This window comes from Lepeophtheirus salmonis, chromosome 10, assembly GCF_016086655.4.
Source record: "Lepeophtheirus salmonis chromosome 10, UVic_Lsal_1.4, whole genome shotgun sequence".
Classification (NCBI taxonomy): Eukaryota; Metazoa; Arthropoda; class Copepoda; order Siphonostomatoida; family Caligidae; genus Lepeophtheirus; species Lepeophtheirus salmonis.
In genome coordinates, this window is record NC_052140.2 from 9585458 (window position 1) to 9873815 (window position 288358).

General features: G+C 29.4%; 1 protein-coding gene across 1 annotated transcript; it reads right to left on the reverse strand.

Annotated features, from left to right (window-relative positions):
- Positions 1-94951: 94951 nt before the first annotated feature.
- LOC139906483 (uncharacterized) lies at positions 94952-236936 on the reverse strand. The gene is made up of 7 exons (XM_071891392.1): positions 236758-236936; positions 136951-137095; positions 96705-96910; positions 95898-96051; positions 95704-95837; positions 95245-95638; positions 94952-95181 (listed from the first exon to the last, which is right to left on the reverse strand). Exons 2-7 carry the CDS (start codon positions 136994-136996, stop codon positions 95111-95113), a joined length of 1005 nt encoding a protein of 334 aa, XP_071747493.1. The 5' UTR covers positions 136997-137095; positions 236758-236936; the 3' UTR covers positions 94952-95110.
- Positions 236937-288358: the final 51422 nt, after the last annotated feature.

The following is a 288358-nucleotide window of genomic DNA, read 5'->3' on the forward strand; positions in this document are numbered from 1 at the left end:
CATAAGGGAATGAATATTATACCAAATATAATATATTTATTGTTAGAATAAAAATATATATCTTTTCAAAGGACCAACTTACATTTTGTAGACTATTTTAAAATTAGAATTGATTTTGTCTTAATGTCTTATATATTTAATTTAATATTAGTTTAACTTAATTGATATTTACAGGCTCGAAATGGATGGAATATTAAGAAAAAAATTTAAATGACGTAGTTATAGTAACCGTTAAACTGTTTAAATACGTTTTATTTTTTACCCAGCTCACTAAAGGTGTTACAAAAAGGATTTATGACTAACAGAGGGATAAATTTGACATCTTATTTTTTGCTCTAAAAATTATATCAGTTTTCATGCATTAATTTGTCAATTTTCTTCATATATTTATAAAAAAAACTTATTTTTCCGTGCTTTTAGTTTGATACTGTTAATTTTTCGTCATATACATTATTAACAAAATGGAAAAATCATAAGAAAAGTTTACTTTTATAAAAACTCATATGATGGATTATTGTTGGTTCAAAATCTAAAGTGATTTATTATGTCAATTGTAAACATTTCAAAATATGGAAATAATGGAATAAGTTTATTCAGTATTACAAATTGTCAAACAACGTAGTATCGGATAATGTTTGTTCACTCCAACAAGGAAATTTACTTTGTGTAATTATTTTTCACTTGGCGTATTATGATAGGTACAGGGTGTGCAAGCTATTTGTGTAACAAAAATGATTTTTTTAAACGAAATTTTCTTTCTAACCAGGTATCTGATATAAAAAAGATCATGAAAACTTGATGGATTTTGAGTTATTGTATTCCATAAAATTACTTCCAGCCTCGATATGAAACCAAAAGCTAGAACAGTCTTTCGCCTGTTGGCCCCTTGGAAAATCCTGGAATTATTTCTTGATTCGACCTGTTAAGTTCGTCTTTGGTGCTGTAGGGGATTGATTGGTTTGCCGTTCCATCTTGCCCTCCTAAAAACTTTGTCGTTCTCCATTCTATTTCTTACTCAAATAATAAAATACTTTATAGTCGCCTACTTATCAATATGATTACAAATAACCCATAAAAACTATTTTTTGATTGAATATTTTTTAAGATAATAACAGTCACCATTTATAGAAAAACTAAAACATGGAAATTTTATTAGATTTTAGGCAGCTAATTTTTTTTTGTTTTGTCAGAGCTGAAATTTTGCATCCTGTTTTTTAACAGTACGTGTCAACATTTTATCACTAACCATTTATCAATTTCCAAAAAGTGGTTTTGCCCCCTTAAAACGGCCCGTCCTATTGACTAATGAGTCATTTCACGCCAAAACCACCACAAAAGTTAACCACGTATTTTATTATTCACTGATTTGTTACAGGATGTCGATACTACATCATTTTGAAAATTTAAAAAGTTTGAGATCAATTCGTTCATTACTGGTAGAGATATGCCTCTCTAAAGTTAAATACATGTTCATTATAAAAAACCACCAAACATTGACTAGACTTTTACTTCAATATCAATAAGTTTTTTTTACATATAATCTCTCAAAAATCGCTTGCTGTAATTTATAATACAAATTTTAAATGGTAATTCTTAGTATATGGCAGAAAAAGCAAAAGTAAACTATACTTTCGTAAACTCTACATACTAAGCTACACTAAGACAACAAATTTCTTTGGGAATCTAAAAGGAAATCAAAATAAATCTTGCAAGGCCTCCTACATTGAGAGGACCCTTTACACCCAGTAAAGGAAATAATTTGTATATAATTAAATCTAAAATATATTCACTTAAATAATATTGTATAAAAATGGATTTTCTGTTAAAAAACAGTATTTCTTATACATTACTCATTTTTTAACAAAGTGCAAAGAGTTCAAAGACACTTTATCCAGTCGGTGTTTGGGAGTATTTTGTAATTTAAAAGCAATAATAAATAGTCCAAAACAATATTATTTTATTCTCCAAACATTTCATATCCTTTACTAACTTATAAAACTTAAAACGACCTTTATGAGAAAGTAATCTAATGAATAAGGTTTTTTTTAGATAGTAATCTCTTTATATGTATTTTACTTCGTTGCTATTGATAAATTTATAATGATATTATAGAAACTATATCACGTATATTAAAAAAATTGAATGGATTATATTCTTTACATCAATTATATAAATTATTCATATGTTTTGCAAAGGGTATCTGCATAATTTTGATCTTTTTATATTATTAGAAAGGGCTTATTTGCAATATATAATCAGGGTAGTTGTCCCTTCCCCCCTCTCTCCCCATAAAAATTAATAATCTTTAAAATTGTTCTCTATTGAAGATTTATGCATTGTTATGAGACAACTTTCTTTCAACATTCAGTAAGAGGTATTTAGATTATGTTAAATGAAATATTTCTTAATTGTATCATCTTAACCTACTGTTAGTGAACTGGGAATTTATATAACCTGAGATACATATATCAGTACTTCTTATTTCTTTGAATTTACAATTTATTGCCAATACTTTCAGTAAATCTACTTGTATAGATTCTTTTATTTTTCTTGGTATTGCCTTATTAAAGATTTATTCGTATATTTATACATTTTTAAACAAGGTCTAGCAAGTTAAATAACTATTTGTCTTAAAAGTTTCTTTTTTTTTTTTTTGATCTTCTGGATTCTTTTTTTTTTTTTCAAGTTTCTTTAATGGAATGTTATACCTCTCTGAATAAAAAAAATATATCTTGTTCAAACGACAAACTCATGTTGCTAATATAATTGCAATTTAAGATTTTTTTCTATGTCTTTGAAGTGTTTTTAGCATTTTAATTCGTATTTACTCGTGCAAAGTGGATGGAATATCTATAAAAATAATACAAGTCTAAATAACGTAATTTTTGTCTTCGTAGAATTGTTTATTATGTAAATAAATACGATTTAAAAAAAATTCTTTAACTGCGTTAAAATTTTTAAATTCTATGTGCTTTGGGTTAAAATAAATGACAAATGAGATGATAACTCTGACAATTTAAAAAATGTTTAAGATAAGAGCAGTTTAGAGAACAGTCTGAGGTGGAAAATCGTACTTTTACCATAGATGTTTAACCAAGCCATCAATTTCTGCCTCTCTTGACCCAGTTGTTCTTGGTTGCTTCGGAAAGTACATTAGATATCTTCAACAAATCCTTCACAATCTTTCTCACTGTCCATTCACTCATATTAAGAGCCTTGGCATGCTGCTTCATCGACATGGCCAGCCTTCTTGTGATTGCAGTGTCCACGCCCTCCAAGATCTCTATTTTACGGTGTCTATTACTGCCAGAGTATATACCATGACTCTAACCTGAAGCCTACATACTTTCAATCTTCTAAACAAAACTATAAGAGCACACTATCACCTTTATGATCGCATTCACGTCATTATTAAGGATTTTTTTTTTTGAAAGATAAATATTGCACCATGTTGACCCTGTGTAAAAACGAACTAACCGGTTGAAAAAATAGTACATAAATAATTTCAATAGAGTTTAAATATAGAAACATGAACATACAAAGTATATTTTATGTTTTTATCTTTTGTTTAAATCTTTCAAGACAAAGATTACACTTAATCACGTAGTTGTTCAGAAAATATTTAGTAAAAAAAAACCCACTTTTTTAGGCCAAAAACTTTGTACTATAAAGATCATCCGGGATGAAAAGGATTTATTAACAAACCATCTGAGTCAAAAGGTAAAGAAAGTAGAGCTTTTGTTGACAAGTTTTAGAATTTTATTTTCCTGGCACTCTACGAAAGCCTCATCCCTAGTCATTTTTTCAACTAAGGTTTGTGAATGAGAAGTGTTGCTTATAATATGCCCTGTTCATATGAAAAATTAGAATATAATAAGGCAATCCTGACAATTTGAAGAATGTTTGGAAGGAGAGGAACTTTGATGGCATGATGTTTTATTAGATCAGCTGAAAGCAATTGTGAGTGGAATGAACTAAAAATTCCTCCCACTCTTTATGTAGCAACGGCATATAGGCTGTATTTATTTTGATGTCGTTTCCCAATTCTACTCCCAGTCTAACAAGGACTTAGACTTATTATTCCTCATTGTTACTCTTTCTGATTCATGGGTACAATCAGTAATTAACACTTTAAACGTAGATGTTCTCTTCTAAAGAATTAAAAAATAATTATAAGTGATTTAATAAATACAAAATGTTGTAGAAGTTGCATGTTGCAAAAGCATGCTCCATTTTCTACGACATATTTTCCACACTTATACGAGTAAGTGAATATAATTGGCATACATTTTTTTTTTTTGTATTATTGTTTCAAGATTCTTCTCATCTCTTTCATTAAAGTTTCTTTAATAGTGTAGAAACAAGTTTCAAATTTATTGTCATTCAAATATAATTTTTTTGGGAACAACTCTGGTTTTTTAGAAATAGTCATGTATTTATTAAATATTTTTCGAAAAATTTAGTTTTTGGAGAGAGTTATAGAATTTTTAAAGTTTTTTCCCAGAAAATTGTAATTACTGTATTTATTTTTTTCAAAAAAAGAAAACATATATAATTATATATAGTCCTGTGGACGCCCCTGAATAGTTACCTTTGCCTACCTTCTTTCTCTTATTTTTGTAGTATTCTTTGATACTGCAGACTTAATTATTTTATAACGCAATTATATTCATTGTTGTAAATGTAATTAAATTTAATGAAACCCTTGTTTCATATTCTTGAAAAAGAATTGCTGAAAAAAGGTAAAAATATTAATTTTGTTATTAATCAATTCTTATTGTTTTGAAACAAAAACGTTTTGTAGAACAATTAATGATAATTATATGGGAAAAAACCTGCTTACAAAGTACAATTAAGATTGATAATCCATATAATTTATGAAGAGGAAAGAAACCTAACGTTGTTACTTTAGTAAATTGAGAGGTGCCAATTTATAATATTTTATCAGATCAATCAATTGTAATGATTAGAGTAAAATTTAACTTTTAATTGCCAAATATTATAATATTTTCATTAGAATGCATTTCTATGATTCCAAATATTGTTTTACATTGAAATCAATAGTTGTACTGAAGTTTTTACTTATAAAGTCAAAAGCTAGCCTCAATTGTATCAGAATTAATATGTCCGAGCAGTCATAACTCACATTGGCTTCATTTAGCATATATTTTGCTTGATAAAATAGTGCAGTTGTTGTTTGAGTGGCAGCCAGAAACTTGTCCTGTTTCTGAAATTTCGGTATTGTCTCCAAACTCTTCTTATTCACGAATCCAAATGAAAACTTCCTTTAAAAATATATCGGAACACAATCAAAAGTAACTAGTATTTTTGCAGTCGTTTCTTTTATAAGTGCCAATTTGTGGAGAGAAAATGCTGATTTTTTTTTACCATATCCAAAAAAATCTGCTTCAAAAGACGTTTATGAGATCGTCATAGGTGACAAACATGAATTTATGTAAATAAGTTCGAAAAAAAAGTAATAATCGACCGTGTTGGTCTTCGAAGACGAGCCAAATCCAAAGAAAGTTGTTCGTGGAAGTAGCACTTTAAAGCAGATGGTCGCCTTTTTCTTCGGCAAAACTGGTCATGTGGCGACTGTTCCATTTGAACATCGTAGGACGGTCAATTCTGAGTGGTACATAAAAATTTGTTCGCCTAAAGTCTTCGAAGAAATTCGAAAAATGAACAAGAGAAGACGAATCATTGTTCATCATGACAATGCTAGCTCTCACACATTGGCTCAAACCAGCACCATGTCGAATGGATAGGTCATCTGCCGTACATCCCTAACTTGGCAACCAATGACTTCTTTTTATTCCTGCAAATCAAAAAATAAATAAATATGCTTGGTCAACGGTTTTCGTCGCCAGAAGATGCTGCGGAAGCATTTAAAAACCAGATTTTGGAGGAGTCTCAATCGGAGTGGAAAAAGAGCTTCGACAATTGCTTTGAACGCATGCAAAAGTTAATCAATCATTCTGGAGAATACTTTGAGAAACAAAAAAAAAAACATTTTTGATGATAAATATTCGCATTTTCATTATTAGGCCAGAAATATATAAAGCAGCCCACGTATATGTTTAATTAAAATAATGAAGGAGGCAAATAAAAAAAGAAAAACTGGTAGATAAGTAATCAGATCAATAAGGGAGGTTCTCAAACAAGTTCTTTATAGACCCCTCGCTCGCTCTTTTCCTTTTCTTCAAAATATCCTTCAGTATATTAAATTACGTAGTATCGATCATTCTATGTTAACGTCATTACACGGGAATCTTGTTCATTTATTTGATTCTATAATAAGTAATAACACAGAAGAGGCATCCCGAATCCCTCTGGTCTAGATAATTCCCTGGTCCGTCAGTTAGCTTTATATACGGTAATAATTCAACATTTTCCTGTAATCTCTGATTGGGAAGATCTCCATTGAGTGGACAAAAAACTCTTCCAGGCTTGGTGGAATAGGCGAGATTTCATCTTTAACCCCATATATTATCCCTTGGACTTTAAAGATAATATATTCAATTTTCAGATTCTGTTGATATTTCGAAGACGTTACTACATGCCAATCTGAAGGGCAGAGTTCTTGGCGGTACTTTTCATGGATAATACAATCCAACAATTTAACAAGGGGAGCCTCTTTTGAGCAGAAATAAATCAAATAGAATGATGTCTCGATGTTTTCTTTAGAAATCGAGCACATTCTAGACTCAATCACTTCTTTCGACTTATTTGTAAATAAAGAAGAGGTGGCCAATCGTTATCTTTACCATTTTTTATGGGGATCTGTTATGTAGTTTTTCAATATTGTTTTCGTGTTTAATACCTTTACCATTCTTTTCAGGTAAGGTCTCTCCAATCCTAATAAAATAATAATACTTTAATAAGAAAATCGAACCACATAAGGGACTTATGTAAGCTAGTATATTTAGTAATAGATCTAATTTTTAACACCATTGTTTGTTATAATATGCTTTGCGATGAACTTATAATAGGTTGAACTTGCTTCGGGATGAACTTGTCTTGCGATGAACTTTCCTCGTGGGGAAAACAGAGAGGTGAAATTTCCAGTGGTGAAAAGAGGACGCTGAAATTTCTTTTAACCAAAATAACGTTTATTTATTCTTCTTAAATTATAAAAAGACATAAACTAGTGATTAAAATTTTAAAAGAGGCCAGTTCTCGCTAACCAATCGGGCCATTTTAAAATTATTTTTTAGGTGATCATATTTTATGACACTCTATGCAACAGAGCAGTTAAATTGAATTTTCATCGTAGTGGGTATAACATTATTTGACAATTTCTTGAAATGGAACAACCAATAAATGTGATTGATTTACACTAGACGTCGTTAAAAAAAATAAAAATTTCTACTCATAAAATATATTAGTAACAGTTCAGTGATTGTTTGACTCAATTTTGTTAAAGTGCGCGTCAAAGACGGCACAAGGAAATAAAAAATACGCTATATTTTACAGTTATTCATCGAAAAAGGCGAGTAAGCAAGCTTGGCGGCTGAAAATGCTAAAATTGTTTATTGCCCTAATACTTTGACAGCCAATTATGTACAATTTTGGTTTCGTAGATTCTGTGTTTGAAATTTAGTAGTCAAAGATGCACAACGCTCTCGAAGGCCCATAGTAAAAATGTGGATAAAATAAGGGAAGTTGTCGAGTCCGGCCCTCATGTAAGCATTGCTTTGTTAGCAGAGGAGATAAATGTCCAAAAAAGAAAAAAAAATCAGATTTAACATTTCATATTAAAATAAATATTTAATCTAAATTTTGCGTAGGTGTTTAACGCTGAGTAGTCTCAGTAAAACAGATTCCCCAGCAAGAAATAAATATTTCACAAAATTTTACAATAGTGTCTAAAGCTCAGCTATTTCAGTAAAACGGAATCCTTAAAGAGAAACTTTTTATATACTCTACCTGCCTATTATTGAAAACTTCTTGTCATTTTTGAGCAATACCAATTTTTATACTCGTTATATAGATATAAGAATAAAAAATCATTAAAGAATGATGCTCTAATTTTTGAGTCGATGTTATTGTTATGCAGTGATTCACAGAGGAGGATACAGTAATGATTCAAAATAATGATTTTATTTATGAAGATTAAGGGACTTTCACATAATACATAACAAAAATTATTTCATCATTTTCTTACATTCAGACAAACAATTGAAAAAAAAAAAAATAACGTGGTATTCCCGTTTTCCTTTTTAGCAATTTGTGCAAAAATGAATGTATTTTTTTCCCTCGCAGATTCTATTAATTTATCTTTTGAAGAAAATTTATGTTAAACATATGCATAGCTCAATATGAATGTATGATATCTTCAATTGATATCCTTCTATTGTAAGATATAGATAAGTAGATGCAGTATACAGATAGGGAGATGGCCTTTTTCATCTAAGTTGCAATAAAAATATTATTGATTTAACGTAAATCTTTTCTATACAACTTATCCATATATTTGAATACACAATCGGGGATTTAAAGCATATCTTCATTCATAAGTATTATGTGGGTGCGTTTATGAATTTATGTAAGTCTTTATATGTTATACTCCAAAGTGAGGACCCAAAACTTTTCTTATCATTTAATTGCGATTTGATCCTGTTATTTTAATTACAAGGTTTCATTTCTCTATTAAATGACAGTTGAAACAAATATAGACAAGTTTGGCTTTGATCAGATGTCTCTCAGTGTGAATATATCGGAGCAACAATATATAGGCAATGCAGGCACAATCTTTTCTGTATATAATGTATATAAACACAATGATGAGTTTCATTGATTTTTTAATCAAATCTTTTTAAAGGTGCAATTCGGTATAAAAACCTTTTTACAGCTCTGTGAAATCTGTTCCTGACTCAATTTTTATATGAAAACATGATCCAAGTAAAATTAGTTTACTGACTGAGCAGGAGTGAGGGAACAGATAACAACAAAACACTTTCTTGATAGATATGTGTGGGTATTGTACTTACTACTTCAAAATCTACACAAAACATATTTATAATTTTTTAGTAATGTTACATATTTATTTCAGTCATTTCCTGAAATTCCAAAAAAAGTTTGGCATTTTGTGAAGTACATAAGTATAAAAGTTATTTCATCAAGTGTCTTTTACAGAGTTTGCATGAAGCAAATACACATCCCATTTTATTATTCTTTTGCAAAAAAAAATTTGTGTTAACTGAACCCACATGTTTTTAAATATTATAATAATATTAATATCTCTACTTGAATGGTATATATTAATTATAAAAGATTCTCCGTACCCATATTGATTTCATTTTGTACCAACCAAATCATTAAACAGGTAGTTGTTCTTAACTAAGATCTTAACTTAGTGTTACCTTAAGTTTTACTCCCTTGTTGCACCTTTCACTCTACAAAAATCACATTCCTTGAAATAAGTCTATATAAAAAGTTAATTTAACGCAATATCTTCTTTTTTGTTCATATACTACTTTGAATGTTTATACATGAAATTATGTATTCAAAGTTATAACTTAATTGAACAAATATAAGAACATATAAATTAATGCAAAAATCCATATTTATTTTGTATGACAAACATGAAATTAAGGGGATTGTTTTAAAAATAACTTATAGAGTATTAACATACATATAAAGGAGAAAAAAAACTATTTTTTTCATTCTTTTAATATATACTTGTATATGCTTTGCAAAAGTTTAGCTTATTCAAAAAGACAGACAAACAGCTTCAGTCATAAACAGAGTGGGAATCAAAAATAAACAAGTTTTGTTTATATGCCATGTCTCAAAGTGTAAAAAAGTTGGAGAAACAACCAAAAAGACAAGGCATGTGCAAGGGTGTCAGTGCCGAGAAGACCGCAGGGACAGTTAGTACCTCAATCCGTACTCCCTTCAACATCAATATGTCTATTACAATCCCATACAGTCAAGAAAACCCCACATTTTTACAGCAACAATATAGCTGACTTTTAGTATGAATCCAAGTGTCCTTCCACCAGCCCAAAACATCGATCCTCTGAACTTTGCAGTTTAGGGTGTCTTAAAGAAGAATGTATGCCGTACCTCAAATATAAGTTTGAATTTACTCCGAGTTGCCATCATGACAGTTTGGTTCGCTATGGACACTGCTTTTATCCCCAAAAACTGTATTTCTTGTGGCCGGGGTGACAAAGTGAAGATATACATATTTGATTAAAAATATAGCTAAATATACTATTTAAGGATATTGGTTTTGAGTTGCTCTTTCTCAATTGATGTTTTGGATCCCCAATCCTTAGAAATAAATTGAATTCCCTCCCTTTTTCTGGTCTTTTTTTTTTTTATATGACGTGCTGAGCTTTAACTGAGCACACTCATTGCTACAAATATTATTATTTAGTTCTTGGCATTCTCCAAAAGTCTAAAAGTATGCCTTCTGGCTGTACAGGGTGTCCACGATAAATTGGAACTACTTTAAACTTCATCCAGATCCATAATGTGGATATTCGGGGTTAAATCATACTAATATAAAAGGTTGCATGAACAATACACTATAACTTCCGCCCCAATTGTTTTGACAACAAACAATAGTCATCATGGAACAAGCAAGGAGAGACGCCATCCTCGAATTGGATCGCTCGGGACACAAGCCCTCTGCTATCTACAAGCTTCTTAACTACCCCAAGAGCACAGTTTACCGGGTCTTCAATGCCTGGGAGGTTGAGAGGTAGGTCTGCCACAAGGCCCACAACATGAGAAGTGACCAAATACGCACTCCCAGCGTCCTTGAAGGCCTCCGGAAGTCCATGAAGGCTTCGCGGGGGACTTCCTTATCCAGGTCGGCCAAGAACCGTGGAGTGAGCATGCATCTGGTCTCCAAGGCTGTGAATGAGGACCTCGGGTACAGGTCATACCGAATGGCCAAACAACACATCCTCACGGCATCCATGAAGGCCACCATGCTCACCAACGGTAAGCGTCTCCTCAATGACCTGAAGAGCCATGGAGGAAGAATCATCTTCTTCTCCGACGAGAAGAACTGGACTGTCGACAGAAGCTACAACGTCCAGAATGATAGGTGGCTTGCCAAGGAGAGAGAAGAGGTTCCTGCGGTCTTCACCACAAAGTTCCCGGCCTCCGTGATGACCCTGGGTGTCATCTGCAGCACCGGTGAGGTGATGCTTCCTTTCTTCTTCAATCCCAAGGAAAGGGTTAACTCGATAAGGTACTGCAAAGTCATGGATGTAGGATACGGCCGCTGGGAGGGAGTTCATATTCCAACAAGACTCTGCACCCACACACATCGCCATGAGGACCACTAACATCTTCAACTCCCACGACATCACTTTCTGGGATCACAACACCTGGCCCTCCAACTCAACCGACCTCAATCCGTGTGATTACTACTGGTAGGGGAAGTTGGAGAGGGAGGTTTGCAAGGTCAGCAACAAGAGCATCGCGGCCCTGAAGGGCTCCATTACGAGGGAGTGGAATGCTGTTGATTCCACAGAAGTCATCAGGGCATGCAAATCCTTTAGGGGCTGGATGGAGAAGATGGTGGCTGCTGAGGGAGGACATGTTGAATAAATTTATTATTTAATATCATGTCTAACTTTTTCATATTAACAAATACACTCCAAATTCCATTTTTATCAAGCAGGTTGAATTTTAAGATAGTTCCAATTTATCGTGGACAACCTTTAAAGCTTTGCAGAAAACACAGTTCGGGCAAACTGTGAGGAAAGTGATTGTTGCTGTAACCTTCTTGAAAAAAAGCTTCATCATGGTCAAATTTTCCATATAATATGTAATGTAATGCACATTTTTCAACTCCTATATTTTTTTCTAGCTTGCACACTATGAGTTTACGATCCACCATAGTCATTTTGTAGATTTTCTTCACATTCTCTGGAGTTGTGTAATTTGATACACAATTTTTAAGTATAAAGTATAGATTATGTCCATGTGTTTCTGAGTCCCATTTTGACATCCAAATACTACATCATTTTTCTTTATTATATTTATGAATAAACTTTAAATACATAAAATTTGGATTTTAGGTCCTCAAATATGACAGACATTAGAAATGCTTGTGTAATAGTAATCACTATATACTTGAATTTATCTTCTGAAATATTGATAAGAACTGCACTCAGAAGCCATTTGAAGTATTACCAACTAACTGGCAGTTGTTAAAACAAGCCTTGTAAATGGTAGAAATACTTATATCATACTTAAAATCTCACAAAAAATACGGCTGTAGCCTATAAACATTTTTATCTAGTTACCTTCTATCTATCAGAAGTGGAGGATTCATGTCTCTGGACAATTTGTTGCCTTATCCTTAATTTACACTATTCTCTCGGTGTATAAATAAATGTTTGTTATGAATGATATCCTCTGTTCTCTCCTAAATTATACAAATTAATGCTTAATTTTTTTAAATCTCATGTAGTAGTTAGTGAATATATCTTGTAACACCTTGAATGCTTTGCTTCATTTTAGCATGAATGAAGTCAAATTAACTAGAACGTAGCACACATCAAAGATAAATTTATTCTATATATATATACAAAAAAAACTGTTTCATCGGAACTACATTTCAGCTTTAAATAGACCAAGAAATCAATAGGGTTGCAGGATCATATCTTTTGTGGACATAATAACAAAAATTACTCGAAAGTTTTTGTTGATATAACGAAGAGTCCCAACATAGAGTGGAGATATGTGATAACATCAAGTCCATATTATGAATATATTATACTTGGAACTGATCTTATAAGTGGATATATCGATGACTTTTCCCCTTTGCTTTCTGCAACACAAAGGGTTCTATTGAAAGTGACTCCCACTTACGGTTGTATATATTATTCATCAAAAAAGAAAGAAAGTACTTCTAAACCTATGTCGATGCTTTATTATATGTAAAGAGTTATCTAGCTAAGAATATAATTGTAGGAGAACCCGTGGTTGCAGAGAAAACTCGTGTTATTTTAATTTCGGTGGTGGCAAGATATAGAGCGTACGAGTTGAAAATCCCTGAGACGATCGAATGTGCTTAGGACTGAGCCTCTGATATCATTAGACAACATACATCAAACGCATCAAGACATTTTTGGACTTTGCAGAAGAGACTGAAACTTTTTAGAAAGAGCAAACATGTTATATAAAGCTGCAACTGATCTTCTTTGATTCATTTAAGACTAAATTTCATCAATGTTGTTTTGGTGTAATCGGCAGGATTTGAACCCGCTTTTCAAAATATCTTTAAGTCTAGCGTTTAAAAAACTCCTAAACTTTCCTATTAGAATTGTTGATGTTTTTAAGTAAAAAACGACTTTTTTTCTAAACTTTTTGACTTCCTTTTAACAGCCTTGATTACTTTTTACACACAAACCTGGTCTAATGAATACTTATTTTTTTGTGAAATTAGGCCGTTGCCTTAAAAAAGTGTTTGACAAAATCAAACGTTGGCGTACATTAAAGATATTAAATAATCATGAAAACAGCATGTTCCGAAAATCAATTATACAAAAATTATTTATAATTTGTTTTTCCATAATTTTTTATAGTTATTGAGCTATCAAGATACATTAATAAAATATTGCTCACCGTAGGGACAAAAAAAAAAAAAGAAAGTGTTTTAAAGATCATATTTATGTGTTCTAGTTGTAAAAGCAATGAGAAAAAATTCATTTTCACCAAAGGCGAAGATTTTATTGACTTTATCACTTACTTAAAAGCTTAAAAATTACTTTGCTGATATGTATACATTATTAATGTATTTCTCGGAATAAGCTTGATTAAAACGTCATAGCATTTACTTTAAATAAGTATAATTTAATTAAGTTGAAAGGTTCCACTCTATAGCAAATATTCGATACGTTTAACAATATACTTTCTCAATTATTTGACATAATATAAATGTAGTGTTGGATCGATGTAAAAAAAACTGCAAACCTACCAGTCCGCTCCTAATAAAATTAGTCAAAACTACGACAAGTCTTTTATGGTAACTGGTAAAAGTCTAAATAGCGTAGTTACTATCTAATTAATTTCAGTTTATAAAGTTTTATCAGAACCTTTTTCAAAGAGACAAAATGCCAAAAGTTTGAAAAAAAAGTGGATGGTTAAAACTTATTTTTTATAAGTTTGAGCTGTAATTACTTTATTTTACTTAAAATGGTATAAAAATGGATAATAATTACTACTAGTGACTACATAGAACTGAATAGAGTGAAATTTAAGTACAACGTAGAAGTTATCGTTGGGAAAAAATGGTCACAACTTCTTGTCTTGGGGGTGTAAAATATCATTTACACCCAAGTACTAAAGTACTCCCTGCCTTAATGATAAGATTTTTTAACAAATTAGGACACATGACTCAATTTAATTTTTAGGCAGAGGTTTTCTTTTCTAAAATGTCTCCTATCTTGTTAATTATTTTCTTCAATTCTTATTAGAATTGAAGTAACTACTAATTGGTCTGTAGAACCCTATATTTATTTAAAAAAGATGGGACCAATGAAAAACAAAGACTCAAGGAGGTCGGGGGCTCATTAGTAAGTTAGTCTTAGAGCCGATCCAACATAATAAAACTGTTTTTTTTTTTTAGAAAAAAAAATATATTTATATGTATTAATTAGAAAGTTACACATATGTAGGGTAGTTCATTAATCCTTCAAAAACACAAATATTTTCCCCTCAATACTTAAAATTCTTTTGTGGCGAATAGGACTGTTTGTACGCATAGGTATGTTAAACATGAACGAAACATATAATTTATGCATTGAAAAAAGGGAGACTTATGAAATGTAATATGTTTGAGATATTATTTAAATAAGTTGGAAGATGTATTATATCACTACTCTTCGCAACATAAAAATAGTACACTAAAAAAAATTGTGAAATATATCTAGTTTTTAAGAAGAATGAAAAGAGTTTTTTAGTGTTCAATGCATTGAAAACTAAACTCAATTTAACCCTCTGTTCGTAAACTTCCTTTCTGTAACGTGGTTAGTGAACAGGGTACAAAATAATTGTACTTAGGAATAATGGTAATACTGATAAAAATCTTATATTTTTTTCATATATAGGTTTGATCTTATCTATTGGTAAATATTTTATTATTTGCAATTTTTTAAGAGTAATATTTAAGCAGAAGGTTTGTGAGGACATTCTTTTAACAAAATCATCTAAAAATAGTTATTTGCATAACTTTTTTTAAAAATGTGAGTCCTCATCTCTAACAATTCCTTCAGTAAAAGGCCTAAATCCTTTGCAGACATGGATTATGTAGACAGACTCGAGCTTGGTTCACTCTTTCTTGATAGAAGCCTATAGATACAGCTGTAAAAAGTAGCAAACACCCTCTTCTCTAGACATGTGTAGAATGAGTTATTCAAAGGGGCTGCGTCTAGAGAAGAGACAACCACATGTTGAGGTACAGAAAGTTGTCTCTCAGGAATGCCTGGGTCTTAGAGGTGCAATGACACGGAGCTGCATCTTCAGCGGAAAAAAAATTGTCTGCGAATTTTTCTCTGACCCAAAGTAGCAGTTTCTTATCCAGAAGTTCAAGGTAAGCATCCTTTCTCTCCACAAAAACAGGAAAGCAATGTCAATGTAAAATGTCTACTACTAGATAAGATCAACCCTGTAGTAACAAAGAAAAAAAAGTTTTTTGAAAATACTCTTTTAATTGAAAATATAATAAATGCACAAGAAATACAGTATTAATAAAAATATGAATTTTAAAAATTATTTCTTACTCCATAAATTGTTCACACCAGAGTTTCTTTTAAATTTTTAAAGGTTCTCCTTTTATAGGATTAAAATAATTAAAAAAATCAAAACCAAATACTTTACAAAATAATGTCAATAACTAAAATCATGGTTTACTTTTATAAACGAAAATCAGAGCATTTATAAGATAATTTTTGTTAAACTAACTAAAAGCTTTTTAATGATTTATTATACTTGCGTATATTTGCATTAATTTACGATATATCACTAAACAAATATTCATCAAAATGCTATTTTTTCATCTCGAAGGGTTAGAGCTGTAACCTATTGAAGTAAATATTGTATTTTTTATAGAGTGTGTTTTAATTGAATTTTACATGAAATATGGTTGAATCAACATAAAGACAATTCCAAATTCTTTTTGTTATTCTTATAAATTTTGCAGTTTCGATGTAACTTTGTATTTCTCTGTTATTTTAACCATAATGATTTAAAGTCTGAATTGCTAATTCATAGAGTATTTTTAATGATAATTTAACTTTGTTTTTTTCTGTGGCTTTGGATGATTTACATGATTAGTAAATTTATACGCATATTTGCTCCACCTGCCTATTTAATTTTTATAGATAGATTTAATGTGGTTAGTAGACACCAGGACAGACATGATCACTTCATTTTCTGTCCCATTGGTTAAAGGGCGCTATGATAAGGTGACAAAAGTCCATCATATATCTTTACGACGTAGGGTTGACTTGCCTGTTACTTTCACCCCGCAACACAAAAACATCGCCTGTCAAAAACTAAATTACCAAATAGTTTTTGTTTGGTGTATTATCTCCTTTTAATTCCGAGAATCGAGCAGGCGAGTCGGCTTACTCAACTAATTTAATGCAAATATTCCAATAGATGAATTATGATATAAAGAGAAAGATCATTATCACCTGCAGGGGGGTTTGGCTATGTCCAATTTTTGTACAATATAATGGGGTTTTATATATGAAGTAAATTTTTTCCGTATAAAACTTGCAAATCTACACCCTCTTTGTGAATAGCTCCTTGATCAAGGTATTAAGAGCATTTGCGAATACAAAAAATGCCTTCTTTTTATAAAATGTTCTTTTAATTAGTTAGATGGAGTAGCACTAATTAAGTTAAAGTAAACATTATGGTATTAAATTTACTCCATCGAACCTAGGAATCTTTTGGTGAAATCCAAATACATAAAGGATATTTCTTTCTCTGAGAATCACCTTGGCACGAACCTACAGCCATTAAGTTCATGAAAATAACTTCCCCGAGTGCTTTGTCCATGTGCTACGGCAATTCAATTTTATTAACCAAATAATTGACGAGGTTAATCTATTCATACTTAAGGATGTTTGCACCGGATGAGGTCGCTTAAAATTTTTTTGCCTAATTCTGATAGCACTTTTATGCAACGTCAGTTACATAATTTTGGAAACTCTGTCGGTTTTTAAGCCAATAAGCGAATCCAATCTCTTGATAATTTATCTTAGTATAATATTATCTACTTTTATTAATCCGATATAATTAAAATACATTGAATGAACCGGAATAATATTTTTTGTATTACAAGTTGTAAATATCAAATAGAGTACATATTTCTTATTTAGATCACTCCCTGCTAGGCTTCTCAAAATTTACAATATGGAGATGATTCAATAATAATAGGTTGCCCTATACAAAGTGTTTTTGACATTTTTTATAGCACTATCAATCTTAACCATCTTAATTCGTAGATATTACCACCTGGAAAATGAAATAATCATGAAAACTGCAAGAGAAAATACAAATCAACATTAGTTAGGTAACTAGCAAAAAAACAAAGGAAAAAAATGCACTCTAGAAAATGCCTAGGATTTAAAGCCAAATATATTTTTACTTCTCATGTTCTTTTTATATATAATCCTTAGATAGACACACTCGTTGTTGAAAATGAGTCCTTATCTCATAAATACTTTAAACAGCTATAAGCTTATAGAGTAAAGAAATATAATTTTCCTTGAATAATTTTGTCTTTATATGAACAAAATTTCAAGAAAATATAAAATATTTACTTGAATAATTGCTATTATTTGAAGTCATAATAGAAGCAATTTCTTTGTAGACCAACACTGAAACTGGAAAACTTAAATTTCAACTTTCCCATACACATTGGACCAGTGCAACGTCTTAACTAAGATGTAGACTTGATAAACTGGGGAGCGTTCTCGGGGTTCAAGCTTTTGATAGCTGCTCTTCTCAAAAATAGATAAAGACTGAACTGGGTCTCTGTGCACCCTGCTTGACTATGGTCTATTCTACAAAATAACTGAGGAATTATAAATAAGAAAGTGATATATTTGTTCTATTCTATACTCGTCACAAACCTTGAACATCAGAAGCACTACAAATATATACTAGTTATCTATTGGCAAACACCCTTTCTTTTATATCATTAATCCTCTATAAACAGCTGTTATTACATACAAGAGATCAACTCCTTTCATACCCTTGTTATATTTAGAAACGTATTCAGGAACTCTCAGGTTCAATTACGTCTTATCAACTTTATTACATCTTAAAATATGTAAAATATGCCTTTTGTATTTTTTTACACAACACTTGCAACAACATTCTTATAAACCCATGGGGCGAAATGTCCTGGGCTTAACAAAGAAAGCAAGTTTGATAAAATGATTATATTTTTCATTGTGTTGCTCTAAAATTTTGTCAACAATAAGATAATTTTAAAGGGGAAAATGTATTTTCTAAATATATATGGTTTATCCTACTGGCGAGAGGTTAATCAGCAATTTTCAAAAGGAAGCTTCATTGTATACAAAATTGATAAAAAAAAGTAAAATAATAGTGTTATTGACCGTATATAAATTGCATACTTAACAATTTTTTTGTTAAGTATTTCTATCAAGAACTCATTATCTTATTGATTATACATTTGTTATTTCAAACAATTCTTTCATTATCTTTTATTATTCTAAATAAGACATTTTTGGCAATTGCTTATCGGCATGGTTGTTGTACATATAATATATAAAAAAATAAAAACTTACTTTGAAAAGGTAGACAATATTATTATTCATATACCGATATTCAATTTTTACAAAATGAATGCAATGACTTTCAAACAATGTATTTTGTGTACAACATAGCAAAACTTTTTTTAAAATGGTATAATCATACATTAAAATAGGTAATTTACTCAATGTAATCTCCCTCAGCCTCGATGCCGGCTTTTAGCCTTATCTTGAAGGAATGGTAGCATTTGTTTATGAAGTTTACATTGATGGTGCTATAGTATTCATGAAAAAAATTACTCAAGGTTCGGATATTAAGTTGAATGACTTAAAAAGCTCTAAAGTAAATGTGCCTCCGGAAGGCAAAGTTCAAGGATCGTCCTTCTATAACACAACATTTCCTTCTAAAAATGTTGTCTTCTCCCATAGGAGGAACTGTATGTTGAGGATATGCATGTCGTCAGCCAAAGGTACATAGTACCCCGATGGAAGCCAGATAAGGGAAGCCACAACCCCATTAAATGCCACTAAGCCCAATGAGATTACGCTGGCTTGTTTTTTAGTGGTTGGAAGGCTGTCCTTATGATTGCTTAAAGCAATGAACCTGTCACTCCGCCTGTTCTCGTCTCAGTTACACTTAACCACGTAGAAAGGAGTGCCAAGATCTTAAATATGAAATATGCTCATCTTTGACTGGATTGACAAAATTTAGTTATCAATATTGCAGTTGTTTGACAGAAAAATTCTTTGTATTTCAGATTTTGTGAACTAGATGTCACAAAACATCTCAAAAAAGAAGGTTACTCTTTGTAAACATTAAAAATCTGCAAAACAGTATTATCTACATATTGGAAATTCTCATTTTCCAGTCATCAAATGTTCAAATTACAGCATCCCGAGAAACAAAGATATGTAAAGCTGATTCAATGGTAAAACTAGTTTTCCTGGAAAGTTTTGCAAATAGTACTAACACCATAGCGGATTTCCGTCCCAAGAAATTGACATATAATTGAAAAATAATCAATCCTTAAAGGGATTCACGAATTGAAAGTGGAATCAAAAAGGGAACTCCAGTTTTGGATTTTAATTCTTCAGTTTCAAATATTAAATAATTTTTTTTTACAAATACTTAAATGTAGCAAAATCTATGGTCTACCTTAATGTATTACCTTTATTAAACTTATTTGTATGTTTTTAAGGAAGTATATGCTTCCGTAAATATTAATGGAATAACCAACCAAATTAACGTTAATTAAACTAAAAGAAAATAATTAGGTAGAATATTTAAAATAAGCTGATTCAATATCATGACTATGTCAACAATAAATGTACAGTACCTCATAAATCATTTCAAGTAAATCGCTGTATTTTGAATGTTTTCTTAGATATTGATCTATTTTAAATATTGTTAATTAGAAAATTATTTTATTTGTTTATTGGAATTTATTGTATAAGCAAAAAAAATATGTTTTTATCCAAAGGTCTGTCAATATTTTGATTTTTCATTTCTATTTTCAATTTCACAAAAAAAAAATTATAAAAAGTTGCATATTGTTAAATAAAGGCAGTAAAACTTGTCCAAGTTACTTTTGTCATATATTTTGATGAAGTGATACATTGTCAGGATTTATATGTTAGACCATGTACTTATCAAGTTCAGGTGCAATTTTGAAGTTCTATAAATAATAAAATTCCAACTAAATACTGGATTACATACCATATATATTTTAAATGTACAACAGTGTACATATTCGGACCTATATTTCACACATCAATAATGCAAAAATACTTTTATTTTGAAAAAAATTTAAAGTAATGCCAATATATTTTTTTTTTGGACATTGCTAAATGAAAGAAAAATATTCTTTCCTGGCATGTATTTTATACATCCTAAACCACAAGTTCCATTAAATGATTACGAAGTAAGTAAAAATAGGCAACTAATTAATTTGGACAACTAAAAATCTGTATTATTTTAAATCAAGTGAAAAAGTACTTTAGATAGAAATGATTTCTTAGAGACAAAGTACATCAGTCATCATTTGAATAAATCTGAACAGTATTTTATTTGCCAAAGCTCATAGTAGTTTCTGTATGTCCTTACAATATTAGAAGTGGGAATTGACTTTCTTTACTTATATTTTCTTCTCATAGCTTCTTGGAGCTAATTTAACAAAAAGTCATGATAGCATAGCTGCTCTTTTCGCAAACATTCTTTAACTTCTCAAAGATTTTAACATACCTCCTAGTCGTATTTTTACAACTATAGAGACAGTTATAGAAAAATTATAACAGATTTGTTCCTCCATTTATTCGCAAACCTTTGGTCTGTCAAAAAATTCTTTAAATGTCAGTGATGTTAAATACATTCGAAATGGAACCACAACCTGCTCAAGATTTTTGTCCATTATAATAACTTTATAATTTTATCAATTTTGAAATAATATGTTCACCATGATCTACACAATCTAATATTCCATTTTTTTAACTGCTTTTGTAGATTATGAACTTAAAGGTACATAATATAACTAGAACGTCTACATTAATTTTTCCAAAATGAAATATCATTTCTTCTCTATGTTAAAGAAAAAATGTGCAATGCTGAACATGTGGAATTTAATGAAGTTTAATATATTTTGCATTCACAATTTAATATGTGTTATATATGTTGATGCTTTTTTTGCCACAATGTGCAAAGAAATCCATCATTATTTGTCAAGAATATAAATTTTATTCTAAGCATATTTATAATACTAACAATTTGCTCTAGAGATGATTTTAATATTTCATTGTTGTAGTGATGATGTCAGTTAGCTGAGTCAGCACTATTTCTTTGTTGAATAGATGATTTGAGCTCTATATCTCGATTTGTTCAAAAGTGATGCTTGATTTTGAGTTTTTGACCTTATGTATGAATTTGACCTTTAACCCATTACTTCCACCAAACCCTTACATTTAAATTTCAGCTTTGATATATTCTTCTTTTTTATCTAAATATTAGTGATAAAAATAAATATCCAACTCTAGCTACTCGTGTCAAGGGATTGTCCACGTAATTAAAAGTAAATATTTAATAAGTCATATAAATAAATATGTCTACGTAACATATTTTACAGCAAAGAAAGGATGTTTTATTGGTTTTATTCGACTTTTTTTGCCAAAATAACATACATACTTAATTTTAGTTAAGTATACAAAATAAATTTTATCATCCATCATTGTGCAAATCTGCTTTAGGGATAAAATCTAGATATGTACATAGGAATAGACTTGAGCCCTCATAATTATGAAACAATGTCATTAATGAAAAAAAAATACTGATGAATTCAACTTGTGACATTGTGGCTTGGCGTTTATAGTTGTTTAAGATTCAAACTTTACCATTTTAACGTTCAAGAACCAGTCATAAAATGCAAATACCCTTTTTTGGGCCATTATCGGATTCTATAATTAGCTGCAGTATTATCTAGGACGTCAATACCACACCATATTATAATTAGGGTAAGGTGTTGAGAGCTTTTTGTATTTTTCTCCTTTGTAATGAAACCAAGTATCCAAAGAGCTCTGATATAATTTAGTTATATTGCATGTAAATTGATTTTCAAACAGTTATACACAAATCATTGTCAATCAATACTGTTTGAATACTTCCTTTGGCCATTCTTTTTATATTAGATTAATAAAAAGAGATCCAGTTTATTGAGCCTCATTCTATTAATTGTTCTGAATACCTGTAGATCCAAAATAGTCCATTAGATCGAAGGAAGAAGATGATTATCTTATACTATCTTCAGATCAGCTTTTAGCTAAAGTGTTCTAATTCCAGTTGTCGTAATCTTATAAATAGAGTTTTATGAATGTTATTAATTAAAACAATTGAATAAAACCATAAATTGATCAGGAATCCGTCTGAAATAAAATACATTGTTGGTTAGGAGTAAAAAACAGTTCATAAAAATTCTCATTTTTAACTATAAAAAAATTCCCCTATCTTCATTTTATATATTTTCCAATAGATAGCTATGGTATCGTTTATCTTGCGTAGTTTATGTGCAATCAGTTTACTGTTAGAGAGTGTTAGAGAGATAAGATTTTGTTTTTAAAACTATTTGACTCATTTGGAGGGGGTAGGGGGTCAAGATGGATATCAGAAAAGCGAAAATACACTATATTTTACAGTTTTTCTATTAGAAAGACAAAAATGCAAGCAAGGCAGAAGAAAAAGGTCATAATTTTTATGGTCCTGATATTGTACCAGCCAATCACGTGCCATTTTGGTTTTGTCGATTCTGTTATGCTAATTTTGATGTCAAAGATGCACCGCGCTCTGGAAGGGCAAAATACCAAATTATGGATAAAATAATGCATATGGAAGAGTCCAACCGTCATATAAGCAGTATTTTGATTACCAAATTTTTTTGCATTGTTGTAAAATAAATCAAAGAAAACATTAAAAGAAATTGGACTATAATGGATAACATGTACATTTTTTGCAAAGTATGTGCTCTTAATGCATATCTCATTTTTATTATTTGACAAAATTAACCATCGATATTTTTAGAAAGACTTCCAAGGAATGAAAGTTAAAGAACAGAAGTAAGAATGGACCGTATAAATAAAGTATTTATCCTACGACACGAGCAATAGGGAAAAAACCAATAATTTAAACATCTATTATAAACATGTATGAATAAAAAAATCATGGTAAAAATAAAATTATATCTAAATACAAAATTTATAAAGTAAAAAAAAATATTTATACAAAATTTTCAAAAGAAATGTTCTTGTAAAATTATGCACAACATATTCTTATATCGTCAATATGTTTTTTGCATAATCCGTATAATTTTGTTAGCAAAATAAGTTAAATAACATTGACAGCTAAAAAAAATCGATAAATAATCACAAAAGATGTTTATATTTTCAAATTGAAGATGAAAGAACAAAGGCATATCATATATAATTTGTAAAATAAATATTACTCTGCATGTTACTAACTTCAAACATCAAACATTTCATTTTCTAAAAAAAAAAAGTTATGTTTTTTCTGATCTTTATTCATTTCCTACATGTACATAGAAAAGATATAATAATGTACTATGAATTGCTACAAAGAATTCCTTTGCATTAACCTGAATAAACATTTTAGCTTAAAATTGTGCCTTCAAGCTATGACCCACACCTAAAAACAATTAAACATTCCAATGACCACAAAATTATATAAAACAATCACACTAAAAAAATTGAATGGATAGTAATAATTTTTTTACTAATTCGATGAAAGGATTCACACCTCAGAACAATAAACAACAGAGAAAAATATAAATATTATATATAAATATTTCACAAAGAAATTAATTAATTGTTTATTACTTTTTATATTTAAAAGATAGTTGTAATTTTTTTCCAGGTATAGCTGAATATGACAGTTTGTATTTGACAAGGGCAGCACGATCCCAGGAATCACCATCTATCCATCCTTGCTATTAAAAAAAACACCACTTTTTCTAGCTACAGAGTACAAAACTAGTGTTTTCTCTATGAAGGGGGGTTTCACATTCCAATAAAATCTTTGGCGCTCAAAAGGTGGAAAATTATTGCTCTTTTTTCAGAGATTTTTGTTTTGTCAGCAAGCCAAACAATATGGTTGCCTTTAATGTATCTACATGTTCCCCTTCCACATGAAGAGGAAAAAAAAATAATTAAAAAGGAAACCAACAGAAGCATGCAAAATATTGCTAGAAAAATTTCCAAGATTGGAAAAATGAACGTTTTCTATTTTTATAGAGAAAATTATCATCTTTATCTTTTAAAAATAAAATTTAACACATCTTGACAAATACCAATTCATCTTTGTCACTCTACATTGACTACCTTTGTTGTTTCACATATTCTTTCCCCCATCCTCAAAAAAGGCCTAAATTAGTTGATTGTTAGCCAATTCTTTTTAACTATAGAGTTGTTACAACATGCAATTGTATTTTCTCCCACTGGCTATAATATAAATGTATTATTGTCATTGAAGCCGTCGAACACAAAATGACCATTAAATAAAAACAATCACAGTAAGTATGGCATTTCAAGCCTTTTTATTAAAATAATTTATTTTACATAATTTCGATTTAGAGTCATATATTAAAAATAACAGAAATAAGTCCAATTGGTAAAAACATTGAAAAATAACTATGAGAGGACCCAGAAGGTTATAATCACAAATTCCACTTCTTAACTTGCAATTTTTATTATCAAATTTTATTCCAATTCCAACTCGGACGTACAGCAATACAAAATTCTCTGAGAAATACACTATCTTTCAAGCGCACTCACCTATTATATTGTGATGTTTCCCCCTCAATTGTTAAAGAATAATCATAAAAGCTTTAGAAAGCAAAATAAAAACCTGGTTTATGACAAAGTTAAGTGTGTATGTCCTTGTTAGACTCAGAGTATACTCTATTCCTTTATATTTATGTAAGTGAATTACCTATGTGATTATTACAAAGGTAATTCATCAATATATCTTTTCTGTTATTTCCTCCATTTCATAGCTGCTAGCAGTTAATTTAATGAAACATCTTAACACTTCTATTCCGAAACATGGTTTAAATTGTCACAATTAATAAAAAATAAACAATCCCAAATGTTAAAAAAATATATAGTTATATTTGTTATACCAAATAAAATAATTAAAAATCACTTGAGGTTAGCCTTCCTTCCCTAGTAAAAGCATAGAGGTATATAATTCCAGAGACTAGTCAAAACAAAACTATGCTTAAAAAGTTTATAGTGGATTTTGGGAGGATGATGGTGTTGTAATCAGAAGGTCTTGTTTCGTGGAAAAAGTAGACATTGTTTAGTATCCATGATGGGGGATCTCTTTGTTTAAAATTCTATGAAGCGTTAGATCATACTTAATGCCACGTTTATGATAAAGACTTGTAATTTTATATGGATATTCGTATTTATCCTCCAAGAATTAAAAAAAAACGATACAAATATAGTTTGTACCTGCACTAGGGACTGAATAACATAGTTTCCGGAAGGATTCCAGGTATCAAAGCCGTACCTTAAGATCGGAAAGACATGCAGTTTGTAAAGTTTCACCATGAAAGAATGGATACGGGGTTTGACATTTCTTCAAATGATTCCCATGTTTCGATAGGCATTTCTTACAATGTAGTTGATGTGCTTTTACAACCTCAGATATATGAAAACTCCTCCGTCTAAGTAATTATTTACAACTTTAATACTTGGGTGGATGAATTCCTTTCTTGGAGAAAGGAAGTAGGACACATTTATTTACATATCTTGGCAGATTTTTTTTTGTAAAAACATCACAAACGGATTTTAAATCAAAGGAGATGATTTTTGTATTATCTGCGTATAAAAATATATCCTCTGCGATACAATATCAAATACCAAAGTTAATAGTTGAAATAAATGGAAATTTTTCTGTGCATGCTATTTCACTTCTTTATTTTCTTTTCTCTATTTCAACAAATTCTTTAGTTTCTCGTCTTCAATCTTGTAGTCAAAAGTCACTTTATCCCTCTTTGGATGATTTTTGTAAATACATACTTATAGTTTTTATAAACATGGAGTTACACACAAAAAAAACCTATTTATATTTTCTTTCTATGTGTGTGTTCCAACTAAGCAAAATCCGTCTCTCGTGGGCAAACACGTACACATATTTTTGCAAATAAGTAAGGAGGGGGGATCGCAAATCATTTTTTTTATTACTTGAACAAATAAAGTATAAATACATAAATCTGTACAAAACCTAGAAATAAACACTGCAAAATTGTAAGCATATACAACTCATCATCACATTTAAATCCCATGTGCCGGATTAAAATACATCTTTTTGAAAAAACAAACACAAAAAAACAATAAAAAAACCTGCGGAAAAAATTGCATGATTTATTAAAAATATCGTTGCTTGTACAATGTAACTATGTTCATTCCATAGATCAACATATTTTATTCCGTATAATTAACATATAAATAAGAACAATAAATCTGACAAAAATGAAAAGTTTTAACAACTTAACTTTATTTTTATTTTACTTAAAAATGAAACAGATATACCTACATACAAAGTCATAAATTCAAGACGTTTCTTTTTTTAACATTATTTTATTGAAGATACCTATGTAAGAATATTTATACATTTAACTTAAATCTACTTGAAAAATATCTCTTAAAAGTTTAGTTAAATTGGGAACATACTCTTAAATAATGTTAAGTACATATGATATAAAGGGTGTGCAAGGGCTCCTAACAAAATCTTTATGTACTGAAATACAGCTGTATTTTCAGGTTTTATAGTTAGTCTGTGAGCACTTGTTACAAAATTAACCCTCCGTTAGGAATATCCTTTTTATAACGCGGTTAGTAAACTGGGTGTAAAAGAAACCCAAAAAGTTTAAAGTATTTAAGTATATTATAAATAGTTGATCAATTATAATAATTACGTCATTTAAACTTTGTATAATCGTTCATCCTTTTTTTTTGCACTCATATGTCTAAATTAAAATGGTAAAAATATTTTTAGTATTGCATCGGAAAAAAAAATAATTTTGTTTTAAAATAATCTTAACTGCATGAGTGTGGGGTTTTAGTATAATTGAACTTGTTTTATTTGAGAATAAAGTTAGTATTCATTAAAATTAAAAGGCAAAAAAAAGAGGAACGATAAAATCTGTTGCTACTATTGTAAGTCTGCTTGAGATCATAGACAAGAGTTTGGAACAAAATATTCTGGACCATTATTATTTGGTTTGTATCTTCCTTAGCTGGAATGGTCTTTTATTATGTCAGCTTCATACAGCTGTGAGATTAAACAAATAAGCGCAAATCCTACTCTGTAAATAACAAGGACATTTAGGGTGGAGTATCAATCTTCAATTCTACTCCTAGTCCAACGAGGACATACAGTATTAACTCTTAAAGAAACCCTTATTTTTAAACTCCATCTTTCATGGGCACAGGCTCTTTTTATTACATAATACTTAATTAGATGTTTTGTCTTCAATAATTAAATAATAATCATAGCAGTTATTGAAAATAAAAAACCTCGTTAGTGTTAACTATACAACCCCGATCCTGATTTCTAGGATATAGTTTATACACATAGACAGGGTTACCACAATAATTTTTGATTATTTTTTTTTACATACCAACAAATATCATTTCTTACAACAATATGTATTGAAGATGTATTGTAGGATAATAATTGATGGCCCTAGAAATAATTATCCATACTCCAGAGTCTTTCAAATATAATGTTATTTTTTCGTTTATTGTTTTCGATTATGAAGTCACAATTATATAATATAATTTGAAAAAGTATTCCACTTGTTCACTGGTGCTTAAATGTACAGTTGTATCAACAGGAGAAAAAAAAGTTTTTTTTTATTAAAATATCTATTTTAACTAAGATGTAACCAAACATCTCAGAATTTTTTTTGTGTTAAGATTGTTTAGGAAGTAAGATAGGTTGCAAAATTCCGGTGTGAAGAGTTAATACACTGTAAAAGAGCCTTTTGTGATCAATTTGTAAACTTATTTTGCTGTTCTTCTTAGCGTGTGTATACACATATAAAGATTAAATATTTAAAAAAATGCTATAACACTATTACACTATACATATAAATAAATTATCACATTCATTATTTTTATATGAATTTCAAAAGAATCATTGAAATTTATGAATATTAAATAGTGTATGCAGGCAATCAAAAAAATATAGATTTAAATTACAAAATAAAATAAAAACTAATTAAGATATACATAATTAATGATCATAACAAGGACAATATGAAAGGAATTATGTCTGCTGTATTCTATTTTGCATTAAGTTATATGCATATGCTTCATGTATTCATACAATTATATGGAAATGAAGCTGTCTACAAAATTATTTCGAAATTTAAAAAAAATATATAAAAAATGAACTTCTTAAATTTATGTACAAAAAAAGATATTAAATACAATCAAAAGACCTCCCTTTGTAGCTTGTTGGTGTCATAAATGAACTTACTAAAGTAAGTTTCAAAATTAAGCTGATGAACAAAAGAATGATGTTTGGTTATGTTAAGACTAATATACAAGGTGAACAATCAAATTTAAAAAGGTCTTATTTGTTGAAAAAAAAACCTGTTTTAATATAAATTGACGAAAATGTATAAGAAAAAGTATATATCTATGTTATATAGCTGTGTTCGTTAATAAATAAAGAATATATTGAATAAGAAATAACTAAACCACAGGGACAACAAAAAAATGTATTAAGTCTCCTAGATGTTTAAGCAAGAGTTGATCAATTCCCTTATTGGTGCCAGTAGAATATCTTTGGAACATTGAGCAAGGTCGAAAAAGAACGGAATAAGCATTGAAAAGAAGATGGAATTTGAAACATCTCACTTTGTCCCAAAGGACAGCTTTATGGAGTAGTTTTCAAAGATGATCACATTAGGTCAACAAAGTGAATCCAAGTCCGTGAATACTAACTCAAAGTTAACTCAGGAGGCTAGTACTGTATTGTATAATTATATATTCAAGCAGAACGGTGCATCAGATCACACGAAGGGCAAAGTGCAAAGTGATTAACCAACTGTTTCTCTAATTTTTGTCTGAAGTACTATGGGTTTCCATTAACCTCAGATTTATACTTGTTGAACAATTTTTGATATGGCATCATGAAGAGCAAGACCAAAACCACTCCTCACGCAAATATGGAGTAGCACAAGACAACCATCAATGACAATTGGGGTGTGTATCTGGATGAGAGATTGGTTGATGTTTCTATCAGTTTTTGTTGCCGTCTTAGCTGTCGTTGCTGCAAATTGATCATATTTGCAATATTATACAAGTGCAACTTACCACAAACTAAAAAAAACCAATTTTCTGTTTCGTTATAATATGAATGTCCACCACGTATATAGGATAATAATATTATTGTGCTAATAAACATGGAAATAATGAATTCTGATATTTTTGAGTAGATGTTGGAACAAATAAAAATCGATGGTCAAAAAATAGTAGCATTCACTGTTTAAAGGATAATTGAAAATGCTCAATGGCTTTGAAACTTTGTTTAAACAAACTGTTGACATGCATAAAAAGTAATTTATTTTCGAAAGCTATAGTTTGATTAATAAATAATGCAACAGATGTTTAACACAATGTAATATTCTGCAAAAAAGTACAAATGGTATCAAAAATGAAAATGATAGTTTTAAAAAAAATAATGTTAAACTAAAATCTTAAACTAATAAAAATGTTATATAAGAAAATAAATGAAGTTTACTACACAAATTTCAACAATTTATTATTGTATTATGGAAGATGGCATCAAAGCTCTACATCCTTGATATTGATCCCATGATTATCTTTTCCATCTCTCAAGTGATTCCCTTTTTATTTTTTGAAGTTATATACATACATGTTTGTCTGTATTTTTGCTATCAAAGCATGAATTTTGAATTTTTATGGGTACCTTGACGAATTGGGCACTAACCATTGATTTGCAGTTCAATTTTGTTTCTCTACTATATACTCCACTTTTTTAATTCATTGCCCACACGGACAAATGTAGGGAGAAGACGTGTTCTGATTTTTCAATTGCCGAGGCACGGAAAGTGCAAAACTTATTCCCCACTGATGATTTGTTTTGGTAGACTGAGTATGTAGCACTGCGATATCGTCGAAACCACTTTTGTTCCTATCAAGTAAAAGGATTCCCCAATACTATTTTAGGATCCCCTTTAAAATGGGAGATAATCTGTATACTACAATGACTTGTGACAATAGATACAACATTGTCCAACCTTTGAACTTTTGCATTCTTCAATGAGTCTCTAATTGTTTATGTGATCATAGTCCCCGTATAAAAAAGCATGGAGTCGGGGAATAGAAAAATACTTTGCTATCCCTTTATTTGTTGTCAACGAATATTGTATTTGAGTGTTCTGTAACACTTAAATAGAGTTTCCGTTTGAGGTAATAATCCCATTATCTTTTTTACCATTCAGTGGTCAAAAGAAGCGATTAATCGGATCTTCAATTCTATGGTCTATTTATCTTTTTGATTCATTTATTTTTATATTGCAGAATAAGAGAACGTAGAAAATAATTAATAAAATCTAGAACTAGAATGTATACTCGAGTTTTAAACATTCTAGACAGAAAACTCCTACTTTAAGTTTTAGGTATCTGGTCTATTTCAACAAGTTATAATATACCTTTAACAGCTGAAAAGATGTAGTTACCATAACAGACCGATAAGAATCGGTTCCAGAACTGAAAAATGTAATAGGAACCGGACTCATGAAGCTACAGTCGTTTTAGTTATTTGACGAATCCACCCCTACTGAGGAATAATCTATCCATAAAACTTTTGTAGACTTGATCATTGAATTTTAGATACATTGACTAACCACGCATGTATCTAATGCTCCTTCTCTTTCCTTCTTGTATTTGAGGAAATAAAGTAAAAAAATAAGTTAAACTCTTCTTTGGATATCGTTTAACCCATCACTGCATTTATATTCAATTTATCATTATTAAATTTATGTTTAGCAAAACAAATAACGTAAGTGAATTTTATTTAAGTAGAAGCAGTGATAAAGTGAATTTCCTTCAAAATATTCATTATTTATAATATTAAAAAAGTTAAACCTTTTTTAAATGTAAAACGGCATGTTTTTTTCGAAGGATATGTTGTGCGAATAGTTAAATCAATTTAATTAAATACTTTAAAGCAATATATATTAAATTTGCAATAAATTCAATATTTCAAATACATTTTTGATCCTCTTTATGCTAAAAAAAGAGTTGTATTATTACGTATTTGCACACTTGAGTGATTAAATTTTAGTTAACTTTGTTTTTTTTCTGTCATCTGTTGCAAAGAATATTTCCATTGTTTCCTGCGTTTGACAAGTACAGGGAAACACTTTTAAAATTGTTTCCTCAGGGTTTCGATATTTTGAAAGCATTTTTAAGGACCAAACATATTTGAAAGTAATGGGCTGCGTCCCATTCTACACCCAGAAGAAAAGTCGACAATTATTTTTTGACAACTTGGAAAAATTATGAAAAAAGGACGCCCATATTCCCAGATGTCTATAGCCTTGATTATTATTTCTTGGGTGGAATCAATAGAAAGGTTTTTTTAGTCTGACATTCTAATATTCATTGAAAATTAGCAAAAGTTCTGTAGTAAGAAAATTCGTCAGGTATGTTCGAGCTTCCCCTTTAGGCTAAATAAAAGCGTCATCGCCGGAGATCAAAATTTAAATGACTACTCTTCACTAATATACGTATATAAGTAATAAAGGTAGATGGATTGGCCTTTAGCATTGGGAGGTACGAGTAACATATAACCCTTAGGAGCTTGAAATTTATTCCAAAGAATGGCAAATAACCTAAGCATGTCGACAATCTAAGAGGATCTTTGACGATAGAATTGAATTTGCAGATTGAATTTTTGAACAACCTCCATTATTGATTCCATCCTGTTTTTAGTCTTGAAGTTATTCGGAGTCTTCTCTATTAATATATCTTTCAAATATTTTATTTGTGCATCAAACAATCTTAATTTTGCTACTTTAGACCTGTGGACATCAGTTAATATGGTCTCCATATTAGACGTCATGATTTAATGCTCTTTCAAAAAGGAGTTATTCTAAGTTTCATGATCCTAACATATGCTTTTAATGCACTAACGATTTTTATAGAATTTAATAATCATTAGTTACATAAAGTTAAATATGCAAAAGTTATATATAAATAATATTAGACCTATTCACAAATATTCTTTTTTTGAATTTTAATATGTTTCCGCATTTTTTCCATACTTTCAGATGTGAGAAGCTCGAAAATCATTGTAAGAGGATCTAAATATGTCCTATACCCTGCCGTATGGGCCTTATAAGTTCCAAAATGTTTTTTTTTGACAATTTTTTTTAGTTTTTATACAAAAAACACCATTGAATGCCAAAAAAGACATTAAACTAAAATATATACATATTTCAATAATATTTTTATTTATTTGATTATATAAATATCATAATTACCCAGTATAATGAAGGTATAAAGAAACATCTATGTGCCTGGACCGCAGTACTAAAATGGTATACTCCCATTTATCAGTGTTATTTTCTTTTATGTCTACCCATTTTGCCAAAAATATGTTAATATTTTCGAAAGACTATACACTTACGATATTAACGATAACATAATGAACATCATAAGTTATATACTATACAAATATAAAATAATCTATTTGGTGATAATTAATATTATATTGTAAATTTGGTTAAATTATTATTAAACTTGAAATTTGCCAATTTGCTTTTTTCCTCTTATTTTTTCATTCCCTCCAGTATTAAATTTTAATTGTGCATTGAGGTATCTTATTCGTATCATTTTCCTTGTCTTGGCGAAGAGATTTAGAACAGCCTTGTCATACTTTCCTCCAAATGATTCTTCCAAAACTTGACAAAAACGTTCGATTACTTTTGGATGACGATCTAATAGAGGTAAATGGAATTCCTTGAACTTCTGGTCGAAAACTTTACAATTTTTCAAAAAAATAGTCAAATGGCACCATCAGTCCTCCTCTAGACAAATGATATATCCATGGTGCCAGTCCATGATCATTCAAATATATGCCACTTGTCTTTTTCCCCAAATCCGGATATAAAAGTTTCATCTTGTGGGCAATAAACCCCAATACATAACTGAGCCCCAGAAAGTTGAGATCCCATTTTTTGAACTGATCTAGTTGATAGTTTATTGAAAAATCCACATGAATTTCATAATGGACATCCAACGTAAATTCAAATTCTGAACAGCTTTCTTCACCAATTGTGATATCTAAGATGTCTCCAGTGATTTGCTTTGTTAAGGATTCTTTTTCTTTTTCATCCTCAATTATATAAATGGCATATTCTTTTTCAATCCATACAGCAAAATTGCTCAACACAGTTTCACAATTTTTTCCAATTTCCAGAATTATCATCCTTTTCATTGCTCCAACAGCTCCAGGGTGATCATCATCACCACCAGCACTTCTCAAACGGGTAAAAAAAAATCAAGGCAATCTTGATTATTTCTAGATATCAAAATGAAAGAAAAAGTACCATTAGAAATCAAATCATGATACCAGGCTCGAGTTGATTTGATTGAAACTCGCATACCTCTCTGCCATGGCAATATAATCTTATTTTCCCTTCCAATGACCTAAAATGTATCCAAAAACAATTCCATTTTATCCAATTGATCTTCAAAATTGATGCCCAGTGCACATCTGAGCTTGACCTTATCATAAATTTGCCTGCTATTTACTACATCAAACCAATTGTGGATTATTTCTACTGCGTTTTCCTTGGCTCTTGCTTCTTTACTTTGGATATGAATGGTAAAAGCTTTGGCTACTGTTTTACTCAAAACTTGTGCAGCCAATCTTACTCGTTGTCTCGCTCCTCCTTTGCAGTAAATGCCAAGAAGTTTAAGCTTAAAAGCAATTTTAAATTCTCCGGAATATTTCATCAACAATCCCTCAAAATCAGTGTTAACAAGAGGGACTAATGTTCCATCCTCTGCAGGAACCATAAGCCCCTTTTGTCTAGTAAATGATTCCTACAGAGCTTAGGAAGATGAGGAGAATCAGGGAAAATGTAGACAACTCTGCTGGAATCAAATGGATTGGTGAAGAAAGAGTTTCCTTTGTCCATCCCAAGTTCAGAACGAAGCGTATGGTTCCCAAGATCACAAACAACTGCTGTTATTTCCAAACTATTGCTCTCCATTTTGATTATGATGTAACGAAGCAGCTTCTTGGTCATAGTGGTACAAAAATAGAACCAGATCGGCAGTTTCCATTTCTCACCAAATCCTCTCATCATAACAACTGGAACTTTATAGTGAGGCCCATAAATCTTTTGCGTCACCATGTCAATATCATATTTTTTCTTAATTTGACATTCATCAAAGCATAGTACAGAAAACTTGTATTGAAATGTGTTGGTCTTGATAATTTCAGAAGGACTTTGATGCTATCATCTTGAAATCCGGGATTCATTTTAAAATGTTGAAGCCATCTCTCTTGAGTTCGAATACTTGGCATTTGCATGATTTTCTTCTGTCTTAAATATTCATAATCACGTCTACTCATTGATCTTATTATCAAGTCAGGAACATATCTTCTTTTGAGTAATGACCCAATTTTTGATTAAGGGTCAAAATTCTCTTAGCCTGAGCTGGAGTACATTTATCATGAAGAGTTCTTACAATTTTGGAGTGTTTCTTTTCCTTCGCTTCAAGTCGCTCGAGTTTCTTTGTGAGAATGCTTACTTTGACTTTTTGTTTACATAAATCTGCTTTCGTTTTCTTTAATTCTGCTTTGAGATTATCAGTATTTCCCAGAAAAAGGGAATGTTCTGTCTGTATCCCAATATCCTTATTCTTTTGCTCCAGTTTCTTTATCAATAAATTGGCTATCATTTGTTTGTTTTGCCTCCTCATTTCCCTCCTGGAACGAGGTGAAACAAAATCTACTTGGTCTTCACCTTGATTGTCGACACTGCTGGGAGTTGGAGAAGATGTTGATTCATACAACTTTTTCGGGAACTTTTTATCACACTGATCCTCAGGCTAAGGAACAGTGGAAGTAGCAGACTTGGTACTGCATCTGTTTTTAGCCTCTTTCTGGGAGTCAAATTAAGAAGCTCATGTTCCAGGTCCTTCCGGTAGCTTCCATCATTAAAGTGCATACACAACACTTGTGCATTTTCTGCTTTAAATGTATCCTTCCTCTTGCAAAGTTTCTTCCAAATCCTCTGTCGAACCATATTATTTGGTAAATTGTTGTATATGACACCCTCCGGACTTTTACAACCGAAGATTGCACATATTTTATGACGATTTTTTTAATGGTTTTTTTTATTAGTTTTATCCTGTTCGTGACGTCATCTGCCTGGATAGCAGTATTGACTGAAATGCCACGACCTTATATATAGGATACTTGAATTGGATGATCTCACGACATAAAACTAATTAAAAGTATATGTCATTATTCATTGAACATACCCTTCATATGCTATACTACACAGACATATCCAAATTTTGTGAAATTTTCATGGATCAAATCCGAATATCCTGAAGGAAAACTGTTTGGAGACCGAATGATTTGCAGCTCAACAGCAAAATGCCAAGCCAATACACCAATAGATATATTAGAGACATAAAAATTCACAAATATGATTAATGCTCTTTTATTTTTTGACACCACCTCCAGGAATAGTGGGATTCACATGGGAGACGCTAAGCTTTAATAAAACCAACTATTAATCAAGTTATTTTATATAGCATATAGACAGCATATGCTGAAAGAAGTTGAAATCTTAGTTTGGAAAAGTTGCATAGGAAAGGTCAGGCTCTAGAAAGTACACTACGAGGATAAATGGGATAACTTGAGTAAAGAACATACAAGAACCTCACTATTAAAAGATTATACCGGAAGGAAAATGGGTAAATCGTATAAAGATGGATATAATTTTGAAATCAGACACCACTCGAAGAGCTCATTATAAAAAAAAAAAAAAAAAAAAAACAGAATTCACTATAATTTCACTTCTCCTCTAGCTTCTCGCTGTAAGAAACTAGAGAAATTCATCAAGCATGAATATATCCTCCCAAATAATTTTTTTATTCTTTGGCGAAAAGAAATATGATAACGGTACAAAGAAAAAGCTGGCTAGAATGAACGAATTCCTAACTTTTTTTTAATACATCAATGTGGATTACTTCAGTATTTGAAGCGGATGCACCTGTATATGATTTGAAATTTTCCAAGACATGTTATTGTTCAGAAGAATTGACAATCATTTAGCAAGATCGTCTGGAAAAAGATTAATAAAAACATGTGGTATTTCACTCAGGAGTTGGTTCCGTTCACTCTATTTAGCAATGTTTTAGAAGATGATAAAAATAATTGACAACCATTTAGCAAGATTGTCTAGAAGAAGATTAATAAAAACATGTGGTATTTCACTCAGGAGTTGGTTCCGTTCACTCTATTTAGTAATGTTTTAGAAGATGATCAAAAGAGGAATATAGCCTAAAAATATATTCGACAAAAAACCTAACTGCTTTAGCAGAGGCAACCCGATATTTTAGATCATCACTAAAAAACTAAATTAGATCATCATATTGGTCTAGAATTGTATCTTTCTTCTTAGTCATGCTAAATATAGGGTCAGATTGACTTCAAAAGATTGTTGATCATGTTCACGAAATGAAGACTACATGAAAGCAAAAATTATATATATATATATAATATAATATTCAGGTATTGCCGAGAGAGGAATAAAAATGATGACAAACTATGAAAAGATAATATCTAAAAATCTCAAGCAGAGAGAGTATCTCCTTCAAACCGTAGAATATAATAGGCAATGATTTGATTGTTTGAAAAAAAAAAATGTTTTTAATCAATAAATGGATAATAAAAATAATCACAACTTTTTAGTGATTTTTACGTTTTTATTTGCAAAAGTCTAAGGAAATATACAAAATAATATAAAGTGTATAACATTCTGATTTTTAAATCGGTATTAGAAAAATAATTTGATATTAAGAATAAGGGTAACTGTATAATCTTTTGATAATATTAATATGTTTTTGACGAAAAATGGGTAAATATATGTGAAAATAACATTGAAAGATGGAAGTATACAATTTTAGTACTGAGGACCGCTCACCTTCGATGTTTCTTTTTACCTTAATTGTACTTGGTAATCTTGATAACTATATTACAAAATCAATAAAACTATTTCTTAAAAATGGATATATTTTAGTCTATTGTATTTTTGGCATTCATTGGTGTGTTTTTTATATAATTTTTGTATAAAAGCTACAAAAAAATCCTCAGAAAAAACCATTTTGGAAAACTTTAAGGCCAATGAGGTAGGATATAGGATATACTTAGATCCTTAAAAAATAATTTTCGAATAATAAGTCTATAACAATATACAACAGTAAAATTTTAATTCCAAGATCCAGCAAAATATATTAATCTTGTTAGGAAATAAAAAGTACTTTTTAAAATAAATTACTGTTTTATATCTTTAAGAAAGATTTTTTTAAGCTTGTCTAAATTTATATTTTCTCCATTGTAATATAAAATATATTTTTAAACCTAAATTTATTCAAGTAAAAGACACAGTACGAATAAAAAGCAATACTTAAATCATTTAAAGATACTTTTATAATTAATATATTCATAGGATTACTATTTCAAATACTAGAATGAAATATAAAAAAGTTGAATACAAAAATTTCGACACTTTACTTATTTATATATAATTAATCAGTTCCCATTCTCATCAAAACTGTCTCTTGACCATCTTCTTCATTCCTTGATGTATTGCCTTTTTATGAGTCCTTGCTGGGTAAATGACTGACTGTAAATACTTCTATTTTGAATTTTGTATGGTGACTTGACGCTGTTGACACAAGCCAAGAACTCTTTGTGATTCTGAAGTTCCATTTTTTCTGTACTATCTCCTCCACTCTGTTAACTAATTACAATATGGACGGACATGGGAAGAAGAGTTGTTCTGAATCATCAATTTCTATGGCACATAAAGTAGAATATTTAATCCTACTGGTGATTTATTAGTCTTGAGTAAGAAGGTAGCCAATTGATATAAGAACCCCTTTGTTCATAAGAAGTAAAATGATTCTCAAATTCTGATTTTGGGTGCTTGGTAAAGTCGTTGATCTACAGTTTACTGCTGCACCCTCTAATAATTGATGTAGCACTGACCCACCTCTGAGATTTTGCCATTTTCAATGCGTCCTTTCATGTTTTGAGTTTATTGTGCCCACTAAAAAAATAATTTGGTTGGTAGATGAATACCTTTGCTTCCCTTCCATTTGTTTTGTCTCACCTTAAAATCGAAAATAAATTTTTTAATGGGCAAGACCACTACACCACATAGTCGATCCTGCCTCAACAAAAAATTAAAACAGAGATTAAAATTAATATGTAATATTGAACATTTGATATAATGATATAATATAATGAAATATTTTATCCATGCTTAGAGATCTGCGATATTACACAATCTGAGATATAAACATTTTATTGGATTTAATAAAATTCTTCATTAATTTAGATAATGCCATATTTTCTTATTGATACAAATATTTCATATTTTTCATCGAGGTTTAGTAAATTTAATTAACAGTGTGAAATTGAAGCTATTTTTTTTATATTATACACAGACAACATCAAAAAAAAGATGGGCACTAATTTGATTCTCAAAATTTGCATTAAGTGATGACTACTCTATAAAAAGTTAAATGCTTTTTCTAAAAGAATAACGAACTATATCTTGTTAAAACTTATTTTGTTGAGCTTATTTTTAAGTAAGGAATTATTTTTTCTTAATATCTTATATAAATCATAGGTATGTTATTAAGAAATCTTTTATTTTATTTTCATATAGATGATTTAAATAATGTTCACCTGATGTTGTAAAAGTACAATAGGTTTGCGCTAAATAGCGTTAAAAAGGAAATATTATAATAAAATACTATACTGTTATGGTCCCGATACTGTTATTGCCAATATTGACGATTCTGTTCCGTAAATTTTGATGTAAAAAATGCACCAGATTGTGGAAGGTCAATAGTCGAAAATATGGATAAAATAATGATGTACAGACGTCATATAATCACTTTTTGTTCGACAAGAAAATAAACATTGGTGGACAAAAATTTAAAAAAAATCTTTATGAATTACGACTTTATATTTATTTAACAAGTATTTTTAGTAATTTAATTGATATTTACGTTTGCAAAATCATTGGAAAAGTTTAACAAACGATTCAAAGTTAAACTGACTTAATCATTAAAATTATTATATACTTTTTTTCAGATTTTGTAGATACTCAAATCACTAACCATGGTATACAAATAATATTAAAACACCAAAGGCTTGAAAGTATGATTTCCCATTAGTGTAAAACCTTTAAAAGTTTTTGAAAAAGTAGATCCCCGTATCATGAGAAAGAAAAGTCATTTAACGCCCAACGAAAAAAGAATACTTTTTTACTGTGATTTTAAAATAATCTTCATATACAAGTCAAATATATTCTTTGAGTAATTTGCATACTTATTAGTATTTTTTTTGGTATACACATAAAAATATACTGTATATACTGTGTATATAAAGAGAAGAGTAAAAAAAGTCATAAAATTGAGTAAAAGATGAAAAAAGAAATAGAAAAAATAATCCCTTATAGTTTGAAGCAGTTTTTTTTTACTTATAAATGTATATTCACTGTAGTCTTTTTGTTCATACTTAGAATTTATAATTTTATAAAGAGAGTGAATGAGAGTGGAATATATAGCTTTTATTTTTTATTTATTTAAGAAAAACTTATCCATTTTGATTTAATTTTGGTAAAATTCTTTTTTAATTTATTCCATATATTTTATGTAAATGAAGGGACAATGTTCTCAAAATCGCCAGTCTGACATTTCAGGGCTAATTATTTCTTGACTGGATCTATTAAAACTCCACAAGCTCTACCTGACCAAGCTTCTAAAAATAAACCCCGTATCTTGGCTGGCAGAAAATGAGAAAAAGTAGCACAGTCTATGTTAGTAAATTCTAAACGTGCAAGTTGTGTTGTTGTTGTTGGTAACCTAAGGAACGTTTTTATTACCAGTTGTAGAAAAAGTAATGATACCTTCTAAAAATACATTTTGAATGGGTGTTGTTGATTAAATCTTAAAGTTCCGATTATTTTTGAGTAGCTTCGATTTTCAGCCTTTGATTGATGAAGATGTTGAGAACAAAGAGTCATCAAAAGCAATTACATCTACGCCAGGAGGACCACTTCTGACATCATGAAGACTTTAAACGTCAGAAATGCTACCTTCTGTTGTGTCAGAGATAGCTTCGCTGATAGTGACAACCTTAAGGATAAACCCAAGAGTGAAAGACCAACCAATGTCAAATCTTAAGACATCATAATGCCCATTAAGGTAAACAAAACAATGAAGATATCACAGTATCCCAAGAAGAAGAAGTTTGATTGGCTTAAAACGGGCAAGGTCATTTGAAAGGCTGGAGGAATGTCACTAAGAAGAATTGTCAAAATCAAAAATAATTTTGTCTACAGCGGTGTCAATAACTTTTTATTTTTTCTCTGATGAAAATAACTTTACCATTGACACAGACTAAAACAAACAAAAAGATTAGGTCGTAAGCATCATGAAAGTCACCAAGACCAAACGTCCGGTCTCTGTGATGATTTTTAGGGTTGTGGCATCGACTGGAGAAAAAATGCCTCCAATTTGGTTTCTTTTTGGATGCCGGTTACCCTTGTCCGACTACTTGATGGTGTTGAAGGAAAATTGGTCCCATAGATCGCTCTTACCCATACTTCCATTATAATAAAAGAGTGAATGGGTAGCAACATGAACTTCTGTTCCAAAAAACTTTGGGCCCCTCAGAACTCAGATCTTAATCTACCAGATTACTCAATTTTGTGGCAAATTGAGAAGAAGTACTTCAAAGCCCGCTGCCCAAATATTTTTGCCCTGAAGACCAGTTAACCAGCAGTGGATGATCATGAAATTTGACTACATTGTCAATATCTTCAAAAGGTTCTGTAGGCGGTTGCAGGGTGTCATTGATGCTGATGGTAGCCAGATTTATAACTAATGTGTATTGTTATAGTAAAAATATTATACAATAAAATTTTCTATGAGGTACATTTTCTACACCTTGTATATAAAGCTTGTATCATATTTTTTTCGTTCTTGAGGACAGAACAAATAAATAGGTATCAGGTGTAATTGCGAGTATATTTACAAGTAAATGATGGAGAATAACAGTGAATATTTTTTTGGAAGCTATAAGTATAATATCCTGTTGGACTAAATAAATAATTGATGGTAATATATACTTCCAGATTGAAGATCAAAAGGATATGCCATCCAATGATTATCCATGTTGGTTGATGGCACCCCCTTTTGGTTTATAATATTGCAGATTGTTCAATCAAAGAATTCAAAAAATATTTATTGATCTCTGCAGGAAGATGGAGACCAAATGGCGATTGGTGATTTTCTCTACCCTGCTAAATAGTTGTTTTATGCTAGGCAATTACTTCAGTAAAAATTCACCGTCCATAGCAACTAGCCAGAGAGTTATTTAGATATGTACTCCAAAATTTAACATCATCATCAACACTTGACATTGTGCATTGGAATTGTAACTAAAAGTTTTTCTATAATATAAGAAAAACCCATAAAGGCTCGAGTTTCACAATGCCCTACCTCCACTTAGCTCTTCGCCAGCCCATAACCTCAACTTCCTGGACTTTACAGCTTGGAATATGTTGGAGAAGAATGTCTCCCAGACTTTTAATGCAAATGTGGTTTCTCTTCAAACTGGCATCTTTACGGCATGATCCGCCATGGGAACGGCTTTCTTCGTTAACAGCTCCCAATTCGTACGCTTGCATGTTGAGCCTGTTTTAACTTATGAGGGAGTGTATATTTTTTTAAACATATAATATATATGTAGCTTAATACAGTATTCAAACATAACACACATTGGTTTTGAGTTGTCTGTTCTGAATTCATAAAAATCACTTTTCGTAATTTGGTATTGCCACTGCAAGTTTTGGGTTCTCCCTTTGACGTACGAAGAATTTGTCATTAGTTACAATACACTTAAACCCCCTTAATTATGCTTCCTTTGGAACGAACGCAAAATAACGTTTGTACATCGTATTATTACATTTTGTTTTACAAATTTTAGTCTACTCTTCACATCCAAGGGGTTAATTACAAAAACAATATACAATATCATATTATTACAGTTATAAATATATTGAAATAAGGAAAAAAATATCATTAAATATTCTGGAGGGAAAAATTACAACAAAATTTACTTAAATATTTTTTAAGTAAATATATATTAAGCAACAAAGAACTTTCTTTCACTAATTTCTAAATTAATTACTTAATTTAATTAACACGAAATAGATAAATTATTCACATTTAGCAAACAAACAAAATTACATTTGATGTGATATGCTTTTGCATTATCAAAAAAATGTATTTGTTTCTTTCCTCCATTTTCGTTCAAATAAAATACATTTTTTAAATATTTGTATTTATATAACTATTAATTTCAAAAATATATTTAAGTATTAAATAAATGTTGTGCAAATTTTAATTTTATTTGCAATACCAAATATATACTTAAACAAATTTACATTGTAATTTAAAGGTATTTACTAACATAAAGAACGCATTAAAAAAAATATTTTCATAGAGCGTCATTATTTTTATCCTTAAATACAAAGACCAATTTTAATTTTTGTTCTAAAATAACAATATGTTTTACAACCCATTCTGAATAAAAAATAGTTTAACTTATATCTAGGTACACTCTCCATATTAGTGATACATTTAATATCTAAAAATGCAGTTTTGATGTAGATATCATCTTTTAATAATTTATAATCCTCATATTGGGGAGAAGGAGTTGCACCAATAAGAATAGCTATTAAAAAACAATCCGCAAGATTATATATATATACATATTTCAATTTTTTGAAAAAAAAAAATACAAAATTAAATTTTCTAGAGAAAAACTTCAAAATATATAGTTACTCTCAAAAAATTAAATTTTTGGAAAATACTTAAAAATAACATTTCAAACAGAATTCTTTTTTTTAAATTCACAATTATTAAAAAAAAAAAATGAAAATCCATTGTTGTTCTCAAGATATTAAATTATATGGAAAATCAAATTTCAAATATTTTCTAGTAAAATGCAAAAATTCCTTAATTTGTTGGAGAGTTACAGCCCCTCCAGTCCACTCCTGCGGACGCCTATGTATATTTACACAGTATGCTGCTGTTATTTGCCAACGAACTTTGTACATGCTTCAGCTGGGCAGGTAGGACAATGTTTATTGTTTTGCGGATAGCCATAAGGAATTAATGTCAATTTAAAAAACGAAGTATTTATTTCACAATCCCGGGAAAGGTAGAGTTTCCTTTGTGCAATTCGCACAAAACAATACAGTCTTGAGGTTGGATATATTCCACAGCTTAAGTAACATATAGGCTCCATCCAAAATATGAAGTTTTTGGTTAATTTGCTGAGGAAGATAAATTATGAATTGTGTTTAATTACTCTAAGGTCGGGTTTGTCAATCCCACTATATTGAAAAAAACCTTTTGAATATGATCGTAAAATAGACAAATGAGATAAGAAAAAAATCCCGTGTGAATTTAAAAAAATTTGTCTTCTTGAATCAATTAATCTCTTTTTTAAATAGGTTAAAACAATTATGCCCAATTGTTGTATTTATCCTGAATTTTTAATATAATGTTGTTGTTTATGTTGTAAAATATTTGCAGCGGAGACAAAATTGCAATTTGGCAAGATTTTATGTTATCCGAGTTGGTATATTTATAACATGCAGCTAATGTTACCAAGGTTCATAATTAAAAAGTACCTTAACCCTCACTCCTGCCTTCTCCTCGTGCTCTAAAATAGTTTCGTTACTCACATTACATTGAACTTTAAGTGCTGAATAAATCAAAATCAAGTTACAATTTCCTTATCAGTAATCCAATTATTCCTTGGAGCGTTTAATTATCCCAGAGACAAAAATATCCCAGAAATTAGAAAAAAGGAATATTAATTTAAATGTATAAAGTAGATTTTAGTCAATAGAAAGATTTGTTTAGGATATTTTTTTTAGCCGGTTATACACGGGAAATTTAATTTGGGCACATACAAAACAATGTATTTTCATACTTACAAGTAATTTATAGCTATGTTCACTTAATTACAAAAAATTTATTGAAGAAAAGAATAATGTAACCATGTATTGACCCTAAGTAAGAGTGAGTATATGTTCCAGAATATAGGAAAATGTATTAGCCTACATTTGTAAAAAGTTGAATAATGATGTTGGTATCCATAAATGACGTAATTTTTTTGAAAAATTGCGCCTTACGATTTTTGAATAAGTTCCAGCAAGAAAAAACGAAGTTTAGTGATTATAAAAGGTAAAACGGCTGTTGCGTGTGCTCTTTCTCTTATTTTGTTCATTATTTAATAGGTTGCTCTGGTGTTCAATTCTCCTTCTGAAGTATGCATTCTCTCTTATTTTTGGGTGTAAATTATTTACACGTTTTGTATGACAATATTTTTTTAATTTTTAATAATGTATCTTTACAAGTTTTTTATTTTGGACACATAATTTTTTTATTTCGTTCAGGAAAAAACGAGGCCATATTTGTTTTCTTCTTTTAACTTTTAAAATTTTTAATAGTATATGTTTCATCATTGAGCGTTATACACTTAACCAACGATTGCAAATTATCGAAATTGATTATCAAAATAACCTCTCATTGCTGATTTTCCTTACAAATTCATCTTTAGTGATGAATCTCATTTTTGACAAAATGGCTTTCTTATTAAGAAAAATATGTGTGATTGGTCAAGTAGCAATTCACAAGTGGCTCACGAATTGTCATGTATCCCAAAAAAATGACTGTTTAGTCTAGACTTCATACTGGTGGGATCATTGGGCCATATCTTTTTGTTGATAATGATAATCGCAACGTTACTGTAAATGAAAATCTGTTTCAAAACAAGATAATTGATTTTTTTGGCCCCAATTGCAAGGTTTGGACTTAGCCAACATGCAGTTTAAACAAATTGGCGTCACTTATTACACAGCAATCCTTACTTTAGATTTATTGCCAAGCATATTTACTGAGTGCGTTATTTAGAGAAATAGATCAAAGATTGGCCACCTCGATCGTGCAATTTAATGAGTTAACATTATTTTCTTTGGTGTCATGTAAAGTCATTGGTCTACACGATTAAGCTGGTGACGTTAAAAGAGTTCAAAGAAATATCGAATGGAAAATTGTTGCAGTATATTGAAAAAAATAATGAAAAATTGTGCTCAGCGTTTTGATTTCTGTATGCGTTAACGTAATTGTCACGCTAGAGAAATCAATTTTTAAACATAATTGTATACGTTTATAAATTGTACTATATAAACAAAAAATTGGGAAAAACTTTGAACGTTTGTGTTTTATATAAGTTGAAGTACTTTTCATGGGAAACCCTTTACTGTGTTCGACTATGGATTCACAAGTATACAAAAGTAAAACAGTTTTGAATGTGTTCAATTATGTAACAACTGATAAAGAAGTATAACTTTTAATTTTTTAAATATCCAAATGTCTAAAAACACCCCCAGGAAGCATTTGTGTAATTTTTGGTAGAGGGCTAAATTAAATCTTAGTTTTTTAGTGTAACAGTTGTTCTCGAATAAAATGGTATCTAGAATGGAAAAATACCACATATATATACTATAAAGAGGTTTGATTTTCATTATTTTCGAATTTCGATTACGGGTAGTCCGGAAAAGTTGTCATATGGAAAGAAAAAAAATGCAAAATTGTATTGCTCTACAATGTTATTTTTAAGTCGTACATCTTTATCAAATTATGGAAAAAGGCAACAACTCTTTACTTATGGAATAGCATTGCGAAGATTACACTTTTAAATATTTTTTCAAACATTTAATAAATATAAAAAGTTTTGAAAAAGTTTTTTTTTGCAAAAATGGTCTTTTCGAGCCAAAAAGATAAAAAATTGAATCATTTTTTTACATTTTCACACAAAAAAGATAAAATTACTTTTTTATTCCATAGGATAACTATAGAAAATAACTTTATATATATATTTTTATTTGTTAGAATAATGCCTATTATCATTAATTGATATAAAATAAGGATTAATACTGTATTGAATCTATAATGACGAAGTAAATATATTTTGTCTCCTTTGAAACTTTGAAGTAGTTGTGCTTCGTAGGAAAATGACATTTTGCATACATTACTTCCTTACTAAATCCCAAATTTCCCAGACTAGTTGTAATCAAGATTAAAAAAAGTTCAAAAACAAGCCTGCCTTTTGGACAACTTATACCTTTGAAGGACTATAAATGATCCAAGTACATATATACATTTCATTTGAAAGGTATACGGGAAGATTAGAACCTATGTATGACCCCTTACTTTTATTGCAATAATATACAAATGAAAAAAATGTATGTTGTATATGAATAAACTAAATTAAAACATATTTAATTTAATAAAGATAGAACGAAATTATATATTATGAAAATTAAATTATAATAATAAAATAAATTTAAATTAAATTATGTAATCTCTAGTGTAAATTACACATTTGTAGGTAGGATAGAAATATAATATGTATATAAGAATATTTTATGTCAACTTTAGTTATTTTGAGTAGATGTTGCGTATAGAAATAGGACCGGGTATTACACGTACCCAAAACATCATTGTGATTTTTTTTACAAAATCTGTCAACGTTTGCAATGAAAAAAAGTATTCTTTATTTATTTGTGGGGTTGTTTTTACCCGTGACACTTGAGAAGAAAACATGATAGCAATATGTAATATATGAAACAGATAAGAAGTTGAGTTTGCGTAATGTAAATATTATTTTCATGCAATTTTTGAAAATACATAATATATATCCATTATTGAAGAAATCATTCTATATTTTATTCAAGAAGGATCCATAAACACAATAACATCAACATCGATGAATATAACAAATCCTCCACATTAAAAAAGTCAGAAAAGAATTAAGAAACAGGCTGTATTATAGTAAATCTAAACTAGCTTAGAGATACTTCAGTTTTTCTGGGGTAAAAGGTTAACATTGATGAAGCACACTGTATAGATAAGTGTTTGGAGTTTTCTTATAAACTTGAATTTTCGCAGCTTCCTTCAAAGAACCTTATGTGGATTAGGTTTTCATGAATTTTCTCTCACACACCACTTAAGAATGTTCTTTATAAGGCTTTCGAGTCCTAGACTATGTCAAAAATTGTCATCAATTGATAAAAATCCCCATGAAACCTGATATTTTCAATACATTTCCGTTGAACAGATATTTTATTTTCTGTTCTCCAACTTCAATATTCATTCTAGAAAACAATTCAAAGTTGAGGAGCTGGAGCTTTTTGTAAAATGAGGTCATTTATTGCGTTAGTCGTATCTTTTGAATCATTGTCGTACTGGATTATCCTTAACATGACCCACTTTCATTGGGACCTCCCTGAGTGAGGAAGGTTGTCGCCCAAAATATCCTAGAGGTGGAAAGCATTCTCCATCTTCGATGTAGTGAAGATGTATTTTCTCTTAGTTGAGAAACACCCGAAATCAAAAAAATTATAGTCCTGTGATTAACAGTGGGCACAGTCTTTTTGAAGTTATACTACTCCCTATTACTCACGTATCAGATTAAATATGCTAATTTATGTGACCAAATCTGCACATATTTAATTCTACTGCCCAAAGATTTCTTATAAAGATTTTCTTATTTTATGAATAAATTGGAAGCCATATACTTTGCAATAATTCTTTTAGTACTTTTGTAAATAGTTATCAATCTTTATATCCACTCCAAAGAAATTTCAGGCATAATTTATTGAAATAATTTAGTTTTGCCATAACTTATAATCAGTTTCATTAATTTTTTTGTCACTTTAATTATAAGTAGGGAAAAATAATTTATAGCATGTTTGAAAATAATTTTGCCATCTTAGTAACTACGTAATATAATACAATATTTCAAAAAAAACATATATTTGAATTGCTCTTTCCATATGAATTCTAAAGAAAGCTATTAAGTAAGATTAAAAGGACTATTCGACCAATGCCAATTTGATGAAGGGCAACTTGGGACATTTAATCAAAAAAAGATATTAAGTTTATTGATATATGCAATTGTATACTTTAATTTAATTTATTAAGAGATAATGATTCATAGAAATTGTTATTATTCTGTTTTTATCATGTCGGTAAATTTATTAATTTTTTTGTATATAAATTTTTAAAATGCTAATTATATATGTACGTTAAGGAGCTTTATAAAAACAAAAGGCATTAGATTTTGGTTCGATTGAAGACTTTACCGTCATAGTACTTTAAATAATTTGTTAATTTATCTCTACGATGACTCCAGTTATTTTCTAATTACTAACCTCGATATTTCTATTAAAAGTACACGGTTCCTTATATTTTATATTAGTAGGAACGGAGACATATAACCAAAAGGGAAAAAGGCCCTACTTTTTTAGACCAAGTGTAATATTCAAATTTTATAAATGTACGGTTGCCGGACTATGACATCACCATCAAGATAAATTTAAAACAAGCCTGGTAATTTTCTCTTTCCTGTCTCCAATCAGTTACTGAACAAGGACAAAACTGGAATCTTCCTCTCATATCGTCACTTTTCTCTTTAAAATAATTTATTCCTTTAATATAGAATGTAGTACGCCACATTGGAATGGTAGAAATTAATAATATAATAATGACTTATCAACAAGATAAGTTTGTTTAGTAAACATCCCTTTTGATAAAAAGAATCCAGACTACAATTGGAGTCCTCATGAGTCATGACTCTGACAGTAAAGAGATTAATGATTCAATTATTCACAAATTTAGCATCTGAAATGAATTTCTTAGGTTCAATTCCAAGAAAGAGTATGAATTCAATACCATTGAGTTAGAAACGACGGATTACAAATACAGGGTGTCCACAATAAATTGGAACTACTTTAAACTTCATCCAGATCCATAATGTGGATATTCGGCGTTAAATCATACTAATATAAAAGGTTCCGTGAACAATGCACTATAACTTCCACTGCTATTTACAAGCCTCTTAACTACCCCAAGACCGCGGTTTACAAGGTATTCAATGCCTGGGAGGCTGAGGGGAAGGTCTGCCGTAAGTCCCACAACATGAGAAGTGACCGAATCCGCACTCCCCGCTTCCTTGAAGGCCTCCGAAAGTCCATCAAGGCTTGCCGGGGACTTCCTTGTCAAGGTTGGCCAAGAACCATGGAGTGAGTAAGCAGCTGGTCTCCAAGTCTGCGAATGAGGACCTCGGGTACAGGTCATACCGAATGGCCAAACAACACATCCTCACGGCATCATGAATGACAGGTGGCTTGCCAAGGAGAGAGAAGAGATCCCTGCGGTCTTCACCACAAAGTTCTTGGCCTCTGTGATGACCCTAGGTGTCATTTGCAGCACCGGTGAGGTGATGCCTCCTTTCTTCTTCAATCCCAAGGAAAGTGTTTCACGATAAGGTACTGCGAAGTCATGGAGGAGTTCGTCATCCCCTGGATGAAGGATACGGCCGCTGGGAGGGAGTTCATATTCCAACAAGACTCAGCCCCCCCCACACACACATCGCCATGAGGACCACTAAGCTCTTCAACTCCCACGACATCACTTTCTGGGATCACAACACCTGGCCCTCCAACTTACCCGACCTCAATCCGTGTGGTTACTTCTGGTAGGGGAAGTTGGAGAGGGAGGTGTGCAAGGTCAGCCACAAGAGCATCGCAGCCCTGAAGGGCTCCATTACGAGGGAGTGGAATGCTGTTGATTCCGCAGAAGTCATCAGGGCATGCAAATCCTTTAGGGGCAGGATGGAGAAGATGGTGGCTGCTGAGGGAGGACATGTTGAATAAATTTATTGTTTAATATCATGTCTAACTTTTTAATATTAACAAATACACTCCAAATTCCATTTTTATCAAGCAGGTTGAATTTTGAGATAGTTCCAATTTATAGTGGACACCCTTTAAAAGTATATAAAATGCCTACCTGTTCAAACTCTCAATGCATAATAGATTTAAATTTTAAGAACCCGTCAATTTTACTTTGGTGGATTCATTTAGTGTTCAGTCATGTTTTAAAGTTTGGGAACAGAAACAATAACAATATGATATAGGAGCTGAATGTGACGTCAAAAAAGGGAAAGAAGCAGACGAGGAGAGGACAAAGAAAGATTATCTGTCTCAAAGGCCCAAAAAGAATTAAAAAAGCCAGCTGTGGCCGAAAATGGAAAGAAACGTAAGAGCCGTAACAATTATGACAATAAGGATAAGGGCTATAATAGTTCCAAAACTGGGATTTTCTTTACCCTATATAATGTTCAACTTCGTTTTCTTCCGTTTATAACAAATTTTGTAAGTCAAACTTTTTAGCATGCTTCTGAAACGTTAAATAAATGTAACTTGATATTGTCGTCATAATAATTTTTGGAGATAATGTTTATATATTTTAAATTTCTAATTAAATTGTTACATTTTTCACTGTTGTAGTTGCTCTTTTGTTTCTCTTTTGTCCATAAAATGCATATGTTCTGCTATTAATGTAATATAAGCAGAAGTAGAAGCTGGAGGTGGTTGTTTTGAGTGCCTGACTTCATTTTGACCCCAAGATGTAAAAGTATAATATTTGTGTATTCTTAAATTAATTTTGAGAAATAAATTTTATTTTTCAGTATCTTTAAACTTTTTGGATTTCAAATATATATTTTTAATATCTATAGGACATCGAGAAAAGATAATAATAAGGATTTGAACCCAAAATTGTCTTTGTCTATGAGATTAGATACGGTATTACATAGCCAAAGAGGCTCCAAATACAAGCCCCCCTACATAAATCTATTTGTTTTTAACTGGCTTTTGAGCCAGTTAATATAAGCTACTTATATATATATACATATATATTAAAATAACCCTCATCAAAATATATGAGTACTCATTTGGTAGACATACTTATTTTAAGTATTAGATAATTAGTATATATTTTTCAAATTATAAAAATGTATTTAGCATTTCAATTGATATTTATGCGTTTCAAATAATTGAAATAGTTAAGATAATGGCGACAGTGCATTATCATATTCAATACGTTTACCTAAAGCTTACACTACATTAAAATATAAAGTTCTTTAAAGGAAAGTTCATATAATTATATGAGGCACAATTAGGCAAGACTCTCTCGTCCCGTCGCTACGGATTTTTAGTTATAAGTATATATACATATTTTTTAAATTACATAATTTATTTATTCTCAATACGTTAACTTCATATTTCTATACATTCCAAAAAATATATACCAACTTCATTACAAAATTATATTCGTTAATAAATATAACAATAGTGGCACTCATTTGTTATTCATTCTTCAAACAAACAAACAAAAAATAAGCATGGGTAAATGCAAAAAGATCATAAGATCTTAACGACAATCTGTTAAACAATTTGATTAAAAAAAATAACCTATCATACCATTCCATTTTCATTCATATCAAACCTCTCCATCACTTTATGGGATCTTAAGTTGAGTCTGTACAGACTGGTAAGTAATTGAAGAGGTCCGATTAAATGACGAGTTTTTTTTAGTGATTTTGTTTGTCTTTTTTAAATTCTTCTCTCATGATTTATACCAAAATCACAGGTTATAGTTGTTTTAATACTAGCAATATTGAAAAGAATATGGGACTTGGAAAGATCCTGTCGCTAAATACGAGAGAGAGAAAGAATTGCTTATGATGCTTTGCTTTAATGATAAGATTATTATCATTTTATCCAGATATTATATGTCTTCAGGACATCAAAGCAAAAGTATCCTTGTCATGTAAGGATGTTTGCTCCTTCTGTCTTACAAGACAGTCTCACTTTTTTTTACCAGTTCAGGTTAAAAAAGAGGAGTTCTGTCCTTGGTTTCTAAATCTCTTGGTGATCCCATATGTACCAAATCCTACTCAAGTGCGAGCTACTGCCATAAAATCTTAATATCCACCGAACAGGCTAAATTTGAATTAAAAAATGCTTAGTGTTCTGATAAAAAAGAGTCATTCTTCCAGGCCATTATTAACAATACTAAAGGTAATACTTTACCAATTTTACTTGTAGGAGACCTTAACGTTGATTTACATTGTGTCAGCAACTCAAATCAAAATAAAAAAATATCTGGAGAAACTTATATGTCAATTAAATTTGATTCACTTAAACAGCCTATTTTAGCCCCAGTAATAATGTATCATGGTGAAGAGGGCAATCAACGTCAATGAGTTAGTACTTGCGTCAAATTTCATCAATAAAAATACTAAGAATGCCTTCGATTGTTCCGAACCATTGTCCGATCACAAGATGACAGTGGTTAGTTTTGTACTCGAAACTTCTTCAAAGCCCTAGAAACTCCCTTTGTGGTTGATTGATGATGAAAAATGCATAAAGAAAATGTAAACTATCATTGCTAATAGTTATAATTCTTTATTTTCTGCAAAACAAGTTATGTTTTCCTTTAAACGCACAATACATAGTACTGCTAGAAGCTGCCTGAGTGAAAAGAGAAAAATGATGTATGATTTTAACAATAATTTGAAACGTATTTTGAACATGGATTCACTTTTTCAACGAAATATAACTGCTGAGTTTTATAATTCGTTCAGGATTGCCGAAATTGACAAATTAGAAGCCATGGCTAAAATAGAACGTGAAAATTATCCCCTTCGAATGATCAAAAACCTTACCAACAAAAATAAATACTCGTTCAGTAATAAACAGAATAGAGTAAAGGGGTAAAACTTTAATAAAGCAAGAGGACATTGCAGAGGCATTTCGTAAAACCATCCAGAATTTAGTTGGTGGGCTCAGAAGCAATTTCCCTAAAATGAAAAGGAAAATAACCTCTATATTCTCTAACAAGATATTATCTTAATATATTAGGAAAAGCTTTAAAGATAACAAGGCCACTGGTCCAAATGGGATTGGGGGAAAGATATTTACGAGATGCAGAGAAGAAATTGTCCCGTATTTATATAAAATGGGAAAGCTTCTGGAGAAAAGGGGATATCTGCCAGAAGCTATAACTAAAAGACGAATGGTTCTAATCCCCAAAAAGGGAGAGGGATTAAACCTTGACAATTAGAGGTCAATCACTGTACTAAGCGAAACATACAAAATACTCCCAGGAGTTATAGCAAGTCAGATTGAACCTATTTAAAAAAAAAAGATAGGTCAAGAGCAAAAAGGGTTTTTAAAAGAAAAAAAAAGATCTGACATTTCCCGGAATATTCAGACAGCAATAAAACAGAAAATAAAACAAACTAATATTTGATGTTTGCATTTTATTGATTTTAGATGCTAATGTTTTTAGTTTAGATATATGAACAGTTTAGGTTTTTAGGCCTTAATCTAGTGAAGAAATATTTAATTATAATATTGAATCATATTTCTGTTAATACATTTTCACCCAAAAATTCTAGATGATTCTAATTTTTTATAAATTATTTTCTGTCAAAATCAAGGTTAGAAAAAAAAATGTTTTTTTCAGTATTTTTAAATTTTCTGGATTTCAAATATGTGTTTGAATATTTATAGGACATTAAGACAAGATAATACTAAGGATTTGAACCAAAAATTGTCTGTGTCTATGAGATTAGATACGGTATTACGTAGCCAAAGAGGCTCCAGATACAAGTCCCACTACATGAATCCATTTTATTTTTACTGGCTTTTGAGCACTGAATATCAGCTACTTTTGTATATACATATATATTAAAATAACCCTCATCAAAATATAGGAGTACTCATTTGGTAGACATATTGATTTTAAGTATTAGATAATTGTATGACCACTATATATTTTGCAAATTATAAAAATATTTTTAGCATTTCAATTGATATTTATGCGTTTCAAATAATTGAAATACTTAAGAAAATGGTACAATTGTAAATATTGTAATTTAGAGATAATGGCGACAGTGCATTATCATATTCAATAAGTTTACCTAAAGCTTACACTAGATTAAAATATGAAGTTCTTTAAAGGAAAGTTAAATAAATATATGAGCCACTTGGTGAGACTCACTCGTATATAAAAAATATATAGCTACTTCATTACAAAATTATATTCGTTAATAAATATAACAATAGTGGCACTCATTTGTTATTCATTCTTCACACACACAAACAAAAAATAAGCATGGGTAAATGCAAAAAAGATCATTAGATCTTAAGGATAATCTGCTAAACAATTTAATTAAAAAAAAAGAAGAAGACTATCAGACAATTAGATTTCCATTCCTATCAAACCTCTCCAGCACTTGAGATTAGTATGTCCAGACTGGTAGGTTTGTAATAGTTCTTACTTCTAGCGGCGTAGAGAATAATTACCTTATTTATTAAGTATTATATTTCGAGCTGAAATCTTTTTTAAGGGGGTGATATTACCAGCCAATCTCCAATCTTTATTTCTAGATTGTAGTAGTTCCTCAAAAACTCAGTGGTCATGTGGATAATGTAAACCAATCCCAAAAATAAAAGTTTTGAAGTCTCAATTTATTCGTGAAAAGGGTTGAAGTAGCCATCCTGTAGCGGAACCACTTTTCTTTTGAGTCCATGTAAGGGTTGTAAAATATTTTTTTTTGACTTTATCAGTACATCTTCCGACGGTTTACAACTTAATCGAAGGTAGCATTTACGCACCAAATCAGACGAAGAATCCACCATTTGGCTTTCGATGGCTTTCTTGCAGACACTTGAAATGGAAATGGTTTCTTACACCATGTAGCACAAGATTGCGGGCCTATAAAACTTTGTATAATAAGGTTTAATCAACTTTTTTATTCTTTTAATATGCAAAAAGGTCGTTGGTGTGACATCTGTGGTCTCGTCCCATTGTAAAATAAGTTTTTAAACAATAAATGATGCATATATCTATGTATTATTTGAATGTACATTTTCCCCCGTATTTAAATTATAGTTTATAGGTAATATTTCATAAAAACCATAATGATCATGGCCTTATACATATAATGTACATTATTTGAATTAAATATTGATACTTTTATGTATTAAAATTACATATATATAGATATAAAAAAATAAAATTGCAGTTGCAAGAAGATTTCCCAAAGTGCATGCTCCATATTGAATTAAATTCATGCATGTATTTGTTTTTTAAATGGATTTTATACAACTGCATATTACAATCTGTGTATATATAGTACGGGGGATCAAATAAATTATTTGTAGATTTTGGCTATGGTAACCTTATTTATTTGTTTTTATTATTTTTAATACACTCACAATATTTAATTCTATCATTGAAAGTTTGAAGCAGTTTGCTAGAATAAGAAAAACAACACCAAAATAGGTAGTAGTATAATATACAACCTCAATAAAATAAAGAAAACGAAAAAATGTTGGAAACCATACTTTTAATCCTTACGCTCAGCTGAGGTAAATATTGCATATAATCTTTGTTAAGATGAAGTTTGTTTATAAATGGGATCGACTCATTAAAGACAATGTATATATAAAGTTCGATTCCGTGTTCCTTTTTAATTTTGTTCGACAATTCGTTTCTTGCAGATTTCATATTCGTCAAATAGATAGAAGGAGGACCTTACTTGCTTTCATACAAAATGTATTTCTTTCATATGGGTTAGTCTTATTTGTATATGATTTATATGTGGCTTGATGATGATACCTCATTTACTTCTCCATTATGCTTGTAAAAGATTCATCATCATCAATTTTCTCCAAGTTTTGGCTCTTGAATTATGATGTCGATAATCCTCATTCACCCAATATGAATTACTCAATTATTAGTTGGGGTGCTGATGCAACATCATACCAATAGATACTCCTAATTATTTACAAGGTTGTAAAAGATGTAAAATTAATTGTAGTTTGACACTTTTTTGATGAATAATGTACTAATTAGGTCTTCTTGTTAGTATCCTTCATAGTTGCAAATAAAAAAATATTGAAAAGTTTGTCACTTTAATGATGGGAAAAAGTAAACAAATCGACAGTTGACAATAAATTACCTAATATATGTATATCTTAGTGTGGCTCCTTCGTACTATATTGACTGTTGGATGTCTGATGCATACTTCTTACAAACCCTTTCTCTTTCATTTGGGCTTGTCTTATTTAAAAATACTGAAGATGTGGCAAGACGATGATACCTCTTTCACTTCTCCCATGAGTTTGTAAATGAATTCATCGTTTCCGATTTCCTTCCTACTTTCTCCATTTATGAATTTTCCCCACCCAGCCTATTAAGCTGTTTGAAAACCGATGCAAGGAAGGAGTTCTTTTCTCAAGCCCCCGTTTACTGTTTTTAATGAAATTTTGTAGAGTAGCTTTTATTAGTACGCACATTAATATTCTTTCCATCAAAATTATCACTTGTGCTGTTGTTGAGCATGTAAAAATATGTATGCTTTGGAAGATCTTCCACGAAAATTTATATATATAAATTAAAATGATGCTATAATAAAAAATAGGACTATGACTAATTTTAGTATTCTTTTATTCCAAGCTAACTTTCTTTTGATAAATATAATGAAAAAATATATTTTCATATATATTGATACAAATTATATAGAAGTTTTTAATATAAAATTTTTCAAAACAATTAGGGTTACAAACCCATGTCACAAAATTTCGTCTATTTGCTTTAACAATTAGATGCCCAACACTGTCGTAACGTACAGAATAAATATTTGCTTTATGCTTTAAGTTAGGCAAATAATGGTATTTTTTCTCTCTTTTTGGATGAGTCAACAGATGTAAGCCTCATATCCCACTTTATCCAGTTTTGTTTTTGACACAAATTCAAAAACCCAAAAAGAGTTATTAAAAAACTGTGTTATCTAGTTTTCAAAGTTTTATTGACTGTAGTAATAAAGTATACAAGATAAGGAGTTCAAACTCGGAAAAGCTTAGAAATAAATGCCTTGGCAACCCTGAGATCTATGATTATGAACAGCTGCTCAACAGATTCAGCTGACAAATTGTTTCAAAAATTATAAAATCTTCGAGACAAATATCCAAATACAAACTCTGTGTAGTCATTATTGTATGCCCCTGTTCCGGAAGTAAGTCAAAGTATACAAGTAAGTCCATTGTAAGTTTTGGTAGAGAGCTTAATTTGATACTACCAAATCTGGTGTCATATTTTTTTACATTGGTATGTTTGTCCAAATGGAGTGATTCCACCCAGATTTATCCCAGAAAAGCCAATGTTTTTAAAATCTGTATGTTTTGAGCAAAATAAATGTGGCTTTCTATATCGCCATGTCTGAACTCCTTGTACAACTATAAGACATCTTGGAGAGAATGCACAATAAACGACTGCAATTATTGCGAGCCTTTGCGTCAGGCACATGCCAAATGAGATTATTGAGTATAAGAAGATTCTAAATCATTAGTTTGCAATGTTTCAAGTTGTCAGGGAGACTAATCATTGTTTTGGGATAATAACTGATAATTAATCAATGAATGGAATACACAATTTAAATGAAAGGACATGTGGCCTCCTAACTCACTGGCTCTGAATCCTCTTTGACTACTATTTGTTGGCCGTATTGTAGAGAGAGAGAGTCTAAATAACGTGCACATAATACTATGACTCCTTGCGTTCTTCCATTCTCGAGGCAGTGCCCAACATTGGCAAGGAGTTTCTCATCAATGCCTTTGCCAGGTTCTGGGCCAGACTGTGGACTGTGGTTGAAGCTGGAGGGGGTTGGCTTGAGTGATTATTTTCATTATGGATCCTTACATGTAAAAACAAACGATTTATAAATTACTGAATTAATTTAGTAAATATATTTGGATATACATTGTGCGTAATAGGAATCTGAAAAAGCGTGACAGGGAGAAACTTTTTTTAATATATTATTTGATTTACGTCATGGAACTAACAAAACGAAACAACATCCTGATTTTTCTTTGTGCAGGAATAAAGCCTCGGGTACATTATTCTCAAGGACTCTTTCAGATAAGGCTCTTCTCACTCTGTTCATGATCAAAGCAATAATACTCAGAGATTAGTGTTCTAATTTTACCTTTCAGACCCACAAGGAATTGAAAGGAATATCAAAGCTAATTATAGTTAATTCTTGATTTTTACATCATATTAGGAATAACTATAATTTTTTTTTATTAATTTCAATAGGTTTGCCAGAATTTGATGGGACGCCCGTATCTCTTTGGGTGTGAACGGCAATTTTTTATTATGTATAAACATAAAACTAAAGTTAGGCTATGGTGTTGAATACATAACATTTTTTAATTATTTTGATATACTTTTTATTTATAATTGAATTAAGTTATAGTTCTACTATGAAAAATTGATTAAAATTAATTTAATAATTGCTCTACTAGTGAAAGATAATGAAGCAATTTCTATATAAATACAAGGCAAGATTATAAGCCATAAAAATTACCACAGCTCGATTTACTATATTTTTCCTTGCACAGTAGGCACACCCTTTTCTTTTTTGTTCAAATTCCGGTAAAGTTCCACTATGATTGTTCAATATAACTGATACATTTTCTCTTTTCGTTGGTCTGGATAATTGCGTTACCCTCTGATGCCCTTCGTAATATTTAATCAGACTCTTATCAACTACAACTTCGAAGTCAAGAAGCGATAATTTATTTGGATATTTAATGTTATAAACGATATTGCATACATTATCTAGAAAATTCTACGATAAAATTTTGTTGATGACTGAATCTTAGTTGTATGAAGTAGTTCTTTGATCCATGAAATCGATTCTCATGTTTACATAAAAAGTCTAACATTATATTTATTGGAAAAAAAATTTAAAAAATCCACAGCTATGTTGTAGCGCTTAATCATTCTAGGACAAATATTTTGTAAACCCTCTGTTCAGATAGACTATCAGTGGTCCTCATTTATATATTTTATCACACTAATCATCTTTGTAATTATCATCAAAGTAAAAATTTCGAAGTATCGAAATAACGCCGTGAATGTTGGCTTCAGGAGCAAATGAAGCATCTAATGCATTTGTTTCTGTGGTAACCTCTTCATCAGTATAACTTAAGTATTAGAATAATATAATAAATTGTCAATGTTTTATTCATCAACACTGTCTACTTGGTCTAAAATACTATTAATTTGGTTATTAATAGTGATGCTAAAAAGGTAAAATAAAAAATATTTTTTTTTCCATTTATGAACAACTATAAATTCAATAATAAAGTATTTATAAAAATATGTGTATGTACATGTATTACAAGCTAATTTGTCACAAATAAACAGTACTTTAATACTCTAAAAGGACACAAATCAAAAATATATGTCTCATACGGAACAGATTTTAAATATAATATAAGGAGAAAAAAAAAACCGTTTAACCCCAGAGGGACACCAGTATCCCAACAATTTTAAACTGTCATAACATTTGCATTTTTAATCAAAATATAGCAAAATTTTCTACATTAATTCCTTATACAATACAAGTATTAAACAATCAACAAAAAAGTTAAATTACCCATACATGAAAAGCATATGATAGGTAAAATATTATTTTTAGATTTTTCGAAAAATGACATAGTTTGAAGACCTATATCGGACAAATAAAAAGTCTTATGATAAAAAGTGTTTTATAATTTTTAAAGATTTACAATTGTTCTTTCTAACAACATAAGAATATCTCAGAAATAATGAAAATTAATGCAAGAACTAATTAATGAAAATACGCGACACCAGTGCCCTCTCGATACAAAAGGGTTAAGGTAGTCCTGATATATTCCATATTGATGCCTAATTGCACGACTTTTCATACATAAGTTGTGGGAGGTCAAGGAGGACTTTCTACCATTTAGTTTGAAGAAATATGATCCTTTGAGGTATCCCTGTTGTCACCTTATGAGAAGAGAAGAGGGAGAACACGTGTTATTTAAAAAAAGAACTGAAGAGTCATGCCTGCTCATTAGGTGCCATATTAATGGGATTTTAGTAAGTTAATAGTTATGTATTCATTACACTTATGTTTAATTGTAAGTATGATATATTTATTTAATTAATTGAAGAGCAATAACTTAAGTTTATATTATCTAATTATTTTAGCAATAAACATCTTTTAATTTCGAACGTGTACAAGAGGATTTTTATTCATAGTATTCCAGTTCAGTTGTGTTGATCAGATTTGTAATGTTACTGTTAAGTGATTGTGAAGTTGCAAATAGTCCCCTACAATTATTGAAAAATTATTCCATAGTATAGAATTGTTGGCAAACTAAAAAAGTTTTTTTTTCTGTTTCTTTTCGAAAGAAAAATTGAGAAATACAATAAAGGTAAGTCTATATGGGGTCTAGAGATAATTTTCAACTAGATTGATTTTTTTGGGTAAATTTTTCTTTCGGACCAGCCCGATCCAAACTTCTTTGAATTACGGTCCACTACAAATGATTAGGGTCTCAGACCGGTCTTGGATTTTCAGGAAGAAACCCAGCACTAGTTGCTACATACTGACCAAAATGAGCTGTTCTTCTGTATTTCACTTTCAATCTCATCCAAATTGATTAATTTTAATTAGATACCAAAAACTTATTTAAACTTAAAAGTAATAAATATTTCATAGAAATGTTATCATTAAATAAGTTATATTTTTTAAATATTACAATTAGTAAATGATATCCCATTTTTTACTCCAATTTATGTTGTTTAAATCAATTTTTAAGCATATAGATGCATTATTTCCCGATGCTTTCAACTTTTACATTATTTTAAATACTCCCAATCATACATGGATTTGCAAAATTTAGAAAATGTAAACAAACTTAAGTGAGGAATTTGTGTTTAGGTCCACAGCGTAATACGTATTTTTTTTTTTTTTTTGATATAACGTTCTTCATTAGTTAACTAAGTACTCTTTAAAAATGTAGTAAAGTTTGATATATTACTTTGAGTATAAAGATGAAAAAAAATACCTTTTATAATTGAATAATTAACTTAAATAATACTATATTGTTATTTTAAAAAAAAATCAATTGTTAATTCATTAATTTTTTTATGATTATTACCAAAAAATTCATAAATATATAGTTGCAGTAAAAATAAATTTATTATATTTTATGGATTACTTTTATGCCTTAATGATTATCTTTTTAGTAATCAAAACAGTGGTCATATGACGGTCATACTCGATGATTTATAATATTTTATTCGCATTTTCGACAATTGCCCTTGCATACAAATGTGCATCTTTGACATAAAAATTACCGAAACAGACTCGAAAACCCAAAATTTTACGTAATTTGCTGTAACAGTATTCAGACCATAAAAACTACTCACATTTTTAGCCGCCTGGCTAGACTTTTGGTAATTATTAAAGAAAATTGGTAAAATATGGCATATTTTCTCTTAGCTATTTTCTATCTTTGACGTACACTCTAACATTATTGAGTTAAATAATTAAAAAATTGACCCAAAAGTTTTTTGATACGAAATCTTATCTTTCTAACAACATCTAGTTGATATTGATATATATAACATGAGATAGACATAACTAAAGACATCTATTCGTACAAATTACAGACTTTTTTTATTACATCTTTTTTATACTAGACATTATATAAATGAATATCCAGTAAACAATTATATGAGAAAATATATTAATGAAGACGTATCTCTTAAGGTATGGGTCTCGTATTAGAATATTGTTATTTCTTAGCCTCCTTAGTGAACATAGTAAATAACTTGGGTAACATATTACCCACATATTAAAAAGATATATATATTACATGATACATACAGGGAGCGGGGATCAAATTGTCGCCAAAATATTTTTCTACAAAACAATACAAAATATACATTTTTTAACTTTTTTATTGAAAATAAAAACTATGACGAGGATATCGGTATAGAGTAGCCATTCATTTGATATAATCACTGCTGGCATCAATAACGACCTCAATACGGCCTCTGAACCGGCCGCAGGCTCTTCTGACCATCTCATTGTCCATGTTGCCAAATACCTCCTTGATGGAGTCCATCAGGCTGGCCTGGGTGCTATGGGGATGTCTGTTGGTATGTCTTTCGACATAGGCTCAGACAAAATAGTCCAAAGTATTAAGGTCGGGAGAGTTAGGAGGCCATAAATCCTTGGTTACGACGTCATAACAGTACTCGGTGAACCACTGCATGGAGAATTTGGACACATGGCAGGGTACTGAGTCCTGTTGCCACACCTAGGGCAGCCCATATCCCTCGCCATAGCCTTCATAGACCTGGTAGGGTCATCCTTAACCATCTTCTTCACCTTGTCGACAAAGTCGGTGTCCCTGACCTTCCTGTCGGCGCCCTCCTCCTTGGATCCCAGTTGTCCTCTAGCTTCTTACAGATAAGCTGAACAGTCCGTAAATTCACTCCTAAGGTTGAAGCAATCGTTGAATTGGAGATTTCCCCTCCATTATTAAACAAATGCCATGACTACGGCGTACCTCGAAAGCTCCTCGTTCCACTTATAGCTCGTTATCTCCTCATATGATGACGGTATGATGCTAACTGAACTACGTATCGTCAGCTGACGAGAATAGCTTTCCTATTTGGTTACCGGTGGTTTATTTGATAATGTCGTCTTCAAGTTATCAAGGTTTAAAGTAGGCGACAATTTGATCCCTGCTCCCTGTAGTCGACATATACAAAAATTACGCTATTTAAATTTGTAATATTTTTTAACTATATCATACATTTTGCACTAACAAATATCAATAAAATCTGATTTCTTTTTAACAAATGTTAATTACCAAAAATGTACTCATTATTCCTTATAAATTTAATTGTGATATATACAATATTAGTGTATATTACATTTGTAGCACAGTGTGTACTTTAAATTGAAAAAGAATAAAAAAAATTAACAAATAAATCTAATAAAATTCATTTTTTTAAGAACAAAAATTAGCATATCTTCTTAAGGATGTTTTGGGAACATAGTAAAAAGTTTCAGGATTTAAATTTATATGCAACAGATTTGAGACAGTATTATAAAATTTGGCTTACAGAAAATAAAATTAAACTAACGAAGATTTAAACATTTAAAAAAAATAGTAATAACATCTGGTATACTTTTTTTTTCTGGATAATTAAGTAATTATAATTATAATTGCCTTGAAACTTGCCTTAATATATAAACTTAAAAGACATAATTTTCCTTAATTATTAATAATAAAAATATATTATGAATTATAAAAAATTCAAATCAATATTTTATTAAAAAAAAGTATTTTGGACCCTGTGGTACAGAATTAGTGTCCTCATAAACTTAACATCATTAAAATAAGAATTAAATTAACCAATATTTTGTTACATAAGTCAGAAATATTGCAACAAGGTAAGACCTCAGGTAACACTTCAAATAAAGTACAAGAATGATGAAAAGAGCTTTTGGCCTTTGCCTTCATCTTATTTTTTATCTTTGATTTTACAATTTAAATTATGGTCAAGAGGGAGACCAATGCAGTTTCTTGCCTCAGAAAGGGCCCCCTTGAATTTCTGCCCATACTAAATATTTTCGAAAATATATTTTGTAGTCTATCTACAAGTCAATGACAATGTGTCTCCCCATGTTGTTCAAAACCAGCCCAAATAATTTGAATGAGATATTGATCAATTGTACGAAAATATCAAACATTTAAAAAGACAAAATTATATTTCAATACAAATTACTATTATATTGCTCAAATATGTAATATACGAAAAAAAAAAAAAAAATCTTCATTTCATTTTCATAATTTGAAATTTGCAAAATTATTTGAACACAAATAATTATGCTAGAGAGACAAAAATGGCAACATAAATTTATTAATAAATTCATTTTTTTCATATCAAGTAATTGGAAAAGGATTTTATTTTGTAAAAATAAACATTTTTAAGACCTTTTTACAGAATCGCCAAAAACTAAATTATTTAATTAGCTCATCATTATTTTCCTTTAAAATATAAAATATGTTTTAAGTATATAATTGCATCTATTTGTATAACATAATCATTCCTCTTACTGTCAATGAAAAATGGTTCAAAGAGAAACAAATTCACTGGGTATTAAAATAGCAAAGTTTTGTTTATCCTGTGTAGAGACAATGAGGGACGTCAACATAAATAAAACTTTTAAAACATATCATTATGCAACATAAATAAAACTTTTCTACTTTATAAAAACTTGTAATTTTGTCTAATGGAAATAATCTTGCTGTTCTCTGAACAAATTTGAATTATAATGTTCCTTTATGCTTCTGTTTTTCAAAAAATTACTCTAATTGTTTTGTTTTTTAATTATATGGTGAACGTGTAATATATAAGTGTTTTTTAATGTACACTGTTGGGTTGGTCGAGTATAAATAAAATTTACTAAAGCCATAAAATAAATTACTATTAAATATTTCAAATTATTTTCATATTATACAAGAAGTATAGGTACTCTCTAACGTCCGTCAAGTTTTGTCGGCTATTATATAGTGTGGAAACTCAGAAATTGAAGTAAAATTTAATTACAATGATATCCCCCATATGTTTAATTACGCGGCTTCTTTACACAACCAAGAAAATGGAGAGTGGAGGGGAATATTTAATTGCAGGATTTATAAAAAGATGGTCTTATTTTGATAAATGCATATGTATTTTATAAAATTGTGTAGTTTTTTTGTCCCAAAATACCGGGAAATGCATTTTCTATTCACTTAAAAGTATTTGGAAGGAGAAGATCGAGAACCACAGAACTCCACGTACCTCATTGGGTTGGAGTCTTTTTGAAAAATTATGGAAGAGATTGGGAATCAACAAATGTGCTAAAGTGATTGTAAATCGCATTCAGTGGTGGCCATCTGATTGGCTATTCACCATTTTGGGTAAATTGTAGGCTCATTAGAAATTTGCTGCCTACAAATAAATGTGTTCATAATAATAGAACAATTATTTATGGGGTGTGTCAAAAAAAAAGAGAATTATGTTCATTTATAGTCATGTGTCCTTATTTAAAAAATTGAAGAAGGAGACTTACACAATATTGGGGAATTGTTGATGAGTGGGATATCTACTTTTCATAGGACTTAGTGTGAGCTAACTTTATTAAACAGAAAGTCGTATTTCTTATTTATAGAATATGAGAATGCAATCTCCTCCGACCCTGTATAAGTGACGAAAAACAAGGTAGACACTGTTTGTATCCCTTTCCAGACTGCTTAAATTTTACATAAGACAACCAAAAAGTGCCAAAAATATCCAGCAACGATATGGCAGACTTCTAGCATGCCTCTATGTGGAATTCCTTCAGTATGAAATCAACCCCCTGTACATTGCTGGTTGAAGTATCTGCCGCATTTGCCTTCCAAATTTGGATTCACTTCGAGCTTCTATCATAACAAAGTAGTACTTTATAGGCTGGACCTTCATCTTCACCAGTGTGTGCAGGCTGGTATTGCTTTTGAAGTAGGACATATTGAGTAAAAAGTAAAAGTAAATAAAATCTTAAGTTGTGATTTCTTGACTTACAAAAATTAGGTTTTTCGTAATTAAGTTCTGCTACTCCAAGTTTTGGTGTATAAAAATTACACAACAATACAGAAGGTAGAATACAAAATATTATAGCTAAGAAATGTATCATATAAAAACAAATATTTTCCTCAATCATCAACTCAGTTACAGAAAGGCATGAAAAGTTAAAAGGACGGTTTTAGATTTTGTGTATAGTGGACACTTTTTTTAAATTATTTTTTGAATTACAGCATATCATAAAATTGATTGTGGTTGTTTTGTTTTTTTAAATCATGAAATAATCTAAACAAGTCATTTTTTTTGCAAAATTTTTATTTACTTCCCAATATGACGACCTTTAAGCTTAATACATTTTTGATTGGTTTTGGCATCCCTTTTTACGGATTATTATTATGTTTGGATAAATTTTTCCCAAAGCTTTTGTCAGTTTTTTTATTGATTTATCCTCTGAAGTTGCTGGCGCATTTTCATTGAGTTCCCTCTGGACTGAGGCTCACAAATTTTCATCGGGAGACAAATCAGAACTGTTGGCAGGTTATTTGCCTTTGCCCCAGAAATAATCCATGTTGTTTGAACACCACTTTATGCCTTTTTGGAGTGGTGAGTAAGGGCATCATTCTGCTGGAAAAGTAGTCTTGTTGTGTCAGACAACATTTTCCTCTTCAAAGAAGGACCAGTTTCTTCAGTACAAGACAAAGTTGAGATCAAAGACTTGCGTAGGATCTCCGTTACGTAGTACTCGGGTGTCACAGTTTGGTTTGGTGGAATCAGGTGAAGATCTCACACTGCCTCGTGGCTGATAACGGCCAAAACATGAATTTTCAAAAGGAAATTTCACAGTTGGAGTGGGTTCCGCACCTCCATTATCTCTTGCCAAACCCGGATCGGCTTGGGGTTTTGGTAATAGCTCATGAAATAGCTCAAATGGACTTTTATAACTGAAGAGGATACATTTCCAGTCATCTGCAGTCCAGTGTTTCCACTCACTACAGAATTGAAGCCGGACATTCCTTTGGTTTTCTGAAAGTTTGGGGTGCAGACGTGGTTTGTATGGGAAAGCATTCAAAGCGTGCCTCAGGTAGTTGGGGACAGATGACTACGATATCCCTTTGAAGTCAATCTTGTTGCAAGTTTCCTTTTGGATTGCCTCTTTTTGGTCAAAGATTTTGAAATCACCTCTTTGGGAACTTTGCAATTTCTTTTCTTCCTTCCTCGCCCCGTCGGATTTGCAAGGGCTTGTCCATCCTTCCCTTTCTTACACCAATTATCAATGGTCTTGAGAGGAATCTTTAACCTTTGAGCTACGTTTCTCTGGCTTGGTCCACCCTTTATCAAGCCAACAACCTTGGTCATTGTCTCCAAAGAGTGTTCTCTCACCATTTCAGATATTGAATTTCAGCTAACATTCTGTGGTGTTTTCTGAGACCTTTTATAATGCTGTATGGTGTAATCATTGATAATTATTTCATCAGAAAAATTCAATATTAACTTGTGATTATATCAGCCAAATTTCATTTTACTCCGACCGAAAATATTTCTATTCCTTACTATAAAACGGATATGTTTAATACCACCATCAATTTTTGAACATACTGTATATATTTATAACTAAACTATAAATTATTTTTCAGATTAATGATTAAAGTACTTAATTTTGGAAAGGCTTTGAGTTAAATAATGTATACTTATAGAAATATTGGGGAAAAAATTAAGTTATCTGATATAATTTATAGAATGACTAAATATTCAGCATCGTGTCTGGTGAGAATATTTTAATATGTTTCAATTAGAGCTACACCACTTTAAGGATTTCTATTGATTACCTCCAACCTTTTGATCATCGTCATTGCTTTCATACCACTCCACAAATATGGAGATTCGCATAAAAAGGATCTTGGAATAATTATTTTATTAAAAAAAGAAGATGAGTTTTTTTTTTGTCGCAAAATCCTTTAGATTACACAAATTGACCATATCTTACTTAATATATTCATGAGGAAGTATTTTAATTCATAAATTTAACTTTTATGGTTTCTGTCCATCCTTGTACTTGAGAGTTGAACATTACAGATACACAAATTCCCCAATAAATATCTTTGTATATAACTAGATATGTTAATAATAGAATTTGACATTTATTTCTCAGTAATGTTGCATTCATGTAAATCTCTGAGTTGATATTAATCATTTCTAGAAGCATATAAAGAATTTAAAGACCTAATAATAAAGAAATTATGAATACAATTGATACGGATATAACGTCTCTCTTTTTCTAAGTTCAAAATGACTCCAGAACATCCCTATTTTCATCAAATATATTATTTTTGTCACTCCTACGGGATGATGCATTGCTCCTGGACGTTTGAATAATATACCACATGGAAGAATACTTCCTAAGAAGATATTAAAAAAATATCAACAAGTTCCCCTCTCAAATATTTTATTTGCTTTAGTGTCCTTTGAGCCAACATATGATCGTTTCCATATTTTTAAAACAATTGAAGACCTATTAATAATCAGCTCCTGATTATAATCTGCCCTTCATTATAAAGATCCATTGCACGTAAAAACCTTTAAACAATGTCGTATCAACACTTTTTAATGGAAATTTTAGATTTAATTTAAATGATACATTGGCAACCCATTCACATAAATTATACATTACATATATAGATTAGTAGAAACAGTCTTTGATAAATTTGTATCAACTACAATTGAAAAAACCTCGATTTTTAAATTTCTATATTTTAACTTTTTTTTTTTTTTTTTTTTTTTACTCAAAATTTGGAACAAAGGAATAAAAATGATTAAAATACATAAAAAATAAGATTGCATTAGTATAACTAATTCCAGAATTGTTATTTGCGTGTCAAGTTATAATCGAATTAGATATGAAACCTATAATACTTAGGAGAGCTTTGTCTTTGTATGTGTATGTTAAATTAAAAAAATGATGATGAGACAGTACTGAATATTTACAAATAGTACTAGGCCAATGTAAAATCCTTCATAGAAAATATTGTGTTAAGTACGATTTGTATAAATTAATGTATATTGACTACAAAGACAAATCCTCGGTCAGATTGAGTAATTTTAATATGTCAATGTTTACGACTAACTTGTGAGTGCCACTCCGTCTGACCTATTTCAGAATCAATAAAAAACCCTTAAGAACAACCATTTTTGTATCAAAAATTGATTACCCATTGATGCATGAGAAGGAATTGGTTCTTTTTTTTTTTTTAGATATTTCTAAATAGAAAATTTGATACAGAACTCGACTGCGTTGTTTCTTGGTTGAACGAGTGCGCTTCTGATTGATTTCACCAATAGAATAGCATGAAAATATATTGTATAGTTCAAAATTATGTTTGTGGACTAAAGAGAGCAAAATTTTATTTTTTATCAATGGAAATATTATACATATATACTCGAACAACAAATAACATAAGGAATATTCATTTTTTTATTATAAAGTATATTTTCATTCAATGAGAAACTAAAATATTTGTTATAGAAATTGATAAAACTTTCTATAAGAAGATATATTTGGGGAACTTTTTTGTACATTCAAAGTATTTTCTCTAAATTAAAACAGCATAAAGAAAACAAAAATTATGAATTTGGAAACATGTACAAGGAAATCATAATTTAAGTTTTTTTCTATTATTATATTTTCAAGGGAAAAAATAACATAAAATTATCTAGACGCTGGAAAAAAATATTTTTTTCAATAAACACTGTGTTGTCTGCAAAACCTAGAGTTTCGGGCAGTTAAGGTCATTTACATATTTATTTAGGTAAAAGTCAAGAGAAACACATCATCTCAATCCAATGACAAAAAAATTGTATATGTGGAAAAAAAACCTCATAATCTTTAAAACAGATTATTTCGAACGATAAAGTTTTATTATATTCCCTAAAGCTTAAAATATATTAAGGTACATTCAATATAGGAAGTAAATTTATGTATAAAAATGTATAAGATATATACAAAGTTCCTAAACCCTTCCATAAGTCCATTAATGTTGGAATACTTTCAGCATCCATGATATAATTTAAGTATTTACTAATAGCCTAAAAGATTTACTTCCATGTATTTATTTACAAAAATAATACTTTGTCGGAAAGTTTAAGGTGTTTTTTATTGGATCTTTTTTTTGAGACATTGTATAGTAGAATTCTAACTAGATACTCCAACTAATACTTACTGGCTTTGAAAGTATTACACCCTACCCAAAGATTAGTTGGCTATCGATTTTAATATATGCCATTATGTAAAACAAATAAAGGGGTTCTATATAAGATACTGGGTGTTGCATAAATTATTATAATACGATTATGTATTGATAAATTGTAAGGTGTTTTTCGACAACTTTTAAAAGAATCAGAAAGACTATCTTGTCATAACTATTTACGTACACAAAAACTGTTAAAATTATATTATGAAATGTTAGAGTAATACGATAACTGTATTAAGATTTCTGCACTCCTGTATCAAAGATTACGAGAGTTCCTTGTTTAGAATAATTTAAATTACCTAAAGCACATAGAGGTCAAGGAAAAACTTTAACATTTTCCGGGGATTGCACTTTTGGAAATAGACTAAGTACCTATCATGCATTGGATTAGGGAGAAATGTTCTTATACGTGGAATATAGGGTTCGGAAGCAAAACCTGGACTGAATGACTGATTTTAGAAAAATTTCAATAATTTCATTTTTTGATAAATAATTTTGAAATTTTTTTTATTAAAACTTTGAGACACAAACTTTGTAAGCATGTTCACTCAATATGGCTCCCTAAGCATCATTCACAGCCTCCACACGGTGGCGGAAAGCCTTGCAGGAGTTGATGATGAACTTCACGGACAAGTTGTTCCACTCTTTCACAATGGCGGCCTTCAGGGAGTCCATGTTCGGATGAGATGTCCCAGTAGTCTCTCTCTCCAATGTGCACCATACAGAAAAGTCCAACGGGCTCAAATCAAGGCAAATATCAGCTGTTGTTGGTGCGAAACTTCTGGCCTTTGGCCTTTGTGCGTGAGGATGCACCATTTTGTTTCCACATATAGTTGTCCTCTGAGTAGGTGACCTTGAGCCATGGCATTATGGTGCCCTCAGTGCCTTGTAGTAGCCCTCCTGACCGATTTTCTCCTCAGCCTTAAAAAAGAAGGAAGCATCTTCTTGCTGTCGGACGTCACGATCCCAGGACCCTTGTTTGGGCCAGATGTTTTGTACTGAACAACCCATTGACCTCCTGTGGTGATCCCCTAAGCCAACGGTCGTTCTGACGGGTGTAGACCTGGTCCACGGTGAAAAACTTCTCGCCACAGAAAACTTTTACTGTGGATCCATTTTTCTTGATCCACACACGAACTTTCTTTCACCTCTACAGTCTCCTGTCCTTCAGAGTGTCCGTCATCAGGTGTTTTGGGGTCTTTGTGTAAGAGGAAAATCCCAAGTCCTCGTTCCCAGCCCTCCTGATTGTCCCCTCGTCCACGTCAAACTCGTTAGTGAGGCCATTCATGGATTTTGTTGGGTCCTCCTTCATCTTTTTCTTCAGGTTCCCCAGAAACTCATAATCTCTGCAACATCAATTTTGGCATCTAGAAGGTCTGAGATCCTCTCCATTTTTGATTCTTTCTCACTCATGGTGAAAGATTTGAGAAATATTTATGAATGTTTACATATGCAAAAAGGACAGAAGATTCGATATATGTAAGGGAAAGTCACGAAACTTCTCTATTTTAATAACATAATTAGCATTGGTTAACAGTCCATGTTTTGATTCCTAACCCTGTTTATATGTATATTGGCAAAATATAGTTTGACAAAATATTTTATAACATTATATTAATTACATTTTATATTTTGAATTTGGATTATTGTTATTTATGAAAATCCTTTAATTCCTTCTATTTTTAATTTACATTTTAAAATTCTTTAAACGCAAATAACTCTGCGGACAATGATCCTAGAATGCTAAATATAAACTGTTAGATTTTGTGCCATCCAAATTTTTTAAATTAAAGTGGTTTTCTCAAATTAGTCGAGGAAAATAGGATTTATTTCGGGAAAATGAAATCTTAATGCCTAAGACTAATTATGTAATGAACTAGTAATTCATAATTTGTAAATGGTAAATTTTGCGTAATTTTTTTGCATTTTTGTTTTTGTTATCAGTAATAGCTAATCCACTAAAACATCTCAATGAAAAGTAATTTAAAGAAATACAAAATTGAAAAGAACACCGGGTATTAAAATACAAGAGGTCAGTGTATGGACAATGGGGATGCCATCTATCTGATATCATGATTAGGTATTTAAATGCCCTTTCCTCATAAAAGGATTCTTTACAAAACTGTATAGTGTAAGTAATACATCGTCAGACATATCGAAGAGGTTTTTATTTTCATATATTTTATATAGACTTTGTGCTTTATATTTGAGATATTATTTAAATAAACACATTGAGAACAATACTAGTAAGAAGTTTTATATCAAAATATTTTGATAAAAAAATTGAATAAAGAGGTTAATAAAGATTTTAAAACACTATCAAAATATGCCCAAAATTCATAAATTCAGACAAGTTTCAAATCAAAAAATTAATTTTAGACGTTGTTCGAATGATGTTGTTTAATTTCAGATAACATACAATAGCCAAATATAGAAGAAACATATACATAAGAGAGCAAATGCAGTTAGGATATTTATCTCTTGGGTGGATAAAATTCAAAATGCAACTTACCTACTTTTTATGCATGGTAATTCTTAATTATTTGGTAATCCTTGAGGTAAAGGATCTCATTATTATTCTTGTTTGTTCCTATTGTCAACTCCAGAAAGTTAAATCCTCATATCCAAAACGATTCTCTTTTTCATTGAGACTCTTCCATGACAAAATGTATATTCTCCCGAAAATATGTTGGATCAGTTATGAAGATGAATAGTCTAAAATCCTTCATTTTCTTCAAGAATCAAGAGTTATCATTTGTAATTACTCTCTGAGATCATGTTGATGTTATAGCCTTTTACATTGCTTGGTTTCATTTATCAATATTAATTACTACACCACTGCCTCCTCTAGACATCTTTGCATTACCGTTCTACAAAATCCAAGTTATCCTCTTTTTTTGAGATAAGTTTTTTTCACTTAATTTGGAAGATTCATGTTTGATTTGGTTCGACTTATTGATAAGCTTGGAAGTTTATGAACTACCTCGTGCCTCAATAACTCTTCAAGTTTTTAATAATACAAAACAGCGCTGAGTTCACAAAGGATTAAGGAACTAACACAATACAATTTGCCACTAAATTCCGTTTCCTCATTGATTCAATAATTAAAGATTACTTCCTTATTGTCCAATTTATAGTTTCATTAATCAATTATTTTTATATTATAATATTCAATTCATAAATGAATTAATTTGAGTTCTTCATTGACTAATTAGTTCGAATATATCGGCTGGATTGGGTAATAAGCCATTAGGAGAGGTGGCTTAATATTATTAACGATTTTTCTGTCGTCTTTTTATATTTTTCCCTAAATAAAAGGTATTCATCCAAATGAATTCAAGATTACACTCCCCCCCATTGGCAATGCTTCAAGTGGAATAATCGCATTAATCCAGTTAAACTTAATGTTTGTATGAGCACCTGTTAGGCGATCCATAAAAATTAACTTTGCTTAAACGGAATGTTGATAATTTCCCAAGGTTATGAGTAGGAGGGAAGCGACTCAAACTCTGGGAGACTCCGTACGATACTTGGACAGTTCTAGTTCGGAAGAGATTTAACTGTCTATCAAATATACATTGGAGGTATCCATGGGACAAATTACATTATTTTCCTGAAGGGGATCCGTTATATTCTTTATCGAGACGGATTTGGATGCATGGATATAAACGTTATCCCTTATATTAGTTATTAATATGATTGATGTGAGGCGTGAGGTAGTTAAATGTACAGTACATCTATTCCTTCTTTTCTTCTTCTTGATGTTCTTTTCTCTTCAGTATCTAGCTATTTATTATTTCATTCAATTTAAAACAAAGTCCGACTAATGAATTTGCTAATTATTTGGTTCATATGATCGGACAGGGATTACATTGCCAATAATATTTTTAAAAATGCAGCAAATAAATAAATTACTTATGTCATAACTCTTATTCAACTCGAACATTCCAATTTCGTTCTAATATAACCAAATTAAGACAAAATATCTTCACATTATCATACCCCATAAAATATGTAAGCGTTGAATTTTAACTGCAACTTATTTGAACATGGAAATTTAAACTGTTGTTTCTCAAAAACGATATCATCAATCGATTCAAAATTTTATAGGATTATTTAGAAATGTGTGAAAGTTACATAACAATTTCTTTTGATGTTCTTGGCTGAAGTACTAAAGAATTGTTGTAACTTAACTGGTAAGTGTCGGACAATTTGAAACGTCCGACAATGCGTACCTAACTCAATTGAACAACTGAATAACGATAATTTATGTCCTCTTTTTCTAAAAAAAAATCATTCAGTTTTTGCACATTTTGGATATAAAATATATCAAATCCCTAGTAATTACTCTTCTGCAGGTAAAATTTTCAAAAGTTTTAGGATTATTTTTATTTGGCGGTTTCATTTTTACTAAGGGTGTACTGTACCGTGCCAGTTAAATCATTTTTTGTGAAAATGTAACAAAATGAGGGTTCAAATGCGTTCCTTTTGAAATAAAAAAATTTGATGCACAAAGTTTGAAAAATTTCTGTGAATAATTAGAAGTAGGTCAACGGACCTAAAGTTTTGAAACTTTATATATTTTTGGGAAAAAATGAGATTTTATTGGAATACTATCCGTATACTACACATTTAAGATTGTTAGTAAAATTATTAAATTTACTTAAGTTAAAGGTCTATCAATTTTTTTTAAATGTTTATTATAAATCATTTTTTACGTGTCTAAAAAAGTGATAAATATATATTAAGAAAATGTAGCCTTTTTGCCTATCTGTTTGTTCATCGGCATATCATAGCCAAATAGGGCTAATAATAAAAAACAATTTCAAATACGTTTTTTTCTTAGATTAACAAAAAAAAGTATGTATTTTCATGACATTTTTGTGGAAACCAAGTTATATAAAATGAAGCAAAAAATCATATCAAACAGAAAAATATTGCAAGGAAAATTTATTAGGAGCTTATTTCATACAAAAATGACCTCCAAGGCCATTTAAGGTCGTGGGTTAGAATGTTCAATATTTCCAAAGTTTAGGATTTATTTTCATTTTTCAAAACGGTTCCAACTTTATAAATTGTATATTTAGACACAAACAACATTTTTGAATTTGAAATCCTAACCATTCGAAAATTTAAAATAGCAGCGTCCCTAGAATGCATAATTAATTTAAAAACAATGCGTTGTATTGATATACTATGCAGTAGGTTCCTAATCTAAACAAAGGACAAAAATACTGCAATGCACTATTTGATTAAAATCTTGTCAAACCTTAATTTGCATGATAAATTATTACAAGTTTTGTTTTGTAAGCAGTGTATCTATATTATTTAATCTGTTACTATGGCAACATGAATAAGATCTCAAAATAAATTGTATCTGACAGGTGAATCTGTGACAAAGATAATAGGAACCAAATTGCCGTTAATACTTATGGTTTTGGGATATTTCCACATCACCATCTTGATCCAAAGAAGACAATCCGAAAATCATCTCATTATACAATAACTGAAGTAACTAATTTTGGAGATAAAGGTTACATTCCTATTAAGGTCAATCTAGACTGTTTATATAAGCTGTACCAGCTTTTTGAAGTATGGAAACTCATTAAAAAGATTTAATCCCAATCATTAAAAAACTCAAATTCAAAAGAGTTTAGCCTTTGTTTCCTCCCTTGATTATCAGATACACTGACTAGGATGTCCATTTTACAAAAAGATAAATACTTTTTCTTAGCCCGGTTGAGGAAAAGAACAAAGAGGGTTCATATTTGGATTTGATAGACTCTTTGCAGCTAAGGAAAAAAGTGTATTTGAAAGAAAGAAGCTGGAGCAAGCAAGAAGTAATCAAATCCAACAGTCATCAACATCTACTATTGAGCAAATTTCGTCTGATTCCGATATTAGTAAAATTATAGATGATAAAAGAGAGGATGAAATCCAAATGTATTTATCAGAAAGTAAGATAGGGAGAAAAACTGTTATTACACTTGAATTTTCAGCTACCCTCAATTGTACAAAAATATCGTACCGAAAATGGGTTTTTACTTTATCACAAACTGCCAAAAGTCTAGCTCATAATTTTGATGAACTTTTTCTTCATAAAGAAACAGTTCAAAAAACAAGAGCTAAATATAGATGTAAAAAGCAAACTAATTTAAGGCAACATTCCATCCAAGGTTTCCCTTCGTTATTTATTGGGATGGAAAAATGATTCCCAATCTTATTGAGAAAAACAAAAGATCGTTTACCTGTATTGGTTTCAGAAAAAGGAATTTTAAAGTTGTTGTCTGTTCCCATGCTTTGATCAGGATCCGGGGAGTCATAAACAATAGTTGTTTTCAATACGACGAAAGAATGAGTCATTATTAACTATGTCAAAGCAATGTGTTTTGACACAACAAGCTTAAACATAGGTAGGAATACTGGGGCTTATGTCATGCTTGAAAAATTACTTGAATAAAAACACTTTCCATTTGCATGTAGCCACTATATCTTAATTAATTATTGGGACTGTTTTGCTAGATTGTTAGGATATCACATTTTCTCCAAAGGTCCATTATTTAAAAGATATACACAAAATTGGGAATCGATCAATAAAACGAAATAGGAATACAGAGTCACAGATAAAGAGGTGGCTAGGCATGTTGAAGACATACGACAAGGCTCAATTGACTTTCCTAACGAACATCTTGAAAATAAATTTCCAAGGGACAATAATAAGGAATTTTTAGAACTACTCATGATATTTCTTGGTGATGCTCCTGAGCGAGGAGTTAAATTTAGGATACCTGGTTCAATGCTGTTGGCTATCAACAGTCTTATAGAGTCTTAAAATCTGGATGTTTAATCGGAATTTAAATTATCTCCCGGAGAAGAAAGAGGATTGCAAGGTATAAATGTTTTTATAGTAAAAATATATATATATAAGTTTGGAACAATGGATCTAAGGCTTCAGACGCTCCTTACAACGAACTTAATTTAATGAAGTCATTTATAAAAACTCAATTATAAACAGTCAAATTTCCAAATCAACTTGATCCAAACTTTCTAAACATTTATGGTACTTGTCGGACTAACTTTTAGGCCTTGCATTTTTGGATGGTCGAGTAAGTTTGTCATACAAAAGGCGGATGCTGAGCTCTTTAAAAGTAAATATTTGAGAGCAACTACAGTTCTGCGAAACAGATGTACACAAAAATTTACAAGACTTTGTCACAGATAAAACAATATGTTGCATGAAAATTATGGAGTTTTAGAAAATGATTCTTTATCATGGAATGATAGGGATGATTTCAATAAGGCATCAGAAATGATTGGGTCTCTCAATGAAATTAATGATTTTGCCACAAGGGGAGTTGTGCTCATACAAGAATATAGTGACTTGTTAACAAGTGACGAATCATTTGACCATGGAAAATTGTATCCTGACTCAAATAGGAAAACTTTCATAAATATTTATTAATTTTTTTAAAATTATTATGTTGATAATTAATTTTCAAATTGAAATCATTTTGTAAATATTGATTGTTTTTTTGGATACGCAAAAAATTATTTATCATAAACATTTAAAAAAACTTCCGATAGAAGTTTAGCTTAACTAAATTTGTTAATGTTATTATCAAGCTGTAATGTGTAATTTAAGTTTTTTCCCAAAATATGTAAAATTACAAAACTTAAGGGCCATAGAGCTACTTTTAAATATTCACAAAATCTGTTCAAACTTTGAATCATATTTTTTCATCAAAAGGAACGCAATTGAAACCTCATTCTTTACTTTTTCACAAAAAGAGATTTAATTGGCAATTTAGTGTACCCGTGTATTGGAATTGCCCTTTTTTAAGTATCCGTTTCCGTTATCAAAATCAGTTACATAATGCAAATTCCACCAATACTTATGCATAACTATCTATACGGATAAAATAACTTTTATGAGCTCATTTTTGGAAACAAAATTACGGTTACAAATCAAGTAAGTAGCTTCATGAAATTCTTTTAAACATAATAATGAATCGGAATTGGTATTGGAGTAGTCCATGAGATGGTACCGGAATTAGCTGCAATTTTGGTATCACTACATCCCTAGTTTTTACATGTGCATTTGTCATATATCCATCCATATTGACGGAAATTTCGAATCTTTTCATTTTTTTAGAACTATTTAAGTGCAATAGTTAATTTTTTTTTTGAACACATCAAACAAAAAATGCTTCTGTATTCCATCCAAGAATGGTCAGGGGGGTGGACATTTTCATAAATGACGTCAGATTATTCATAGTAACATAATCAAACAACATTGATATTGTCTTTTAATAAGGAAAAGGGATAATGCCTCCGTCTCCTATTGTGTTACTTATGTCCATCATTCATCAGTAGCTAAGTTGCATGTGTGTATTATTCTGTATTTCTCAAAATTATTTGTAATGTCGCATAAATTTCTATTTTATTCAGGTGTATTAAAATAAACAGATCATCCTGAATATGTAATTCAATTATCATTGTCTACCTGGTTTTAAAAAAAAACCCACCACAAACATCCTTCCTGTATCGACTGTAACGTACTTTTCATTAAATAAAAAATGATTTTCTTACTTTTATAAAATGAGGAATAACCATATTTTTTGTTAATTTTAATTACAATACATTGACTATCATTTAGCTGGACTAAAAAAATGGGTGATAATTATGTAAAAATTCAGTATATATATATTTATATAATTTTTTTATTTGCTTTATGAAGTGGAGTCCCCATAGCACTTTTCAAGCCAAAGATAAGGTTGAACAATATTTTCCCATGAAGAACCAATGTAAAATTAAAACAAAATTGTTTTTGATCAATTTTTTTGAAAATAACGAATGTAGTATCACACATAGCGCAATAACTCACAAACTAAAGAACAGATTGACATGTAATTTTGACAGTTGTTTTTTGTAGCTTGAAATTAATTTAAAAAAATAGCACCATTTATACGGGAAGCTCTGAAATTTTCAGTATAATTGTTGGTATAGTAAAGTAACTATTACAAGGCTATATTATTGGAATGATTGATTTATATTAAGAAAGTTAATGATTTCATACATTTTAATCTTACTGCATTATTAAATAGCCAATGTTTAAAGACTATTTATTGGAGAATGGGTACGTTGAATCTTTGCCAGAAAGATGTGTCAATTAATCATTATCAAATAATGTCCTTCAGTATTGTTTGGAAAGTAAGGGAGATGTCTAATACAGAAATAAATATATGTATTATAATAAATCTACCTATAGCAAACCCAGAAGTAACATAATAAATATCCAAGGGACTTTGTTATTACAAAAGTTGATCTAGAATCTGATAAAATAAAAGAAATAAATTTAAGGTCTATAAAGCTTGGATTAATATAAATATCTGAATTTTGATACATTTCTATACTTTTGAATGCTTTAAATTTTGATTTTCTATAAAGAGTGCGCAGGAAAAAACAGAAAGGTATTATGAATTTAATAATTGATTAAGCATTTAGACGGAAACTATTAAATTTCAGAATACTTTAGAAAGCTTTTAGTCGAGGGGTAATTGAATCAGTATAATATAGAACGTTCTCATAGGACCATAAAAATATGACATGTAATCGATATGCTTCACGCCCAAATACTCATACAAAAATGTTTAATTGTTAGAGTACGCACTCGAGTTATGTATAAAATTGTTAATCCTACTCGAAATGGGATGGATCTAGCAGTACAATATAAAACTTGCCCAGGTTCGAATGGGAAGAAGATGGTCAATTTAGAGGAGGCAATTTAGTACATATTTGAAAATTGTCTTCATGTCAATTCATGTGCCAAATTGCAAGGTTTTTGAAGGTGTACCCTTCAATAATTCGGGCGAAAACAAAGTTTCCATAAGTTTGGAGCTACGTAAGGTCTCATAGACAACTATAAACTATATAAACAATCTAGAAAAGATTTGAGAAGTCAAAATAAATTGTAACATTTTTATTTAAATCCTACAAACATATTCAAATATTTTTTGATCTGTGACAAATTGCTTTCAAAGTATTGAAAGGAAGTCCCAGGTGTTCTTCACTCAAAAGTAACAGTCAAAATAATGGTCCTTAGAAAAAAGTGTCTAATGGAAAAGATATAACCCTATCCTTCTTTTATCCAGAGCTACTTGGACATGTTGTTGTACCCTGGACACAGACAAACTACTTTGATGATAACTTTGAATATTTGATAACACGTCCGGGTAGAAGAGGGTGAAGTATTTTTAGAAATAGAGGTGGATTGGATGTATGAAAGTAAGACCTTGTTTTTTGACAAAGTGTCATTAAATATAAGAATTTTGGCATTTGCTGATTTAAAAATTTCTAGGACGAGTCATCGTGGCTTCCCTAATGTCAAAAACTTACAGCTTTGACTAATATTAATGGAAAGAAGTCCAAAGTAAGTCCGATATTAGCAGTTATCATAATTTGAAGGCCAAAAAATCAGAAATTCGTGATGTTAGGTGCTGCTTCTCAAAAACAGAAATCATCATGGCATGTCAAAGTTTAAGACCTCGTATTAAGATTGTTGTAGAGATCAATTGTAACTATACATGTATAATGAATAAATCATTTACATATTTTTGAAAAACTATTGTAAAAGAAAATTCAATTCGGTTACTTTTATTGTAAATATTGTGATGGGGGAAAATTTATATTCAGTCGTGAATTATCGTGCGTCAAGTATGGAGGTCTCAATGAAAGAAATTCGCCATATTTTACATGTTTACTTCCTGTAAAGGGGAAAACATGCCAAAAGCGACCAAAACATTTGCGATGTATACCGGGCCGTGCAGAATTGTTTACCGATTTTTGTTCAGAACACATTGCGGACAATAATGACATTTTGAATGACTTGAGAAACAATTTATTCATACATTTTTAGAATAATAAAATAGTTTGTGATCAAATTTTATCAATGTAGCCACCATTTGACTCAATGACACTGGTCAGGCGACGTCTGAAGCTGCCACAGATTCCTGGATGTAATCGGCGTCCAGTGAGGCCCAGGCTTTGTTGACAGTAGCCTTTAAGGCATTCATCTTCTTGTGTCGTTTTTTGCAGGCCTTGGTCTCCACTTGCGCCTAGATAGAGAAGTCTAGTAGGTTCAGATCTGGGCTGTGAGGGGGCCAGTAGTCCTTAACCAAAAGTTCATGTTGTCCTTGAGCCACTCCTGAGTTTTCTTGGAAGCGTGGGCGGGTGCCCCATCTTGTTGAAAACCCCAAGGAGAGTTGCCGACTATGGATTTAATCCACGAAAGGACCTTGGATGCCAAAGTCTTCACATAATCCTCCGCTGTTAATCTGAGCCAGCGGGGAACCATACCGGCTTCATGACCTTCCCGTTGGATCTCCAAACATCTCCAAAGCTCACAACACGCTCATTTTGCCTGTTGAAAACAGGATCGACCGTAAAAGTTTTCTCATCTGAAAAAATGATGATGTGTCCAGATGAGCTCTTGATATCATTCGTGATTTTCTTGCCACGCTCATGTCTGACTTCTTGCTGACGTTCAGTTAGCAGAGGGCGTTCAGTACGCCTCAGGGACTTTCCTCCAGCCCTTTTCAATGCCCTTGAAACAGTTGATGTCGACGTTCCCATCTTTCTGGCCATGTTGGCAATGGACCTGTTGGGAGTCCTCTTCAACACTGCCTTTACTTGCCTTGTTGAGACAATGGGCTTCCTGCCAGCCCCAGGGGAATGCTTGAGATCACCCCCAGCCTCCAAGCGCTTGGAAAAGTTGTAAATTGTCTTCAACGAGGCCCCAACCTGTTCCTTAACGTTCTTTTGAGGCACTCCCGCTCGGAGGAGGCCTGCAATTTCGACCCTCTTTGTTTCCTGATTGGACATGGTCTCACGTGTGGAAGTTGTTAGGCTCTCACAGAAAGGATTTTTGTTTATTTTAAAAGTAAAAATACAAAACAATGAAATTGGTTGCCACATAACCTCTTAAAAAGTATGTTTACATCATCGGTAAATAATTTTGCACGGCCCGGTACAGGGCCAATATTCTTTTGGTCACAGGTTACACAACAGTGGTTACAGCATGTTTTCCCTGCTCAATTCTGCCCTCTACTGTGAACAAATAAACTGTTTGAAGCTGTTGATCGAACCGAAGCGGCCAACATTGGTGAATAGGAGACAAAAATATATCATCAAGACAACACTAGGAGTCACACGCCATTGATAACGCTCTTGAAGATCGGATTTTTTTTATACATTCACTTTACAGTTTGGATCTGGAAACCAAGTGACTACCACCATTTCCTGTATAATGCCAACCCACTTTGTGGTGCAAATTTAGCCACAATAGAATCCCTGTGAGAATTTGTTGCCCAATTTTTAACCAATAAGGACAAGGACATCTACAAAAAGGGCGTTATGACGTTGGATTCTCGTTTGCAACAACTTATCAAACAAAACGGAGCATACTTTGCTTAAATTGGATTATCGTCAACAATTCTTAATGAGCATTGGAATAAATTTCTCCAAACTATTAAATACCATACTTTAAAAAAGGTTGAATTATATTTTATTTTTTTTCGCCCACTATTTACACCATGTTGTTTTTATCCCAAGACACTGTGAGATATGCCAGTATCGTATTGATTTTTTCATACAATTACGTTGCTGTGTGGACGTGGACCAACTCTTACTCTTATATCAAATTATTAAATCAAAATTGCCAATATTTGAAGAAAGTCTATATACATATGTAATATAATAAAAAATATATTAATTGAAACATAAATGTATATACTTGTAGTATATCCTATTAAAATTATATTCAAAACTTTCTAACAAAAACTTTTTCTTTCTTTGGTCGAATTCTCCTTTTTTTTTTCTTAGAACATATAAAAATTCAAACAAAGTATTTTTAAACAAAGTAGATAATATATTGTGGATATGGGATGAAAAAAAGTGTTTTTTTTTCTTTATTCAGAATTTGTAAAAATGTTTTACTACAAACTATGGTTGTCTTGATTTAAACTAATGAAACATAATATTGTTGGATTTGAGTACAACTCAGACTTTGGTAAAAATTTGATTTTAATAGACTCGAAAAATTTATCATAATTACACAAAATCGTCTGAATATAATTTAAAATAATCCACAACTTCAATTATCAAAGCTTCAAAAATTTATTCAGTTAAAAAAAGTTGCATGAATCAAAAAAGTATTCTCAAAAATATAATTTGTTCAAATTCAGGCCCGCTCTACAAAAAAATTTTACTTTAAAATTTTCTTGTCTCTTTTAAATAATTTAAATCTTCACTTTACCTCTTAAAAAATACGCCTTTGATAAATTTTACCACTTTTTGAAGTATTTTTATATTTAAAAAATATTTTTTTTTATAATTGACAAAAATATTTAATTAATATTACAGGAATATCAAATTTCAACATATATACCTTTATATAGCTGAAAGGGGCACACAGAAGTACTCTTAATTAGCAAATGAGTATTTAAACAATGAGTTTTAATTTAAAGTTATTCATACTAACTACAAATACACAATAATACACCGAATTAGTGAAGCTATTCTCGGGTATGCTCACAAAAATGAATAAATTAAACAATGTTCATACCCTGTTGGCATCTATAATGAGTTAGTCAAACATAATTCATTTTGTAACTTAAATTTCATTAATTGAGTGGAAAAATATGTTGCATTCTCTGATTTCTGGACTATAACTCGAATTCTACGCAATGTTCAATTACTCTAACTCGATCAAATTTTGACAGTAGCAACTAGAATCCAAAACTAATATTATTATTTGTCTGTTACCTTGGCTCAAACTCAATTCAATGAAATGTTTAAAAACTTAACTTCGATTCAATATTCGATAATTAGTATCGGAGGAAATAGGAAAATTATGAATTGAATCCAGTATTAGTCAATAAAAAATGCTGTTAAATATACGTTGATGATGAGATTTATATATTTATAAAAAAATATACTTTTACAACTAAATTAAATTATTACTATAATTAAAAATATGTATATTCTATGCTATTGAAAAATAAATATAAAAAGTACTAATTGAATTTAAAAATTAAATATTTCTAATTTGAAATTGCGTTTAATTTATTTATTTTTAATTTGGGAGACAAATGAGTGAATAATTCAATTAGTTTTTTTTTTTTTTTTTTTTTTCAAGCATTTTATAATAACTTCATGTATTCTACATTTCTTTTTTCATGTCATATTCAAACTGAAGGACACAAGAGAACAAGTGGAATAAGAATAAGCTTAAAACTTGTAATAGCTTTATGTATGTTAAAAAAATCATAAATGAACAGGGCATAATTGACGATGCAACAAATGGTTGGAGCTTTCATTTCTTAAGTATTGGTTACATCAAACTGTTTGGGTCTTTTAAGATAAATTGCGAATTTTTAAATTGCTACATCTTGGGTCTCATATTGAATTTCGTGCTAAAACTTACGTTGCTGTGATTGGCTATTATTTCTTTCATATTAGGCTTTGCATACAAATAGCCCAATGCCATAAGAGCTGATCTCTGTCCAAAGCTTTTGAAATACTTAAAAAACAAGGGGGCTTCAAAAATCATTGTACACGTTGATGAGAAAAAGTTTGTGGTAGACGTTGTAATAATCTGCAATATATATGACGCATTACCTGACTCAAGGCCCACCAGTTTTGTAGTCCAAAATTTCGGCCATTGTCCTGGTTTTTGTATTTGTGGCTGATTATGTAATCAAGGACGCAGCACGATTCAGGGTCAAGGATTAAAAAAGTTTTTGAAGAAGAAGAAGGTCAGATCGAATTATTCAAAACCTTAGATCAATGCAACATATTTACAAATTTTCTATTGATTCCTTAAAATTTTCGGAAAATAAAGGATCTACATATTTGCAAAGTCCGATATATACGACGGACTATCGAACATACACACATTGAGTTCTAGAGAATAATTTCTCTCGAGCGTGTCGTCCATTGAGCTACGCTGTTCTATATTTCCTAATTTTTTTTTCTGAAAAATAATCAAAATAATTAGCTTTACTGTACATATGCTCCACTTCCAAATTGACAGGAATACAATTTATTCATGATCCCATCGTTCTACATCAGGTTTGTAAATTGCTCTTTTCAGCTAAACATGCCATCTACCCCCCATTTTCGCATATCTTTGCAAGATGTGAAGCGCTCCTCAGTAAGTGCATATCCACTCGTTCAAATGGGTTCCAAAGCGACGGAGCTGGAGAGAAAGTCGGAGGCAACAGTATTTCCTTACAATTGTTTTTGACAAGTTTGGCTGTGTTTGAAAGTGCATTATTATGACGCCAAATAACCTTTTTTTCCTCTCTTAATATTTTGGTCGTTCTTCACAAAAAACTCTGTTCAAATTGAGTCTTTGCTGAGGGTATGTTTAGTGTTTACAGTTTTGACAGGTGTTAGCAGCTCATAGCAGTTTTAAAACTTTATTCTGTGGTTGTTCAGGTACTTCATTTTGTTTTTGAATTTTATACAACACAGAAAGTACTGTTACAAAGTGATGCTTAGAAAAACATTCTATGGGATTTTGCAGCAGTTTTATTCAAATGGTCAAAGATGGTTAATGCTGTCAGTTAATTTTAGTTTCCTGGAACAAAATATGACATTTTCAACAGTATTACATCTGTTTTATTGTATGCAACTTGTGTGGTGGAAAATAATATATTTTATTTGTCAGAAGAAATAAAATATTATAATGGCATTGTCTGACGGCAAATGTAATGACTGCAATTGCTGTATTTGGGTAAATTCTGGTTTCATATTTACACACCTTGTAAATATATATGTATTGCCCATTTTATTATTAATTATAAGAATAAATTTTGAATATATCTACAAACGTATTGCTACACTTTTCCTTACATATTACTTTTCAATATTAAAATAAAGTATAGAACAGAATTTTATGTCGGGCTTATATATGTATTATGAATTGAAATACAGAATGGGTATAACAAATCAGAGAAAATGTTAAAATAATGTACTCGTATATTACAATTTATTAACCAAAATTAATTCAGCTATCAAAAATCTTTTTCCTCTTATGTATAGGGGTCCATGATGAAATCAATTACTAAAACCAACCATCTGTAACTTCAACCACAGCCTCCAACCTGGCCTTGAACCTCACACAAGCCTGGATGAGGAACTCTTACACATGTGGTCACTGCCTTCGGGAAATGAAGACAATAAGGATTCATCAGTGTTATTTGCATATTTATTGGATTTTCTCTCCCAGACTCATCACACATTATAGTCCAAAGGGTTAAGATCTGGATAGCAAGGAGACACCATTATTTCCACTCCTATTAACATACAGGTGTACAAAATGTGGGTCTTTCCGGAATACATCCGGTTCTAATCATCTGGTTTGAAAAAACTGCACCAATTTAAAATTATAGAATAAAACTGAATCTGAAAACATCGATTTAATCTATTTAGCATGATTATCTATGGAGTTATTAGAGTTTATGGGCGTGCACCTATCACGGAAGCACATAATAATTGGTAACGGCTTTCATATTTGGAGGAAAGTTCAATAAATTTCCATTTCTTCTTACACAGTTTTTTCAGATAAATCTGATGAACCTACTTATAAACATAGATTTAGGGTTAATAGATATTGAGGTGTTAACTTGTTTGGGATTTATAAAATATGATAAAAAAAAATGTAACAACGTTTGTTTTGAAGTACATTCCCCACTTTTTTTAATATCTTTATTTTAAACTATCTAGTTCTAAAAATGTACCAACTTACTCGTGTTTCAACTAGCCCCATTCCCCTTAAAAATATTAAACATAAAGAACTGTCAAGGGCTTACAAATCCATTTATTTTTAATTTGCCTATATACATAAATACTAATCCATTTATTTAATTAATTTTGAATAATAGTTTTTTCGTTTATCAATTTTCCCATTTTTTTATACATATTTTTAATCATTATATTGAGACATTCTTATCAAAATGACATTTATATTATGTCTTTTAAATGCACATTGCATCTCATTGAATTAAATGCATTATAATTTGTAAATTAATATATGTATTTTTATAATAATTATCAAAACATTCCAGCCAATGTTTTTATTCTACACATGTGCAAGTAAAAATTTCTTAATGAAAGTGGTTATGATTCTGGTAGTCTAAATTTTCAGTTTGATAGGGTGCATTGATGTTCCGTTCATCTCAAATAACCAATATGATATTATGTATAGAGTGGTGATCCTAAACTTACATTAGCATTACTTATCTACAAAAAATGCAATTTTTATTTATTCAAGAAAGGGCAACTCCAAATCAATTTACCATATAAACTCTTAATCACTCAGTCAATCTCAGACACTCTTTGTTATTTATGAAACTATCGAATCGTAATTTAAAACACAACTTTAAAAAGAGAAGTGTATAACAACTTGTATAGGCAGATTAAGTTAATTACATAGGAACTTGAGTTTTTTACTTATATGCAACCTCATTACCAATAATAATCTTATGTGACTCTTCTCTAAATGAAGATGATTTGCCACTAAATTTCTTTAAATTTAACTGTGTGATGGCTTAACCTTACGAATACAGGTTTAAAACCCTCTACAGTTAATGGACTCGGTGTTAAAATTATAACTCTTTCACTTCCTTACAATAAATCTAAAATGATAGTATTGCCGAATTATGCAAAATTATTGAATTTTCGAATTATTAATTTATTAGTTAAATGATTAGATTATCGGATTAAATCAATTAGTTATTTAGCAAGGAACGGCTTTCCTGAAATATTATTAAATGATTATATACTCTCTATCAATCTTTATTTGGTTATATTTATTCAAATGACAATTTTATAATTTTGTTACGATAAATTACTCTAATTAAACATACAACTTTATACCAATGGGTTTGGAATATTTTTTTAAATTATCATATTTTTGATTAAATTAGCTAGTTTTATATGTAAAAAACAATAAACCAAAAGTAATCACATCTTATGACATGTGCCAAAGAAGGAGTTGATGTCCTTCATATAATTATAAGTTCGTTAAACATATCCAGAAATGTTCGTTAGTGCCGTTCAACTGTCCCCTTTGCACTATTAAATACATTATTTGTTGAATTGCCTACATCTTTAATCAGTAAAAAAAAACTAAATGTCATAAAAAATATCTCTCTTATTGTTTTGAAATTAAAACTTGAAAATAGATAATCAAATTTTAAGATTTATTGTAATAATTGAAATTACATTATTTTTGAAAGTGGCTAACTCAGAAATTGGATGAGTTCATAATCAGTGAATTATTTTTTGTATGACAAAATTTAGCTGGAGGTATCGATTCCAATACTAACTTAGTATATTACTATTTTAAATAACTTAGTATCCCAGTACCACTGTTGTCCCAAAAGTTGCCAGTTTGCAAAAATAAATTATACAAATGGACTTTTTCAAACAAAAGTAACTCCCATTTCCAAAAAAATCAAGTTATTGATGAAATATGATCAAAAAATTTATAATCAATCCCATTCCCAACACATCGATCATTATATGTTTACACTCAATATATTAAAGTATAAAACCGGAAAATTATATCTATATGTTTGAATATTTCTTTTCTATCTCTTTTTTTATGATGGATTTCCCAAAATGTTAGTCTCTTTATTATAATTTTTTTATATGTGCTATCTTTATTTAATTTATGTGTTATAAGTACACTTTTCTTTGCAATTTCTTATCTGAAAAATATATTTTCTATTCTTCATTTCTTCCAAATAAATATATGTACATGCATTTACTTAAGTAATAATTTATAATAAAAATTGAAAATACATTTTACTATTTTTACTTAAAGTAATAATAAAGAATTTGTGTATCGGGGTTTCCTACAAATCCCTTAAAATTTTAAAGATTTCTATATAAAAAAACAGATAGAGTACAGTAATTTTATAAGTTACGAACTTATTCATAAAGTTCTCATCTGCTTCCACAACATTTCCATACGGCAGATTTGCATGCCTTGCTAGCCTCCACATAACCCAATTTGTCAAACTCCTTGACAATTGCAGGCTTAAAAGGCATGACACTTGTGACATGACTCATGTGAGTTTGGGGTCCAGAAATTGGGTTTATGTATCTGGTCCTTCTTTTGACTCGGTTCCATTCTAAAAAACTTCACTTTCTCCTTTTAACTTATAAAAAAAATTCAAGAATATTTTGAAAGCCTTGTTTTATGGCTCAAGCTTTAGCTTGGCCGACGATTTCGATTGTTGCACTGGTTTTTTATATTTGTAAATTATGGACCTTATCTTGTTTTTTTTAAAGATATGTTTTGTTCTAGGGATCTTTCCTGTATCATCAATAGCATTGACAAATGATCATAAGACGAGGTTTTTGGATATTTTAGAAGTCTGGATTTGTCTTCAAAGCTGTAACCCGTACGAAAAAATTCGGATTTTGCACTGGTTTATATTTGATAAATTTGTGCCATAAATAAGCTCAACTCCAAACCTGTGAGGACGTCCTTCCTTAACATATGCTCTATTCTAGTGATTTTTCTCTTTTAATCATAGTCTATAGAAAATAATATAAACGTATCTTCTGAGATACTTTAAGAGCTTTGTAATGTCTGCCGAACCTTGGCCCACGAAAAAAAAGTTGAATTATTGTACTTTTCTAGACTATCTCCTGCGTTGTTATTTTATATTTATTTTTGACGAGAAAATTATAATTGCACTATGCAATATCTTTGGAGTTATAAATCGTGACTACTATTTACATCCACTATTAAAGGATTTGGATGACTTTGAATATATTGCAAATTAATCTGCAACACCCTGTACATAAAATATTGTAAATAAAAAGTGCCAAAAAGTACTTAAATTTTTAAGTATTCATAAGTGTTTCTTTTGAAACCAGGTATCATTACTCGTGTTTAATAAATACTTAAGAATAAGTACTCAATTTTTTTTACATTAGGACAATTAAATACAATATTAATGTAAGTACCCCAATCCCTGTTATGAGTTATAAAGGAGCACATGATTTATATTGGGACCTTCTGAAAATATTTTCCACTTTTTGGAATTGAAACTGTATTTTTTATAGGAGAAATTATAACTTTATTTTTTTTTATCTTTTGGATTTTATCTAAAATATATTTATAAAAAAAAAACTCAATAAAATGATTTTTTTTATAACTTTTTCCACATCTTCATCTACTTTTTACTTTTAGGTAAATATTAGTTTTATATTTTGACCAAAATCTATTGCTCGGTCTAAAACTAGTTATGATTTTGGTCCTTTATATAAGTCAGCCTGGTTTAGACGTCGTCAAATCTTGAATTTTTAGAAAGATTAAACTATCAGCAGTAAAAGTTAACCCTCAACTCATTATGGTAGGGATTGGAACTTTATTTTTTAAAGAGTACTTATAGAGCTTGACTCTATTAAAAATAATGGATCCAGTGTTGACAAACAAATTTTCATTCCTGTTCAATTATTCATATTTTTTTTTTCAAAACAGATTCTCCAGCATTTTTTAGTGGTCCTGTCTTTTTGGAAATGGTTTTCTAAAGAAGGAATGCTCTTTTTCTGAGCAGTTGTCATTATAATTTAATTCCTGAGTAGTGAACATCCTTTCCTAAATAGATTCAATTATATTCAAAACCTGATTGAACATTTGTGTGAGCTCATAATAGAAGGAGCATAACCCTTAGGATTTGTTGCAAGTTATAATTGTAAGTCCTTGTTGGACTCAGAGTAGAATTGGGAATCCCCCAAAGGTGTATCCTCAAGTGAGAGTAATATTATTGCAAAATAGAAGGATGGGTATTAATAGCTTAACGCCTCTTAAAATATGGTTGAATACTCTCCGCCATCGGATTGGCCAATGTCTCGGGGGATTTCTAACAGAAATCACTTATATACTCAAGCCCTGCGTCTCCCAAAGTGGGCGTTAACGTCCCCCAGGGGACGGTGCTTGGATATAGGGGATTAGTAATACGAAAAGGGTCAATGAGGTGGGGGTAGAGTTAAAAAAAACCAGTGATTACATATTATTACATAAAACAAATAAATTGATCTACAAAATTTAAAAAAATGTAACTATTGGATTGTAGCATAGAATATGTTGAATATTATCCTAATAATACGATGCAAAAAATTTATATTTTATTCTATACACAGTATTATCTTACTCTCAAACACAATCATCCTACATACTTAGCATAAAAACTTATAATTTTGTAAAAATCGTTGAACTAGGAATAAGTAAGATCCAAAAACGACAACCCAGATTCCAAATTCTAAAACTTCAAGCAAGGCACTATAAAAAGTAAATATAAAACTGTATTAAGAATTTATTTTTGCATAAATTAGCATTTATTTTGAAGTCTTATAGGCGACTAGTTGAGTAAATATCTTGATTTGAATTTCTGGTGTTAAACACATGGTTGTAATAGAGAATAGATAGAAAATAACCAACATTTACAGTATTAACCAGTTAACCAACCCAACCCCAGTAAATTTTCTGAATATTCTTTTGCTCAATGCCAAACTCCCATCAAAAACAACTTTTCAATATATATTAATTTGAGTGTTATCCATCTACTTACTGTAGGAACATTTAAAACTAACATAACTTACTTTATTTGTTATGTTCCCAAGGTGAAGTTCCCGTAACTACTTTTTAAATTTTTTCAACTATTTGTAACCCTTAATGAAAATTGTTATAGTCGTATGTTATATACATTTCTACAATAAAGTATTGTATCCCATCTACAGGCAAAAAAGAAGTGTAGGCAGTATAGTGCGGAATATTTGAAATATGGATTTCTACTACTGAATGAACATCAATCTATGTGTCTGCAGTGTGATAAAGTTTTTTCAAACGAAGCCATACACCCTTTAGACTTACTGAACATTTGAGAACAATACATTCTGATAAGATATACAAAAATATTGTATATTTTGAATTACTTCGAGAAAAGTTCAAGGCACAAATAACTATTAAAAATATGCTTTTGAGCACTTGAGAACAATCCACTGACGGTTTGTCTCCTTCATACAGCAAGGCTTTGATGATTGCTAGATCTGTTAAGCCTCACACAATTAGGGAGGCGCTTATTCTGCCAGCAGTAAGAGAGGTTCTGCACACTCTTGGACATAAGTCACCGGACCAAATTATTAAATCTATACCTGTCAGTAATAATTCAATTAAAAGAAGACTAAATAAAATGGCTAAAAACATAGAAAATAAACTGTGCAACATTCATTCATCATCACATACTTTAGTTTGCAATTAGACGAGACCACTTTACCAGGAAATGAATCCTTGCTTCTTACTTATCTTCGTTCTGTCAATAATGAAAAGTTGGGTTAAGAGCTGTTATATGTTAAACAACTTATAACAAATATTAAAGGAGAGTTGTTATTTGATATCTTTGATAATTTTTTCAAAGAAAAAAATATCCCACTTGCTTATATTTTTGCATGTGCAACAGATGGTGCTCCATTCATGATAGTTAGTTATCGTGGCTTCATCCGTTTTTTGAAGATTGTCGTACTTACTGTACTTACAGTACATTGCGTAATTCACAGACAGTATCTGGCAGCAAGACACCTTAGTGGTCGACTTCACAAATCATTTAATACTGTTATCAAGTCAGTATATAAGATCAAGGTACATTGCCTCAATTTCAGACTGTTTCAAAGCTTTACATTAATAAGGATGAATAGTTTGATCGCTTATTGCTACACACAGACGTTAAATGGCTATCAAAGGGAAACTCCCTCAAACATTTATTTTCTTTGCTTGATACAACTGTTGAATTTTTCCAAGATTTTAATTTTGGGCATTGTCATGATTTAAAAAACATCAAAGATGATGGGACCTATTCGACAGATATATTACTAAAATTCTATCCTATAAAAGTCAAATCAGCTATATCCACTTTCCTGTCCAAGTGTAAGTTATTCAAACGAAATTTAGCACATCATGAACTTTACCAATTTCCAAGCCTTTGTGAATTGGATAAAGAAAAGAAAATGACCTTCAAGTGTATTATGCTCACCTGGAAGAGTTATAAAGTTACATGACTTGAAAGATATCAGGGTGTATTATGGCTAAAAGCACCAGACTGGGTAGTCATTACATTCTTAGAAGATTAGTCAGCAGTGAGGAAACAAGAGAAGTAGAAGAAGAATTAGTTTCAATCAAAAACGACATTAAGCTTAGTCCAAAGTTCAATTTATCGTACTAAAATTTTGGCTACATTAGAGGGATTCTTTGGGTGTTATGTATGAATTTGCGGTGATTTTTAACAATACTATATTCAACAATAGAGATTATTCAACTATTTTTTAAGGGGTCCTAGACTATTTATTCCTTTCCCTTCCTTACCAATCCTCTCGATCAATTTTTTAGAAGAATGGATTGAATAAAAAAAAAGCCAGGAAATTGTATTTCAATATTTTTATTAACACTTTAAGGTACTCCCTTGGGGGATGGAAAATACAAAAATATTTAGATATTTGTCATAAATAATATTAAGAAAATTTATTAAGTATTATTATTTATTTGGAAGATCCTGGTCAATTTCCCTCCAAAACAATTTTCTCTAGGCAATCTTCCACAGCCAATTTTCCACAGGACATTTTTCTTAGTCCCGATAAAAAATTATACTTTTCGACAAATATTTAATGTATAAATTTTTTGCACATTATACCAAATATGGAATGATTTTTTTTTACTTTGGATCCAGACCAATTATATACACGAAGTGTTGACATGATACGTATTTCAAAGAGGTGATTGTGGACAAGTAACTTCATATAAAGTTGAAAATGTTGAATGTGTCTTATTTTTACAGATCATAAATCAAAGTAGAAGAGGAAAAATATTTACACGATTCGAAAACAATTTACTTTCGATCTAGAGTTTAAGATCACACTTTTGAGGGAAACACTGGGCAAGAAAAACTTATTTAATTCCAAACTGAAAAAACAACTCGGTCTTGCACCAAGTATCGACACAATTAAATATTTATATCTTCAAAAAATGTTTCAGTGTTATATGTCAAAACTTTAGTAATTCCATTTCAATGCATACATGTTTTTTTTCTTTTATTTTATGAGATTAAAATAAGCACAATTACTCATTTTGAAGTACTTTGCAGTGAAGTTATCCCTTCATTCTGTAAAGTGTCCCTACTTCTATAAGTTATAAGAAATAATTTCAATCCTCATTTATATTAATTCAGAAAGTTAATGTCAATAGAATAATATACTTTAAAAATTATGAGTACTATAACAATTGCTGAAAAAGTAAGGAAATCTTTTAAAACTACAGTTTTAAAAAGGTGTTGTTGATTAAGTCTTCAGGCTCCATATTTTTTTTAATAGCTTAGATTCTAAGCCTGATTGATGTACATGAAGTAACCAAAAATTCTGTATATATCGCGATGGAGGCAAGAAGAGCCATCATAAGTAATTAAAGGGTAATAATATCTAAATAAAGTATTCAACAAATATTTTCCCTTCACATCTAAATCTGTTTATCAAAAAAAGACGTCAGTTTTGGATATATTTTTTTATTCTCAAATTAATTTTTGGAGTGGAAAATAGAAAAGAAAACTAGGATTTATCTTAATATAAAAATATTATAAATAAATGAAAAGATATGATTATATAATAATTATAAAGTTAAAACGTTAGTTCATGAATTGCTGTATTTAATGTAGTTTGTCAAGATGCGTTTGTAATTAACATTTGTACCAGAAAACTTAGAATCAAGATCCATAATGAGCAACAATGATCTGGAAATGGAGATTTAGAGTTTTCAAATTAATTTAATATAAAAAAACATATAAATTTCTTACGTCCAATTCTCAAGGAGTTATTTTTGTGATGATCAATAACTTTTACTAAGATATGATTATCTTCTGTTTCGTCTAATTCATCAGTTTCATCCCTTTTAATCGTCGAATTAGATATTTTTCCACTTTCATCCTCCTCTACAACTCCTTTGTTCTCATCGTCATCTCCTGATAATACAGAAGCTGCTTTTGGATGCTCCTCTTTGATGTCTATGTCTAGGCTTTGCCAATGCATCGTGAGAATAGAGGCAACACACTTTCCTGTGAGTCTTCCATTGGGAAAATGCATGGGTTGTAAATGTAAACTAAGAACACTGGTTGAGGTAATAAGTCCTGAATTTTGTGCTGTACTTGTACTATAAAATTTAATAAATCCTAATCCCTTTTTTTTGTCAATCTGTAAGGAATTAAAAATATCATAGTTTCAACACTCTCTTTTAAAATCCTTTTTCATAATCTTACTCGATTCCCATTGATGAACCATGTTATATTTGCCGAAGGAAAAGTATTTTTTAACGAGCATGTCATGTTGAGCTTTTCCCCAACTTGATAGGTGTTTTTAAAGCCTATAACTTCAGGTCTATCTGCAGGTTGTACTATTGAATATAATAATAAATAAAGATATAATAGTCTCATAAGAGAAAAAATAAACTTACCTAATACTGTAAGATATTTTCTGACCAATTGTGTATGAAAAGAAGAATCAGCGGATGCTTCACAGCCGTATAGACCAGTAGTAAATAAATTTACATCTGAAAGGGTAATATTTACCCCCACAATGTGTTTTCCATTCCCATCTAGTGATACATCCTATCGACAAAATTATTAATTTAATATGTACATTAAATATATCAACTTTTTATAAAATGATTTTTATTTCATGATTAATAGATTTTTTATCTTGTTGACAAAGATTCAACTTGATTGTGCCCTTGGATTGAAATTATGTGTATATAATTGATTTTACATTCACAAATTAAAAAAATGATACTTATAGCTCAAATATTCTGATTATTTAGCGTACAAACGGTTTATTTTATAATTATTTTTAAATATACAACTGTAATAATTTTGTACTTGAGGGGGAAAAAAAAATTAATGATTGCATGTTAAATTTGTGTTTTATTTAACAATTCCTGATACATTTTTGACAGAATTTAAAATGAGTGCTTCATTTTTTATCACAAATATAAAAATCTTTTTGTTTTTTCTAAAATAAAAACACTTGTAATTTCATTTATGTTTAATGGACACCTTAAACAATACTACTGTCAAAATTACTTAACATTTGTTGCTGAAAAAATTTGTATATAAATATTAAAATATCGTACTTTGTTGACAGTATAAACAATAGTGCACTCTGTTGGCCATGATTCAGGTAATTTTCATATTGATCGATGTCAAAACCGTCAAAGATACGCGTCCCATGATAAACTTTTATTAATTAGTTTAATTTATTGTACCTTAATATTGATGCCCTTTCGTGGAAATGTTTTTACTGGTGGAGTCTTATCAGGGACTATTTGTAAGAATTCATGTCGTCCCTTGTAGAGCTTTACTGTATATAATTCTTCTCCTTGCAAATGGTAATTACAGTTTATTAAAACTGTTTCTCCAAGTCTTGCTGCAGGTGGAAGACTGAGTATGAGATCACGTAGACTTGATGTACCTATGTCAAAGTTAAATGAAAAATTGTGGTGAATGATCAAGTAAATACTTTGCTAAATCACATGTTAAGCATTATGAAAAAAAGTTTTTGTTTTTTGTGAATCTCTTATTCCCTGTTATATTTAAGGATTAATAAAAAATGTAATATTTGAAAATTTAAAAATAAATAAAATCAAAAAATGTCAAGTATAAAATTATATTAATTTTATAATTTTAGCTTACCTATATTTTTTTATATACTAAATAGATATATTAAAGTTATTATTATGCTAACATAAGAATATCAAAATTAAAAAAATATGACACCCAATCATAAGACACTTTCATAATCCAAATTAGTTTCAACACAGTCATCAAATACAAAGAGTCTTTTCATTTTCTTTTATAACAGGATCTGTGAAAAACTTGTACTAATTAAGACTATTAAAATTTTAAAACATTTTCATGTTTGATCGACACTCGACAACCTACTTATAAAGTATCCTCAATAATCTTTTGAGAAACAGCCTGTATTTTGACAAACATTTCTATAACACACTCCTGGTAATTTTTATATATTTCTACAGTTGTAAAAATATCGATATATTTATTCCATAAATATATCAACCAGGAAAGAATACAGCATATAACTTCCTACAATATCCATGGTGAGTACTATTTTATGATGGGAATAACAAATTGTTAGAAAAATCACATCGTCAGGAAAAGCTCTACACACGCTAAAAATTATTGCTTGCAAAGTTATTTGACTTGTAAATTTCCACTAAGCTTATTTAGCAGTCACATGTATTGTTTGACGTATATTTAATAGAATCTTCCTACAATGAGAATAAAAAGAATGTATAAACAATTAATTAATACTTAAAATCATGGAACATCATCTTTTATAAAAACAATAAATCTGATAGAGATCCTTGATATTCCTCAGCCAGCCTTTATATTAATTCAAACAGAATTGTGTAAGTCATTTCTCTTCCCATGTTAACCGAATATTTCAACGACAGATGATTAATGTATTTGGATATGGAGATTATTATAGCAATAAAATTTTGATTATATATAACAGTAAGAAGCTCAGAAGTCTATTAGATGACTTTTGGACAAATTAATTGGAGGGTCTTCAAACATAATTACAAATGTCATTGATGGCGTTGATATACGAAGTGGAACATATCACTAAATGGCAACTGAGATTACTAAAACCCATTGATCAATTTGAATAATATATCTTACAGCTAAACATACGGTTCGGTACGAACCGCGGTACACTCTTCACTGTACGCGGTTCGGTATGGGGTAATACTAAAATGTTTAATATTAAAATTAATTAATTAATTTTTTTTTTCGACTTTCTATTCTTTAATAATTTCTTTTTTGTACAAATAAAATATTCCTTTAAATATTTGACTTCTCTAAAAAATAAAGATTGCTATAAATTGTACACGGTTTACTTATATATATAAATTTATAATTATTCATATGATCTTTCGTACATTTTTCAGTACTTAACAATACCGATTGCTAGTCAAAGTAAGGCCAAATGTCAAAAAAAAAAAAGAAGACATTGAAGATGAACTTGTGGCTGTGAGGTATCATGAAGCTAACTTGAAAACTTTGGAAATTTATTTAAATTATCCCTCGACTATACGACTTTTTTCAGTGGATGGGATGTGTTTTATCATTTTGTATATTATTATCTCTTTTTTTTATCAACAAATACAAAATATATTTATTTGTTAAAAAGATGCTTACAGGTACAAATCTGACATCACTTTTAAAATCTAATAGTACAAAAAAATAACCCAAATTATTAAATACATACATACAGTACAATCCCTAATAGACTTTTTAATATTGAGCAATTTACTTCCAATGATAAATAAGGCTTCCCTTTAAAAATATTTAGGCTAAATATATAAGAGGTTATTATTATTCACAATGGAAGGGACTTATGACCTCATATCTACGGAAATTTTGTCCAAAAAGTACTGGCAAAATACTTCATAAACCAAATCAAATTTTAAAAAATGTTTATTGTCTTTTTGTAGATACCTAATAACTTCGAAAAAATTTCCGAAACTCCTGCTAGTTTAGTAATAAACTGAATATAATTTTTGTAGTAAGACAATGCTTCAAATTGGACCAACGAGAAAAAAAAACCCAATTATTTTAGTGTATAAAGCATACTGATGACCTTATTTTCAATTGTAACAGATTGAAATACTTGACGAATACATACAAACTGGTAATTAAATGGAGTACAAAGAACCCAAAAATGGGGTTCTAAATCAAAAATTTCCGGTGGGAAATTGACATTGGGGAAAACTGCACTGGAGAAAATTGCCATTGCGGAAAATTAAACTAGGATAAATAAGTCGAAATTTATTTTGTTATACTATGGAAGAGACTTCCAATACCTTATCTAAGTACACCTTCATAATTAATCTCGATGCAATTTGGAATTGAATTTGTAAATATATATATTATATAATTTCAAAAAATATTAAAAACTAAATTGATCAAAAATAAACCAAAATTGACGATTTTTAATAGATTTTTTACAAATTGAAATATAAAGTATATACTATAACTTCAGAAAGTATATAGAGCACTTGAAGATAAAATAATTCCAAGGACCAGTTATAAAGAATGAAAGTCCTAAGGAAATATCCGATACGGGAAAATTTACTAAGACAATCACTATACCCGATTATAACAGGATATAAAAAGGAAGATATGTTTGCTGTAACTTGTATAATAATATTTAAAATAAATATATATTTAAAAAAAACCTAACAAATTTGATTTGTTTTATTTTCTGTATAAGTTCGCAACATTTGTACCACAGGAAATTAAAATAAAAGAAAAAGTCATTATCCTAATGTAATATATGTCATAGATAGAATACTATCTTGCATAGTCTTTTCTTGTAAAATTAATTATCCTTATGCTATTTCATTAGGACCGTGTATGAATATTTGCAATGCATAGCATTTTCTTTTCAATCTATTATTATATTAGTCCCATCTTCTATGAAGTAGAAATGTGTGATGAAAACTGCCCTGGATAATTTGCCCGAGCTAGATTTTCCTATTGACAACTGCCAGTTAGGAAAATTGCCCGTTTAAAACTTAATTCTTACAAAATCTATCATTCAATTTAAATTTATTTTAAATCCTTAAAAATTATTGTAAGAAATGTATTGCATTATTTGTTCTATTTAAAAAATTGCAAATAAATTGTATTGCAATAATATTATTCACACTTGAAGGTACTCCCTTGGGGGTGGAACAAACAAATATGCTTAGATATTTTTCATAAAGTACATTAAGCTAATTTATAATGTGTTGTTATTTATCATGAAGTTTGAACAAAATACAGGCAATTTTCTCCCCGGGCAATTTTCATCCATGACAATTTTACCGGATTGCAATTTTCTCCAGGATAATTTTCCACTGGCCATTTTTCCCGGGGTAGTTATCTTAGTACTATTAAACTCTATGAATAATAGTTACAGTTAAAGTAAAACATTCTTTTTCTAAAAGATGGATTTAGTAATGTATGTCTCCCGTTGTATAAGTACAATCGGTTTTCGCTGGAATATGTCAAGTACAAAAGATTTCGTACTATACTTTTTTGGAACGTTTCCTGATAGTTTGACTCAGTATTGTTTGAGAGCACGTCAAAGATAAACACCAGTAAAGAGAAGATAGTTGGTTTTTTTTATAAAGGCAGAAATAGAGACCAGGCGACTAAAAATGTGGGTAGTGTTTATGACCTTGATACTAAAACAGCAAATTGCGTGTAAGATTAACCACACATTGGATGGCTCATTGCCGAATATGAGTATAAAATGATGGAAATTGTCGAGTCCAACAGTTATGTAAGCACTTTTTAATTGCCCTTGAGATAAATATTAATGGTGAAAAATATTAGGAATAATAAAAATAATCTAAAAAAAAAAAAAAGATTATCAGACAAATAGAAAAAGGTATGTAGATAGATATTTAGTTTATCACCATTACGTAAATGCATTTATGGGTTCTCTTTTTATGCAGAGAGTGTGTTCAAGGAAAAAGTTGGTATGTTAACATACATTTTAAATGTTGGTCATTTTTTAAATGTTTCTTTAATTCAGGGATTATCAATAAGCAGCTGCGGGTAAAGTCAAGCCTGAAAGAGCATTTTATACAGCCTGCTAAAACTATTAAGAAAATGTTATAAACAAGCTAAATTGTTTTCTTATGCCAAACTGATATGCACTTTACATATGTGTCAGGAGGGAGTCAATCAATGATTACCTTCTATTTTTAGTTTTGCGTCTTATTATTATCCTTCTTTCATTACACACCTTTACAACACCTAACATTACCTCCATGAACAATTAGTCTCCAGTAAATTTTATCTAACGACCGGTTATGTTGCTCCCTAGTTGGATCCTATATCTATTAAGGATGTAAGTTGATTGTCTCTGGGATGAGCGATATAAATAAATAAAAAATCGTTTAAAGCTGACTCGTGTGCACCTTAATGTGATAATAAAGACCGTCACATCCAGACTCGATGCAAAACTTTAATTAGATAACTCAGAATTCAAAAGCAAATTACAATCATGGAATATTCATTATATTATTAAGTGTCCAATAGAAATAACAACCAAAGTTTCAATTGTATGACCTGCAATATGAGCTCGTCATCTCATTTTGGCTAACATTCAAAACGGAATTATTGACTTAAAATTAAATCTTTTGAAGGTATGAACGATTCTTATTTATTATTAAACAGTAATGTTATAGTTGGAAATAATTGTTTTTAATAATTTTTTTTAATGTTTAATTTAGTGAGCAAGATTGTTTGATGCATTAATGATAATGTCATAGATCAAGTAGTGTCAATTAACCCTACATAAGTGAACTAGGATATTATACACGCCGATATTTAAAAATATGATACTTATTTCTAGAAATCTACATTTTATCCCAATTACTTTTCAGAATGTCACAGAAATATTTAATCTGAATATATGCAATTATTTTTTAGCTTCACCATATTAATTAATAATTATTTTACAGATTTAATATGGTAAAATAATAGATTAATATCCCATTTATGTCTAATGGCTTATATGCACAACGTCTTCCGGAATTTATTAGTATATTTAACAATTTTTAGTCAAGGTTAAGTTAGTAATGATTTATTGTTTTTCTTGGATACTTTATAATATTCTATATATGGAATGATAAGATACTAATTTGACTCCCAAAATTTGCCTACGGTAATTCATATTTCATAGACATTGTTAGCAATCTTCAGAAATAATGTTTGTTCTTCAAAAATAATCAATTATATCATACAAAAGACTCTCAACTGATATTTTTAAATTATTTAAAATAAAAGATCAATTGTTTCTCGTAGTCTTATATTTATACAAAGATTGAGAGCCATTTAATTGATTTATACGTTTGCAAAATTAATCGTTCATTTATCATATAATAAAACACAGTTTTTAAGGGGATTACTTTTTTAACCAGTAAACTAGCTGAGTTATAAAAAGGTTGTTCACTAATGTATGGTTAAGCATAAGTAAAAAACATAGTGTTAGAATGACTTCATTTGACTTAGAAATTGTCTTTGAAGTCCATACACAATAATGTATAACATATTTACTGGATCAACTATAAATCAAACCTACGTACTTTGAATTCAAGATAAAAACTCTTCTTGAGAGCGTTGTCTGTTGAGTTACATCGTTCCAGTCGAATAATTTTTGTATTTTTAAGTACAATTTGTGGCGTCTCATAAGGATTAATCAGAAAAATGTATTGCTACTAATAACACAGAACTTCACATTTAACTTTTTATCTAATATATAGGAAAGGGTACTTAGTTAAGTGCGAGAAGAAGACAAATTAGTAATGCATATTGTACGACTGAATAAAGGGGCTGGTTCACATTAACTTAATTTAAATGATTTGGGAGAGAAAATGTAATAATTTTATAAATAAAAGAAGTTTTATATTTAAAATAGTATTAGTGCACGAACAATTTAAATCTATAGATTTTATTGTTTCTTTCTTACGGTATATAGTAGAACACTTTGAAAGAACAAACATAAAATAATGAAGAACAAAATCAACAGCTGTTATTCCTTTTCAAATCTATCAACTATGTTATTTTGTTTGCGTTTTGCCCTTAATAAACATACCACAATACAAGTTGATATATATTTGTAACAAAATTTATCATAAATGGTGGTCCCAAATTTAAGTGACTCTTTATAATTTGTGTTTGAATATTAATTAATAATTTTTTACGGATTTAATATGGTCCTATAATCGAATGTTATCCCATTTATGAGTAATGGCTTATACATACAACGTGTTCCGAAATTACCATCAGTGTGGCCTTGCGTATACTGAAAACTAAAGTTGTCTCTCGCTCGACATTGCCAAAAGATGAAAAGTCAAAGGGGTTCAGATAAATTGAAGAGGGGAGTAAAAAAGTTTTTTTCTCAAGGAGATTTTAAATTTTATTTTTGCAATTCATATTCAATGTGTTATTGTAACCCTATGAAGAACCCTAGGAACGTTTCCAAGATTCAAGATTAACACAAGACCACAAAATGTGCATGGTAACCTTTTTGCTATCCGAGACCTTTAAAAAAATATGAGAGTACGTGGAATTTTGTTGTTCATTTTGGCGTTATTATTATTCGTAATTTTGTTTAAAAAGTGTTGTTTTTTTTTTTTTTGACAAAAATACAATATAATTGACTTGGGTAAGAAAATCTCTACATACAATACTCTAATTTATATATCTTCTCCAATAGTTTTAATCAAAGATTCGATTTAGGACTTATATCAGCTATGGGTCTTAACTACAGCACTTTCAGATTATTTGCTCCACTTCTTGGTTATGCCAACCTTAAGAAATTTAACATTTGGATATGGTTTGATATATCTATTTCCTTCAATAGTCCACCACTAAAATAAGATTTCAAAGGGTTAATGTCTGCCAATAAGTTTTAGGTATTTTATGCTGTATGTGAAAGAGGAACCACCCTCCTGCCTAATTATTTTCTTCATAGTAGTTGCACTTGATCCATAGAAGAAAAGTATTCTAACTCTCTTGTACAGTAGTAAGCATTAGTTCCAAATTTCTCTTATGCCTTTAAAAGCTTATTTCTTGTAATCTGAGGCTAGAACTCCGTGAAACATATCATGTACTGAGGGTTTAATTGGGAAGATATTTTGAAATTATCTTGTTCATTTTGAAACCCATTGTTCGTGGGACATATATCAGTCATATGCCACTAATAAGACTATTAAAGGAAGCTTACATAATTATTTCAGGAGTGGTTTTGAATCAATTGGAATCAATTATCATTCTATTTTTTATCGTAAATTTTTGCGACGCACTCTATATATATTTTTACCCATAACTTTTGAATAAGTGTTATTTTCTTATATGAAGAACCTACTTTTTTTTGTAGACTCTAAAAGGTAACGAATATCCTCTTTTAATTAAAAGCACTGGAAAATGAGCTTACAAGAAGTAATTTTAGATGTATATATTATTAATATATTAGTTTGAGACTCAATCTGATAATGTTTCTTTTTTTTTTCAATGTGGCATGGATTTTGAAAGTATAATGGAACTATTTTGATCCAGAAAGTTTCGGAGACTGTAGTCTTAGTAGATGATCATTTTTTTATATCGTAAACAATTTTTCGGTCTCATTTTAATAGAATTTGGACTGTATGCAGTCCAAAATATGCGCTTCGGTATGAGTTGCAATAAATTAAATATTTCTTTTTGTCATTGGTCGTCTTAAAAAATAAATTATTCTATATCATATTCTTCAACAAAATCTTTTGAGAATATCATTTTCTTATACAAAAAAAAAAAAAAAGATCTATTATAGTCGAAAAATTTAAGATCTTGACTAATCAAACTTTACTGCCATAAATATCTAAATCGATATTTTTTTATTTACATGATATCGTACTGTACTGTGAATCACAAAACAAAATGGTACTGTCTCAGCCATTTTATTCCTTCTTCATCGATTGACACCTATTTTATTAATTGTTATATTTATATTAGTAAAATAAAGTAGAAGTCTCCTTTATGAGTGTTTAAACAATCTTAGAGCCTACGTGACTAGATGCTATAAGAAATATCAATATATTAATGAGCGTGTGTTACTAAAGCTCAATATATCAAATTAATAAAGAAAATATGACGTTTTTTCAAAAAGTTAAATCACTTTTCAAAATTTGCAGCCAAATGTACATTTGGTTTTGTCGATTTTGATATGTTAATACACTCGCCACAAGCATGTATTATTGTTCCAGATTTATAATATGTTTTGTTTGTTTGTGAGAGGCATAACAGTTAGAATTATTTTGCATGTTTGGTAATTTTTGGCTATTGAAAACATGGATCTAAATTATTTTGCATCTAATTTTGTGTAGAAAATGAAATTAATGTGATATAGTTTGGAGTAAAAAAAAGTTTACTAATGTTAAAAACTCTTCCAAGATGGCCAGGAATATGCTAATCACGAGCCTGGCTCTGTGCGCCCAGTACGTCAAAAACAGATGAAAAAGTTTAAGCAGTGAAAAAAATTGTTTTTGAAGATCGTCAAATTACTAACAGAGAAGTTGCTGAGAATATTGATATATCAGTTGGCTCGTGCTATAATTTTTTTTTCGAATATTTTGGGCATGAGACGAGTGTAAGCGAAATTTATTTCAAATTGCTAAATTTTGACCAAAAGACATGTCTTTTTTTTACCAAAAACAACAGCACTTATGACACAGCCACCCTATTTTACGGATTTGACACCATGTGAGTTTTTCCAGTTCCCAAAACTGGAAATAGCTATGAAAGAACCCAGAGTTACAACGATTGAGTAGATAAGGACTATTGTAAATATTGATCAATAAATCAATATTTATTTCTAAAGAAATACAAAGTCCCCTTACTGTATGTATACCTATATTATCAAAGCAAACTTCTTATCTTGTCTAATAACTAGAGCAATATCGGATCATCCCGCTAGGATTTTACAATTAAAAAATTTATGCGAGAAAAAATTTAATTTTTATCATAAAATTAATGTTGTCTTTAATTTCCGAAAAACAAGTTAATTAAAAAATTATAAATTACTTTATGCTATTATTTTTAAAATGGAAGTGATTCCTCAAAAATTTTTATTAATTAAACTGTTACACAACCTTCCCTTGTCTTTATATATGTATTTTGTAGAAATAACAAACACGTTAAACTACGTATGACGTCATTGTACTAAATCTAAAAATACAGATGACGTCATTAATAATTAATCAATACAATCGAATTTGATTGAATTTTAAATAGAAAGATCAATATCAAAGGGATACATTTACAACAAATTTTCTATGCCACCGATCAAGACCGTACTTCACTTTATATTGCAATTAATTTAGTCAGAAAATAATTATTATGCCCAAGACTCTTCCCTCATGTAGCTTAAAACTTGAATAAATAAATATATATGGTAATGTAGTAAGTTATTTGGCGTCGATGAACATATAAAAATACAGACAATCATTGCTTTAATAATAGGGCTGTAAATTATAGAATTTTTGGTGAGTAAAAAAATATAATTCAAGAATTTTCATGATAACTCGTTATGATAAAGTTTTTTTAGAATATTTTGAAGGAGATCAGCTTGACTATTATAAAGTTTCATTAGATAAGCTGCAAGTAGCTTTGTAAAGAAGAAATCAAGACAAGTCCTCCTTTGTGCCAAGGAAGTACACAGGCAGAAGAATTTTTGTTCCTATCTGTAATTATTGTCTGAGTCTTAATTGACTTACACGTACTAATAACTCCCCAACAAATCCTTAACGTTATTTCCTAGCACACACTTTCTGTTTATAATTTTTTCTTATGCTTAAAATAAGAACATCTAACAGATTTATTTATTTAAAAAAAATCATTAGTTAGCCAACAAAATCAAAGAACGCACGGAAAAAAATGCTTAGGAATGACAACTATTATTATGTACTTGCATTTTCTTTCTGTATTTATTTCATTTCACTCAGCAGTGATAATCAAAGCCTTTCAATTTTTTGTGTATATAGTTATTTCTTGAATCAAATAGTCATGTACTTATTCCTTACACGACGCCTTAACAAACATTCCGATAGATAAACAGATGAGGCTTCATTATAATTGAATATACAAACTAAGATGCCTTTGAATATGAAAATACAAAACAAAATTTGTATTAAAGTAATGCACACAACTTTCAATCATGCGCATTTGTAATATGTCACTTCAATTTTGTTTTGTTTTTTAAATGTATTTAAAAATACAAATAAAAAAAAGACTTGAATTTTAATCACGAATTGTGGTTTAAGTAATTTTATCTACTTTTTTTGCATACAAAAATAAAGTTATACTTATTTAAATACCCATTAAGGAAAGGGGGGAGGGATATTTGTTTTGTTTTAACGTATAAGAGAGAAGAAAATATGTTAATGTTTTCTTGTATCTTTTTTTAATGTTCCTTTAATTGGTTAGATAGAGTTGCACTGATTAAGAATAAGTAAACATTTTAGCATTTTTTTATATAACATAAAAAAAATGTAAAAAAAGAGAGCACTGAAATTGTATGAAAGATATTTTTTCCCCTGAAAATATGAAATCTATTACTTCTCTTTCGAATGTCAATGAACAGATCTGATACTTTTTACCATGGGATTTTCTACTTTTGAAATTTCAATCGAAAATAGCTGTTGGAGACAAAAATATTGTATTTTGTCAACCGTTGAGTATAACTTCCTAACTAAATGGAATGCCTTGAGTCAGGAGTTAAAACCGAGTTAAAGTCTTCTATTAAACGCCACTGATGTACCAAAAAAACAATTGTTTTCTTTAAAATTGTAAGACCAACGTATTTAAAAAAAAAAAAAGTCGAATATATTAATAAAAAACAAGAAATGTTTCTTAAAAAGTTGATCTGGAAGGACTGTGTATGTAATGGACAATGAAAGCAAAAATATAAATCAATCTTGCTGTGGAGGATAAATTAATAGTTTCTAAACTAATTATAATTAGACATAGGATTTGTGAACAATCCCTCAAAAAAATTTCACAGTGACCTATTCGGAAAAAACTACTCATTCTTCTATGGCGAGAATGCTGTTGTTTTTTTCTATACTGGGATGAAATAAATAGAGAAAACTTGCTTTTTTTGTGATATTATACAACAGCTTAGAATGATTCCTTAACCCATTAAGGCCTGGAATACTATATATAATATTTTTGAAGGAGCAGGCTCCTGCAGCTATAATTTTATATTTATTTGGATAAAAGAACACATGATACAATATCAACATATTCTTAACTGGTTTCAAACCAGATGAGACTGCAACATTGTTTTAACAGATTGGTAGGTGCCATAATACACGATTATTAACAACGCACAAAATGATATCTAATTTCAAATGAGTAATAACTGATTTTAAAATTAACATAGGGCTACATGGTTCTCCAGACTTTAAAAAATATTAGTTGAATTTGCATTACGTCAATTTTTATTGCTTTGGATTTAAAAGTACATAAATTATGAGGTTTAAAGTATCACTTACAATATACAGTAGCTTAGAAGGCTATGAACTACATTAGTTATTTTCAATAACTATATACACGACTTAGACTTAGCTTATTCTTGCACGAAGTTATTTTATTTTACTGATTTAAGGGATATTATTATTATTGTTCAAATAACAAATACATTTTTTTATAGACGCGGCTGGACTTTAGAAAAAATCTTGATAATGATGAAGATAACTTAAAAGGATATATATTGCACCACCAAAACTTCATGACGAGTCTAACTGTGATTCTGCAGATGAAGATAATGGTTTGATAGATAATTTATCCGATCCGCAACATAGAGCTCTGGCAGAAGTAAAAATGTTAAATGGGCCACTGGATATTCTAACTCTCAATAATGATCAGTCAAGTGAAGTAATCAGTTCCAACCCATCCAAAAACCAAAAAAATTAGAAAAATCTCAATTATGTTATATTTGGAAGAATTGATCAAGTTTCAAATACGAAGTTTTAAAGCAAAGTGAAGCATCAGTGACTCCCAAGGTTGACCTCCGTGGGGAAAAAACTAATTTAAAAATTTCTTTATTTTTTGACGACGACCTTTTACATTTGATTCTGGATGAGTCTGAAAGATACACTAAACAGAGGAATGCATCTTTTCATTCCAGTCTAGAAGAATTACAGGGAGTACTGGGCATCCTTCTAGTTTCCAGATACAATTCTCTACCACGTAGAATAATATATTGGAAAGGCAAAAGTGATGTAAGGAACGAATTAATTTGCAAAGCTCTTCTCAGCGACAGATTTGATAAAATACTTCCTTATCTTCACATTGCAGTGAAATATACAAAATAAGACCCTTATTTGATCCTTTGAACAAAAGTTCACCAAAGTCCATCCTCTAGACAAAACCCTTGACCTTGATGAAAGTATGATATCATATTTTGGCAAACATGGATGTAAGCAGTTTATTAGGAATAAGCCCATCATATTTGGTTACAAAGTCTAGTGCCTCAATTTTCCATTGGGTTATTGACTTTTCTTTGATATATGTCAGTACAAGTCTACAAATCAATCTGAAGAACGGCAAAAAAAATTTGGAAAAGGTGGCTCAGTTCTTTTGGAACTTAATGAACGATAAGTTATCGATAAGCATAAAGAGCTTGGATCTAGATTTTTTTTCGATAATTATTTTACTACTCGATCATCTTATTGCACCTCTTGCTAAACAAAACTGGAACTGGTGTGTTATAAATTGCAAGGCAAGACCATCTCAGCATTGCATAAAATGTCAGGCTCCGCTTTAAGTGAAACTTTTTGTTCCCTACCACACTACTTGAAAAATTTATTTAATATGAAACAAAAATATGTACGTATTGGAATTGTTATTATTTTTTTCTTTGTTATAGTACAAATTTAATAAAAATACTATAACTACGTATACATATTCGTTATTATTTATCCATGGAATCATCGACTCATAACTTGTCTAAAATGTACCGTGTAAGTTCGTAACCTACTATATATAGTAGACTTATAAACATTTAGGGGTTAATAATATTTTTCTAGTGAGATTCCATTTTCAAAAATCTTCATTTATTAGGCTTTCTTTTTTTGGAAGTAAAAATATGTATATGATAGATTTACATACCAAACTTTTTCAAAAGTATATTAGAAGACAGGGAAATTGACACTTGAATAATTCGTTTTGATTCTTTCAACACACGATAAATGTAATTGTGCCAAATTGCAAAATCCTGTTCTTTTATTCGTTCAAAACATTGGAAGTATAATCCGTGGTGGTAATCATCAGATTCTTCCATTTAACATGACTCCAGATGGTCAGTCCTACCACAATTTTGCTCAAACAACCAATGTTTAAAGCTGATCAAACGTACAGAATAGACTAAGAAAATCCTTCTAAAATCTTGATTTGTCGAGATAATATGGCTAAATTTATCACTAAATTATGATAAATATAAAATAACACTGATAACTTTTAATTTTCATTTAAAACTGTACTTTTCTTTCAATACTTATAGCTCAATTTGGATATTTTAGTGCTGCTTATTGCTAATTTCCGGGAAAAAAAATCGTTGAAAAATCCAAATTATAATTATTATCAAGTAGAACGTCATATTTTAAACGGAACCAGGTATCTCCGACTATCTTTTCATCCAATATATTCATATTCATTGTTAGGGTTGTAGTTATTTAAAAAAAGTCCACATATAAAGTTCATTACAACCTCGGTAATTCATCTAGAGTTTGTTTTTTCAAAAATGAGGAAACATTTGATTTGCATCCCTCAAAAAATGTATACAAGAAGTAAAAAATATATTACAAACTTATGTTAAAAGTGCAGAAAAAATGTATTTCATAAAGAAGATACTACAAGAATAATTCCTCATCTGGTATAACTTAATACCTCGAGGGAAGTAATTGTGGTTAAAAAGTATAGTATTTTTATTAGAGTTAAGTTAATCCAAGTTTGTCAAAATGTAAGTGCATATAGGAGTGAATAAAAAGCAGTCATTTTTGACCCAAGAAATGACAATGTAGTCATATTACGTATAATGAAATCTTGCAGACTTTTAACAAATAGCATCAGGTGTGTATTTAGGGTGCACCGTATATAGTGACGTTCTGTTCTTTGATTTGTTAATTTTGCGTATTGAAAAAGTCTTCCACCAAATGTATATTGATGTAAATATCAAGGCATGTTTGCAACTGCTAAACTAAATTTAGGAATCATGTCGTCTTTGTCTGTAAAAATCATCACCAGATATTTCATTCCTACTTTAAATATGGATATTTAGTAACGCTGGAATGTTTCAATCCCGAGCTGAACTCAAAGCAGGTGAGAGTAAGTGATCATAGAGAAGGGAGAGAAGGGCTTGGAATTTTTTCTTCTTATAATTTACGTAAGTTTGAACTGTGAAAAAAGGAAAAGAAGCGAAAAATGAATCATATTATTGCTGAGAAGGAGTGGTGATAGACGAAAGCAGGGGATGAGTAATGTTGGGATTTAATTATAATTCCCTAGTTATGAACAATACCCCCGGCTCGGGATTCAATTCCAACTCACTATTAAAGATTGATGTTGACGTCATTTTTAATCTATAAATAATTAATATCCGTCTCCTATCAAATACTAGTCATTTCCTGTTTCAACTGCCAAGACACTCTACACAAAATGTATTAACAAGTTTTGCCCCTATGAAATTAATAAATATCCCTCTTCAAACTGTAAATCAAATGTGTGAGGATTAATCTAACAGGGAATGAAAAAAGTGGTTTTGTTAAATTTTATGAAAACAATTTCAAATCAATATTCAGTTTTAATAACTTTCAACATGACTTACTGAAGGCTTTCGCAGGCTTCACATAAAAAGTAGTTTGTCCACCTCTGGTCCAAGGGATAGGGGTTTAATTAATGGGGGTTAAATTTTTCCCTGCTCACTTCTTGGTGATCTTACACAAATGAGTAGGGGCCCTGTCCTGTTTTAAAATATAATTTATGTCCGGTACCATTTTATTAACTTGAGAAAAAAACTGTTCACTATTTTTTCCTAAATAGTCGGGAGTATTAAGGCGATTGCCATTAGGAAAACAGATTAGTGCTATGGGATAGCCATTTGAGGGTACCAATGTCAGTAACATGAAGCTTGCAGAATGTTAAGTGATTGTTACACTTCAAGCTTTTTCGACAATTTCCCTATCTATAATCATTATCTATCGTTTCTTTTATTGCACAATGGATCTACTGTCCAATTTTTTTTATCAGGAAATATAACTAGTCATCCTGTTTGTTAAGTAGTCTTTGGGAACGTCAGAGAAGGCATTTTTGGCCTTATAAAGGAGTTACCCCCCTCTTTTCGAACGAACTATTGACTGTCTTGAGTGCCAAGTCCAATTTTGATGCATATATCCTGATACTAACCCATGGGTTCTCCTTAAATGCACATATTAGCCTCTCCTTAATTTTTGGCTTTCCACCAGATACAGCCGTTCAATTAACACGTTCCATACGAGGTATCCACTGGTGGGTCAATGTCGCATCAAATAAATTGCAGCTGACCCAATGGTAGTTCATTTAAAAAAAATCAAAAAAAACATTTTATAAACAGATGAATTTAAATATTTTTAAAAAATCTTCTTATGTGGTATTGTAGTCCAAAATACCCAACGGTGGACACGTAACATTATTGGTTCAATAGCTATTACCTACAAAGGATATGCACAATATAACCTCTCAGATATACATTATTTTCAAGATGGAACCTATAAACTAACGGTTAGGCAGGAGATACGCACCTAGAGACACTTGAACGCAGCATGTTAATATTATCCTCATCCTTAATTAGTTTTTGATGCTACAAAAAGTCTAACGGGTGAACTTCAGCTGCTTTACTATTTAAGAGACACTAAAAGCCAGGCCAAAAAATGCTGGGATCTGGGGGTGTTTTGTCCCTCATTCTTGAAATTACCAACAATTATTTTTTCCTAACAAATACATAAATGCTTACAGCTGGATATTTATTTAGATGACAATTTCGATAAAGCTCTACATAACATTGCAGCAACGATTCTATTGTTGTACACTTCTCAACACAATACCCGGTAGTAATGTATGATTTAGTGCAAGATTGGGATTTCTTCAATCTATTATTTATATTTTGCAGTGAATATGTTATGTTCACTCTCATTTAATAGCTACATTGGATACAATAAGCAACATTGAACAAATTATATAAACCAGTTATTACAAAAATACTTCTATACGTAGGGTTAAAAACAAAAGAAGTTTGATTTGATATCCATTTTGTATTTCATTTTGAAAAAAGAAACCTCCAATTGTTTAGATATACACACATTAAAAATGTAGTTTACGCTTTCTTATAAAATGTTAAATAAGCCTTCATAAGAATATATTTCCTACAACATTCATTTGGTTCTCAAACCAACAAGTCTCTTAAAGAGCAAGGTAGAAAGAGTAAGGAAAGAATGCCTGTAGGGATTCAACATTATGTTGCTTTTCTACATGAACTTCGTCTTATGTATGTTCCATTAATTCTAATTTGTAAAGTCTGAAAAAAATGCTTGGGAAAATTCCTTAGTTTGCTTAATTATCTTCATATTTTTTAATTATATGAAGTTGGTTTTTTTGGGTTTTTTTTTTTGCAAATACATTATATTGTATTATAGAAACAAAGAAAAAAATTACTTAATTTTTTTAGAATTAAAATACAAAGTATCCAACATATGTACGTTATAAAAAGAGTTTTTATGTATATATTTTCTCCTTCCAAAAAGTTTCTCCATTATTATTGTTATACTTTTTTTAACAATAATTTCAATTTCAAGGAGTAAAAAAATGAAAACACGTGTAGAATTATTTACCAGCTTGTTTCTCCCCTTATAAAGATATAATATACTACTGTTCGTTATGTTAGGAATACAAATAATTCTACTTTCAGACATTTTACAAGGCATTATCTAACTATTTGATCTTTGTACATAAATAGAGAATATTTATATTATTGTGAGTATGAACAAGGTTCTTTACCATTTTTTTCTTATTCCAAAAATATTTCATAGATCAAAAATACTTTAGTTTTGTTTAAAAACAATTATTTAACAAATCTTATTAGATAACAGTCGTCCCCGATTGTCTATACACCAAACTTTGGTATTCTAATACTACAATATTTTTCATACTTTTGTTTCTCTTTAAAATATTTATCATTGAGTGTTTTATTGGCATAGTTATTTCTTATAAAAGGATGGAAAATTAGATGAACAAATTTATAACTGCATCACACCCGATCTGATGACACCAATTTCACCTCTATTGCAAAATTATACATAATGTTATTTCTGCTAAAATAATTTTAAAATTTATGAAGAGTTTTTGTTATATTAAATTGAAGTAATTAACTCATACTTAGAAACCGCAGCATTAAAAATCCGGAGCATAATTAAAGTTAATGTTATATTAATAAAATAGTTTATCAATCCATTTTTTAACAGTATTCATTTTCGAAGGAAAAGCACGTTCTTCACTACCTCGATAAATAAAAATAACTGTATATATTTCCACAAAAAACTTTATAATCTCGGCTCTAGTATGAAACAACACCTACGCCACTACTTTTTGAAAGTCTGACTGTCACACATTATCATAAGAAAGTTATATTTGACACACCCTGAATATATGGATTGATAACGTTAATTATTTACTATTAAAATCAAGTCTTTAAAAAAAATAAAAAAATGATGGATTGTGACATTTTCTTGTTTTTAAAAAAAAATACTTTTGACAACCTAATTTTTTTCTTTTAGTCTGACTCATCTCACAAAATTCAAATACCATTCTTACAATTGAATCAAATATGTCGAAAAAATATTAGTTACTATGTATTTACGAGGTAAGAAAAATGAACTTGGATTTTCTACTTTTTTTAAATTTTGATTCTAGATTTTTTGGTATTCTGATACCAAGCAACCATCGAAGAAAATACATCATTTGATACATCCGAATCCATTATACTTTTATGCTCTTTCAATTTAAATATACCAATGAAAATAGTTGTGTGTATTTTGTATAAGCAAAGAGGCTTAGAAAGAAATATATTTTGTAATGGGTTTAAGAATCTTATATGCACAAAAGTCAGTTTAAGATTATTATTTTTTTCATTACTTTACAATATATATATTTTAAATTGAAAAAATAAGTAGGACATACACAATTCAAAAAAATAAATAAATCAAATCAAATTTAAAAACATTTTAAATTTGTTTTTCTTCATATTTTTATAATATAAAAAAAATTGAAAGATATTTATAGACAAAAATATATAATAACAAAATTTTAATTCTATCAGACTTGTTATAAATATAGATATTTATTTGTGTTAGATTCGAGTTGCTTCGACTTTGATCTGTTGAGTAAAGTCGAGTATGAAAAAAACATTCGACCAAAAACAATATTTTTTATTGAATTGATGGAACTTAAGTACAACTACAGAGGGCACTCAGAAAAGCACAATCATCCGCTTGAAATTATTTTACATAGAAAGTCTCAAAATAAAAATTACTAATGTGAATTATGTATTCCAGTTTGTTTTATCAAAATTTAATTTAAGTTTTGTATCTCACTTTGTTTAAAATTATGGTCAATTTTGGGATTCTAATAGGTTTGTGAACTACTTTTTATGTACAAATAACGTAAATATTTTATTTTGCAGTAAGCAATATATATATAAAAAAATTTATTTTGTGTTACCATTATCTTTGACTGTGATCTCTCAAAATTTAATGGGGTTGTACAGGGTTTGGAAGCAAGACGTGGACTGAATGACTGATTTTAGAAAAATGTCAATAGTTTTGAAATTTTTGTTAGAAAACTTTGAGACACACCCTTGATAAATACGTTCACTCAATATGGCCGCCCTTAGCAGAATCACAGCCTCCATATGGCAGCAGAAAGCCTTACAGGAGTTGATGAACTTCTCAGACAAGTTGTTCCACTCCTTCACAATGTTCAGGGAGTCCAATTTTGGGTGGGATGTCCAGTTAGACTCCCTCTCCAAATTGCCCCACACAGCAAAGTCCAACGGGTTCACATCCGGCAAAGATGATGGCCACATGTCCTTGAGCCAAAAATTAGGAATGTTGTCGAAGCAGAACTTCTGGCATTCGTCCAATGTGTGTGAGGGTGCGCCATCTTGGGTCCACACATAGTTGCCCTCTGGGTATGTGGCATTGAGCCATGGCAGTATGGTGAACCTCAGCAACATATAGTTGGCCTCCTGGCCAATTTTCTCCTAGGCTTAAAACATAAGGGAGGGGTCTTCTTGCCACGACCCCAGGACTATTTTTTGGGCCGGATTTTTTGTATGGAACGTCCCCTTGACCTCTTCTGGTGATCTCCGAAAGCTAAAGGTCGTTCTGACGGATGTAGACCTGGTCCACGGTGAATATCTTCTCGTCAGATAAATTTTTTATTGTGGATCCGTTTGCCTTGATCCATGCACGAACTTAATAATGTATGATAGGTGGCGTGGGGCCCTTGTGTAAGAGGGCAACCCCAAGTTCTCATTTACAGCCTCTTGATTGCCCCCTGGTCCATGTAGAACTTGTTAAAGAGGAGATTCATGTATTTTGTTGGGTCCTCCTTGATTTTCTTTTTCAGGTCCCCCAGAAACTCAGAATCCCTTTTCAAGTTGTGTTCCCCCACTTCCTTCATTCCTTGAGAGATATTTTTCATCCTTTTTCATCTTGGCCACCTTGAAAATGAGGCTCCTGGAGCACTTCACAATGTCCATAATCTCTGCCACTTTGATTTGGCATCCAGAAGGAGTTATATCTCTGCATTTTTGCTTCTTGTTCACTCATGATGAAAGATTTAAGAAATGTTTATTTTTGTTTACTTATGCAGAAAGGACAGGAGATTCGAAATATGCAGGAAAAATCACAAAACATATCTATTTTAATTACATGATTAGCATTTATTAACAGTCCACGTTTTGCTTCCGAACCCGGTATAATTTACATAATTATCTTTGAGCTACCGTTAAAATATAAAACTTAACCAAAAAAATTCACGAATAACGATTATAAATTTTAGCCGTAATCCTGCTTTGAAAAAATTAAAATACCATTTTGTGCTATAGTAACCTTTGACCTCTACTTATCAAAATTCAATGGCGTCGCATTGTAAAAAAACGTAAAAAAACTTTTTATACAGTTTAACAAAAACTAAATTGTAAATTACACCCGTAGTCCTTCTTTTGAAAATAAAAAATACCATTTTGTGTTCTCGTAACCTTTGACCTCAATTTATCAAAATTCAATGGATTCTTTTTCTAAAGAGTATTTAAAAATTGTATACCAACTTTCCATAGAGTTTCACAAAAACTGATTTGTAAATTTAGTTCTAATCCTCCGTAAATAAAAATAAAATAATTTTTGGGCCTTTATCTATAAATATTTATGTGGTCGTACTTATAACATATATGTATATATTTTTCTACCAATTTAGACGAAAATTAATTTGTAACTTTTTCGGAAATACGGATTTCCAAAAAGACTGAGATAAACCATGTTAAGTCCATTAGATTAATATTTGTTTCTTACAGTTTATGGTTACAAACATCTCAAATGCATTTTTAAGAATATTGTTGTAAAAAAAACCAGTAAAACTATACGTGAATTAAACCTAGTCAACACAACAACCTTAATAAAAGATGCTCTATTTTTTTATTCAAATTTAAAAAGTTTTGTGCCGACACGGAATTTTTTTATATAATCCGAGCAGGCTAACCTTTTTTTAGTGAATATCCTTTTTATTTTTCGTTAATGAACCTGGTTTATACGTTACCTCCAATATTAAGGGAATATTATTAAATGATGTAAAGTTGACATAAGCACAAAATAAGACTACCTAATCTTAACAACCTTAAATTTTGCCCACAACTATATATATCTTGTGACTATTTTAGTAGGACAATATTAGTTTAATTTATAAAAACTTCTGGAAATATAAATTATTGACATTAATGTTCTCATTCGTTTTGATGAAGTTGAGTGTGATGTACAGAATATAAGCTGCTATAACATTTATTGCAACGTGTTTATCTTATATTGAAAAAAAGGGGAAAAGATTATGCAGAAGAAGGACTTGAATATGTTACAAAATAAATAGTCAAAGTTACCAAACTTTGATCAAATTTTTCAAAGTTTGCAAATAACTATAAGAAACCACACTTTTCAATCAACAAAAAGTTGCAATTACCCTTAAAGATGTGTCAAAACCAAACTAGAAATTTCCAGCCAAATAAATTTAGTAAATTTATTTGAAGGAAACTGGGACACTGGAAATCCCAGTTCACCAACAAAGGGTTAATAACGTTGATGTTCTATTAAATATATGGAATATTATTATTAAAGAAGGGAAAATGAGTGCAAAGAGCGTGTAAAAATTTCCTTTTTATCTATAAATTGTACTGTAAAATTGTAGAAGTTGTTTTTCAGGTAATTGACATTGTCTGATTCTTTCAATATGTAAGCTGTTTACAAAAAAAAAACACAAACATTGTTTAAGGTGAAATGAAAAGCTGCCTTTGTATGAATGCAAGATGACCCATATGAATATATTCTCTTCTTCTCTAAAAATATCTGTGCAGTGGGCGTTAGACAATAAAAAAATCTTGCGCCAAATATTATGAGAACAAAATTTATAAAGAACTAGAATGACCACACGGTGCAGCACAATATCTGTCTTCAAATAAAATTAAGTTAGATATATCAATTTGATCCCAAGTACATGACAATTTTGCATTTTTTAGTTTTTTGGTCTTGACCTTTGAGCTTGAGTACTCAAAATTAAATATCTCCTAAGTGTAGCCTTATTCAATCTTTGTACTAAGTTTAATTAAAGTTGATCCGTTACTTTTTCTGTACTCCTGGTGACTAAAAAACAAACTAACCAAAATAAAAAGCTGGTACAAACCAAAACATCAGCTTAAAAATGAATCAAATTATGTATCTCAATTTGTTCCAAAGTTACGGTCCATATACATTTTTTACGTTTTGTGTTACCTTGATCTTTGACTTTGACCTACCAAAATTTAATATCCTCTTTTCTGTGACCTTATTTGATCTTTGTACTATGTTCGATCAAAATGGATTTGTAACTTTTGCTATAATCCTGGTGACTAACATTGAAAAAGAGACAAAAAATTGCTTTCTTGCTAAGATAATTACTCAATTAATATATACAATAACAGATAGGGATGAGATTAATCAATGTTTGACTATATCAGTTTCTGAACATACAATTCTAGTCAAGTTTCTTCATAATAAATATATTGGAGGGATTTTGTTGTTTTGAGAAAATTTTGAACTTCATTAGAGTCAAGTTCTTTTAAAGATCGATCTCTATTCGAAACTAACACTTTTAATAATGCATAATATCAAACACATATATGTTTTTTTATCCAATTTTTAAAATTTAATTGGTTATATTTAATATTTACTCGTAGCTTGAGTAATTTTAAGAAAATTAGGAACTTGGTTTAAGTCAAGTAATTTTAGAGTACTAAACTTTTTTTTTTATGCATAATATCTTTTTTTTTTTTGCCTCTTTATTAAAATATGTTATGTAATTTAATTATAAATATTTTTATAACAAAAAAAACACAATATTGTGTTTTATTCATTATATATAGATAATTTTTTTTTACTTCAATATAATATATTAATACTCATAAAGGTATATATGAACATTTTTTGATTAAATATACTTCATATTAAGTATACATTGTATATACTTACTACATAAACAAAATACTTTCTCAAATTACATTTTTTTGCATGAATTTGCATATACATAGCTTGCAAAAATGTTGTCATAAAATGCTTTAACAATTTAGCTTTATTACTAAAAAAATTAACAAAAAAAATAAAAAAGTTAAAAAGTTAGTTTGATTGTAACTTATTTAAGGGCTCCCAGAAATAACCAGCCTGACTAAGAAATAGCATTAGTTATTTAAAAAAAAACATGTAATAGAAACTAAATAATGTATAAATTATCTATTTCAATTTTGTAGGGGCCAAGTTGTTTAGTGTTCGTTTGGCAGTGACCAATAATTACCTTTGTGAAAATTTGTCACTGTTATGTGATTCAATAATTTTATCTGAAAAGACTCAGCCCTATGTATATTTATAAAAGCTAAAGTGTATTCTACTTGGGGTTAGTCAGATCCTTCTTTTACGGAAAAATAAATCTTGGTTAGCTTAGTGTTAACTGGGCCTTACAAGCAGCCAAGAGGAGTATTGCCGTGGCCGCCCAAATGAGGTAAACACTCTTAAGATGTAGAGAAGATCTGCAAAGCAGAAATGGTGGATCGTCGAGTGAAATGGCGTGAGTTAACAGACAAATCAACTGTCTTAATGAAGTTTAAATTAATTTTTGAACAAAGTTTCAAAGTAATAAAACAGTTTTTTCATAACTTTTAGATAAAAATATCATTTCTTTTTTTAAATGTATGGAACTGAGAGAAGACTATGTTTAAAAAAAGGATATATTTTATTTATTGGCTTGGTTACTTCTAGGATCACCCTTTTATAATATACAAATTCAATTATTTACGATAAATTTATTCATAATTTTACTATCAACTAAATGATGTTTTTATGAATTTCCATCGTGAGGAGTCATTTCTTAATCTTATTGAAAATTTAAATATTTATTTATTCATTTGTGATAGGTTGTAAGTAAAAATATATATTTTTAAACGGATAGTTTAGGTTAATTGATCTTTTCTTTCGGATAGAGCTGGGTATTTTAATACTTGGTAGATTTTTTGGAAGTACATAATAATGTCTTAAGGCAAAATATCAGTCAAATCTTTTGACCAATATTTGGCTAACGAATTAAAAGTTATGATTAATTAAATTAGATTATACTTGTTTTGAAAAAAATTAATACAAAATTATCATAAAAAGTGATATAACATAATTAATGACAATTATTTTTACAAAATTTTATATATATTATAAAATAACTGTATTATACATTATAAAAATATGTATATGTTTTGAAAAATTTAGTGTCGAGGAGCTATCTCTCATTATTTTTTAAATCGGCTAAGAATTTTTAAATGTTATCTTTGGACCAAAAAAAAAAAAAATCACGATATCATAAGGACCAATAGAAAAAATATGTAGTAAAATAAGCTTCACCCTATTGTACAGATAAACGTCATTAGGATTCAATGAATATTGGACGAAAACATTTTTAACCGAATGAAATTTTGCCGAAAGACAATGTGCAGAATGTACTTTTTGCCAAAATCCAATTACCCATACAGATATTTGACTGAAGTACCATAAACTATATTGGTCAATGTAATTTAAAATGATACTAGAGTATTGTCCACATGCAATAATATATGTTATGAAAGTCAATTCGTAAGTGTTATTTAGCATACATTTTTTCACGCTTTGAGTCTTTACTGTTTTACTAATTTTAGTAAATTTAATAATAAGCAGTCACTAAAGCAACTCGAATTTAGTGTATATATAATAATTATTTAAAAATATTATTATTCATTCGAAATGGAATGAAAGTAAAAATCGTAGTTATGAATACTTAATATCATTTTTGGCCAAATGGCCAAAGGGTCCTTCGGCAAAATGCCCGTGGGGCAATTATTTTTATCCAAAGGTCATTTGGCAAAAAAAAAAAAACGCCCAAAAGTTTGGTTACGCGTGATTGGATAATACATTTTTAAAAGCTTCAAAAATTATGATTTCCAAACCTCAACAACTCATTCAATCGAAATGAAAATATATTGTGATTTAAAATTACTCTTCTTTTGTAAAAATGATAATGCCGTAATACACTTAAATTTGGATCTACGGAAGTTGCTAAAGTGGCTTTTTCTCTCCCTGTAAAAAAAATATATAACAGATCCATTTGTTTAAAGACAAAGAATGTTCTTTAAGTTTAAAATTATACTATCAATGTTTTCAGAAACAACCCATATATATAAATCTTAATTAATGATATGCCCGTCATGTATTTGCATTAAGTAGAACAAATTATAGTTATTTGTTTGCAAAATGATAAAATAAGGATATTTAGTGCTTTTTATTTAAGTAAATAACATATTCTCATCGTTTGATGATCAAAATGTCCACTGTGTACATAGCAAAACAAGAAATCCTTCAGAGTTAATGTTTATCACGTCTAAAAACAAATATATATATATATATTTCGAAAGAAACTTTCATGTGTGGAATATAAATAAGAGAGCTGTAAAACATTTTTTGTTTTTTCAACAACAATCAAGGATTTCCACATTTTTGTGTTGCCTATATATTTGTATTTATAACAAAAAGCTCAAATAGTCTTTCCACGTATTAGCCATAGATTTTTGGTTTTTTTTTTAAATGGGTGGACACGGGTAAAGGAACTTCAGATTCCAGTAGAATCGGGTATTGAATATCTGTGAGTATTTTATAACTGCAGTGGACATGGGATGAAAATTTTACGGGCTTCACAAATACAAATATATAATTCTATTTTTTTTTAAATCATATTAAGTTTTGTGTTAAATGTGACACTAATTTGATTATTTCCACAAAAAATGCACCAAAAACACAATGTTTTAATTTTATACTGCTTCTTGAAGGGATAAAATACCGTTCAAGCTAAGTCAAGACTTGAAAGGTGTTATAGAAAATCTTTTCTTTGAGAAACAAAATTAAACATTGGTTTGCTTACTTCGAACATGATCGAAGAGATAACATTAACCAAAACCTAGTGGACGTCAAAATGAGAAGATAACAACAGTGAAACAGGAGTTTTTGCGTTGGTATGTGACAATGGTTGAAACAAGGATACATCACTTGTCTTCAGAATCAAAACAGTCAATATCTGAATGGACAGAAATAGGGAATATTATATAACGGTATTATGCGTTTGAAGGACGGAATAACGTAAAATTAAAAAGGAAGAAACTAACGTTTTACCAAGATAATAGACCGTATCATAAATCAATTAAAACAGTACCAAAACTATATCAAGTGAAATTTGAATGGCTTTTGTTTTTATCTTACTCTCTAGATTTGGCCCTCAGCGACTATTGGCTGTTTGTAAACTTACACAAATACTTGCGATTAATAATTTTAGTTATAATGAAATTGAGGACTTTTTTTTGCGGAAGATAAAATGTTGTTGAAAAGTGGCATTGGTATTTTAAACCGGTGGTGGAATGATATTGTTGCTCAAGATTGATATTATTTTGATACGGCCAGAACATTACAAGCCGAATATTATATGATAATTAAACTATCTTGTACAAAAATAAAAAGGGAACTTGTCTATTATAGTTATTTAAATCATCTATCATAATAAAGCAAAGTGGATCTGTCTGTTTGTTCATCTGAGAAAGACTTTTTTTCAACAATGAGCGCGTGTAACTAAATCTTAGTGCCTCATATTATAAAAGAAAAGGGATTTATTTATATAAAAAAATTCCAAATGTGACTTTAGATGAGGTATAGCAACGATCGTATTTAACTAAAGCTCAACATCTCATATTTTTTTTCAAAAGAACACAAGTTGGGTGTATTTACGTTTAGAGTTATAAACCTAAGCACTTTTTAGGGTGTGACTTATGTTGTTCTTGGCAAGCTACACGTGTATCTTAGATTTTATCGTGCTGTTACAGGGTGTCCACGATAAACTGGAACTATCTTAAAATTCAACCTGCTTGATAAAAGTGGAATTTGGAGTGTATATGTTAATATGAAAAAGTTAGACAAGATATTAAACAATAAATTTATTCAACATGTCCTCCCTCAGCAGCCACCATCTTCTCCATCCTGCCCCAAAAGGATTTGCATGCCCTGATGACTTCCGTGGAATCGACAGCAACGCACTCCCTCGTCATGGAGCCCTTCAGGACCACAATGCTCTTGTGGCTGACCTTGCATACCTCCCACTCCAACTTCCCCTACCAGTAGTAATCACACGGATTGAGGTCGGGTGAGTTGGAGGGCCAGGTGTTGCGATCCCACAAAGTGATGACGTGGGTGTTGAAGAGGTTAGTGGTCCTCATGGCGATGTGTGGGGGCGCTGAGTCTTGTTGGAATATGGACTCCCTCCTAGCGGCCGTATCCTTCATCCAGGGGATGACGAACTCTTCCATGACTTCGCAGTACCTTATTGGGTTAACCCTTTCCTTGGGATTGAAGAAGAATCACATCACCGGTGCTGCAGATGACACCCAGGGTCATCACGGATGCTGGGAACTTTGTGGTGAAGACCGCAGGGACCTTTTCTCTCTCCTTGGCAAGCAACCTGTCATTCCAGACGTTGTAGCTTCTGTCGACAGTCTAGTTCTTCTCTTTGGAGAAGTAGATGATTCTTCCTCCATGGCTCTTCAGGTCATTGAGGAGACGCTTACCGTTGGTGAGCCTGGTAGCCTTCATGGATGCTGCGAGGATGTGTTGTTTGGCCATTCGGTATGACCTGTACCCGAGATCCTCATTCACAGCCTTGGAGACCAGCTGCTCGTTCACTCACACGGTTCTTGACCAACCTGGACAAGGAGGTCCCCGGAGAAGCCTTGATGGACTTCCGGAGGCCTTCAAGGAGCGGGGAGTGTTGATTTGGTAACTTCTCATGTTGTGGGCCTTGCGTCAGACCTTCTCCTCAACCTCCCAGGCATTGAAGAACCTGTACACCGTGGTCTTGGGGTAGTTAAGAAGCTTGTAGATAGCAGAGGGCTTGTGTCCCGCGCGAGCCAATTCGACGATGGCGTCTCTCCTTGCTTATTTCATGATGACTATTGTTTGTTGTCAAATCAATTGTGGTGGAAGTTATAGTTTATTGTTCACACAACCTTTTATATTTGTATGATTTAACCCCAAATATCCACATTATGGATCTGGATGAAGTTTAAAGTAGTTCTAATTTATTGCGGGCACCTAGGAGACGTTATCTCCTCTAGCGTGAGAGATTAATGATAAGGATTCAGTAACTAAGAGTGAGTTTGCAAATAGTAACTTTGAGGATTTGTTGGGAAGGTATTTTCTATATTTTGAAAATAAAGTTTGTCTGTACAACGATTCTTAATCATTCATATGATTACTCAGTAATACAACTCGTATATAAAAAACCCAATTTTACATAAACACTTTTTGGTAAATTATAAGCATTGTACTTATTGTTCTAAAATGTGTAATGATACCACAAAAGTTAACTATAATTAAAAGCCATCGTTTAATTTACGAGAATCAATTTCAAAGAAAATATTATAACTTCTAAAACTTTTATTAAGCTCATAATTTTTTAATGATTAAAATGTACAATGCAGCGCTTTTATTGGATTAATAATTATTATTTTTTGATAGAAATTGACGAAAATTAGCTGAAAAGTACAAACTTAGTGGATGCACAATTTTTGGAAATCATAATAGCTTCTTTTATGTTGGTACGTCATATATAGCTATAGTTTTAATTACTTCAAGAGGGCATGAGGCTTTTTTTAATATAATAACAATGAAAAGTTGTATGATAATTTGATGTTACTATATGGTGTCATTTTTTAAACTATCTCCAGTTTCTTATTTTAGAATTAGTTTCCAGCACGCTGGTGATGAGTGAGAGATTGCGTGCTCTATTTATGATATCAGTGAAGCTGATTAACTTCTATACATCAGTGAAAAGATTGAAAATCACGTAAGTTTTTTGTTACGTGGATATTCAAGATACAAGTGAACGGGTATTTTCTCTACCCACCTCAACTACATATTATATAAACTGTTACAGGTAATTGTATCACGAACGTGTTTGCCTACTGTAATTTTGCCTCGAGCATACTCCCAACAGTTACATTTTGCTATAAGGCATTTCCAATACTTTTTTCTGCTTATATATCATTTGTTCAAATTTACCTCTAGTCTTTACTGTTAAATTTTCCCTTGATGAAGACCAAGTTCCCGTCCAAAATAATGGTTTATGGCTTGTTCATCAGTGAAAGAAATGCCTTACCGGCTCACACTTTTAACTACAGTTCAAGTTGACCTCCTCACTGTGTTTTTACCTAAGAATGTGATGTTGCCATGGCTGTAAGCCTCATACATTTCTAACACCAAGTGAGTCTGAATTAATGACACAGTACTTTGTCATGATACCAAAACTGTCATAAATTACTTCAACAATCAGTTCTACGTAATTATCAAAGCTAATGATGGGCCTCCCAACATCTTTGACCTTAACCTGTGTGATTTTTAGTTGTGGTCAGAGTCAATAAGGAAAGTAAACGGACCTTTTCTGAGCTACTTCATATCCCAGAAGCTCTCAGTGAAGAGGAACATGTCCTGTTTTAACAAGAAAGATGTAAGAAAGTTTTGCTCAGTCTTTATTTCCTGTTGACCATTGGTGATTAATACAAAAGGTGATCATATTTAATTATACAAAATATAGTTTTTTTCAATTTTAATTTCATATGTAATAAATTTGTTTTAAAATGTAATATATATTATTTAACCTTATATGAAAATATTGTCGAGATAATTCTGAGTAGCCCTGTATAATTCATACAAAATCTCCAAGAGCCCAAAATGAATGCAGATGAATTACCATTCATGAAATAGACAAAGGCTATACTTTTGTGATACTTATTATGTAGAAAATCATCTGATTTTTTTTTTTTTGCAAAATCAATTCTTTTTTTTTTTTGTAAAAAAAGTATCCATAAAAGGAAGAAGTTTATTTCCTTTATGTTTTTTTTTTTTTTTTGCCATTAGCTTTGATAAGGAAACATAATAAATCAAGTTCCTTTATAATATAACTAACTTTATTACATTAAAGTCTATTCATCATTAAATAATTGAAGAAGAAAAAACCCCGTAAAGTAGAAATATGCCAAAAGTAATTTTATTAGCAGTGATGCATCGCTTGACCAAAGACCCTTTTATGTGAATACTAATAAAAAAAAGTTACTTATTTCCCAATAAACTCTTTATGTGGCTTTTTGCAAAAAAAAAATATATATTTTTTCTTTCACTTTGACCTTAAAAAAGCAAACGTATTATTTGGATATGAATATTGGGTAAATCGATATGAGGGTAAATGTAACATTTTTGAGAATATTATATAAATATGTTTAAATTGATCAAGTATTATTATGATTGAGTCTAATATGCCTTTAATTATTTCAATTGTGTGATAATGAACTATAAAGCCTTTGACTTTGAGCCTCTTCACGAATAAATCAAATCCAAAAAAGGCTAAACCAAGTTGTTCTCTTTGTAAGAAAAGGAAAGTAACGAGACAGCACCTTTTCTACGACGGTTCAAGGATCCTGAGAATCCGGGCCATCCTACAGGAAAAATTGAACATGAATACAAGAGAGTCTAAAAAGGAAAGAGGAACCAAGATGCTTAAAATAAGAAGTAAACAACAAATATGTATATGAATTAAGTTCAGGATTTACGTAACCTTGATAATAAAATATAGAATATAAGTACCCTTTGTTGATGATTAGGGTCCTGTATTTTTATTTCAACATAACTTATATAACTTTTTTGACCATAATTATGACTCAGATACTATGAATTATGATTTTAATTAATAGGTTTCTAGTTAAATATAAAGAAAATAACATAACCTTGTCCGAAACGTTGACTTCTATTAAATTACGTTATATTTATCTTAGTCAAAAGACGTCATAACAAGGAACTGTGCGAAATAAGTCCAAAGCGTATATACAGATATTAGACGAATCTGAATGAGAGATTAAAAGAAAACATTTTTGATTGATATAGGTCACTCTTTTTCCCCTTATAGTGTCTTTAGATGTGATCATACAGGACTGTATGGTCACTAACTTGAGTCAAATTTTAAAATTAACTTGTTATTTACCCGTGTTTTGAAAATATTATAAGCTGTTCGATGTAGAGGAATTGTTTTTTTTTTAAACTTTTATTCAATGAAAAATAACTTTATTGAGTGACTACAATGGGTCAAGAAAAATGCATGCTCTTATTGTTTTATTTTCTTCTTTTAATTACATTTTAAACAATGTATACCACCTCGAATCTTTTAAATTTATCGAAGTTTAATGCACAAGGTATCTTATTTCATTATTTCTAATGTAGTTTCTATTTATTTTAATCAACTATAATGTTTTAGTTGTTTGTAATAATTATTATATATTTTGTAACATGCTCTTTATTACTTTATACGATTTTAATTAGATTAAATTAAATGGGGATTATAGAAAGAAAAAAAACTACAAAGCCAAAACAAACAACAAGTTATACTTTAAATATGTATTTTGTGAAGGTCAAATTGCCAAAATTAACAAATGGGTTAATCTCATCACAAAAATTCATCATTGGTGAATTTGTCGGTCCAAATTTATAATTTTGAAAGATTTTCAAACGAAAAATAAAATGTTTATGTTTATACAAACTTTCATAAATAATAATTTCAAATATCAGCTGTCCACATCATAAGGTAAAAAAAGACTGTTAATTTTGCACTTTGAGTCGAAAAGACATATATATATAATACTATTCATAAAAAAACAAAGCAAATATTTTTCATGCTAAGACATAATTATACTTTTATTATATTCTTATGTACATAATGTAACATCATTGCATGATTCATGATCGTTAAGTCTCTATTTAATATCGTCAAGACAGGAATTATGTTTAAAAAAATACTTATTATCATTTGGACTTATATTCAAGATTAAATAAAATAAAAAAGTTTTCATCAAAACAAAAAGTTTGTTGAATATTCTAGACTTTTTTGATATATGGTTTTGATATACAAGATAAATTTCGGTGTAAAAGTATCGGAAAAATTTGAAATGATACTGGATTTTTAGCTCAAAATGGATACAATATCGTTTGTTAGCTCAAAATTATGTACTGGGAGTAGTATTTGTTAGTCTTTATTTATTCGGTCTAGTCTTACGAGCGGCCCTATAGGTACTTAAAACTTTCACACTTTGTGACCGGTCTGTTTATGTTTGTCTTACAAATTTTGTTGATTTATTAAACAATATAAGAACTATGTGATATGTATTATGATAATTGCACCTTAAAGAGGTTTAATTTTTAACTTTTTTCTAATTTAGATTCTGGGTGAGGCAGAAAAGTTGGCATAGAGTATGAAAATTACCTATGCGATATTTTATTAACTACAAGGTAATTTTAAAGGTTGCTTATTGTGATCAAATTAAGAAAAAAAAAAGCAACGACTCTTTATTTTGTAAATATAGATATGAAGAAAATATTTTTAGTTATTTTTCATATTATAAGTTTTGATAGACACTTTTTTAACCTATAAAAAGTATTTATATTTATATATATTATCTTTTTAAATTGTTTTAGTAATCAAAGAAAGATATAACTTTTTAGGAAACTTGATAATCAATTCTTTTTTAATTATTATCTCATTGGCTCCATATGATAGCTTGAGAAGAAAACAAATTACAACTCAATTTGTAGCTTAGAATAATGTATATCCTTATAATTTACTGTAAATAAGGATAAATACTGTATTTTAATCTTAATAGACAAAGTAAATAACTTCTATCTCTTTTCCAAATTTAAATTATATATGCTACATAAAGATGACATTTTATATAACAAAATGAAATTTGGTATTGCTTATTTCCTTTCCAAATTGCAACATTTCCAAACCAGCCGTAATAGAAAATTCAAAAAAAGTTAAAAACAAACCGGCCTAATGCACATCTCTTGCAGAAAAACTATTCTTGGTTCCAATGAATTATAATAAAATACAAACATATTATGTTTTTACTCAGTTATATAATCTATTCTATTTTATAAAGGATTGGTTAAAAAAGGAAAAACACGTTCAATGATGTCACGAGATCCCAATTTTACTTTCTATAAAGACCAACGCATGGGACTGGATGGAATGTAAATGAAGTGGACCTCAGTTCTAAATAAGATACAATACAACATTAACTAAGGGAACCCAATATCAATGTTTTATGACATTCATTCTATTACCTAAAGTCAGGTTGACTAAGAAATTCTAAAATATAATAGAATATATCAACATATCTGTTACTACAACTTTTTAGATATACTCGTATGTGGGTCATTCCATTATGGATTATTTTAACAGGAACACGGATTGGGCTTATGTTGAGTATACGGGTTATTTAATAGTAGTCAGACTCAGAAACAAAATATTGGATGTACAACTCTACCCAATTCAGAGTTCTAATATTTTAAAGTTAAATTAATTAGCAGAGATGATTTTTTTGAGTAGTGTTATATCGTACACCAAAGCAAAAATAGGCATGTAATATACTTAATTGAAAAGCTGAAGGGTAATCTGTTTTTCTTTAGTTACAGCTAAAACATACAAGGCTAGCTGCCTCATTTTTGGCTGTCCAATATATTTTTCACTCTTTGTAGAAAATTTTCATTGCTTATTGTATATCTAGATACACATCTTTTGCCTAAAGGATTCTCCGTTACGAGGATAGAGAATGGAACTACACTAGGAAAATTGTTTAGATTTTCTAACAATGGTGATTTAAGTTCTACTCAACCCTTAAATATTTAATAAATCGATAAATCATGATGAAGGCAAGAAAATCGAATATATATTGTTAGTTTGTTTTTTTATTTTAAGTTTTATTATTTTCAGATTTTATGTACCCTATTTTGTAGTGATACACTTTATTATATTTTTATAAAATTTCTAAAAAAAACAACATAAGTGGTTGATATAGAAAGTTTGGGCTTCGATCTAAGGGGTTAATTTTAAGCTAAAACTTTTATTTATGATTAATTTTACCACAATCCTTATTGATGTATTTTAATTTAAAATTAATCTTTATTTTGTTTCTCTGTAATATTGATAATTTTAATAAAACACAACTAAAAAAATTTATCAGTTAGCTCAAAAAATATGGTATAACAATATTTATGATAAATAACTCAGATCATGGATAACTCTTTCTTAAAAGAACTTATTTTTTATAGTATAACGGGTGAATTTTGAAGGTTTTTGTTACCAACTTCGTTGTTTAGCCAATTTAAAATATAAAAAAACCTTTTTATTATAAAATGAATAATCAAAACAAATTTTAAATTTAAGCTTCTATTTTAAATTTATAATTATTTTAAAAATAAAAACATCATAAAAAATTCTTATAATTCCAAACTGCACTTACAAATAATTTTTTACTTCTTTAAAACAATTTTTATTGAACTTCCGACATGGGGGAATGTCAATAAAAGCTTTTGACTATTAACTCAATAGTTTCCAATATTTAACTGACAATGATTTATTTTTAAATATCTTTTATCGTTTATTTGAATACATATTTTTTAAATTTGACGCACTCAGCTTCAGCAGCTCACGTTCTTTGCAAAGTTGTGAAGTGGTCTTATAGTTTCAAAATATTAGACAAAAGCTCAAATATGTATCCTGTATGTATATATATACAAACTTTTCGTATTATATACTATCGACCAATTGGGCCTTTCCTTTTTTTAAGGATAAAAGGGTGACAAACTGAAAATTGCTGTATAGGTTATATCGTTGAAAATAATTTTATTTGAATTATTTGGATGAGTTTTCTAAAAGTAGAAAATGAAGAACTTTACATTAGCTCAATCTATTCATTTTCAAATTCAATGGAAATACAAATTTGTACACGAAGGAATATTTTTATGAATAGAATTTCAATTTTTTTTTGGAAAGTATGGAGATATGTATATAAGCTTTTAGTACTTTTTTTATATACATAGATGTTATATATAATTTTATATATTGAGTTGTGGTCAACTGATAATAAGATTTTTATATGAAAATTAATCCTCTGTTAGTGAACATCCTTTTTCTAGCAAGTTAAGTGTATGTAGTTTTCCAACCTTAAAAATAAAACATATTTAATGACATGATAAAAAGCTGAAAACTAATAGTACTTACATCATCCATAATTCATTTTAAATTTTTATTTTAACTGTTCAAACATTTAGCACTAGTAAATACCAATTAAAATACTAAAAATAGTTGTATCAATAAATGTAATTGCAAAAAAAAACATATCCTTATTTTTAAATAGCCTGAAATACAAGAATTTGAAGTTTAAACAAAACAAAATGTGTTATTCTTATAATAAAACATTCAGTTATAATTTTTGTTAAGAATCGTACGAAAAATTAATTTTTTTAAATAAAAAAATTGGCAATTAAATTACAATAGTCCATGTTGACAAGGTTGCATGTCTTTTATAGAATAATAGCCACAATATTATACATTTGTAGCAACCTAGGCAAGCTAAAGTATATGCATTAAAAAGAACAAAAAATCCTAAAATTAGTATCCATAAGAAGGGATAACTACATTTGTTGCTTGTATATTTGTAGTTTTTTTTAAGTTAGATCTTGTTTGTGAATTGAAACAACAGAAATTCAAATATTTGAATTTCATTGTTAATGAAACTATATAGAGTTTGGGGCCGTTGATGCTGGTTTTGACATAAAAGGATGGCCCATTAGGCCTGCAATAACGCTAACATTGAGAACTCACCAATGAAAACCCTGTACAGTCCTGGAGGAAGGTGTTTCTAAGAGTCACTTTTGAGAACAAATAAGTGAACGATGAAATTCACTAAAAGTAGCTCTTCTAGTTTGGGCCTACTCTATGTTTTGATAATAGATGTTCACATCTTCATCTCGTAATTTTTTGTCCCTAAAAATTTCGATTTAAATTTGTTAATTATAGTTAAATATTTTCATTATGTAATCGTTTGTTTAGAAATCATCTTAAGAGACAAAGCTATTATGAATTTATTTTCATTTTGTCAAACATACATTATAATTTATACTTCTGTTCCAATATATTTAATCGTTTATAATAAATGTATTAAGTATTAATTGTATTTAATTTTTGAGATAAGGGAATTTTTTTATTGTAATTGTTAATATCAATAAATATCTAATTTAATTTTTATATATTTATTTGTGGCAGATGAGATTCAATCACTCAATTGAGTTTTGTACACTCTTGATGAATAATGTTTAAATTCCTAATAACTGAAATGGCCTATGTCTATTTTTCATTATTGCAGATTAAATATTTTTTTATATATATTTTAACCTTATATCCTTAAGTTCAAACAATGTGATTCAATTTATTAAAATGAGCTCATCTATTTAACAAATATACTTTTTTAATTTTGTAAATAAATAAAAATCTTATTGATTATAGTAAGTCATTTTTTCGATGGATCTTTGCTACAGTCTGAACACTTAAAAATAATATCCTAAATATATTTTTAATATACTTTACGAGTAAATTTTGTCTCTTACTCTTCGACAAATGGAGCATCATTTTAATTTTATACCACTGAGGAAGATGGTTCTTCATGTTGAAAAATAATAAAATATCATTTCAAATATAACAATGAATCTTAAAGTTTTGAAATCTTTTCTTGATATTGAATTTCAAAAGTATACAAGACAACTCTTTTATAACAGTTCATTTATTTTTTTGATTAGGGATGTAGACGATGTAAGAGTTTATGCATGTTATATTTAATAGTGCAAATCAAACAGGTGGACGGTTCAACAGATATTTCTTCATACATAGTCCAAACTTGACATTTAATCATGCACATTGACTCCTTTTTGATCTGGTTATAAGATGCGATTATTGTTCTATACATATAAATTTCGCTAACTCTATCAAAAAAAAAAATAAGTACGTATTTTTTAACATATTCGGTTACTTCACCAATAAACAATACCTCCATTCATATTGTAATATTTAAGAAACTGTCCTTATATTTTATTTAAGATAAACATTTATTTTGACTTAATTCACAATATTGTTAAATGTATATAGTTACATGAAAATCAAGAGTCCTAATAAAATCAAAATATTGTAATATTTATAATTTTAAAACTTAATTATAAAATTAACATTTTAATAGATAAAAAAAATTAGGATTGATACAGAATAGGTAAGAATCTATTATTACGAGTATATACGGTAAGGAAAGCCGTTTCTTGTTAAATAATTAATTAATTCAGTACAATGTTATCATAACTTAACTAATAGTTTTGTTAAGTTATGATCTTCTTAATCTGAATTACAACAAAATTAGATGATTATCAATGATAAGAATGATTGCAAGTACATATTGACACATTTCATTATTTTTTTATTGATTCTCCATTTGAATGAAGGCCTAATTCGGAATACCATACGTTAAAAAAAAATACCACCTTATCAATAGTCATAAAGTATTTATTTTTTCTTTCTTTTTATTTTTCAAGAATACAAAGAAAGGAATGCCTTTATAGCAAAATAGATAATTAAATTCACTAAAAATTCATTAAAAATAGTAAAATTAACGAATAAATCATAAACTAGGGATATTTAAGAGAAATAACGTATTGAGTATAATCTAATTGAATATTTCGAGAGCATAATGAAAAATACAGTCTATAAAAGGTAGATTCAAAGGAATAAGAAGCATTTTTATAAATCTAGGGGAAATTCATTATTTAAAATATTTTTTTAGTATTAATTATTTTTTTTCTAATATTTATCTCCTTGGCAATCAAAGCAATGCTTAAATAACGGTCAAACTTGACGATTTCCATTATTTAATCACATTTTTGACAGTTAACCGTTTAAAGAGCGTGGTTGATACTAAATCAGAATCGACGACACAATAGTTATGCATGATTGGCTATTAGAATATCGGGACCATAATCACTATTTACAATTTGAGCTGTCGGCCTTTCTTTTTTTGCCTTTATTGTAGAACAATTGTAAAATATGACATATTTTCTCTTTGCTGATGTTCATCATTGACACACGGACAAATAATCACAAACTTCTTTTCCGTTCGAAATCTTATCTCTCTAACGTAATCCAATGTAAATTGATTTTACTTACACAATGCAAAAGACACATTACTTATGCCATGAATCTGAAAAATTATGGACTTCCATATACAACACCTATTATTTATTTTTTGAAAAAAGTAGTTTGAAATCATTCAAGTCAAGATTAGAAATATTCAATATTATTTTTTCACAGAGAAGAACCTTTGCAGTTTTTAATCAAACATTTGGTAGAAAAAAAAAGAATTAAAGACCCTATAGACTCAATAAAATTAATGCTTGACTAATGCAAGTCATTTCATTGTAGATTTAAAGTTGTAGAAAATGATAAAAAGAAGCCATTCTGAATTAAAGTTATGCGTTAAATAATACTTTAGTACAAATTACAACAATAAAATAAAAATTTTGCTTCATCATTTTGAAAGTTTAATTTTAATTGAGAATGTGCTTGAGAAATTGGACCACCAAATCCTGAGCAAAAAATTTTAAAGTTGTTCTTCTTTTTGAAAAGTTTTACATTTAATCATAAATTGAATCATTGTGTGTGTTCTACAAATATAAAAAAAAATTATATTTCATATGACATCATTCCCAATTTGGAAAACTCTCGACTGAATTTTAAATAAGACAAAACAAGAACATTTTTAGGTGACACTGACGCATATCACTTATTTCAAGGGGTGAATTATTTCGTTTTGGCCTAAACAATAATAATATTTGACTGGTATAGGATTTCTAAATCGAAACACAACAAAAATAAATATATTCCTTATTTAGTTTAAGTTTAATAAACACAAAACATATATTCTGAAATGATTATTAGTTAATTTTACTGTTTTTTCTCTCTTTCCCGCTTTTTTTTCTATTACTCCTTTGTGAATATGCATAATTAAAGAATAACGAATCATGTTGATTATAGCAAGAACCAAATGTGCACGTCTTTCAACAGAATAATATGATAATAAATTGTATAGATTACCAATATTGTAGTTCTCATTATTTTTGCATAATCTATTTATATTTTCTGAAAGGGTACTTTGGGTTAATGGGAAACTTATTTGGCCCTCATTTAGTTATCTACTTATTTAGTATTATCAATTTATACATAGGCCGTTATTATTACATAAATGAAACATCTATTTCTTTCATTCAATTCACAACACAAATACTTCCTAGAGTTGTGGAGCAACACCTAAATTACCGGGTTGTACAGAAGTTATGAGACTAAAATGAACATATAAAACACTGAGTTATTATTTTTGATACATCTAATAAATAAAATATTTTTACTAATATAAGTTATAATAGTAATATTAAGGATAAGATATTAAATATCATCATCGTAGGAGATAATTATGAAATACTTTTTTATCGATAAAAAACACTTGTCTTTTATTAATCAAAATTAAAGTTGGGGAAAATAAAAATAATATTTTCCCTCTACAAAGAAAAATATATCTTTGATGATATGGTGTATATCATATAAATTAATAGTTACATTTAAATATTGTTTAACTACCATAGTACACAAAACAAACTAACGACTTTTAAGCAAAATAGCTAATTAACTATTCTATAACTCTGCTAAAAATTGCTAATTTTACAGCTATATCTTAAACAATGGATATTTAAGATGTATAAAGAATTATATATAATTTGATCCAATAATTCGTGAGCAATCTCAAAAATTTTGGCGATAAAATCTAGATTAGAAAGGAATAAAGAGCTTTTTTACATATAAAAGGCTGTATCATATCCCATTTTACTAACGGAGAGCTCAAAAAAGGGAATTATGATCCGAAAGGAAGTCATAATATAGTTTTTGCATTACAAATTATTATTATTCAGCTGTATTTAAAGATGGGACCATCAGAAAAAACTGGTATTTATGAATTTGTACCCACACAATACTGGGAAGGATGCTCAACCCAATTACTTAACAAATGATTATTTTTTATATGAATATTTTAAATATACTTACATTGCAAATATGAAAGGAAAATCCAAATTGCAAATATAAAAGTCATGATAGCGTTGTTATATTTATCTTTCCCAATAGCAAAAGTTCCTTTCTCCAACAAGGGTTAAAGTGTTGATTGAATGTTCTCTTATTGTTGAAATATAATCTGAAAGGAAAAATAAATGTTTATATAATGAAGTATTACATTATTTTGATACACACTGTTAATAGTAATAAAATAATCAAAGATATACATGACAATTACATAAGTAGATATTCTTATTGATGCCAAAAATAACAAAAATACACCACAGTTGCTTTCCTAATTTTTATCATAAAAAGATTATCATTTTTATAGATACTTAAGAAAAGCATTAATTAATAAGTTATTAACTCATTTTGGAGTGTACAATATTGTCTACATATATTTATTCACAATATACTAAACTCTTTCGTAAAAGATAATAAAGTAGTTTTATTTTATTTTATTTTTTGAATCTTACAATTGTTATTTTTACTTACATTTTGCCCATCTCTATTTATTGTTGGACTTACCCCCTTTTAAAAAACGTAAATATCTTTATAAACGAATAATTATGCTGTAAGTTGTCAAAACAGCTTTGGAGAATTAAAATAACACGGTACTTATTGCCTATTACAAATTTATTGCACACATTTTAGGTCATATTTTTTAGAACTGTGAACTCTGTTGATAGTGAGTGAGTTATGCAGGAGGTCAATTAAATTATATACGTACTACTTTTCAATAATTTTTTTACAGTTTTATCTAAACTTATCTTTGGTAGTCATTAAGGATGTGAAAATTGTCTTATTTTTAATAAGGATACCTTTTCATAAAAGTAGTTATGTTTAACCTTGATAACTTCTATTTATTACCCTGTTAAACATCAAAAATAGTACAAGAACGACATATGATGAATTTAGTAGTTTCTGACCCCTTGATTCCAAATATGGCCATGTTTTTATTTATTAGTCTCATATACTTCAGAAAAGTACCCTGGCGTTTTTGTTATTTCGTCATTTTTTAAAGATTCAAAGCTTTTTTAAGGACTTGGTGTTGAAGATTATGATAAATTATGTGTACATATTTAAAAACCTAATGTTAAAAATTTATAAAGTGTATGTTTTTATATTTATAGCTAAAGTTATCTCTGTTTAAATATGAAAATTGCTGCTTTTAACTAAGTGGCTCATAGTTTCAATAAGAATATATTCAGAAAGTTTCAAAATGTCTTATTTAATAGCTAGAAGTCTTAGATTTAATTTAACAAAAAAAAAAAAACTAACTATCTATTATTGGCAATTTCAGATAATGCCACTTCAATATTTTTAACATAAATCTCTCTTTTGAGGGAATCTTATAAAAAAAAGTCCATATATTTGAATACACTTGAAGTAAGAAGCAATTGAACTTTAAATATGCCCAATATGATCCTCTTGCAAATAGATTTAGTGCTTATCAATGTGTTGGAAGAACTCATTGCAAATGAACTATCCCTGGTTACTAAAATTTAGTTTTGTGAGGACCTGCACCAAAGATCCTCTAGAGTGTGCTTCTTTTCGAATCCCTTATCCACTACGTGTTTTTCCATTTGATTATCACTCACAAAGATAAGGATAATTTTTACATCCCCAATAATAAAATGATTCATGCAAAACACTTCATCAACCACTAAATTTAATTTGTAATTGTAAATAAAAATTGTAAGGAACGATAAAAAACAATTATTCTAAAACTTCTTTTTACAAAATAAAACCATATTATTTTTTAATATTGAATTAATTCCATAAATTCAATTAGATATATAACTTTAAATTATCTGAATACTCATAAAAAGTTTATTTTTCATATTCTCATATAAAATGGATAATGATTGTTGTAATAAAGAAAAGAAAAACCAGGAAGCATAACAGATAATAAAAATGTTAATTTTTTTTTCAAATTGCTTGCTGTTATCGAGCAGACATAATTTTTTTAAATGATGACGTATTCTGGTTCTTTTAAAAATGTAGAACAAATATTCATTTAATATACAATATAAGCAGTCTTTGAAGTTTGTGTTTTTTTTTTAACTTTCGTGATGAGTTAGCAAAGAACAAATATGGAACAAAAGCTCGAGAAAGTAAACATTATTTTTTACTTTTTATACCGGGCCCAACAAAATAATTACAACATATAGCCTTTTTTTTTTAATTTAATTATATTTTGGTTCATTCGAGTAATCGTGACTGAAACACTCGACAAAGCTTTCCATGAGCCTCATCCATCAATACATCCTTTGTCCAAATCGAATGAATCATTCAAGCGTATCCTGAAGTCCCTACAGCTGTTGATGATCATCATCTAGTCCTTGCAGTCCAGCACTCCTCCAAAAAAATGGAGGATATTTTAGTGGCAAACGTGGCAGGCCTTAGACTGGACATGCGGCCACACAGTGAAGTCCAGGGAATTTACGTATAGTAGGATGGGCATAAGTAGTAATCCCTTTTTTCATCATTTTAATGAGTTAATTTAATAACTTTAACTGTTAGCCTCCCTTCGATGTATACAAATTTGCTTTTTGTGTGCTTTACCAATTTTGCTATGATATAGCTGTCTGACGGCGTCTATTTTTCACAGGAGGAAACGTTGTTGTATCAATAAACTTTACTAAACTTTTAGGTATCTGGATGACAGATGCTCTAGATATAAAAAGATTGAATTTGCAAAGGAGGAACAGTGTTGGTCCATAACAATGATTATTGTCGTGACTTTGAAATCAGGAGATCTCAAATGTTATGCTGGAGATCAACTGTGGGTCTGGCAACAAAACAAAGCACCTTGTCATGTCTCAGACAGGTCGCTGATGTATGAATTCATTGGAAAGAAAATATGGACTTGTAGCAATCCAAATCTTATTCTGGGAAATTTGAGGCTACATTGATCTAAATCAAAGGGAACATCTCATACGATTAAGGACTCTTTGATTACCTCCATCAACGAGACAATTGCCAGCATGCCTAGAAACTACCTCGTCAAGGTCTGCTCTTCATTCGGGAGTAGGATGCATCTCCTGATTGTTGCAGGAGATAAATAAATCAAATTAGTTATTTTCCAACATTTATATGTACAATTACAATCTATTTTGAAGTAAATCTGCAGAAAAATTTGGCTTCAGTTACAATTTAATAATGTATGCAAAATGTAACAATTTGATCTTAACGCCTTGCTCAGGAAAATTATTACCAATTATTGAAAAAAAATGCACAAGTTCGGATGGGTATATTAAATGACCAAAATTGCCAAAATGTTGAATATAAAGAGTGAAGCAATAAGTGCTTCCCATCAAAAATTGTTACTGACCACAGGGAAAAAAGGAGCATATTTAATAGTAGACGACCATAAAATCGCTTTAATTTTTAAATTTTTCATTCAAAGAGTTGGGAGATCAAACATTTATGATGTTTAAGGAGTTGTTTAAATTATCGATAATAAACTTTATCATTCTTTTTAAAAATTGACATACGATAAACAAATTTTTTTTTTATTATTTAAAAGTTTATTTTATGTAGCGAAGGTCAACTACATTTCAATTTTTGTATCATGAATAACAAAAATAAATTGGTATACTCACATTTTAAGATTTAAAAAAAAGTTAATCACAATGTATGAAAATATTTTTTTTTCAGACATTAGTCAATGGGACTCTATTTACTTTAAGCTAGTGTATTATGTTCAATATTTTTTGGCTAATAACATTAATTTGTTTTTGATTAGTGCCTATATAAAAATATGTAAATATTTAGAAATCAATGGTATTCTAAAGTTTCATAATAAACTACATTTTAAGTGCTCTGAGAACTTTGGTAAGTGCTCAAGTTCAAATAAAAGTACCTAACAATTTCCCATGATGCCTTTCAAAAGAAAAAAATAATCTTTTCATTAGTATTTCTATACACACTTCCCACGAAAAGGGTTTGCTCACTATCCTTTATTTTATCCCATGTGTGAAGGTTCGAACAAAGAGGTATCTTGGCATTTTACTATATTTTAAACCAAAGCTTATAACAGAAACCCAGTTTTTCTTCTTTCGATTTGATTGTAAAAGTATTGTTATGTTCTTATTTAACTTTTTGATTTACGAAATATTGAAAAAATGAAATAAAGATTTATTAAAGGAAAAATTCTTTATAAACTTTTGTTACATTATATATTCTTCTATATGCAACATTTTCAAGAACGTAAATATTTGAGAAGAAATTTCAATGTTTTCAAGGTTTTTATAAAAAATTTCAAAAAAATTGATTTTATTTCCATTTTTCAATAGAAGAAAATTGCTGAGCAAACTAAAATGGGTCTAAACTTTTGATCTTATGATAAAAAACTAACTATGTAAAATGCTGGATATTGTCAATAGGCATTGCGGACATGTTCAGTTACAAATATAAAAATTGAAAATCAAATAAAAATAGAATTTGGAATTAGAAGATAACAGTTTTATTTTCATCGGAGTAGCATATTAATAAATAAATAAAATTAGAGCTATAATAAAAGGGTTTTCATTAACAGCGCTCACATTTTTTTAAACAATGAAACGAAAACGGTTTGAGATATCGACGATTTCTTTATTTGCCGTTAAAATACATTCAAGTTAATTTATGAATAAAATTCGATGTCGTTTGAGTGACCATCACGTGCACGTTTTACGAAGTCCAATCGTTGAACCCAATTTTCGACTACTTTTCCGCATAAATTGGCTGAAACTGCAGCAATTTCGCATTGAATATTTGTTCTGAGATCTTCTAACGTCAACGGATTATGGGTGTAGACCAGGGCTTTCACGTGACCTCAAAGAAAATAGTCTAGAGGCGTTAAATCGCACGAGCAAGATGACCAATTGACTGGTCCATTTCCGGAGATAAGACGCTCACCAAACTTACTCTTCAATAAATCGATTGTAACATTTGCTGTGTGTGAAGTGGCACCGTCTTGTTGAAAGCACATATCGTCCCAGTCCATATCTTCTAATTCAGGCAAAAAAAAAAATCGTTTATCATGGTGCGGTAAACATTTCCATTCACAGTAACATGGCGATTGTCATCGTCGACAAACTAGTACGGGCCAATGACACCATTAGCATGCAATCCACACCAAACAGTAATTTTTTGGGGATGTAATGGTGCCTCATGAATCCCGTGTGGCTTGTTTCCGGCCCAATAGTGCATATTTTTCTTGTTAACAAAGCCATTGAGCCAAAAATGTGCCTCATCACTGAAGATGATTTTACATTGAAAATCAGGATCATTTTCGAATTTTCCTTCAGCCCATTTTACAGCCCACAGGAACATTATGTAGCGTGTATGTGGACTCAAATTTTTTCACCAAACGTTGAATTGTTGATTTAGCAGGTCGATTAACCATAAGTTGGTGTTAACGCTCGTAAAGTTTGGATTAAAGACTCACCACTTTTGTAATAAATTTTAATAATTTGCAAGCGTTGTTCGAGCGTGTACTGCTCAATGATAAAACTACAATTATTTTGGAGTACAGTTGTCAAAGAAACAATAACAAATATGACGTCGTTTTTGAAACCTATCAACGTAAAATGCAAGCGCCCTATTGAAAAACCCCTTTACATACTGAGTATAAATATTTATATGAATAGAACAAAGAACATATCAAATTGATTTTGTAGTCAAATGTCATTATTTGAAACATATTGGTTCTTAGTTAAGAATAATTCATTTTCAATGCATCTATCTTCATACTTATTTTTATATCATAAAAACCTCACAATGTATCTAACTTTTAATCTCATAAAAAATTAAACTAGCCAGGACCTGCAGGCTACGCCCTGCGGGCAGTGGCCTGATATTTGTCTTCGCCAAGTTAAATAATTAAGTACAACTTTTTAGACCATCAAAGACATATGTTAAAGGGCCGAATTAGTCTGGAACAACAAAGCCATAATGGTCTCAGGCAGGGTTAAGATTTCCTAATCGAGACCTAACACTGATATCCAGTCTCAGTGAGCTAGGGCCCTCCAAAACAATTTTAAATAATAAAATTCATTTTTTCTGAATTTGATAACGAAAGAGTTTCTCTTTCTATCCCAATATCTTCTTTTGTTGTTCTTATTGTCATTATTTACCTATTTTATTATTCTCATTTTTATACGTTTTACCTTTTATTATTATTTTAATAATTTGTTTTTAGATATTTTATTTTTTTAGGTGCATTTTTAAAACAACCATTGAAAAAACCATTGAAATACGGGAAATCGATCTTTTTATAAAAATATATGAATTTATTTATTATACCAAATTTTAACTGTATGCTTGAAGTCTCTATCTGTATCCTTTTGGTCAATGTATACATCTAGTACAAATACTACAATTTATATAGAAAATTAATTTATATTATTAAATACTGGATTTCTCGGAAATTTCTAGTTAGTGTTCCAGGAAAACTGAATAACGTAAGAAATTTTTTTTTAAATATGTAAATATCCCTAGTTTTAGAAAAGACTGAACAGATTTATCACTCATGAATAAAATAGGTACCTCATTTAATGTCATAGTGTTTTATGATTTTTTTCGAATCAGACAATATTACACTATAAGTATGTAGACATCTCAAAATATACATATTAGGATGTTGAAATATATTTGACACATTCATGTGAGTAGCAAACAAATAACTTTCCAATTCATAAGTGAAAAAAAAAAAAAATGGAGAAAAATTGATTTTAAAAGGTATTTTTATTATTTTCCACTCAATATAATACTGAAACGAAATAATGAAAACAAAGTTTAGTTCAAATAAACTACCCAGAGAAACAATTCATTTCTTTACAAATGAATTTACACCAACAAAGGAGTTTATATTTGAGTGCAAACTCCAAAAGATATGAGGTATTCTCCCAGTCATCCGAATTCTTAAATAGCTGAGAGTAAAATAATTCGTAACGTTTTATTTTCTCCCTTTTCAAACAATCCCCAAATTAAAAGTAGGATTAAAAAAGTAATGTAAATGTATTTTTTATTGACTTTGTATCTTGTGTTGAACTCGATATATTTCCATTATTAGTGTGAAAAATTATGAAAAGCAACATTTTTGTGTAGACGCTTTTATTTTATTTGTAATACATAGTGATGAGGAATTTTATAGCTTATTTATAGAAAAATATTAAATGTGTAATTTATCAAAAAAAAAAAGAAGGTATATTCAATAAAAAATATGCATCTCTAAGAGATTTTTTCAATTTTGTAATTTTTATGTCGTCCTATTTTGAAATATTAAAACCATTGTTTTAATATCTTGAATGGATTGCTTTTTTGTTTTAAGGCAAATATCTCAGTGCAAAACCAGGACATCAATTATCTTGCTGTTGTACCTTGCTGGAATTCAGAATCCAAATTCGAACATCTATAGATATATATAATTAAGTTGAAAGTATCTTCCTTCGATTGCCTTGAGTTTCTTTTTACGAGGCATGACGTCATGAATTGGGTATTTAAATTTAAAAAAAAAAAGGAGGATAATGTTGACTATTTGCTAAAACACCTTCATAAAATTTGGGATCAAATATATATTTAAAAAATATTATATATTATGGATTTTCTTCTATAATATAAGCTATATTATTCCACATCACTATATATAATATATGAATAAATGGAAGAGGGTAGAGGCAGTCATTGAGGCTAAGGGAGGGTTATATATGCAATAACAAATGTTGATTTCATTTTCAGTTATTGGAAATATATTAAATTTTGTTCTAAAGGTTTTTACGAACTAAGTTCTATTAAAGTTTGAAAAGCAATCTTCTGTATAAACTTAAATATGACACATGTAGTATGCTAAAAAAGTATTTACGCTCGAACCTGTTTTTTTTCTCAAAAGAATAATTTTAGAAAATAAGTTATGAATAAGTTTAATGGTTTAAAAAAAGTAAAGCTGGGAAAAATTTTTATTTTTATTTTAATCAATAAATATTCTTTTTATTTTTCAAAATTTTATCTACGATGTCATCGTAAAGAAATATAATTTTGCCTAATTTATTACCTTACAAAATAAAAACAATTTATCCGTACTCCTCATAATCAAAATACAAAAGCAGCTATAATACAAACCACCCTACTAGACATCCTATTATAATCCTTTTCTACTACAAATCTTTATGATAGTGTGTTTGGCTATCTATTTTGCTCTAAATTTTCCTTATTTTTTCTAAAAGCCATTAAAAACATATGTTCTAAATTTGTATTGCAATATTTTCAATACTTCTCAATTTCTTATTTTCTTCTTATAAACAATTTACACAGCGACTTAATTGTTTTATAAAATAATATATATAAGTCAAAAAGCAAAAACACTTACTCAAAGTGTTGTTTTAATGTTAATAAAAATACATTAAAATTACTTGCTATATTTGAATTTATTTATTCAAATCCATAGATAACTGTATAACATAAAGAATTAGTTAATTTTCTTCCAATTTGAGACACTTTATTTGACAATAAAAGATTAAAAATCCTACTTATTTTTTTTGACACTATAGCTTAATGTATAGATTTAAAACAAAGCAGCAAAAAACGTTTCTTAGCTTGATAAAATTACTAGTAGTATTTAATTGGTGCTTTTTTTATTCCAAACAAGACGTAATTTTATACTTTTTGTTATTTTAGCTTATGCTATATCTGATAATTTATCATTTCTCAGAATTCACCATGTTAATTCAATTAAAAGAATGACGTTACGTTGGTTGCTATACATATTTCTGGTCTAATAGTGTAAATATGAATATTTATCATGAAAAATGGTTTTATTGATTTTCAATGTATTCTCCAGCATGATTTATACGCTCTTGCATGCACTCAAACCAATTGTTGAAGCTCTTTTTCCACTTCGATTGAGATACCTCCAAAATATGGTTTTACACCGCTTCAACAGCATCTTCGGGAGCCTATAATCGATAACCACGCATATTTGCTTTATGTATGGGAATAAAAAAAGGTATTGGTTGCCAAGCCAGGGCTGTACGGCAGATGACCCATCAATTTGACATGGTGCTGGTCAAAAAGGTGCTGGTTTGAGCCGATGTGTGAGAGCTAGCATTGTCATGGTGAACAATGGTTCATCTTCTCTTCTTCGTTTTTCGCATTTCTCCGAAGAGTTCAGGCAAACAAATTGTGTTTTCCACTCAAAATTGACCGTCATACGATGCTCAAGTGGAACAGTGGCCACATGACCAGTTTTGCCGAAGAAATAGGTGACCATTTGCTTCGAAGTGCTTCTTCCACGAACAACTTTCGTTGGATTTGGCTCGTCTTCGAAGACCCACACGATCGATTGTTGTTTTGTTTCTACTCATACACGTATATCCATGATTCGTCACCTGTGACGACCTTATAAACGGATTTTGAAGCACACCAATCGACACGAGTCTTCTTTTGAGAGATTGTCAAATTGTGCGGGATCCAACAAGAACAAACCTTTTTTAAGGCCAGGTGTGCATACAATATCGAATATTTGCTTGTGAAAGAAATGCCCAAGGATGCCTCTGTCATGTCATGTCACATGGCGATCTTGCATTATCACTTCACGCACGGCATCAATGTTATCTGGCATAACGACCGTTTTGGACTACCTACACAGAATTATTCTTTGAGCGAGCGTCGGCCATGATTGAATTCATTGACCTAATTTTTCACAGTGCTATAGGATGGTACTTTATCACCATACAAAAATTTAAATTCATCAATGCACTCATGTCGTGATAATCCAGGACAAAGTTGTGAAAAATGATCGCACAAAAATGTTCAGGACTTAATTGCATTTTTTTGCTAAATTAATTTTTTTCAAGTCACTGTAAACAATATAAATGAAGGTCGTACACCAAAACATTCTAAGTACGATTATGCTACAAAAATGTCAAACTGACCAAATGAAATGTCAAATTACACCTAGCAACACTTAGTGCAGCTTAAGACAGAAATATATATAGCAGCCTACGGGTAGAGGCTGCTCAGTTGGTTAAAGCGCAATATCCATGTCATAATTAAGTATAGATTGCTTGAGGCGCTAGTGTTGCGTAAAACTACGTCACATGTTTTATATAATATATATTAATACTTAAATATTCTTTACACATTTTTGGTGATTTTGGGTGTTTACTTTTTGTGTCAATAAATATTATACATTTTGACGAAATAAAAGATGATGCCATTGCGTATTTTGAAAGAAACTTGTATTTGGGAGGGGATATTGGAGATGACTATTTGCGTCAGAATGGAACGACTCTTGAGTGTAAGAAAGAAGGTGATATCTGCAGAAAGGATGACATATTAAGAGATTGGCATGTGTTAGATGGATTAGCTGAAGAAGGAGTTGTAAAATTTACATGCTACCAGATCTGTTATTTGCACTTGGACAACGAATTAATAAAAGCATGGTGCCTTCTTTAAATCTAGATTTACCCCCAGCAATGAAAAGAGTAATAAAAATAGTAGGTTTTAAATTTGGATTTTACAGAAATAATATAGAACAATATCCATTGTTTAAAATACATTGTGGGAGACTGGAGCAGGATGAAGGATAAAAAAAGTTCAAGTCAATTTTTTCGTCACTAATGAGCATAAAGAATATTACATGTAGAAATTTGCAAATGCATGTAAATAGCAGAACACTAGTTTGCAACAAGCTTATAGGAAATCCCTATTAGACTAGCTTTGAAACCTTTGAATGTGGAGAAAATTGACACTCTATTGTATATGTCTACTCCATGTCATAAGACAAAAATATTTACAGAGTCGGGGACTAAAATTTCTGAAAATTAGGCCTGGAAGGAGAAAGGGTGGACTTTCAGGCTTAAACGAATGAAAAAGGGGAAAAGATCAGCTTTGGGGATAAACTTTTTTATGTTTGATAGAAAGGTTTCTGTTGATTTGCAAGAAGGAAAAATTTATAAGAAGTATGGATAGCTTAAAATATCATTTAACTAATTTAAGGGTAGTAGGGAATCAGGACGTCGGACAGTGGAAACTTTTGAGAAATCAACTTTTAGAGAACCCCCATCAACACCATTAAAATTGGTGATAGGGAACCAATTGTGTTTTTTAATCATCCTAATCGAGGAAGTATTAACACCTCAATTTATGTCAGTGCTTCGTGTCTTTTTTTTTTTTTTTTTTTTGTTTGATAATTGCTTTGTCTTATTTGTTTGCCAAATTTTACATTGTAGCTGGGCATGTGATGAAATATAGAAAAAAAAAATATTCTGTACACATCAACATATAAAAAATATAGATAATTTTTTATAAATTATTTTAGTTGGAAAAAAGATGACGCCTTCTTGAGTAAAAAACAACCTCGTTATTAAAAAGTTTGTTGTTATTATTTATGTTCTCTATACTTAAATATATTCAAAACTCCTAATGGACAAAAAATTATGTGACAAGGAACACAACCTTGTTAAAATATTGATCATTTGGTCTTCTTTTCTCCACTTAAGGTATAACTTAAGTTTAAAGTTATCTCTATCACCAGATTGTTGCATCTTAAAGTACCATATTTTTATGACCTTCTCTTAAGTGTTGTTTTTACTTTCACCGCAATTTAGACACTATTCCCATCCATAGTCATATTTTTTTTTCCAAATAACAAGGATTAAAAATATAGAAGTATTCTATTAATTCTTACCAACATATAAGCCATTTTTAAATTTAGAATGATCACAACATAAACTGTATTTCCATCTTGACATATGTTCTTAGATGTAAAATTGTTATTGGACATTCATTGTGTAATATTTTTTCAAAAGTAACATAGGCATAAAGAAAAAAAATTCTTATCAACTAATCACTTTTGTTGTCTAAAAAACACTCTATAGCTCACTATACAATACATTTTGGATAAATTAATCTACTACAATAAATGTGTAAATGTTGGCTCTAGCGAAGGTAGTATTTATATAGCATTTCAGATAATGATGGTTTTTAAATTTGATAATATAATATTACTCTTTTGGAAATGCAAATCTAAAAACAACAGTCAATTAATAAAGTACTTTTAACAAGCTGTAATGAAATGAATGTATCAAGTTACAGTTGGTTATTTGAAATCACCGATGCTTTAAAAAATAAGCTGCAAATACCCGTAATATAACATTATTTTTTAACATCAAGCATTTATTAAGAGTAAAAATATGTTATACTTATATTTAAGATTGTAAATGACATGAAGAAAAAGTAACCAACAAATGATATATTTACTGTGACAATCTGAAAAATCTTTGGAATAAAGTAGATGACTTGAAATGTCGTGGTATTTTAATAGCTACAAGCAGATGTTACTGAAGCATACTTCAAACTTTTAGGGTTAATCTGTCTTTTTTATTGTTTTTGTACATATTAAAAGTGAAAAGGTTTGCAATTCTATTTGTAAATAAAAATATTCTTATTTATTAAAATGTCCTTTCAATGTTGAGTATTTCAAATATAAAAAGATTTAAAATAACTTAGTAAATTAAAAAAACCAACATTTAAATAATAATTATATAATAAAAATGAATTTTAATTTTATAAGATATTTTAATACTTAGTTGGGTAATTGAAGCTTATAGGAAAAATATTCGGCATTGATGGTATATAAGTATGTATATTTAAATTTGTTCTTAAAATCTTGTAAAAAATATATTTTTTTATAAAAGAGTAGAGAAGATGTCAAAAACACTCAGAATGAACCCCAGCATCCACTAAATATAAATCCTTCAATATATCATGGAAGGATCTGAAAAAGACATTCCCCAAAAAGACAGAAAATGATATAAATCAGACTTATTATATTAACGTGTCTCAAAAAAGAGTAGTATGTTTTAAAAAATGTTTAATCTATTTGATTTCAGCTACACACAAACGATTTTTTATAACTCTAGAAAAAAAAAATGAGGGTGCCAAATTGATCTTTAACTTTAACGATGATCTTAGTTTAAGTAAGACGAGACATTTCATACTTAAATATAGATAAGAGAAAAAGTACTTGTTTTAGTATTAGTTATAAAGTGTTATTTAATTCATTAGCCTTAAAATAAAAATAAAAATGTCAAATCCGAATTCTGGAATGAAACAAAATGTAAAGAATTTCATATCTTAATGACTCCTCTAAATTTTAAGAGATATAGTATTTTTAATGGATTTTTTCTCCATTAATGTTGATGTCCTTTGCAATCAAAATAGAGGTTACATGAGGGTCGCACTTGACAATTTCTATTATTTTAAAGATTACCTGAACAAAAACGACGGAACCGAAATTGTTTATAATTCGTAATTTCAGTATCAAGACCATAAATAACAAACACAATGTCAGCCTCTTGGCTTCTGTTTCTCTTCGTTGGAATAAAAATTATGATAAATATCGTTTAGTTTCCTTCTGCTGGTATCCACTTTTACCCCCACTCAAACGATACGAAGTCAAACAATCAACAAATTGTTTAAAAAGTTTTTTAGTAAGAAATCTATTTTTTTCTTCTTTTTTTACAACATGCACGGTAAACCTATTTCCAATGTTTAACGCAAAAAAACACAAAACCAAAACCACCTACGTGTAAAATAATGGATTTCCTTTCCCTACACCTATTAAAAAGAAATGATGTTCAACCTCTTCTTTAAATTTTTTTGTGGAACACCTAAATATATAAAAAAATTTAAACTGTTAAAATAGAGTTGAAAACGATTCAGATAAGTCATCCATAAGGAAATTGATGTAGTAGTAATTAATTAATTATCTCATACTAAAAAATTAAAGATACTATTTTTAAATTTTCAATTTTGTTATGGTTTTGTTTATATAAATTTTTAGTAGAGGTTTACTTAGTTTACCAACTGTGTCATTAAAAAACTATTAACAAACGGAGAGCTAAAATATACTGATTTTATTATCTATAGTACATAGGTGGGAGATGAGAAAAGTGACTAGCATTTGTGACGTTTTGTTTATTTTTCTTACTGATGACGTCGGAATTGTCTCATTACTTTTACAATGAGAGGAAAAAATGATGTTAATGCTCAGGCAATAGTTGCAAAGACACTCACATTTATTTACGATTGTTGAACAAACAAGACTCCTCTTCCTGAAAGTGTAATCAAAACAATCGCATGATATATTCAAACAATGGACTTTTAAACTGAAAAAATTAATATTTTGAGTGGAATAAAAAAGGGACTGTTACCCCATTCTTTTAAGAACATTGGAATCTTATGGTTTTTTTTTAAAAATAACTTGAAAAAACTCTGTTTTTTATTGATTTATTGTATAATTTAAACTATTGATCTTTAGTGGTAATTGTGTATCTGTGAAAGGAAACAAATTAAATGAAAAAAATAAAAATTCAAGGGCCTATAGAAATAAAAAATTGCCCTTTGAAGACTGAAGCTTTACAAAGATAATTTTTAGAATAAAGTACAAAAGAAAATAAAATTAAAATTGCACCTTTAAAATTCGACACCCTAGTATCTAGACTAAATAAAAAAGTATTTTCTTAACCATTTGACCTTTTATATGACCTTTAAACTGTATTTATGAACTTACAATATTAGATAACTATTGCTCTAAGCATAAAAAGGCTTTAATAATTACTTATTACTTTGAAAATATACTTAAAAAATATGCATTTATGGATAATAAGTAATTTTGGGAGTACAGAGAGGGGTTGACCGGAATTTTGCCCTAAGTGCTTAAAAGATCATTTTGCATCTCAAAAGTTGTACTAATATTGAATTTAATTTAACCCCCCTCCTCTTCCTAATCAAAGTTTGAAAGAATACAAAAGTAAAAGTTAATTATTTTATTTATGAAGATTTCAATACATTATAAAATCTTGTCTTGCATTTATTCATGGTGATAGGCATTATTCTAACCTAAAAAAACAAAAATATTTATCATGTTTTTTTAAAGCTTCTCCATAGAGCAAAAGAGAAAATAATTTAATATTATTTAGATGTTATCTTTCTGAAAATGTAAAAAAATAATGTGTGTTCCACTTACAGCCTCACATTTGTCTCTCTTTTTTTCTTTTTTTCTTCCATTCGGCAATTTTAAAAATAACTTTGTTAAAATTTATTATATATTAGAACAGTGTTTATCAAAATTTTCATGGAACTTAACTAAAAATATTATTGAATATATATTCAAAAAAGTAAATAGTTTTTGCCATTTTTATAATTTCATTAAGATGTTTTACCTAATGATAATCTTGTAGGGCAATGAAATTCTGGAATGGAAACGTAGTTCCCATTCCATATGACAACTTTGCCAAACAACCTGTAATAAAAGTTCGTATGCATCCATTCTACAGTAATTTCTGGTACAAAGGCAACCTTTTCGAGATCCCACGTAGTCATTCAATTCACTATCTGGCAAATGTGTGCAAGGGGTTCCAGAGACGGGTTGAGGTTGTCATTGAGGCTGATGGCGGAGAGATTCATAATTAAAGGACGTTGTTTTATTAAAAAATATTATAGAATCAAATTTTCCATGTACAGCATCCTCCTGCTCTATTCTGAGTATTTCAATGACAATTTAGTGGAATGTCTCAATAATTGTTCTACACCCGGTACGTGTATACAACTACCCTTGTTCATATTTTATTATTATGTATAAGATAGTTATGCCAATGAAATTTACATATACTCTCCATTATATAATAAAGGCATTTTTCGACATATGATTTCTTTTTTATTCATCTGCGTGTAGTATATGTTTTTTTGCATTAATGAACATTAATGGTATTTTATAGTTTACAAACATGAATCCTTCTAACCTAACCCAACTTGTGTGTGTATATTTATTTATCCTTTAATAGAGGATATATAATCTATATATTTTTTTTATTCTTAATAAGTAAACATGGCTTCTAATTAACTTTCTCCTGGACCTAGGGAATAGTTTTTTTTTCCAACTAAAGTAAAGCTTATTGTTTTTGGTTTGTAGATATCCCATAAGTAAGTTAGTTAGTTTATAAATGCATCCCCTAGGATAGTCAAAATAAGTGAGCTGTACTGTTGTTTCTTCATTAGTCATTTTAGTCCTTGACAAATATCTAATCTTACGTTTCTAGGTAATATTTTTTCCCACTATGGTTACTAAAATTTCACTATTTTTTTTTTTCGGAATAATGATCAGAGAAGACCGTGCAGCTCTTCTGAATGTGTCTTGCAAAGATAATTTACTCTATCACTATCTGTCTTGTGCTCATGCCTCCTTTCTAACAAGCAGCACACACGAACCAGCTGTATGCTCACGAAGAACCAACTAAAATAAAATGGTAAGAATAGGAAGCACTATTGTTAGAGCTATTATACTACTACTTAGAAATTTAAAACATGGTAAACCCTCACCACTAAAGAGATGTTTCAAAAATAAAATGTTTCTTTTCAAACTGCAAACGGTTGAAGTGTCCCTGTATTAATAGCTCGTAAGTATTTTAAAATTTTGAAAGTTCAAATATTTTTAAAACAAACTAAAAACAGATTTTTTAACTCTTTTAATTGGAAGAACAATGTTTATCTTAGCAGCTTAACTTTTCTGACGTTTGAGGGATCAGCTTCAAAAAGCAATGAGAACAAGGCAATAAAAAAATATCCCACTCTGTTTAAAAACAACAATCACTTTGATGATATATTTCACAAATCAAATAAACTGGTCTAAGGTATGAAAACTGTAAATTCATCATTGTGTAAAAAGTCAAGTTCAATTGAAACTTTTTTTAATAATTATAATAAACCCAAAAGGAGAAGTTGATCTTTGACTTGGTGTCTGTATCATCTGTATCTTGGCTATAAAGAACTCTATCTTGAATGCCTACCTCACATTTGCTGAGAAATATTCCACTGTGTCAGGGGGACTCAGTATTTTCTTATAATGCTGTCAGATATCAGTCCAATTTATTTTAACAATAAGAGCAATAGGAAAGCTAAATTAGAGGATTTGGAAGAAAATTGGGATGTTACTCTATAAAAACGGAGAATTTGCTTCTCAGATATATATCTGCTCTTTTAGTTTAGATCAAATAACTTGGCAGTACATACATAAACCATTTTTCTAAGAAAGAAATAGTATTATAAAGAATAAAATAAATAACTTTGTTGTACACGTTAATTATTTTACTCATCAACAAGAAAAAAAAGGAGAGGAAAAAAACATCTTATCTTTGTGATCTCATTCTTTTCCCCTTGTATCTAATTATGTTTTTGTATTAATCTCCTAATAAGCTTTAATGGATATAAATCAAAGACTACTTAATAAAAAGAAGTATAATAAATATGGTGTTCTGAGGGGTTTCATTTATTAAGGAAACTACTTATTAATTTAGAGAGTCGTAATTATCATAGGTTCAAGGGAGTATATTCTTTTTGTAAGTGCAATAGTGTGTTTCAATACAATTGAAACCTGTAAAATGAACTAATTTGGCTTTAGAACTAAAGTTGTATAAACTATTATCTATTCCAGTCGCGTTATTTGCCCCTTTTCGGTGGGAAGCTTGAAATATGTACTTAAAACGTTTTTGAAACTCCACCCTCATTAATTATCATAACTAATGATCTAAATGTCAAAGGAAAAAAAATAATATGACGTCATTTTTTCAATAACGGAAACAAAAAATGAAAGCCCCTAATGAAAAATCCTTTATAAGTGATTATATAACGGTGTCGATAACTTTTGAGGCTAATAATTAAGTATTAGAGTCATTAAATAAATTGTCAGCGTCTACTTTGTCTAAATTCTGTAAATTTGGTCACTTATAGTGCCGCAATATAATTATAAAATATTGTTCTTTGCTTCTTTTTTTTTCAATATTTAATTTATGAACAATTTTACATTCCATCGTAAAGTGTTTATAAACAATGTAAATGCTTTACTTGCTAATCTATTCACTAATAAAGTGTACTTTATATGAATACTCTAAAAGAACAAAAAACATAAGATATTTGCCTAATCCTGAACAAATTTGTAAATCGAATAAAAAAGAGAAAAAAATTACCTTTCAAACCCCAACAAATTTAAAGTCACATAGCTTTCGCATTTTTCATCACATCAATTATTGCAGTATACTAAACCAACAATAAATAATTAATAAAAAATTTAAACTATTCATTGATAAAAAGCAAATGATAGGTGGAATGTTATTTTATCGAATAAAAAAAAAAAATACATAGTTTGATGACTTTGAAGGACCAAATATCAAGTCTTACGATGCATTTTTGTATGTATTTCAGAGATTTATTTTATAATCTTTCTAATATTTTAAAAATATTCTTATAAATAAGGCTATCATGAATAAATCTCAAAATGGGACACAATTGTCGCGTCGATGTGTAAAGCCTTATTGACTTGGAGGTGTTTATTTTGATTTTCCTATTGTAAGTATACAGTTAGGGGTCAAACCGAGACCCAACCTTACTTCATACATGTATATACTACTATAGGTGTACACTTATCTTGTGCTGAATCTTCTTTAGATGAAACTAGAGTCCTCTATTGGTTTTTAACAAAGTCAAAAATATGTGTACTTAACTCAAAGTTACCAGAAGTCATAACTGCCAGATCCTTCATTATTTATCATTCCTCACACCTTCACGACTAATCATGAAGGAACTATTGAAGGAGTATCTTGTATTAAAAAATAACTTACTAACCCCACAAGTTGTTTTTGGTTTTGGACTAAAACTTCATAAGTAATCTTTTAATAGTGGTTGTGTAGTGATCGATGAACAGACACATTTGGTTAGATAAAATTAGAGAATAACTTTTCATTTTGTATGAGCAAACTAGCGTGTAGTTACTCCTTATTCTGATGTCATCTTTTTCATAATGAATTAAAAATGACAGGCCCTTGAGAAATAAAAATAAGGGTTCTAATAAAATCAACAAAAACTCTTACACTAAAAAAATGCTTCAGATTTACAGCCATAAAATGTGATCCATATATCTTCTTCACTTTTCTTTACTTTATCGATCTTATAAAAGCTCGTTGCTAAACTTTATCTATATCTAATCTATAATTTACATATTTGTACTCCAGTTTCTATTATTTTTAAATATGACGCACTGTGTCTAAGGTACACACCCTTGGTTTTAAAAATGAGTCCTTTAGAGACAGACAGACACAATATTCTTTATTAATATAAACGATAATTTTACTTAACCCTGCAAGATTAAATGACAAATAGTCAAAAACATAAGAAACATTCAAAACTTTTTTCCATACTTTGAAGCATGGAAAAAAGGTTTGAAGTATGTACTGAATGTATTTAAATATCTTAGCTGTTATTTATACAATGTTATATTTTCATGTTGAAATAGCGTGTAACAACTGAAGTAAGAAAAGTATTTAAAAAAAAGTGTTTAGTTGTTTAAGAGGATCAACTTATTTAAGAACACTTTTTTTAACATTTTTTTTTCCTTTTTTGAAATTGACATTCTGTCAAAGGGCTCTTTGTATTTAAAAGAATAGTGAAACTACCAAAACGTTTTATATGGATATAATAATAGTGAAATAAATTGGTATTGTTCCTTTTTGCTTAAACTTTCATAACTGTATATTTATATCACATTCTGTAGGGTAGACCAGGGAGAAATGTAATAGTTTTTGCTCCTGGATCAATGACGCATTATCAACAAATTTTTTAACTTAGACTACAATGGTATGTTGCTTAATATTTTTATTTAAATATCATGAAAAATAATGCAATTAAGAATTAATCAAAATATGGGACACGAGTGTACTGTCGATGCAAAGCCTTAATAATTTTTGAAAATAAATTCATAGCTAGAAAAAAGCAAATTAAAAATCAACCAAATCAACTTTAGATGAAAAGAAGGTAAAAAAATGGATAGCTCATCGTAAAATACAATGTAAACATTAATGAGAAGAAGGTAATGAACTGTTAAAGATGTTTTTCCCAAAAACTACATTTGGTATGTTGCAATTATTCCCATAGCCAGAGATGGTTGTAACTATATTTGGAGAAAATATGACCTTTATATTTGCAAAATTAATAACAAAATCGAAAATTAACAAGGTAATTCTTACATTTTAAGAATGATTTTGAAGAAAGCAGATTTGCTGTCATTAAGTTTTAATATATGTATTAGCTGCAAGTAGACATTAGATTAAGGAAATAATCAAAAATCCCTCTCCTTATATTGAAAGTAATGGAATGATCCTGAAATCGATTTTTCAATTCACTCTGAGTCCAACAAAGACTTGCACTCCACCAACAAATCCTCATTTTTATAACTTGTCTTTCACACTCATGAGATTACTTTTTAGTTATAGGTTATCTCTCTGTTATAAAAATAAATATGATAACTTAAAAAAAATATAAAATACAGATTATTTGGCAACTACAAAATTTCGCACTCATCCAATGATATATTTTTAATACCTAAGTTTTAAAAGTATTTAAGGTCATTTTAGGTATAGTAAAATAACTGATTAATTAACAGAGCCGATGAGTTAATAAAGAAAAAGGGAAATCTAGAGTCACAAAAATTAATTGGCTAATGTCATCGGCGTGAAGTCAACCAATAAAGTTCAAAATAAAAGCCCTGATAACAAAAATACAGCTGTCCTATACACGACGAGGACTTATAAAAAGGCAATAACTTGAGGGATGGAGAAAATGGTCAAGAGATCAAAATCAATGATGGACAGTTTTGACAGGAATTGATTACTGATTATGTATACATAAATGGCTAGAAAAACAACTCGTCTGATAAATGAAAGGAGTGTACAAGGGAAATTATATACAATAGTAAAGAGTTAAAATTTATTTTTTAACCCTTTTTTTATTTCATAAATTTTTTTTAATGTGATCTCATAATCATGTTTATTAATTTAAATGTCAATTATTGTTTAATTACCTATTACTATTACTGTTGGATGACTATGTAATAAGTAAAAGTACTAATTTATAACGCTTATTATACGTTTATAAGTTTAAGCTTTAAAAAAAAATCAAACTGTGATTATTAATGTTATGGTAAATTGTATTTGATTGCAAAAAATGTATAATAATATGATTTATCGTAAATTCAGTAACACATTAACTTTTTCAATACAAATTTATTGATCTATCAAGAAATTATCTTATTCTTCAAAATAAGCTTGTATTCAATTACTAAAAATAAGAGGGCTGTAGCTGGACAAGAACTATTTCAATATGCATGAAAAATCCTTTGTTTCATTTAGTTTCAATTTGCAAATGTCCCTGTTCTTCCCTTTGTGGATAATATACATGTTGCGAAAAAAAGGTTAAACTTTTGCTATTTTTTTCTAATGATCATATTAATCATTCTTTTTGTTATTGTTGATGACAGTCACGACATGACAACAATAGATACATTGCATTTTAGAAAGGGGGGGGGGAAATTGGGCTTGGTTTTATTTATTATAATTAATATGTTAGTTTTTAATGTATATGAAGAGGGGAAAAGACGTTGTTTTGTTCTGTTAGACATAGTTGAGTATACTAATTAGTCTCTTAATGAGTCTCAGAAACTTTTATAAGTAATAAATAAATTAGCCAAATAATATTATTTAAATATAAAGTCGTTGAATGTTAGTATTACACATGATTTAGTAAGTCATTTGTGTTTGGATCATGGGAAGAATAAAAAATGAAAAGGTCTAGCTTGAGCTCTGATATATCCTTTCAAACATAGTTTATTCTTCTATATTTCTAAAACTGATTTGAAAATTTACACAATCTGTATGTGCAATTGGAAGCGCTTCTAAAAGATTTATTAAAATAATTTGAGAAAAGAAATGCAATATACTTAAATTATGAATACCAATAAAATTTCACTTATTTTTAAGAATAACCATTAACCATACAGGTTTGTGGGTGGTAAAGGGGGAATATATTTTCCACATTTTCCTCTACTTTAATTTATTTTAAAATGGGATCAAGGTATACCAATGTAATGAAATTAAGAATATTTCTTTAAAAAAGTGTTTACATAATATATCTAAAAGATTCATTACATTCTTCACAAACTACGCAAAAAAACACGAACAAAAAAAAACACCATATACCTGTCAAATATGAACTAAATCCTTTTTTTTTATTTTTAGTTTTGAACTTTTAATGAGACTAGAGTATGGAATAACTAATGTAAAGTATATCCGGATCCACTATAATGCTTTAAGAATATAAATTGGTTTGTATATATTCTTAAACAAAGTAATGTAAAAGAATTTTTCTTTTTGTTTTCAACTAAATCTCTACTATGGAAAAAAAAGTTTGTAAACAAATTAATGAAATACTAGTAATTAGTTAGGATTGAATTTTGTGGTAATTCTTCAAAAACTAATGGAATTTCATATTTTAAACTTTCTTTAATGTGCAGTCTCAATATTTTTTTTTAATTAATATCAATACAATAGTTGACTAAATAAAATAAATTAGATTCATATGTTGTTGGATTTTTTTATTTAAAAAAATTGAAACCCTGCCATTTTTAAGAATAAAAATGTTTTTTTTAATCGGTAAAAAACAAAGATTTTTGAGTTTCTGGCTTTAAAGAGAAATTTTTTTATGGCATATTATATGAGTATATTTATAAACATATCAATATCCTTGATACTACAAATAATAATGAAGGTTGTATTAATGTATATAATAATTCATTTGCATTTTAAGTAAATGTTAAGATTTGAATAAAATAGATATGCCCGTATGTTAAAATGAATTTTTTTTTTTTTTTGTAAATAATTGCTTTAAAGGCTTAAACATTCATGAGTCGTTTTAACAAATTATCTTGTTACTTTAAAAATCTTATTATTATTATTTTATTTAGAATCAATATGAACTGATTTAATTATATAAATACATAAAATAATGATTGAGTAGTTACGAGTGAGATTAATCAAAAAGAACTGAGAGTAACAATTATAATTTTTGGGGATTTTTTTTTTATCTTTTAAAGTAAAAGCAAGCACTCATTCATCACTTTAAAAATTCCAGTTGACCATAAGAAAACAAAAGAAAAAAAAACACAACAGATAATATAAACTAAAAAAACATAATATATATTGTAATTTTTATTTTTGTTATTCCTTCTCTCCACGATTCTATGGAGAGCCATTCTCCCGAACTAACCAGACTTTTTTATCTGTAAAATATCCGAAAACACAAGCAAATGGCTCTCCATACTCGTCTAAACATTCTAGAATCACCTTTCTCCTACGAATCACTAGTTTAATTATTCATATCAATTCTAATTTTCAATCATTTTCCCTCGGATTTTTATTTTTTTTGTATTTGTACACATTTTTGTTGATTTTTATACAGAAACAAATTTTAGGGATTCATGATCAATGCATCAAGTTAAACATAAAAAACTATATTATTTATTTGACTTGTGTTATTTATGGGAAAACTATTTTTATCAGTATCAAGATTGGCAGACACAAAAATCTCTTGAATTTATGTGAACAATCTTAATCAATCATAGAATAAAAATATGACACTTATTTGATAGTGCGATGGTATGTTTGTCTAGACATAAAATGTGCAAGAGTATAATTATCCATGCAACAATTTTAGGACTTTGGAGGTGGAGCCACATCGTGAGGTCATATTTAATTTCATTCTAAGTAATTGACCTTCTATTTCGAGAGAAGCCTCTCTTTTACCTAGGGTTAAAGACCAAGGATATCAGTTGGAAAATATTTCTTTAAAAAAAATATAATTAATGTTGAAATTGATAATGTACAATACACGATAAAATTAATAGAAATTGGTTAATAATAGAAATATCCTTATTGGGTATTAGGAAAAATTGTATATAAAAAAAATCTAACCTTATAATAAACTTAATTCATCAATACCTTCACAGGCAGCCATTCATATTCCATTAGACGTCAGTAGTGTTAAAAAGTACACTATATGTTGGAGATAAATAAGATAACAACAAATAAATATCAAACTCTTTAATTTTATCAGCTATTTCTGATAATATAACACATGGGCTAATAAATCCTGGGTTTTTTAAATCACCTCATTTTCAGTTTGAATCAACCATCAAAGGACTGCTGTCAAAAAATTAACGACAATTTGTTATTTTGTTTGTGAACTATTGTGGAAATTGTGATTTTACTTTTGATATTTATAAAACAATGGATCAAAAACGATTTTGTATTCTAATTCAGACTGCTTTTTGATGTAATGAAATATGGTTCAAGGTTAACAATGGCTTAAAAAGTGTTAGGGGGGCTCCAATCTATAAAGCACATAAAATAATAACGTTTAGATTTTTAAAACAGCCAATTTTGAACAAAGATATTGTGTTCTTTGTTGGTCTTGGGACTTTTGTGCTCTTATGTATCAACTACACAGTGAAAGAAAGTATATTTTGGTGAAATATTTATTCAATAGTGAAGTACTTGGATACCACAGCGAAGGATTCGCGGGTGGATTGAGAGATTAGTAAATTAGGATACAGGATCAGAACATCCATAAAACAACAAAAATAACTTATTTAAGCAACTGAAATAATGCAAAATTAATGATTTGCATTTTTTCATGCAAAATAGAATCACACCCTATACACTAAAAAATCCATATATTCTTTAAATATATAAATTTAAAAATCTTGATATGCAAACAAAAAAAAAATATTAGATAGATTAAATTTTACTATTTATGTGCTTAAAAATAAAGTCATTTACACTTTAATATTACTTTATATTCTCCCTATATGTAGAACCAAAGTTGGTTTTACTATGAAATTAGTAAGAGTGTATTAACCTCATACCTATATAATAAGATATGACTATATGCAAGCGCTTATAATTCTTATATTCTGTAGGGTGGGTTGATTGGAGGAAATATTTTGAATTTGTTTTAATTGGTTTAAAAATAATCTGTGCAAATTATTTACTCAACAAACCTTTTACACCTTGAATTAAGTTTTAATGTAAAATATTTTTTTAATTATTTAAAACATAAATATTAGGGTGTGGATAGTTAATATTTGTAAAAAAATGTGTTTTTTTTTTCATATTTACAGGCAATTATTTAATCAGGTTTTGAATATAATTGAATGGAAGTTCTCCACGGAAAAGTTAAATAATAATGACGACAAGTAAGAAAAAGAAAATTTATTCTAATGATCGTGTAAGGAAAGTTCAACCCAAAACGAGTTCATCCCCAGGAAAATGTATCCCCAACGATGCAAATATTCGGAATGAAGAAAGTAAACTTGTCTGGGATGCACTTTAATGGGGTTGAAAAGAGGGAGATTAACTTTCTAGGTGTGAAAAGAGCGCGCTGATTTTCCTGAACCCCTACAGATAACTAATAAAAAAAACCTACTAAAAAAATAAAGACTATTTACATCACTAAGCATGAGCCTTAGTTTCTTAAATTGGTTTGATAACGAAGAGATCAAAAGACGAACCCACTTACATCAAAATAATACATCTCACAAAATTATTATATTATTTGCAAAAAAAAAAAATCAATTTTAATTTATTTATATTTCAATTCCAAACTACATATTGCCACACCACCTTGCGGATAATATACATTAAAATTATTTTATTTTTGTCTCATTAAATCTTTAACAGCTCATTCATATACAAATATTTATACCTCCTCATCAATACATAACAATATTGGTCATTATATTTTATGTTCATATTCTCTTTTGTTTTCCCTTGTTTTTTAGACAATTATCTGATAAAAAATATATTTTCGTTTATGGAATACAGGTTGTCTTGGGGTGTACAGTATTCAAATTCACTACAAAAAGGCTTCATATGTTTAAAATGCACTATTTTCAGGATATTCAATAGTTCTAAATATAATTAATTGTGAACTGACAGGATAATGATACAAAATTTATTTTGTAATTATAAAATTTGGATTGTTGTTTCAAGGAAAAAAATGCAAGGTGATGATATTTTTTTATGAGCAACTGTAATTATTGTTTTTCTGTCATAGTTTTACAATTTTGTAGTTTTTTAGTTTTATTTATAGTAATATTTTATCCTATTTATTAGTAAAATCATGTATAATACTTTTCAGAAAGAGAGGATATCTGCTTGAATATAAATGATTGTTCATAGAGGTGCTCATTTATTAAGTTTATTTAAAAATTGGATTTTTATGTATACAACATACCCTAATACCCAATAAGAGTTATTTTTATTATTGACCATTTACTTTTGTTTATATCGTGTATTAACACTATATAAGTTAATCAATAAATATAGTTTGTTTTTCAAATCTCATTTTATATCGATATTTCTTTCTTTAATCTATTAGTTATGCTGTTCAGACATTTTGTTTAAATGATATGATTAAAACATGTTCGACATACAAAATAACAAGTTTTATTTTTAACTAGAAAATATATTATCATGGTTTTGCAAAAAATATATGAAATTTATACTCTTTTAAACCAATAATCACTCTTGGGTTATAAGAAAGTTATTTATATGTTTCTATCTTGAATATATTCAACTCTATCACGTCAAATATGTTAGTCTTTGCTTTGCTTTTATTTTACAATATTTTTGTGTATTGTTAAAAATGATCAAATTGAATGAGCATGCCAATGGTCAAGAAGAACGAAAATACCTTAAGAAAATTTTAAATATAATTTGATCAACTAAATACATTCTCAAAATCTATATTAAAATAATTAATCATAATAATAACTCAAACACTGAAAAAATTAAAGAAAATAAAAAAAAATTATTGCTATTTTTTGTTAAAAATCAATTTTTGTGTTAAAAATATTTTATTATCTAAAAATTTAATTTTCCATCATTGTCTTGCATTGTTTTCACCTGTAAAAAAAATCCCCCATGATTGTAATAGTTGTCCTTGTCTCACCAGGTTAAAAAAGTTACCTACGCATAGTTTCAGCCTCTTTTGTCCAACGGTCTAGGCACTCATTAACACACACACCCAAACTCAAATACAAATATATATTCCATTTTATTATTATTTTTTAATTTAAACAAGCAATGCTCTGACACAAAAGGTGAGCAATGTATCACTCACATCTGCAACTCTCTAGTACGTCTCTCTCTCTTTCTCTCTAAAACAAACGTGACTACTATGATAATCAAGTTATTTGCCTGTCCAGAATAAATCATGTATGGAAACATGGACATAAAATTACTAAGTTATAACATTTTATGTTTTGATAGTCCTTGAAATATAATTTTGTATGCCACATGAAGCAGCATTAAGTTTAACCTTTGAAGCATAAAGGATCTTTTATCCTTCGAATATGAGGCCCCCAATTTTGCCTGACTTCATTTATCTTTGGAATGTAGCGATGAATCAATCGAAGTAAGTTGGTTTGATCCTATTCTGTTCTTACAAAACTTTCTTTCATTTATATTACCGGAGAAACTTTGTGGCAATCATAAAATAAATGGAAGTAATTTTTAACCTCTCTATGACAAAAGAAACACAGTCTATATTTGGAGTCGGCCTTGGAATTATTTATGAACTAAGAACTATTTGACCTTAGTCTGCGAAATGGTTTTTCAAAATTGTATTCCTTGTTCATAATTTTCAGATTTTGAAATTCGGAGACTTTACAAGTTTTATAAACAATTTTTATTATAATTTAAAAGAACAATCAAATTACAAGTTTTTTGAAATCTATTAAGACCAAAGTGTAGTTTTTCTGAAGAGCTGTTGAAGCCAGTTTAAATATAAAATGTATCTGTGAATTTATAATTTATTCGAACCTTTTTTTTTGGCAACAATACCCATGATGATTGAAATAGTATCTTATTATTATATTTTTTTAGATATTAAGTACTTTCATAGTAAATATTTGCTGATATATTCATCAGAATCGGTTTAAAATAAAAATTAAATTTTTAGCTACACTCTAAAAAAAATTTATTTAGACTTATTATTTTTTATAGTTGCAAGATATATTAGAAAAAAACAAGTACATATGTTTACAAATATTGAGACTCGCAGATTCATTTTCTACTTTCAACAAATATTCATTTGATATAAGGTATGCTAAATCAAACTTAATCTTATTTGGATAACAGGTTCAAGGATCTTCTATAACTTTTTTCATAGAAATAGCTTATGTATAAATAATAGTCAGGTAATATATGTACAAATTGTTAAACTAATAGATCCATTTGTTATATGTAAAATTAGATCAATAAATCATGGCTATAATTCAGTGAATTATAGGCTTTGTAATCAAATTTGTAGGGAGAGCTACAAATAAGTTTTAGCTAGAGTTTGGAACTTGTCTTTTATTTACGAAACTTTTATTGACCACAATATGGCCCTTTTCAAACAAAATTATTAAGTATATAATTTTTTTATTATGACAATACCCAATTTTTAATTTTTGTATTTTTTTATGATGCAACACTAGAAATAAAAAAGTAAGTTTTTCAATTTTTAACTGCTTATAATCCACCCATTAATTACAAATCTATAATTGCATATATTTAGTCTTTGATCCAAAAAAATGACATTTGAGTTTAATTAAGAACTTGAATCAATAATTTGATAAGTAAAAGGTTTTCTTCTTTTTTTTTCATAGTATAATTCATCTATATAAAACTTTTGTTAAATTTCAGTATTTTAATACTTCAAAAATTACAATCAAATTAATATTGCTCCAAAAATAAAATCTCTTGAAAATATATTTTTTTGTTTAAAGAGATACATTAATCACGATTTAATCGATATATTAAATTGGTACTTAGCAAAGAATCTATTAACTTTTATATCAATTTAAACAAAACAATTATAGATCTTCTATCATGAATAAGTAATACAATTGCTTATAGTAAATAGATTTTCTTACATTTTCGATTATAATTTTTTATTTATTATATCTGTTTCTATTTCTTTGAGGTAATTTTAAGATTTTATACACAAAATATTCATATATTAAATGAGAATAAATGAGTATGTCTATATGTTAGTCCTTCAATCAAACCCAATCCATTGGATGGATTTGCTGAAATTGTCAAATGTAGCTTCTTATGTCTCTAGAAACGGTTCTATTAACATTATTTTTGGTCTTCAGGGCCATGTCATACTTTAAATAGCATTTTTTATCATTCAATTATACAACCTGAGGGTTGGGTGTATTTTGGATATTAAACAGGTTCTTTGATACTCAGTTATCGGTGGTTGAATAATTTAAACCACCTCAGGGAAAAACAGCCTATAAGCCATGAGTAAGGGTGTATTCTAGCATATTAAAAAATAATCTTTGCTTTTAGAAATGCGCCGGCTGGCAATTTAAACTATCTTGAGGACCAGTACTTAACCTATATATACTTAGGAACATGATTTATTTTGGGATATAAAGAGAGTTTCTTGATACTGAGGGAAGCAGCGGTAGATAAATTTATTCTGACTCGGGCCCGGCAGTTCAATTGTACAACCTGTAGGATTAGGTGTATTATAAATTATTATAATGGTCCTTGGTGCGAGGAAATACGGTGGCAGTAGAGTTTAAAAAGTATTTCGGCGCAGCACTTAACCAGTAAAACCTGACAATTTGGTTGTAGTTTTGCATATTAGGAAAGTTTATTGATGCTAAAAGAAGCCACGGCGGAGATATTTTTACTTGTCTGTGTCCAGCAGTTCCCCTACATAACCCGTGGATTTGGGTGTATTTTAACACATTAAAAGGGTTCCTTGGTGCCTAGAAACACGGTGGTGTTCTAGTTTAAACCGTATTTTGGTCCAATATTTCACCTGAACAACCTGACAGCCACGTATAGGATATTTGGGGTATTAGTAGCAAAATGCGTCTTTGTGTTTGTCTGGAAATCCCGGCCAATATAATAAACGGCTTTAGCTGATAATTAAACCTCAAGATAATGATCTGGACAAAAATTATTTGGTCTTCAACTCTTTTGTGGTATTGAAATATATATTTTTTTAAATAATTTTTGATTAACATACGACTATTTTATATAACACAAAACTAAACAATGTAAAATTTTAAATTGATATTTACTGTATTTTGGTTTGTATCTTTGAACACTTTTCAAAAAAGATTTATAAGATTTAGATATGAAAAAAAGAGAGAATAAGACCAAGGAATTTTCACAATAATTTGAAAGATGAGGAAACAATAGTTCAACTGAAATATTAAAGCTTCTCCAAGCCTTATTAAGTCCTTTAAAAAAATTGTGTAAAGATGTATAACGTGCAGCGAGAGAATAATTTTTTAAATTTTCTTTTATATGAAGCAGAAGAGCTCAGAATCATTTGTAATTTCTACACCCAGTAAACCAACAGTAGTTCCCATTAGAAAAAAATTATTTTCTTCAAAAATTAGGATTAATTTAAAATTTGGAAATAAATACAAATATAATTAAGAGAAATTGTAATCTAAAGATAGAGAAACATGCCTTTTTTATGAGCATTTTCTTCGACGATGAATATTTATTTTTGTATCTTATGTATTAGGCAGCCATACATTGCACACACCTAAAAAAAGGATAAAAAGAAACAAGAAGTTAAATCAAATATTGTAAATGGTACGATTTGAAATAAAAAAAAGACATATTCAAAATTCGGTGGTGCAAAATCCTCTTTCTTAAATAATTTGTCCTAAAAATTTAAAACAAAAGAATTTGTTCTAAAGCAGGGGTAAGCAACCTTTTGGAGAGTAAAGGCCAAAACTGCTAATGCTACAATGGAATGGTGAAAACCCATGTTATTGAACATATAATTGATTTTCCGGATGTTTAGAGAAAACAAATTTCAATATAATTTTATTTAAACAATGCCTTTATTTTTTGCTACATGAATTTTAATAAAGAAACGAAATATAAACACAATTTCAAAGCAAAAAAAAATACGTGAATTAAATGGAGAAAAAATTATAGTAAAAAAAAATTGTTAATGTATATAAGGGAGTGCAATAAAACACAATAATTTTAAAGTTGTCATTATAGTTGTGAATATCTCAGTTGATGTCGTTAGATCATGAGTATCATTTGCTTTGTAAACCAGTATTACTTAATAATAATAATTTGTAAACAATAAAAGTTAATTTCTATCATAAGTACTCTAAATGGCAGGTTAATTCCCTGTCTGGCCGACCTGTCTAAGTGAGTTCTGCTGTTGGCATACCTTATGATCGCTCAAGTAAGACTCAAGGGAACAAAATATTGACTAGATTAAAAGGTTCAACTGCTTTACTGTTTATGTTTACCTTACTAACCACCTTGAAGAAAAGGATATATAAGAGGATTAAGATAAATGGAGCCTTACCACTTAATCTATATTCGACTTCTCTTATCTGCACTCTCCCAATTTGCACAGAAGGAAATTTCTTAACACTCTGTAAGTGTACATTCTTTTTTGATCAAGTTTGGATTAAACCTTTACACAAATATTAAGAGAAATTTATTTACTGATAGACAGTTGACAAAAAGACTCAAAATTAGACCCATTAATCATAACAATAGATTTGGTCATCAACAAGATATGATTTGATATTATTATAGTTGAAATACTATCATTTTTATTTTGTTAAAAACTGTTCACATATATTAATTACTTTTAACAAACATGTGTTACTAATAATGTACTCCTTAACTCTGATAAGATTGAGTGTAATATATGTGATAACAGCTGAAAAAAGGGAAATATACTTTAAAACATTTAATAAGAGGGAACAAATTAATAAAATTAAAAAAAAAAATTGATTAAACATTGCGCATAGTTTAAAGAAAATAAATTTTTACAACAAAACCAGTTGTATTTATTTTGAAAGATGCTTTCGGAGCATATTTAAAATTTCCAGCATTTAAATTTATTTTAAACAGAGTTTAAGTAACTTTATCAAATTTGGGGTCCAGAAAATCTCAGTTAATTAACAAAGGAGGCTCTCAACTGTTATTTTGAATTAGTATGCTTATATTTAGATGATTGTCCATGATAATATGGTGGGTCTGTCAAAATTCAGTAATGGGACATAACTATATCGAATGTCATAGTTCACAATTTATGTGACAAATCATTTTTACCTTTCACGTTCAACTCTGAAAACTTCATCGGCTCTGACTAGGGACGTACATATCCATATAGAGCCAAGTTTCACGATAGTAGATTTTTTACTTTACCCATAAGCCTACTTTAAAAATTAAAAAAAAAAGAGAACACTTGATATGACCTTGACTATTAACATATATGTTAAATAACTTTTTTACAAAAATACACCACTATCCAAAAAAAAAAAAAGAAGGTTAACCAACATTTTTTCCCCTTCGACCACCTTAATCCATATAAACTCGTTTAGAGGATCATGAATAAAACTTGTCGTTGGATAAACATTATTGTATCGTGCACTTGATATCAAATATTGGAGCTTACTGTTAACCCATGAAACCACTCACTAAACATTGCTCAATCCCCCTTTTAAAAATAAAGCACCTTATACATAGAAGTTCGTGGTCTGATAGTTTAATTGCGTTTTTTTAAACTTCATTTTACTTTTTGTAGGGGTAATGTAATTTACATATAATGTATAACAACGTTTGAAGTAAACATTAAATAAACTAATAAAAAAACTATTTTAAAATTTGTTATTCACTCTGTTAAAAGAATTATGTTGAACACACACAAAAAAAAAAATAATAAGGAAAGATAATGAAAGTCAAAATTATGCAAAACTTAATTAGAAAATGAATTAAATTGCAGATTTTGAATTTAAAAGTGAAATTAAACTAAAATCAAATATTGCAACAAAATATAAATTTCATGTTAATTTTTTGCAATAAATAAAAAATGTACAAGCAAGACTGATATAATTTTACAACAACATCTACTATTTGATTAATAATTATAATTTATGAGATAGTATTTGAAATCATATTCCCCATAATAATATTACTTATTCTTACCAATGCATAAAAATTCTGAGTAAATTACTTCCCACACGTACATATATGTACGTATAAATTACGTTTTTTTATCCACAAAATGTACTCAAAACATCACTTTCTTTGTTCTTAATCAAACATAATGACCACCCTTATAATAAATATTTTATCATTTTTTTCATCTTTGTTTAATTTGTATGCAATAAGTGCAGTATAGTTTGTAGATCTTTGCAGTATGGATCTTTTTGGAGCGAGGTTGAACATTCCGAGATATAAAAGGTATAAATATACCCTTTATTATTGATTTTAATGTTTTAAAATTAAGTATTGATATGCACCTTATACATGAATTATTTTTGCTATAGTTTTATTTTATAATTATAAATAGATAATTGTGTCTTAATTTCATACGTACATATATGGAAGCTTGGGAATTAGCCCTAGAAATATGTTATTGTTCCTACTTTTGCAAACGCTATTAATTTTGATGTTAATCTAAAGAAACCTTAACATCACTTAATTAACATCGATGTTGAAGTTAATTATACCTAATTCCCTCCGAAGATCCTTATGGGCAAACCGATGAAGATAGTCATAACGAAGAAGCAATTGAAAAAAGATCCTAAGTGTCTTCGAAAAAGTTTGTGGAACTCGGATCCTGAGCTTTTTACTCATCATTAAGATGACTTTGATGAAAAGAAAGACCCAATTTCGACTAACCTAATCCATGTATGGAGAAAACAAATTACTTTTACATATAAACATATATGTTCATCAAATTTTTATTTCTAGACAAGTAAAAAGAGAAAACCATCGTTGAATTGATAGTGGATAACTAAAACGAATTAAAAATGTTATGAGAAAACAGTTCGTGTCCAAATATCGCTTCCAAAACAAAATTGACGTCTTGACGAGGGAGAGACACAAACTTATTTATAGTAGGAGAGATCCAGGATGACCGAGAGACAAATGAGAAGAAGAAATGGCGTGCAGGAATAAGACTACACTGTTTATAAGATCATATGTATTCTTTATAATACAAAACCATACTCGTAATTTATTTACAAAATACACGACTATTTATAATCTGTAAAACACAGTACTTTAATACACTAAACGAATATACAAGAAGATAAAAACATGAAAGGAAATATGAAATACATAACAGCCCACAGTTCTATTTGATGCCGATTCCACCACATCTCCCTACTACTTCTTAAAATTATTCATAGCAGATTCCTGTGTAGAAAAATATCATTGGAGACAAAAGGATATACCTGTCTCTCAAACAATCTAATATTTAGTCACAAGGTGAACAGTAATACCATTCGAACGACTCATGCCATCATGTACTTAAGTGGCTATCTCAAAGTGGTGCAAAGAAATATGTATTGGCTAAGACGGGAAGACTCAAGTAAAACCTTAATAAAAAAAACAATGTCCCAAAATAGATTTGATGAATTTCTACGGTACACAAATTTTTCCAACAACGACCATCCGAATCTGAACAATCCCTTTTGGAAAGTTGGGATGCTCATTGAAACCATAAACTAGACTGCAAAAAAACATGTGGAAAAGTCTGAGTATATTTGTGTGGATGAGTCTATGGTCAAGTACTTTAGATCCCCCAGTATGAAACAATACTCCAAAGCAAAACCAACATGATTGGGGTTTAAAATTTGGGTTTCAGCTATATCTTTGGGTGAGCTTATTCATTGCATTCTTTATGGAGGAACCAAAACGCAATTAAATTGTTAATTTAAATTGGGACAAGGGACGGATGTTGTTTATGGACTAAATGAAAAATCACAAATATCCGGAGATAGTTAGGTTGTCATGGATAACCTTTTTACTAGCTTTGACCTCATGGACAATTTGAGGGACAAAAAAAAAAGTTGGAGTACTAGGTACTTTGAGATCCAATAGACTTCATTCAATTTCCATCACATCAAAAAGGGAATCAATGAAAAGAGGGGAAATTGAGTTCAATTATATAGATGATAATAAAGGAATTATTGTTTGGAAGGACGGAGGACCTGTTTATATTGCAAGCAATTTTATTGGAAAGCTGGAGTCGATATTCCAGAGATGTGAAGAAAAAGCTTGAAGTAAATCAGCCTCATCTTTGCAAAGCTTACAACAATACTATGGGAGGAGTTGACCTATTGGATTAAATGTCTGCAAACTATGTAATCAGTGTACAAAGGAAAAATAGTATTGGTGCCGTCATAATTGTTTTCTAAATGCGTAAATGGTTCAAGCATGGCGTACTTATAGAAAAAGTGGTGAAATTTTTAATTTATAAGAGAGACAAAATATTTCATTACTTGATTTTACACGAACTTGTACAACATCTTTGGTAACCAATCACGGTGAAAATATTAACACCATTATATTGCGAAACTTAAAGCATAGAGCAAATATTTCTTCTGTACGTTTTGACACTGTAGGACATCAAATTGTCAAAACAAATTAGCAAAATGTTTGTGCATCTTGTTCGTCAAGATGCATATATAGATGCAAAAAGTTTGACGTGGGTTTGTGAGCTATTGTTTTGAAAAATATCATATTCAAAACTTGTAAATAATATGTATCAATGTATATAAGAAAATATTTTTTGTATATTTCTCAAAATAAAGTTAATTTAGAATAAAAGAATACGAAAATTAGTCATAACCCTATTTATTACCATAATATGATATTAATTTATTAAAATAAATATTTTTGTGGGTCCCAAGCGAACATATGGGTACGTGCCCACCAACGGCACAATTGTTAATATTGATGGAAAAAATTAGAATTTTAATATATGTAGTAATAAAAGCTACTCAACAAAACTTCATCAAAAAATTCAAACGATTTCTACACTTGGGAAGTAATGGGTTAAGAACGTAGTTTGCTGAAATTAAAGTTTCTATATATTTAAAATATGTGGTTTAATTCCTTATTAATAATGATGAAATACATGGTAAATGATATTGATATTTATACACCGTGCTCACGAGAAGTTATTCAAATAAAAGCAATGTGCCTGAGTTCAATTTACTTACAAAGGTGTTAGTAATTTTTTTTTTTTTGAAAGATCACTAGAAGTAGAGGATTTATTTGTCCTTGATACATCAAAAAATAAATTATTTTATCATGTGATCTAAAGTGAAACAAAAGAAAAAGGCAAAAAAACATTTCAATGGTGAAAAAGTTATCGCCTTTAACTCTGATTGCCTTAAAATTGTCTACATTACTCAAATTTTATGTTGTATCATTGTTTGGGATGGGATTTACGTAAATAAACATTACAATTTTATTTTCCTTGTGCTTTTGATAAAAAAGTAATATACTTAGTCATTTTTTGATCGGGAGTATGTAAACAAGTATGTAATATATGTAAATATTTTTTGTAGATTTATAATTTAAATTTTGTTGTTGCCTCTTTCCTAAAAGCTATTTTATAGTCTTAAAGTAGTTGCAATATTTTTATATCTACAATCAAATCAATTAAAAATCGGGAAACTCATGCATTTATCAGAAGCATTGTAAGAAAATATTTCATCAAATTATATTTTCAAAGTTTTGATTATTGTATTGGTCCTATTATATCTAATTTATGTAATTTTTTGAATGTTTGATGATTCTAGTACAGTTTTATATTAATTAATTAATTGTTATAATACTAAAATTAATGATATTTAAAAATTTATGTATAGTCAATTTGTATTGTAAAAAAAGTAATGGAATTAAGTTTCATCTAGAGTTCTTTAAAAAAAAAACTTTCTCTCCAAAATTTTTAAATGTCGGATATGTCAAATACAAATTTGTTTAAAAATGTTTATTTTTTAGAATATATTAGGAAAATACCACAACTTCAAAACTAAACTTCAAATAATATTCAAATATCAATTTTATTATTTATTTTTATTTAATCCAACTTAATTTTATATGATACAATGTATATCTTTCTTGACTAAATTAGTATTCAAACCATTAGAGCCATGTTTATACACCTAAATATTTATCAAGTTGTTATATATGGGATATATTTTTTGTTTTTTATATCAATTCTCATTACTATAAAAGTAATTGGTTAACATTTTCGGGATTTTTTTTTTTACTCACTTTTCTTTGGTTCAATAAAAACTTTAAGTTTTATATTAGATGCTATTCAAGATTAAGTTTTTCTATGAGGTGTTTCGTTTTTAATTGTTTGATTAATTTGTAGTGTCGACTTTTTTAAAGTTTTTATGACTGTCTTTTATTAATAGCAAATGTTTGTTATAGATGTGAGTAAATGATTATATCTGCGAACATTTAAATTATCATTTTTTTGTTTTCTGTAAAAAATTTTTTAAATGTTAAGAGTTTGAACAAGGATTGAAGCTATTTATTTCAAATATTAAAATATTAGTTTTTGCTAGAAATACTTTTTAGTTCTCTAAATGAATAAAAATATATATACGTTTAATTCTATTTATGTATAACTTGTCAGTTCGCTAAAAGAGAGTAAAGTAAATTTAAATGCAAATATATAATTATAATGGAAGCTTTCATGGGTAAATACATCCTACGAGAAAAATGAAAATCTCTTGAAGTAGATAAGTGAGATTTTTTTTACAAAGTACTGCCACCCGGGTGTCGAATCCCAGGTTTGAGGTCTCAAAGGAAAGCCAAGTATGATATTTCAAAACTTCTATGGCTGGTAAGTTATATAAAGTGATTTTATGATTTGAAGTTGAAAAGAAATTCGAGGAAACTACTTTTGACTGTTGTTCAGTGAACAACACACTCGTCGCCATAGTTCCAACGGCAACATTTTTTCTTTGAACAAATTGCTAATAAACACGGGAAAAAATAGATATCATTTTTTGATACTTTAAACTGAAAAGCTTACACTGAGATCATTGGATCTGAAGTTAAAAGCACTCAAGCCTTTTAAAAAGTATATATCATTGAAGAAGCAGACAAAAACAGCAGTAACTACTGATATTTTTTAAAGTATTGTAATTTTAATAATTTGAATTCATAAATTGTGTTGGCAATTTTAATGAATTAAAAGTAAACTGCCCGACTAAAAAAATACATATTGACAACAACCATCTCAGATTTTTCGTAATTTAAAATAAATATTCGTTTTTATGAAAAATATACTCAACTGTAGATCAGCGTGCAAATTTAAGTCGTTTTAAATTTTTGAAGGTTTGATTATGATTGATATTATTTTTTTAAAAAGTAATCAGTTATATATTTTGAAAATATTTTACTAAAAATTTCAGAAATCGTTCCCAGTCTACCCTACAATACATAATGTGTAAAACTGTTCCAAATAAACTGCTATTTTATTCATTCACTTCGTTCCAATGTAATAAAATATATTTGTCTAAACATTTTGAGAAGGGTGTTTTTTTAACAAAGTCACAGAGGGAGGTATGTTTATTGTCATACAGTTATTATTATTTTTTTTTTTTTTGCAAAATCAGAAGGGATTTCATTATACATAGAATACAAAAAAGTAATCAAAAAATATATGTTATTTCCAACCATTTCTTCCATTTCATAGATATGCATAAACTTAGCTTTGCATGGAACAAAATATGAAATTAATTCAAAATATGTACAATAAGGTAGTTCAAGGACAGTTGTAGAACTCTTTGCTTTTGAATGAAACGCTAGATTGTGAATGATGATGCTCTTACGAGAGATGTAGTTCGTGTGTATTTTTTATTGCCCGTTTTTTTTTTGTACTAAGTTTTCTGAAGAATTAATTTTCTTTTCCTTAGCAGCTTTCATCATTATTTTATTCCTGATTAGTGAACTTCCTTTCCCATGATATTTAATTATATTCAAAGCCTAATTAAAAATTTGTGCGTGCCCATAAAAGACAAAGAGTAACCTTGAAGATTTGTTGCATATTTATAATTGTAAGTCCTTGTTGGACTTCCAGAATAACTAAGGATAAAATTGAAATAATTATTGTTCATGTTTTCTTTATTTCCTTCTCTCCCTCCTTCCTTATCCAAGTTGATTTTAGCTGGTTTTTTTTTTGCTAAAATATTCTTTAAACTGTGTAGGTAATCATTTTGATTTTTTTTTTAAATGCCCATTATTAACTGGATTTTCATCATTAAGCATTATATTTTTTTATAATGGTCTCTGTCAGCATGTACACTAGGGGAAATCAGTATTTTATCCGTTTGATGATTTTGGGATTAGCACCTAATAAATATTTTCAATGAAATTGATTTTCTGAGACTAGCTACGCAACACCCATGACTTAAATATGTATATGTCTTTTTGTTTTGTTTTTTAAGACACTTCTTTGTTGCCATGGCCATACTTTTGGGGCATTGATGTGCAAAAAGACAGTTTTTACGACTCATTTTTCTCTAAAGTAAATAAAGTTCTCGCCCAAACTTTTCCAGAGGATCTCTTCGATGTAGTGAGACCGTACTTCCCTTAAGCAGAGAAACATAATCTCTCCAACCTAATGCTTAACAGTTGGTCTGGAATTTTTAGTGACATAATTAACTTTTTACCGGTAAAATATAACCAGAATGAAAACAATATGTAGATCATTCCTTTCTTTGTCACCGGATAAAGTTGCAAGCCCCGCGTTTACCTTACCTTTACAAATGTTTTAGCATTTATGTGTTTAAGTTACTTTGCATTGAAAAAAAAAAAAAAAAAAAAAAACTATATTGAAGAAAAATGAAGATTGCAAAGAACCTATTTAAAATAAGCTTTTTTAAGTAAGATAAAAGGACAATATTAATGCAAAGAGATGGTGAACAACTATTTAACCTTATACCTCATGGCGAATAAAATCAAAAATATGAAGTAATTGATTTTTCTCGCGAATACTTTTCTCAGAGAACGATGAAATATGGATTGGGAAAGGGAGTCCCTTTCATAAAACTCAACATCATCCCAACGAGGAAGTGGAATAACCTTTAACCCTTCAATGCATATATGGGACATTTTGGATAATTATATCTGAAGTAGTTGGTTTTTTCTTCACAAAAAATAACTATGAATCAATTTATAAAATTGAATGAGCTGGCTGATGATCAGTCCTATAGAAAAAAAAATCCTTTTGATCAATTATAAAGTTATACGAATCTATTTTTTTTTAATTAAAATTCATGCATTTTAAAGTTTGTTTGTATTTTAACTAATTTTTGATATTTTAAATATGCAAATGTGAATTTAAGATTAAGGGATAAAAATAATGAGCAGTTTTGTTTTGACTTAGACTGGCACAAAATTTAACAATATATATTTATCATTGATTTTTACTATTTTTCAAGATATTGAAAGTTGGTCTTCGATGTGTTTCGCTTCTTTGTTTTATATCACATACCCGGCAGAGTTAAAGCTTAAAAAAAGAGGCGAAATACTCCAGTCTACTTAAGTAAATTATTTGTATTAGTAGTATGCTTTTTCCAATGTGTGATGTAGGTTTTTTATGCTACCACAAATTACGTCACTTGATCATTTTATGTTATTTCCCCTCATAACGTATGTAAAATGTTTTTCCTTCAAATTTTCAAAATTCAAAATGAAGTCAACTTCTTAATTCTCTCTAAAGTCACAGCAGCTCTAGCATATATAATACAACATCTTGACTATTAAGCTGCTTTTCTCTAAAACGTTCTTCAATTGTCAGGGTAACAACTTTGATCCCCCAATTTTTTTTTTTTTTTTTTTTGAGAATAAACAAAATCCTACTAATTATCATTACTAGTTAAATATAAATTTTTTATTCTCCTAGCGAACAAAAAATTGCCTCTACAGCCCCTGCTTTATACAAACAAATAGATCACAGGGGGGTTCTTTCGTGGCTTGGTTTAGTGCTAATGACTTCAAAAAATTGCATATTACAAACTAAGAATTTTATCGTTATGTTATGTGAATCAGAGGAATTTTATCATATATTTTCTCTGAATATACATTTATAATGTAAATTTTGTGGATATAGTTTTATTCATGTTCAAGACAAATGAATAGAAATAAATATCTTGACTCTGCCCTCTATAAATATATACAGGGTGATATTTAAATTGAATTATTCTATTTTATTTTATAAATAATGTAAACTACAATTTATTTCTCAAAATAAATTCAGCAATTCACAAATCTTTTCCTCCTACATGACAGGGCTTAAGGTAAAGTCAATCACTCAAACCAACATCTTCAAGCTTCAACTTCAGCCTCCAACCTGGCTCTTGGCCCGATACAGGGATTCATGATAAATTCCTTCTCCTTGTTAGCCACAGTCTTGAGAATGGAAGATCACAGTGAAACAGTGTCATTTACATGTTTATTTGACTATTTCTCCAATAATTTCCACATATATTAGTCCCAAAGGCTTAGATCCAGTGAGCTAGGAGGCACACATTTCTTATACACTATTGCTATAGGAAGTCTTAGTTGTGATTTTTTGTTCTCATAACAATCATGAGTTCCTGTCCCATCATAGAATATAATTCTCCATTAAAGCCTTTGTACCATCGTAAACAATTGATTTGGGCTGTTTTGTAAAATAAATAATTTCTTTGAGCGTGCCTCGCACGGCCTTTGTATTCATAGGTTCTCATGAGTACTTATAATTAAACAAAGATCTCAAGGTTGCCTAAGTATTGAAGTTTAAACTTGTTCCGGATTTAAAATATCTACCCAGTACTTTTGTATAATGCATGAATGAAATGCAGTGAGTATTATATCATATATATAAATAATAATTTTTATAAATAGATACCTAAATTGAAGATTATTCTACTTTATCCTTATATAGGTTCGTTAGTACAATTTACATATTGGGGTGCATCAAGAAAGTGAAAGCCCCATATTACTCTCATTTATTAAGACTGAATAGTAATTTATGAAACAAGTATAATTTTTATGTATGCATACTTTTTATTTATATTTTATAATAATTTTCTTTTTTTATTATAGGTAGGATTGTAAATTGTAAGTATTTTAGGGAACCAAAAATAGAAACCGAAAATACTCTAGATAACCCAAACAGATTAGAACATGATGGGTTTTGAAAAGCAGCTTAGCTGTCAAGTTGTCTCATTAGATTAGCATCAAGCGTCCCACCAAACTAACACAAAGTCCCACTCCGAATCAAATGAAGACATATACAGGAATTACTCCTTGTACGATTCTCAATTTTTACTCTGAGTCAAATAGGGACTGACACTTATAGCTCTCCAGCAAATCTACACAATCTTTATCCGTGATTCATGACGGTTTACACTTCCAGATAAAACTAAAAGGTACAACTGGTAGAGGAATAAATAACTTTTGATTAAAAGACTTTAAAATCAAATAGCTCAGATTTAAATACTCTATCTACAGAGTGTGTTCTTTATAACTAGAACACACTGTGTTCTAAATATTAGAGATATAAATTGGTATTATTGTTCGTATGTAAAAAAAAAAATATATGACATGTGTGTAATACACAAATAGAGGTGTAAAATATATGATCTACAGAGCCAATATGGTTTGAATTGTACTTTATGTAACAAGAAAAGTTTTAATGTACGTATCCTTGCTATATATTTTATAATCATATCCTTGCTATATATTTTATAATCATATCCTTTTCCAATTATTGAATGTATTGTAAATCGTAAGTATTTTTAGTATGCAAAAAAAAAAACCATCAGAAAATATACTGGTAGCCCAAGTAGTTCGACAATGCCCGGAGTATTAGCACAAAGAATTTTTACGATTTTCAGGCTATACATCAGGGAGATTCTTTTTTTTTATAAAATCTGCCAAAATTTCGGGAAAAGTTTTTTTGTTTTCAATAACCTCAATAAGTTCTTAGCTCTTGAATTCATACCATTTTATATCTATAGTTTTGTTCCATTTGGACATTTAAGATTTAAATTTCCCTTCAAAAGGTTTGTAAATTCTCACATTATACCTTGACCATGTCATCTTAAAATGACAATACGTGATTTATTATATACACGGTAAAATATGTGATGATTATATAAAGGTTTTAGGGGTTCCAAAAACTCAATAAGGCTGTGTAGAATTATGGATTTGAAAAAACAAGAAAAACATTTCTCTAATTGCAAACTGGAAAGAATTATTCGCGTGTTCTCCATCATATTTGATAATATTGTAAAAAACAAAAGAAATTTGTCTATAGAAGTAAAAAAAAAGTATGTTTATTTTCTACAACTTACAATTTTATATTTGTTTTATTGAAATCATTATGTGAGTTTATTATTCCATTCTATTAATTCTTTGTTAAAATGATGCATAAAATGTGTAAGCCCTTTGGGATTTGAGCATGCATCTGTTTTATTCTTATTTTTCTTTATAGTAAGACATTTTTATAGCTTTCATAGATATTTTTTGTTTTATTGAAAAGGTAATCTTAGTGATCCAAACTCTGTTTTAAATATCCAAACACGAGAAGTAATTTAATTCTCAATTAAAGCAAGTGTAAGTTGTTTAACAACGAATTTTGAACAACTTGTAATAGCTTTAAATTTGACAGAAGAATGTTTTTATTGTTTTTGGACGCTTGAATGAAGTGTTTGGCGTTAGTTAAAAAACAGTGTTTGGCCTCCAAGCCTACTGGACTTCACTCCCATTTACTTTTTTTTATTGGAAAAATCGAGTGACACACCAACACCGACAAATTTGTACAAATAACTGTGTTGTATGTTTAATGTAGGTTGCATCCATTATACTCTGATCCCTACAAGGGCTCATTTTCACCTTTTTGTGTAACAACCGCTCATTTTTCTAGACTGGTACGAAATAAATAGAGAAAAATTTGTATTCTATTTCGATTATACAACAAATTCGTTTCCTCATGTAATTGTATCATGGAATAAGTCATTTAAAATTAAATTATTTTAAATTGTGCAAGGACCATCATGTGTTAAACTAATAGAAATCGATAATTGGTACCCTAAACACTTGCAATCAAAGTTATTTGATTAAACAAAATATGTATCAAGGCTTTATTGGGCATTATTAGTGATTTAACTTACTTTTCTAAGGATTCAAAAATCTCAACAATTTGGCCCTTGGCTGTCACCCTGAATATTTACCTACAGATAACGTCCGACAATCTAAACAAGAGGATGGTATTTTGTCCTCTGTCAAGTGGAAACTTTCTAACGCCAAAATATTAGTCGTTTTGATCCAACAAACAGCTCCTCGTTTAATAGATTTGGTTGTTGTTAAAGGTGTGAAAAGGGACGCCATCTCACATCTCATATTTTATGATAGATGTTAAAACCGATTAAAATATTTTATGTTTCCTTGTGAACTTTCAAAAACCACAATTTTTACATATTTTTATTTAGCATACGAATCTTCCATCGAATTGATCATGATAAATAATGTGAAGATAATTATTTACTCATTATTTGACAAATGTTGATTTTTAATTAGGAAACACATAAAAGTATTTGAATACAAAAATATGTCAATGTCATATATTTGTCTATCATAGCTACTTAAAAAAAATAATATATTCAGGTGAATGTTTGATCTAATTTAAATATATTTATTAATTAATTAAACAAGTTTTTTAACAAATAGAATTAAAACTTTTGTAGTTCTAGGAAAATGGCTGATTAAACGAGTAATTTAAATGTAAATCATTCTAACAAAGTGATGTTCGTGTCCATAAATTTTATTTATTTTTCGTACTTAAAAAAAACATAAATTAATTGTGCAAAAATGAAATTAAAAATTTAAAGAATATATAATTCAATAAGATCAAAGTACGACATGGGAAAAAATAAAGAGATTCTGCTTGAAATATGACTTAAAATCTTTATAGGCATCGAAAATGTACCATACTTTTAAAGGCCCTTTATGAGTTATACTTAATCAAAATACCTACCAATTAGTTTCCCAAATGAAGTCATTACCAAAACACCAAGTATCTTTCATGCAATATAATAAATTCTTCTGACTATTCTTAGAGACTAAAGTGCAGCACTTACAATTGTTGAAAGCATTGCAGGTTAATAATTAGAATGAGGTTTATTCAACAATCCCTAAAAAAATTGCTCATATTGAGCCTTTTGTGGAAATTATCTCGTTTTGACATTTCTTGTAAAAGAGAACCTTAACTTTCTAGACTATTATAAAGTAAATAAGGGAAACTTTGGACTCTACTTCGATTACACTTCATATTTGAGGATACTTTTGGAGGGTAACTACCCTAGGAAAACCCCTTCTCCATTTTCGGTGGAACAATAGAAAAACATTTTTGGAGGGTAAACTATTAATTAGATGTAATCAAAGTTATATATGGAAGGAACTGATAACACCTTATGAGAGCATAGACATATTGGTAAAAATTGACTTTAGAATAATTTCCTTTGAATTTTGCAATAAAAGAGACATACTTTTTCGCCAAATTACGAAATCCTGAACTTTCATTCATGCAAAAAAGGTTATATCTGTAATCAATGGTGATCACAATGAGATGCCTAAGTCCATAAGAAACTACTAAAGATCTCACCAACTTGATATTTGCTGCAATAACTAATGTGGATTTGAAAAGTCTTCAAAGTATGCTTAAATAGCCCATACTGATAAAGACTAAAATTTACTTAAAAAACCTTTCTTAAATTTACATATGTAAAGACAAACATTTTGTGACATTCATCAATAAATAATAGAAAATATAAAACAACACAAATTTCTTTAAACTATACTAATAAAAAATATATTTTTATCTATATAAACTGCTAAGTTTTGAAAAGTTTAGTGTTCATTCTAAAAAATTATAATATTTTCTGTTCTTTTTGACCAAAAAAATGGCTCTAAAGTCCTAAGTCTATTAATTACTTTGACATAATTAAGAAATATTTAATAATTACGTTACTCCAAAGTATAAGACCGATACATTCTTAATACTTTTTGCATTAATTTTAAAAATTATATTGTTTTTTTCTGTGCAGTTTATTTACACAATTTTATTTTTCTATAAAGATTTGTTTAATAGGGGGGAGTCATTCAATATTTGTCTTTTTATATATTTGTATTTGGTTGAAATCAATGATAAAATTCACATTCTTTGTTTTTTTTGTACAAAAAGTTAATAATAAACACCATGTTAAATTGGTCAGTTTATTACTATTTCTAAAACGATAATCTCTATAGGACCATTTTATTTAAATTGAGCTATGAATCTTACATTTTCTCATGGTTGGGTACATTTAACGGTTTTTATTTTCTAAACGTAGTCACACTCTAGTTTCTTCAATAATATGATGCTAATTTAGGTTTCCCTGGCGTTGTCCGGGACATTAAGAAATACAAAATTAATTATGAACTCTTTAGCTTCCTATAAAGACCATAAAATTTATAAAAATATTGTTGTTCGGAGTTGTTATGTACCTTTGCACACTTTTTTAGAAGGAGATTATAAGGTTTAGAAAGGAAAAAAATTAAAGCACCTACGGTTGAACTGTTGTTCACTCAACTGTCATGTTATGGTCAAAAATCCTCTTTCATAACAATATGCAGTAAGAAAAATTTGTTGTCTGATATAAAGTATTCATTTTTTAGTCAAAAAGTTATAATGCTATTTACAAGCAAATATGGGTTTGAATTAAATTATTTTTACAAGAACTGTATAATGGAGCATTAACAAGCAAATTCAAAAATATCAGGAAAAATATTTTTTGTCTGTAAATCCCGGAAACAAACAGACATTCGTATTTATATACAGATATTTTATATAATTATAAGTATATATAATAACAATTTTTTACTATTTTATATATACTGTTCATTTGTTATTCAATGTTTTCGGACAAGATTGCAAAAAATACAAATAGTTATGGAGTGACGTATCTCAGACGACAACTTGCTCAGTTGTGATAATTCTTTAGGGGTCAATGTTCATAAGTTTGATTCACAGTCGCTCCAAGATTAGAAAATATAAATTTATTATAAGATTTCAGAACAAATCATATGTCAGATGCAGTAATTGAAAAAGAATAATGTTTAGTCATACTAAATTGGTGCAACTCCATCTTGAAAAAATAAGAATATTGATGGAAATGTTGTGATGAAGATTACAGACATTTTTAAGTTTTCTAGGAGCCTGGTTTTTAAGTTGGCCAAGATAAAGAAATGGAGAAGACCTCTTCAGGATGTCAAAAAAAGGAGGGCGTAATTTAAACAGCGATACGAAGTTTTAGTTAAGTTTGGAGAAGAATATACGGGGTGATCCCAAAAAGTCGAATAATTCCCTCACCAACTACTTCTCTATGGCACCTAAGAACATTAGGATGGCTATAAAGTACAGCTTGGATAAGTTTCTTTCTCAATTACCCAACTCCAACTTTTAAAAGAGAACATGAAAGCCAGGAAGCTCGATAGGTGCAAGAAAATCCTTATATCGATAAAGGCAAACGGGTCAATTGTTAAAACTTTTTCGGACAAGAAAATCGTTGATCAATTCCACAACAGCCGGAACGACCGCTGGTTTGAGGATACAAAAGAAAAGGTCCATTGGATTTACCACACCAAATATCTGGCCCAAAAGTTGGTCTCTAGCGTTATGGCCTCTGAAGAAGGTGCCTCCTTCTTTTTGAAGGCCTGAACATAAAATCCGTAAGGAGGGTTGAGATAACTAAAGACAAACTTCCCGGAGGATAAATACGTGTAGACTCAGGAAGTCTGCCAAGTGCAAAAAGATCTGCACATATTATATGGCTCAATTCTTGTCCAAAGAGATAAGGCCCCCTTCCTCACCTTATTTGAACCCACTGGACTCTTTGATATGCGACACATTGGAAAAGGAAACCAAAGGGGATTCACACCCAAATGTGAACTCACTCAATTCCTCCAATGTGGAGGAATACACAATATACACGTCCCCTGAAGGCGACGTGTATAGGCTGTGATTGATAATGAAGGTGGACCTATTGAATATTTTATTTTTTTTGCAAAAACTTTGTCTACATGTAGAATGAATTTCGAAATTTGGGTGTAAAAAAATTAATGTTAGTTGATTTATATAAATACATGCCAATGTTCAATTTACGTTTGTATAAGTATTTTTATCTCTTTTGAACTATTTTTTTAACTCTTTTTGCACACTTACAGCCCTGCCCCCAACCCCGTGACTATACCTTTTGGGTGCATGTAAAGGAAAAGGCGAGCAACTCCTGTCCTCCAAATACAGAGTTCCTGAAAGTCCCATACGGCTAGCACTTGGACACCATGACAAAGGACTATATCTGGAGCGAGCCCCAGGACTTCAACCGATGCCTAGAAGCCATCATCATTGCTATGGGCGTCTGCATTAATTATTATTATAGCTTAAATACATATTTATTTGTAGTAGTAATTATCTGAAAATTATTATGTTAATTAAAAAATTTTATTTTGTTGAAGTGTAAAATTTGAAGTGTTCATGTTTTAATAGACTACTCGGTATTTCGATAGATGATAGTTTTCGACGTTTTTTTGTTTTCCAAGAATTTCTCGAGGGTTTAAACCTTCTCAAACCTGCATTTCATTATTTCATGAAATTATTTTCATTTAATTATACCTAATAAGTGAAACTTAACGTTAAATACATATTGAACCACCATTCAGTTTAAAATTCTTAAGACTTCTGCTTTGTAAATTATTTAACAAGTATAGAAGATATTTAAACGAGATATAAAAAGACTGCTTTAATCAATGATTTAAATAATCAGCTGTTTTTTTGTGTGTTACTGAAAGAAACGGTTTTATATAATTAATAAAGTATGAAACATGGCTTATAGGTTAAGTATACTAAGTCGTCACTTTTTTAATTTCCTTGTCTACCCGCTTAATACAAATTTGTCTTTTTTTTCAATTTCATTTTATTTATTTTTTAGAAATAGTATTTTGATACTCATTACATTCTATTTGATATGTTGTAGCAATAAAAAAGAAATATTTGCAAATAAGAATCTAATAGATTAACCATGCATTTACTGCATGAATAACCATTAAAGTCAAATACTATTTTTTTTTCTGTTTCCAAATTACTCTTAAATGGAAAAATAACTTCATTTTTAAATTTTGTTTGACTGTACGAATGTTTTGAAAAAAAAAAAGAAACATTAAAAAGTGATACAGATTTTTTTTCTTCTCGTTGCCAAATGATTAAATAATACTATTTAAGTTTTATATGGAAATGTCTTTTTTATCTACTATGTATATTTAGGAGTAATTGTTATTTTTATTAGTAATATTAGAGAAGTCCATTTTTGTTCATAAAGTAAAATGGCGTTCCGTTTTTGTAGTACTTCAAGTTGATATCTCTGAGCCCAAATGCTTTTTTTATATTAATTTACTGTTGGAACTATAAGTGGATTTCTGTAAAGCCAGACAATACTCATAGTCCATTGATTAATATTTTAAAAACACTAATTTATAATTATAATTATAAATTGTAAGAATGGAGCATCAGTGGTGAATGCACTCATAATTGTTTTTTTCAACTTGAACTTAACGTTTGTTGGTTTGATACTAGGTAGCTCTTACAGAATCAAATATACCCGTGAGTCAGCAAATCACAAAAATATTTTTTAAGGCAATTTTTGATTTTAAAAAATTGAGTTTTTGCAGAACTATAGTTTTAAAGTTTTTACATCTTTTAAATAATCTTTTTTTTAATCAAATCAGACAACAACAAGTGTTTGAAATGGAAGCAAAAAGATAACCAGTTGCTAACTTGCTCCACGTCGGAACAGGAGTGCCCTCATTTTTGAAAGCTTTTATCATGATAAAAAAGATACTTCTTAATAAGATGAAGAAGAAGATAACATGTGGAGAAAGTTTCGAGAAGAAGCCAGGGAGTAGAGGACTAAACAAAGTGAGGACTGATGAGTTTTTGGAGCAACTAAGGGATAACATCGAGGACAATCTATGATCTCATATGCCAAAAGTAAACGTTAACTACAAACTGAATTGGCCAAAATCAGCAGACTTGATCTGGAAAAACAGGTCATCTACTGACTGTGATTCCCAAAATTATGTAGTCTGGAACTTCGTGAAAATTAAAGCCTGTGAATATAACCTATAGTATGTCAGCGCCCTTAAAGCTGCTGTTGAGGAGCAATGGGGTGCTATGCCGGACGAGTATATTGTCAGATTTTACAATGTCTTCAGGGGAAGAACTGAGGCCATGATTGAGGCAGGATGAGGAGATTTTGAGTAATGGAAGTTGAATATGTAAATAACACAGGTCAACAAAATTTAACTTTCTTTTTTCCTAATCATGAAGGTGATGGAATTTTAAAGACATTTTTGCTTTGATTTCATTTTTTTTGTAGCACGTAGAATTTTTGTAAAAACAATGAATTGAAGTTTTTATCCATTTTTGAGATTGCTATATGACATAGATCAAACATTATCCAAATAGTGTAATACAAAAAAGTATTATATATGAACCTTGTATATTAGGAGCGTTGTAAATGTGTCTTTCTTTTCTATATTTTGCCTGGATTGTCACGATACAGCTTCCAACCATCGTATAACCTCTTGTTTCCGTTCCAAAATCCTTCATAGCAATTTTCATTGTTCAAACATCTGGATGAAATGCTTCTCCTTGTTTGTCCCTCACTACACTATGGTTTTCGGGTAAGACATCTAAATGTAAATGCCGCAAGTACACTTTCAACAACATTTGCCACTCAAGTTCTTTACATGCATCAAACAAGTTATTTACTCCATCTTTAAATACAGTCAATAAGTTGTTTAAAAAAAAATCACATATCCATTTGAAAGCCTACTAAGCAAAAATCAACAATTGACATGTCACTACAAGAATATTTCTATTTTTTTTAAATGCTAAATGACGAGCTATTTTCGCTCAATTTATTTTTTGAAGAATCTCCATCTTAAACTATAATGTTTTATTTTACTTAATCAGTGCAACTCTATCTGAATAGATAAATAAAACATTGCAAAAAATTCCTTATACTACCTTTTTGTAATAAAAATACACAAAAAATGACATGGTAACTCTGACAGTTTGACGAATGTTTAGGAAGAAAAAAGCTTTGCCGAACAGAAGTTAAAACATAAAGGATACATCACCTTTTTCGTTTAAGGGACAAAAAAAATACTAAATCACAATTCAATAAATCACTTATTCTTCTTATAATTTGGTATTTAGAATTATCAATCAAATAAATAATAATATTGAAAAAACACTTATCAATATAACCCTATTATCAAAGTGGGTAACGCGTTTTGTCACAGTCGACCAAAAACTGCAACGTGTCGAGGACTCAGAGCGTTGTTTGGAGCCATTGTGCCGAAACAAACCGGAGGTCTTGCGTCGGTATAGCACAATTGAAAAGCATTTCATTAAAAAAGTATATCATGCTTGAAGGAAAGTATGTAGATGAACATAGTTGAATTTTTATTTAGTTTTCGTGGGGACTGATAGAACAATGTGTTGTATGCATTATTATACCATATAAATATATATATATATACAGACTTAGACGTGTACACGCACGATAGATTTTGTATCCCATCATAATATTTTTATGAATTTTTTGGAAGTATTCTCTCCTCAAGAATGAAAGAATAATAATTTGAGTCTGAGAAAGAAAGTTATATGGTATTGGAATACCTGTTGAATACTTCAGTCTTAATTATAAAAACAAACATAATTCATTATAATATACCAGAGTTATAATTTATTCAAATCTTAACATATACGCACATTAAATATGATATACACAACAGACAATTTACAAAAAAACAAAAGAAAACATTGCTCTTGGTATATGCACACGTCTGCAATATTTCATAATTATACCTACATAATTATTAATTTTTCAAAAATATTTATAAGATTTACATCAGGGATAACTAAATACGGATGATTTATGCACACACTTGCAATATTTCATTAATACAACTACATTATTATTTTTTAGATCCAAATATGTTGATAATATACATCCTTGAGCACTATATATAATGCATTAGGGTTTTTTTTACCAAATATACAGACATTTATTAATATGGAGAGCTAAGACTCCAAAAAGTATGGCGCTTGTCTAAATGAATATTTTTAACAATTATATTTATTAAAAAAATTTCAACATCTGATATGATATTACATATAATCATTATACATATGATATTAATTATACAATACAGATATACTCACATCCCTTTTGTTAATTTTATAACTGTAATATTCTGTGAATGGGACACATTATTTTGCTAGGATCATTAGCTTTCTTATAAAGTTGTTTTACTATTGAGAAACACGTGTATTGTAAGAGTTAATCATATATATCCGCCTCTAAATGATTTAATCCTGTGTTAAACAAAGAAATCCATTTACAAATAGACAATACAATATCATATATATTTAGAATAAAAGATATGATAAAACATTTCTGTTTATTTGGCAACTTCAATTTTGAACGTGGGAAAATTCTTATACCTTATTTCAAAGGTATTTCTTTAGAATTATTCAACTTTTTTGAGCACGTGGACCATGTTTGAACAAAAACTTTCTCAAAATAAGTAACTAAAGAGGTCCGTTAGATTTTAATTATTTTAAGATGGAAGATCTGAAGATGAAATACATCATCTTCAATTTTCCAGCAGTTCTATATGCTCCAAAAAACGATCTTTCCCCGCTCCAAACGGTGTACCAAGAGTAACAAAGGGGCTGAAGAGAGTCCAGGAATGGACAAATAGATATTACTATTTTTTTAATGAACCCGATTTCCATTTAGTTTCAATTTTGAAGGACATTTGTCAAATTTTATGACAATATGTCCTTTGGATTGTGAGTTATTTTACTATGTGTGACGCTACTTTGTTATTTCTAAAACAATGGATCAAAAACAATTTTTTGTTTTAATTTTATACTTCTTCTTTACGGGAAAAATACTGTTGAGGGTAATCATTGCTTATAAAATGTTATTTGGATTTTGTTCCATGCAGCAAATAAATAAAAAATGAATAAATAAACATTAATAATTAATAAGAAAAACTGATTTTGAAAAAAGTGTTTTTTTACAGACAGGGACTTTTAGGCCTATGTGTTCACTTCCTTTGAGGTTTTATTCACTTTTCCTCTACCAAAATCAAGCTAATTACTTGGCTCTGAACACTTACTAAATCAATAATTAATTAAGGTGTAATGATCAGAGCTCTCTAGCTGACATATAAGTCTAGAAAATGGCACATGAATGCGATTGACGAATTTCTTTTTTTTTGTTCACTCTTTGACGTTGGCGTCTTCAAGATCACCATCTACACCGCCAACAAATCAGAAACGCTGAAGAGGGAGAAGGGGTCTGTCAAAAAAGACCAAATTGGACACGTAGGAATTTAAAAAAATAGCCCAGGCTAATCCTCTGAAGTCCAAAAGAGCCCATCCAAGAGACTTAAGTCTGTCTAGAGAGCTATAAAAAAGGGGGTTTTAAGAGTCTTGTGAAAGTGGAGAGGCATCTTTTGACAAAAACAATTAAAAAATCCATAACCTCCATTGTAAGCTCTTTTGAATGAGTCTTTTGAGTTCCTTCAAACTCTTTTTTGACACTGTTTTCCCCTACAGGCTTGATGCCAACACCCTTGACTTCATCTTTTGGGTGCATGTTGATGAGTAGACCTGCAGTTTCCGTCATACAAACACCTAGGCCCTCAAGCCACTGTCAGTCAGCACGGGGTACCATGAAAGAGGACAACAACCTCAGCGGTTTCAGGGCTTCCAAATCCGCCTGGAAGCCATCATTGCAGCTAAAGCCGGTTACATTATGGACTAAGAGAGCACCATTACATATTTATTTATTTTATTAATTTGTTAAAAGTTCATGTTATTTAATCAATTATATCTTGCTGAAGTTTCAAATTCAATGTGTTCAAATTTCAATGGAATACAGGTTAATTCCTTAGTGTTTGTGTCATCTTTTGTTAACATACTACCAACACCAATGAATCCTTTTAATCCTTTATATAAATTTTGCAACCCTTGCTCATGTTTTTAGAGAAATAAGGACTTGGAGTGGGGGATTCGAGAAAAAAAATGATGTACAATTTGATATTTTATATGAAGACGAAGAAGCGAAAAGACTGTATTTTTGTTGACACATCGCATATATCATACTATATAGTATTTATAAATACACTTTATGTGCATTTTAATTCTATAGCAATTGAAATAAAATGACACTGATTTATGTTATGTTCTTGGTTTTAGAACTGAAAGACAAAAATGTAATTTGAATATTTTGATGTCTTACATATATAAAAAAACTATGAAATTTTAGTATATTAAAGTCCTGTAAAGAGAGAAGGGGAGGAATGGAGATGTACGGGAGGGAGGAACAGGAAGTAAAACCGGAAATTAGATGGAAAAAAGTTTTGCCCGTTTTATTATTATATTTTTATTCATTTTTAGCTAGCATTTCTCACTTATTTTTGTTCACATTTAACAAAATTACTTCATCTTTAAATGGGTTAAAGTGATTCTTTATTTTTTTTTACAAAAAAAAAATAAAAAAAATACCAACTTTTTTAGCTTTCTAATTGCTTGAAGGCATTATTTCTTCACTTACAAAACAAATCTCTTTATAAAACAAATATACAATGAAATAATAATTAGTAAATACATACAGTCAGCCCATGTTATTCTCAGTTGATATAGACCAGGATTTGTCGTGAATGACTGAAACTTCCACTGGTAGAAATAAGGAATTTGTTGTTGCAAACAGCAACGTATATATAAATTATTCATTTATGATGATTTTGCACTTTTAAGACTCATTATAGTGACATGATAAATGTGGGTATGTTATGTACCACTTATAGCTTGTATAAACTAACTGTGTACAGTGCGGGGACCCAAAACTTTGAGAAGCATAACTAAACTAAACAACACATGAATTTCATGGAACCAAGAGAAAATAACTCAATAGCAATTTGTGATATGGTATGATACAATATTTAGCCATACTTTTTATTGAATGTGTACTTCTTCAGAAGCAATAATTGTCTAGACACATTGGTAAATAGATTTAGCAACTCTGGTTGATGAACACCGTGTCCATGGCGTACCCACTGGCATGAGGGCAACTCAGTGGGAATCCATGTTAGGATGAGAGGTGCAGCAGATATGACTCTCCAAGACACCCGAAACTGATAAAATCCTGGGAGTTGAGGTTGGGACTGAATGTGGGCAACATTAAGGGTGGCCATATGTCTAACAGTATCCATAAAATCCATCCCCCCATTGAATTCTCATCTATATTAATAAGCCAATTTAAAAAAAAAAAAAAAAAAAACAGACAAAAGGATTTTTTTGCATATCTATTTTCTATTAACTTTTTAAGATTATCACAATTATTTAAAATAGTCACAATATGTTGGTTACAATCAAGATATTGTTTTCCTGTAAAATTATCTCTATACGATAAATATAGGTTATCAATATACTTGTAATCTGTTTTCTTAGCTATTTTCTTCATGCCATCCAGTTCTCTGGCAGTTTCTCGAATATTTAAAGGAAGAAAAAAAACTTGATGCGCATAGAAATCATTCCACAACTTGCAGGTCATCCTCTGCCTGTTCAAAGAAGACGATATCGTGATTGTATTCAACATACTGTGATTATTTTAAATGATTATGAGAATCATGAAAACTTTGATTATTTACGAGTTAATGCTCATAATATTACATTTTAAATATTTATTTCTTTTAAAACGGATATATGTTTATGTTTTTTTAATGTCATATTTAACTTTGCTGTTAATTTAGAAAATATATGGAAAATACAAAGTTAATAGAAAATAGATATGCAAGAAGAATATCTTTCTTTCTTTTTTGTCTGTTTATTTGAAATTGTTTTATTAATATAGGTGGGAATTCACCAGGTTGAAATTCACCGAGGGGAATTCAACAGTGGGAAATTTGCCAGAGGGGAATTCACCAGAGGGAATTTTCCAGGAATCATGTCAGACATATTGTTGCTGTAGAAGTTTCGCTTCTCCTTTACTGCAAGGGAAGGTGCACTCCTTAATGTAATTCTTGGTGCTGTAGGCTATCTGGATGGACATGCCAACGGTCTCAACAGCCATCTTGGCACTGACATCCCACAGATAAGATTGCAAATACTTTTTCTTTCTTATTGTTACTCAAACTTTTTTACACTTAGACACACGAGATAAAAAAAAGTTGTTTACTTTGTTTCAGCTGTCATTTGGTTAAGTAATGAAATCTTGTAATTAAAATAAGGGGGATAAAATTGTCATTAAATGTTACTCTTATTTTCAGTTCCCCGCTCTATAGCTGCAACAAAATAAAAGAGAGAAACAAATTTGAGTATTTATGATGATGATAACGCAAAAATAGAATGTTATATGAATGGTCAAATATTAATGATGCAGTTTGGGATTTTTTAATGAAACTTACTCATTGATAAGATACATTTTGTGGCACATTATGAAGTGTAAATGCCCAAAGTTATGTTACTCGTAAATTTAATACTCATAATGAATTGATAGCCTCAATATATTTATGATAATGGCATTGCCCAATTTTGTAATTTATCATAATGAGACGATCAAGATGTACATCATACAATTTCCAAAAAACAGTTAGATTTAATTAAAATAATTAAATTGTTAACATATATTTACTAAAAAAATATTTACATAAAATACTAACATTGCTGTGATAAAAGACTCCATTAACATGTTGAAAGGGGACATTAATTTTTATGATTGTTACATAAATATAGTAATACTATTCATATGTTCTAATAAAAACATGGAATAAATTAATATTCTGCTAAAAATAAGTATTCTTATAAAAAAATAAAAAAACCAGGAATAATTAAATCCACTGATAACAAATGTTTTACCAAATACTTTGATTTCAATATAAAAAAACTGCTTAATTTTTGTTTAACACATGCTTTTTTTGTGAAAATATATCAGGTTCTTATATTTCAGGATTACAATTTTTTAGAAATGGCAAAAAAAGTTTATGGCATATTTTTAATAAAGTTTTTCCATATTTTTTACTGAATAACGCTTTTCTTAGAAAGTAAGTGTAAAAAAAAGGTCAATTTTAAGAATAAATATGACTTTTTTGATAAAATATAATTAAAACTTTGGTACAGTCTATACAAAAATGATACAATTTTTCCGACAAAAATACCTTTTTTTACTCAATAGTCCATACCTCTCAACATCTCTGCATAAATGAGTACGGGCTTATTTCATGTTTATATTTGCTTCACAAAATATATATATATTTATATTAACCATTCTTTCAAAATTCTATATCATATATAACATATTTAAATTTATCAGAATTAAAAATAAAAATATATATGTACTTCCTTTTTATACAATAACAATCACTCAAAGTCAGTATGCTTAGATATACAAATTTCTTATGTAAATATATATATATATATTTATTATTTTACCCAGTCTTTTGTTCGTAAAATTGTTTATTTTTCTTCATATCATACGGAAGAATGAATCTGTATTGTCAAGATAAAAAAATTATAAAAGAAAATTCATCAAAATGTTGCTTATTTGAATAAATATATATGTTTATATTTTGTTAAAATTATTTAGAGTAGATGTACTATTTTGTATTTTTTTGAAGCAACCTTTCCTCCATTGAATGTGTTTATGTATTTTTTTTCCATTTGTAAAAGTATCTCCTTGTTTAACATAGGATGAATCATTTAGGAGCGGATATATACGATTAAATCTATCAATACACGGGTTCTTCAATAACAACACTACTTTATTAAAAAGCTAATGATCCTTGTAAAACAGGGGATTCTCTTCACAGAATGGCATTATGAGGAAATGGATATTGGACAATATGTTTTAAATATCTTTTGAAGAACTTTCTGTAATTAAATAAGAACCATTTATAACAAAAGTAAAAAAAAACACACATAACTATTCTTATATGGAACGTCAATTGCGAAGATATGACTTTAATTAAATAGTATTCTCTAGATGGCGTGACAGTATGTAGTTTAGTAAAAAAACAATAAGTAAACAACCATAACCCCCTACAGTTACCACAACGTTATGTTATAATAGAAAAATAAAGCTTGAACACATGTATAAGGATTATTTTGTCTGCTTTAAAAAGGATATAATGGGCAGGTTTTTCAATTTAGCCCTCACGTCAAATTTTCCCTTTACATCTCGAAATTGCAAACATCGAAGTTATAATGTTGAAATTCAATTATTGAAACATTTATATAGAAAAAAAGAAATAACTTTGATAAACAAAGTGAATTATATCTAAGCTAATTATTGCCAATTCAAGATTGTAACGAGATGGATTTGAACGCTAGGACTTCAGAACAAGGTAAATCTAAAAGTAATCATATTAACATTGCTCAAGTTACAGATCGAATCTTCTACCTGATACTCTATAGGATACAAACTCACAACTTCCTTTGCATAATGAGACCATTCATATATTTTCAAAATCATCCAAATAAATCAAAATAGTCAAGACCCTTCTTTTTACTACTGTTTAAGCAAATTAAAATATAATTTGCAAAATATCCCTATTTATTACATGGTTGTAATGATTGGATTTAAACTTTCCTTTTAATATGGTCACCAATATGGAGAAAAAAGGTAAAACTTCGACGTGCAGGCAAATTTGTAATCCATACTGGAATTATAATCCAACAATTGTCAAGAGATGCCATTAATTCCATGGATAGCATCCATATCTCATTTAAGGATAATTCATCTCTTTGGACTCTAAATCCATACAAGGACGGTATTTTTGAGTAATATAACAAATGATAAAGGTTAAAAAGATAATTCAGATCACTAGATTTGTGTTTGATAATAATAAGAGAAGTTTATTTTTCTAATAAACTTATTAGAAAACAACATAATTGGGGTGAATGGATATAAAAATAGGACTGGGTATACAGTTAAGCGCCAGGAGAGGTTGGTGAGTTAGACATAAGGTACTATTGAATAACAATAAATTATGGAGTGTTCCTGCTCTAGATATGTTAATTTTTCATTTTATAAATTATACTAGATTATTTTACTTTATGACAAAAACTATGACATTAATTTAATTACACAAAGGTAGGACGGAAATAAAGTGAGCTTTATTCCGGAAGGAGGTTGTTATTAGAACAATGATTTAGCAAAAAAATAAACCATTTCTAATCACATTACAGTAGCCATAATTTTGTTATTTCATTTGGATTTAATATTATACCATAAAATGACGTCACTCAATAAACTAGTGTAACATAACGCAAAATCTACGCTATGTTATGAAGTAATATTTGTCAATGACACGCAAAATCTACGCTATGTTATGAACTAATATTTAGCAATGACTGTCTTCAGATAAAATTTGTTTACTTTAACACTCGAACAACAGGGTTATAGTTTTTTTTATACCCATTTGGGTTTCATTTTAGTATTTTGATAAACTACCTTATTTTATTTGGTTAAAAGTTCTTGAATTGTCATAATTCTTCTATTTACGACAAACTACAATATTAAAAATTAAAATTAGTAATCGTTTCGTTAATATAGTGAACACTACCTAAACAGACGAGGGGTATCATATTTGATATTCAATAATTTCAAATTATATTTTTGTTGTACAATTGTGTATGAAAATGTACTTGCAAGTTCAGACATGAATTAACAAGTCTAGAAAGGAATCGTGTATCTTCCTTTTATAAATATAAGCACAGATATCCATTGTGATAATTAAAAAAAATGAAAAAATCAGCTATTGAAGAAATGAGACATTAACTTGTGTCCACATCAAGCTCAGATTCCGAAAGTGAGGATTTCTAAATGAAACAAGATGAAGAATATGTCAAACCGCCTCAATCAAGTTTTCCTTACTCTGATGACTATTCTGATGTTTTTGAAATCCTGTTTAGTGACAAATTGTTAACTTTTATTCAACGTTTCAAATAAGGCTGGGATGGAATCAAGTGACTTAATTCCCACCCATTAAGAAGCATAAATAAACCCACTTATAAGGAAACTAAATGTATTTCGGCAATGATAACACAATCTGGTACAAAAAAATAGGGAATGAAAAGAGTTCTACCCATTAACATCTTTTCAGATTAAACATTATCTGTTTTTTAACTCTTGATCAATAATTATATTATTGATCATATTGTAAAATGTACAATAGCTGAGGATCATTCAAAACTTCAGAATGATGAGTGGACAATTAGAAAACGAGAAATACTCCAACTAACTACTGTTACGTATTTGGTCAAAACAATTGGTGATCAATCTTTTTCGGATTACTTTACCTCACGAACTATATAAGGAATTATTGAGATCCATCCGCTTTGATATTCAGTCTACTATATCACAAAGACACAAAAATCACAAATTTGCATTGATTTTAATGGTGTGGGATGGATTCGTCAAAGTCTTATGAAATTTCCCTAACCACCAAATATTTTTCCTCAAATCATACACAACCACCAATCCAACTGATATTTTAATAATATAATATTGTATTTGCCCTTAAAAGTTGTAACAAATGGTATTCAATATTAGTATCAATTTTCAAATTGAACACTTTTTTTTATTAATATTTAATATCTGGGAATTCATCATTAAAAAGTGTAGTCGGTTAAATTGATATTAAATTTTGTAAAGTTAAGAGTAAAAATTATTTTGAAGGAAAAATTGATTTATTCATAATCAAAAAATCTATCACTCCCTTTTTTTACACATTTTTTTTCATATTCATTCTACAAGTTGTAGATAAATAATAAGAAAGCATACAAAATCATTGAAATCTCGACAACTTATTCCAGAATTGATTAGCAACTCCGAAAAAAATCCTACAAAAATTGGAAACATAAACTCGTATAAATATTGAGTATTTGTATTAAGATGAAAGAAAACATCATTATATAACATATTACGAGTTATTTCAGGGACTGGGTTATATGAATACCCCAGGGATGTAATGAACGGTTCAATATTACTATAAAAGTGTATTTGAAAATATACGTATATAGTAATTTTGAGAGGCTATGACATAATAATGATTAGGAAAACATTACTTCAAAGTGCCAAATATTGATATTTTTAGTATATTTTGCAGGCATAATGTATTCAAAATTAGATTGGGGGTGGGGGGAATGTAAATTTCACATTTCAACTCCTTTATATATATTATCTAATTCACTATTGGTCACATCAGACCATGCGATAACTAGTTGGAAAGGTGTGTGTGTATAGAACATACTTTGAAAAGACAGTGTTGTACACGGGCAATGCAGTTGTGAATTATATTGCATCAAATATGGAGGTCTCAAAGGAAAAAAATTGCCATATTTTACATTTTTACACCCGGAGAGGAAAAAACAAGTCCAAATTTTTTTGCAATGAATACAGAGCCGTTACTTTTTTGATTCATGATGCACAAAAGTGGTTCGAACCATTTTATTTTCTGACAATTATGCCCTCTACTGTGAACAACTCAATCGTTTCAAGCTGGTGATCTAAGAAAAACAACCTGCATTGTACACATCTTTGATGACGCGCCAGAAGGTCCGAGAGCTTGGATGGGAAGTTCTTATGCATCCATCCTATAGTCCAGATCTGGTACCAAGTGACTACAACCTGTTCCTGTTTATGGCCAACGCGCTTGGGGGTGAAAATTAGGCCTTAATAGGCACCTGGTAAAATGGGTTGTCTAAGTGTTCTGCCAATAGGGGCATGGGCTTCTATGAGAAGGGCATTGGGAAGTTAGACTTTTGTTAGCAACAAGTTATCAAACCGAACGTGGATTAATTTGCCTAAATCGGAGGATTTTAATATAAAAAAGAAAAAGAAATCTTTAAAATAAGCTGGTGTTTAAAAAGTATTGTATTACCTATTTCATTGCATTTGCAATGTATTTATTAATATTCTATTTTATTTTATTTTTTGATTAAAAAACCAAACAAACAACCGACTTAATGTATTTATCTTTTTTAAAAAAAACCTTGATCATATGGTATTTTTACCTCAAAAACAAATGGAGGCTTAAAAGTTACAAGATTCTTCTTTGATCTACGCATACATATTCAAAATTCACTATTGAAATGTTAAAAAACCTGAAGTTATTTGTAAGTAAAGATTGGAGAAAATTGACAAAAACTATGATTAAATTGTTAATATGACCTTCTAGAAATGCCTGGAAATCATTATTAAGGTCATCATAGATTATATTAATGATCGAATATGCTTTATATTTTCCATTTATTTCTTAATAAAAACCGGGGTTTTAATTCATCAAATTGAATTAAAGTTATAAAATTCATTTGAATGTGAAGATTTAAACAACTATTAAAGAATCCGAATTTAAAATTTTTTTTTTTTTTAAATAAGCAAATTTACACTTTCTGTTAAACAAATATCTCACTTGCAGAAACTGAAATTAAACCATTGCCAAAAAAAAAAAATTTAACTAAATGTAAAGATGTCACAAGGACTGTTATTATTATTTTTGTTAGAAATTAAGGCTTTAAATTTATTAAATACGTTTTTTTATGATTTTTAAATATGAGAAAACACGATTCATGTTGTTGTCAGTTTCATACTTTTGTTTATTTTTTATGATGGATATCTCAACTTTGATTAAAAGTAATCCTATAGTAAATAAATCATTTTTTTCGAAAATTATATTGGGAAAAAGAATAAACTTGAGTTTATCATCGTTATATTAGAAAGGAGAAACTCGTTCCAAGTGTCTATAATAGATTTTTGGCTTTCAAATTATGATGATTGTGTTTCTGAGGGTTTTAATTTGATATCATATCCTTTAATTTTAATTTGATTAAATAAATAAAAATATGAAATTGTAAATATTTTTTTAATGTAATATCACATTGTTTGATACGATTATTTATTTTTATTAACTTGCAATAATAGTTTAAATGTATTTAACAATTTAAGTTTGTTTTACAAATGACAAGTAATCTAGAACGACCCCTTATGATGACAAAAAACCAAAATGGGCATACAAGCATATAAATCATTAAATATGAGTCGAACTAACTGAGTGTATGTGTAATTATTTAGTTTATCCGTGGCAATTCATATGATATCATATTGTCATTACTACTAAAAAAATTAATAGTATAGTTGATATGAAAGTCTTTATAGTGGTTTCGAGTATTGTTTTGTGATTTATAATGCTTTGTATGTTTTATTTTGTAAAATTAAAGTAATGAAAGTCATTAAAAAAGTAATATAATTATTTATAAAAAAAAATGTTTTGAATTTATGTGATACTGGCTGTAATTACTGGCAATATACAAAGTCATTAGATGTATAAAGAATCAACAAACATTGCTGTAATATTAATAATTAGATTAAATGAAATAAAAGATAACTTACCGAGTAAGTGTTACTTTACGTTTTTCATGGGTATCAATCAAAGCCAATAAACTTTGCTTCAATTTGTATAAAAATTTTACTTATCTTTTGTTTTTACTAATTGAAGCACAATTTATTTGCTTTGAGTTGATACCCTTATTAATGCTATAAGATAAGCCACAATGAAGGTATAGTCAAAAGAATAAAACCAATCACGTTTTTATTGCCTTCTTTTGGAGCCAGCAACATTAAATTTTCAGTGCCAATACGGCAGATAAAGCCGCAGTCCAAAATCCAAATGATTGGTATATTTAGTTTTTATAGACTTTGGAGAATGGGAAAAAGTCTAATACATAAAATGTTTGAAAAAAAAGTTAAGATTTGAACAGGTCTCATGCACGATGCACACACCTACAATTTTTCATTTATACGACTATGTAATTATTTCTTATAAATATTTATATGATTTAGATTATGGAGCACTGCCGTGTGAGTACTCAAGAATTATAATCCTATTTGAGGCCGTTTTGCCTAAGTTCTAAAAATTTGACTTGTTGCTATTCAAAAGAGCAGACAAAAAGCTACAATTTGATGCCTGGTTTGTTTGTGTGGGATCAAAAATTTCGTAGGAACAAGCAAAACGGAAAAGGCTGTGCAAACTGCTCTGTGCATAAGTCGATTTCCAACAAGAATTTCTTCAGAGTGGAAGCTATTCTGAACAGGAGAAATGATTGCTTCTTTGCTAAATCAAGAGCTCAGTTTGAGGGAACCTTCAGGACTTAACATACAGCTCGTTCTGTCCGACGGCAGCAAAATGCCTCCCTATTTCTTAAAGGCTAATGACAAAGTCAACACTGCCATTTACTACAAGGTCCTCAGGTACCATGTCATGCCATGGCTTTAAAAGTACGTTCCCCAGGGACAACTAAGTGTTTACCCAACGGCGGCCCACACTCACGTCCAAGAAGGTACATCATTTCTGGAGGAGAACATGGCTACCTTCTGGACTTTGTCCTTACCCTGCGTGAATCACCTGAACTTTGCTGTTTTGTGCATCTTTGAGGGGAAAATAAACAAAAAACTTCTCACCCGATTGTCGATGCCCTGAAGACCGTGATCATGGAGGAATTGAAAAACTTATCTTCCAACTTCATCAAGTCCAGCTGTGCTTCTGTTTGTCCCCGTATAGAAGCCATCATTCAAAACAGAAGGGACAATAATTAATAAAAATTGTAGGAAATCGTTGAATTACCTACTTTTTGCCTAAAAAATTTGCCATAAAAATGGCACAAAATAAAAATATGTAGAATTTAAAATGTCCTTTCAATTTTTCTTATTCTTGAGTCTTTGTCCTTTATATATAGTGCACCCGGTTATTTGTTTTCATATATAAATACATTTAGATATTCATACATACAGACAGACTTTGATTAATTATTTTTTTAATAACAAAGTCCTATGCGTGCTTGTTACTAAACCTTATATAAATAAATTATTTCTCAATTTAATTTATGTACTTCCTCCTTTTTTTTAAAAAATATGAACTTCAACTAAATACATTCGTTGTTAAAAACAAATTATTAACTCATATTTTAAGGAACACTGTTGTATTTTTTTTTTTGGAATATTGATAATAAAATTTTATGTATTTACAATCCACACTTGCTCAAAAAAGAAAAAAAAATCCTCAATCAGTCACGTCAAACAGACGTGAAACTTGTTTTGCAGTGAGATTCTACAAATTAATTTTTGATAAAGTCACTAAAAGGGAAATCAATCTATTTTTTTGTCGAATTTACAAAGCAAATAAATAAAAAGCTTTACACATAATACTGCAAAATGAATACACAAATGAGAGAAAGTGAGATCTGATGACATATATAGATAATTGTATATTTTTATAATATCCTTTGTGTGTTTACATACATAAAGTATTGGAGAAAAATCATTTCGTTTTTCGCTTTATTTCAATGCTTTAAAAGTATTACAATAATCCGATTTAATCCAAATTTGTACCATTCCGTTGTATTTATTGTTGCTAACGAGAATCCAACTTCATAATGCCTTTGTTCCTATGGTTAAAACCAATTTTATTGCCATCAATTGGGGCCAAATGTGTACCCCCATGCGCGTTATCCATTTACAAAAACAATCAGTAGTCACTTTTTACCACCAGCTGCAGACTGTAGGGTGGATGCATGATTACTTCACATAAAAGCTCCCAAAGCTTCTGGGCGTCATCACAGATGTACGGTTTGGTGTAGTATTGATGATATCTCATATTTACCAATGCCAGCCACTTCTGTTTGATCGCCAGTTTCATACAGTCGAGTTGTTCATAGTAGATGGCAGATTTGAGCGTATAAAAATCGCTCAAATTATGGTTGTGCAACACGAACCGAAAGAGAATCGGCCCCGTTTACGTCGCTACTTATCATTGTCTCTTTTGACGCATTTTTACTTTTCAGGAACTAAAAATGTAAAATATTTCAAATTTCTTTATTTGAGGCCTCCATACTCAACGCACGATAACTCATGAGTGAAGCTGCCAAGAACAATACTGTTCTAAAAGCGTTTGTAGTATAAACTCACACCTTTACAACACTTTGTTGTATAATCAATTCTATGCGACTAATAATGAGCAAGATATACTTAGTTAAAAAATCGGGTGGGAAATACGAAATTCCTTTTTCCCAAACGTAATATGAAATATATTTGCAGTCGCTGAAGCTGGAACAGGCCTTGATGCCAAGATCTCCTTGATGGCAGGCATCAGAAATTTTTCAGTTGTGTGAGGACGTCTATTAGTATGTACCTCGAGGTAGCCGGAGACAAACTAATGCGTTGAATCAAGCTAAAGACTGATGGTGCTCTTGTCACTGACTTGTAACTCCTTTTCAATATAGACAAAGGACCTCGTATTGGACGGGTCATTAATGGTGCACACCTTCTCGATTATAATAATATAAGGATGATTCCAGTGGGTAAAAAAAATTAACATGTCAAAAGCTAACCTTTAATTAGTAATTTGTATAAAATAAAAATTCGGATCTGTTTAATTTCCTGTAGTCTTATTTTAATGATTAAACCTTTGGGTTTATTGCAAATTGAACATAAAGTAGCCAAAATTGATCAATATAATAAAATAGTGAGAAAATTGACGGATTTTATTTAAAAGATAATATCTGAGCTTGTGTAAGTCTCTTTAATTGGTACATGACCGTGTTATTGAATTGATCTGAACACACTTTTTCATGAATATTGTTGTGCCATACCCTATGGAAGACTGAAGGCTACAGTAAATTCTTGTTCAGTCTGGGTAGGGTCCAGGGTGCATATCAGACCTCCAACTAATCAAGTCTAAAGCACGGGTCACAAGGACTGATAGTACTGTCCTAACAATGGAATGTACTAAATAACTAAGGACTGAACCAATACTAATCCTTGATAATATTTTGTTGAAATGATATACAAACAAGTATGGAATATCGATTGCTATTATTTTTTATAATGTATGGCCAAGAAGATGTGGACATAGAAGGAGAGTAGACGTTGTTTCATTTTAAAGGCGAGATTCTAAATTTTGTTTTAGAAATAAAGTTAGTTGCTACCATGCATTGGAGTAGTAAAATATATCAGAGTTAATGTTTTGCTATGAATTTAAATTAATCGGGTGAAATTATTTTGTTGAACACAATGTACGTTGGTTTGATACTCGGTCGCTTATAGATAGGGAAATATACACAATGTATTTGGACTTTCAAAGACAACTCTAGTTGAGATTAAGTAAATGTAACAATGTAACTGTTACTTTATACTGATCCAGTGTAGCTCTATCTATTTACAGAAGAGAGGGAGGGGGATAACAGAGTTTTTTCAAATCAAGTAAATGAATCTCTATTTATTTTAGAAAAACTGGTTCTCTTAAGACATTTATGTATTTGACAAAAAATAACTACCGGCCGTTAAAATCAAATCAACGCTTGAATCACTCGTGATTTAGTTATTATACAGCTTTCAGATGTTGTATATCCTTTGTGAAGTTTAAGGCATCATGGCGAGAGGTGCTTCAAATATAAACGAGATTTAATTTACAAAAGAGGAACTGTTTTTATTATTTTTCTTTTAATTTTAACTAAAAGATTTACTCTAAAACCTCTTAAAAAACTAACAAAAACGCAAATGAATGAAAAAATTGGAACTTCTATTCAAGTTATGAATGTAACAACAACAAAAAATGTTATTAGTTGATGTACTTTGGGTGTTTTGAGATGTGCATCGAAGTCATGACCTGAATTAAAGTAACAATGATTTACAGAACTGAAATGTTAGTGTTTACTTAACCCCATCACAGAGTTCAAGCATCAAGATGGAAGAGCCACATGCAGTTCCAAAGTGGGAGGTTGTGGATCCCTGAACTAATCATCCTCAACTTAGGAATAAAATATCTTGTCTATTAAATTTTGCATCTTTTTGTATAAAATAATTTCTTTTCTAAAAAATCTTAATCAAACACAATGAAACCATGTTTTAGTTCGAATAGATCTGACTATTTGAATGTTTAAAATATGTCCATACACTATCATAAAAAAGTTAAGCTTGTTTGAAAAAAACAACTGAGCATCAGTCTCGCCCTACTAAAGAGAGGACCAAGATAAAATAGACTTACTTTTTTTACAAAACTTAAATAAATGTAGTTCAAAATAGAGTGAGATTCACTGAAAAGGGAATTGGTTAGGTTAATGTATACATAAATAGGTATATAAAAAAGATAGCTAAAAAAACATGAATGTGAATTTGTTATATTATATATATTTACAAAATACACATGAATGAGTAGGATTCATGTAGAGAGTTAAATTAATTTACGATTAATATGTGTTTTTGTGTAAGATATAAAAAAACGTATATGGGTGAGCAAGCACAAAACCCCGAGTGAGTAAGGATGATCAATATGATATAATTACTCATAAAATACGTTTTATTCGTAGTTTGCAATAATTAAAGTTGTAGAGAATATGACCTAAAAGGCGTGCAAGATTTACACTTGAACTTGATTGACATTGATGTGTGCACTCTAAGAAGTTGGGTGTTTCCGGAACCACCGTTTACACTGTCAAAAAGTCCAAAATATTGGAAATGAAGAAGGGCTCCGCCAAAAAAGGCCAAACTAGACCTGTAGGAACTAAAGAAAACAGCCCAGGCCAATCCCCTCAAGTCTATGACAGCCCATGTAAGAGATTTTGGGTTTCACACAAGATTTTTACAACAGTTATCAAAATTTGTGGGTGGAGAGATTCTTGTGAAGGTGGAGACGCCACTTTTGACATCAGAACTGAATGAAACTAATCTCTTGCACTAATATATTCTTTTGAATGAGTCTTTTGAACTCTTTTTTGAAATTTTTACCCCTCCTCCCCCCCCCCACAGTCTGTCCTGATGCCTTCGAATAAACCTTTTTGGTGCTTGTGGAGGGAAGGCCCTGAAGTTTTTGTCCAAGCCAGTCACAGTGCCAGCACTGAGTCTCCATGATAGGAGACTACATTAATGATTAAATGATGTTTTAATAAAAATATTTTCTTAGATATATAACATATTAGTTCATTTATATGACACATATAGTAAATAAATAATCATAAAAAATTGAATTAAAATATGATGTTGCCCATAAATACATAATAAATATCATTTTTCGGCTAAATGGAAATTAGACGAAATGTGCAGTTTACAAATTTTCCTTCAGTCTGCAAGTACTTTTAACACAAATAATTATACATAAAAAAAATTATTAATTCAAAAATTAAATTATTTTAAATGTTGTTAGTTTTTCTCTATTTATGTGGTTTGTCAAGACTAAAGTCCGTTCAGCAAAAAAAATAAAATTATAATAATAATATTATTAATCGGTTAAATGTCTTAGAATCATTTTGCCTATTGTTAGAGAAAACATAAAGAAGACTTAAATATTGAATTATGTTCATTCAAAGATAAAAACAACATATTTACATATTTCTAAGCAAACTAATCATGAATGTTTAAAACACGTAGATAGTAAATATTTATACATAAATATATCCATAAAAAACCTATTATGATGCATATTTCATTTATATTTTTATGCACCTTTTAACAATAACTATTATTAAAAAAAATTATGAATTCAAAAATTAGATTATTTTAAATGCTGTTAGTTTTTCTTTATTTATGTTGCTTGTCAACACCAAAGCAAACTTAAATCTTTTTTCCCAAAAATGAGCCGGCATTACATTTGATTTCTTTGACAAGTAATTATTTCGATTTTCATTAATAAAATAAAGATTATAAAACGTTAAAAACTGCTGCCAATTGCACTGAATGTAGCCATAATTGATAACCAAAAAAAATTTATTTTATTTTAAAGGCAATTTAAGTCTTTAAAGTCGAGTAATAGTTTTAAATTATCGATGAAGCTCTTGGGTATCTTAAATAACTGCAAAAAATTTAATACAAGGCCTATTACTTGCTCAAATATGTCTATAAAATATTGGGCTGTATAAATAATTTATAGTAAAAATAAAATCATTATTTTTAATGTATTTTATTAACTTTGTTATTTCTTTTTCATTATTATTAATCCCCTTGGCAAAGAAAACCATACTCCACATTTCCGATATTTGCCCTTCCAAGGCATGTTAATTTTTGACGTCAAAATTACCAGAACGGAAGTGATTTTTTTTTTTCTGCCTAGCTAGCATTTTCACCTTGTTCGAAGAAAATTTGTCAAATATTACATTTTTTCTCATTATTGGTGTCCATCTTTGACGACCGCTTAAAAAATACTTAGTCAAACAATCACGAACTGTTTTAAAAGTTTTTTCAGGTAAAATTTTACCTTTTTAGTCCTAACTAGCGTAAATAGATCGCATTTATGCAACGTGAAATAGACCAATTTGAAAAATCATGAATTCTTTTACATCACGTATTATATAAAAAGTAAAATAATACATTATGATATTTTTCCTATTCTTGATTTTTATTAGAGATCGTTTTTATATTGACAATGCAAATAATATGTACGTGGATATTTTATACACATTCGAGTGAGTTGAAATTCAAAATCTTAAAAATTGATGATGGATGTGGTAATAATACCAAATTTGAAAGGAGTATTACATAATAAATTTTAAGATGTTTAAGCCCATTTTCGTAGATTTTCCATCGTAATAAAAACTTTATTGATATATATTTTGTGATAAAAAGTAATTACTAATAATCCCAGATGTTTACTTCTGATGTTGTATAATAATAATAATATTATAAAAAAACATAGTTTCAATGATAAAATTAATGAATAAATATCTTTTAGATTCCACTTTTGTATTTTCTTTTAAATATTGTTTTATTTCTATAATAATGCCCCAATAAAATAATAATACATCATGATATAAATAACCTATTAAATATCTTCAAAATAGTAATGTGATCTTTTCTTTAAAATAGAGTACATAATGTTAGTGATTGATTCTAAAAAAATCAATTTCCATATTTTTTAACTATATATTCCAAACAGCACTTGAAATCGAAACAGTGCTTTTGTTTAAATAAAATTCTTCATTGAAACGCTATATCATGAAAACTACGTCTCCATAAACAAAGGAAGCCATGAATTAAATTCACCATTTTGAGCATCTCATTTCATAACAGAAGTTTAAAATACAAATCCTATAATATACCAAAAAAATGTCAGTGATATATTGTCCTACATGAATTTATGATGTAAATAAATTAATGAAACATTGCATTTGTTCTTAATTTTTATTCAGGATAGTTTTTGTGTTCAATTCCATATATATAAAGAGTTAGTTATCAAGACTGTTAATTAATGTTAATTTTCTCATTAATATAAAAATGTTCAATAATTTTTTTTTGACATTTTGGTTCAGCCATCCTTTGTTGATAAACAAAGGATAAACATTTCGTCATCTTGTGAGCAAAAAGCCAAAAGACAGCGCATCTCAGATCTCCTAAATACTGAAGTTCAGGTGACAAAGATTAAAGACATTGTTACTCCACGAGCATGGGCTTCAAGGTGGGCAAGATGAAGAATGATGGAGAAGACCTCTTATGGAAAACAAGAAGTTGAAAGAACAATTTAATTAGGGATCCCGATTTCCCGTTTAGTTTCAATAACAAGATGAAGGAAGACATCACCAAATCGATAAATTGCCTCGTCAACGACTTATCCGTCGCTGTTAGGAGTATATGGAGGGATATTAAGGGTTAATTGGGATTTTACTCATACACTAGGACTCTACCAAACCTTCTGACAGAAATCATGAAGGACAAGAACCTCTTGAGTCCGAATTTTGCTCCCCAACACATGTATATATCAGAAGAGAACTCTTAAAATAATTTTTCTGACATTTTCATTTCAATTTAATTAGTTGACATGTGGTGCCACATTTAAAGAACAATCTATTTACATGAATATATTGATGGGATTAACTTTTTTTTGTAAATTCAACTCGTTGCACAATGCTAACAAAAGTTGTATCCCATAAATAAACTTATTTTTGCAACGATCAGTTAGAGTAAATAATTAACTTCCTTGAGAAAGAAAATGTATCAACATTTTTGTTTATATTATATATGATAGTGTTTGTCTAGTGAATATTAATGATTGATAAATAAAACTAATTGTGAAAGGATCAATGGCGTCCAAACTCCTTGGATTTAAATCCTAAGGCCTACTCTTTATGGTCTATTCTTGAAGCAAAGGCATGTGCAAAGCCTCATAATCATTTCGAGAGACTGTAAAGGCTACACTGGTTAAGACATAGGACCAAATCGCTCAAGAAGTTATTTGTGCCACTGTCAAGGACATTCATTGCTGTCTGATAGCAAGTGTGAAGCATGGAGATAACCATTTGTTCCATGTTATAGAAAATTAATGTAAAAAATTAGGTACGAAGATTAAAAGTCATAATTTAAAAAAATGTGTATACTATTTTCTATATTAACTTAATTTCTGTACACACTGTATGTAGTTAAACAATAGCCAATTTACCCAAGTCTGAAGTTTATTTATCTTTGTTTACCTGGTTTAAAAAAAAATTGCAAGAAACTCATTCCTACCATATAAAATCTCAATGCAACAAAAAATTCCTTTTTTTTACGGAGGAACAAAACAAGGAATCAAAAATGAAATTAATTTTTTTAATTATGTATAAAAATGTAGAACAAATATTAATCTACTCTTTTTAATATATTTCCGACTAAAGTCTATTAATCTAATTATATCTGCGGGTTAATTTCATCAGCAAACCACATATATAACTTATATAATATATATACTTTCTACATTAATGTATCCATTTCTCTATTTTTCTCATTATCTTGGCATGGACTGTCCTCAATGATACATAACTATTTTTTTTCTCCATCCTTTGTTAAAAATAAAATCATTAATCGTGAAATTGTGCAATATAGAATTTATCTTAAGTACCTCATTATTTGACTATGATATATTAATATCATATAATTACATTTTTTATATATATCATATTGTACATATGGATATAGTTGTCATTTACATCAATAATGAAAGCAAACACACTACAGAAAACGAATGATGGTTTGAATCTAATGTTGTTGAATTTTTTATATAACGCCGTAAGTGAACTGATTAAAAAAAGAAGCTCCTACAATTAAACATATTTATAATTAATAAATTTGGTTTTATTTATTTTCCTATTCCATCAATTTTGCACGCATAAATATTAAACATTAAAATTCTGCGAATACTTCAAAGCATTTAAGACATCATGAAAAAAGAAATCCTTGTTAATAAAATTATTTTAACTACATGAATTTTGGTGTTCAAAAATATATAATTTTTTATTCTGAGAGGAAAAATATTAAATTGTTATGTTAATAAAATTTAAATTTAAATTATAATTACTTCATGCAAATTTAATTAGTACCCATCAGTTTTTTTATGAAGTTGCATGAATTAGATAAATAAAAGCTAGAATATTACATTTTTGTGATTACTGTTGTGCGCCTCAGTCCTTACTATAAAAAAAACGTAATAATCTTGGAAATCAATAGGAAAAACAATTACACGACTTTAATAAAAACAATTAATTGAGTTAAATAGCTTTTGATTAAAAAATTGCTAAATCTATAAATGTTGAATTTCAGATTATATGATATAACGTTTAAGGAGCATACTCCTAAGTATTTGCAATAAAATGCAGATTCAAGGGTATATAAACATTTTTATAAATCTCCTAGTTCACTAAAAGAGAGGGGGATAAATTTTATTCAGAGTGGTTTTTTTCGTATTAAATAAATTAATCTGAATGTAAAGAATGATTACATTTGAATCTGTTCAGATAAAAACGTTTCCTTAGTAAAAGAGGTAATATTTATCCGTTTTCGGCTTAGATTCACGAAAATCTGTTATTTTGTTTCACTTAAAGCGATATTTTCGGGAAAACGACTTCTTTATTAGAAAAATCTGACAACACATTAGAGTAAAGTTGTAACTTTGATTAATAAATTGTATAAATTAAATGATAAACTTTATTTTCTTTTATCAAATAAGAATTCATAAGGCTCAAATGAAATACATTAATAGTACTGAAAATTGTTTATTTTTTAGGCGGGTTACCAAAAAAAGAGACCCGAAAATCAACATGACACACTGACAATTTCAATAATATTTTAGAAGAGAGCTGCGTAGCTGTCATGACGGTTCATTCAATCATCAACTACTAGAAAGGACGGAAAAAGGAAATATACAATGACGTTGAAAAGAATAACTCCTAGGTTGGTCGTCAAATCTACTCAGAGTTCAACAAGGACTTTCATTCATACATCACCAACAAATCATTGAAGTTACTCTCTGTGTTTTGTGAGAACAGGCAAATGTTTAATCAGTTGTTGAATGTAATTGAAAATGAAGTTTACCATTCATGAGTTAAATAATAGTGACAACAACTTATGAATTGAAAAATCATTCTTCAGTTTACCAACTCAAAAAAAAGGGAGAGTTAAAGAATACAACCGATTTTTCTTACTACGCTTCAACACTCTCAACCGACTCAGATTCAGCAGATTTCTTCTTCTTGTGGACTCAATACTTTTTGAATCTGAATATAAGAAATACAATTTCTTTTTTTAATTGTTGCTGTATAGACGGGAACAATTTTAGGCACGAGACTAAATTACTAATGTCAACAGAATGATATTTTTTTCACTTGGGTTGACGTTATGTTTCCTTGATTTATTTTACCTAGATGAACATTAAAATAATCTTTATAACCATTTTATTGTTTTTGTGTCCCAGATAGTGTTTTTTTGAAGAAAAAAATAAATACAACATTTACATGTATGATTTATTGTTATTTTTTTTTGTCTTAAAATATCAAAATAAATGTAAATAATATTAAATACAGTTTGTAGGCGCATAGTTTCAGATTTAAAAAATATTTCATTGTCTTTTTCACTTGAAAAACCAAAAAAAAAAGAATATGTCTATCACAATGATAAAAATTAAAGTTTGCAGTGGTCAGAACATATATATAATGTTCATGAAATGATGCCAGTCAAACTAGCCAAGCTGATTATTCAGGGTTATTGGTACCCTTCTGTTAAATATCTGGAGAGTCTTTGGTTGTTTTTTTTGTAAGTCAGATCAATAAAACTACCCTTCAAGGAAAAGTATAAGCGTTGTAAAAAATTACTTACTTTCATCATCACAATAATGGCTAAAGGATAGAATGCTATTTGGTACTCTAGAAGTTTGGGCAAAGTTTTTTGATAGAGATAAATGAATATGTGGCTTTTTTCGGACCAAAAACAAGAAGAACAATCATTTTTTCTTTAAATACGAAACACTTTGTCAAATATGTAACGTCATTGAAAAAGTTTTAAAGGAATATTTTGTTTTCATAAAATTACAAAAATATGATTTTTTAGGCTTTTACTCTGGAAAAATGGGAAAAACTATTTATTTGCACCTAGTCCAATGGCTCAGCATATCTTGTATGCAAAATGTGTTTTGTTGGACTATATTATAGCCAGTGTTTTATCTGTTGTGAAACTTCACCTTCGTGATTTATAAATGATAGTACTTTTATCAACAAACTCTAAAATTCAGTATTTTTTTTTCCAGTTATATATATTATTGATTTTTATCATTTTCATTTTATATAGTAGTTATAATAGATAAGCCTTGTTGGGCAAAAGAAAAAAACAATGTTGAACGCTAAATAGTATTTCCCCCCTATTTTTAATAGGTTGAAGGCCAAATTGCATTGTATTATTTACTCATATATTGGAGGTGTACGAGGAGTTGCAGAAGTAATTTCTCATAGAGGAGTTACTTCACAATTTTGATATTCAGCAGAAAAAGTTGGATGTGAGACTTTCTTGTTGTCCCTAGTAGAAAATATCTTTTCTGGGATGAAGAAATGTATTAACGCAAAATTAGGACAGTATAAAATGCATTTATTGAGAACTAACATGCTGTACGGGTTGTAATGACATAGAAAATGATTGTCTTTTTTTTTTTTTCATTTATTTTCTTTTTTTTTGAAAAAGATATATAAAGAAATATTAATATGTTATATACTTTGTTCATTAATTAAATGTACACAATTCCGCATATATGTACGGACGTTTACATTGTATGTGTACATAGATGCTAGGGGTTGAGTTGTATCCCTTCGAGTTTGAGTTTTCGAGTATTTAAACTATTGAAGTTAATTTTTGATTGAATTAATACAATATATGTTAAAAAAAATATTAGTCAGTTTGACTGTCTCAATAAGAGAGTCAATTATTATGCTTTTATTTAAAAAATAGTAGAAAAAATACATATTAAAAAAAAAAAACTATGGTTTAAAAGTTTTTACGGAAATCAGAGAAAAAGTTACGAAAATTTCTGCTAGATTCATATATTCTGTTGGGAGGAACCTGCAAAGGTGAATCCATATTTGGAACTCTTATATTCTTCTTAAAGTAATGCATATAATTAATAATTTACACCTTATAATACGATGTGTGCAACCAAGAGAGAGAGACGGCTCAAACTTATAGGATTTTTGGAGCTATGCCTAACATTTTATTCGAATTTTCAACATATGGATTCCAATACATGGTAATTATAGACACGCTTACTTTGGGAAATATACATGGAAGTACTCCTGAAGATAGGGATGCTTCTTTAGTAAATTCACAAGGGAAACTGCACATCATTTTTTATCTGAATGCAGTGCCACATAAAAATACAAAAATCGAATTGTGCAAAAAGTACATTAAAATTTAGAATAATCTTTAGACCTAATCATTTCGTGTTTCTTTATATTGGCCGTAACCAAAACAAAACTTGCCATTTCATTTCGAACTTTTTTATAGTCTTTTATAAATTTAAATGTGAAAAAAAAACCTTTCTGCTTGACATACTGAAATATGTAAAAAATATCAGTTTGATTTGTTAACTTTAAAAGTGTGTTTATTTATTTTTGCCATCAAATGTTATATTTTATTTACACAAATTTAGTTAATTAGAATAAAGTTGTTGTATTTGGATACAAAAAAAAGGTTTTTTCATATTACCCAATGTTAAAAGTAGTCAATACTCTTAGCAGAGTCTATGTACAACTAGGAATAATATGTAGGTATAAAACGTATATTTTATCGGGTAAGAATATAAAAGAAGCTCAAATTGGCTATAAGATGACTGGAAGATTTGCGCCTGGAGTTTTTGACTTGGGAACTTTTGCCTTCATTATATATATTATAGCATAAACGAATCTTTGACCTAATTATTTCCAGCTGAAAATGGGTCTTTCTACACTTGAAGTCCTTTGTTATCTGTTTTTACATGAGATAACTTGACATAAGGACATTTTAACTCAATTTGAATGTTTAGCGCTTAAAATAAATGAATGCTTTATTATGATGAATTCGAATTGTGTTTTTTTTTACCGGTGTACTTCATCTGAGAGAAAAGAGGACGAAAGAACCCCCATCAAATAAATTTGAATAAATGAAGCCAGGGCTACTACTTTTACTTTTAGTGATTGTCTGAATCTGACTTAAACTCAGAACTTACTATTCAAAGATACAATATTCATATTTTCTATTTTAAAAATTGAATTTATTGAGCAAATTTCTAGGATTGAACATCCTAGAATCAGACTAACATTATACTTTGTATTGCACTAAAAATGTAAATTTAATACAAAAAGCTCTTGATTCCGATTTCCGCAGGTTGCCTTTTTCTCAATAGTCCTTCCAAGGACTCAATAAAGATATTTAATAGAGTTCAACATTCACTCTTGTAATTTTATTATGCAGCAATACTTCAGGAGTATTTTTCATTGATCTGAGATAGGATAGAGTATACCATTAGGAAAATTAGAAACACAACTGTTTCTTTGAGAAAATCCTCCGTAGAAAGTCGATCAATTTATTTTTCACACTTAAGTAACAAGCTCTCATGGAATCAAAGCAAGCTAATGAATAAAGAATTGTTAGGCAATATCTGAGTACAATAATGATATCAGCCTATGATCATTACATTTTATTAAAAAATCCCAAACTTGGTAGTTAGATCTTGGTACTATGAACTTGATGTGATTAGGTATCATATATCTGATTCACTTTGATATACGTTAAAGAGTTCTCGCAGTATTATTTATTTTTGAAGAGATATATGTCCTACATTTAAGATGTTTTCTTTATTTTTTTAAATCTATTTTGTGCTTCAAATAGTTAATTGTTTTTGATACTTTTAAAGTTGTTAGTTATTATTTATGGGGTGTAATTTTAAACTACAAAGTGGATTTATGTGCTTGTTCTGACAAATAATCCTAAATTAACATTTTGATATTTTATATACGTACTTCCTATTAATGGAGGGGTAGTTGAGGATTATAATTGCTTGAAAGACATAATAATGGAACCATGAAAAGTGTTCGTGGTTCTTGTGCTTCACTGCGCCTATTACATATATTTGGTACTTTGAACGTAAGCTATTCAATCTTCCACTTATCACCATAGACGTTATAATGAGACAATCCGGGGACTCAGTTTTACATCATAGTTTCAGTATTAATGTTCAACTATCCCGATTCTTTCTTATTTACATAAGTTATTGTTTTATTGATTGATCCTTATTTGTTTATAAAAAAAATATCAATTTGTAATTTTCTAAATAAAATAAGTTTTTGGATCAATTCTGAAAGAATATGACCTCTTCATAAATGATAGATATTTATGTTTGCAAGGATCAAATGTCTGGTTTTATTCGAGTCAAAATCTACTAACTTCGAGTTTTTGTTGAGTACATGACTCTGGAACAAAGGAGTCCTTCCAATTTTTTGATAATTGTCATATAACAGCAAATAATGTGAATTGTTTTCGTTTTAGTTATGATCACATTTATTTTCAAAAATAGTGGTTGGAGTGTGAAGTTCTGTTTATTTGAAGTTGTAGTATAACTTTACTCCAAGTTTCGTATGTGAGTCTTCATCTTAAATGGGAATGCGTCGTTTATTTTTAAACATTAAAAACGACGCAAAATGCTTCAAATTTTAAAATTAAATTGATTCAAATTAAGGAGGTAAAATACAAAAGAAAACATCACTATAATAATTTTTTTTTTCATTTTACAAATGTATGTAAAAGTATTATTTTAAATTAACAAAAAAAATACATATATATAATTATCAAAAAGATAACATTGAATATAATAGTTATTAATTAAATGCTTATTATTATAAAACTTCAATGTTCACTCAAAATAATCTACTTGCAGTCAAAATATTTTTTAATTTAAAAAAAGTACTTCTTAAGGCAATTATAATGTAATTCCATATTTTAAATAAAGTGTTTCATACTCAAAATATGCTTCTTATCAAGAAAATGTTATTAACTTGCATTCATTTTTTTTTTGTTTAGCCCAATAACTTTATTCCTCAGACATATAATTATAAATAACCATTTATACAAAAAATGACATTTGAAATGAACTAACTAATACAAAATAATTGTTAAACGGAATAATCGATCTATAAACAAGACTACCTAAAATATAAATGAATATTATCAACCATGGTACATGCACAATTGAATGGATTCCTTCAATTAAATAGTTACCGTCAAAAACATAATGAAATACCTTAACAGAGTAGCAGAATATTGTCACTAAAATAAATTAACACCAATAGAATGTCAAACGGGTATGGACAAAGATTTGTAATTCATTTCAGTCGATTCAAATTTGTCAATAGGATTGATAACAGAAGATATATTGTTTATACTGAATGATTGCATATTCTCTTTTGTCTTTTATTCTTATTATGATTCTATTTCAAGCATTATTTATTTTTTATAATTTACTTATAAATGGGCATTAAGCTATTTTTTATTCATTTAAAAAAAAAAGTTATTATTTAAAATGGTAGTCAAATTTTTTTCGTTCATTGCTACAAACTTTTTTTTGTATGTGTTTTCTATTTTACAAGACCGGGTTAATCAAAAATTAAAATTTACTCAACGTAAAGTGAAAAACTATTTATAATTTTATCATAAAAATGTTAAGTCAATGTTCTCCTCTCAGTTTTAAAGATTTTAGATGATTTAACGAGAAGGATCAAAAGGTACAATACAATGAGAATAGTGAAGGACAATGTCAAGCTGGTCAGATGAAGTGTGTGTTTCCGAAATGTGATACAATTTTACCTCCAAAATGCTTTGAAAGTGATTATATATCCGGCCACCCAATACTTTGTAAAAAAATAATTGTTTAATAAAGTATTTAAAAATCTTTCCTATAAAAGCTAAGTTGTCTTTTTTCTAATTTTCGTCCAAGGTATTATTTTCGATTGTGCACTTAGAAAATCTACCATAATTTGACTGAGTTTTCTTATTGAAGTAGTAATAAAATATTGCAGACGTGTACATCAGTGGCGTCGTTAGCCCCTTTTTAGGGACTTAGGCTCTCCCACAAGCTTCTGAAGCCACCCCCCCCCCTCCCCCAGTGATGAAAGCTATCAACGCCTCTAGTGTGCATTTACTATTGTCTATTTATCATAATAAGTCATGTTTCTGTTTGTATATGTTATTGGTATTGTATGTATATAATCATAATTCATGTGCATATATGTTAAGATTTGAATAAAATATAAATGGTGTTATGTAAAAAATAATTTTTGTTTTTGTTAGTTTGTGCTCCATTGACTAAATTATTCACATTAATCAAATTTAGTAGTTTGAAAAGTCCGTGCAAAGTCCAAAAGACGGCACAACAATTATGGTTATGTTTAGTTAGTAGCCTCTCTTGGAATAACACACAATAACTCTCAGCCAGATAAGTCTATTTCTTATCGGCATTAGTTTGAATAGAGGAAATGGAATGACTTTCAAAAAAGGACTAAAATAATTTTGTGTGTTGATTAAGCATTGCTTTATGTAAGGCAAGACTCCTCAGGAGTCTAAAAAGAAGATTGATAATGATTATGGTGATTATGCATCTTCGATTAGAACAGTTTATAAGTGGTTTCAATTTTGCCATATGGGCACAAACCATGCAAAAACATTCTTGACGCCCTGTTGAGGTTACTACTCAAGAAGTTATTGATAAAATCCATGATATGAGGCTGGATGAAAGATGAGTGCATTTGCGGGAGATTGCAAGTGCTGTGGGTGTCTTGAGTTGGAACCTTGTTTTTATTAATTTTTTGACTACAAGCTGAGGTGGGAGCTGTCCATTGTCGTGATGGAAAATGACATTTTTGTGAGCCAATCAAAGGTGCTTTTCTTAAAGCTCAGTTTTTAAAGGCTCTAATAACGATGAATGATATTCACCTGCAATAGTTTTACCCTATTCAATATAGCAATAAAGATTATTCCTTGCAAATCCAAGATATTTTCGACATAATCTTTCCCAGCTGATTCTTCAATTCAAACGAATGCCAAACAGAAAGAAAGTGTCTGATCTGGCTTAAAGTGGGTGTGTGTTCTTCCAAGATATACTACTAACTAAACATAAACTCGATACAAGCTGGTTGTGCCATCTCTCGTACTGTACAAGGACTTTTCAAACGACCCTCGTATAAATTGATATTTTTATTGAGTAGTTACGTGTCAAAGTGCTTAATGATGGAAAAGTAAAAATAAAGATTTCTTTAGTAGTTATTTTCTATACAATTAAATCAAAATATTTATTTTTTTCCGACGAATTATTACTCCAGGTAATGCGAGATACTACCACTAATAATTTTTAATTTTAAATGATTTTTTTTTTGGCTTCCTCCTTTAGAAGAAAGATTTTTTTGCTATCCATAACGCCGACTGCGTAAATGAAATTGCGTTAATCATCTCACATTAAGGTGTCGTACAAAAAAAAAGGATATTAGTATGAAAAATATTAATTAAGGGGAGTACAGAGAGTTAGTGCAGTTAGTAAAGATAAAAATACATAATCTACCTTCTTACTAATTAAGATCAATAATAAAAATGAGTCAGCATTTTCGTGCAAAAAATAAATACATTAATGTTGGTTTTATAAAAAGATATGTTTTATTATTGCATATATGTATATACTTAAAAATTTATCTTTAAATGCTTTTAACGATATATATTAACACTATTGAATTATCAAGTAATGAGATTCATTTACTTCATTTTAATCAATATAATTAAAAATATCTAAATATTTTGTATGAAAATTCCAGGTACTACATATGATAAAACTAAGTGAATTTATATACAAAATAGTAAAATTGTTAGAACACAGATGTCATAATAAGTATGCAAGTCTTTACAAAAGTAGCTAAATTTTTAGTATTGTAAAAAATATAATTAACTTAAACAAACTCAAATGTTCACTAACTTTTCCATACACCTCGAATAATCATTTTGTGGAACACACGGAACGGGACTAAGTGTAAACCTTGTAGCATTAAGGACCCCCTGCACTTTGGATTTGGTGCCCTCAATCTTTCTGACTCCACGTATCTAGGGGGTGTATTCAGAAGCCAATCAGAGCGAGTAAGGTTTTGATCGTAATTTCTTCTAATTAACCTTTCTACCATTTTTATTAGCCGATTATGCTTATGACAACCATTAAAACGATGCAAGGAGAATAAAATTTTCTTCGAAAGATGGAACAAAGTCTTCTGGCTCGACCTTGAATTTATTTGTGAACAGAGAAGATGTTGTTGTTCTGTAACAAGCCCCTTTTTGGTTGTAAATAATAATACTTGGGTCAATGAACTCGATTTTGTTGCTCAGGTTAAATTGCTTTATTTTTTTTCTTAATGGTAAGTGATGGGTACTCAACATGAGATAAAATTAATATCCCCTTTTTGATTTCTTAATTTGAAATAATTTTTATTGGCATGGAGGATTTTGTTCACAAAATAATTGTGTGTTCTGACAAGTATTGTCCACGATTTTATTAAAGATTTTTTTATTTCTCTCTTTGATATTATTTAGTAGAAAAGTTTTTCCAAAATCGCTCAATAACATATCTGTATTCCTGCTTACAAACAGTAAACTAATAACCTAACACACAAACCAAGTCAATGATATAACTTATTTCACAATGCCATAAAAAATTGAATTAAAGCACTAGTTCTTGTTATTATTTTGGAGTAAACATTTTTGAAATCATTTGAGTTTGAGTGATGTTTTTTTATTTTTTATTCTGATTAGTACTTTCTGGCTAACTATAAATGTAAAGTATATTTATGCCAAAAACAATATTGCTTCAACATGGATTCTCCTGAAATGATAGTCCATCTTTTGTGGGAATGTACGAAAATACAAGAAACTATTGAGTTTAATATTACTATCCTAAACAACTTTCATTATTATGCTGAAAATAATTTTTTATCCATGTTTTATTAGGGAAAAATGAGACAAAAACTGACTATTACGAAGATTAGACAAATGATTAACGCAAAAAGGTCTAATAAAGACCTTATGGATAGTGCAATCCAGAGGCTTTTTTAAACTTTTTATATAGTCGTTGAACGTTGGTTTTTTCTCCATAGGGAATTATTTGAATTGTAATTGGTCAATTATGTTAGTCTCGTGGAAGAATACTCTTAGGACAGATAGTTTGTTTTACTTAGTTTTTTTATTTTTTGGTTGACAATATCATTGTTCTGAATAATAAAAATACAATAAATAAGCTCGTTCAGAGTCAATACAAAAATGTCTAAAATTTAAAAAATTATAATTTTTTGTTCGCATAAATGCCCTGATTAAAAATCATCACTATAATGTGGCTTCAATATAAGACGTTACTTTAATACAACTGTTTCCAGCTTCTCATTTTAAAATTTTCATTTCCCAGCATTCTGGGTGATTCATAAGAACACAGAATATAAAGATTATGCGTTCAATCTTTGACATCAAGTGATGTCACATTATTTTTAAACATACTTATACACGAAGAGAAATAATTCAAATGACCTTACAATTGGGATAAATATATCATTAATACCTGGGTGAAAATAACTGGTATAGCTGGCAAGAAATAAAAATATGCATATTTAACTGATACTTGTTTTGCAGGAAATATTTTGTAAATTTATGTTTTAGGTACAAATATTACCAGATTTACCTCAAAAAAAATTGTTTGCTTCTTTTCGACATTAAGTTTTTCTAAAATGTTTGTTACTCATATGTGAGAATATATTTAAAAAAACACACACATACTGAGAATATAGCACTATATTTCTTTCAAAGCTAAATCATTTTGACGCAGCATTCAGCTCCTCAATGAAAAATGAATACTTATAATTTTTTTCATTTTGGTACTATAACATAAGAAAAGTTAAAATAATAAATAAAATTTAATTATTAATATGGGGATCCCATGAAATTATTTGGGTTCAATTTCCAGAAGATTTGGTAAAAACCTCATTCACAGTTTTTAATATAGAGAAAAGGGCATACTCGGCTTAAATCGATTGATTGTAACACTTCGGATAAACTATGGAAAAATTGCAACAATGAGAAATTACTTTATCCAAAACCTATTATACAGCCTTATCCGCATGAAAGATATTATTATCCATTATAATACTGATTTTTTTCTAGGTGGTAATCTCGATAATATATACAATTATTTCTTGATCATAAACCTGTAAGACAATGCATCAAATCTTTCGAACATTATTTTTTAAAGTTGAATTGAATAGCTTCATTTGTTATTGATACACTTTACTTTCTAGAAATTAAATAACTTTCTTTAATAGTTTTTGTACCAGATCCAGAATGATAAAACTATTTTAATTATTATTATACCAAGAACTATAAAAATACTTTAATAAACCCAAATTTCTCGATGAGAGGCGTCCAGATTGTTTATTTTATTCTATTTTTTTGATAAAAAAGGCTTTTCTACATTTACATAGTTTAGTGTTACGTTTCCCCTTGAAATATATTAAAATAATATAAAAATTTAATTATAGGTTGTAGGTATATATTTCCTGGTTTTAACTATTTATTTATATTTTAATCACAAAAAATCCCTTGTACGTAGGCTGCTATATATATTTCTGATCTAATAATGAAAATGCAAATATTTATCCTCAAAAATGGTTTAATTGTTTTTAAAAGTATTCTCCAGCATGATTTATACACTTTTGCATGCGCTCAAACCAATTGTCCAAACTCTTTTTCAGTCCGATTAAAACACCTCCAAAAAATGGGGTTTAAACGCTTCAACAGCTTATTCTGGCGACGAAAATCGTTGACCACGCATTTGTTTCTTCATGTGCGAGAAAAAAAGTTATTGGATGACAAGTCAGGGCTGTATAGGGAATGACCCATCAATTCGACGTTTTGGCCGGTCAAAAAGGTGCTGGCTTGAGCCGATGTGTGAGAGCTCGCATTTTCATGGTGCACAATGATTCGTCTCCTCTTGTTCGTTTTTCGCATTTCTCCAAAGACTTCAGGCAAAACAAATTGCGATATACCACTCATAATTTACCGTTCTACGATGCTCAAGTGGAATAGTCACCACATGACCAGTTTTGCAGAAGAAACAAGCGACCATTTGCTTCGAAGTGCTTCTTCAACAAACAACTTTCGTTGGATTTGGCTCTTCTTCGAAGACCCACACGGTCGATTGTTGATTTATTTCAGGTTCATACGCATAGATCCATGATTGTCACCTGTGGCGATCTTATAAACGTCTTTTGAAGTACCGTGAGCGTATTTTTTAAACACCGACACGACCCTTCTTCTGAGTGATTGTCAAATTGTGACCGATCCAGCGAGAACAAACTTTTTTACGACCAGATGTACATGCAATATCAAATGTATGCTGGTAAAAGAAATGCCCAAGGATACCTCTATCGAACGGTATGTCACATGACAATCTTGCATTATCAGTTCACGCACGGCATCAATGTTTTCTGGCACAAAAACCCTTTTCGGACGACCTTCACAGAATTTGTCTTTGAGCGAGCATCGGCCACGATTGAATTAATGAAAGTAGTATTTCAATGTGCAATGGGAGGGTGATTCATCGCCATACAAAGATTTAAGTGCATTAATGCACTCTTGTCATGATAATCCACGTCGAAAGTTGTGAAAAATGATCGCACGAAAATGCTCACGACTTATCCATTTTTTGCCAAATTAATTTTTCCAAGTAATTGTAAACAACACAAATGATGGTCGTAAGTCAAAACAACCTGATTAAGATTATGCTACAAAAATGTCAAACTTACCAAAGGTAATGCCAAATTACACCTGGCAACAATTAGTGTATCCAAGGCCAATAATATCAGACTAATATATACAGTAGCAGCCTACGTAAGGATAAATAAAGATAAAATAATTGACCTTCTCTTTGAAAATATATTGATTTCTATATCTTTGACCCCAATGATAAAAAACATAGTTTGTCGTAAAGTAAAGATCTACTCACACAATTTCATAGCAAAAACAACAGCACCTTAATAAAATTTTATTTTAAAAGTTATTTATGATTGTTATTTAGAAAAGAATTTTTCCTGATTTACATAATAGATTTTATATCAGATGCTTCTCTCTGTAGACCACAAAACCCAAAATTTTGGAATTTTAAGGCTTTAATCATGTTGTTTTTTGTAAAAGTAATCATTGTTAAATTTGTTGACTTCTGTAATCATCATAAAAATATTATTTTAAAAAGTGTATTACTTATCATTTAGTATCTATTGTGATAGACAACAAAATAAATTTTATTTCTCGTTTTTATTATAACTATACCATTAAATCTCGTTCCTAAATTAATCTAATTATATATTTTTTTAAATATGTATTAAAAAAAAACGTATTTTGGTAGTTTAATAATGATTATTATGTCAAGTAAGTGATTGTTCTAACCAAAATACAAACTATTTTACTTTTTTATAGTCCTATACGAAAAAATAAAATTCATATTTCGAAATATTATATCTTTTTACAACGAAAAAATTCCAATTATTTCTGATTGTTTAAACGGCAGTTAAACTTGATAGATTAAAACATACAAGTAAGAAGTTCCCATTAACTTTCCAATCCAGATAAGCAATTTCATTACTTTAAAGAAAATATTGATTTATTCAATTTGCATCTTAAACTTGATTTTAAAATAATTTTTAATTTTTTTATCAAACATAGATAGATAAAATTGTATAATTGTTTTGTGGCCAGATGTTTTGTCCTGAAGATGGTTTCGACTTCCTCATATGATTTTGCTATAAATTTGTTGTTTCTGCGTTTCAAAATCTGTTTGACTGTGAAGATCTTAACAGTCGACAGATGACTTTTTAAGTTAAGGTGTGTGTTTTTTTTCATCTCTCAGGCCTCAGTACCTTTATCCTGTAGGTGAGCAGATGTCTTGGAGTCCTGACAAAGTTCTTAAGGGTATTGTAATCCTGAACTGCCCTTTTGATGGTGATCTTGTCCACATTGAACTCGTCAACCAAGTAGCAAATCAATGCTGTTGAATTTTCTTTGATCTTGACCTCCAGCATCTTGAAAAATGTTTTTATCTCGCTTCAAAACATTTCCTCTACTTTCTGCCTTACTTTTAACTCCTTTCCCATTCTCCTTGGCCACTCTGATGTTCCAGACTGTCCTCATGGGCACACATACGATATTTGAAATTATTTTTGGGTCAATATCTTCGTCCCGAAGATCGAAAAGTTTTGCCTTTTTTATCCGAGTTAACTCATTTTTCAACCAATTTTGAGCAAATAAAAACAATGCACAACAACACACTCTGATTGGAACATTATCTACGATGCCCATAAAAGTTCCCTGTTGCACTTTGTATATTATGAACTATAATTGTTAAATATTCTATGGAAATAAATTTATTTTATGTATCGTAGTAAATTATAAAAATAACACTTGGAAAAAACAGATACCAAATTTAAGAAATTATATATATATTGTTTTGTACAGACAGTTCTATTTAGAAAACTACAAATGATACTTTTATAAAGCACAGGAAAAAGGAAGAATGTTGTCTTATGATATTATTAAATTAAAACTATTGTTAAAATTAACTTTTTGTTTTATATATGGATTAAAATGTATTTCTGTGTTAGAAAGTAGAAACTTCAACATCTAATATTATATTATTGCAAGAAGAATTAATTATATTTTGCTTTTTTAACACCATTTACAAAAATATAGGTTGGAATTGATTTCATTCATCTTTTAGAGCAGAAGTTATTTATTTTGTTTACCTTAATTACGTAATTTTAAGAATTGTAATACCACAATCCTTCCCCGTATAATTTTTGAAGTTTAGTGATTTTTTTTTATTTTACAAATTTTATTATGTAAAAATACATATACAAGATGATTTCAGCTTATTTTAACTTTTATAGCATCTGTCAACATTATCTTTAAATAAAAAAACATGGGGCAGAGAGTTCAAAAATCTCCATTTTTTTACCAACTATGAAACTATTATTTATTAAATGTTTGTATGTGCTCACAACTGATTAACAAGTTTTTATTTTTATCCAATAAATCAAAGTTTATAAAACTGATTAGGAGACAAGAAGCAAAATAAGCTACAGCAATCCATTAATGACTATTTCAGTGTTTTTGAGATTAAGGTAACGCTATAAAAGATATTTAAACCGTTACAATCTTACAAAAAATGTACAAAATAACAAAAGTAGCAATTGTTTTTTAATTTTGTATTCGTATAGTTATAATTTTTTCTGTAAATGTTCCATACATTTGTTTGTTGCAATAACTATTACATAAAAATATACATTAAACAATTTTTTTGTACTTCGACGTCTTAATGTTCTTTTTAGACTGTTTTTGAAAATGGCGAATTATATTTCTAAAAATTGTTTTATGAGAAAATTTCCTACCAAGTTTTGAAATTAATAATACGTAAAAAAAAGACTGGATAAAATTAAAAGACTTTTAGGGTTTTGCGACAATTACTCAGTGTAAACATGACATTCGACTCGACCATTAAAAAAACAAAACATTTATAAAAATATTTACTATTGTTTGAATATATTTTCAGGTTTTAAAAATCAATATTTTCAGTCACAAATTATATTAAGGTATAATAATATTGGAAAAAAGATTACTGGAAATTTTTATTGAAAAAAAAAATAAAAAAAAAGGCAAGGCCCTACTTTGGATACGAAAACATGCTTAGTATGAACTGTAGGTAACTGCATATCGATATTAATAAAGCAAAGTTCATCTGCATGTATAAAAATATTTTATATGTTTAAAACAAGTACTTTTAATTTAAGAAATAACAACATGCTTTGTTTATGGTACCTGAATCTCAGATTTCTATAAGAATTTTTGATCTAAGAAATAACATCAAAGTTATCTTAATGATTATCTCAGTGGTTTTGCATGTAGCATCGAGCGTGTTCATAGAGTATACTGTATATAATGCTTCCCGATGTGTATCATATACTTATTTAGTATAGTATTATTCAGAAAGAAAAAAATATATAATATTATATTTTAATCTATATCTTTATTCAAAAATATATTTATATTATAATTAATTACGAGTTCTGAAAATTATAAAATGTTTGATAAAAATCAAACGTAAGTTTAATTTATATTATAATTGAAAAAAACTGGAAGTACTTGCAATAAAATGTGAAGTAAAATAAAGTGACTAATGATTTTTTTAAAAATCATTAGGTGTTATTTTTAAAATTTATATTTCTTGACAAGAGGACGTCTAAGTATTAAGTAACTACTATGAGAGTGCTCATAAAAAACCAAGAGTAACACCGAAGAATACTTGGGGTAGTTTGTCTGTTGGTCGACGCTTAAATATTCTGGATATTCCAGGTACAACAGTTAGTGTAAAATAATACAAAAAATAATCAATGAAAAGAAAATTGATGTACCTGGGACCTTTATCAAACGTGTTACAATATCTGAAACTTCTCCTCATTGTGTAGTTTTTAACTTAAATGTAGTTATATCAAAAGAGAGAAAAATAATCAATAATTCAAATTATATCAATCACAGGAAAAACGATAAAAAATAAATGCATTTTTACAAAAATAATGATTCTCAAACAAATTACTTTTACTTCCCCAAATAGTTTTTACATAATAAAAGTTGACAATTACTATTGAACTTTTTTTTTACATTAATCATAATTATATTATACAGTGTGGACCCCAAATACTGAAAAATGAATTATTTTATGTAACTCATTTATATATATATATATTAATAGATACCTACATTTTGCTATAAATATAAAATACTATCTTCAAATATGTGACAAATATTTTTTCCCAAGTCGTCTTTAATGCCAAAATGACAGACTTAAGTCTGCAAAGGAAGGCATCGCAGTAGGTACGCACCATTTCAATAGGAATGTGGTTGCATTTTTGAATTTGAGAGTCATTCTGTGATTCCAAATTGGGAAGATGTTTCTTGCAAGTCCTGTCTTCCAAAATGGAGCATATTCCAAAATCCATCAGGTTCGAATCAAAAATGGATGGAAGCTAAAAATTATAGCTATAAAGGCTAAATAGATTAGTTTTGCATAATCCCTTGGTGATATTGTACATATGAGATGAAGCACTATCATGTTGAACGAAAAAAGTATCTTCTTTGAATTGGGAATTTGCCAATAAGAACTTTCTCCAAGATGGTATTTACGTACTCTAAGTTTCTGATTTGGACTCCGGAGTGTCCAAACACTAAGTGTTCCACACTAGATCTGCTGGCATGTCCTCAGGACATACCTGACTGGAGTTTGTGCGTTTGATATATTCTACGGAAGGAATCAGATCCTTTTATAGGCAAAACACGATATTTTGATAATTCAATTTAGCCTCAACAGATAAAACTTTCACGAGACTAAAAATAATGTTGGGAGCCATAGGTTACTTGAAGAAACTAAGGAGTTTATTGATTCGGTTGACTCTCTTGTCTTTAATTGTCACCAAAACGAGATATCATTTTTACAAATACTCCCCTTTGGATTTTGCCTAATCATCTTTTGTATTATTTTGATGTTCGCCCTACACCGTGTTGTTCGTTGTTAATCACATCGAAAACAATATTTGACACTATCTGTCTCCTTATATCTGTCTACAGAGCGTTTTATGAAAGTTTTGTTAATCTTTATGACCTTTAAGACCCTTAAAATCTATGGGTTACTTTTCCCCAAGCAGTGAGCCTTGCACAATGTTTGCCTTCCTTGCTCGAAAATAAAGATACCAAAAAATAATTTTCAAAACCTTTGTAGACAATTCCTTCGTTATTTACAACAATAATTTATACGATAATATCTAGTAATCCCTATTATAAATTTTAGTATTTGGGATAGTATTTAGGGTCCAGCCTGTACAATTGTGATGTAAATTTTATGTCTGTGCTTCTTTAATATGTAAAAAACCGGGATAGATAAATATATGATTTTGCTTTTTACAGAAGATGTCAATAAAACTTACCTATGTACAAACATTTAATATATAATAGGCTATTAAATAAATATATTAACATGCGTAAATTATTTAAAATAAATAATTTATACTCTAGAAATATTGGTAATGTGGAACAATACATGTAACTTGAACAAAACAAACTAGAATGCAGTATTTTAAATGCAATTTAAATATTTGTATTTACATATTATAAAAGCAACCTGATGCCCATTCAAATATATTTAAAAGTATATCTACTAATCGTTGACCTTACGCCAATTCATATTATAGGGTGAAAAGATTGAACTAATACATCTTACTATAAATATTTGTTTGACTATATCCTCGGTAATATTTAAGCTAGAAGATAACAATTTCTCTATCATCATTAGCTTTATCTAGTCATTAGATTGTAAGTTTTTTAAATTATTTAATTGTGTTAAAAATAAAAAATTATAAAATACATTTACCATATTATAATTTTTTTCTGGCAAAATATCTTAAGTCTAGCGTTAAAATACCGTAACTGGTTTGAATTGAATAATAAAATTTTAAGTATACAGGGACGGGGATCAAATTGTCGCCAAAATATTTTTCCACAAAAAACAACACAAAATATACATTTTTTAACTTTTCTATTGAAAATCAAAACTATGACAAGCATATAGGTATAGAGTAGCCATTCATTCGATATAATCACCATTGGCATCAATACGGCCTCTGAACTGGCCGCAGGCTCTTCTGACCATCTCATTGTCCATGTTGCCGAATACCTCCTTGATGGAGTCCATCAAGCTGGCCTTGGTGCAATGGGGATGTCTATTGGTATGTCTCTCGACAGAGCCCCAGACAAAATAGTCCAAAGGATTAAGGTCGGAAGAGTTAGGGGGCCACAAATCCTTTGTTACGACGTCATAACAGTTCTCGGTTAACCACTGCATGGAGATTTTGGACACATGGCAGGGTGCTGAGTCCTGTTGCCACAACCAGGGCCTGTCTCCGGCCACCCCTTGGATCCAGGACAGAATCACCTTCTCCATAACATCCAGGTAGACATCTGTATTGACATTTAGACCCGTTTCAAACATGTGGGGAGGCATAACACATGACCTTCACTGCTGACCACCCCGAACACCATGACCATTGCAGGGAAATTGGTCTTCATTACCTTCCTCACATGGCTGGTGCAGGTGGCTATCCACCTGTTGTTCTGTTTGTTGACCTTCTGATCTTGACAGAAATTCTTTTCATCAGAGAAAAAACCACAGCATCCCGGGCTGCTTTTGATGCTTGAACTTGTTGAACAATTTTGTTGACTTCATCAGCCTGTTGTACTTTGCCTTCTGGGTCCAAATCTGGCCCACCTGCATTTTGTAGCTCCTGCACCTTAAATTCTCAGATACACAGTCCCTTATTGTTTTCTCATGGCAACCCAGATCCTTCGCCATGGCCTTCATGGACCTGGTAGAGTCATCCTCAACCATCTTCTTCACCTTGTCGACAAAGTCGGTGTCCCTGACCTTCCTGTCAGCGCCCTCCTCCTTGGGTACCCTCTTTATGGTGGCATCAACATCCGCAGTGTCCTTTAGCTTCTTACGGATACGCTGAACAGTCCGTAAATTCACTCCTAAGGTTGAAGCAATCGTTGAATTGGAGATTTCACCTCCATTATTAACCAATGCCATGACTACGGCAGACCTCGAAAGCTCCTTGTTCCACTTATAGCTCTTTATCTCCTTATATGATGACGGCATGATGCTAACAGAACTACGTTTCGTTAGCTGACGAGAATATTACATTATTTTAGATACTTAAAGTCTACTTAGAGATAATTTGTTCTACACCTGTTGTTTTATTTATTAAGTGGGTATTTAAGGTTGTTTTTTTATAATAAATTTAAAATATTTAACTTATTTTTAAATTTTAAAACAGTATTGTGAGTAAAATTACTTATACTAAATGCTAAACAAGGTGGGATCATTTTTAACACCAGCAGTCAGAAAATAGAGCTGCTTTAAATGTATCCTTATGTATTATTAAAAAGGGAGAAATAAAATTTTAAGCATTTTGAAAATAATAAGTTTCCCACTTTTCCCATTTTTCTCAAAAAACTAAATTTTATTATGTTAACAAATTATTTAACCACACAAATTTACATATATGTATCTAAAAATTATGTAATAACCAATAGCTTTCAAACAAGGATAAAATACTCTGATCCCATTCTTTCTTTTTGTTCTTTGTTTGTCATTAACGTTTGACAAAGGAAAGTGAGAGTGAAGTTAAAAATGGTCAAGTTTGTTCAAGTTTTTACTGGTTCTGCTTTGGGGGGGGGGCATTTTGGACCCAAAATAATATTCTTTTTATTAAAAATGTCTATGCAATATCCCCTTTATCTTACTATCTGAATTTTTTTTTGAACAGATTGAATTTTCATGAGTGTTCATTTGAATAACAAAAATCCAAGACAGTACAATACCAGGAGGAGGAGAAAAAGTAAGAAATCTATGCTTGTATATATAAGATTTATTTTATCTCATCACCTTAAAAATATATGACCTCTTTAATGTTGTATATTTTGTTAATTTATTTAATGAATAATATATTGAATGGTCGAAAGATAATTATGAAGAAATTTCATTAAAAAAACGAATTACTTAACAATACAACAATTTTGTTTTCTTCAGAAGAAAAAAAAAGTTGTTTTACATATTATCCAATATATTCATGAAGTTGAATAATTATATATTATGTTTACAGTTGGTGCACGTAGTACTATGTTTCATACATACTATAATAACCCTTACAAATTACTTGCAGTGTTTCTTGATAAATATGTAGAACGTACATACCAAAAGAAAATATGTGAGGTTCCTACTTATTGTTCTACGAATACAATGAATAAGCTTATTTTTTTGTTTTTCACACAAACGAAAGTTTTGTACGTCAAAAAATTTAGATATATTGCCTACTTTTACCACGTTCATAAAAGTTAACAGAACTACACCGTCTGTTATTTTTCTGGAGTGTTTGGTCACTTCACTCTGATACAAACGCAAGCACATGTACCTCCGATTATTTTTTGTTGGATAGCTTTTATACCTGCACAACTTGGGAAAAATCCGATTATTTTTTGTTGGATAGCTTTTTTAACTCTGCACAACTTGGGAAAAATCACAAAGTCGTTGTCGCAAATATTTAGAGAAGGCAGGGAGCACTCCTTGGAATCAGCGGCATCAATAACAATAAAGCAATTGCTGGAACTCTTTTTGTTATTCCGGGGAGTCTACTCATCCGAAGTGACTGTGAATGATTCATCATTACTAGGTCATAAAAACTACTATTGAGAAAGTTATTAGTTAAGTAAAGTGTGTTTATTTATAAATGCTATAGTGTAGTAGCTTTTTAATTTGATTTTAAAGTTTGTTGCAGCTTATTGTTAAGAGCAAAAGTTTTTACAAACTTATTTACAATAAATTTAATTTTAATATATAATACTACACTTTTTTATTATGATATCAACGTCAAAGGAATTTTGCCTCAATTAAGTTTTGAAAAAAAAACAAAAAACATTATTTCTAATAAACTAAACCTAATTCCCAAAATTTAATACGGATTCAAATATTATCAAAGTAGATATTTTTATTGATTGCTTTGAAAATCTTAAATTAAACCAGATTGATTTGGGAATAACAAAAAATCCGATATGTTACATTGAAAAAAAATATTAAAATTCATAATTAAAACGTCAAATAATAATTTAAAAATATCCATATTTGTAAGTTTGATGGCTTGAGTTGTTTATTTGTAATTTTTTACACATAGAAATTAATAATTTCTTAAGCTAAAATAAAATTCAGATTATGAATAAATTTGCAAATATTTTTTCCTTAATATCGAAAACAAAAATATGCTATTAATCGATGTTACTAATATCTTGAAGTATTTATAATTACACTTACTTTTCTGATCAATTTGGAAAAGTTTTTTATATTGCAACTTTGTGATTAAACAAAACCTTCTTTCTGTTTATTTTTTGGAAGGTAATGATAAAGGAGATATGATAAATATATGATGCGCTGATAAAGGAAACGCATTGGACACTAGGTGAACAGAAATGATTTATTCAAACTAGCTTCCAATGACAAAATATATCTTGAGACAGTCATTGCAAAAATTCAATTCTGCGTCTACACCATGAAGAAGATATTTAGCTCCAATGCTTTACTGATGTGTAGTAAATTTGAATTATGAGCAATGTTTTGAAGAAACTGTAGTGAAAAAATAGGCTGAAGTCTTGTATATCTTATAAATATTTCATCAATTATATGTATATGTTTTTTATTATCCTATAGAAACCTATTTCATAATGTTTGCCTAATGATGCGGAATCATACGCATCATTACGCACACTTATTAATAAATTGCCCCATTATTATATATTTCCAGTTTTTGATAATTTCCAAATAAATTATGTGTTAAAAAAATCTTTAGGAGTCGCATCAATACTTAAATAAAAACTTGTCCATATATATGCGTAAAATTTGAATATAATCCAAGGTGAACAGTCATTAAAACATATATTACCTATGTTTGACAGGATTATTATATAAAAACCTTAAACTATTCATAATTTAAGAATATTAGCTACACAGCTACTGTAGTTAAAAATATAATTTAGTTTAATAATATAAGACGTACATAAGAAAATAATTTATGTCAATAATGAATAATATCATTTTAACTGTATCAATTGGTAAAAGCTAATTAATTCAATGAAACATAGCTATAAAATAAGTGTAAAAATATTCAAGTAGCAATGTGTTGTATTTTACTCCAAAAACATGAAATGAGTAACATACATATCCATAAAAAAATTAATACTGGGTGCGACGAAAAAACCTTTACACTTGGTGTTTGCTACAAAAATCAAGATGTTTGGGAATGTGGTAAAATAGGTCTGGTCCAATACTATAAAAAAATAGATCTTCCTAAGTGTTCTGCAAGCCAAGAAAATGCAATTTGAACGTGATCAACAAATTTAGGTCTGCGCAATTATGGATGCTGGTACGAAACCAACAGAGATTGCCATATTATCATGGGTCCAGACCAACTACATGGACATGAACGTGGTGTTTGTGGTCGGAGGACAACTTGCCTTCCTGGGCAAAGTAAATTTGCCCCCCCCCCTACTCACTAGATACCAAAATATTGGACTCACTTTTTGGGGTATGTGGAGTCCAAGGCCTGTACTGTCCGTCATCCAAATATCAACACCCTCAAGGACAAATACCAGGATATAATATCTGAGGACTACATTTGCAATAGGTGCAAGGCCTTCCATGGCCACCCTGGAATCCATCATTCTAGCCAAGGGCTACATCGATTATTAGGGTAGACAAGAAATCACATTAGTTATTTGCATTTTAATTGGAACACCCTATTACAACTAGTTACTACAATACATCTCGATAAGCTTCTATATTGAAATTGTAAGGATTTTTTCGTTTTACCCGGTACTTTAATTTTAAATTACACTAAAAAGTAAATTGTAAAGTACTTCAAATTCACCATAATATCACACATAATCTTGAATCCCATGGAGTTTAGTTTTTAATGGGGGGGGGCTTCATCCCAAAATTATCAAGTTTAAGTTTAATTATTTAAATGGTTAAAAATATATATACAGCAGGGTGTAAAAACAAAATCCAGCGCTTCAGATTTACGGATTTTCCCGGCATTTACGATGAAAAAAATGTGCAATGTTTTTTTTATGCAAATAATACATATAAAAGTTTTACTTTCTAGCCAAGACTCCACCACGGAGTCAACAACAGAAGATTTTAAGCATAAAACAATTCAGAGGCAGAATGTAATTGTAGTACTCTCATAATTTTTGTGATTAACAAAATATAAATAGTAAATAAGCAATGTTGAGGCCTCAAAAATCAAGATCAAGGATATTTGTCTCCTTAGCTCTCCATTATGATTCAGATAGATTATTTCGACTAAAAGATTATTTTCAAGAAAAGCAATTTTCTATGCTAGTAATATTCTGTGGTGAAATTTAATGATTTTTTTTCCAAAATCTATCTATTTTTGATGTTATTTTTTTAATTACTATAACCATTTCCTGAATAACTGTATCATGATTTGCATAATATTTATATTTAATACCTAAAATAGAAAAGTTACTTTTTATAGAGTGTTAATGAATTTAGTTTATATAAAACTTTGAAAAATAATTAACTATTTATGCTTCATATATTAAGAAGGGTTATGCTTGACATCAACACCATAACAAAATAAACTACTGTGGTATATGATGATTTTTTATGGTTAATGTTAAATAGAAAATTTATTTTACAAAAAATAATATTAAAAAATATATTTTGTTAAATTTGCTTGCTTGATATGGAATTATATTTCAGTAAATTCATTTGCATATTTAATTGTTTGAAATATGATACAAGTTAATTTTTTTTTTTCTAAATAAATTTATTTCGATCTACTTAAAAAAAACAATTATAAACTAATTGAAAATTTGTTCTCATCTGAATTATGTATAAAAAATAAATTTACTTATGTTTTTAGATCTTAAATATCGGTACAACTTGGATATTTTTTATTTATATAATATATCTTACAAAATACTAGTCTAAGTCATCTTATTAGTTAAAATTACTTATTTATTATGTAATAACACTTTTAATATATCTATTATTAAAAAGATATTTAATAATTAATTTATCCTCATCACAAGAAGAATATTAATTTTACATTTTCTAGCAATATTTAGTTCATTTCTGATTGCAATTGTTATGTATCATAAAAACATCGAAAAGTTCGCATTCAATTTGGAAAAAAATAATTGCAACATTATACAAATTCAATTTTCTTTAGTGTTAAACTATTTATACAGTTAAACTAATACAGATTTCATAAAAAAGTTATAATGAATTTTAAATAACATTAGATAAACTACACACATTCTATTTGTCCACTTCAACAACAAAAACAAAATATTTACAAAGGAGTGGAAACCTAAGACTAAACAACATGAAAAACAGAAATCTAAACAATGATATCTACTATTTATATGTTTAAAAATACTACTAAATTAAATTTTTTTAAACGTTATTTACTTTTTAATAGGCAACACATTTTTGTGACAATTTACTACTTTAATTTTTGCAAAGAAATATGTTTAGATATTAATAGAGTAGTTATCAAATTCAAATGTTTCAACTAAATCAAGAGATTTTTTAATAGTATTCATATGAAGATGGATTATTTACATAACATATAAAACCATGTTTAAAATTATATACATTTTAATGACAATTTTGCATCGTTAATTTGTGAAAAAATGTATGCATATTATATTTTAACAGAAAACTCATCAAATTCAATAGAATAACATTATGGTTCTGTACAAGTATTTCAAAAAAATGAATAAATATCTACACAACAGATTTAGTGCGAGAACAAAAAAACACAGTCTTGAATAAAAATCAAAAAACTAGAAATTCCCATTTTTTAATTTTTACTTCAGAAATATAAATACAGTTCAATATTTTTAGACATTTATGAGAAACTTATAATTGTTATGGAACCCCTTTATTCTGGGCTGTGAAGAAATACTATGGAAATTTATCTACAGTTAATTTACCTTTATTTTAAGTGTTAACTATAAGAGTAAATGATAATAATTCTTAATAGAGAATAAATATTGTTGACACTAATTTTAATAAGAATCTTTTTAGCTCACTTTTGTGTTGAGTGTTTTGACGAGGTAATTATAATTATGTAGAAATGATAAAAGGTATTCATATTTTTGTGACAATATATATATTTATGCTTATTGTTATAGAAAATTCATCAAATTGAATTACTTTAACTTCTTTCCGTAAGTGAATATCATTTTTTGAGTTATTTTTACTATCAGTGTTAAACAGTAACTCAAATACTAAGGGAATTTTATAACATGATTCACTGTTAACAAAGACTCAAAAGAACACTTATTAATCTGAACTACATAAGATTTGCAGAGCAGCACGATATTATTTGTGATTAATAAGGTAAAAGCATCATTATTTCGTTTTTTATAAAAACTTATATTAAATATTAATTACTTTTTACGAACTTTTGGTACTCAACATGTACTTATTTGTTTTTTATGAGGTTAAGTGTGATATACAGAATATCAAATAAGCTTGTATTTTTTTCCAACACGTATTCTTTATTTAAAAAAAAAAAAGAAGGAAATTGACAAAAGAAACAATCGTTTTGAAGCAAACAAATTAGTCAAATTCTCCAATTAATTATTTAAAATTTGCCAAATTTCAAAATAGTTTTCAAAAAATAGTATTTCAAATACAAAAATTTTCTAACGGTAACATAAATTTTGAACTGATTTGACGCACTTTATAACATTTGGTAAACAGAAAGTCCCAGTTCATTAACGAAAGAGTCATAGTAATTTACAAAAAAAAACAAAAAAAAAACCAAAAAAAAAAAAACCACAGCAGATATTTACTTAATTAATAAAAATATTTTTCTTACCGCAATGATCTCTTTTTTCATTATAAGATAGTTTTCATCTTTATTTTAAAGTGTAAGACATTTAATATATATCTTAAATAACTATTTTTTTTTCTATTTATGAAAAAAAATATGAGCGAAAAAAATGAATAATTGGCTATTTAAAGCAGATGGTTGACTGAGTGTGTTGATATGAAACTAAAGTATAAGAAAACTGTTTTTCCCCTTCTCAATATTTTTTCTAACCGTCGCTCTTCCCCTCTTCAAAAACTACATACTTTCTTGCCTTTCAACCGAGCGAGCTACAACTCCTATATATGTAAAAGTACATCATGTTTTTTATATTTAGTACAATATATAAAAGCAACATATTTTTTTTTATATAATAAAATGCATATATCATATTGTATTTGTGATTTGCTTGACATTAATTTGACAACTTTTTTCCTCTGCTCTTCCTCTATCTCTACAAATGAGTATATAAACTTTTTAAAGGTTGTACGACTCTTGTTTTTTTCAATCAGTTTTTCCTGATTTACTTTTTTAAATTAAATCAGAATTCAAGAGTAGTGTTAATTAAACTACTCAAAGCTTCTATTAACAGTACTTACATCTCGCTATTATAGGTCATAAATGTGTTTGTTTATTGATGACGTAAATAATCAAATTGACTTTAATACTTGTATAAAAAAATAAATGAATTCATTAGAACAATTGGTTAAAATCAATATATTTTGTCGAAAAGATCCATTTAAATCATCGATAAACTAAAACGTTTACTTAAATAATGTGCATCTCTATTGGTATTACATGTCAGACTAATAAAAAATAAATTTATATATTTATTTTTGACTAATGTTTATCACCTTGGCAATAAAAACATTTCCTATATAACAATTGGACACGACAATTTTAATTATTTTATCCACATTTTTGACAATTTTCCTACTAGAGTGTGGTGCATCTTTGTCATCAAAATTACTAAAACAAAATTGAGAAAACCACAGCGTGACTGGCTATTACAATATTAGAACCATTTATACAATCTACATATTTTCCTACTTGGCTTGGATTTTGGCTATGTAAAGTAAAGATGTAAAATATGGCTATTTTTTTTACTGGTCTCTATTTTTGACTTGCACTCAAACATTAATTAGTCAAACCATCATTCAACTGACCAAAAGTAGTCTTTTTTAATACGAAATCTCATCTTTCTAACGCTTTCCAGTGTAAACTTATCAAACGTATACAATGTAAGATACACATAACTAAAGCCATCCATTGTAAAAATTATGGAATTTATTTAGTACACCTAATATCTTCTTCCCATAAGGTTTCGTCGTGAGTTATACTACTGGTATGTAACAAATAATATACATAAAAACAGTTTTCCTTTTAATGATAAAAAATCCCTTTGTAAGGATCTGTGTAAGTAATTATTTTCTTTCAATTAGATAATTTATTCCTACAATACATTCAATTTCTTACGACTGGAAGTACCATAAGCTAAGTTGATAATCCAGTAGAGAATAACGCGTGCAAGGAGAAGAGGGGAGAAAGACTTATGGTATCATTGTTTAAAATACTGTGATTATACTGTGAAATAATGGGATTATCAGCTGTCTGCTTTATTATGATTTTGAGGGTATAACAAAAGTATTTATTAGCAAAATGTGTAATGAAGATATACTACGTATAATTGACTTAGACGTTTTTTATCATTTACAGTAGATTTGAAAACGTCACACTTCTAGAAATTGTAATTAATTATGAACCATATTCTCAGAATAATAACGAATGAAACGACAAAGTAGAGTATTTCGAAATATATTTGAAGTTCCAAGTTTAAAAAAAAGGCTTAATTTAAATACAATATACATACTAAAAAATAAACCATCATACATTTATATTAAATATACAAAATTAAACAATTAGAATCATATAACTAACAATAAAAATTAATAATTATTAACACAGAATATTGAAATAATAAATTGATCCAAATAATATTTTCTTGTTCTGACATCGGAATTCAGTTATATATGTCATAACTCTAGGTTGCGAAACACAAGCCAGACGTGGAGTTTAATCAAAAAGATAATCACGCCTTTTCTCAATGTGAAATTGTTATGTACAATTTTGTACAGGAGATATATCTCTACTGATGAGATCTAAATAATTATTAATAATAATGTACATGTCAAAATTATAAAATTAGATAATAAATATACAAATAAAAAAAAGTTAGAATTATCGTAAAGATTTAGTGCAAAAGCTAATAATGTAGTAATGTCGGGCGATATTACTCCTTATTAAGAGCCAGTAATTTATTCTTATATAACAACATACTATTATCATGAAGGTTACAAATAATTGCTACTTATAATGCTACACACAATGCAACTACCCCCATTGTGATGATCATTTAAGCAGTTGTTTTTGCCTATTATGAGTTTTTTTGAAAACCGTTTCTTATAGCTTATCAACCATGGAGTGGCTTAATCATTAAGTGATACAAAATTAATATTTATGGACTATGTAATATTGGAAAACCCATTGATTATACCCAGGTCTTTAAGTGAAGAAATTAGTGTCAGACAAACTAGTTGCAAACCATCCAATGCAACTACCCCCGTTGTTATTACCATTTAATGAGTTGTGTTATTATTAATGATATTTTTAGCTAAAATATAGTCATATTTTTTGGTCAGATTTAAAAAAAATGAATACTTACTGTTAAATAGTACAAAATTCAGAGTTCCATTTCGAAATTTGTAAATATTTTATACTTTTACTAATAACTTTGATCGTAATTTGGTGTGGATAACTCAAAACATGCTTAAAAATTACATCATCTTCACAATTCACCATGGTGGAATTTCTATAAATGACATAATTACCAACATTGTACATTAACTTAATGATGGTTCCTCGGGAAGGGACAGGTTTACCCATGTATCTCTCCATAATTTTTTTGAACATAGGATAATTAGCAATGGATAAGAATATATTACATGCAATAAGCATCTTTGTGAAATCAGAGTTAAAGTCTGACTTGAAGTATTCATTATTAACTTGATTTTATAGATGAATATCTATGCTCTTGATATGAGATTAGGATAATGAGTGGAATTAAATTCTAGACAGGGGACTATAGGCACATTTATATCGACAAATTCGACAAACCATCTGTTTCTCGTCTGGTAGGTATTTCCAAATTACTGGGCCTCCATTTCCAGAAATCCAGATAGAAGGAGACTTTATTTTAGGTGTTTTATTCAGTTCCCTATCGACTATTAGTATTTAATATTAGATAGCTTGTTGAAGGAGTGGAAGAACTAGACGGACAGAAAAAGTCCAAAGAAGTAGGCATTGGTTAAGAATACCTCATGGCCAGAGTGATCCCAAGACAAATGATTTTTCTACTAATGACTAAATTCTTTTAAATGAGTCAAGCTTGTCTTCTGCGATTGGTTTACGTGTGAGTCAGCCCCTTTCTTTCATCCTGAGTGGGAACCATTGTGATCATTAGTGGGCATCCTGGTTGGACGAATTTTTGATTTGGGTATCTTTGTTTGGGGAGGCGTTGGCAGAAAAAAAAGGTTTTACTCCTACATTTAGCTGAATGTGAAGTCCAACAATGGTTAATACATTAAAAATTATATAGAAGGGAGATGATAATGACTTTTAAACTATTATCAGAGCAACGTCCGAGGCTCTTTCTCCTTAGGAATCTGTGCTCTTCAAAAGGTACAGCCTTTCTGATATAATGCAAGTTTAAAGTGAGACTATAGATGCTTTTGTCACAAGACACATAGGCCAGGCCAAATTTGGAAAATTTACGTTGAAATTTGGCCTGGCCTCTGTGTCGTGTGACAAAAGCATCTATAGTCTCACTTTAAACTTGCATTATAAAATTTATTCCAGGACGAAATTACTATGGGTTCCATTCTGAAACATACCTCAACTCATAATTTTCCATTAATCAGTCTTGCAGAAAAGTTTGTTCTCAATAGTAGTGAGATTGAGCAGAAAGCAACAACGGGCAGAATTTATAACAGACATCCAAGAAGTAGACCCCCAAGCCAGAGTATCTTCCTCCTGAAAACAAATGTTTACTTTGTAAAAGTAAAAATGGATTATGAAAAAATGATTTCCCGTTGAGTACCAGGAAATGTTCGAGGGGTGGCGTAACAGGACATTTTGCAGTAGGCTGCAAATCATCAGTCATGTAACTTTCAGCCATTATTTTTCATGTAGCTACGGTTTTGAGGATAGAGCCTAAGCTTATTTTGAGATTAAGGGTAAAAAAAAATCAAGTTTTTCTTGAATCTGGGTCCCAATGCCAACATACTTCCTGTTAAATTTGTAAAATTTGATCGTTCAAATGTGAACCCTGGTTCGTGAGGGGTGTTTGGAAGTAATATAGTTCTCTATGGATGGAAAAAATACTGTTAGGAGTTGTTGTAACCCAGGTGGGCAAACCTATTCTTGGGTTTCGATACTATATTGATTTTGGTATGGTGAGGCTGCAGAACCATCCAAATTTGGGTCACTCTCTGGATTTACAAAATCAATTATGGAACCTTTGATGAAAACTAATTTTCAGTAGTATTTAAAGATGAGGTAAACCAGGTTTACTTGAAAGATGGGGCTAGTACGTTCTATATTAAGGAAAACCTCGTACGACTTGCCCTCCGTGAGAAAGTTAATGAAAATATACTGGACATGGTCGTAGGGGAACATTAAGTCGTGTAGAATCAGCTGAATGGGTGTCTCCTATTGTGTCAATACTGAAGCCAGACGGAAAAGTCAGGATTTGTGCTGTCTTTACTTATACTATTTTTTCCGTGATGAATACACAATTATATCAGCTTCTGCACTCTAAGGAGGTATTTGCAAATTTCTTCACAAAGTTGGATTTCCCAAGGTGCAGGTGGAATATGCTCTCAATGGTGAGTCTACGGAGAACTTCGTTATCGATATACATTTTCAAACCTGGAAAAGGGATACCAGGTGTTCTGTCGGCGAATTATCTTGATATGCTATTCTACTTTCCACGTTTGACTATGCAATATAACATATCAAATCAACAAACAATATAACTGGTGATGGCTCTGCCAAGACTTCATGTTGATGGAATTATGCCGGAATAAGATCCCAAGAACGTGTTGGTGGTAAAATCCCTTTCTCAGTCAGAAACAGCCAAGTCGTCTATCCTCGGTAATATGTCTCAGGACAGGGAACTACTCAAGTAATTGAAGCCGTCAGAACCGAAGACTGGAAAGATGTGATATTTGTTTATATAAATGTACTCAACAGTGTCTTTTTTGTACGTACGTAACCATCGTATGCCTGTACTACTGAATTGCTTATATCTCGAGAATAAAACCTACTTCTTTTTAATCCTTCACGGGTCCATATTTATGCCTTAATTTGCGAAGAACTATTTTACATTCCAACTTAAAACATAACAATAATGACTCTTTAAAAATTCAACTCTTCAATTTTTGCTTCAAAATCCTTAAAAAATATGATTTATAATAAGATTTGATCTCATCTTGTAGTTAAAATGTTGAAATATTAAAATTGTTGATTAATTAAAATATATATATATATATATTAAAAGTAGAAATTTTGGATAACCTCAACTACTAAAACTATCTAAATCTCTAAACAATATAAATGTATAAAAAATTTGACGTTTGGAATGGTGAAAATCATACGTCCAATGAATTAAAATATTTAATTATGTGCTAAATAATAAATCATCATATTTGAAGTTGAAATAAACGAGATAATATTATTTTGGATACATTTAATCAAAAATGTCATTCGTAATTTCAAGCAAAGACAGGTCAAATGAAAAGATGGCAACCCATTCATTTACCCACTATTTTCTCTCTTTTTTCTACTTGTGACTAACCTTAAAAACAATTAGTGGGCCATTTTAAATAGCAAAAGCACGGAAATGGGACTGTGGTGTATCGATTGTTAATAAATGCTGCAGAAGACTGTAGATCATAGGTTTTAACAGAGATCCTAAAATGGTACAACTACTAATATAAAAAAATTTGATCAGGTATGAAATGACCACATCCTACACATACAAGTTTGTTCTGTTGATTGAAAATTGAGAGCACTTTTTCTTCCTCTGTACGTCGTCCTTTAGACAGTTGCTAAACAGAGTGGAGGAGATTGTACAACAAAAATGGAACAACAAAATCACTAAGGGTGAGTGCTTTTGTTGAACCTGGTCTATTCGACGAGGAATGTTTTGAATAGTCATATTAATAACCAAAATAAATACAATTATATACGTTGAAAGAACTAAAAAAATAAAAAGATACGAATATAATAGAACACTGCGTACTTAAATAGTCAACTAACACATATTTACATTTTTTATAATCAAATATTTATATTGATAAAATTGTACATTCAGATCTTGTTCAAGGAAGGATTTTTATTTATGTTTATTTAAAAAAAAAATTACAAAAATTGGTTCTTTATACATAACTTGTTTCTACGGAATAAATAAATGATTGATTGAAAAAGAAAGTAAAACGAACAAATTTCTGAATTGGAAAGATTTATACGTTTTACAAGGTTTATTTGTATGTGGATAAATGTTTTTTAAATAATCTAATCTTCCTTTTTCCATCTTTTTATCGTTATATATTTCATTTTAAATTTAAATTGACATCTTTAAGCATAGTTTCTTTTACAGATCGACAAGTCTTTGGAATACAATACCATTTTGCATTCACCAAGGTAGTGAACCTTACAAAAATTTTATTTAATTCTTTTTGTGTGTAACACGTATATAATGTAAATTGTACATTTGTGGTTTGATATATTCTGTTGTTTTTTTTTTTTTCGTTGCACAGTCACGTTATTTAAAAAAAAAATCACATAAAATATTTAATCATATACAATTAATTTAAATTTTTTGGTTTATTTGCCTGTGGTTAAGTAGTATTTTGTTTATTTTTTAAATCTGACTCAAACTAATAAAAATTGTCCAAAAAAAAATAAAACCAATTTAATTTTTCAAAATAAAGAACTAATGTTTTTTTTTTGCTTTCAATCAGATTTTTTTATATTAAGTTATATAAGAATGAAAAAAATAGTATTGTAGTCACTCTATTAAGTGTTCAAGCCGATTAAGTTAAATATCTGTCATTTTTAGAATGGGAAAAAATCATTAGTCTGTATATATTCCTATAAAATCAAGTGATTTTTAGCCACTCATACCCATACAAAAATACATATTTTGATTTTTTTAAATTTAATTTCCTCAAACTTAATATATATTCCTTTCAAAATTTGACTAATACTTAAAAACTATTATAAAACTAAAATAAAATTCTTTGTAATAACGAAATATGTTGCGATCAACACTTTTATAATTAAATATACAATATTATATTTTGTTGACTTGTCTATTTAATAATTATATCAAAATATTTATCTATCGTGGGATCAAATCTTTAGAAACACAGAGTGGATGACCTTAAAAAAATACTGTTTAGAATTTGGGGATCAATTTTTTAACCAAAGAAAAAAAAATCAAAAAATATATTTCCAATCTTAAATTTTTTCCAAAAAATTTAAATATTATAACTATATCGAGATGATTTTTTTTATGAAATTTCAAATATCAATATTTTTATTAATTTCAAAAATTAGTTACCTTTCTCATGCTCTTCAAAGGGCTCCGTCTATCTTTTCCTTAACCGAGTCCAAAAGGCTGACGACCGAATTTTTTTGAGACCACCGCTGCCAGGACTCCTTAGGAGACTCAGGACATCCTTTTTCAGCTTTTCACCTTGAAGACGAGCCTCTCAGAGCAGGTGACCATCCTCACATTTTTCTGCCAACTTGACATGGGCGCTGATAAAGTCCCTCTTGATGGTATCACGAATGTTGTTGTTTTTTTGAAATACTATAAATGGATTATAAAATAATTTCATGTAATTTAAAATAGTTTAAAATAAAGAGTACGAGCTCTAAATAAGTTTAAATCCTACTGCACAACCAACTGCCAGAAACTGTGTACTTACTTTTTTAAAGCATTTCTAACCCTTTTGCATCGACGGGACATTGGTGTACCTTATTTTATTCATTCGTCCTTGCATTATTTTTCATTATATTTAAGACATTTTTAAATTATTAGAAACAGTTATAGTAGATCTCTGAAATTTATAAAAAACATTTTATTATAGGACATTATATTCTTCCTATCTGAGTCTTCAAGCTATGTCAGCTTTTGAAGTTCCATTAAATCTCATTCTATGTATAATATGCTTTTCATGTATGAATAATTTCTATTTTTTATTGATTGTTTAATATTTGTATAGTATAAGGAGTATTTGTTGAAAATTGTGCTCTGTTTTGCTGAAAAATGTAAATGTTATGTCAGTTGAAAATTGTTGGGACACTGGTGTGCCTCTGGGTTTGAAAGGTTACTTCTTTTTTTATTTATTAGATTTTAAAATTTGTTCAGGATGAGACATGTATCTTTGATTTTTGTCCTTTTGGAGTATTCATATAAAAATTAATTTTATTAGTAGGCAGATTAAAAAGTAATACATATATATACAAATATTATTAAAATACTTTATTATTGCAATTAAAAATGTTCATAAATGGAATAAAAAAACCCCAAGAATAAGATATTTTAACTTTCTTAGCAACACTATTAGTAACCAAATTTATAGGATTTTAGACAAAGCAGACAGTGCTGATGAAGAGGACATTGGTAATTCTTTAAATGATTTTGATACTTAAGTTATAGCTGAAGAAGAGGTTACCACAGAAACGAATGCAAGATGATTCATTGCCTCCTGAAGCCAACGTTCACATTGTTACTATGATACTTACAAATTTTCAACTTGATGATAATCTCAAAGATAATTACAGTGATAAAAAATATAATCTAAGACCACTGATAGTTTATCTGAAGGGAATGTTCACAAAAATATTGTACGATAATTGTTCAGTTCTACAACCAAGGCATGGGGTAATCAATCTCATAGATCAAAGAACTGCGTCATACCTCTAAGATTCAGTTAGCAACACAATTTTATCTAAGAATCTTCTTCTATCGTCTAGATTATTTTTACTATATTGTTTATAGGATTAAATATCCAAGTAGTTTATCGCTTCTTCACTTCCAAGCTGTAATACATAAGAATCTAATTAAATATTATGAAGCGTGTAAGAGGGCAACCCCATTGTCTAGACCAGGGGTGGGCAATTTTTTTATATCAGGGCGTATGATCAAATTAAACACTTCTAGAGGGCCACGTCGACAATATTTTACTTAAATTTTGCTCAATATTTGATACACCGTAAGATACATAATAAAAATTTCATTTAACTTTACTTAACTTTGTTAAAAGCAGATTACTTTTATTGTTTTATTTAAACTCTTAATGCTTCAATATTTATATTAGGCTATGTGAAATTAAAATAAGAAAATAAAAACAATAATTGAATCGCTGTAAATTTATATTTAACTTGTTCACACTTTAACATTGTTCCACAAACAAGGAAAAACAACCAAGAACTTCACAAGTTTATAGAAATACTGCAATAAAACAAACAATAACTTGTTTTGTTTTCCACCTCATATTACCTTTTCAGTGTGAATAATCCTGTCTTTTCTGTTTTCTGTGCTTGAAAAAGGGCATTGAAATCTGGCTGAATGTCTGAAGTGGCTATACTTAGGACAGCTGAGAGGTTCTCATCAGTGAGGAAGAGAAAGTGTTTGCTTTTAGATTTGTTGGACATTATCACTGAAAATGTCTGTTTACATAGGCGGATCCGAAGAGAACCAAAACCTTCTGAGCATGCCTCCTCAGGTGTGGAAAGTTCTCCTCTTTGAGGGAGGAGTAAAAGTCCGTCAGTGAGACTGGCTTGAAGTAGGCCAGACTGCAAGTCAACAAGCTCTATCTGAACATGCTTGGTTCATTGTCCACACTGCAGTTGAACGGGGAAGAACCCATGTGCATTTCACTCTCAAGAGTTTTAAAATCTTATAATGACTTCGAAAAATCTTCAGGTAGTGCTTTTAACTTGCTTGAGTACTTGGGGAGCTGATCGGCTTATCTTGTGTCTTCCTTTAGTGTTGGCAAGTGGGTTAGAATGTTGCCCTTCGTTGGGCTCGAGAGAAGCTGCAAATTTCCCATGAAAGCCGTCACGGCACTGTACATCTCATGTACAAAAAGGTTCTTGCGTTGTAGTTTGACATTCAGTTCGTTCATTAGAACTGTCACATCGACAGTGAATTTGAGGTCTGCCACCAAGTCTTCATCTGAAAGTTCTGGGATGTCATGTCCTTTCTTCCTACATAAATATGGAATCTGGTCTCTCTCATTTTCCTCCAGAAGTGCAAAAAATTCATAATTATTTAATGCTCTTGCTCTAATAAAGTTAACTGTTTGAGTTACAGCATGAATAACATTGGTTAATTTTTAAAACTGTTTTTCATAACACTTCCTGATGTATGATGCAATACAAAAATATAAATTTATGCACAAGGTCAATTTCTGCCACTTTATCTTGTATCCTTTTTAAAAGTGCAACATTTTTTCAGTCCAAACATATCCAAACACGAATTTACCTCTCTGAACAAGTCATAACCTGTGGGTGTACCTTTAATTGACTGCATGGCTGCCAGTTTCTCTGTGATTTAAAAGTCTGCAGTTATCCCACCGAGTAAGATGAGCAGCTGGGCATACATTCACGTACATCGAAGCTCTCATCCAAAGCCAGAGAAAAACAGTCAAAGTAGGCGACTCTGTTCTCCAGCTGAAGCTCCGAGTTTCCAGTGATATTCTCAACCCACCTCGTTACAATGTATCGGGAGAGTGGTACGTTTTCAAATGCGCCCCTCTTCTCTGCGCATATCAGTGTAACAGTGTCCAATAAGCACTCCTTAATAAACTCTTCTTCAGAAAACGTCTTATTTTTTCTGGCAATTTTGTGAGAAAGGACGACACTTTTTTTGACGGTTGCGTCTCTGGGGGTGTGAAGTTGTGGGTCTGAAAGGGTTAAAACAATTTACAACAAGTATAGGCAAGAAAACTTATTAGAAAGGGAGAAGTTAACACAATAACGACGTATTAAATAATATACAAAAAAGAAGAAACATCAAAAACAACAACCGGTTTTCCTGTTCTTATTTTTAAAACTAGTGTTTTCCTTACAAAAATGTTAGCTCTACAATTATAGTCTCTGGCCATCAATAAATTACACTTATAACTCATCAACATTGTTGTTTGTTGCTCAATAACAAATATTCTGGGTTTTTTTAGATAATAGCTTCCAAAATACTGTTGAGGTTTCTAAAAAGAATAAAAACTCCTTGATAAAAATTTATAGGACTTTTAATTTCAATCCTTAACCTTCATCCCTTTCGAAAAACTCATATGTAAAATAGTGCACCTGCTTAATAAGTATATAATTTGGATTTGAAAGTTACTCCTGATAAATTTTTAAAATAGTTATAAAAATTAGATAAACGTTTTAATTGCAGGTTTTTTTTTTGGTTTTTTTGAATGGGTAATCCGAAAAATTCTTTTCTTTTCCTCAGCTGTTGGCATTATTATTTAACAACAAAAATCTACACTTTATTTCCTACAATACAAATTATATTCGAAATCTAATTAAACATTCATATCTGTTTATAAAAGGCGGAGAGTAACTTTATGGAATTGTTGTTCAAATTGTAATTACTTGTTTTTACTCACAGTAAATTGATGATCGACATTGGAATAATACTTTCCAATGTCCCTGTTTATTTCTGTCTCTCCCTCCTCTCTCGATACAGCTGATCTAATGAAACGTTATGGCACTTAAACTTACTTACTCCAAAACATTCTTCAATTTATCATGATAAACACATGATCTTCAGCTTCTTTTTATTCAAAATACAGTCAATTTTAATGAAATTAACGTTTACGAATTAAATGAAGTTAACACTATATTTAAATTAAATCCTTATGGTTATTTTCTATTTGTTATGAAACATTTTGAGGTTAATTTCTCATAAATAACTCGATGTATAAGTTCTATATTGCTTGAAACTAATATATATAAAAAGTACCTACATACCTTGTAAACTGTGTATGTGATTCATATACGTAAATGCATGAATATGTATGCTTTAGAAAGGCAAAAGTTTTTTCTTCTTTAAACCACAAAAAAACCGGGTTTTTTTTGTTTACATACAAATTCAGTCATACATGAAAAATTAAACATAGTGCTTGTGCCGCAGTAAACGTATTAAGTAAAATCGAAATTATATATTTGTTCTTAACATAGAAATCCGAAACTATGTATTTGAGACCTTAATATCTTGAAACCCTGAGACCTATGACTATAAAGTATATTCTTATCACATTCAATTAACAAAACTGTATTAGAGAAATTTGAATATCCTGGGATGTTCTCCGATTACGAACACCATGTAATTTTTCCCTCTCGGTCGCTGGATCGGAGCCCCTTAAACTGAACTGTTAAGGATTTTTTGGAGAGAGAGAGTAAGATAAACGAGCACTGTACCACTGTAGACTTCATGAGGGCTTCCATTCTCGAAGCAGTGGCCAACATGGTCAAAGAGTTTCCCATCAAGGTACATTTATGAGGCTGTGGTTGTATCTGGATGTGGTTGGTTTGAGTGATGGATTAAACCATCTACCCTTTTATGTAAAAGTAAATGATTCGTGAATTGATAGATTAATCTTTGAAAATAAATAATTATATATTTAGGTCGGGGAATAACTGATTTGGTAATTTTTCGCTTTATTTCAATTCTTTATAAGAAGAATTACAATCATCCAATTAAATGAAAGTATGCCCTGTTCTGTTCGATAACATGTCGCCAAAGAGAACCAAACATCATAATGCCTTTTTCACAGAAACCCTTATTTCTCTTGACAAAAATCTTAGACAAACAAATTTCACAGCCCTCTATAGAGGTCATATTTATACATGAAAGTGTCTTGGCCACAAATGGTAAGAGGTGATCGTCACTTGCTGCCAGGTCCGGAATTTATAGTGGAAACATAATAACTTCTTATCTCAGCTCATGCAGCTTCTTGTATACTGTCAAAGATGTGTACAGCCTGCCATGTCTTGATTAAATAAGATTCCTCTAGTATTCAAGTTTATTTTGGTATTCAGTCTTCAGGGTTCATAACGGTTTTACGATCAATTTTCAGCTCTGGGGCATTGCTACACCTGCTAACATGATTGCCTATCTTGATAGTTTCTATGACTTTATCGACATTTTCGATAACTGACCTGCCAGCATGTGACTCATCTGTCATCTCCACTACACAAAAAGAAAATAGTGTGAGCCACTACTGTACAATATAAACTGAAAGAATATCCGCCTCGTATACATGGCAAATATTATTGGCTTTGTTCGACTCATTTTTCCCTTTCTGATATTAAAAATGTAAAAATATTACAAATTTCTTCTATAGATACCTCCATACTTGATGTACAATAATTCACTACTGAATCCGAGCTGCGCAATATTGTACGAAAACAATTCAATTATACACTCACACCTTCACAATATTTTATCGTATGCTCCAATGTGACCAATATTGAAATATATATACTAAGTTAAAAAAAGGGCGGGAAATAGGAAATTACTTATTTTTTCATCAAAATTATATTTATACGTATATCCACAAATAACTAAAAAGAAGAAATTTGCATTGATATACAATCTAAGTAAGCATTATACCTTACAGTAAACTTCCCTTATTCAGACCTTTAAAATAAACAGTTCATCAGTTGATAAAAGTAACACACACACATTCATCGCGCAATAAATCCAGCTGATAAAAGATTATCAAGTTAAAAGTTAATATAGAGTTGAGACAACAACTAAAATAGAAGACATGCAGTACATTTAACTATAATTATATAGAAATGAAAACAAAATTGGAACACTAGACGAAAGGATATTAAATGATTTAAAAGTAAATCCATTCAACACGCATAAAAGAAAGGGATGCTACTCAAAAGATATAATTTCAATTTAATTGTATTAATTCATTCCAAAAAGTTACCACAATCCCTTAAGAAAAGTGATTACTTCATAATCTTTTTTGCTTTTTTTTTAATAAACTTTTATTTAGACTGAAAATAATTTATAAAAAATTAAAATTATATAAAATTTTCTGGTGAAGATGCATTTACAAAAGTATTATTAAACATTATAGTTTAAAACTTCTACACCAGATTAAGGCCTACAGATAAAATATTCATTTATCTAAATTAAAAACATTAGCATCAAAAATCAATGAAATACCATCATAAAATATGAATAGCAAATTTCCTTTTAAAGCAACAACTAGCTCATTTTTTTTTTTTTTTTTTTTTTTCTTTCTAAAAAGTTTGAGAATCTTCTGCAATGTCCGAAAATGTCTTGATGTGTTTGATGAATGATATCAGAGACCCAGTCCCAAGTACCCTCGATCGCACTAGGTATCTTCCACTCGAACGTTCCATATCTTGTCACCGCCGAAATTAAAATAGCAGGAATATCCTCTGCCACCCGGGTTCTCTTACAGCTATATTATTACTTCATAACCTTGCTTCGATGTTTTTTGCATTGCTTGATCAAAAATTCCACGGTGGTCTATAGTGTCTTTTTGAGGATGAAGGAAAGTATTTAATTATTTTTAAGGCATAGACGCAAAATCTTCAATGATAATGCAGTGTACTTTTTCCTTAATCTATTATTATCCTTAAAATTTGAGTTAATAAATCTTGATTCTGTTAGCCAAAATAATAAAAGAATTAATTGCTCTATTAGAAGTTGGGCGTTTGAAAACAGCTACTGTCTTTTATTTTAGTGATTTTTAGAAGAATTAAGTATATGAGTCAGGTTATGAGGAAAACCTGATTCATTGGACTCTCAAAAGGCTTGTAATTTCCGAATTCACGTAAATGTAGTACTGATGTTAACACTAGGACAAGCAAGTTGTCGTAATTGACATCATTCCATTTTTTAACTGGTATATTTCTAATCGGAATATAATTCTAATATTTTAGAACAATTATTTATTTTCACAGTTTGTCTTTTATATTTAATTTTTAATATGAAAATTCAAACTTTAAATCCTACGTTCCAAACAATTTTGAGTCAACAATATATATTTTTTTTCCAAAGATGTTAAAACAAAATGTGAAAAAACAATTATGCTATATTTTGTAAAGTGCTCTGTAGAAAACAAATTATTCAAGTAGCTTACAAATGTTTTTCAATGAAGGAGGTATATGTTAATAACTACATGGGTACTAGGAAATTTTTTCATTGAGAAGTAATGCCAGAGAAGAAGAATTTGGTGAGGCATAACATAGACAAAAACAACTTCTTCCTTATTTTTATTTGCTAGGAATACAATTTTCACTGTTATCTATTAAATACTTAGAAAATTCTGTAGAATTTACAAAAATTTAGTTGAATATATTTGTGTCTTAATTGCTTTTATATTACAAAGTCTACTTAGTTACATTTTATCAACTTTCAAAAATTTTCTGATTGTATTCTTATTTTTGCTCAGAACATATATACTCTAATAAACGAATTTGGGTCTTAAAACAATTCCTTACGTTAGATTCTAAGTCTATTTAAAAACTTTAAAGTACCTATCTTTGTTTTGGAAGTTTTTGAAAAATCAAATTAATAAAAAAAAAGTAGGGGTTGAATACTAATTATTCAAAATTTTTTTGAATATTGCCCCACATTTAGTTATTCAAACCATGCTTAACAAAATGCTTGAAAATTTGAAGAAGAAAATGTCAAATTACAGATTTCAACTACTAAACCATGGAGAAATAAATCTTTGGAAACGTTGTAAATTTTATCCAAATGGGGTTTTGCAACAAGAGAAAAAATGTTGAACAAAAGTTTATTTGTCTTTCAAAAAATATATCCTTCTTTTTCTGTGTTCGAATTTTTTTGAAATATATATTTTTATAAAATTGTAGTTGTTCCAGCTCGATCAAATATCATTTCTTCAGTTATTCTGATTGGTAATTTTTTTTTCGTATAAATTTGTTAAAATTAAATTATTATTAGTTTTTTTACATATTTTAGATATTGTCTGAGAAAATGATTAAATATTTTTAAGCCATCATACTTGTCTTAACATGAAAAATCTTAGTTTATTTTACACCTGGACAATTTAAGCTTTAAAACAGTTCTGGCCATTCTAGTCTTAAGTGAGTTAGAGAAAGGTTGGGGAAAAAGTAATTACGTAATTTTCGCTCCCTTTTTTTAACTAAGTATATCTGTTTCATGATTGGTCAAATCGGATCATACGATAAAGTGTATTAAAAGTATGCATGTATACTAAAATAGCTTTTAAGACAGCATTGCGTTTGGCCGATTCAGTCGTTAATTATAAGGCATCGAGTATGGAGGTCTCATAGGAAAAATTGCTTTATTTTACAATTTTCTAGCTGAAAGCAAATAATACGTCGAGAGAGACGAAGACAATTTGCGATGTAATATTTTTTCGTTTTGAAATTCGCAACAGTGGTTCGATCTAATTTTTTTCCTACTGAATTATTTCTTCTACTGTGAACAACTCGACCGTTTGAACCTGGAGATCCAACAGACGGAGGTAGTATTGGTGATTAAGAAACAACAAGACTTTGTCATACAATGCCCGCCTCACTTTTGACTGTACGCTAAAAGCTCTGGGAGCTGCTCTGATGTGAAGTTCTTATGCATTGTCCGTACAGTTCAAAGCTATTACCAAGGGATTACCACCTGTTAGTGTGTGTGTTTAACGCGCTATGGGTACACATTTGGCCTCCATAGAGGTATTTAGTAATTTTTTACCGATTTTTTTGACGATAGTGAAAATAGCTTATTCCAAAAGGGGATTATGAAGTTGGATTCTATTTGGCAACAAGTTATCAAACGCGTAATTGGGCATATTTGGATGAAATCAGATTATTAAAACACTTCTTATAAAACATTAAAATAAAGTGAAATATATAAAATTACTTTTTCCTCAACCTATTAAAATGACTAAGTGAGTTGTTGACCTCAATTTCATATACAAAGACTTGTAAACGCCTCAACATAACATACATGATGTAAATAGACTTTAAAGACCATTCCTTTGTCAGATGGGATAAATGTAATGTTATAATGCTTCTTATACTTAATGGGTGCAACTCCATCTAATTAATTAAAGGAACATTAAAACAGTATTTTTGTCTTTTAATATAGGCTTTATCATTAAGCATTCAACAATGCTAATTAAAAAAACTTAGTGCATTAACAATTTATAGACTTTCTTTCAAATACTTAAATAAATATTATCTTTACAGTTTTCAGCATTCTAATATAAAATTATTTTTCTAAATAAAATCAAATATATTTATTTTAATTAGCGTATTAATTATTGAAATGAGCAAATTCAATCCTATCCCAATTTTTCTATTAACTTTATTTCTTGGTTTTATTTAGGTGGAAAATAATTAAAATCGGTCATCCAAAAATCATTTTATATATTTCTGTACTTATTTTGGTTACATTTCATCATTTTTCTGATCATATCAAAATTCCAAATGCAAAGTCATGTGTACTGCTAATTTTTTTCAGAGTAATTACTTTTTCAATTTTGTCTGAATTAATGGAAAGGCTGGCTAGCTAGAAAATATCATGGATACAATAATGATTTATTGTTTTCAAATCAAGATTATGAGCATTCATTTTTATTACTGATTTATTTTGTCAAACCTTTGTGGATGCTGCTGATTGTGGAAAAGCAAATATTAAATAAACAACAAATAATACATGTCACTTCTTAATAAATTTAACGAAAATCGAACCTTTAAATGCCAGTTCAAGTAAATCTTTTAAAGACATTCATATTTTTTGAGTAAAATGATCAAAGATATAGGTATTTAATTATAACGCAGGGGAAAACCATCATTTTAATTTATTTCATGATTAATAATTCAATAAGGACTAAAATATTGGTGATGCAATAGTTGTTGTTTTTTTCATTGATATATGAATATTTGGAACCTATTTATAAACCAAAAACTAATTTGCAAATAAACATTATATATTCCCAAAAATATTGTAGTTAATATATTAAATTGGAAAAAAGTTAAGTGTCGTACATCCCCATGGCGAGCTCGTGGGGTGGACAATGTAGTATGATTTACATTTTGAATAATTGAATATATAAAATTCATCATAGACAGAATAAATACTTGATATATACATATGTTGAAAAAACTAAAAAGAAAACTACAGTAAAACTTAATTAAATGAGGATTTGAAAGAAAAATTAATTTACAAGGTAAAGGGGTGGGTTCGCCAAAAAACATTTTTTATTTATTTATAATACTTAAAATATGAACTAGTTTTCAAAAATTAAGGCTAGAATTGGTTTGACATTAAGGACCCTCACTCCGTCTAAAAATATATTCCGTATCAATGTAAATTTATATAATTTTTTTAATTTTTTGCAACTTTTCAAAAAATGGTTTTACAATACTTTTTATGAAGTACGAGAGTGAAATCAAGAAATCGACACTGCAATCAAGAAGCAAAACCAAAACCTTTATAACTTTTTATTAAAAAGTATTTTTAAAAGTGTTACTAAACAAGCTTTAAGCCATTAATCTTGGCAAAAATTATTTATGGGCGGATTCAGCCTCTATCACGGCCTTTGTACGATATTGGAACTTACTGCAGTCGGGGGACATGTTAGCCAATGGTTTTTTTGTGTTTTTTTATATGCTGGCTCACTCATTTTTTGTCTAATTTTAATGAAATTAAATCAATGTGCAAGAAAAACAACAAATGTATCGGAAAATTTCTTGAGATGTGAGCTGAAACCTTAAGTAGTGCAAAAAAATTAATCTCAATGGCAAGATAATTTCCTTGTCACACACTGTATGTTCCAAAAATTTGTAGTTAATAAGTCACATTTGCTAAAAAATTGTACGTGCAATGTAATTTTTTGTAATAAAAAAAAATATTTTTTTTTCTTGAATTAGATGAATTTTGTAGAGTAATGTCAAATAAAAAGAATATAAAGTTTATCAAAGTTCAAATTTTTTTGGTATCATCCATCTATATCGACTAAGAAAACAATAATAGGGACGTTCATTTTAATGAAAGTTAAAAAAATAAAATTTGAATTCATAATATGTATTTGAAATAACTTTTTTACATGATTTTTCTTTTGTATCTTGTTTTTGTTTGATGAAGTTACCAATTTTATAAAATATACAATTAGGTCCTAATCATATTTCAACTGAAACTAGCCCTTTTCCTTTGTTTATAGTTTTCGCCATGACAACAGCAGATAAATGATTTTAAGCTATCATTTAATAGCAATATATTGTTGTTTTCAAATAATTAAAATCTTGGCATAACTGGAAACTTGGACAAATGTGACAATCTAATTATTTCAACATTACATTTCAAACCTGATGTTGTGTTTAATACATCGGTCAATAAGTCCCGGGCCTGATTAGAAAAACAACATTTTTTTTGCCAAAATTCATTTTTGTTCGTGCATATAATCTCTTTTTAGAACAATACACTCATTCCAACGTTTCATTAGCTTTTCGATACCACCGGTGTAGAACAATTTATCGATACCTTCAAAATATGCTTCAGTTTCGACAATCATTTCCTCATCTGAGCCAAATCTCTTTCCACGGAGTATCTTATTGAGTTTTGCGAAGAACCAGTAGTCGCTCAGGCAAGATTTGGATAATATGGTGGGTGCAGTAGCAATTCGAAACACAATTCGACCAATATTATGGCTATTTTTACAAACCGATATAATAGTTGCTGTTGATTTTTTTTCCATGTTCAAGGAGTCAATGAATAAAATAACATCGAAATCCCAAAATACAGAGTCAATGACCTTCCCAGCCGATGTTTGAGTCTTTGAACGGCTTTCTTCGTCTGCACACCATTCAGCAGACTGCCATTTTGATTCTGGAGGGAAGTGGTGAATCCATGCTTTGTCCATTGTTATGTACTTACTCGAAAACTCCTTTTTATTTTGTGTAAACATCTCCAAACAGCTCTTGGAAACATTTGCTCCTTGTTGCTTATGGTTTGATGAAAGCAAGCGCGGCACCCATTTGGAACACAGCTTTTACATCCCAAATATTGTGTTTGATGTTGTAAATACTACCTTGTGATAACTTCAGAGTGTCTGCTATCTCTTTCAACTTCACTTTGCAGTTGACCATGATGATTTTCAGGTTTTTTTATGTTTTCCGGAATAACCACCTCATTTGGCCGACAAGGGCGTTCAGCATCATTGGTCTCCGTACGACCACGTTTGAAATCGGCAAACCATCGTTTGATAAATGTTTTGGATGGGGCAGAGTCCGGATAACATTTTTCAAGCCAAGCTTGGGCTTGTATGGTGATATTCCCATCAAAAAGCAATGATAAATCCACACACAAAATTGCTTTGAATCCATCTTTTTCAAGAATCACAAAAGTAGCGTCACTCAAAGCACTGTAACTCGATAAATAATACACCAAACGTCATTAAATTTTGACAGTAAACTTTTGAATCATTGTATTTCTAAAAAATATTTCGTTATTTTTTTAGGGGCGCAATTTGGTAGTTAGGACCGCGAGTTTTGCTGTATTTAACCTAGTTTTGGGCTTCTTTCAAAACAGTATATCTAAGAAATCAACCTTCCTTTATCACATAAACGTCTTTACATCAATACAATAAAATATTTTAACTAATATGTAATAGGAATGTCTATAGCATTAACGTATCAAGTGACTTGTATTTTCAAAATTACTTTATAAATAATTATATCTCACATTTGAGCTATGTATTTTTCGCAAAAAATATTAAAATATAATATTAAAGCTGTATTAAGTGGTCCGGAAAAGGATAAAGTGCCTCTTCGTGTTGGTAATACCATTAACCAAATTTGCTACTTACAATTCAATAGTAAAAATAGTGCTTAATTGATTATAATACAGGGTAATATTTAAATATGAGTAGAAATGCCATAGTATTCATTTTCAGAGCGAGAGATAGAGGAAAAGACAGAATTTTATGGGAAAAAAATCATTTATTAGTATTAAATATATATTTATTTTTTTTAACTTGTCAAGAGATGAAAATCGGCTGTATTTTTTTAGTCTGCCCGGTTTTTTTGAATTGGCAAACTGAAGAATGAATTTTGTTTATATTATATAATTCCTATGCGTGAATTTCCATTCTTATGCATACAACATAAAGTTAGATAAATACAAAACCAGACTGAACATTTGCAATTGCTCATAAAAAACGGTAGTAACACTGAGGATTTATTGTGTAGCTCAGAGTACAATTGATGATCGACATAAGAGTAATTCTTGATTATGTCATTGTTTATTTTCTTCTCTGTGCCTCTGGTTACAGTTTGTAGTTGATTTAATATATGCCATGACAGCTAGACTGCTCCTGTTCATTTCATTCTTAAAGTGGTAAAGGTCAAGGTTTAACTTTCTGGGCCTTTAAAAAATACCCAAAATGTTTTCAATTGCCACCACTTTCTAAACGTCTATAGCCAGGACAACACTTTCAGAAAAATATATAGTTTATATTTATTCCAATTTATTTGTAAGAAATATTAAATCAAAAATACTAAAAGTAAGGAGACATTCAAAGAAATTTCTATATTTTCTGATCAAGTATTGAAATTGTTTTTTATTTAATGAATTGGTAATTAGTAAATTAGTAAAGAACTAAGTAATTAATTGTGCACAAACACCTTCCCAGAATGACCAGTTGCCTAAGATATATAATAAATATATATATATCTGAGGATAATTTGTTCTGTAATTCTAAATATAAATTTTTCCAAATACTTAATTAAAGCAATAATTGGACAAATAATTAAATATTTATCCTTCATATTTGAAATAATATATATTATTTGGAGGTTGCACATGTCACAGGAGGACTAGTAAAGTTAGAGACGTAGAGTTCATCTAGAAGGTGCACATCATAATGACCAATCCCCAACGAACTCCTTTGTCTCAATTGGAATAAAACTTGAAGTCAGTGACAAGACAGTTAGGGCATGTGTTATCAAGGGTCTCAAATGCCAGATTTACAAGATGGCCCACATCAGCCCCCATTTTAATCCGATAGATCATTTTGTAAGGGGCTACCTTGAGGCACACATTCATAATCGTACTCAAACAACTAAGGCAAGTCTTTTGCCAGTCATCAAAAAGCTCTTCCCATTCATAACCAGGGAACTTATCATCAATATTTGCTCCCGCTTGAGAGGCTTTATCAATGCTGAGCGCATTTTTATCTACTAAGCTTCAAGACGCATGACCTAAAGTGATTTTTTTAAATATAAAAAATCTAGGATTTTATGTTGCTTTTGTAAATGAAAGAAAGGGTGCAGATTTAATTTTTAACTCTGTTTTTGAACATTTTGTTATTCATAATTTTCACAATTATAATCCTTTAACTATCCCCCCCCCCACACACACATTTCAGTGGTTAAAGTAAAGTAAAAACAATAAAATTTTAGGGAATAAATATAATCAAATTTAATAATTTGATTGGTTCTTAATAATGATATCCTTATATTCAAGTTCAAACTTCAGAATATGGAATAAGGAATTTTTTTTCACTCATTTTTTCAGCAAATTTGTCATGAAGAGAGCTCAAATTTTAGAGAGTTATCTTTAAAATCTACAAGATTTCAAAAATGATTGAGTCATTAATTTAATGTACCAAAAACACGGTCCAAGACCATTTTTTTCTCTTTGTTTCAGTAAGTTTTGTTTATAAATCGTTCTGGTGTCCGACCGTTCTAGGTATTTCAGACTAAATACCAACACTAGATATTAAAAAAGTGAAAATATCTTTTAATGCATAAAGTCTTTTTTTTTTTTCTTCAATATGAGTGTGGTAGTTTACATCCTCAACGTGAAGATAGCAGCACTTATAAATAAACTCTTGGAACATCTATCTACTATTTGTTGAAAAGTGACTCAGCAAAGTTTCAGTCATTTTGGACACATAATTGTTATTTAACAGAGTCGTTTGAGAGAGTGCATGTAAGTGTGTAGAGTTTCAAAGAAACTATGTAAAAAAAAAAAAAAAAAAAACTCTTACATCGACTCACTCAAACGACTGTGATTGAACAACTTTGCGTCAAAAGTGTCTAAAACTTTGGTGAGTAACTTTCAACATATTTTAAATAAATGTGTGTAGCTTTTATACACGAGTGCTGCCATCTTGACTTTGAAGTCTACTACTTTTCAGAACACCCCTGTATTTAATAATTTGTGAGGGTATTTATGCCTGACCATCAAAGAAAAGTTATTGTCTATCTTTTGTGTAAACTGTTTTAAAAATGTATAAACACATAAATATATATATGCGTTTATATATGATTGTATTATTTCCCCTACACTAATGCTGTTTTAAATGTAAAAGGTTCTCATCTGTATAGCAGAAATTTATTTTCTCCATCCAAAATCATTTAACAGGAAATTGATATTCACAATGATCTTAATTCAGTAATACCATATTCTTTTATTCTGATTTCTCTTTGCACTCATACTCAAATCCAATTTCTATTAATACCATAAAGTAAATAAGGTATTAAATTTTAAGTAGACCCCAACATATTTTAAGAATTGTGAATCCCTTTCTACAGAACGTTATATATGAAATACAATTATGGAATAACATTTCGTGATAGTTCCAGTGCGTCAAAACCAATTGATGCATGAGAAGTCAGTATTTTTAATTTACTTATACACAAACTATTGCATATTAATCGAGGTATACAATAACAATATTCAAATCAAATTATATACTGTTCTTAATCAAATAAAAAATTAAAGAAATTTATTTCTTAGGGCTATTGATAATGCTTTTATGAAAAACTGCATCATCATATTAGTAAAGTCAATTTGGGGGTGTAGTACTCCCTTTATGGAAAAATAAATAATTAAACTTCTTTCATCAAAAGGAAATCAATGAAATTTATTTTTTAAATTATGATTGATAAGAATAAATAAATGTAATATTGTATAGTTTGCATAAGCAAATTGCACCTCTTAGATTTAAATAAATACATAAAAAACCATGATGGAATGACGTAGCTCAATGGACAACGTGAAAGGGAGAAATTATTCTCAAAAAACTCAAGCGATGTAGGTATGCGTCACGGGTGTTTCTAGATAAGGAAATATGATTATATTAAATATATGGACTTTAAAAACGATTCCTAGATCAGATGGAGTAATGTAATACAATAATACTCATATATACTTAATCAGTGTAGCTTCATCTAACCAAAACAGGCACATTAAAAAAAAAACATTTACATGGTATCAATTTTTTTTTAAGTTATACCTTCTAATATCATCACTTATTTATCAAAATGTCCTCCTTCTGCAGCCACCATGGCCTTTTGTCTGGGATTGACCCCCTTGAACACATTGGTGAGGTTGTCATTGGACATATTAGCTTACTCCTTCTCAATAAATACCTTCAGGGGTTTGACAATGTGGTGATAGACATTGTAGGTATTGATTTTCACAAAGCCCCATATTCTAAAGTCCAGTGAGGAGAGGAGGCCTCAAGTTTATAAGACAGAAATCTCTGAGGTTTTCTTGCAATAAGCTTGAAATGTTAAAAGTTTAGGGAGCGGATCTGAGTCTTGTTGCAAACGGTAATCCAGTTCTAGATAGTTAGTATTTGACCAGAGCTTCACAACCTTTTTCATCGCCTTCTCAAAGCAAGGCTTGAAGTTCATAGACCCAAAAAGTCAAATAGTCTTTAGTGACAATATTATTGTGTCCTAAACTTCACATCTTCTTGGAGAGGTTCTTACCATTGTTAATGATATTATTGACCTAACGGACAAGCTAAACAAATAATTCATCAGTGTCTGTAACCTCCTTAACAGACTGATGGGCGTGGAGAAAATCTACAATCCGTTGCCTTTTTGCCATAATTGCCGTTGTTTGGTGATGTATCGAAACCAATAAAAAGTGTAAGAATGCTATAATTTTAGAACAATTTTTGTGTTGGCATGTCCCTCTATTATGAAAATAGTTTTTACTTCTCTTTAAGTTCCTTTAAATCAACCCAGAACAATATTAAAGATTTTGGCTAATTTTAATACATGGTAATGTTGTAATGATATACCAATTTTCGTGCTGTGTATTTTTTTTTTTTGCAAAATTATAATCGTTATTTTGGTTTATTTTATACTTCTTTTGGTTAAGTTTATTTAAAAATGCCACTCAAGTCCCTATTTTGAAAACTTAATACTCGAATAAATCTTAAAATGAAAGAAATATTTGAAAATATCAGAATAAGAAATTTGTTTTTCATCTTTATACGAATGACAAATCTACTTCTTTAGCCAAACAAATTTGATTCTAAGGTATAAGAAGAATTTTCATCAATCTCAGGATGAATAATATGGTAATTTGCTAGTGGAGAGTAACAAAGGCCATTTGTATTATTTCATTTTATTAATAGTGATCACTCTACTGAACACAGTATTGTAGAAAGTCCCCTAGTTTGTGGTCTTTGCTGTGATATAAATCTCTTTCCTATAAATAAATCACCCCTTTTCTTTCTCATGTAATTACGTTGGTAAAATGAAATAAAAAGATGTTTTTGTTTTTTTTTTAAATAAGAGGATTATTTATGATTATAAGTACACAAAGTTGTACATACACATATACAAAGAAACTTGAAACATTACTCAAGATGTTAGTAACCTACTTCTTCATAACTAATTATGTAGAAATAGTTATTTGGTTAGAAGAGAAAAGTTTACAATTATACAATGCATCGATACATTACGTATGTACTTCCTCAATACAAAGACAATCTTAATAATAATCAAAAAAAAGGAGAAAAGGAATATCCATTTTGTACTTGATATATCCTTACATACTTGTACAACCTGAAATCCCATAGCCATATTTATGTCAACTATTGGCTATATATTCAAATTTGTGAGATGAGTTTAGATATCTTAAAATTTTATGTATAGTATAGAATGTTTAATGATTTAAAAGACTTATTTTTTTGACTACTTTAATTGCAATTTGGACAACGTCCAGAAGGTTCAAATGAATATTATTTTTCATATTTTACTCTTATTGTCTTTTATTGGAAAATGCTAAAAGACTCAAGTGATAGAGCGGACACACCTTGAAAGAGGAACAATGCACCTCATGCTTGGGTGAAAATCATCTCATCAACTCAATGTGCGTATGTTATTGCCCAAGTCGTGCCTAAATAAGGAAATGTATTTTTTGTGTAAGGAATTCAAAGACGATTTCCGAATCAGATGTAATAAATGTAACATTTACTTACACTTAATCAGTGCAATACCATCTGACCAATTAAAAAAAAACACTAAAAGAATAAGGGGGAAAAATAGAGTTTGTTTTTCCTTCTCGTTTTTGATTCCTTCAATTAGTTGTTTGTTACAATAAGCCAATAATTGCCGAATATTTTTATAATGGTAATGTCAAATGCGCAATAGGCAGAATCCAGTTCCTCCTTCGATTTTTTTTAATATTGAAATCCGATTTAATATATTGATTGAGGCTGAAATATTTTAATAAAGTTAAAGTTAAATTTATTTATTTTAGAATCTATAGGCTGTAGCAAATTCAAAATTAGTTTATTTAATTTTATTTGATCACTTGTTTGAAGATTATAATTTTTGCTAAGCTTAGAGATAATTATATCAATTTTATTTTTGATTTCATAATTATCCATAAAATTTCATCATTTAGAAAGCTGAAGTGTATCAGAAAGGCAATGATTAGTATTCGAACAGTTCTTCAAATATTTGATTTTTTGAGCTTGAAATTGAGAATGAGAACTGAAATTTAAATTATAATAATTTAAAATTTAAACCAGAAGTTTTGAAATCTCCTGTTCATGTCGTATTATTAAGGAATCTATAAGGAGTTTAGACCTTCCTCAAACATAGTAAAGAAGGATTATATGTTCTCTTAAAAGTATCAATGACGATCAAAAGTATACCTCACAATTTCATATATCCAGTAGGTTGATTAATTTTTCTCTATTTTGTAAAGACTGTGGAAGAGTATATAACGATGTCAAATAAGCTTTTATTTCCTGACCACATTTGAAAATTATAAAGTACTTTATATTACCTCAATCCAAGTATATTTTAGATTTTTAGGCAATATATTTTGGAAGAATTTGTGCTGTTTGGTATTCCCTCTAACAGGAAGCAGAGTGCAGATGAGGAAAAATCGATTAGTGTGGCTGTCAGTAATTGTAAAGTTTTTTTATTGCTCAACAGCTCATAGAATATAGGGCGATGATTGGCCAAAACTGTAGTAAAGCTTCTTTTACTTTGTATTTGACTTTTCCTTCGATATTACGAGGGACGAATCCGTTTAAGATTTAGAATATACTATTTTGTTGTGAGATTATTAATCATTTTTATAATCAGATTCCCTTTTTGACAATTGTAGAGAAGATGAAATGAAGCTTCTACTAATTTCTAAAAAAATAAGTACATAATTTTTTCATTGTGGGATTTGTTTGTACAAGGGGAGGAACTTGCAAGTCTATATCGGAACTTATTTTGTAGCCAACTTGTGTTGGATTTAGCATGAATGATTTAAAGACATGTCACTAGTGAAATAACACTGAGTTTTTACGGTTGCATCTTGACTGACCTTGAAGCACCGTCTTTACCTTTCTTTGAACTAAAAAATATCAATATGAATAGTTTGTTTTGTAAAAAAAAAAGTATTCCACTCCTAATTTTGAGAAACATCATTTCTGCTTGGTTTTGTTTAGAACGGCTTTACATAAGTAGATATAAATTTGAAAATAAAGAACGAATAAACAACAGACCCTATAATTAATTTCTGTATTGGTATGTTCAATAAACAACGCAAGTAAAATTGATTTTTTTTCAAAAACATTCAAAAAACTTCATTACTTAAAATTTTCTTGGTTTATTTTAACTTTAGATGAATCATTTTATGTAGCTATTAATATTTTAAGGTTGTTTAAATAAAGGGGTAGGATTGGACAATTAAATAATTGATCAGTTGCAGGGGTATCTGCAGGATTATATATGTAAATATCGAATATAACTTTTTCAAAAAAAAAAAAATAGTTATTATTATTTTTTTTTAAATATAAATATTTAAAAAATAAATTTAACATATAAAATATGTTAAGTAAATAAGTCAGATATAAATTATAATGGAAAAAAATATCAAATATTCATAGCAATTTACAAAAAATAATTTTTTTTGGGAGTTTTATGGAAAAATTCTTTAATTTGTTGAGGGGGGCTGGAGGGGATGCCTGTAGATACACCGAAGAAAAAAAAAATTAATAGAAATAAAGATAAAAAATTTACCAGTGCACTTTTCCCGAATTGATTCCATGGTTAGAGTTGCAACTTTAGGTTAAAGAAATGAGAACATTTCTATCTGGTGGTCTGTGTCATTATATCAGCTACGTATTATTGGCAATTTATAAAATTATGCACTAGCATTTTCGCCCCTCCCCCATCTAAACCACACATTTATTAATGTTTTTTAAGCCACTTTTCACCTAAAATGTATTTTGTTTCAAAATATGGCTCTGAATCGACTTTGTCGAAAGTTTTAAAAACCAAACTTACTACAAATGCAAATTTGAAGGATTTGTTTCTTAAATAACATTTACAAAGATAGGTTTTACTGGAAGCCGTTACCAAACCCAAAATTGGTGGCATAATGTAGAAAATATTTTAGATAAGAGTACTTACAGCATTTTTTTTTACTTTCATTTATTTTACTTTACTATTTCAATATTTCTCAGTACTCTATAAATGTATTTCTTTATTGATATTCCAAAATTGGGAACTTTGCATTCTTTTATAATTATTTTTAATATGAAAACGTCCCGAAAGTGCTTTTATTCAAGGATTTTTTTTTGTTTTTGGAATCCATTTTAGGAAAACCTTTTCATTAGTTATCCGATACATAGCTTTGATTTATAATTATTAAAAGTATTTTGCTTTTCTTATAAGTCCAAAACTTTTTTTATGTTTGCAGTTCTGGTGAAAAAATGTAATTTTTATTTCATCTGTTTTTCGAAGAAAGTTTCTCGTTATTTATCTGCAATTTGTAATTAATTTATTAACCATGCAAGTGGCAGATATTACAGTGTGTATGTATTTTTGTTAATAACGTCTAAATAAAATATGTCCGTCGACAAATGTTTTTTTATTTTTTTTTTCCATGAGAACAGAACACATTGCTTAAATGCTTTGCTTAACAAATTCAAAACTTTATTTTTATCTTTTGACAAGACTAGTAATGACAAAAACTTCAACAAATTAAGACAAATTCAACAATGAGCACAAATGAATTAATTTTTGTTATAAAAATACAAGGAACTTCAATTATATTTTATTGAAGAAAGAGGTTAATAAAATAATCACTATAAACTCATTGCTTACAAAATTATATTTGAATATATCTGTTCATTATTGTTACACTATAATTTACTATCACGAAGTTTTAAAATTTTTGACCTTTAGGTTATATAAAATTTGGATTTAAAAAAAAATAGAGCTTTCTGTAGAAATAGACCTTTTAACAGCAAATACTCTTTTGTAACTTAAACTTACTTTAATTTTCCTTATAATAAACTCCCTTTGAGTAAAAAATTAAACATGTAAGACCTTATAAAAAGTAACTCAAATAACAATAAGAATATTCATTAATACTTTTACAAAATTGTTTTGATCCATCCTTAAAACAATTTTCATAAGAATGCATTACATGTTTAATAACATTATTTGACTTTGTTAAATTTGCAAATCTACATATTAATGCATATGTTTTCAATATATTTATGAACGTAAGTGAAATCCTAAAAGTATTCCTATTATATCTGTTATTACTATTTGAATGGGGGATTTTTAGAAAAACATTTTTTAAATAAAGTTATATATTTTAATTTGGTTTTCTTGAGACATAAAAAGAAAGGAAAGTATATATTTAATATAATTTTGTAAAGCATGCACTGTGCATAATAATAATATAAACAATGCATTAAATGCATTTAAAATAAGGACCTTGTTTTTGTTTTTTGGCCAAATGTACTCATGAATGCTCAATAAAGCCGTATTTATGAATTTATATGCAATTGACTTGATTGAAGATAAAATAATAATTTGATGCAACGGCTGCTCGTTCCTTTTATGATGTCACATTGTCTTTTGAACAAGTCAATAAAAATGATAATTTAGGAAGGGAAAATAATTTAAATCTTTCTGAGTGTAAATCAAAAATAAAAGTATATTTTGGCAACTTTAATGAACGACATAGCTACTAAAAAAGTGCTCTTTACTCGCTAATTCATTAGAATTTTCAAAATGAGAAGAAATAATTGGTTAAAAGACTAATATCTTACCGATTATCAATATATACTTTTTTTAATCTATGCTCTCTTGGACAACTTTAAAATCCCTAATAACATCTGAATTTTGAATAATATATGTAATAATATAACAAGCATAATCTTATGAGAATAAAAAGTATTTATGTAAATTCATGTAGTTTTATATGATAGAATATTTTCAGGAGAAAGAGTCGGTGGTAAAAAATAAAAGAAAATGGAACCCATTTTACAGCTTGGTATATCTTAGGTTGGGAAAAAAGTAATTAAGTACATCTTATTTACCGCCTTTTTTTTAAACTAAATATATCTTTGTCATTATTGGTCACATAATAATATTTAGTGTAGTCAAGCTGTGAGTGTATATAACGAATACTTGTTGGACAGTATTCCAATGGGCCGGGTCAGTCATGAATTTTTGTCCATCGAATATGCAGGTCTGAAAGAAAGAAGTTTGCCATATTTAAAAAATTTTATGTACCAAAACAAAATACATCCATTTCTGACATAGATAGTGACTGGCGATAAAAATGGATAACTTACGGCACTGAAAAGCGTCATAGATCGTTGTCAAAAGCCAACAAAGCCGCCCAGACCATGGCCAAACCAGGATAGACTACCAGGAAAGTGATACATTTTGTTTGATGGGATTGGCAAGGAATAATCAATTGTGATCCTGCTCTCCTATGGTCAAACGCTTCATTCTGCCCTCTACTGTGAGCAACTTGGCCGTTTGAAGCTGGCAATTGGACAGAAGCAGCAACAATTTGTTAATAAGGGACAACAAAGCATCTTCTTACCATCATTTTGAATTACAAGACAAAAAGTAACAGGAAGGTATCTAATTCTCTTAAGTCTATGAATACCATTGATGAACTAATGGAAAATGAACATATATTGAAAAGAAGTTTGAGTCTCTGAGTAACATATTAGAGGCACTTACTCATTAAATAAAATCAACCAACAAGATAGTTGATAATGTGGAACAGTAGCTCGATGGTCTCAAACAACGGACTGATTATGAACTATGGGAGCATAAGGACAAAATAAGAAAAATTATCATTTATGGTCTTCTGTCAAAAATGGAGTCGAAAGAGATAATTGCAGAAAAGTTGTGCATTGAAAATGTAAAATCAGATATGATCTTCGTATAAGGAGTAAGCATAATGGCTCACCCCCAATTATAGTTGGGTTAGTTGATGACCTGACCAAAGAACTTATAATAAGCAAAAAAAAAAAAAAAATATGAGTGTCAATGTATGCCATACAAAATACCAAATAGACGCCGACCAGAAGGTGTCCGAAGATTTTTAAGAAAGGAACACGGCAAACCCAGACCTCTGAGCTTGTAAGAAGCTCTGGGCAGCTAAGAATAATAAAAATGAAAAATATAAGATATTTCACAAAAACATCAGGAGCTTATTCTATAAAATCCATACATTTAAAAAGATTATTGAGGACTTACAGCCTTCATTGGTCTGAATCACAGAAACTTGGCTAAATGATCATCTAAACACTAAATGCATTCTAAACAACTTTTTCTAATTTCTCGTGCAGATTGCAACTCATTCACCAGGTCCAGAAGGGGAAGGGGTCGGTATCTATTGCCATAATTATATAATAACTTTTAATCTCCAGGAAAACTCTGGTTAATTTGAAGAACTCTGTACTTTTCATGTTTAAAATTTGAAATGCATGTGTGAACACATGTCCCCCCCCCCACCTCCAAAAATAAAAGAGACCTTGCATTCTCTTCTTTCATAAAGGAAATTAATAACTCAGGCATAATGTGGAGGGACTTTAATATTCCTACAGCTGATTGGAAAACTTTGACACCTTATGCCAACTCAGCACATCTACTTATCCAGGTTTTCCTTGACTCCTGCCTCTACCAATAGATTACTGAATCTACATACATTAAAGGAATCATATTCTATCTTGTCCTCTCTAATTTATCATGTAATATATAAGCCGAGGTATCCCTCTCAGATCAATACCCCATTGTTATTAAGGCTGATTACATTGTCAAGTTCAAAAACCACACGTGTCACTCACCTACACTCTAGATTTTAAAAACACAATTACATATCATTCCAAACAAGCTTGTTATCCATTGACTGGGTTTCACTCTTCTCTCCCCCGAATTCCTCCAGGAACATGGTTTCAGGTTTCGGAGATATGTGGTCTACATTTCGTGATAGGTATACTTCACTCCCTTATTGATAAGTACGTTCTCAAAAAAATATCTCATAATAATAAAATATTGTCATGGACTAATCGGAGCATCATCTTATTATAAAAGAAGAAAAGAAAAGCCTGGAGTCAATACAAAAAATCCTATGTCCTGAAAACTTATAAAAGCAGAAATCTCTCCAAAATGCTGTTAAACATTACATGTCATTGAATAGACGTAAATTTGAAGATAAATTGTTAGCTAACTATGATAAAATACCTAAAGCCTGTTTTCTCTTATATGCAACCTTAATATAGGCTGCTCAATGGGATTTTTAACGAATTGGAATTGGATGACGGTACTCGAATGACCTATGAACATAGCATTACAAATAATTTTTACGACTTCTTTCACTCACTTTATTCAACAGATTCTAAGACTCTCTACATTGATCAACTACTCCCAGATAACCGTCCTTCGCTATCCAAGATTTTCTTCGCAGAATATGTTGTCCAAAAAGCCATTTCCTCTCTCGATAGTTATTTTTCATTGGATTTGTGCTTTCTTCTTGAAGAAGCCTAATTACTTTATTGACTTCCCTCTTATTATGATATTCAACATGTTGATGCAGGAGGGAGTGGTGCCATTTGAATGGAAAGGCACCAATATTATCCCAATACACAAGAAAGGAACCCATAAGGATGTTCGTAGTTACCGACCAATTTCCATCTCAAGCCAGATCTCTTGACTATTGGAGAAGCTAATCAATTCTGAAGTGAGAAACTTTTTTGACTATACGACTTGATATCTTTGAGGCAACATGGATTCTGGCGGGAATTGTCTTCTGTTACAAACCTGTTATCATTTTGGAATGATGTTGCTCTTAGTAGGGACTCCTCATTAGATACATATGTCTTATACCTTGACTTCAGCATGACGTTTGATAAAATTGAAATTGTTGAACTATTGCAGTTGATTTTATCTTGGCTCAGAAAGCGAGAACAGCGAGTTCTGATAAACGGAACTAGATCAGCTTCAATAAGTGTACCATCCTTTGTTCTTCAAGATGGTTTCTTGGACCTACCCTTTCCTTGGTCTATATTAAATATATATGTGACAACATCAGATCCAAAATTTATATGTATCCGGTCGACAAAAAGCTGGTTTGCCACTCAGAAGAGGAGACCAAACATGATCTTAGAAAATTTCTGAGGTGGAGCGACCTCAGAAATTTCTTTTAAATCTTGAAAATAGCTTCTTTATAATTTTTCAGGGCTACGCTGTTTGTCTTGGAGGGATAAATAAGGAAGGTGTCGTTAAGGATCATGGAGTGCTAGCATCTTCAAATATGAAATTCAGTACTCAAATGAACAATATTGTTAGTAAAGCAAACAGAGCGTTTGGGTTTGTTAAAATAAATCTTAAGATCAGAAATATGGAGCGTTATGAAGCATATGGTTTGCTTATTTTAAACTACGCTTCTCAGTTGTGGAATCCCATGTATATAAAGGAAATAAAAACTCTGCAAAATGTAAAGAAACAGATAGTATGCGGCGATGTATCATATGAGGTTGGTGTACATCTAGCGGGCTGTTGTCCCTGAAAAGAGGAGGAAACTTCAGGATGTGGTTATGACGTTTAAGTTATGAATGGATTTTTGTTTTTCATTTTGCTTTTATCATTTTAGTATATCAAATAATTTTAGTAGTCTATTTTAAACCACAATTATCCCTTATTATTTCATCTAATCTTTTTCACATTATCTCATTTTATTCTACCTTATTATATAATTTATAATACCAAATTATTCACTTAGATCTTATTATCTTGTTATATTATACTTTATTATAACGTTTTATTATATTTTATCATAAATCGACAATGCTTGGCTTTTTTAGACCATAGTCAATACCAACCAAACAAATAAATAAAAACAAAGCCAGGCTACAATAACTTTGATGACTTGCCATAAGCTCCTGGAGCTCTAATTGGAAGTTATTATGCATCCATCATATAGTCCAGACCTGGTGCCAAGTGATTACTGTCTATGGCTTTTGGTAAAAATGTGGCCTTAATATAGGCTTGTAAAAGTTGGTATTTCTATTTGTTTACCAAGGACAAGGGTTGAAAATAGAATGCCGATGTTGGATTCTCGTCGGTAACAAGCTATCAAGAATAACGGAGCATACTTGACTTATCAAATGACTGAAACACATTTAAAAAAATATTTAAATAAAGCAGAAAATACGAATTTACTTTTTCGCCAAATCAATTATTTGGCATAAGAAAATGTTAGGAATTATTAGACTATTCTGCACTTATAATAGTCAAGCGGGTTAAAGTCAATACATTAAAAAGTCCTCAGTGGATTTTACCAGATTTTTGGAAATTTGAGGCGGCAAAGATCCTGTGTTTTAATGGCAGTTTGACATAGAACACTGTGTCATTATTTTCAATGGCTAAAGTAATATATAAGTAACCTATATTCTTCATCCTCAAGTTTCTCATTTTAGGTATCTATATTTATAATCTCGGACTTACCTTCCTCTACTTTCATAAACTTAGTTATATCGTTCTTATCATTGAAAACTTCCTCATCTGTGGGATCCTCCTCATATTTCACGTAAACATCATTTACTTTTTCATGATCTAATGGATTGGGCTTACTATTTTAGAAAAGATTGATTTCTACAGAAGGAGCCTAGTCACCGATACATCCATCGGCAATGAATGGTGCCATGTTAGGACGGAGCATTTAACCAATAAAGTAACTGTGGTTATGAATTAACTAGCATTTATGATGGGCTGTTTCATCATTAAGGTTTGATATAATCTCTTCCAACTACCTACCCATGGATTCTTTACTACAATCACAAATTTGATGTATGATAGATGAATTATTTTCTTTAAAAGTAGATCCTGCAATGATGGGATCCCATGATATTTTTTCCCCAACTGACCAAAGGATGAGTTCAAGTGCCTGACATGAACCTTCATGATTATTGTAAGAATTTAAATCCAATTTCATTAGCTCATATAGTCGCTTCAGTCAACTGCTCGATATCTAAAATAGTGTCAAAAACAGTCTCTTTTTCACCAGTTAGAGTCCTGGCCAATGATTGTTATACGACTGCAACCCTTTTTGATTTAATTTCATTATCTTCATCTCCAAACGCACTGCCCCAAGGTAGAACTGGAGGGTACTTCAAATTAAGATTGTGATATAGGCAATCATTGATGAAATCAAGGATGGTTGTTTATAATTTTGTAAAAATGGATAAAAGCCTCATGTCAAGTTTAGCCGAAGAATCATCGGGAAAGTTTGAATGGCACCATTCATTTGACAGTTTATCCCTAAGCTTCAACATGGTGAACATATCATATTTATCTTATAATTAGAAACTCTACTTTTTCGTGTTCATTATCAGAAATAAGGAAAGTTAATCTCTTTGAATTATTCATAGTATTTGTATATTCTAATTGAGTTTTATTGAAAACTAATTTATTGTAATTAATCTTTGAGTGTAAATTAAAAAGAGTAGACGGAACGATTTGCAATTAAAAATGATATTTATGTACAAATTAGGCAATGATAATAAAATCGTTTAACTCTTCATAAAAATAAAGATTCTATTTAGTATGCAGTTGGTGAACTGTGTAAAAAAGAAAACCACACACAAAAAAAAAAAACTATTTCATTATATTATAAATAGTTGAACGATTATAATAACACTATACAACAGTATTTTTGGCCGCAGGCTAAAGCTCACTTGTATTATTGTTATTTAAGCCGCAGAACAGGAATATGACAATTAAAATTTTCCACCTCAAAAGATTTGGCCTTAATACTAAAGAAAATTATAAATTGATGCAAACATAGCAGCATTTGAAAAATGGTTTATGAATTACATTATCTTGATTTTAATTAATAAAAAATGAATATAACCCCCAAAAATCAATCCTAATTGACCCTTGTTAAATGCTTTTTTTTTAAATTGAAATATTAGGTCTATTCTATAACTTAAGTTTTGATATAAAGTACTTGAAGAATAAAAAAAAAAGCTTTTATTTAAGGTCCTACATTTTAATCGATTTTTTGGTGGTTATATTCATTTTTTTATTTATTAAAACTAAAATAATGTCATAGATAAGCCATTTTTCAAATGCTGGAATGTTTTTTATTAGTTTGTTATTTACTCTTATTTTTATCAAAATAGTTCTTTTATGTCGAAATATGGCACTGAATAGTAGTTATACCCTAAAAACGTGTCAGCCTGCGGGCGCTCCATGATCTTTATTTTATTGCCTAGTTAATTATAATTAACTCACTATTTATTTTGTATAAATCAATTTCAACTCTTATTTTACGGGTATGAAAATATAACATCAAATTCAAAATAAATAATTTTTTTACCTATTGGACTGCTCTTATGAATGCTCTATTACAATTGAGGACCTCGTAGTAAAAAAAATACAATTTGTGATAGTTAAGAATCATTGAAATTAAGTTATTGCCATTCTTTCTATGCCGTCAAAAAATTGTCTTCTACTCTTAACATCATCTTCAGACATCACTTTACAAATTTAACTGAGTATAAAAGTATAATAGTTGATGTGTTTATAAATCTATTACTTTTTCATTAAATGCCTCTAATAATATGCATCCTGCGTTCTATAATTGCGATTGGTTGACGCTAATTATCGATTGAAAGAAAGAATTCGTTGAAAAATAAACTTTTTTTAACAGTTTGGTGATTGTTTGTATGTATGACGCATTAATGACTGGCAATATCTTGCAGCCATACTTATTATTGTGTTTTTATCTTGTGAGTTTATCTTGCTAAGCTCTTGCCTCAACTGAAAGTACTGTTTATACAAAAAAACATTTTTTTAAACCTAACTTTTTCAGTTTAAATTGAACCAGCAAGATGACAAACGTGAACTCATTGAACTATTGCTTGAGACTGGCAACGATGCTAAGGCAATCATATAAATCACAAAATATGCCAGGAGCACTATCTGCCACGTTTTCAAACAACAAAAGGCGGGAAGGGATTTTCTCACTTCTCATGTGCTTCACACAATCCCAAAAAGCGTACAAGCCACATCATGGCTTGGCTCTAGAGGTTCATCAAAACAAATCCCGGCAACACAATGACTGCTCATGCTGGGAAGAGGTCTATCAAGAGGAGGGCAGTGGCTTGGTTCATCAAATACGACCTAAGTTTCAAGTCCTTCATCAAGCAACCGCGAACCTTCTTTCATCAAAGATTAATGACATCAGACTGCAAAATTGTAAGAAACTCCCCGAAATTTGTTTATCAAATTCAAGGATCATAAAGCTATTCAGTGACGAGTCAAACTTCACCTTGGACACTGCCTACAACCCAACGAATGACTGGAGCATGGCAGAGAACAGAGATAATGTTCAACTAAGTTAAAAATCAGGTTATCGTGCAAGATAGTGTTTGACTTGATCACCAATTACAAGAATCTCATACTGGTTCAAATTTTCGACAAAAGTTTCATGTTGACCTCTTCAATGTACTTTGACCTTTATAACAATAATATGATGCCATGAATGGATGCCACATACCCTCGAGACACAAAGCTCATGTGGTTTAAAGACTCAGCCCCTTGTCATATTGTGAAAACTGTAATCCATTACCTCGACTTTTAGCTCCACGTCGATATCAAACCTGATCAGGTGCCCTACAACAGCTCTGACCTTAACCTATGGAAAATATAATTGTTGTCTTAGCTGAGATTTAAGATAAAGGAACATTGCCATAGCTCCTTTAGATCCCCGAAGCTCTCTGTGAAGAAGAACATGTCCCGCTTCATCAAGAAATATCTAATATATATATGAATATATGAATGTTTTATTTATGGATATTTAAAAAATAAAATAAAAAAAAAACACAAATAAATTTATTGCATCATTCAATATAGAATCATTTACTTTTTTTCCTTTCATTTTTTAGACTAACTATAAGGAAATATTTGTTTCTTTTGGATGAATAGTTCTGAAAGAAAATAGATAATAGATTTATTACAAGATTTAATTAATGTCATTATGATTTATTATAACTTTATTCATTAATAATTATACTATTGCCATATAATATGAAAATTTATAGAATTCTTTAGTATTCATTCTTTGAATAAGTGTTTTACATAAAACACCTTTTATTTCGCTATAAAATGATTATTTTGGATGGGTAATGTTATCAAAAAATAAAAAATATTATACTATTTGAATAAGTAAAGTGCAAAAAGTGGTTTTTTGTATTTTCGTTACTTGTAATTAACTCCAATTTATTGTTTGGTTGTGTATAAACAACTATTAGTTTAATAAGAACTATAATTCTTTCTATCAAGAAGATTATTTTGAGAAATTATTGTACTGTTTGGTTTTTCATTTAAAAAAAAAAAATATAATCCCTAATAAACTAAGTATTATATATTTGAAAACCAGGGCATTTCTAGAATAAAGCATTTTATGACATCAAATCCGTCGATCCTTTATTTTTTAATGATTTCGAGATACTCGTAATTTTGGTATACCAATATAATAGCAGTTCTAGAGTAATAAGATTTAATTTTCAGGATCACGCCATACGGGTTTACATCTATGGAAATACTAAATTTTATTATTTCATAATATAATATACATTCAATCTAACTTAGTAAAAAAATTAGCTACATTATCTTCTTAAAGTCATTTTTATGAAATTCTATATTATGGCTGAGTAGACACTGAATCTTAAAAAATAACAATGCAGTACGCACGTCATATCTAAAATAAAAAGTATATATGTAAAAAGTTGATAAAAACCATCTTTAAAAATGAATACAACCTTATAGGCGTTTAGGTAAACTTATATAGGGTTGATCTTATCAAGTGGTACATATTTTATTATTTTCAATCTGGAATGACATTGGTGATAAGTAACAGGGTAGGAGAACAAGACATATCATATCTAAACAGAGCAAGATGGGACAATCGGTAAGATCAGAAAAGAGTTTAAATTTTCTTTAGTTCAAAATTGTTAACGGCAAAGTTTTGTTCTTTTCTGATATAAAATTTATCACTGTTAATTCTACTCTGAATAAGCAGAATAGCCGTTACATCACAACTGAAAATCCAAAATAATATTTCATATTCAGTTAAACTTATCTTTGGAACAAAAAATCGAGCCGGATCTGAGGTTTTGGGCGTAATGGCCAGAACAGGTGAAGTCTGCCGTCTCTCTTTTTTTTTTGAGAGGAAGGAGAGGTTCAATGCAGATGCTTACAAAGTTTTTGGATAAAAAATGAAAACTTTGGGCCATAGAAAGTTTCGGGACAACTTTGTTTTCACTCAAGGCGGAGATCCGTGCCATTGCACCACTGAGACACAGACATCCCACAGAGACTACTTTCTGGACTTTTGGGACCTCAACATGTGGCCACCCTCCTCTCCAGATGCAAAACCTTTTGACTACTCTTTCTATGTGCGTCTGGAGGAGAAGATGTGTGCTACTTCTCAGAGGAGCCTCCAGTCTCTAGAGGCTGCCATAATGAAGGAGTTGACCAAGCTGTGGTCTTACTATATAGTCAATCGTTGCTTGGGATTTAGGCTTTGTATCGAGGCAAATATTAGAACTGAGGGCTCACATATTGAGTAAAAGTTGTGCTGAACACTATTTTAAGATAATTTTGTAAAATAAATTTCCTCACAATACCTCTTGTTTAAATTTTAATCTTGAAAATTTAGTATATTATAATATGTAACACTAGAATAGATCAACCCTGTATAATTATGGATGAGAAAATTAGGGATACACTTGGATTAGAGCTAGACAAAGAAATTTGGTTGATAGCTATGCCACTTTGGGCTCCCCTTAAAGCAGACATAGTCATCACTAATGTTATGTTTATTCTATATTGGAGTTGGACTATGAGCTCAATAATAAAGACGTCATAAATTGCTGGTTTTGTTGTAAGACAGTGGAGAGTGCTTCAACTGTTATAGACTATATTGCTTACAAATAATTATTTATCAAAACTATCTAGAGATCATCTCTTCTCTACCGTGTTGAGTGGCATGGTGTTTTTTAAATCATTTCTCTAGTCGGGTCTACAGGTTTAAACTTCCCCCTCCCATATTTTTTATTTTTTTTGTCGATGGCGTTATTTACTTTTTTCTTCAATATCATTCGGACTAAATATAAAATAAGATTTTCATTAATGAATAGAGAAGTAAAGAGATACATTTTTTATTATAATATATTTATATATATATTCTAGAAAGGGAAAAGACGGAAAAAATTTTTTGTAGGCAAACTCAACTTCAGATTAGTTTCATATATTGAATATTAATAACTAATTTATGATGTCTTCATAACCGTGTTTAAACATATTACAAATTTTTGTTATCTTTATATTAAAAACAGACAAACAAAATCATATTTAAAAATTTTTTATGGCGAATATAGTTGTACAAATCATGAATTGAGAACTTATTTTTGACATCATGCGCGTGAAAATAAAGCTCAAATTAAAAAATAACAAATAATAGGGAGTACTCTATATAAAATTATTAATTTATGAATGTGACTTTGGATAATGTTTAGCAACAAATATGTGTACATTTAAACTATTATTAAATAATAAAAGGAATTGTTATTGCTGTCAATAGTCGTCATATTTCAAATTTAATTTATCCTTTATTCTTTTTTTTCTAAATTACATTTACAAAATTATTTTGGATATTAAATGCACATAAAAAATTTACATTAATGTTTAATTCGTTTATTTTGGTTTAATTTTTTTGCATTTTTGCCAAATAATCTACAGGTATTATTTGGCGTCTTTCCTAGCCCTGAACGCAGTAAGATTCCCTCCTTTTTTTTATTGGAAGTTACAAATTCAATGTTTCAACAAAAAAAAAATTTATTACATTATTTCTAAAAAAAATTATAGTAAATTATTTCAAAATTTTCATACAGATTACATAATATGGTTAATGAATGGGGCATTGTAATTAAAAATAAACTTCATTGTTGTTTTGTGGAATAAAAAACATCTTTTGAATTATTTATTAAAATTTCAGGAATAATGTAATTTAAATTATATCTAATATGATTATATCATAATTTTTTCAAGAGTATGGCTCAGAAACTTATTAAAAAATAAAATGATCAATTTATGAGTTATGAAACATTACTTGGATTTATAAGCATATAATATTTTTTTACAGAGTAGCAGAGGGAAATTTTCACGTTGTTAAAATTAACTTTTTTGCACTAATTAAATTTCAAGTGAAATCATAAGGAATGTTCTACTATCTGTTTATTTTATTTTACATTTTTCATGCGCATGGGATTAAATTTGATCAAAATCAAAGGAAAAAGAAGTGAAGATAAATCAAAAAGGCAAATGGTTCGGATCTTTTGACGCGAATGTTGATACAAAAATAATTTCAGACATTGTCGGCGTGAACGTAAGGCCAGTCTGGATCATCAGGATGGCCAAAGAGAATGGGAAAGGAGTCACAGGGAGGCAGGAAGTGGATGAAATAGTTTGAAGCGAGATAAAATAGTTCTCAAGTCCCTTGAGGCCAACATCAAGGAAGATCCGACAGCATTAATACACTACTTCGCTGACGAGTTCAACGTGGACTAGATCACCATCAGGAGGGCAGATCATGATGAAATCGGCCTTAAGAGCTTTGTCATGACTCCCATTCATCTTCTCACCAACAGATGAATCCCTTAAGGCTTGAGAGATGCAAAAAAATACTTAATTACGTGATGAGTCATCCGTCAACTGTAGAGATTTTCATACACCATCAAATTTTCACAGTCGATCAGGTTTTGAAGAGCAGAAATAACAAATTTATAGCAGCATCACATGAAGAAGTCCAGGGCACCTAAAAGGCAAAACATCCAGTCAAAATAATATGAATGGGAATTGTGCTCTCTGTGGAAAGAAAATGTACCCCTTCTTCTTATAAAATAAAAATTAAAAGTTATAAAATCGGGACTGAGGCCTACTATAAGGTCCTGAGTTATAACATCCTGCCCTGACGGAAGGCTATCTACCCTGAAAAAGACTATGTATGGTCCCAACACAGTGTCTACACCCATACAGCCTTGAAGACACACAAATTTTGCAAAGATCACTTTGTTGACTTGTGAAAAAAGACGTTCTATCCCTCTTCTAGTCCTGATTTAAATCTCTTGGACTTTAGTGTGTGGAGTGTCTTAGAGAGAAAGGTCGGTAAGACATCACTCAGAAATGTGCAGGAGATCAAGGCTAACATAAAGAAGCAATGGATCTACATGTTTACCGATGATATTGTGGCAATCTGCACCAAGTTTGTGCCTCGTGTGGAGGCTGTGATAGTGGATGGATGCAGCTATATTGAATAAATATTACAATGATTGATGGTTAAATGTTTTTTTCAAAAACATTTTTCATTATAATTTTTTAACAAAAAGTTATTAAGTTTTTGATTTTGACACTTTATCGCAGAAAATTTCCCTATTGCACTCTGTAATATTCTTTTAATGATCATGGACCAGCTTATATTGTTTTAATTTTATTTAAATATAGTGCTAATTTAACTTTCCATGGGATTTGATACATACACACTTAGATTTAAAGAAATGCTTTTTATCTTAAAAACATTCATTCTGATTATATGCAATTATATATTTTCCTGTTACTTTGTTTATGATTTCTTCTTATATTAAGGTAGTTATAACAGAGGCGTAGTAAACTTAGTTAACTACCCCTGCTTAAAAATCGATATTTTTTCTATCTTCTATTTCTGCAAGGAGGACAACGGTATATATACGTAAATATACATATATTTTTGTTGCTATTAAAACAGAAATCTAATATACACAAATTCATAAAAATTGAAAAGTTCTTATTTGTTTCCTAATATTTGCATTTGATAAATATGTTTTTATAAGAAGAATAACAAATTTTAGATTTTCAAAAACTACCAAACCATTATTGTAAGGAATATTTTAAAGTTCAAGTCTAATTTTTCTCGATGCCTTATACAGGTGTGCGCGTCTAAAACTGAAGACTCCTTTAAATTTTACGCCATGCACATATTCGTGATTTGATTGAGTTGAAACCGGTTTATACTTTGAGGCAAGGGTCTTGACTACTTATAAACAAAACTCCAGCAAAATCTAAATAGAAACAGTGGAACAACAGCCGATAATATCGAGAGACGTAAGTCGCAATTTTTAACGTTCCGCGCAGTAAAAACTCCAACCTCAATTGACAAGGTTCTGAACTGCAGCTGCGCCACCGTTTACAGTGTGATAGCCAAAGGGACTCCTGAAGCGACCACAAGATCTAAGTCAACGCCTCAAAGGTCGGACGAAATGGTTGCTGCCGTGAAAAAGTATGTCGAGGACAAGAGAGGCATGGTCACCGTCAGCGGCATCTCCAGGTAGTTCAACGTCAGCAGAAGGACCACGGACCGGCTAGTAAAGAAAGATCTTGGCATTAAAGTCTACGAAAAAGCCCCTCGTCAAGCCCTCAAGCCTGTAGACAAGAGAAAATGACTAAAATTTAAAGGAGTGTTCAGTTTTAGACGCGCACACCAGTATTCAAATAATGACTTATTGAAGTATTATTAATATTTAAGAGTCAAACTGGACGGAATAGCTATAAAAATGATAAATTATTTATTGATGCAAATAGTTTATTATGTAGAAAACACATTTCTGCGTATCATTCATTTTTCTATTTCTATTCAAATAATAAAGATTAAATAAATACTAAGTGTGGCTTTCATTTTTTAAAAGAAATTAAACTATTGTCAATCATAGACTAATTTTTTTATAGGTTATATTCATTTTCTTCTTACTTTACGAGTAAATAAGCAATATTTATTTAGGAGATTCTTTTAATTTGTATTGTGAATAAGTTTTGATAAAACATAATTAGCGAAATTTATTTATATATATAGTAACATGCATAAAAATATATATGTGATATAACTCAATTCATGAATTTGATCCAAAAATGGGTTAAAAAAGTAACTTAAGGATTTATATTCATTTTATTTTTACTGTCCATTTTTCTTGATACAATACAACCATTACATTTTGATCTAGTTTTTTCTCTAAGAGCATATAACCCTATGACGTTCTTATTGTTTTTAGATAACATTGATTTACTATCTATAGATTATTATGATACATTTCATCGAAAAATAAACATAATATATTTTTAAAACTTAATCGATTGATGATATTTTATTAAATGTTAGGAGCTACCTGGAGAAGAATATAACTATCGTGGAGTCCATAGTTGAGGAGGATATTTATGCAATGTAAATTTCAGGGGGTAGAAGATACGGAGTGATCGAATTGAACGTTCCTGAGCCAATCGAATGTGCTTGGGACTGAGCCTCTGATATTATTGGATATCATACAACAAGCTCATCAAAACATTTTTTGACATTGCAGAAGATACTAAAACTTTTTAAAAATAACTTGGCGAAAAGAACTAGTTTTTTATACTAAATACAATTTTGCTTTTATATGTTGATTAATTATTAATGATGTCATATTTTTCTCTTAAAGTTTAAAAACCTCTGAGGTTGTTACTGTCGTAGATTACATGAATTTATATAAATTAAATTATTGTGCTACATTTCTCCATATCTACGATGATCATAATAAACAATCAGCCATTGCTTTGAATGTGTCTGACGTTAAATTAGTCGGAGATCTAAATATACTGGATCCAACTCTTATAAATAATAAGTGTGATTTAGGTTCTGCTTAATTGTATGGAAAACACAAAGGACGAAGAATTGTATAGATTAAAGCAAAAGTAAAACGAAAAAAGGAACTCAACTTCATGATCACAGATATTTCTAACTATGAAATAACATTTAAATCTTTACTTCCTCTTTCTAATTGTTGATGAAATATATTTTACGAATTCTGAATACGAGGATATGAAACTCTTTATTGGGAACTATTACATTATAAAGGCTACTGAAAAAACGATCATCTATTTCTATCAACAAATTATAACTTTAAATGGCACTCGTAATGAAATAATAGATATGATGAGTAGTCTTTTATTATCAATTATTTTACGAATACATCTATTGAAGCTTCTATTTGAACTGCAGAAGAAAATTGTCCAAAAAATTAACGGATTAAATAAGGTCATAGGCACAGGTAAAATATTATAAAAAGGGGCAAATGACTATTATTCCACATTAGTTATATAATTTATGTTGTACACAAGTTGAAACTCGTAATAGAAAATTGTACAAGTTTTACTTATTTTTGACAGTGGGCATTTAAATTACCAATTATTAATTGATATTAGTATCAAATTTTGTTGTACGGCAATTTCATGGTTTTTATGTATTAATCATTAATATAATCCTGGGGATTAGAACTTTATAATTAGCGTCATAATACGTCAATTTCAGTAATTTTTATTAAAATAGTCAAAAATTAAACCTTTAAAAATTTGATCTGCAATGGAATGTTTGATTATTGTGTTAAACTTATTCAAAGTACATTAAATCTGTTATTTAAAATTTTGCATCTCATTTCTTTCTTGCAACTTGTACAATTAGCTATTAGAAGTTAGAACTTGTAGATAGCATATATTACAAATTTTGTGATGATCAGGGTGGTCGGGATATGTCTAAAAAGTAACAGTTTTGAATACCTCTTATATCAAATTCACTTTTATTCTAATGAAAATATCTGATAATATTTTTTTCACATGCTATCATACTATTATAAGTTTGGTGAGATGATTCATAGGGTCCAAAAAAGTGGACTCCTTGTATTTACAATGTAAATATATATTTTTCTTTGAAATTTAGAACAGTAAATAAGTAATAAGATATTAATAAAAAAATAAGTTGGATCGCTTGTTAAGTATAACATAATGAATTAATGGGTAAAATACGTTTTATTTTAGAGTTTTTTCTATTTTTCTCAGTTCACTATCTGTGTTATATAAAGAATGTTCTTTCACGGAGTTTAAAGAGTAAAATGGAATAAATCAATTATATAGACAGTGAAACATACTAACAAATTGTGTTATGACGGGCCTTATTTAGGACTGAAGACTACAGTCCAGTCTAGCTCAGTCTCAGTTTGGTCCAGTTCATTGCTGAATATCCTACCTAAAACATATACAGTTTGGTCCTTGATGACGTCATTGGATACTCAATAAATAGTTTTTAAATCAGTCCGAAGTACTTACGGTCTTAAGGACCGATCCTATATGTCCCAAGACTAGACCGGACCAAATAAATAAGGTCTAACAAAGCACTCTTAGAAGTGTTTTGTTTCAAAGAATAGCTGGGTTCAAATATGTACACAATCAATAAGACAGCTTGAGACATTGAAGAATTAACACATTTTCTTCAATTTCCTGTGAGCGTAGAGAAGAACATAAATGTTAAAATGGTCGTAGATTACAAAAGGATCACATACAAAATAATTTATATTGTTTTATGAATGTTTTTTTGTTTTTTTCAATTAAACTGATAAAAATTATTTTTATTATTAGTTATCAATTAAATGTTTTAATTTATCGATTGAATTATACCAGGAAAATATTAACTAATGTAATTTTTTGGCGTAAATAACACTTTTTCATTTGTAATCAAATACCTAATTTGTTGAACTTAAACCTTGTTAATTAAATCTTTAAGTCGGGTTTTAATTTAAGTAAATGAGCAAATTCAATTTTAACCCTATTTTTCTAATGACCACTTATCTTTCCAGTATTGTGTTGAAAAAGTCAAATGTTAAGGTGAAATGTAAATGGAAGGTCAATGGAAAGTTTAAATCTTATTGTATACATGACTCAAAATATTCTTGTTCATTAATAGATAATTTAAATTAAATTTTTACTCTGTAAAGTTTATGATTAAATATTTTTTTAGAAAAATTAAACATTAATGTCAATGTGTGTCATCTTAGTTATATTCATTTGAGCAAGTATTATTTTCAGAGTAGGTCATTTCCGTGACATTTTCATATGGTTCACGAAGATTAGCTATTAGCTATAGATACTATTTAAAGCTTATGTTGTACAATAAGAATACTGATATTTATGCATTCAATGAAGCAAACCGATTGATAAAATAACATCCTAAAAAATATGTCCCAACTCCAATGAAGCCTTTTCCTAAAAATAAAAAAAATACATAAAGTTTTGAACTGAGTCAAAAATGCTAGATTTCTTCCGTTACTAAAAATCCTTTTTTGACGTAGTTAATTGTGTCAAATGTCAATCCAAATATTAAGCGTATTTTATTTTTTGATACACATCAAGATATAATCTGTAATTATGATTGTTGAAATATTATAATTTTGATAAAAACGTATAAAATATATATATTACATTTAACGAACTTTTGGTACTAAAAATATACTCATTAATTTTGAAGAGATAAAGTTTAAAAACCCGATTTCCTTAAATTGAGGAATAGGAAAATAAACAGAGCAGGAAAACAGATTAAAAGTGATTAAATGAATGAAAGTCACCCAACCTTGATTTAAAATTGCAAAATACGATAATATTTCCTACACAAATTCTAAAAAATCTTTCAGGAATCTATTTATACTGTTAACAGCATGAAATATATTTTAAACAGATTTAAAGCAATTTCATAGAATTTGAGTTCAGAAAATCCCAGTTTACAAACAATGGGTCATTTTAATTATAAATTCATTCATAATGTATTGTCTACTATATGAAAATGTTGCTAAAATAAACGATGATGAAAAACAAAGTTCCCCCAAATAAATTATTGTTTAAATGATTCTTGCAAGGATGACTTTTGCTGAAATGAACATTGGTGCCATTAAGAGACACACTAAAATGCATATTTTAGGTCTGTGATATTTAACATTTCCCCAAAAAATACTAATAATGTACTTTTCCAAGTGTACATGCTGTGTTCATATGCGAAAACTGGAATTTTGTATCAATAGCTTCTCAGTCATACCTACTGTGTTAACAATATTTCTTTAAACGTTAACAAATAACATAAACACATAAAAAAAGGCTTTGTTGACTAAGATTCCTACTTGTATTTTGTGTGTGTGTGACTATTAATTATTTTACATGCATTGTTTCATTTGCAAATACATTTTTTCATATGATTAACAAATATATATTTTGTGTTCTTATTTTCGCCACACTTTCAAATATTTCAATGCCACTAAATCGATAAATTGTGTATGTGAACATTATTAATTGAGAGCAATTACGTAGTAAAATATATTAATGTGCCTAATTAATTTTCATAATTATGAAAATATGATTTTTTATTTAAACCAAAAACTTTATTTTATTGATCACTAGGTTGTATAACTAAATTTACATGAAATAACACATTTAATGAGTGTAAGACTTTTTTTGAAGCTGATTTTGGATTTTTTTTAATGTTCTTGTCATAGATATTTAATTTTTAATTTTTTAATCTTATTAATCTTTATCCAAATATGACTCAATTAATAATATTGTATTCATAAAAAATATCAAAAGATCCCAACAATCTGTATAGAAGCTGGCTAGATAATTAATATACAGTATGTCCAAAAATTGTGAGTGGTTTAAAAAAAAATCATGAAATAACCTAAACCAGTGATATTTATTTGGCAAAAAACTTTATTTACTTCCTAATATGACACCCTTTAAGCTTGACTTATTTTTTTATGTGTTTTGACATCTCTTCATACTGATTATTCAAAGTATCTGGATAAATTTTTTCCCAAACTTTTGTCAGTTTTTTTAATTCATCCTCTGAAGTTGCTTGTGCATTTTCATTGAGCTTCCTCTGGACAAAGGCTCACAAATTTTCAATGGGAGACAAATGAGGACTCTTGGCAGGAATCCAATTTGTCTGAACAAGACTTTTATACCTTTTTGGAGTGGTGAGCAGGGGCACCATCCTGCAGGAAAATGGCTTTTGATCCATCCGACAACATTTTCCTCTTTAAAAGAGGTCCAGTTTCTTCAGTACGAAATAAAGCTGATATCTAAGACTTGCCGAGGATCACTATTACCTAGTAGTTGGCCGTCACAGATTAGTTTTATGGAATCAGGTGAAGATTTGACACGGTCTGGTAGTTGATAACGCCCAAAACCTGAATTTTAAGAGGAAATTTCGCAGTTGGAGTGGGTTCCACATCTCCCTTATCTATTCCCCAAAACCGATCTTTTTTGGGATTTGGTGCATGAAATAGCTCAAATGGACGCTCGTCACTGAAGATGATACATTTACAGTCATCTGCAGTCCAGTGTTTCTACTCACAATATAATTGAAACCGGGCCTTCCTTTGGTTTTCTGAAAGTTTGGAGTGCAGACAAAGTTTCTACGGCAAAGCATTCAAAGAATGCCTCTGGTAGTTGTGGACAGATGACTTGGATTTTGGATAGCCCTTTGAAGTCAATCTTGTTGCAAGTTTCCTCGTGGATTGCCTCTTTTTGGTCAAAATGTTTTAAATCACTAGTTTGGGAACTATGTAAATTTGTTTCATCCTTCCTCAACCCTTCTGATTTGCAAGGGTTTGTCCATCCTTCCTTTGAATTTCAGCTGACATCCTGTGGTGTTTTGTGAGCCCTGTTATACTGATGTATGATGCAATCGTCGAAAATTATTAAATCCGAAAAATTCAATATTGCCTAATAATTATATCAGCCGAATTTCCTTTTATTCCGACGAAAAAATATAACGGATATTTTTAATACCATCAATTTTTGGACATGCTGTATAGCCAGTATAAAAAAAAAAAAATTTATGCAAAAAAATAATTATGATTTGATCACATATTTACCATAAAATTAGTGGATTGCAATTTGAAAAATTACATTTACGTATTCAAAAAGATTCATTTTGTATAATAGAAACATTAATTTTATCAAAAGTAATAGGTAATAGTATAATTAATAATTGTTTAATTGTAGTCTTAAATATTGGCAGTTCATATTTCATACGATTATTTCTATAATACAAGGAGAAAGAAAGAAAATAAATTTAAACGAGTTTTTATTTTTATTCAATTTTTACACAAAGGTAGATGTACATGAAATATTCTTTCTTGTCTGTAGTCTTTTTAACAAAAAAATCTTCAAGGACAAGCGGCAATTTGCAAGGAATGTAATGGAAAAAATACGAGTATCGCGTAATTTCATTGACTGTATCTCCCAAAAGTATACTACAATATGTAAGCTAGCGTTTAGTGCAATTTAACTATTTGGATCCAAAGAGGAGATATTCTCATACTACTGTAAACGAGGTCGTATGGACAAAGTTGGTTCAGGGAATAAAGAAAATAGTGTGAAATAACGAGAATAAAATAAATTATCTATACCCTTGTGAAGACTTGAGTTCTACGATTAAGAACTTTTTATAAAAAAAAATCAATAATTTCATCTCTCCTTCTTTGTTCTCTTTTATTTCATAAACATAGTTATTGACACGATATATTTTATCAAAGTTATATTTTTAATATTTAATATTATTCATGTTTTTACATCAATAAAAAAAGGGTTTTCAACAGGGGAGACACATTTATCATATACTCAAATTGAATAGAAAAGAAAATATTATCTTTATCCAACTAGGAACAATTATGTCTTATTTTTAATGAAAAATGGATAAAAGATATATTAATTTTATACAGAAAACTCAAAATATACAATATTAAAAAAATTATGAAGAACTTCTTTATAAAATTATTCTTATTTTTCTTTATTTAAGATAAATAAACTTTTTTCAGTACCACCTTATAATTATTCAACATATAACTAACCATTATCTGTTTTGTAAATACTTTTTTATTTATGACGTACTGAGCTACCAACGCTGGTTACTACATCGTTATTCTTTACATCAAGTAGTTATGCATTCATAAAATATTAGTCACACACT

What these genes read in the sequence shown, in the direction of transcription:
- LOC139906483 (XM_071891392.1), bottom strand. Translation starts at nt 136,996, where the DNA reads ATGACTTTTATATTTGCAATTTGGATTTTCCTTTCATATTTGCAAT. An exon ending in TTTCCTTTCATATTTGCAAT is followed by an intron (nt 96,911 to 136,950) that starts GTAAGTATATTT and finishes ACTTTGACATAG; the next exon opens with GTACATCAAGTCTACGTGAT. An exon ending in GGTTCATCAATGGGAATCGA is followed by an intron (nt 95,639 to 95,703) that starts GTAAGATTATGA and finishes AATTCCTTACAG; the next exon opens with ATTGACAAAAAAAAGGGATT.